This window comes from Crocodylus siamensis, chromosome 14, assembly GCF_052110815.1.
Source record: "Crocodylus siamensis isolate JL-2025a chromosome 14, ASM5211081v1, whole genome shotgun sequence".
NCBI classification, from domain to species: Eukaryota; Metazoa; Chordata; order Crocodylia; family Crocodylidae; genus Crocodylus; species Crocodylus siamensis.
This window is the reverse complement of record NC_143408.1, coordinates 21,474,357-21,758,457: the sequence shown is the minus strand read 5'-3', so window position 1 is coordinate 21,758,457 and position 284,101 is coordinate 21,474,357. Positions and strand designations below refer to the sequence as shown.

The 284,101-nt window shown below is 47.9% G+C and overlaps 7 protein-coding genes across 13 annotated transcripts; 3 read left to right on the top strand and 4 right to left on the bottom strand.

The window, feature by feature from the left end:
* The first annotated feature begins 62,166 nt into the window (after window positions 1–62,166).
* On the top strand, window positions 62,167–134,944 carry B3GAT1 (beta-1,3-glucuronyltransferase 1). Of its 4 annotated transcripts, none has more exons than XM_090026821.1 (7): window positions 62,167–62,260; window positions 115,535–115,663; window positions 115,784–115,930; window positions 118,647–119,152; window positions 123,435–123,731; window positions 129,969–130,083; window positions 131,636–134,944. In XM_090026821.1, the coding sequence occupies exons 1-6, from the start codon at window positions 62,233–62,235 to the stop codon at window positions 130,053–130,055; spliced, it is 1,194 nt and encodes a 397-aa protein (XP_089882947.1). In that variant the 5' UTR covers window positions 62,167–62,232; the 3' UTR covers window positions 130,056–130,083; window positions 131,636–134,944. The 4 variants fall into 4 exon arrangements, with proteins under 4 accessions (XP_089882947.1, XP_089882948.1, XP_089882949.1 ...); XM_090026822.1 differs by lacking the exon at window positions 62,167–62,260 and adding an exon at window positions 89,501–89,811 and having other exon boundaries at window positions 115,535–115,646; XM_090026823.1 differs by lacking the exon at window positions 62,167–62,260 and adding an exon at window positions 89,501–89,811.
* A 147-nt stretch (window positions 134,945–135,091) lies between these two features.
* On the bottom strand, window positions 135,092–167,317 carry GLB1L2 (galactosidase beta 1 like 2). Of its 2 annotated transcripts, XM_090026818.1 has the most exons (20): window positions 167,127–167,317; window positions 163,990–164,049; window positions 161,992–162,189; window positions 161,430–161,498; window positions 160,961–161,056; window positions 159,276–159,384; window positions 159,027–159,119; window positions 155,903–155,984; window positions 153,467–153,531; window positions 149,173–149,257; window positions 147,126–147,263; window positions 146,513–146,593; window positions 146,039–146,145; window positions 145,130–145,276; window positions 144,653–144,724; window positions 143,154–143,232; window positions 141,698–141,785; window positions 137,940–138,054; window positions 136,339–136,455; window positions 135,092–135,781 (listed from the first exon to the last, which is right to left on the bottom strand). In XM_090026818.1, the coding sequence occupies exons 1-20, from the start codon at window positions 167,207–167,209 to the stop codon at window positions 135,695–135,697; spliced, it is 1,971 nt and encodes a 656-aa protein (XP_089882944.1). In that variant the 5' UTR covers window positions 167,210–167,317; the 3' UTR covers window positions 135,092–135,694. The 2 variants fall into 2 exon arrangements, with proteins under 2 accessions (XP_089882944.1, XP_089882946.1); XM_090026820.1 differs by lacking the exon at window positions 163,990–164,049 and having other exon boundaries at window positions 167,127–167,316.
* Window positions 167,318–168,366: 1,049 nt separating this feature from the next.
* ACAD8 (acyl-CoA dehydrogenase family member 8) lies at window positions 168,367–178,171 on the bottom strand. 2 transcript variants are annotated; one of them, XM_090027792.1, is made up of 11 exons: window positions 178,052–178,171; window positions 176,258–176,358; window positions 175,641–175,810; window positions 174,536–174,645; window positions 173,805–173,881; window positions 172,966–173,103; window positions 172,313–172,448; window positions 172,128–172,225; window positions 171,414–171,566; window positions 170,413–170,515; window positions 168,367–169,341 (listed from the first exon to the last, which is right to left on the bottom strand). In XM_090027792.1, the coding sequence occupies exons 1-11, from the start codon at window positions 178,152–178,154 to the stop codon at window positions 169,289–169,291; spliced, it is 1,242 nt and encodes a 413-aa protein (XP_089883918.1). In that variant the 5' UTR covers window positions 178,155–178,171; the 3' UTR covers window positions 168,367–169,288. The 2 variants fall into 2 exon arrangements, with proteins under 2 accessions (XP_089883918.1, XP_089883919.1); XM_090027793.1 differs by lacking the exon at window positions 170,413–170,515.
* Window positions 178,172–178,339: 168 nt separating this feature from the next.
* On the top strand, window positions 178,340–184,143 carry THYN1 (thymocyte nuclear protein 1). The gene is made up of 8 exons (XM_090027857.1): window positions 178,340–178,440; window positions 178,806–178,890; window positions 180,525–180,730; window positions 181,398–181,466; window positions 182,196–182,288; window positions 182,866–182,961; window positions 183,625–183,775; window positions 183,902–184,143. The coding sequence occupies exons 2-8, from the start codon at window positions 178,848–178,850 to the stop codon at window positions 183,943–183,945; spliced, it is 702 nt and encodes a 233-aa protein (XP_089883983.1). The 5' UTR covers window positions 178,340–178,440; window positions 178,806–178,847; the 3' UTR covers window positions 183,946–184,143.
* A 602-nt stretch (window positions 184,144–184,745) lies between these two features.
* VPS26B (VPS26 retromer complex component B) lies at window positions 184,746–198,245 on the bottom strand. The gene is made up of 6 exons (XM_090027855.1): window positions 198,023–198,245; window positions 192,829–192,985; window positions 190,564–190,728; window positions 189,630–189,805; window positions 188,822–188,964; window positions 184,746–188,205 (listed from the first exon to the last, which is right to left on the bottom strand). The coding sequence occupies exons 1-6, from the start codon at window positions 198,243–198,245 to the stop codon at window positions 188,059–188,061; spliced, it is 1,011 nt and encodes a 336-aa protein (XP_089883981.1). The 3' UTR covers window positions 184,746–188,058.
* Window positions 198,244–241,787, top strand: NCAPD3 (non-SMC condensin II complex subunit D3). Of its 2 annotated transcripts, none has more exons than XM_090027854.1 (35): window positions 198,244–198,652; window positions 200,785–200,939; window positions 201,514–201,676; window positions 202,882–203,063; window positions 204,059–204,229; window positions 204,318–204,379; window positions 204,650–204,737; window positions 207,171–207,304; window positions 207,690–207,762; window positions 208,530–208,655; window positions 208,852–209,101; window positions 210,413–210,475; window positions 210,652–210,735; window positions 213,150–213,223; window positions 214,839–214,973; window positions 215,857–216,077; window positions 217,691–217,882; window positions 218,209–218,306; window positions 218,433–218,548; window positions 219,367–219,474; window positions 222,693–222,807; window positions 222,907–223,014; window positions 224,342–224,580; window positions 225,284–225,363; window positions 229,708–229,845; window positions 230,156–230,289; window positions 230,432–230,631; window positions 231,298–231,408; window positions 231,808–231,990; window positions 233,624–233,793; window positions 235,288–235,424; window positions 235,570–235,647; window positions 240,685–240,759; window positions 240,845–240,902; window positions 240,992–241,787. In XM_090027854.1, exons 1-35 carry the CDS (start codon window positions 198,244–198,246, stop codon window positions 241,101–241,103), a joined length of 4,842 nt encoding a protein of 1,613 aa, XP_089883980.1. In that variant the 3' UTR covers window positions 241,104–241,787. The 2 variants fall into 2 exon arrangements, with proteins under 2 accessions (XP_089883980.1, XP_089883979.1); XM_090027853.1 differs by having other exon boundaries at window positions 210,410–210,475.
* Window positions 241,788–242,850: 1,063 nt separating this feature from the next.
* JAM3 (junctional adhesion molecule 3) lies at window positions 242,851–280,355 on the bottom strand. The gene is made up of 9 exons (XM_090027856.1): window positions 280,274–280,355; window positions 254,100–254,165; window positions 253,123–253,236; window positions 252,115–252,267; window positions 251,527–251,729; window positions 250,688–250,787; window positions 248,014–248,143; window positions 246,739–246,793; window positions 242,851–245,495 (listed from the first exon to the last, which is right to left on the bottom strand). The coding sequence occupies exons 1-9, from the start codon at window positions 280,311–280,313 to the stop codon at window positions 245,460–245,462; spliced, it is 897 nt and encodes a 298-aa protein (XP_089883982.1). The 5' UTR covers window positions 280,314–280,355; the 3' UTR covers window positions 242,851–245,459.
* Window positions 280,356–284,101: the final 3,746 nt, after the last annotated feature.

The window sequence follows — 284,101 nt, the reverse complement described above, 5'->3', positions numbered from 1 at the left end:
CCTGACTTGTTTTTCATCAATCCAGTTGCAAGCCCTCTTGATTTCAAATGGACTGGTGGCCACACAAAAGATCAGTAAAAAGATCTGCATGTGCCACCGGGGCAATAAAAGAGCAAGTAACATTAACATGCGCACACAACGGAATAGAAAATAGTGTTGTGGTCAGTCACTGAATCATAGAAAATTAGGGTTGGATGGGACCTCAGGAGGTCATCTAGTCCAACCCTCTGCTCAAAGCAGGACCATTGCCACCTAGAATATCCCGGCTAATGCTTTGTCTAGCAGTAGCTAACCTCCAAGGATGGAGCTTCCACCACCTCTCTGGGTAGCCTGTTCCAGTGTTTTACTAACCTTCTAGCAAGAAAATTCTTCCTAATGTCTGTAACCTCCAGGTCCTTTTTTGCAGAGCTGCTGCTTAGCCAATCTGTCCCCAGCCTGACCTGGTGTATGGGATTGTTCAATCCTAAGGGCAGGACTTTTCATTTCTCCTTATTGAATATCATGAGATTCCTTTTGGTTTGGTCCTCCAAATTGTTGAAGTCTCTCTCAATCTTAGCCATACCCTCTAGCATGTCTGCTACTCTCTCCATCTTACTGTCATCTGCAAACTTACTGAGGGTGCACTCCATCCCATCTTCCAGGATGTCGATGAAGATATTGAACAAAACCAGCCCCAAGACCTGCCCCTGGGGCCCTCCAGTTGATAGCAGTTGCCAACTAGATATTGAGCCATTGATTACTACCCTCTGGGTGCATCTACATGAGATGCTTACTGCACATTAGCCTTCTAACACTGTGCAGTAGCATGGTAGTTAAAAACCATGCTAATAGCCTACTGCACAGTGTTACTAGTCTGCTGCTCAGTAAGTGTCACAAAATAACTGTGCACCTGCACTACTGTGCAGTAACTCTAATTACTTCACATTTAGTTAGTACTTTATTAAACAAGTACTGAACTAAATGTGCTGTATTTAAGGTGCATTAATGAACATGTAGATGTGCTCTCTGAGCCCAATAATCAAGCCAGTTTTCTATCCACCTTATAGTCCATTTATCCAACCTGGACTTTCTTAGCTTTGTGTGAGAATGTTGTGGGAGACAGTATCAAAAACCTTGCTGAAGTCAAGATATACCACATCCACTGCTCTTTCCACATCCACAGAGCTAGTTATCTCATCATAGAAGGCAATCCGGTTGGTCAGGCATGATTTGCTCTTGGTAAATCCATGCTAACTGTTTCTAATCAACTTTTTCAATCCTGTGATGCTCTTCAGTATATCAGCTGACTCTGCTCACCTGTTTTCAGGATGATCAGCAGGGAGACAACAGAAATTGAAGGGGTTAAGCATTCAGATTTTCTGCAAGCCATCAATTGTTCAGAACCAAAAGCCTTGCCTCTGGTCACCTTTTCAGACATATTTTAATGCCTTCAATGTCATGCTTGTGTTCCTCCAACACACATGAAAAATAGCAAAAGTTCTTGGTATATGTCTTAGCAGGCATGCACATATATGCACATGCATGTATGCGGACATGTATTGTGTGTGTGTTTGTGGGTAGGAAAGATACAGACATCTTTCTGCAAACAGTTCTCGTGAAACATAACGCACAAGGAACAGCCAAGATTTGGATTTCATTCCATGATGTTCCCATGTTTGATGGGAGCATCATACCCAACAGGAATGAATGAGAAACAGTGATTTACAAATAAAATGCTCTGTGTCCTGACATCATTGCCTTCCTGAAAAGTGTTTATGTTATCTTTGAAGAAAGCACTATTCCTACCCTACTATAACTGGCATTCCCAGGCGAGGGAGACATGGTGAATAATGGAGTGTCATGTTTGTCTAATGGATTTATCACTACTTACCAACGCAGCTTCATCAACAAAAGTAGGGGAAAATCAATTAGGAGACTGCTAAACGAGCAGTGCAACTCAGCATTTATTGATGGTCTTTGTCCACTGGCTGGTTTTGATCCTGAGGCAGGACTGAGACTCAAAATGTGCTCAGATCCTTGCTTCCAGACAGGTCCACAATGCTGTGGTGGGGGGAGACAGACTCAGACATTTCTGGCACTGGGTTTCCAGGTTAAAGGCCAAAAGGGACTATCTAGTCAGTCCTCCTGGGTTTCACAGCCATTCAGTATTACCCGCATGCTAGTAAAAAGAGCTCGATAACTGGACTTAAGCTGACTCATTTCAGCCCTCAGGAAACTAAACTGTTCTGTGCCTAAGGCACAGTAAAGAGAGACCAAGGTGCAGCCAATGTCTGAAGCACCAAGAGCCTGATCCAAATTGAAATGAATTGATAGATCCGCAGACTTCAGTGAGTGCTAGATCAGGGCCAAATGGAGAGGACTTTCTTCTGGAAATGAGAACATGTCCCTAGAGCACTGAGCTGTTCTGGCAGCCGGAGAACACAAGAAGGGGCCGTGGGGGTCTGTTTGTGAGCAGCAGCAGTTCTTTCTGAAGTCAGTGGGAACAGCCTGCGCTCTCAGAATTAGGCTCTTTCACAGGAAAACATAACATTAAACTATGAAATCATCTCCCTGAAGAGTCAGTAAAGACTAACCTAAGCAAAAGAAGAAAGCAGCATGTGGCAGCAAAGAATCCTGCACCAGAAAATGGACAAGAAGTGACCTAATAAATTTTTCAATTCCTAATAGAATTTTAGCTTGGGCAAAAAAATGGCCCAGTTCCCACTGAAGCCACAATGGGAACTGTCTCCATTTACACCAGAGCCCATTTTAGCCCTGTGTTTGTTCTATCAATTGTCCATCAGCCCTTACAAGCACCCTTTAAATAGTTTGCTCAATCCTTTGTTTAATTCTTGATATTTTTGGCAATTTCATATAATAACAGCTCTTCTGTATCGCCCTTCTTCTGCAGGTCTCAAGGCTCTTCACAGGGGTTAGTGAATCCAACTTCCCATCTCCCTCTTCAGTTTCACACACAGAGACATGGGAACATGAAATAATTACCTCCAGATTTTCCCAGTGCATCGGGGTAAAGCCAGAAATCTACTGGTGAGGGATATGGGTGAAAGACAATGGATAGTCAGGGCAGAACCTAGACTCCTGGCCTCAGTTTCTGCCTCAAACTTCTTTAGAAAGCTCAGACACTGCCCAGTGTAGGACTGGGCCCCGTGCACACAGAAAAGCAGCACTGGAACTGGATAGTTGCACTTCCTAGGTGGTCTATGAAGTTGCTTTCCAGAGCCTTCCTCTAATGTCACTCCTGAATATTCTTGTTCTGTGTTGTAAATCTTCCTGTTGACCTTAAACAGGGTCGTTTTTTAGAAAGCATCTTTCCTGCCAGCTCCACAGCTCTGGATACTTCCAGCCTCCTAGAATCTCTGATTCAGGTGGAGGATGGAGGATGCCTCCGATGGCTGTTTGGCATCCCTGGCAAATGTACTGGCTAAAGGCTTTTTCAGCAGAAGCCATTGCATGGTAAGATTTGTATCAGTTCACTAGGCACATGATGGGATCAACATACACACGTCTTAGTTGACCAGAGATTCTAGACTTGTTAGAGACTTTTAGAAGCCCTGTGCTCATTTAGTCCATCCTTTCTCTGTTTTGTTCTTCCACTCAGCTCTGCAGGGGGATACAACTCTCCATATTGTTTTAGGCTGTCCTCATGCCTCTCCACAGATGGGCCTTGATTCACTGTGGGGAAGATTTCTTGTGATGAGACCGGGAATTCAAGCTGAGGTTTACTGACCAGATCACTACCTGATGTCAATCCATTCAAGTCCCTGACCCTCATTTCAAGTCCCTCTTGTATGCCCCCACATCACTTAACCAATGGATCTTAATGCCAAGAGAGCTACTAAGGAATGGCCCATGCCTCCTAAATCCATGGGGATGTATCATCAGAAACTATTGCCTATCTGCTGCTCAGGCTATCAGCACTCTCATGTGCCAGACACCTATATACCAAAAAAATGCCTTTTCTGTCACTGTGTAGAAGGGAGTGGAGTGAACAAGGGCAATGAATCATGCAGCAGAATAGATTAAACACCCCTCTCCATACCCTTTTCCCCTGAGGTGAGGGATGCAGAGTAACTGGACCTCAGAGAACTGAGGAGGAACCCATGCCCCCAGTTCATCCCATGGCTCTGGTTCATAAACTAAGCATCATCTAAGCCCATGTTTAATTATCATTGTAACTCACAGGAGTGAGAATCATCCTGATGACTGACATTCATGGCCTCGGGATGCCTTCAGTGGCCAAGTCATGCACAGATCTGTAATGTCCCATCTCTGGATGTCCTAACTATTCCAGGGAACTAAACTGAGAGTGGAATTGCCTTGTTTTACCCAACTGACCACAAGAGTAGAATAGGTTAGACTAGGATAAGTGTGATCTACTAATGTAGGCCCAGTTTAATCCAAGAGGAAATAAGGTAATAATATACTGTCTATGCTGAATTCACACAGGTCTCTGTCTGCCCCGAGCCAGTTTGATATACTAACTGCAGTAATCTTCATTAATCCCCAGAGGTATGAGCAGACTTATTTTCAACTTGCATATTGTTTGCAGTTTGTCTTCCTCACCACGCAGAAGAGGAAGAACCCCTTAGAGAATGAATTGCTAAGTTAGCAAGTGAATGATGAATTGGTGTAAATATTGAGCTTCCTCCACACATCTCAAGTAAACTAGCTATCAGGGAGCTGAATGTGGTGACACTGAGAACACCTGAGAACACCAGGAAAATCATGGAACATCATGGCCTATTAGAGAGGAAGTATATAGTGAGTCTGGAAGCCTCCTGTCCCCTTTGTAGGATCTGTAGAAGACTGGAAAGCTGGTTCTTTCATCCTGTGTAGTAATAGCACAGCAGGCTGCTGTACCACCCATCTGCAAAGAGGCAAATCGAGCAGTTATACTGGCTAGGAAGAGTTCTGTATCAGAGCTTTGGATCTGATCACCCCTGATCTTTGAGAGCATGCTGTAGCATCTCATCCTGGGTCTGGATTTGTTGGACAGCTCCTGATCTGGGTTTTTTTTAACACTCCTGAACTTTGTATTGTAACTTACACAGTAACTGGACTCACCTCTGAACATGACAACATTGGCCCTTCTCTGTTATGTCTGTGATAATGCCTGATTGGCAGCAGAAATTCCAGTTGGGCTCAAGGCAGGGAAAGAGGTCCCTAACATGCACAAGATCAAGCTTCAAAATATAGACTTGCATTTAGTTTCAGATTTACTCACTGATTAGGGGGGTCTGATTAAGCTTCTGCTTTAAAATAGGACTTTTCCTGAGGCAATAGTCTTCTATCTGTTTGCTCTGAGAGGGGTCTTCTACTTGTAATTTGCCTTTCTAATGACATTGCAAGCTGTTTTGTTTCAAGACCTCTGTGATGCACATTGTCAAAACAACCTCAGATGCTAGAACTGCTTGGCGATCCCATCTGCACTGGACATTTTATTTATTTATTCTGGTACTTGATACTGAATTCATAGGGTGAAGCTAGATGCTCACAGTGGTCCTTCCTAGCTTTAAGAGCTATGACTCTAATAGGAATCTGTTGCTGCTTCGGAAAAGGCACTATGTCTGATGCACACACAACCCTCTCACCCCCTGCCCTTTCCCATGCAGCTAGGAACGCTGTTACACCCAGAGGGAAAGCAGCTTATCCAAGTTTCTCTCCCAGTCAGTGGCAGAGCAAAGATGCAGCGCAGAATGCCAATTTCCCATTTAATTTTTACTTCCTGGGCTCAGCAGAGCTGATGCTGCCTCTGGCTGCAGTGATTCAAGACTGTAGCTTTGTGTCCTTACCCTCGTGGGAGTTACTTGGCGCCTCTCTGCCCAGTCGGGTATTATCATACCATAGTGCAAGCAAACAGAGAGATGCAGGCACTGCTTAGAATTCACTTTGACCACTTATTGCAGCCTGGCAATTCTCCATTACATCCCTGTTCATTACGGATGCAGATAACACACTATCATGGGCTGAATAGCCTTATCCTGGGGAGATAACGCTAATCTGTGTGCTTAGATCAGCAGCACTGCTTTTGCCTAATCAGACTCTGGAAGACACAGTAATTGCAGAAACAAAGAAATGAAGCAAAAAGGAGGGAGGCGGGAAAGACCCATGCTGTGAAGGTCTTTCTCCTCCCCATCCCAGGCCAGTGCACCTGTAGCAGTTTCTAGCTGCTGATTTACTTACAACTGCAACATTGACCCCCTGCATTGTAAGAAGAGGGCATTTTGCAAGGGGCTTTCAGATAACACAAACACATAAATGAAGCACATTATCTAGTCAAGGGATAACCTGAGCTGTTTAGAAATAGGAAGAGTCTCTTGCACCCAAAGCCTGGCTTGCATAGTGGACTCCCAGTCTAATGCATGTTTCTGTTCCATTGGATTTCTATTTTTTCCTACGTGGGGTGAGCAGAGTGGATCCTTGGTGTCTGATCAGTCACAGTTACATGAACTGAATCACGCTTCCATCCCATCCAAGTGCTAGACGACCTTCTTGTAACTGGCACCTTCGTGCCAGTTCATGACTAGGAGTTTCCAGACCTTGCAATCCTGCTCCCATTTCCACAAGCTGGTTGCCAAAGGGTTTGAGGAATGTTTTAGAAAAGCTGTTTTCATGGAAGATGCCTGTACATGAGAAGCTGCTACATGTCAGCTTCCATACAGCTCTTGACAGAACGGGACCTTGATCCAATGACAAGGCAACCAAGACAACTAGGAGCTCATTCTGCTGCAGCCAACATCTGCCTTTGCAGCCATTGAGAGTCTAACATCTTCCACCTGCTTCACCACTGAAGACCTGTAGGCCCATGGCTGAGGGATAGACTGGCTTATTATAATGGCAACCTGTACTCTCCATGTCATAGCACCAGCAAAGGATTTAATATCATCAAAGGATATAATAAGTGAAAGGAAGGCTATCCTTTCACTTGCTGAAGAGCTCCTCCTGGAATCTCAGTGTGGGTTTAGGTCATCAAAAGACACAACTGACATGATCTTCACAGATCACCAGCTTCAGGAGAAATGCTGGGAACAATATAAGTCTCTCTACATGGCCTTGTTTGAACTCATGAAAGCTTTTGACTCTGTCAACCGAGAAGTGTTGTGGAGGATCCTTCTGCCCGCTGAAATTTGTCATCGTTCTCCGCCTGCTCCATGATGGTGTGCAAGTGGTGGTTCTCGGTAATGGATCTATGACTGATCCCTTTGGGGTTAAAATGGGAGTTAAGTAAGTCTGCATTATGACTCCGACAGTCTTCTCAATATTCTTTTCCACATTGCTACATCTGACCACCAACAAGCTTCCAGCCAGAGTGGAGCCAAACTACCAAATAGCTGGTAAACTGTTTAATCTCAGCCAACCCCAAGCTAAAACCAAGACCACCCCGATCTCAATTATTGAGCGCTCAGTTACTGAGCTCCAGTGCACTGATGATGCTGTAGTGTGTGTGCTCACTCAGAAGCAGAGCTTCAGGTAATCTTTGAAGTCTTTACCAAGGCATACAAGAAAATGGGACTGATGCTTAGCATTCAGGAAACTGCCCTCCACCAATAAGCTCCTAATGACCAGTCTCCACTCCGGTAATCCAGATCCATGGTGAGACTCTGAAGAATGTAGAGTATTTCCTGTACCTCAAAAGTCATCTCTCACAGAAGGCTGACATGGATGAAGAATTCCAATATCAGCTTAAATGGGCAAGTGCAGCCTTTGGATACCTGAAGAAATAGGTATTCAAAGATCACAACATCAGATCTGAAACCAAGCTTATGGTTTATCAAGCAGTCATGATCCCTGCTTTGTTGTATGGAACCGAGACATGGACAATGTACAGAAGACATCTAAAATCGTTAAAGTATGATCAACGTGGCCTGTGGAAGATCCTCTGAATCCAGTGGGAAAACAGACGCACCTATGTTAGCATCCTCCTGCAAGCAAGCACTGTGAGTATTGAGGTGATGATCATCTGACATACACTTCTTTGGGCCGGCCATATCATCCGGATGCCTGACTCCGGACTCCTGAAGCAAGTTTTAATCTCCCACCTCAGCCAAGGTGTACACTTGAGAGGAGGGTAGAGAAAGTTCTTCAGGGTCCTCCTCAAGGCCAACTTAAAAAAATGCAACATAGATGTCAACTCATGGGAGACTATCTCCCAGGACCTTGCCAAATAGAGGAAAAGTATGGTGCAGGGATCTTAGTACTTTGGAACCTCACGACAACAACAGGAGATGGAAAAAAGGGAGTGGCAGAAACAGTGTACTGCAGACCAAATCAAGAATCCAGCACCACCAACCCCACACAGAAACACATCTGAATTGCGGTAAAGTCCATCAATCCCAGATAGGCTTCATCAGCTGTCTTCGGATGCACAGAGAAGACAATCATGGAAGACAATCATCCTCGACTGAGATGGATTGCTGAAGAAGAAGAAAAAAACACTCTTTTCCCTGCTCTTGTTTCTTCTTTTACTTTTGTCCTCCTAGGTAAAACACAAATCTATACCTACAGCACCTGGCACAGCAGGGAGTCTGTCTCATCTGTAGCCTCGTGTACTACCTTCATAAAGTTGCGAAGTATAAGAAGGTCATCATGGTTCAAGTTGGAGTCAAGCTCCCAAACCCATTAAGTCTAAGTGAGTTTAGACTTGGGTAGAAGCAGTTTGTGCATCCTCTGCCTTTTGTTAGGGGGCAGATCAAAAGCTCCAGATGTGTCCAAACTTGTGTGTACCTGGCAGAGATGAAAGCCCAACCCTGTTGCAGACCTATATTTCACAAAGGGACCCCTATTCCTGTAGTGCAGTGATTCTCAACCAGGGTGCTATGGCACCTTGGAGTGCCTTAAGAACTATTCAAAGGGTCCCATGTGGTGCCATGCTGTGGCATTTTCTGAAGGATGCCCTGAGTCTGAAAGTGTTGAGAAGAACCACTGGTATAGAGGAATGAACCACAATTATTGGTATTTGAACTTTGGTTAGGAGAGGAAGGGTCCCCATTAGGAGCCTGATCCAGACCCAGACTTCCCTCCTGGGTAAGGTGACCATATCGGACAATGTGAAACCCAGAACAGTGCCCCACTTTTCTCTGCTGCCACAGGCAGAGAAGGAAGCAGGGCAACACTGGTGTAACTATTCAGGCAGCTAAGGAGTCAATAGCTCATTAATGAGACATTGTTTTCTTCACAGGTACTAACACTCTCCTTCTTTATGTTCATTCCATTAATCAAACTAACCTATTAGGGTAATTTTGCTGTCTGCTAGGGCTTCCTATTTCATAGCTCGTACAGCTCGGCCTCCCTGCCTTTCCCCACGCCCATGACACTTGTTTTAATTTTCTCCAGCCAGCCTGGACCAGCCTCTGAAATCTGGGACTGTCCTGGCCAATCTGGGACATATGGATACTCTAATCCTGGGTCTTCCAGCTTTGTAGTTGACTAACCCACACCTGCAGAGGTGTGACCTTTCCTGAACTGTAGGCTCCACAAAAACCAGATCAACCCCCAAGGTGACTTACCCTCTGCCTTGGGCTAAGACTTACACCAGAACTTTTCACACATAGCCCATCCACTGCTCTTTATCTCATGTCTTTGCTACCTTTTTCACATCCATAGTGAGGCAGTGGAGTGATCATCCCTCCCCCCATCTTATAAAAACTATTGATTTTAGACAACCAGTGAATTAAGATGAGCATTCTCTGCCCCTGTCCCCCAAAGCTGCCAAGCTCGCCTCTCCTTTGGGCATGGTATTTTATCAGTCCCCGTGTTTATGCCACATGAATGATGGATTATCACATATCAAACCTTGCAGTATTCATTTAACGCCTTTGAATAAAACATTACTCACAGATTAACTGAGCAGTTTTAAGTGAACAACCATTTTCATCTGTTTTAAATTTTCATGGGTACTTTTCTGGAGAACAAGTACATTGTTAATAATTGAAGGGAATGAGACCTTGCTAATCTCTTTGTATTTTAATAAGGTCCTACTGCACCCCGGTCATTTATTTTTAAAATCTTGGCATTTATAAAAATTCATTAAATTTTCTTTCCTCCCTTTGAAATGAGTAATCTGGAGGTTGCATAAAAAGAAATAATTGTTTATGAACCAAAGAGCTGGGTTCAAAGGAACACTAGAACAGTTCAGACACTTCAATGGGTAGAGAAAGCCCACAGACAAATAGGGATAGATTAGGGAAGCAGGTTAGACCAAGAACTGGAGGAAACGGGATGGGAAAAAAAGATGCAGTTAGCTAGCTATATAACTCTGTGTGTGTGTGTGTGTGTGTGTGTGTGTGTGTGTGTGTGTGTTTGCAAATATATATGCACACCTGTATATCTTCTACATATCCTTTATTTCATCCCTTGTTCTGTTTCTTTCCCATCTACCTTGCTATCCCAATGGCCTTATCAATTGCTCCCCTTCTTCATCTCTTTGTCTTCTGGTTCTCTTGCTCCATCCTCTTTTGTATTCCTCTGTACTACGCACCTCTTCTACCCTGCTGAGACTGTCTCAGATCCTGACTTTACACAGTTCCAGTTCTGTTTCACAAATAATTATTTCTTTTCACACAACCTCAGGATTAGTCATTTCAAAAGCAAAAAAAGAGTTTGTTTGTCAGCATCAGTGATTAGCAATTAAGTAACAAATTCTTTGCCTCCTTATTTCTGATCCGGGACCGGGGACATGCCCTGCACCGGGATCCTGGACGAACTCATGAGAGGCACAGCTGGGCCCAGCGTCAGTGTGGATCTAGTCAGGGAACTTCTGGTGGGACTGGACGTGTTCAAATCAGCAGGTCCAGATGATCTCCACCGAAACGTGCTGAGGGAATTGGCAGAGGCCAGTGTGGGACCCCTGGCACAGCTTCATGAGCACTCGTGCTGCTCTAGTGTGGTGCCAGAGGATTGGAAAAGAGCCAATATGGTCCCCATTTTCAAAAAAGGGAAGAAGGGGAACCCAGGAAACTATAGGCCCATTAGTCTTACCTCGGTCCTGGGGAAGCTCTTTGATAAAATTATCCAGGAGTACATCTGCGAGGGACCAGCAGGGGAGATTATGCTCAAGGACAACCAACATGGGTTCATTAGGGGCAGGTCCTATCAGACCAATCTGGTGGCCTTCTATGACCAGGTCACAGAAGCCTTGGATGCAGGTGTTGCGGTGGATGTAGTCTTTCTGGACTTTAGGAAGGCCTTCAACACTGTTTCTTACCCCGTTCTCATTAAGAAACTGGGGGGCTGTGGTGTCGACACTCACACAGTCAAATGGGTCGCTAACTGGCTGGAGGGCCGCACCCAGAGAGTGGTGGTGGATGGGTCATTTTCAACCTGGAAGGATGTGGGCAGTGGGGTCCCCCAGGGATCGGTTTTCAGGCCCACACTGTTCAACATCTTCATCAGTGACTTGGACGAGGGGGTGGAAAGCTCCTTGTTCAAGTTTGCGGATGGCACTAAAATGTGGGGAGATGTGGGCATGCTAGAAGGGAGGGACAGGCTGCAATCGGACCTAGGCAGATTACAGAGGTGGGCGGATGAGAACAGGATGGGATTCAACACTGACAAGTGCAAGGTGCTGCACCTGGTGGGGGTGGGGAACCAGCACCATCCCTACAGGCTGGGGAACTCCCTTCTCATCAGGGCAGAGGCAGAAAAGGATCTTGGAGTCATCACTGATGCCAGGATGAACATGGGCCGGCAGTGTGGGGACGTGGTCAGGAAGGCCAACCGCCCCTTGTCGTGCATCCACAGGTGCATCTCGACCAGGTCCAGGGAGGTGATCTTCCCCCTCTGTGCAGCACTGGTCAGGCTTCACCTGGAGGACTGCGCCCGGTTCTGGGTGCCACACTTCAGAGGGATGTGGACAGCATGGAGAGGGTCCAGAGAAGGGCCACTCACATGGTGAGGGGACAGCAGGGCAGGCCCTATGAGGAGGGGCTACAGGACCTGAACTGGTTCAGCCTGCACAAGAGAAGACTGATGGGGTGATCTGGTGGCCATCTATAAACTTACCAAGGGGGACCAGCAGGGAACAGGAGAGATCCTGTTCCTCCGAGCACTACCGGGAATAACTAGGAATAATGGACACAAGTCGACTGAGAGTAGGTTCAGGCTAGACATCAAGAGGCGCTACTACACGGTCAGGGTGGTTAGGTTCTGGAACCAACTTCAGAGGGAAGTAGTGCTTGCTCCTACCCTGGGGGTCTTCAAAAGGAGGCTAGACAATCACCTAGCTGGGGTTGTTTGACCCCAGCATCCTTTCCTGCTCAGGGCAGGGGGTCAGACTTGATGATCTGCTCAGGTCCCTTCCGACGCTACCAACTATGAAACTATGACATGGTTGGGAATAGAACCTTATTAAAATACAGATACAAACTCACACTTGACAGTGAGCACATCCTGATACAAAGATATACAAAATATTTACATGTATGTATATAGAAACACACATACGTATGCTGTCCTATACAGGTGTCACCCATAACAAGCCAATGATTTTACTTAAGGGTATCTGAGATACCAGATATCTTTATTATATTTGGAAAAGGGAATGATTGGACTGTCAGTGGTAAAATGTTGCCAGTTTTAGGGTATGATGTGAGTGTTTCTGTTCAGTGTGTATAGAGTATGCATGGTCACTACGGTGATTTTACTTTTGTTGTTATTTAGCACCACAAATGTTCCTGCTATTGTGCAAAAAAGAGGCCTGGGATAAAACCTAGCCCCACTGAAGTCAGGAGAGGTTTTGCCATTGACTTCAGCGGGGCCAGGATCTCAGCCCTGGTGCTTGCCTTAATAAAGGAACAACAGCAAGAATGGGATAAAAGCCAGACCAGGAACTGTGGTCTAGAAGAGGAGGAGGAAATCCACAGTGAGATTTGCAAGAGGAAGTCTTTAAAAGGATAGGAGCATGTGAGACATCCTAAACCCAGGCAAGAATGAGAGGGGGACTGGGAAAGTGTAGGGAACCTGAAAGCAGATGGAGTGGGGAGGGGTTGGAGAGGCTTACAGTTTGGGGCAGATGGCTAGAGAAGGGATTGGAGCAGATGACTAAAGCAGCCAGGGAGAAAGGCGGCTTTGACATCCACGACAGAAAGGAGGAAATAAGTGCACATGGGTACCTCTTAATTCCAGCTCATAGTGGGGAGGGCACCAGCTCCCAGGCATCACGTTGCACCAAACTGCTGCCACCCTGGATTCTTGCTGTATCCAGTGATTCCCCAACTCACTTGAGTTATTCACTGTCAGTCCCACACATGTCAGTGGCCATCTGGGTGGGATGAACTGTGCTGTGCGGTGAGTAGCCAAACTCTCCTCTCATAAACTGGGATCTCTGCCCTTTCCAGAACCTCTTGGCAAACAGGGTATATTAAATGTTTAGAGATAATTTGAACCATGAGTCTCCTCTTGATAAACTTTTGCCAAGTAATAAAACTACTGCAAATATGCTGGGGTGGGGGAGATAAACTGATGTAGCTGGAGACGGGAGGCCAGGGGATTGGACTGGACAGTACAGCTGTGGGTTGGGGTGGAAAGCCTCTCAAGTGAGTGATTTTATGCAACAAGTTGTGAAAACCTGCTGCGTGGGGGAGCTTAAAGCTTATCCTCATTAAATCTTACTGTGAAGGGAAAATTGGCTTTTCATATGTATAATCAAGTTGCTGCTTAGCTATTTACTGATAGGCTTGTGTGGGGTGCAAAAGACAGAACTGGGACATGAGGCAGCTTTCTAAATAGTGCTGCTGCTATAAAATGAAGCACAGTTGAGCTTGGTCAGGTTTCTTGTGGGGGGAACCTCTACAGCAAACCTGCTGTATTGTGTGGAACAGTATTGATGACCCAGGGCCTCCATGGGCTTGGGGTGGGCTAAGCAACTCGGGGACTTAGATCTCTGGTGAAGGACTACGCCCTGTATGGGGATGTACATATGGTAGCCAAGCTTGGTAGTGGAGGGGGTGATAAATGTAAAATTGGATGGCGAATGTGCAACCGACTGCACATTGCAGTCATTAAGGATCCCACAGAGGAATAGAGCTATTCCTATGATGCCCTCCCCACTATGAGCTGGGATTAAGAGGTACCCATGTGCACTTATTTCCTCCTTTCTGTAGTGGCTATCAAAGCCACCTTTCTCCCTGGCTGCTGTGGTCAGTTGCTCCAATCCCTTCTCTAGCCATCTGCCCCAAACTGTAAGCCTCTCCAACCCTTCCCCACTCCATATGCTTTCAGGTTCCCTATACTTTCCCAATCTATTTTTTAATATCCCACAGAGGAATAGAGCTACTAAATTCCAGTTGGGCAGCAGGGCTAATATTTCACTTTATCTGAATTCCCCCCTACACTTGAACTACTTACAACTTCCTTCCTGTCCTAAACCATGTGCGGTGCTGCTCTCAAGTCCCAGACCTGGCTGCATTTCAGCAGTTGGTGAAATGGTTCTTGATGATCTGTGTTAATACCAAGTATGAATGGAGCTGGTTTCTCCAGCTTGGCACTAGGCTGGTTACAGCAGTGTTCCTAAGAGAAAAGACAGGTGCCTGGGATAATCTAGTTATCCCTGGCCTCCAAATGGCCTTTAGGTGGGTCAGATTTACAGCCTGGGCCAGGTCTGCTAGCACGGTTTATGGCAGGAAGCACTGTGAAGCAACCTGCTTTTTACCGCAGTGCTGTACTGTAGGTGAACAGGGTTGAATTCCCTGCCAGTGCAAACTCCCCCAAGTGGTCAGTGAAGTAGAAAAATAAAGCAGTTTGACCCTTGGCAGTGGGATTTTCAAAAGCATCCAATCCTGCTCCCATGATGTCAATGTGGAAACCCCTGATGATCAGCACAGAGTCAGGCCAGCACCAGGCCCTTGCTACTTTTGTGCCTTTGCTGTTCTTGTTATGTCTTCCATTGGCTGCCCTGGCTCTTGCACCTACAGGCAGCAGAGAAAGCAGCCCTGCCATAAAGCAGTAAGTAGCTAGCTTACTCTTCCTTGGAAAATAAGACAGAGGCAAACTTGGCTCTCTCCATTATGCATTTGCTTAGAGCAGTTGCCTTTCTACCAGCTCAGCAGTCCCTCCCATGTACCTACTTGTCTGAAAAAGATGTGGACTGCCACTTCCCAGGAGTCTCGGTTCAGATGACTGTGACTGATGGCTTTGCTGAGACCTTGGGAACTTCTGGCCAGTGGCACATCTCAGAGGAAATAAGGATTTAGCCTTTTTAGAAAACAAATGACTTGTCTGGAAGTTCACTCTCTCCCTGGAATATAATGCAATCAGTGCTCACACGACCGCTACTCCTACTCCCTGTGACCAAAGCCTGAAGTGTAATTCAAGCCAGGGCAAGGTTGCAGGCCCTTTGTAGCTGCTTGACACAAGGTCGTGTGGGTTTGAGCTGCAGAGTCTTCCTTGTCGGTCCCGTTGGGAGCTCTGGCTTCAAGGTTCTGCTTCTGAGACTGACTTATTCCAGACTGATCTCATTTCACTGCTGCTCAGCAAAGACACCTATTACACCCACAATCACAGTTACACACCAATGCCCACCCCTAGACACATATGTGAGATTGCACGGACAGGCTTTCCTAATCACATAGACACTTCACTCACACACTTCCATGCATCTTGCTTTACAGTCACAAATGAGGTCATACATATCAGATCTCAAAATCAGACTTCATGATGAACACCCATGCCCATTCTCTCTTTCTTGCACACTGAGTGTCAGATATAATCATGAACACACAATCCCGCAGTCCCTTACTGAGACGCACATAAATCATTAGTCACACACGCACCTTACTCACAAACATGTAGGTCCAGGTTTAGCCCTGAGCTAAGCACATACAGCTCTACTGGAGTCAATGGATTTTCATTCACACCATTGCACAATATACATAGTTACACAACCTCCCTCCCATCACGCACATTCTCTCAGTATGGAGAGCACATAAGCAGCTTTATTTTATTTTTATTTTATTTAAGCTGGACAAAATTAATGAACTGAACTTCACTCTGGGATCGATAAAGCTGCTCTGGGATGCTTAGAAATCATGTTACATTCAGGGTCTGTTATTTTTTAATATCCCTGTTTCCCCAGGTGGATTTTCAAATATGATCTATGGGTGAATGCCGAGCCAGCTGTAACCCTGACAACAGTGACCCAGATGGTAATCAACAAAATGGACTAATTGAATAATGTTGAGTTTGAAGCCAGTGCTTTGCAACACCCGGCAAGACCCTGCGGCAACTAACATTATTTAAAGACATTGTGTGCACTGCATCCCCTACTCTGATCCTATACATGGGTAGGCTCGTAGTGGCATGGAAGGGGCCATGCAGATCCTGCAGCGAGTCATCCCCTGATGCCCCATGCAGTAGCGAGCATGTAAGTGGATTGTTGCACTTCAGAAAATTATCTAGTAAAACAGCTTTGTGGGTCATGAGTGAAGAGAGATGTTTTGAGGCTGGGTTGGCCAAGTAGTGGAACAGGCGTTTTTTGCCTGCAGATCTGTGACTGTGTGCACTAGTAAATAATGCCACAATATATTGTCCTGTGATAAGAACAAGGGATTGTGAGGCTGGACTCTGGATTCTGTTCTTATTTTGCAACTTATGGCACATGTTGGGCAGGGGGCTGTGAGAATGAACCATCTCATGGCTGTAGTGTAGAGCACTTTGATGCCTTTGGATCTATTATATCTGAACAGCCACATCTAGAGCTTGGCAGTATCTCTTGTGCTCGACACACGGGGCCATATTTCTCCCCAGGTGTCACTTAGTGGAATTACAATAAGGATGGCTTGAGGGTTTTTCCAGTGTACCTCATCCCTGCTCTGGCACGTCCATCTTCACTGATTGTACGTCTGGCTCTGGTCCCTCTTTATGGCTGGTTGAGCTTCACAGGTCAGTCCCCAGTGTTGCCCTCTTCCCACCTTGGGGTTTAATTTGTGCTGTTAAGGCACAACTCTGAGCTGAGAGTGATACACTGCCAATTTGCTCTTGCTTCCTTTGTGATGAGCTCCAATGCATCATTGCTCTTTGATTCTCATTCTGCTGGGAACATATTAGCACACAGAAAAGCAGGTCACTGCGGACCTCTTGGCATAATTCATAGCAATTCAGGCAGTGCTGTTGCACCCAGCCTAGCCCAGCCCAGCCCAGCCCAGCTGCAGGGTTTCGTTGGAGGAGGCCGGGAAGGGGGCTATTGGTCATAGGAAAGTGGAGCTGCTGGCAAAAAGGAAGGGGGAGTAAACAAGAGGGAACAGCTGGGGCAGAGAGGGCCCTGGACAGAGGGCATCAAAATGGTTGCTGGGACAATGATTAAGAGGATGGAGTGGTTGAGCTAACTCCAGGAATGAGATGGGGATGCAGGGACTATACCTCCTTGAACAGTGCCAGGGACTATATTTCCCTGAGCTTTGAACAGAGCTGGCTGCAGACCTGGGGAGTGAGTGGCAGTGGAAGGGGAGGCACTAGGGAGGAAAAGGGGCACCTCTGAATTATGTCATTAACCTTTGGGACCTTCTCTGGCAGCACCAGCAGGGACAGCAGTCATGAGCAATGGTGTTGTCACTGTACCAAAGAAGCTCCAGCTAGCTTATTTATGGGGTGGCTAAATAATTCAGCCAGCCGCTGAAATGCCATATTAAGTCTGCTTCTGTCACAAGGGCTGAGATGTGTCAGGGCAGATCGGCCTGGGATAGCTACCTGACAAGCTCCTTCCCCTCACAGTTTTCCAGAGGGCAAGCTGGACCAGAGAAGGGAGATGGGAGAGAAGAGAATAAGTTTCACTCTAGTGCTGCTGAAAGGGACTGTGGATGTGGTTGTGGGGGAAGAGTTGAGGAGGCACTGGGGCAGTTACAGATGCTCCATGCTCCTCAGTGCTTGGTGGCTCTTCATACTGCTATAATTAACAGAGAATCAGCTGTGGTATGACTAGCCTGCACTGCCAGGGTCTGGCTTGAGAAGTATATCCCACACTCCCTGCCGCCCCCCCTTTCACGATTAGCTGGAAACCTCTCCCTCCCCTCCACCCCACTTCTCTGGAGTGAAGCTTTCCCCACTTGCTCCAAGCCAGAGAGGGAGACCAGGCTGGAGGGAGAGGGCTGGATGCTCTGTGACTTGCACCACATGGTGTGCCCTTACCTACACCAGTGCAGTGCTGAGGTAGAGCACTGCCTTGCCCATCTCGAGTACTGAACCATAAAGGAAATGACTGGGTGTGATTCAGGGCATAGGGGACCAGGCCTCTGATCCAGCCACGCTCAAAAGGAAGTCTCAACTGGGAAGGGTGCTGGAAGCAAAATGTGTCTTTCATTTCCCCACCCACTGAATAGATAATAGACAATCTCTTGCTTCAGAGTGCAAGGCATCATAGCTGTCTCCCATCTGTCTGCAAGAACAAGTGCTGAGAAGCACTCTCCAGGATGCATCGGTCAGCTAGGAAGACTAGAGATTAGTCAAGGAGCATTTGGCCACTCTCCAAGCAGGAAAATTAGGGCAGGGAATGAAGATCCTTTGGGAACAGTTCTTGTATGAGCAAACAGCCTGAAGGAGTGCAGGATAATTCATGAGTTTGAGACTAAGACTATTCTAGCCTGGAGCACCGATCGTTTCATCCAGCAGGCATGCACAGCTTCAGCCAGGTGTGCCCCTTCCTGTTTTGTCCTGTGGCCACTCAGGGTAGAGGCCAAATCACCCCCTGCTGCCAAGCCCTAACGAGCTTTCCCAAACACTTTGTCTTTTGGATCGGAGGGAACATTTGTCAGCTGCTCAAAAATGAGCGCACCAGCCCTCCTAGTGCACTAGTCCTGTTGCACCTGATCTCTTCCCTTGGTGCAGCAGTTCTACCCATGCAATGGTCCTTGCTACTCCTACTTGGGTGCGATTCCTATCAATGAGCCAGTATTTGTGGCTCCTGCCTCTGGGTGGGGAGAAGTTTTGCTCATCACTGCACTTGCAGTGGGTGGGAAAGGTTGGGAAGAAGTCAAGCAAATGGGGAAGGAGGGGTGGAAGTTGATGTGCTTTTCCAAGATACGCTGGGTGGCATCTGACATTTCAGAAAGCTGTAAAAAAACAGAAAATAAACAAGCTTCATTAATTCCAGCAAAGGGCACCATACTTAGCTGGCAGCCTCTCTCTCCTTTTCTCTAACACATTGCTTTTTTTTCTTTATTGTCTAAAGGCTTCATTATCATTAACAGTTTCACAAATTGCATCACAAAGCAGAGCTTTGAAATATTTAAGGAATGGTTAAATGCAAAGCACCCCATTGAGAGGACCAAGTCTCCCCTCCTCTCTCACACTTGGAAGATTACCTTTCTTTCTGGGTGCCTTTGTCTCTCCCTACTCCTGCCAGTCCTTTCCTTTCCCCTTCTGTCCTTCTCTTGGTGCCTTTGCATCTCTCTCTGACTAGCTGTTATTTTCCTTGCTCTCTTCCTTTTCCCTTTTGCTCTCTTTCTCCCTCTGGTTCACCCTTGGCTGCTGGCTCTACGAGACTATGTCTCCGTGCTCCCATTGCCCCCAGCATTTAGCACAGTTGTTCTTTTAGCTGTTGGGATGTAAGTAAGAGATTTAGGGTGGAAAATTTAAATGAGGTGATCCATAAACCAGCTGTTTCCCATTTGTGTCAGCTTCTTGCTGGAATGAGATAATTTGTACATCTTCTTGGTGAGTTAAAGAGACAAAGTGTCAATGCTGTGCAGAGGCCTTTGTAACACAGACAGCATCTCATATGCTTCCTTCTACATATGAGCAAAGGACTGTAGAGCCTTAGCCCAGGGTCAGAGCCAAGCCTTACCCGAGGGTATGCCCAATGGAAAGCTGTCAGGAACAGTTATACAAACCGTGTGCCTTTTAGACAGTGCCCATCTGGGAGCAAAGCAGCTTGTGAGAGCATCTGACACTGAAGGATTCATGCAGCCATGGGAGACATTATTTGTAGAGGCGCCAAAGAATTTCTGCGAGGTGTTTTGGAGCAGGCACGTGGTAATCTACCTCCTCTCATTATATCCTGCCATACCAGGGAGCACCTGGGTACTGTGGGCAGTTCAGCACAGGGCTCTTTCCTTCTTTTCTCAGGGCTGACCCACAGCCCAACATAGCACTAGTGCCATGAGAAATGGGCTGCAAGCACATAGTCTGGCACGAAGTTGATTTCAGAAGTTTAATGCTACCTATTCGAAGACTCTGTCTGTGTGGTCTTGCCCAGGGTCAGAAGTGGAGAGGCAACACACGGAGTTCAGAGAGATTCATTTCTGTTGTGGTATTAGATTCTGCAAAATTCAAATCAGAAGAAAGGAATACTATTTTGTACTATCTTTAATTAAACTGTGGAACTCACCCATACAGGAAAACATCAAAGCCAAGAGCTTAACAACATTAAAAAAAGGATGGGATAATTCCATATATTTAAAATTATATCAAGGCTATGCAGTTATAATGAAAGAGAGGAACAATTTTGGTAATCATATTTAATGTAATGGTCCAGGGTCTAAGAATAGCAGTGAGAGATGAGAATGAGATTTAATGTTGTACAGCAGATTATCCCAGAGATACCTATTCCCATTTCCGAATCAAGAGGCACCGGACAGTGTCAGAGGCAGGCAGGACTGTACTGGTTAGATGGAGATTGGGTCTGACCATTGCTGCTTGCCTACACTGTATAAATGCCAGAGTGGGCACACAGCACTGCCCTTCTGATTAGGTATTCACACCATGCCAGTGTGTGCGATTACACCAAGATGACAGGATAGGCAAATCCTGGCCCAGAACTCGAGTATTATCTTCTCCCTTGCTTGCCACTATTCTGTGTTTTCTGTTCAATTCAGTGTCACTCCACTGCAGGTCCTGAGACTGAAAGCTTGAGAAACTCCGCCCCTGTCCTGAGGCACAGTCGTAAGGACAAGGTTGGGCAGCCCTGCCCCAGGTGCTCTAGTGGTTACCTGTCACTGCCTCTGCAGGAGCCTGGAATGCATCCCTTTCCCCAGCCTCTGCTGGCCACTCTTCATGGTTAATAGCTTTGCTAACTTTATTGCTGCTGGGATCTTTCCCTCTTGCTGGAGAATCACCATGGAGACCCCTGATGTGTCTGTGTACCCTGCACACCTCTTGGCCCTGGCATTAATCCTTTTGCAATGTACCACAAAGTCAGCTTTAGCTTGGAGGAGTGATCAAATAAATATGAAAACTGCTCCCAGAGGAGGTAAATATTCGCTAGACAAGCAGAAAGAAAAGCAATAATATACCATGTAAGCTACTGCCTTTTATTAGCTCTGCTCCCTTTCCTCCCCTTGTAAAGTACTGTTGCATTGTTATATTAATCTTTACTCCGAAGCAAATTAAAGCGGGGACAGTTGTCAGAGCATTATTAAGAACATCTGTTTAATTAGGGCTGCCTTTGCATCAATTTGAGAGAGAAATGTAACACCCCTGTTCATCCACTTCTGCTCTCTTGCTCCCCCCACCCCCCGCCCCTCCCCGGCTAAGCTGTGTTGAATACCGAGGTGGAACGTGTTGTGAATGCAGGAGCACCTGAGGCCTTTTCCACCCTTTATTATATTACAGTTCTTCCATTCGCGCATGGTGTCAGCTCTTTCTGTTAATGCTGGGAGGGAGGGGAGAATCTATTGTGTGGGTTTAGGATGCTTTTTTAATTTTTTTTACACTCTTTTATTTCTTGAGCCCTCCAATCCCTACCCTACTTCCCTTGCAAAATAATCTGAATTTCTCTAAAGTGATAATGAATAACTATTAATTATCATTAGCAATTTGCCATTCCAGGTCAGGCTTTCATCTGGGAATCTTAAAGCAGTTTTACAAATGCTAATTAATTGTGCCTACCTTGCAGGCTAAGCTGCCAGACTCATTTTACAGATATAAAGTGACTTGCCTGAGTCAGCGGTGAATCCAGACCTAGAACCCAGGCATCTTGGCCCCAGACCAGCTACTCCATCCAGTGAACTATTGATTCTCAAACTTTTCCATGCTAGGACCTTCTAGCCGGACACCCCGACCCCCTCCCCTCCAATCCCCACTCTGAACATTTAGCCAGACAAAGGAAGAAAAAAAAAGCAGAGTGACTGCACATGACCATCCACTGGGGGTGAATAGGGAAAAAAAAAAGAGCAGGTTGAGAGACTAGGACATCATCTGTCTGTCTGTCCATCTGTATATCTGTACCTGCATAAAGCTTTCAAAACTGCAGTATCTGAGTGCCTAGACACCATTCCCTCTGCACTTATGTAGCCTCTTATTCAGGAAAGGCAGCAGTAAATTAATCATTATGTCCAGAATCTCAGCTTGGAGAGATATTGACTTTGAGTTTCAAGTCCAGGAGGCCAAGAGCTTGTTTGCTACTTGATAAGGCTAAACTTCATTTGGGGCTGCCCAAGATGTCACAAGTGGTTTAATGAACTAGCTTTGTGAACCATCGAGCCCAGAGCTCAGATCCACACCACCACATGGGAAATGCAGTTTGTGGATGCGATTAAACCTGCCCTTTAGGGCAGTTCAGTCATCTGCAGTCACACCACTCCATCTGAGCCCTGGGGCGAGAAACAAACCTCTTTCTCTCTTTTCAATCCCACCAGCCCCAGTAACCTGACCTGTCTTTAGACGGTCCAGGGGTCTTAAAATTGAAGCAAATTACAGTTGCACCAGTCCTCAGAAAAATGTGTGGATCAGAAAACTGTATGGAAACAGGTGCTCAGCCTGAAGATTAAAATCCAATCCAGGATTCAGGAACTTCAGTAATGTGTTTCATCTGGTATCAGAGGAGTTATCTTGTCCAGAGGTCCCTTCCAGATCTACATTTCCCTGATTCTATGGTATGATTTCCCTCTTTATAATACAAGACTTCTGTGTGTGAAGTTCTCGGTACTGATATCTTTGGTGCTGTTCAGGAGCTGGTCCTGCTGGATAGTTCCCCAGTAGCTAGATGAAGACAGGGCCTGTTCGATTCATCCATGCAGCATTGGCACCCATCTGTCTGTCCTCAGCCTCTCCCAGTTTTTCATGAAGACTGAATTCCAGTTCTCTGAGGTCAAGTCACCCCCCACCCCAAAATCCACACTCTTCTTACTCCACCATCTCCCTATTTCAGATTGTATGAAATAAAATGGAGCTGCTGACTTTGGGGTGGGAGGGCAGGGGTACCTTCTGCTTTGGCTTGCCACTTTTTGCTATTCCTGGGAAGTACAGTGCGATCTTAGATAGGTATCAACATTATCATCATTGTGGTTTTTCAGATAAGCCTTAGAGATACAGACACACAAATCCTGTTGAATCTCCTATTTCCTTTGGAAATCCTAGGCATGAAGACAGTGTAGCTCCCATTGGGGTTGGGGGTCTTGGAGCATATCGTTGTTCCCCCTAAATGTGCTTATCATTGTATAGCAAGGTAGGAAAAGGCAGTGTGCACCACAAAGAGCTTCCGGTAAACACACACACATACATATGCAAAGCACAGTGCAACACGTGGGTTAAACATACAGTGCCCAAGCAGAGTGATCAGGGGAAATAAGTCTTATGCCTTGATTTTTCAATAGGTACTTGAGGGTAAGAAACAGATTGGTATGAGGACTCTGGGGAGAGTGGGGCTGCTGGAGGCGTGGAGAGAAAATGTAACAGGGAGTCAAAGAGGGAGGGGATGGCTGCACAACAGAGAACGGGTGGGGGGCTAGAGAGAGAGAAAGGAGGCAGACTAGGACAGGACGAGCAAGATGATTAAGAGAGTGAGTGAGGTGGGGATGCTGGCAGTCACTGATTTTATATTCTTCATCTTCTGGGCAGCTGCCCTGAGATCTTGGGTCTGGGTGGTGGAAGGTTGGGGCAACTTGGCTTTATGGGAACTGTACTTGAGCATTTAATATGCTACATAAAGCTAAATACTCTGAAAAATCAGGTCTGGGGCCTCTCAATTTGGGGACCCAAATGGTTTAGTTCAGTCCCTTTGTGCTTCACTTTTCCATCTTTAAAATGGGGCTATTATTACCCCTTATCTTAGAGGAGGCATACTAGTATGTGTGGAGCACTCAAATACTATGGTGAAGAGCTGCATAGAAAATCCCAAGGTGGGAATTATTCATTCTATAGTCACAACAGGGTTTGGACACCCTGCAGTAAATAAGGCCTACAGCTACACATTGAACAACAAGAATAAAACAAAATGTCAAATCCTGTTCTTTTAATTGTGCCCTGTCTGTCCTGCACATGGAAAGAGGCATGGGCCCTGTGCAAGAAAACCCCAGTTTCTAAGAGCATGTAAATAGGCACTGCATCATAATGCCTATCAGAGGAAGGCTGAAATGTGGTCACAGAGGCCACCTGAATTCTGGCATCTGCTATTTGGGAGTGTTTGACTTTGCAACCTGAATGTTATTCTTTTAACGTAGAGTCATACATTTCTGCTGTGTAATGCCAACAAAATAATAATATCAACAAAATCTCCCAGGGAAGTGGATGCCTTTAAAAAACTAATATTGAGGGCTTTTCTTTCTTTTCCTTCTCATCCTCAGACACATTTCCAGCCTTATTCTCTGGTGATTCCTTTGTAATAGGAAAAAAGCCATTTCCAAAGTGCAGTCAAAACCCTGGGATTCACTGAAAGAGCACCCTGCCCTTGTGGCCAGCTGACTCGCAGCTTCTCAAAGAGCAAGAGATGCCAGACGCTGGCAGGAGCCAGTACACTCCTGCCCTTTGGAAATGGAGAAAGCATGAGCTTTCTGCTCCCAGGAGCCTGCTTCATTCCACCCCTTACACAATACAGCTCATGGGATTGCCCTTTGCAGCAAGGTATATTTCCTCTCAGATGTCGCTGGGCCTGTAGAAGGATTGTTTGGCACATGGTGTGGCTGAATCAATAATAGTTGCTGTCTGTTGGTCACCTGTAGAGAGAGACCGTATCTGAGGAATAAGCATTCCCACCAGCAGCAGACACTTGACTGTTTGCCTGGAATACGTCGGCCTGGAACAGGAGTACATTGCTAGCTATAACAAAGTCCAAACCATTGCTTTCACAGACCCACCAGTTTAGCCCCAAGCTTATCATACTCCTTCCTGACTAGGGTGACCATATGTCCAGGTTTGGCTGGGATGGTCCTGGATTTTAAAGGCTCTCCCAACATCCCAGCCAGTTGGTGAAAATTGAAACCAAAGAATCGGCCACCTAACATGACTCCTTCTTTCTCTACTGACTCTGCTGCAAGTGAATGTGCAGCAGCAGAACCAGCCTTAAAGAAAATGATGCCCTGGGCAAACTTGTACTTTGGTGCCCTTCAGCTCTTCTCACTAGTCAGTGGTACTGCTGCAGGGAGAGGCAGGCAGACATGTTCAGGGTGCGTGTGTCTTTGCATATGTCTCTCCCGGTGGGGAGACATGGTGTGCTAGGCAGGCGAGCAGGCGGGCAGGCAGGCACCACTGCTGCTGGGCAGGAGCAAGGTGGGCAGACTGGAGCAGGTGCCACCATGCCCATGTGTGCCATGCCCAGCCCGGCCCTTGCTGAGCAGCGGCTGGAGGTGCGGGGAAGGCTGGGCTGGGCACCACTCCAGTCCACCCTCACACAGCAGCAGGGGTGCCTACCCATCTGCCTGCTTGGCGGACCATGCTGCTGTGCCTTCACTTGAAGCACAATGTTCCCAGTTTCCTGAAAAATATGGTCACCATACTCATGAGTCAAATGCAGAATGAGATCCGGCCTCCTCAGGCTTGCTCTTAACCATTTACTTCTCATTTCTGAGCAAGGAATTATATCAGGACAAGGAGTGGGTGTTTTCTGGCTGCCAGTGAAAACTATGCCTTCTTGGATGAATTGCTTTTATCTTCTTCAAGGCAGTGATTTATTCATGTGTGTGGAGGGGGAGAGCCAAGGAGATCCCTTCAAAGCACCGTAAATAAATCATCATGCACAAATCGCAACCAAAAAACCCTACAAATGAGCCACTATTTGCACACGTGCACAGATGCACACATGCAACATGGGAAATGTTGCAGCTATATCTAATTCATTTTCCATGCACAGTGAATAAGCAGTTGTGGACTTCTGTCACAAGGTGGAGAAGCTGGGAGATTTCTGTATTATTCTTGTGAAAAATAGGCATGATTTGGTTTCTTAACCCTCATTTTTGTCTGTTTCCAACTAGAAGTGAAGCAGTTAATTTCTTTCCTGGGAGAAGGGAATAAGAGGTGGGTGTTGATCATGTACTCATGCCTGGGTGGTGTGAGCATACAGTAAAACTGTTAGAATAGGAGCAGACTTACTTGGAAGTATAATGCAAGAATGATGACTGGACTATGATTTCGAATGACTGCCAACCAAGGGAGGCAGAACATGTGACAGCAGCATGACTGCTACTGCAGACTGAGGTGTGACCACACTGCAAGATTTCTGCACTGCCCAGGACAGCAGAGTTGTGGACTGAGGACTAAATTGAGCACTGGAGGGAGGGTTGGCTGCAAGCATGGAGTCTACCTCCCAGGCCAGGACAAAAAGGGACCTGCTGAATGGGGAAAGCAGGGGTTAGTAGGATAGGCAGGAGGCATGCATGTTCCTTTTCCTTTCTAACCAAAGACCTGTCCAGTGAAGGCTGCCTCCATTTGGAAAGGCTGTCCTGTGCCACTGCTTCATTCCAAGATGGAAAGTTTTCCACATGGGTCTGAGCTCATCTGGACCTGTTGGCAATGCTTGAGGTAAGGGGGCTACAGGCCTTGCACTTGTGGGAAAAAAGTAAGCCCAGATCTAATGATGAGTGGGGAACATATACAGAAAAACTGTGAGAGGACTGTGGCATAACATACCCTGCATGACCATGGCAGGTGCTTGTAGCTGACTCTGTATTCATTAGCTTCCTAGCCAGATCAAGCATTCCCACTGCTCCCCCACTTCTCTGTTTTCAGTATCTTGATATTTTCATTTACTGGTGATACTGTGATGTGCCATTTACCTCAGTTAGGAGCTTGGAGGTCTTCCCATACCCTGGCTCCCCTGTTAGGAATTTAACAGATAAACCATTGCTTTGAAATGCAGGTCACAGGGGTTGGTTCATTGCTCCGGCAAATGATTTGCTCTAGCTCTAAGCAGAATGTAGATGTAGTGGAAAGTTAAATCCTACAGTGCAGTGGTTTGAGGATAAAGTCATTGCCATTGTATAGCGGTTGGGGAAGCTAATTGGGGAGCAGTGAACATAAATGGGAAGCCCAAGAAACCTGGGCCCTTATTCAGCAAGGCACTGAAACGCATGCCTGGTTTTGAACACATGAATAGCCGAGATTAAATCAAAGAAACAACCTGCCTGCTTAAAGTAGACATGTGATTAAGCACCTGTTGAATTGAGGCTTCTGCAAGAAGCAGGTGGGTGCTGTTGCTGAAGGGGAAGTTTAAATCTGAGCTGCTTAACCAGAAACAAAGATGAACTGAAGTGTATTTCCCTGTAAAGCTGAGCCTTTGTTACGCTATGGGCATGTCTACACATGTGCTTTAATGCGCAGTATCCTATTTTACTGAGCATTAAAGCATTGCGTAAAAAACATGCTATTATGGTAATGTGCAATACAATAGGCTACAATGTATTAAGCATCACCTAAAAAGAGTGTGTTTGTGCTACTGCCCATTAGGACAGCCTAATGCGCATTAATTTAGTACCTCACATTGGAGGTACTAAATTTAATGAGCATTAGAAAAAGCACATTAATACACGTGCATATGTGCCCTGTGAAATGTATCTGGCTGGGTAGAGGCTCATGTGCTCAGAAGACTAAATAGCTGAGCCTCACACAGGCTGCAATTAGTAGCTCAGGTGGCTGGATATGGCAGGGTGGCTACTGAAATGTCTAGCTTGCAAACAGGGGTAACACTGACCAGCTTGAATGAAGCTCTTCAGAAAGCCAAGTCACCTCTAGGTATTGGATTTGTGTAGTTCTGTCTTTCCAGGAAATTTGTTTTCATTATGAGGAAGTAAAATTTGTAGTAGCTTTGAACACAAAGAAATTCCTTCTCAAACAAACAAAGGCTTTGTGCATGTGAGTTCCATGCAGACTCTGGATTTGTCCACACCCAATCTACCTAGGCTGCAAGGAAAATCATTTTGAACTAAATGGAGGTCTCCCCCCACATTTAGGCAACCCTGTTCTTCAACCAGGCAAGGAGACAGGTTCCTGCCTGCCCAGAAGTGTTCAGAAGTTTTTCTGAAGGGGAAGTTGCGAAGATCAGATCCAGGTCTAGGTTCCAGAAGATCCAGGATGGGCCAAGTATGGTCTCTGCACCTCACAAGTCTAGCTGGGATCAGAATGCCACGAGGGAGCCACATCTCATACAGGAGACTGTTTGTTAGGAAGAGGTTCCCAGAACTGCTCCTTATCTGGAACTGATGCTTTTCCAGTGTGAACCTCATGAATACCACCCATCCCTAGCATATATATTACAGACACAGACAGAGTACATGAAGCGATCTCCCCAAATGAAGGGACTGGTTAGCGTTTCCTAGCTTTTGAGTCACCGCATGGGGGCAGCCAATAAATGCTTCTAGGCTGATTGAGAGCGTGAGGTATTTCTGGCAGGTAGCAGAGTGAGTCCTGGCAAGTATGTGTATTATTATAATAATGCATTAAGTCACTAGACCTGCCTCTTCCCATCGCACAATGAGCCGGAGAGATATACTGTGTGCTTACATAGCATTGCAACAACTGACAAGCCACAGAACAGGAAATATATGGCTTCTCATCCAATTTATTAACATAATTTGGATAATGACTTTCTGTGGATGGGCTCCAGCTCTCAACTTGTTCCCAGCTCAGTTGCTTCTCAAGCTCAGTTTTATACTTTTTGCAGAGGGGAAAGGAGGTTTCCAACCAGACAGAGAAGTGATGCTTGCACTGGACCAGGGTCACTTTCTTGTGTGCGCTACACATTTAAATGGCATGGTGCTGGTGGAAGGGGCTAGAGTAACAGACCCAGGAACTAAAATTCTCTACTTAACTAGAGCTAGCTTCAGGTACAGTTCATGGGTTACTCTGCTAGTATCAAAACTGAATCCTGCCAAACTCAGTCTATAGAGGATATCCAACAGTTATCAACAGAGAAAAGGTGGAACCTTTTTTGTCCTGCCCAAAAATTGAACTGAGGCCTGCTGGTTCTCTTTGCCAGGTGATAGTGTGAAGTCCCAGAATGGGTGCCTCTCTGAAGGAGGGTGGATTGCTGTATTTGAATTAAAAATCAAAAAGGACTGCAAATGAGGAACGCCTCCTTCCTTTCCCTCAGATTAGTAACAGATCAGTGAGAGCCCTGTTCAAGTTAATGAGTTTATGCCAGAGTAACAGAGGTGAATGGTCCCATGTGCACAAAGACCAGGACAGCATTGGTCTGATTTTCCATGGTTTTGCATACTACGTTGTCCTCTGCAAGCGAGTGCAAACCACAGTACAATGCTACCACCCTGATCTGGTGGCCTTTTGCCTGCTTGTAGCCCAAATGCAAACAACTACATAGGCCTGATTCTCTTTTAATTAAAAGCCCTTTTACACCACTTTAAGCCACCCTCGGGTACACCAGCAAGGCTGATGTGTTTTCCAAAGCGTGTCTGGCCAGGCACCTTCACTACTGGGCACATTTGCTCTAGCTGCCGAGGGTCCCACTCCAGGTCCATGATATGGGAACACAAGCTGCCCTTGCAGCGTGGCAGCGAAGCCACTCAGGCCTCAGGCACCCTGCTCCTGGACACTCCTTGCATTGCCAAAACTCAAATCCCCAGCTGGTGCCGGGAGCCCTGCCCAGGCTGCTAATGGGGCTTGTGCAAAGCCCTAAAGAAATGTAAAGAAAAGAAAAACTTCCCCCTTCTTCCTCAGGGGTTCTCCTGCAGACAGACTCACTAACTCTAGCTCTCCCCTTCTGGCTAAACTCTGCCCTTCCTTCCTTCCTCCTCTTATCCTCCTCAGCCTCTAGCCACCTGATCTGGCCAGCTGACCTGGTCACATGCAATGGTCTGGCAACCTGGCTCCCAGCTGATCAGGTGCACTGAGTGCTAGGAAGAAAAACATCTAGCTCTCCCTGAGCATTACTCCCACAGCCCCCCCAGCAGGGAATCCCGAGGTGAGGAGGGCTCTACCCTTGCCCTCCTTCCAGTAATGGGGGTGGGAAGCCATTACAACCACCCTGGGAGAGCCAAAATGTATAAATATGTGGGTAAATTGCATCCTTGCCACCTCAGAGCATTTTTATAGTGCTGGCATAACTTAAACTGACCTTTGTGTATCTGAGAATTCAAGGTCTACATCTTGGTCAAATTGTTTTAGCAAAAGAGATGGGGCTGTAAAATTGCCCATACTCTTAGGAAGCAACACAGACTAGGAAGCAAAGCGGGGATTTTTCTAACAATTTGTTCTAAAATAGAAGTACAGAGTATCAATCATATTTAAATCAGGATAGAAGAGGCAGTATAAACATCTAGTATCTTGAAATAGGCCATAGCATTTGAGATCTCGAACAGTTTTTAAAATTGTTTTTATTAAAGCTTTGCTGGTCACCCTTCAGCCTTTTTATTGTAGGTTTTAAATCCTAATGTGAAGAAAGAGGACTGGGGCAGGTGACTTAAAGCCACGTTTGCATGGGAAACTCTGGCTGGCTTTATGTAGAGAACACACTGTGGTAATTGGGCAGCCCTCAGCCCCATGGGGCTTTGAACCTGGTGTTGTGGATGCGCTGGGCTGCTGATCTCTGATTCCCGAGAGATCTGTGCTGTGCTTGCTTGTTCTACAGCACTAAACTAGCAGAGGCAGTAAAAGTCAAACTCAGGGGCAGATTCGCCCTGATAAAACAGTAACCAGCATAGCACTCTGGCGGATTTGGACAGGGAATATTTTAACTCTACCTGGATTCACCACTGTCCAAATCCTCCTGCAGGGCTCCCAACCAGCCACCCCAACGCCAGCTGTTCACATCTCAAGCCTGACTGGTGCTTAGCTGAGTGCTTGCTTCCAAGTTGACACCTAGGTCTATCAGGGCACTGCAGAGATCACTTGTGCCTCTAAATCAAAGCCTCAAAAGGGTGCATCCTGACAAGCACATGTGGTTTGCGATGCCTCAAATCCATTTGAGGTACTACAAACCACATGTGGTGCATGTGTACCCATTCACCATGCTGCTAATTTGCAGTGCAGCAGGCTTTTTTTTACACCAGGAGATCCTGTTGTCAAAAAAAAACCCCTACCGCTAAAAGAAGCAGTGTGATGTACATGGCAGCAGCACGCACTGCCAAAAAGTGGATCATGGCTGGCCAGAGCCATGCCCTGGCTGCCAGCCAGGCTCTGAGCAACTGCCTTAGTGCTGCTGCTGCCCCAGAAGGCCCCCCAGTTCAGGCTGCTGGGGCCACCACAGGTGTTGGCCCCAGCCTCCCCTGCCCACCCGGGTCACTTTGCCCTGCACTGGAGTGTGTGTGAAGGGGCATGCTCAGGGACAAGGGGCAGTGGCACAAATATGTTGGCCTAGTGGAGACATGGTGGGATGAAACACTTGACTGGGCATTAGACATAGAGGGCTATAGGTTGTTTAGAAGAGATGGGAAGGGGAAAAAAGCGGGGGGGCGGGGGTTGCATTCTATGTTAGGGACCAGCATACCAGTTCTACCTTCCAAATGGGACCAGAGGAAGGCTTAACTGAGACCCTGTCGGTCAAACTTCAAGGAGGGCGGGGGAAAAGGGATCTGGTGGTAGGGGTTTACTACAGGCCACCACATCAGGAGGAAGAGCTGGATCAGGAATTCTCCAGGCAGCTGGGGGAGGCCATGCGTGCAAGGGATGTTGTGGTCATGGGTGATATGAATTACGCTGACATCAACTGGGAGGAGGCAGTCGGCCAGGTCTAACCACTCACAAAGGTTCCTGACGTGCGAACAGGACCCACACCTCGTGCAGGAGGTACTCGTCCCCACTAGGGGAAACGCCATACCGGATCTGGTGTCAGCCTCTGGGGACGACCTGGTGGGGGAGGTGCTAGTACAAGGGAGGCTAGGGGACAGTGATCATGAAATGATCCAGTCTGCTATTCAGAGGAAGGTGAGGAGGGTAACTAGCACAGCACAAATGCTTCACTTTAGGGAAGCCAACTTGGACGTGCTCAGGGCAGTAGTCAGGGAGGCACTCGGAGCCCAGGGTGTCGCTAGTATGGGGGTCCAGGAAAGGTGGTCCTTCCTCAAGGAGGCTATCCTTGGGGCACAGCAGGACTCAATTCCTCTGTGCAGGAAGGCGGGAAAAGGGTCCAAGAAACCTTCATGGCTGAGCACGGATATGCAGGCTGGCCTGAAGGCAAAGAAAAAAGCGTACTGGTGGTGGAAGCAGGGGGCAGGGACAAAGGAGGAGTACACCTCCCTGAGCCGAGCTTGTAGGGAAGCTTGGTAAGGGAAGCTAAAGCAGCACTGGAGTTCAGATTAGCTTCTGGGATTAAGGATAACAAAAAGTCCAACAGCCTCATAGCTGAGGTTTTATTCACAGGTCTAGGCTCCTGACTACTTGAGATTAGTCAGGATCCCGTGGTATGTTTGGCTAAAACCCTGCTGTTAGCCCCCACTTCTTCTTGCCTAACTTCATGTTTCACTTCTGGTTTCGCAGGGATAGAGCCCTTTTCTCCACTCTGACCTAGACTGGAGTCCCCTAGGAAATAGCAGTCTCTTTCCTGTATTTCTACCCTTGACAATGATGTTATCGGCTGAGGCATGCTTTGCTTACCAAGTTCAGGGCTCTTGGTCATGGCTTTCCCAGGGGGTCTTACCCTTTTTGTCTGAACACTCTTCCACTTGTTTTCTGCTCTCTTTCTCTGTAGGCCCTCCATCTTTTTCCCCCTATCTCCTTCCAATCTTCTCCCATCCATCCCCTTCTCCCTATTCCTTCTTTCTTTTCTCCTGCTCCTCTCTCCTACATGTGGACCCCTGAAAGCCCAAGCTGATTACCAAGGTAGCAGTGCTTTAGCCATGTGGCATAGCACAGGGAATCCTCCTGCCCCTCAGAGCCAGCGCAAGGACAGAAGCCTTAGTAAGTAACGTCATTCAGGGCATTGTCTCTCCTTACAGTTTTAGCGCTAGGATGCAGGATGCTGCATTGCCCTGATCCCCAACACTAGACCCCAGGCTGGGAAGTCAAGCAGCTCCGAGTCTCTTCTTGTTGCAAAAGAAGTTTCCAAATGTCAGCAGCAAGTACTCAGCACCATCTGCCAGTGTGCAAAGCTTTGTAGGGATTGCTGTAGCTGGAGGAGGTTTCTTTCCATCGCCACCTGTATGCCACTTCAATTATGCATGCAACCCTTCCCATGGATCTTGGTTTCCAAATGCACAGGAAGAGATGAGGCAGCAGGAGCAGCAGCACCAGGAACATGGCCAACTTGCCTTTCCAAGCACCATAAATGTGCCTGCACCATATGGGACAGTTTGGGCTTGGTTCCTGTTGGGATGCCCACAAGGAAAACAGGACATGGGGCCTTTCCTCGCCTTCTCCCTGTGGGTAAGTGCAGGGCTCATTGCCTGCTACCATGTCTGGCTCTGCACACCAGCCAGCTGAGGGCTGTAGTGAGGACATTCCCCATGTGTCATGGCCTGGGGAGGTAGTGTCTGTGCCTGGGGACAAGCCTCCTGGAGTCCCCTAATGGCAAAAGTAACACCTTTATGCAGCTGGGCAGGTAAGGAAGGGAAGGAGAGTCTGTCAGTTAGAGATTTGCAGAGGGTCCTAGGTAGGACTCCAAGACAGGACCCCCCACAGCATTTCTCAAGCTGTTGTTCCAAAAGGGCTGTGTATCTTTGTTTTAGCCTATTTGGATTTAGTGACAGTTTTACTGTCTGGAAGACTGACGCTTCGTTCATCAGCATGGCCTAGGTCTGGGCCAGAGAGCAAAAGTTTCTCTGTTCTGCTAAGAGGCCCTAATACTATTCCCTCTACAGCTGTTTGGCCCACCTTTCCCTCCATTCCTTTAAATCAGGGTATGTGGTGCTGAGCATTGGAGCCCACATCCTGGGCAAATTATTAACACCAATAATGAAGAAAACATCTTTATGAGGACAAGGAGTTGGCTAAACTCATTAATTTTACTCATAATAGGGAATTAATGTGCAAAAAGGCAATGCTGGGCTGCCAGTAATTGCTTTTTTGGTTTAGGATGCTAAGTGAGAAAGTTAAAAGTCATTTCCAACCATTGCTTTTTTTTTTTCTCTTTTCTTTCACACTCTTATTTTTTCTTTCCCAAGAATTGATTTTTTTGCTTCAGCCTTTTCTTCATTATGAGTCATTATATTTCATCATTACAAGACTTTGGTCATATTTCACTGCTTTCTCGTTATGTTTTTAAATTCTCTCTCCTAATATTAACATACAAAGGCAGAGCTAGAGAAGAGAACTCAACAGGCATGGGCCTATATTGATGCCTTGGCTTGTGTTAGAGTTAATCAGCAGCCATAATTCTGGCCACTTCTGACCTTTGTGCAGACAGCGGCAGTCTGTTTTCTCCCTCCCTCCCCTTGATTGCAGAGCCTCCTTCCAGCATAACTCATCAAGGGGATGTCCCCTGACTCAAGGTTAATGCCTTGTGAAAATGTAAATACAATTTCACGCCATCTTCAGACTCAAAATAGGTTTTTAACTTTATCTGGCACAGTCTCTGGTTTTCTCTATCCCATTGTTTGGAAGAAGCAACCTGGGAAATGGAGTCTTACTGCTGCTGTGATAGGGAATCCTTGGTTGGTTATTGGAAATAGGGACTGAACCTGTGATCCCTCAAACTAAATCTGTAAGCCCCTGCTGCCCAAGTGGAAATGTGTGTCTTTATTGGCCAGTGACACAGGGGGTTCTGCAGCCTCTCAGTGTTTGAAATACCACTAGAGAGACCAGCGGAGTCTCCCTATGCCTGACAAAGGGTGACTGCACCCAAAAGCTTGCTAAGAACTTTTTTTCCAACTACTCAGTTGGTCTAATAAAAGATATCACATCTACCCAAAGAACCTTGCCACTAGAGAGAGACAGAGTTTCACCATGAGTGGGAGTGACTGGTACTATATGTGCAATAGGGCTGCATGCCCTGTAAGTGCTAGAACCTGTGCAAGGCAGTACAACCTTCAGGGATGATGTGAAGAAGTGGTGCAGATAAGAGAATAGTGAAGCACAAAGAGTTGAGTTTAAGTTCAGATGAGCCCCTAGAAATTCACTTATTTCTCCACATATCTGCTGGCTTTCTTCTTGGGTTTCTCATGGAGTCAATTGGCTCCTCTGTCAGGGATCTAAAACTTAGCCAAACCAGGCAACAGAAATTCAGTTTAGCCTTGGCCTGATCCTAAAAGCTCTCATGCTTTATGACTTGGCTCAGCTGCGTTTTAGATTTGTAACAAAACCCAAGGTTGAGTGAGGTTTGTGTAGTGAGGTTGCAAGCGTTTCCAGCACATGCATGCATACACTGCTCATCAAGAGCTGAGCAGGCAAACTGCCTGAGCACGTCAGGAACAGTCCCAAGCTTCATTCAGGGAAGAAAGAGAAGAAGGAGTTAGCAGTTTTGATTTAGCATTTGTTGCTGCAATAAATCCCGTCACATGTGGAGAAGCAGGCATGACCTGGGAGATCCAGAGTCATAGAAAAGATCTGGATACTTCAGCACCAAATTCTGAGTGCCTAAGTTTGGTGTCTATCTATCTGACCATCTCATTGCCTCTTCTTTTCTTTGAAGACTGCCCTGTGTACACCCATTTAATATTTTGTGCACAAAACCCTCCATTGGCAAAAAATGCCTCTTTAAAAAACAAACTTTTCACAAAAAACTCTTTATTATCAATATTTTCTTTTTCCGTGCAGAGTATGCCAGAAATTACTTAAATTTCTGACAATATTTCTTCTATAATGAAACATTCACTTTCTTACTGGAAATGAGGGGAACAGGAAATTCCAGTACAAGATTTTATAAAAAATGATCGTGGAAATATTAGTCAAACTGCAAGTGACTCCATTGGGGCGCGGCAAAATGAAGCGTTTCATGTGACATTGCTTTCATGTTAAATCAAACCTAGAATTGCATGCCCTGTAATTAAATCCATGGGATCATCTCTGCGTCGTGATAAAAGCTGAGTCACTTTTGGAGAAGAGGGATCTTGGCTTGGCCTGGCACATCACAGGCCTTTTCTGCATGAGGCTCTCTCATCCGGCCTCCTTGCTTGATGTTACTTCCTGAGCAGAGCTCTCCGTTGGCTTCAGTCAGCAGGCATGTTTTGCCCAGTGTCAGCCTGTCACCATGCTGACCGGCTAGGATCGGATGATGAGTGATGACTCAGACAAGTTGGCAGTGATGTATGTACAAGCAGGGCCTATATTAATGAAATAAGGAACTTCACAGTTCCCCTGACTGCATTGGAGGGCACTTCCAGTCTGATTTCCATCCCAAAAGCTCAGCCAAGACCTTGTCTCTTTTCCTTTGGGCTACAGTAACTCTAGGCCACCGTACAGGCCTCTGGTAGGTAACTAAACCCTATCATTTCAGCTCCTGGTAGCTGCCAGTGATTCACAACCTATTCCCCTTTCAGACAGGCCCAGCTGGACTCAGCATTATGAGTGTTTACTTTGTCACTTCAGCCCTCTCTGTATCCCTTTGAGTGGGGGAAGCTGCTCCCCGTTTTTCAAACCATCAGCTCTAGTCTTTTTAATCCTAGGGGGATGGGAAGGAGCAGCATCCCCCAAAAGACCCTCACCTCTCCCCACCAGAACTGAGGGGTCTCAGGAAAAAGGCAGGGGTAGCAGGGGGTGGGTGGGGTGGGAGTGGAAAACAAAAACTGGAGCCAGGAATAGGGTCAAATTTGACATAAGTATGCTACTGAGAACCCCAGATTGCAGCAATGTGGATCCATATTATCTCACTCAAGTAGAGAGTTGAGGCCAAAAGCAGATCAGCCTCAGCAACTTTGGTCCTCACACCACCACAGCCCAGTCAGAGATGCAAGGGCTTGTTGGTCCGATTACTCTGGTCAGAAATGCCATGCTCTGCCTTTTGTCAGGCAGGATTTGTCCCCACTGCATTTCATAGCTTCTGCAGAGAGGTCTTAGTCTCCTTGCTACCCACCACTGTGCTCTCGAGCACACCACCGTTGGCTGGCAAGTGCTCCGGGGAAATTTCATCTCTATTGCCTGTGAGGATCCAAGTCCCCTCCAGATCTCTGGCAGATGATAGCTGCCCATATCCCATGACTGGTGTCAGTGTCTGTGCTCTCAGCAGCCTGGCATTCAGCACACAGTGATTCCCCAGCCCCCTTTCCAGAGAGAATGGCTTGTGTTAATGCCTGGGCATGGGTTCTCGGCTCTTACCCAGGCTGCACAGTGCTTCACTGAGCTGGCAGCACCATCCTTGCCCCAAAGGTTTGCAACATGGTGCAGACAAGCTCACTGGCACTTCAGGCCTCTTTCGTCCTGTGGGGAAACCCTGGTTCCCCCATTCAGTCACAGCCTCAGGCCCTCAAACTCTGACTGTAAAGGATTAATCATAGTGGTCCCCAGGGGTTCAGACAACCTCTGTGGGGTGAGGAAGGGGCAGAGCTGTGGCCCCAGGCTCCTCTACTCAGGGTTGCAGAACTGTCTGGGAATGATAAGGAGCCCTGCTGGATCCTCCCAAAAGGGTGGCTTGTATTAAGAGCTGCACTGCAGCAAGCAGCTTCTCAGACACTTGGAGTGGAGCCCCTTGCACTGCCTCCAACCTGTGCCTGCACCTAACTGGTGCAACTCCCTTAATATGAAATGGCCTTCATATTAGCATGCTTTAGCAAAGGCACTAAGGACCAAACAGGCATCCTAACACATGGCAGCTGCTGTGCTGGCTGAGACCAATGAGCCTATCTCCCCCTGTATCCTATCACAGTAGTTGCCATGCACCATGATGCCAGAGGGCTTATTCCCTGAGCACATTTTATCCTCTGCAGTCAATTTGGATGGTCCCATTATTCACCCCAAGCCATATTTTTTGAATCCTCTGAGCATCAGTGACAGGCAGTGACAGTGAGTCTACAGGTTAACTGTGCATTAAAAGAAAATATTTCACTTAGACTCATTTTAAATAAGTTGCTTTTTCCACATCAGCCATGGTCACCTCACATTGTGATACGCGCACAAGAATACCGAGGCTTCGTGCAGCTGTTTATAGACCTGGAATGAGCTCCTTTCATGCATACAGGAGGCCTTTCCAGGTCAGGATGTCAGGGCTGATAAGAGTTTGGTCTTTGGGGCTGTCAATCCAGTGCCTGTTGCTGCTACTAAACTCACACCAAGAAAAAAAAATTACTAAATTCAGTGTTTCTTAAATTCCCCTGGCTCCCAGTAGTTTGTTATCCCTCATCATGTTTGATAACAGTCTCATCTTCACTTTAAATATCTTCAAGCTAACCGGTGATGATGGGCTCAGCCGTTTCCCTCCTCCCTCCCGCTGCTGGGCCCATCTTCCGTGCCCGGCATGGGAGAAGAAGAACAGCAAGCAGATGTCTGGAAGTCACTCCACTCCTTGCTTGTCTTTCCAGAAGATTTTTCACTATTAAGTGCCATGGGGAGTCATATAATGAACAGCTTCTGCTTAGCCAGGAAAAATGCCCTGTGAATACCGCCACCCAGCTGACAGATGAGCGCCAGCCTCCCAAGCAAGATGCTAGGGAGAGCCATGGACTCTTTGCTTGGGAGAGACAAGGCTGGAAAAGCCTAATTGAAGCCCATCCATTACACTCAGTCTCTGACAAGGTGATCACCTCAGAAAAACTGCTGTTGACTTGATAAATACCCTGGTTACAGCACACTGGTTTGCAGTGAAGTGGGATCTGAATGGGTGGCAAGGCCTCTGTGTGCAAATCATATGATGCCTGTTTTGCAGGGATTCCTATGCCCTTCTCACAGATGTAGCTGAGCATCTTCTGTCTGGCCCATGCTAACGGTTTGCCTCCTCTCTTGCCCTGTTTCTAAAGGAGAACTGTGCTCACGTGGCAAAGCAGGTTGCTTCGTGAGGGTTTTGCTGTCGGGGGCTGGGGTTGAAATATCCCTGTAACTCCATGTTTCTGTTAGAGGAGGCAGGTCAACAAATCACACCTTGCACCTGGACTGCAGAAGGTGGTGAGGCTTGGGGGACTTCATGCTACACTCCTGGAAAGCTCTGTCTCATACTTTAAACAATGGCACAAGGGGCAGGGTTCACAGTCCCAGGCTCTGAACACTATTTGGGACCAGCCTGCTAGGGCTTTATGAACTGGCATGTGAGTATTGGCAATGAAGCATTAGCCTTCCCATGGATTGCCCCAGTGCTTGAGTGCTCCACTGCTCAGAAGCCGGGAGTGTGAAGCCTTTTATTGTGCTCAGTCACAGGGAGTCAAAGTCCTGGCCTGAATGCCCTGATGTGTGGTATATTGCATTTAAATTCTGATGTTTATTTGTGCAGGGATGGAAAGCAGTGAAATTATAACCTGTATAAAAGGGTCATAAAGTCCAGCTCTAGCAATGGAATGTAATAGTCTCGCAATTGGTAAAATCACTATGCTTTGCACATGCTAGGGATTAGGTGATGAAACGGACATTTGGGTGGCCAGAGGTTCATTTTGGAATTAAAGCTACACAAGGAGATGTAGCCAGTTAGCCACAAAAAAGTAGTCCCCAAATGCAGCGGGTTAATCTAAGTAGCAGAGAGCAGAGTTCTCTGGGATAGCAAGGAAGGAGCTGAATTCTTGTCAGTCCAAGCATGTGTTTCTTAGGGAAAAGGTTCTGCTTCATGTGGAGTTTCTTTAATTCTGATTCTTTTCAGTAATGTATCTGTGACCTTTGAGTCCAAAAGGCCATTATAAGCCATAGAGAATGAAGAAGAGAACGAAGTGTTTGCAACCTGACTTTAAAAGCCCGCAATTTTCCTGTTTTTGTTTCTGTTTCCCCCCTTCCCTTCCCCCCAAATTGATATTATTCCATTTTTGGGTGATATATTTTAGACTAAAATGGATCTATCCTAAAATTAACACAAAGCCAGTTTCTAGCAATATTGGCTTCACAGCAAGAACATATGCTGTTTCACAAAAAAATAAGTGAAATACCTGATGCATGAAAATGACAAAATCAAAGTATGGGCATTTTCACAAAATTAATGAAAATTGCCACCAGTATAATCGACCTCCTGGAGTATGGATGGTATCTGACAAATGTGTGAGCAACTGAGAGTGCATGTATATCTGATCCATTGTTTGTACTCAGCTCCCATTCATGCAGCCCTACTTTTAGGTTTGGATCTTGTAACCTAACCATAGTTATGTTGTCTTGAGAAAACCTAGATGTTCATGACTCAATGCTGAATTAATGACATCCCAATTTGCTTGAGGTGACATTGTGCTTCTGGAAGTTTCCCGCTGCCCGTGCATCATAAAACCAAGTCTTTACAATTTGTGTTTAATAGAGTCAACAGGACTGTTTTTCAAGAATATGGGTGCTATTTGATGTCTTGGTTCATTCTGGTTGAATTGATTTCACCTGCTTTAAATGACTGTGCAGTTTCAGATAGAATGTGGTACATTTCTCTGCCTGCTCAGATCCTGTATAGTCTGGCTGTGTGCTGCTTAATATTTGCTGCCTTCCATCTGAGAGCTGGCTGCATTTCAGTGACAGATGACATTTTCCTGTTGTACACATAGTGTATAATCTGCTTTTATTAAAGTTTGCTGAATTCTTCAGAATATTTGGATGAAAAGGTATATATAATGTTACCCCTTTTGGACCCAAGCAATTAGGCAAAGTTCAGGTCCCTATGGTTTCTTTCTGGAACAAGAAGTTGATGAGGGAGGCTGGTCTCTTTGATGTAGTCCTGTTAACTTACAACGAATTTATAACCCGGGAGGAATGAAGAAACAGTTTTCTCACCACTCAACACTTATTCACCCAGCACTTGCCTCAAAAGATCTCAGGTTTTTCTCAGGGCTATACTACCAGTGTTGTGATTGGAGCTGTCTTAACATCCTTTTTACCAGTTTCTCTGGCCTTTCCTCCTCTTTTCCACAGACATACAAAGCTTCACAACTAAACCCCTTTTCCCACATGTGCTTTCCATGTGCCTTTGTCTGGGGTCATGGCACGTGCCAGTGTTTGGGGTAGAGTCTGCTCTTATTTTAACTGGATCTACCTATCTATCTATCTATCTAAGAGAAGAGATGTGAACGCATGGTTTAAGTGAGTATGCAGTATATATATGCAATAGGAGTGTGGATTCAAATATGCCACTGTGTATGTGTATATATACATTAATACCTCTTGCCATATGTGCCACACACTGTGTATGTACATTATTGCTATGTATTTAATGCATTTCTGCCCAGTAGCTATATAGTTAGTTCTCCATATGGATTTCTGCCTTAACCATCCTCCCTTTCCTTCCACTGGCTCGTTGCTTTAAGCCCTGCCTCTGTGTGCCATGAAGGATGGGTAAATAGGGAGCAAGAGAATGGAGAGAGGCAGCTGGGAGATTATTAATATTGAAAATATCAGCGAGGATCATCCCTTTCATCACAAAGCATGTTTACAAAGAGACCTTTCCACTGCACGAGGATACTCGCACACCCCGCCAGACTTGTTGGCATTCAGCGCATGCCTCAGCATCTGGTTCTATCTCTCGCTCTGTGTCTGTCCAGAGAGAGATTGTAAAATGAGCCGACAGGTAGATAAATAGAGAGAGAAAACTGGGCTATTGCTGGAGACAAATGCAGGTTTATGTAGATGCAACTTGACAGGAGGAGGTGGGGAGGAATAAGTCACGTTTTCAGCCTGCGTTCTTAGGAAGAGTTCTCACGCTGGCAGCTGACAGAAGAGATGTCTCAGTTATCTTCACTGCTAAGGTAAGAGCCCAGCCAGGGGAACTTCTACGTTCCCCTTATGCTAGGGCAGTGGGTACAGGTGGTCTTTGAAACAGCAGCCAGACACCTTGTGTATCTGAATAAGTCTCAAGACAGTGTGGTCCTGATGCTAGCTGGAGCCTCTGACCAGTATAACAACAAAGCTGAAAAACAGGAGCATCCCCATGTGCATGTTCACACTGAACCCCTTTTAGGGGGAGAACTTGAACTGCCATGACTCAGAGGTGGGAAGAGGCCTGCCAGCTTTCCCATTCCGTTTCTTCCCATTATGGTCCTAGTGTAGCATTGTTCTTCTCTGGGTGACCGTCCTGTCCAGCTGTCGGTCCTGCAAGCAGAGGAGCTTACCTGGCTTTCTTTGGAAGACTGCTGTAGTGAATCTGGTGGCTTTTTAGAGGGTAGCAGGAACAGGTTGCAATAGAAGGGAGATGCTCTCCGATTCCACTGTCTTGTCCCAAGGATGGGTTTTCTTGTTTCTCATTGTCTGTTATTGTGATAAACATTGTGGGACAGACACTAGCTCTTTACTGCTCTGTACACAGCATCCACTACAATAGCATCCTTGACCAGGTGCTATTCAAATACTAATAATTAATATGAATCATCTAGTCAATAAGCATGAATCTTTAAATATTCCTTTGCTCAGTCATCCACATTGTCAGGCAGTGATGAGAGGGGGTTGATTTCTGAACCTTTGCCCGGATGCAATGTAGCTGCTTACAGTGGGTAGGCTTAAATCCCCCCAGGTGAATATTCCCTCTGTAACCTCCATGCTTGCATGCCTCTGCATTCACTGTTAGGCCTAGAGGGCACAGAGGACCCAGCACACAGCAAAATAATGCATTTAGGTTTCACTTACGCACAATGGGGAGGGTTGAACGGTGGGTTGCATGCTTCATGGACCATGCGCAAGCCTGTGCAAGGGGCAGATTTCCACTTCTTGCAAAGTGTCTCGTATTCCCAAGGTAGTTCTCATGGCAGTGGCCACCACACCTAGCAGTGTCTGTGATTGTGGACTTCAAATTCAGCAGCCACAATATCTCCTTAAATTCTCCTAACAATAAGACGTAACCCTCTGCTAATGAACCCATGCTAAAATTATGATTATATTGCATTTGGAAATCCAAAATTAGCGGATTCCTGATCCCACAAGGGAAAATATGCCAAGGTGAAAAAACACCTTGGGCTTCATTCCAGTTATCTACAGCATGAAAGAGGGAGGTGGGCAGTGGTGGGGGTCAGAGTAAATGACTGCCTCACCTGTCTCTGGAAAGAGTCTGTCTTCAGATCTCCTTTATCACACAAAGGAGCAGGTTTCTTTCTTTAGCTCCAGCATCTCTCTCTGTCTCTCTCTCCACACACACATGCTGGGCTTTTTATAGATTTAGCTCCTGCCCCTCTCATGCACACATACACACCGACACAAGCCAGTCTTTACAGATTTAACTCATATATCTGTCTCCTACAGAGACAAGAAGGTTCCTGTAAGCGTTGATTCCTGAGCATATATGTAATCTCTCTCACGCATATGCAGGCACACATATATGAGAATGAGTTTCTCTAGCTTTACCTCCTGTATCTCTAGAAACAGGTGTAGCCTGTTTCTCTTTTAGCCTCAAAGGAGAAATATTTTTGTCCACTTTTATCTTATTAAAAGAAAATAAAAAGGGCTGCATTATTCTTTCCTGTCACACACCATAGTTTAGCCTCCTAAGTCCTGAAATGTTTCATTCTAACTCCAGTTTCTGAGCTCATTATAGGGGTACATTGATTAAATCGTCCTGTGATAGGTAGGAGGTCAGACTAGGTGATCTAATCATCCCTTCTGGCCTTAAACTCTATGAAACTGTGCTACAGAAATAGCTCACAATCCTGTAGCAGCGCTATCCCAGGAAGCTGGTTACAACTGTTTGTTAAAAATTTTTTCAAGGAAATTGTCTTCATGAAAAGAAATGACAAGTTTCACAGAAATGTTTTGCTTCCGTTGCAACTTCCAGATCTTTGGATGTAAGCTCAAAAACTGAAAAAACGCTCAGGAATAATATTTGTATGCCGTTTTTCTATTGTTGAAAAATAAGAATGAACATTTTAAAAATTACTGCGTTGGTTTTGAATAACTGATAACCTTTTTGGCTTTCAGAAGACTTTTTTGAGTTTTGATTTTTAAAAATTGTGGGGGTTTTTTTAGAAAAATCTAAAATGTCTGGTGGAAAGTTAACATACTTTTACTAGCTTTATTACAGAATTTTGATCCATTAATATATATTTACATATGTTAATAAGAACGTGGTCTTAAGTAGAACCTGGGGTAGTTTTAGCATAATGATCCTACATTTTTCAGGGCAGCTCTTGCTTTCAGTAGCTGCAGTAGCCTGTTACCCATTAATGGACTAGCCAGTGGAGGGGATGTTTCCACTAGGAGGAAAAATTGCATGCTCACAGTGGGTAGGTTTAAATCCCCCACAGGTGAATATTCCCTCTGTAGCCTCCTTTCCTGCCAGATATCTGGTTGCTGAGGAAGTAATAACATTTTTGTATCACTGTATAGATTCTTAGACCCTGCCGAAGCACACTATATATCTACTATATCAGTTTGGGTCTGGAGAATGCTACCAGTACCCCAAGGAAAGGCATCAGTAAGGTGTCAGTAGCTGGAGAGGGTATTTCTCTATATCAAATTCATTCATGCTATGAGGTTTTCAAATGGGCTCTCATTAAATTAAGCAACTTACTTTTTTTTATCTAATCATTACAGGCAGATCAAGATTATTTTGCAAAGATGAAGCATCTATTTGTAATGTGAAAAGAATTTACAGAGGCTACACCCAACTTTCTGCCAGGCCTGGTGTTTACATCCCTTCATAACATCCTTACATCCCTTCCAAACTTCCTGGTAAGTAAAGCAAGTATATAACATCTACCAGTGTTGTAAATGACAATCTGTGCCTCTGATCCCTTCCACCACCTGAAGTACAGAAGCTGGCACAAAGGAAAATCTCAGTATTTTGCAATGATATGGAAAAATTGCACCCCACAGCTGAGCTCTGGTGAGGACACAGCCATGCTGGCAAGAGGCATCTGCTTTTGGCAAAGCTGCTGCCATTCAAGGGAGCTAGTGTAATTCTGGTGGCAGAAAATCTCCTCCTGTGGGCAAGGTTGCATTCACACCCAGTGACCCAGCTGCCTGAGTGACAGCAACCCATGTAGTGTAGACATAGCCTTCTATAGCCCCTTCACCATAGTATGTGAGCACTTAAATAGTCTTTAATGAATTTGTCTACACAACACCTGGATGAGCAAGAGACAATGAAATTATCCCGGTAGTACAGACAAAAAGCTGCTGAGAGGCTAAGTGATTTTCTTAGGGTCACCTCAGCAGTTTGCATGAATATCTTTGCGATCTGCTGTATAGGAAATGGGGAAGAGCATTGGCTCTAGAGGGTGCCATCCTGCTCTCCCACTGCAGGGATCATTGTGGGGCCTGATAAAGAAACTCTGACTAAGAAGGAAGTTCATGACTGCTTCAAAAAAGGCCTTTTCTCAATTCAAAACTGTAGGTTATAATGGAAAATGGATTGACCACAGCACAAAAGTGTGTGAGTATCTGCAGGCAGGACTGAGAAAGTATGCAGCTGTGGGTCAGGTACTGGCTGAGGACCAGAGAAGCGTGGGATTAGTTTCTGACTCAGTCACTATGTGATCTTTGATAATTCTTCTGTCCCTCAGCTTCTCTATCTGAACAATGTGCTTCCTCACAGGGTAAATTCATTAATGCTTTGGAGGTATTAGAGTGATGGAAATTGTATCTGAACATAGGTGATAATAATGTCTGAAACCCACACCTGTATGACACTCAAACTCAGATATTCAAGTGCTAATCTGAGGAAGCTGGTGTGCCTTCCTCATCTTTCTTTCTCCATAATCTATACACTCTACAAGAAAATCATCAAGAAATGAATTTCTAGGATCTGATGTGCCAGGGCATTGGTATCTCTTCTTTTCTTGTGAGCCAGATTGACATTTTGCCTATTGCTCAAGCCACCCGGTGTCTGGAGGCTGAAAAGAGTGAAATAAAAAGGCACCAGACTTTAAAGTAAAAGAGATGCAACTCTCACTTTAAGGTTCCCAAAATAGCTGAGGCAGTTGGTGACAGCCTCTGTGTCCCTTGCCTTAAAAAAAGAGAGAAAGATTTGTTTAGGTAACTGTTTTTAAAATGGGTAAAAATAAAAATGCCTCTAAACTCAGAACCCTCTTTGTTGTTGACTTTATGGTGATGACAATTCCGATTAAGCTGAAATAACACTCTGCCGTGCAGCTGGGACAAAAAACAAATTGTCGGATGAATTTAGCCTTTTTCAAGGCTTAGCAAATTGTCCATGAACAGACCATGATTTCTTCCAATTTGTTCACTCTCCACAGTTGTCCAGTGGATGCTTTAGGGAATGAATGCTTTGAGGAAGGAAGATAAGGATGGTAGCCAGGGCTCAGGAAAGCTGGGTCTAATTTATTACTCTGTCACGGATCTCCTGTGTGACCTAAGGTGAATGATTGACGGATACATCCACTTAGGGGACTGGATGTCGTAGCATCTGGGTATGTTTTAACATAATAATTTCTATGCCGGGGCAGTGGCAAAGTGTGGTCAGTACCCTGGCCCCCTCCCCTCCTCGCCCACCAATACTGCATCTGGGGTAGGCTGTAGGGTTTTTATGGGGTGCGTTCTGGCTGTGTGAGAGGGGTTGAAGTGGATGATCTTGTAGACCCTTTGGGCCAATACCTGCCCATGAATACAAGGGACCAGACACACTGGCCCTAAGGGCTCCTTGCACTTGGCCCAGGGAGTGCTGAGTACAGGTTTAAATGAGGTACTTGGGCTTTCTGCTCAAAGCATGGGGAGGGTTAACAAGTGCCTGTACTGAAGACTTCTGCCCTCTTCCACACAGCTCCATCCTTGTTCATATGGACATGGCTGGAGGTTTTCCAAGAGAAACTTTGGGGGCTGGAAAATACCTTTTTTTCCTAAATGAAAATTTTCATAGGTTTTTTTTTTCCAGTTTTTTTCACCTTTTATTGGCTTTCAATGAAAAGATAAAAGAACCCTCCTTTTTTTTTCTTTGCCAAAAATAAAACTTCTGGGGTTACTTTTTTCTTTTTTGGCGGTGGGGAAGGTTGTTTTCAAAATCTAAAACATTTTTGGCTTTCAGTTTTTTCATCTGAAAAAAAAGTGTTTATTTCTTCTGAATGTTTTCATAGGAACCCCAGTCACCTGACCGTTTCCGACTAGGAGACTCCTTTCTCTGGCAGGGTTGTATTTCCTGCCACAAAGAAAGGTCAAGGGACTTGGCCAAGGTCTGAAAGCAACTCAGTACCTGGGAGTGGAAAACTGGCCCCAGTGTCCTCTGCCATTCACCTACTGGAACAACAGGACACATCTGATGCGATGGGTCAGCAAAGCCAAATCAGCTAAGGGCTAAGTCTGGCTCTGTGTCTTTGAAACCATCTTCCCATTGCTCTCTTCTGGGTGTGGCTACATGAGACTCTTTACTTCGTAGTAGACTAATCTAGCGCACAGTAAAGTGACAGCAGGTAACTGTGCTAATAAGCTACTGCACACACAGTAAATTAGTCTACTGTGCAGTTAGCTAGTACTTGTAAGTACGGGTACTAAACTAACTGCACAGTAGATACTGTGTAGTAGGGCTCGTGAAGGGGAGCTCTTCCTTCTCTGCTCAGCCAGGGGCTGGTTGTGAGCTGTCCCACCAGCGGCTGCCTGGGCTGGGAAACAGCTGCAGAGGAGGGGACTCTTTTCCAGTCCCTGCCCTGATTGCCAAATTGGGGAATGGGGGTGGGAAAGAGCTTCAGGGAAGAGGCCAGTGCCAGCCCAGGATGGCTCCCAGCCAGCCCCGGGCTTCACGGTGTGCTTTCTATGCAGCCTGGAGCTGGCTGGGACCTGTGTCAGGCTGGGACAATTCCTGGCCAGCCTGGGACTGTGTGGAGAAGTGCCACTGGGCACAGGGCTTGTCCCCACGTGCGTGGGGTAGGAGAGCTCTGCAACAGCAGCTGTCTCCCAGCCCCATGCACGTCAGGACCTCTCCCGATGTGCATGGAGCCAGAAGACAGCTGCCACTGCAGTTGGCAGAGTTCTCCTTGCCCTGTGCACATGGAGATCTGTCTCCATCTGCTCCCAAAAGGAAGCATGTGTAGATGTGCTCCCAGGTAGGGTTACTGCGCAGTATTTTTACTGTACAATAGGCCTATTTTGAATTAATAACACATGTAGTCACAGCCACTGAGTACCAGTGTGACAGCACAGATGTAGAAGATAACCTGGGGAAGAGGGAGAAGCTAGGGCCTCTGCTTTTGACATTTGGGGATGAGGATACTTCCAGTAAGATGTTGGCTCAACAAGTAGTAAATTAACAGCAAACCAAGAATGAAGAAGAGAGAAATGAAGTTGGGTGCTGTGGAGCGTGGCCTGCACCTGTTTTACTCTGTGCCAATGACCCTGGCACTTGACTACCTGCTGGGGACTTGGTCTGTTTACAGTCATGGGCATCAAGGCATCTACAGAGTAAGCTGCGTCTGTGGCAAGCATGCACTTAGGCAGTAGCAGAAGTGGTTTCCTAAGAACATCTTCTGCTATATCTAATGAATTACAACCCCGTTTTGAATTCTAAGCCCAGCTTCCTACCATATTACTTTCCTGGCTCTTCATCCAGGGAAACTGGCTTGGTTTTGGCTCCTCTAATGTTTTAGCCAAGCTGCTAGTAGTAGTAGTAGTAGTAATAGCATGGTTTGTGTCCACGTGTGGCAGGCCCTATTGCATGACCTATGATACACGAGAGTCCCCGCCTCAAGGAGCTTACAGTCTAAGTAGGCAGGGTGGAACAGATGGTTATGGTGCCATTTTGTGTCTTTGCAATCCATCCTTCCAAGCAATATGTTCCTCTTGTGAAATTCTGGCCCTGCTGCAGTCAGTGGGAGTTTTGCCACATACTTCAATTAAACCAGAATATCACCTCTAATGTACTGCCTCTGATCCTTTGCAGCTAATGACAATGGGTCTTCATCATCATTCAGGGGGGCAGATTTTTTCCCCTCTCTATTAATGAACAGGTGGCCTCAGATTCCTGACTCCTCTGTGTAATGAAGCTATTTGCAAATATGCTGCAGGATGGTTTACTAAACACAATTTAACAAGCTTTTGGAATAAAAAGCACTTAAGATGTCCAAGAGCTCATTCGGGTGATATGCTTCGTATGATCTGTTGTTCAGTAATGGATTATAATTCCAAACACGACACTGGTTATTCCACTGTGTGGAGCCTAATTAACTGTCAGAAATGCATTGTTGAGGGGATGATGGATTATGCAGAGGAAGACATTAATAAAACTCATTCCAGTCTGTCCATGTGAAGACGAGAGCCGATGACACTGGCTACATGAAGAGTCCATTTCCTTTTGGTCTCCAAAGTCGCAAGGGAAGAGAACCTCAATTGCCTGTCAGTCCTGCACAATTAAGAGTTTATTAAAATCCACCTCTTCCTGTACATGCAGGGGTGGGATGATTTTGTCTTCACACATACTTAGATTTGCATCAAGCACTGAGGCTGTGGAGTGTGAGAGTCAACTGGAGGCATAGGGGTGTTCAGAAGAGTTGTTGCTGAGCTTTGTTTTATTTTTGCTCTCTGATCTGACTCAGCCACCTGCTATTGTTCTCTGCATAAGAAGACCAAAAATGGAGAAGACACTGTTGCCCTTGGCCTTTTGCCTATCAAAATACCACAACAAGCTGCTGACTATTAAGGGTCCTCCAAGCCATCACCTTTATCCTGTGCCAGCGGCCTGCACCTCCATTAGGAGATCTACCTTTTGAACAGCAAATATTCAGTTTACCATCACACTACATAAATATAGCCGCCCTCTTAAAAGGAATATAATAAGGCACATGGTAAAATCTGCCTCTGCCATTCTGATTTGTCTGATGTGTGCCTATTTCTGGCTTCTGTCTGTGGCCTGAAGCCAGCTCCCCCTATTCTGGGAACACTGGATTAAAAGGGTGATCCTCTAAAGTTATTGGAGTGGGAAGCAGTCCAGCCAGCTGCTCCTGTGGACTAGACTCTACCTGCCTCCCTGAAGAAAACAGAGGAACAAGCTGGGAGAAGGACTTACCTCTTTTTCTCCCCCTTCTCAGACTCTGAAGACCCAGAGCTTAGTGGGAGAAGACTTATTGGAAAAGGGTCTTTTAATGGGACCTGGGAAGGAAAGGTGCAGGAGCCTCAGACATATGAGCAGCCCCCATTTGCAGTGTGCAAGTCCAATCCTGGTAGTATACCAGGTAGAGGAATCATCCATCCATGTGCAGATAGCTTGTGGTACAAACACAGGGCAGCTATGATGCAGGCTCCTGCTACCAACATGCACTTTGCTTCGCTGCAGGACCAGGGAGGTTGTTTCCTTTGTTTTGTTCCCGTTGAAAACCCCCTCCCTTGTGGCAAGTGCTTCTTTGCCCAGCCAGCCAGCAACCACTGGAAACAGGGTGGAGGACACCAGTTCAATACATCTCCTGCTGAATGAGGCTGTGCCATCTGCTGATGAACAAGGAGCCCTTGTCCCAAGGCAGGCACTTGCCTTCAGGTGCCAGATGAAAGGCAAGAGCAGTAAATGCAACCCCACGTAATTAGCTGGGAAGGGATGCCCACGTGAACCTGGTGGGCCGTGGTGGAGGCAGGAAGCTGGCAGGATTCTTCGCATCTCCTCTTGAACAGATGGCACAGGATTGGTCCATTTTTTTAACCTTTTAAATAATGAAGCTGCAACCTGGCTAAAATAGCCCCATCTGGTTCATATAATCCTAATCCTTCCTCGGATTTCATACAAGTGCTTTCACCATGGAATGATGCAAAAGTGTGATCATGCGCAGATACTGGAGGGCTGGAAATTAGTTCCATTAAACTACATAATCTACACCCCCATTAAATCTGGGATTAGAAACGTTCTTTCTTAATTGAAGAAGTCTGACTTGAGGCATTAAGTGGATATTCCATTGCTAGCACACTGAACTGTAGGAGGACACCTCCCATGACTTACCAACAGACTGAAATAGCTTTAAAAGAGTCTTCTTGAGTGTGACTTCAGCTGGACATCATATTTGCCTGACAAAATGCTACAGGTGCTCCTGAATACTATCACAGAAGGCAGATTACTAAAGGCAATATGATAAAGTATAAATGAGACCAGAGAGATTAAATAAAACAAAGGACAGTTTACACTGATCATTAAGAATTATAATCTTACAAATCTGTAGAATGATCCCAAGAAAGGTGCCCCGATGTGGTGGAAGACATTTAAAACCAAAACACAGGGTTAAAATTAGCGTGATAATAGATTTGTGTTACCAGGCAAACCAATTAGAGTTAAGACACATTTATGCAGACATGCACTTCAGTATACCTTATTGCCCCAAGTATCCGTAAAGGGAAAAGACTATGTGAAGCAAGTAGAACAGCATAAAGCCGAAGCTCTTAGCATCTGTTTCAGTAGCTGATCATGTTAGCAGCTGTTTGAGCTGAAAACCGCAATATCAAAAAAAGTACAGCAAACAAAAAAAGGCCTTATCTGAACAGGTCATTCTTCACCTCTTTATGACGGCGTTTATGAGACAATCCCTGAAATAAAGTTCACCTCACTTATATCTCATCATGAAAACGCAGCATGTGGCTGAAATGAAAGCAATTAATTGAAGTCTTTAACAGAGACTTGCATTAGTTTCTCTCATGCATCATTGAGTTAATTATTTAATGACATATAAATCCTAGCAGTTCAAAAGGTCTGGGACTGTGTTGGCACCATGTTGCAAAGTGGTCTTTTATCTCTCTTTGTTCACCGAAGAGTGACTTGAACTTTCTCCTGAAGAAGGAGCTTGCTCTTTGTAATGTTGTTGTGGCAGCCATCAAAAAAGGTGTGATATGACATGTTTATTCACAGACGGATCTCAGAAATGAAATGAAAAGAAACATATGTGACTGCCTATTTGTTTGTTGTTCCCCTGTTAAACCCTAAAGACATTTTCCTATCACCCTCTCTTATTGGATTAGCTGTTGAGTAATACATGTCTGTTTGATCTAGCGTGCTAGTTTCATGAGATAATATTTCTCATTAAGGAAATATAGCAAATTACTTTTTGTAAAGACAAAGCATTCAGTTGGTAATCATAACAATGCTTTGGATTTGTTTTGTACCTTTTATGTGAGGATCTCTAAGTTGTTTGCACAAATGTTTTTATGACTAGTACGAAGTCTCATTCTTTGTCATTCCTGATTGAGCTGTAACGTCACACAGACCATAACGTTCAGTGCCATGTGTTAGTCCTGTTTGGGCACAGCTCTGAACAGTATTGACTACCCTTCTCTCAGAATTTGATGGCAAGTGAATCTACCAGCCTGGCACCTTGGAGAACCTGGCACCCTGTTTCTCGAATCTGACCACAGCCAAATTGTCACTTGCTTTGCAACGGGTCTTCCAGAGCATTTATTTCACATTGTCCTGAATTATTTCACAGCCCAAAACTTATTACACAGTCCCAGAGAGGAGAGGCCCACTAACTGAGGACCATCTTCTTCAGTTCAGGAGTAAAAGACTTTTTGTGGAGTGGAACAACAAGGGTCCTAGGCTCCGTTCTGTGTGCACATGTGTGTGATTCACAGCAGCGATAAACTGTCATCTCCCAAAAACATAGAAAATGAGGGTAGAAGGGACCTCAGGAGGCCACATCTAATCCAACCCCCTGCTCAAAGCAGGACCAGCCCCAACTAGATCATCCCAGCCACAGCTTTGTCTAGCTGGGTTTTGAAAACCTCCAAGGATGAAGTTTCTACCACCTCTCTGGGTAACCTGCTCCAGTGTTTTACTACCCTCCCAGTGAGAAAGTTCTTCCTAATATCTAACCTAAACTTCTCTTGCTGCAACTTGAGACTGTTGCTCCTTGTTCTCCTTGGTAGTATTTGGATCCATTTTGTCATCTCTCCATTTTTCCCCAAGGCTGGTATACCAATAGTTCATCCGCACAGCACCCCCCAGCATCTTTCTAACTACAAAAGGTTCCTTGCCAACAGTTTGTTTCAAACATGGTTACCGTGGCAAGCTCTGCATTGCTAAATAGATAAGGAGGATATTGAGGCAAGGTGGGACCAGACTCCAATACTAAAAACAATTGTTCTTCCAATAGCAAAAGAAGATGATTGTGCCTGAATGCATCATCTCTCTCTGCCAAACAATTGGCTAAAGAATAACTCTTGATCAGTCTGAGGTGCCCTGAGTTGTCTCATCTGATACTGCTTGCTTCTTAATTTGCAACCTTCACAGAAATGAATGTGTGCCTTCTCATGTTTCACAGAAAAAAATGGCTCTTCCTAAAAGCCCTTGTCTGTAGGATAGAACCATTGTGCTTTACTGGGTGGCAGCTTTTATATAATACGTTGATTGTCTTGAGTTCATTACTATCAGTTAACTCAAAGTTTTTAAAAAAGTGTGGTGGTGGGGAGGAGGTCTAGCATAGATATAGCCACAGCAGCCAGGGATATTTGAATGCACTTGCATTGTGCTTGAAACATGGGCTGAGGACAGCTGCTTGGGAACAGTTCAGCTGCTACCGCTGTGCAGCAATATAACGACAGCTCTAGTTCTGTCGTCAGGCCTTTCTTTCACCCTTCTTATGAAAATTCACTGCATCTTGAACCTGCTTCTAAAAGTTCAAGTAGCACGTCAAACCCACCCAGCAGGGGCTCACTTAAAAAGAGTTGCATGTAGTCTAGAGACCTGTTCAGCTTCAGGAAGAACTTTCTGCTCAAGTTTCTACTATGACCTTAGTAACCGACTTCCCTCCAGTGGAGCTACAGGAAGATTATAAAACCTGACAGGCTTGTGTACAATGCAGATAAGTGATGGACAATGGAGGAAAGTAAGTTCAGATGAGCACCCAGACAGGATTTCTACTACAGGGCTTCCTGCTTCTGCTAGATCCAAAATTCTCTCAGAAATACTTTCTTTCTTCCTACTCCAGCTTCTAGTCTCAGGCACAACTAGAAAATGCAGCAATTTCTTTAAAAGTGAGAACTGCTAGGAATGAACTAAGCATAAGTCTGCCTGGGCAACCCCAAACAATTAGGATGTTTATGTGGTTTCTTAGAGCCTCTCAAATGCTGAAGTATTTCCAACCACAGTATTATCATGTGGGTCAGGACTAATGGAGTGGATAGCATTAAAAGTCACAGGTTTATTTTGCTACTTGAGGCTGCGATTGTCGCACAACAAGGGTCAGTTCTTTCTGTTGTCCCAGATTCTTGCCTGCCTGAAAGTCATCATAATCCATTAGCCCACTGAATTTCTTTGGATCTCACCTTCCTTTTATAATGGCATATGGCTCTCTCTCTGTCTTGTGGCTGGCAACTTGAATGAACCATCTCATTTGGAATAGTTTACAAAGCATATTGTGGGAAAGAAGACAAGTCGCATCTGTTACTCTGAGACTTTAAACTTTTGCTGAAAGATGTTCTCCCACCAGTATAACATAACCATGACCAAAGGGATTTAGATAAGACTGGGCCTTATTCTCCTCTGACTGTCATTGGCTTTTACACTGGGGCAAAGTCATTGCTCTGAGCGGAGCTACTCCCAAATTACACAGCTGTGACTGAGCAGGGGCTCAAAAGCTCTGGTTCTGTAGGACAGGGTCACCGCACTTCACTGACTTTAGGTCTGTGGCTATTATTAAAGAGCTGCTGCAGCCACAACGAAAGCTTTGAAAGCCATTCTGTTTATAGAGACAGTCAGCATCTCTGTTCCCTATGTTGGCCATGTCAGCAAAGGCCTCTGTGTGAAAACAGGACCATCCTTTCTCAGGAGTTTATCTGCTTCTGCTGTGGCTGCTTCCCTCCACTGAAATCAGGGCTTTCTGCAGCAGCTGGCATTGGTGCTGGTCATCTGTGGCTGTAGACATGAAGCATTTGCATTAGACCTCAAAGGTGGGGAGTAGAGACAATTGTTTCCCTTAGGAAAAAGCCAAATCTTCCCCCAGTGCAACACATGCACAGCAATGCACCACAGCTGGAGTTGCAAGCTTATCTCAGGCACGGCAGTATGAAAGTGCCACAGCGTGGCAGCAGGGTATGGCTGAGCAGCTGCTGCAATTCTTGTTAGCCAAGTGCTAATGATGACCACTACTGCAATGCTGCTGAAGTTGTCCCCAGGCTCTTTGCATCTCATCCCTGTCCCCAAAACCCATTGCAAAAAATGCTCTTATAGCACACTGTGGCCAAGGTAAGCCCCCGTGAGAGCCCACCAAATACGGGTTTCCCCATTCCTACATAGTGAAGCTACAGTGAAGATGACAATAGGCTTTGCTCCAAACAGATGACCTCCCAGGTTGTAAACTGTTACTGAAGACTGAATTCTGCTTTCACTGAAATTGGTAGTGTATCCCCCATTGACTTCAACAAGAGAAGCATCACGCCTCTGATCCCAGCCCAAAAGGCTGTGAAGCAGTGCGTGCTACAGCAGCAGGACTGAACCTAAAACAGAATGTTTTTTTCCATGGAGTGGCTTTTAGTAAAAATAATAGTCTATGATCACTACTCAGTAGATCAAAGGAAAAGCTTAGCTGATAAAAGCCAGCCAAAGACATACATGTCAAAGAAAATCTGAGCAAAAATTGGTAAGGAGAGCGAGGCTTGTCCCACAGATATTTCATACACATGGTGTAACAATTTCTAAACATATTTAGTGAACGATCCCAGAGCAGTTTTAAGAAACTGGACATTTTTATCCACTGAACCCTTTTTTTAGCAACGGGTAACAGGTTCTCTTTGATTGTCACTTTCCTAAGAGGAAGTGGATGCAGTGGAAAGAAAAAGGAGAATGAATTAACCAGATCCACTGTTGTAATGGGTCTTAGCCTCTGAAGTTCCTCAAATTCAAACAACATGCCTGCAAAATTAATGGGACCCCCTGCCAGCGTGAGAGAAGTGACTGATGTCTGGGGGCATGAGAACCACTCCTGACGAATTGCCGTCACACTTTCTAAATTAGGTGTCTCAAAACAGAGATTCAATTTAGATTCTGTCAGACAGTTATTGGGTGTTAATTAAAATCCAGTTAGTTATGAAACACATATTTATGGGGATTCAAAAACTGCTGGCTCCTGTTTGGAAAACTTTGGAAAACACCCCAGTTAGGAATAAATTCTACCCAATTGATTTTTTTCTCTCAGTCTCTTTGCTCTAGAATGCAGACTATTTATGTAAAAAGGTTTATTTTCTTGTTAAGATTTACTGTCCCTGCTTCCGAATCCACCTTTTAAAACTGTTGGAAACCCAATAAACACAAATAATTGCTGCAGCAGCTCCCATGCAATTCAGGTGAGGACTACTTAGGGCTGTGGAAGAGGTTGCTTCTTTGCTTCCCAAGAGAATCCTTTCTTCATTGTTGGTCTCTATGGGATTCGGCCCCATTTCATTGAGAAGAATGCTAGATTTTCACTTTTGGTGTCAGCAAGGGACGGGTTAAATTTGGCACAAACAGTGTAATTTTGTATAGAAACCCAAAGGCTGAGTACAGTCTCAAAACTCTGTGTGGGAAAGAGAGGTATATAAATGAATAAGTATGTGTGGAACTAGGGTCTTGCATTGTAAAAACATGGCCCTGGTAAAATTAAATTTATTTTATGTTGGTTCAAGAGGGAAAACCCACTGTCAATCTAGGTCCTTTTACCACCATGTTGCATGAGTGGTCCCACTGGGTCCATCTGAATTGCACAACCAATCAAATACAATGACGACTTGTGATACAAAAGGATTTGTCTCTTATTTAATGCACAATAACAAGTCTCTTAAACCCAAATTAATTGCAGAGTAGTACATACGAGTCAATTTTAATTATTACTGCTTTCATTTCTGTAATTATAGCAGATAAACAACGTTATTTTCTAAGCAATGTGGCTTACATTTATAAAGTGTGATTTCTTTCCATCTATTAATCCCTCAAAGTAGTAATAATAGCTTAATTTTTTATAATACCCAGAATTCTCAAATTCTCTACAATCAGTACAGGAACCCATCCCCAACTGTGGTGGATCATGGCAACTATTTGACGTCACATCACACAACAATTTAAGATAATACCCAAACAACAGTATAGCCAATAACTAACAGTGTGGCTATCCTTTGTGGCTAGACCGCAGAAGTTTATGAACACAAGTTGTTCATGTCTAGACATTTATGTTGATAGTTAGAAATTTTTTCTAGAGTGTAGAAAACTATCTTTTTTCTAGATAGTTAGAAATCCTGGGTTCAGACAGAGCACAACTACTCAGTGCGTGCAAATGTATAAGAGGAGAGTCCACTAAGGCTATGACTTTAATGCCCAAATTCCCTATTTGTGCTATGATCTCCTTCATTACAGGCCTGCAACATTTTTCAGCAGATCTTACTTCCTGCTAAATAGTTCTGCTAGTAGTAGCTGTATTGATGGGGCCCATCTGCTTGAGTAGAGAAAGAACCAAAGCTCATTGATTGAAAATGAATGGAGTGTTTACCTGTACAACATTTTAATGGATGGTGAAATTCATTCTTATGATAGACCCATAAATGTCACTTTCTGTCTGCCACAGCAAAATACTTGTGTAACAAATGGCATGCTGCATTGATACCTAACAAGAGGACATTCAGAGCAGCTCAACTTGCATTGCGCACACTAATAAAGGCTCAGCCTGAAATTTTTATTCCTATCATTAGCGGGGGCAGAAGGAGAAAGACATTTCATACCCATGTATGTAGATGATGGAATGGGTGGAGGCATGGCAGCAGGACAGATGGATGATACCAAGACAAGTACCCAGCCAGGCTTCCCAGCTGTAATGAAGTCTCTTGCTGAGCTGGGGCTTGTTCCAGATGCTTTTGTAAAAACAGCAGGATTTTGTTCCTGTTGCTCTCCCCAGTCTCCTGACTTTGTTCGCGTTGTGCAGTCACTTGGCTCACTCAACCACTGCTCAAAGCAGCATATCAACCTGATCACTGTCTCATATCACTCATCTGTGTGAATAGGGATTAGCTCTACTCAAGTCCCAAGAGAAGTTTAGAGACAATAATGCTGAAGTCAACTCATTTACATTGGTATGAGCGAAAGGAGACAATGGCCCAATTTCTCTTTGTGTCCCGAGATGCTTCAGGAGAGAGACAGACAGCAGGTGCATCTGTCCTTTAGCATCTTGCATTGCCTGGGCACTTTACTGGTGGTAATTGTGAGCCTTGCTCACCCTTCCTCTTCCTTATCAAGCTTGGCTGTGTGCCATTTATCTCTATTAGCCCTGCTCCTCTGGCTCAGTAAGAAGTGGAGTGCCTGGGCTGGAACTCAAGCACTGCACAAAATGCAGAAGCTGAAGGTTAGGCACTTCAGTCCCCACAAAGCACAGGGGCAGGGTTTATTATTTATGTGGTCTCATGTGTCTGTACCTAAGTTCATTCATTCCTGCCTGTCAGACCCAAAGAGACATAGTGATAGTGCCAGCACCCTGACCAGACCTGCTGCCATTGTACTTAATCTTCCAAAATATGGCCTCCCTGCCTAGCAAATCATATTAATTACTTATCCTTTACATGTGGGAAGGGCCTGTAGAATTTAATAGGGATGAAACCAGTAGGGTTCTGTAAGACTAAAAGAGGTTACTTTAAGCTGTGTAATAGAGGGCACAATCCTTCCTCTCCTTTAAAGTCTGCTGGGTACTTCTAACAGAGAATATCTCCTATATGTAATTCTAGAGACTGGCTTAAAATGTACATAGAAAGATTACCATCCTTACTGTATTTTCTATGAGCATCTCTCACTTTAGTATTTCTGATGTATCCATTGCTCAGTGATGGACAGGTGCTGGTATTTTGTCACCATAAAATGGATACCTTTGGCCAAGAAGCACTCTACATATTATATTAGGGGCTAATCCTGGAGAAATAGGCTCACTGGGAGGCTTTTTGAACTATCTCTGCATATGAAGTGAGTTTGGTTAAAGATGCCTGCATGATGCTGGTACTTACGCTTTGTGCGTCCCTGTCTACCCCAGCAATATAGATGCTACCATGTACATTCAGTGGATTAAGGCAGTGGAGGCCAACCTTTTTGGTAGGTGTGCCGCAAATCAAACCCCATCTTCCCCCAGTCCCTTTCCCTTACCTGATCAGTTGCTCTGCTTTCTGCTCCCTGACCAAACTGCTGCTCTGCTTTCTGTTTTCTGAACTGTGCTCTCTGCCTGACCCAATGCTCTGCTCCCTGCCCTGCCTAATGCTGTGTTACCTGTGCTCTTCCCAACCTGCTGAGCTGCCGGTGGCACTTGTGGTTCCCATACCACAGGCTGGCCACTGCTGAATCAAGGAAAGCCTCCATAGGTGCCCAAGCTAATCATGGGGAAATGCTCACTTGTCACTCAGTAGCTAGGATTAGGGCCCTGAAGGAGTTTAGTGAGACTACTTATTAACCTGACTCATTTAACTAATTAGAAGGTTGGGTGTTTTCACCCCATCAGTTTGCACCTTTATATCCTACTTCCCTTACCTTAGCTGTTCTGTGTGAGCTCAACTTTAGCAAAACATTGAAAGGGCAGGTCTGCTGCTATTAGAAATTGCTGTTGCTCAGTCTCCAGGATACAAGTAGCTCTGCCAATTGATTTAAATGGTAAGTGGAGCCTGGATGGAGAGCTTGTTGCTAATTAGATGTTTCAGTTTGTGAGAAATATTCCTTCATTTGGACCTTCCAACATCAGTGTCCCCATGTGCCAGCATGTAGAGCCACAAACCCTTCCATGTGACAAAGCTACTGGGGAGAGAGCCTGTTAAATGCAGAACTGTTCACCTCTGTTTGCTAGTTCCAGTGAATCAATGGCCTTTTTCCTTAGCCTCGACCGTCTTTCAGACAGACCCCCCAGAGATTCCCCAGGCCAGCACGGCTTAGTGTTTGGACTGGATCATATCTTGGGCTTTCCATCTGAAAGCCAAAAACATCTGTTGCTCTTGTGAGCCATGCGATTGGATCAGAACATATGGCAATTGACAGGCCCTCAATGGAGTTGCTATCTTAAGGGTTCATCTGCTGCTGTTATTTTCTCTTGCTGAGCTGTTGTGAGACTGTGTTTAAGGCAAATGCCCCTGCTCCACTCCAGTGGCTTCTTTAGTTTTCATATGGGGAGAGAGATAATTCCCTCGTGCTATTTCAAGGAATCTTGCTTTCTGTATTTAAAAGGTCTGCATTGTGAAGAGAAGGGGGAGAATAATCTTCTTACATTATCATTAAAGGCATCAACTAATCCTGCTGCAAAAGGGTGCAACTTACTGACTGGCAGAAAAAAATCTGCTGCAAGGAAATACATGTCACCAGCTAATGAACACTTCCTTTCCAGCTCCTAGCATACTTATTTATGGCTGATAAATTCAGCATCCCTGCCTGGTAAATTCAGCATCCCTGCCTGGCAAATACAATGCCCCTGTTTCTGTCACTTTTCCCCCCCTTTCATTGCTGCATGAAGTCAGTGAATGTGAAAGCAAGAGAATAATAGTGCTGGGACATAAATGTAACATGGTTCAGGTGAGAGGCAGAGCTGTCCAGTAGAGACTGAGAGCCTGGACACATGATGCATTTACACAAGCATAACTTCCTTGCCTCCAGCGTGGTATTACCTGGTGGGAAATTGGGGCTAAAACTACATCAGTATAAATTATGTGGGTGTAAGTGACGTATATTTGCAGCTTATCCTGGGGTAAGCCAAATACCTTCCACTCAGATAGCTGCAAAGCTATCTGCTCTGGATCCTGCTGTCTTTCCCACCTGACTTAGGACCAATGCAGGCTGCACCGGTGTGAACATGCTGTGCATCAGGGATGTGAACTCTGTTCTAGGCTCTGCTGCCTTAGGCAAGGCACTCTACTTCTTTCAGCCTCCCTTTCCCTCCCATCAGTAAAATGAGAATCATGACATGCTCAGCTGGAAAACACTTTGAAATCTTTTAGTAAGAAGTTCAGCATTCCAGCTACATGGTGGTGAGCATTAGATGTTCTCCTGGCCCAGACATGGTGGAGAAAGGGTTAAATCCCTGTGCCTAACACGAAAAGATTGCAGAGGAGCTCTGCAACAGATAGGCAAAGCACTGAGGCCAGATTCAATTGATCAGGAGGGAGGATGCTGGTTTTACATCAGGTGTAGGCTCTCATGCTTTGGGACCTATAGTGCAAAGGGAGGGCTGCTTTGGAGGTAGCCCAGGGCACCATATAGAGACACACACAGGAACAAAAAAAAAGGCTATCTCTAGTGTTGATAGAGCTTTGACTTTTTGCACTGAGCAGCAACAGGCAAGTTTCATCTTGTAGCAGCATGATGACCTTAGGGTAATCAATCAACGATCAGTGACATCTGCAACCAGACCACCTTATGCTAAGACCTACATCCCTTTCCTTCCCCATCAGTACACAGACCTCTATGTTTCTCTTCCAGTTCCAGGTTTGGCTCTGAATCCCTCCTGGGGTGCACATAAACGGTACCCCTCCTCTTGAGCCCTTCTCCTTAGATGTGACCTGGGCGTACAGCAGACATGGTGAGTTAGGGTTTCAAAGCAGTTTAGTTGATGCTTATCTTTGTTCTACATGCTCCTGTCTTTGAGAGCCAGAATATTGCGACAGAGTCTGTTGTGACTGTCTCTGCCTGGCTGGCAGCACCAGGGATCTCATGACTGACAGTGCTCTCAGTAGCTTCTCAGCTTACCTTTGTGGGTGGGAGAAGCAGAGCTTTTAGAGCTCCTAGAATGGGCTTTCAGATTTTGGTTTTACTCACCAGGTTGAGGTTCAGTTACCACTAGATGTGGCATACACAGAGCCCCACTATGCAGCAAAATGCTTCCTTACTGAGCACCTCCAGAATTGGAAACAGTGGGAACAGAGGGGTTGGAGCAGAGCCACAAAGTGGGCATGACTGAAACCTGGGCTGGAGAACCTGGTCTAGAGAAATGGTGAGGCTGCTCATTACTGGAATACAGGTTCAAGGCATCAAGACAGTTCAGGAAGAAAGGGGAGCCTAACCCTAGACTGAAACTGTGGGGAGTGGGTAGATGGTATAATTGTGGCAGCAGGAAACACGAGAACAAGCAGCAGCACAACCAGCGAGGACACAAGGGGCTGGAGCAGAGGTGGAATGTATGTAGGCAGCATCTGTATTGCCACCTTCTAAAAGGCAGGAGCAGTAGTATAGGAGTGGAGAGTCTGGGAAAAGGTCTTTTTTGCTGAGACCTGGGGTGGAATTCTCCTAAAAACAAACAAACAAAAAAAAAATATGGTCTGCCCCTCACCCAGAGCTCAGAGACATGATGAGCATCTTCCAGGACCAGCAGCATGGTTCAGAGCCAGCTGGCAGCAGAGGGTAAGTCTCTTATTTTAACATTTATTCAGCGCTAATGTTTTAGTGCATTTGAGAAATTACAGCTCTGTTTAGGATATGAGCAAAATGATATTTGGGTTTCCCAGGTCTTATATTTATTTTTTTAAATGACTTGCTTTCAGTTAATGAAATGCTGTGCTGCTTAGGAAAGAAAAAGCTAGGCCAGGAGCTTCCATTGGACACGTGGGTGTACAGTGACTTCTAAATGCATGGTTCAGTAGTAGTCATTAAATTATATGGATACAGAGATCCAGCCACAGGGGCCTGACTGCAGGACTGGGACCCTGCCTAACGTTCATTCGTGTGTGAGATGTTACTCCAGGGCTCCTATTTGGCACAAAGTTAACCAGGTCTCTAAGTGTGGTGGTGACAGACTTTGTCTTGGCTGACACCCAGGAATTGCCCTGGAGAACTTTACACCCCAAGCTACGGATTCACCCCTGTTAAGGCCCGCGTCCTCCTGGAGCCAGACACAAGCTGGAAATGCACAGTGTGCTCTGATGAATGGGTTGCATTATAGGATTGGGACCTTTTGTTTTGAGACCTACTCTCTGCTTTTACAGTCTTTTGTTGTTGTTGGCAGAGAAAGAGACTGCATTTCAATGAAAACTGAGTTTTATAAACATTTTTAAGATCCCTTTAAAAATAAATTATAGTCTGGTTCTAGAGACCATGAGTTGCTTATATGAAGAAAATATAGGAATGGTGTTTCATGAAGGGGAAACATTTTTAAAGCAAAAAGTAGTGCTGTTTTAAAACAAAATTGACTTTACAAAATAAATGAGCTGGCTTAATTTTTTTTAAAGGAGAAATCCTCTTTGGGAGGGAATAAAAAGCAGTATTGCCTTTTTGACAACTGCTGTGTTTCTGTTTTGTGCGTTTTAAACAAATCCTCCTTCTGGAAAGTGTAATAGGCTTTTATCATTTAGGTTTTAGTTGTTGAAAAAGATGAGGGGTCTCATTTGCATAAGAATCAGTATTGAGCCTTTGCTGCAGAAGAGGGCAAGGGGCAGGGTGTGGGGGAAGGCAAAACCATCTAGTGGCCTTTTTTAGGTGCACATTGACTCTATGGAAAGCTGTAGTTGGGTAGTATTTGCATTCATTGTGATTGCCACCTGCTGGGAAGTAGAAGGACGTTATAGCTCTCCCTAGCCAAATCTGCCCCTGCAAACTTGGAACCATGCTGGCTTTGCCTATCATGAAGCCGTAGACTATGATTAGACTTTGATCTTGCAGTGAACATTAGGGGCAGACCCCTGGTCATCCATGAGCTGCCAATGAGGTTGCCCCCTGTTAAGGATCAGGACCCATTAACATGTTAGAGATGGGTCCAAGCAGCTTTGTGGAGATGCCAGATGGTATCTGGATCCTGATGTTGCCAAAGCCTGGGTGGTGCCGTGCTTTATGCTTCCTCCTGGCTTGTGCTGTTTGTGCCTCTCTGCTTGGCCCAGTCTCTTCCCCCGTGCCAGCATGAACAGCTGCTCATCTGTACCAGCCCTCCTCCCCTGATCCTCCACCCGGGAAGCCTGCCAGGTTGGATTTTAGATAGAATGGCCCCTGTTCCGCCCCTCCTGTCCTCCCTACCTGGAGGCTGGAGAGAGTTGGCGGATCAGGAATCGCTGCTGGCATGAATGGCATTGTAACACGCACGCTGCATGTGGGTCTGCCAAAGGCATGGCAGAAGGCCAGCGTCTTCTGGGAGTCCCAAAATCCATGGATGTGAAGTGGACCAAATGATGGAGAGATGTAGTTCCCCTCCCTCCCAGTCCTGTGAAAAATCAGTGGTGTTGGGGGTTGGGAAATGGGCATCAGAGGCTTCATCACTACTTCCATGGCCCTTCCTGGAGCTGTGCAGTGCCCTGCCAGGGCAGAGTGCGAGGTCACGAGATGCTGTTGCAGTGCAGCTCCATCTGAGACGTGCTGCCCAGGTGGAAAAGCAAGGCCTTCAGGAGGTAGAGGGCTTCTGCTTGGATGATCCTGGCCTCCCCCCATGGGTTCTGGTGGTGGATCCCTTTCCTCTTTCCTGGTGAGGTTTTTACCTTCCTCTCCACTCATCAGGGCCTTTCCCACCAATCGGTCCCTTCTGATTTAAACTGCATTTGGCCGATGGCACGGAAAGATGAAGCAAAATAATGGGTCAGTGCTGCAGAGCTAGAAACTGAACCTAGGAGTCCAAACTCCACCCTTACCCATGCCATGGGCCTGCTGCTTTCCAAGCAGAGGCTGCCGCAGCCTGCGCAGGGCTCCGAGCATGCATGCCTCCTTGGTACGTCTCCTCAAGAGGGCTGGGAAGACAAACACGGCATAATTCAGTTAGGAGGGAGCGAAGGCAAACTCGCCATAATTGCTTTAAAAAAAAATGAAAACAACAAATAACAGCTGCTTTTTGCAGGAACAGCGATGGCCAATTTTCTCTCTCATAAAAGAGAGCGATGATGTGTGTCTCTCGGAGAGCAGACCACAGCTGCAGCCACCTCTCTGAGCACAGCTTTAACCAAGTCTCTGGAACAATGTGATAGATTGTATCTGCATAATCAAAAGAATGCAGAATCATAACGGAGCCTAACTACTAATGGGCAATAAAGCCAGGGCACTAATGCACACACCCCATAAAGCACCTAATCAATTACTTTCATATTTATACAAACGCATGGTGCCTATGGATAAATTTTTGGTGGAATGTGATCCATCTCTGTGCTCCTGTAAATGAGGAGCTGAAAGCATGGTCATGTGTGCATGGGAAGGCATGGGGATGAAAGTATTCATCCTTGCAGCTCTGCCAGTGTGCTCCTGACCCACACCCTGCTGTCCCAAACTGCTCTCCCCAGACTCTTCCCCCTTCCTCTCTCCCCATGTCCCACCTCAAACCCTCCTGACTGTAGCCTCAGTTCTGACCCTGTTTCACTGCTGGTGTAGGACAGGGACTAGCTCTCTGTTGGTCAGTATTGCCAATCCCTGTGGTTATTCGATGTTTTAGCTGAAATCCCCAGGGTTTGGAGTCGTGTTTATTTTCTGAAAATCTCAGTTTGCTTTTCTTTCCCCAAGGAAAGTTGCCAGCTCTCCTGATGGCAGAGTAAAGCTTGAGAACATGAAGCCAAAAACCAGAAAGCAAATAAAAAGATCCCTAAATGCATTAATCTCAGATATGGTGTACCCCAATCTTTTGACTGGGGTACAGGGCCATGATTATTGCATGTGTGAGACTGGCAGAGTGCTGATGTCTATCACAGTGGTGCCAAAGTGGTGATACTACAGTCCTATGTAGTACAGGTTTGGTCCCAGCCAGAGACCAGCTCTGACCTGCGTGCGACCTATAAGAGATTTAAATTTAGGCTACCAAAGGCAAAAGACAACCTTGCTAATTTGCTACCCAGACCCACCTTCCTGGTGACTTGGTATTTACTATACAGAGATGCTGCCAGAGAGGGGACCCTTTACTAGACCTGAGAGTGACCTCCAAAGGTGTCATTAGCTTAATTTTCTTATTCATACAAAGGAATGCCTTTGGCTGATTGAGCAGAGAACATTAATAATCATACAAAAATGCACTGCTGTCTTATCTTGATCTGACAAAGCGAATCGGTGTCTGTGCTTAGCCACCATGATCTTCCCATCCCAATGAGTTTTATGGCTCTTACCTCTTAGGAAGCAGCCAGCCTGCTGCAGCCAGTATGCAGTGGGGGACTGGGCCAATAGACTGCTCAGTGTCTGTGATGAACCTGACTGAAGCTGCAGGGGCAGCAGGCCACGCATCCCATCAGTGCTCTGCATGAGGGACTACAGCAGAAGAGTCCTTGTTAACTGAGCTGTCCTAAAAAGCCAGTCTTGACAGTTCACCTACAAGGAACAGGGTAGGGAACATTCACAGCCATGCACAAAGGATTGTAACCCCTAAATATACATATGCCCTTTGCTGACTTAAACGTCTGTACCATTTTCCTGGGATCACATGTCTGCTGCTCCTCTTCTTCCCAGGGCTGTCCATTCTCATGGCTTCAAAAGTTGCATATTTTGCACTATTTTTTCTTAATGTCCCTAGGTAATTCATTGAGGATTTGGCTTTGACTTCAAATTTTAAATAGCTCTTTGTTTGTGTGATTGCAGATCAAAACTTAAAAACCTGGTGTGTGTGTACCGGAAGGCAAAGAGCAGCTTCGAATCAATGTTGCTTTAATTTTAATCAGTTTAAAGCCATTCTCATGATTCTTTGGGGGCCTACCGTATCTTATTTTTTTCTTTGAATGCTTGATTTTTCTTAATACTGCTTTCCCTTCTTCTCCCCACCTCTTCCCCATTTTTTCCTCTGGGCTAAGGCAGTGTCTGTACTCATTCCTGGAGGATGCATGGGACATTTTGGAGGTGTGATAATCATTATTCCCTGAATAAGAAAGGAGAACCTGTATAGTTTCTTATGCCATTCCCATCGTGGTATCTGAGTACGTCAAGCATTGTGACTAACATTAGTCCCATGGTGTTCATTCTGTCATCCTCTCCTCCCCCAGGGCAGAAGCAGTGCAGTGTCTCGTTCTGGGTATGAGGGTATTGTAACTATATATGGTTGCTAGCAGCATTTATTAGGGAAAGCAAAGGAACAAACATTCACACTGCATTTGTTTTGGATGTGCTGAGCCCCTAGAAGTCCAGCCCCTCTAAAGTATCTCCGGTCCATTGCCCAAAATCACTAGTCGCTTTTAATCCAGCTGCTTCCCAACAGGACCCGTGCAGCACACTCCATCTCTAGGGGCAGCCTAGTCAACCTTGAGTCTTGGGAAAGCACAGTCCACCCTATCTCTCTGCTTTCTGGAGGGGAAAGTGCACCTCTGTTTCGATACCAGTGCTCAGTGGATCTTTGTACCAAGGACCTATTTGAAAAGAGGCCATCCTCTGAAATCCATGGCTTGCTTCTATCTTCAGGTGTTGGAGGGAGTGGGGAAATGTGTCTTCCAGGCTGGATAAAGAGGGTCTGGGTGTGAAAAGATCTGGAGACAACTGTGCGGCTTGAGGACTGAGATGTTCTGTCCCTATTCGTGCTGATGAAAATTGGGTATCTAAATTCACTGGCTGGCTTCTCGCATCTTAACTCAAGTGTCAATGCAAGAACAGCTGGGAAGAGGGAATAGAGGAGACTGTTGCAGGGGATTGGCCTCCAGGGGTTGTGTCCCAGAAGAAGGATGAGTTCCAGAAGTTTGATGAACCCAGTACCTGCTTAGAAGAAATAAGGCAGTGGCATGTCGTCTCAAAGCCTTGCCCTAATTTTCCCTGTATTCACGTCCTGCATGCCCGGGACAGACAAGTTGGATTTTTTTAAAGGAAAATTTGTCATGTCCCAAGTCAAATCAGCCAAATCAGTTCTGAATCCATGTGAATCATTCAAGAATCATATGTGGCCCTACTACCAGCAAGCATCCTCCAGCTCTGCCTGGGGCTTCAGATACTTCCAAATCCTTCGGCAGGCTCTCCAATGCACAGGGAAGGAATCCGAGCAGGTTAGCTTGATGCAGCACAAAGAACCGTGGGATGTGGTTATATGCAATATCAATGAGGACGGAGTAACTCTGATCAGGCTTTGCAGTGTGGCTGCTCACCCTGGGGTAAGGATAACCTGGGTGCACTGAGCTAACTTGGTCGGGAAGACTCCCCCAATGCAGAAGCTCCCCCTTGGTCTCAGTGGGACATGGAGGCAAAGAAAGGGGCCTCATGGGGAAGGTGAACCAGAAGAAACTCTGCACTCTTCCCTGCCAGCCGTGCAATGCGAAGACAATCATTGCTTCTCTCTGTCGAGAGTGCTAATTCCTCATTTAGAAGGCAATTCTGGTGCAAATTAGCACATCTTGCAGATAGAATTAGAGTCTGTGTGATGATTTGGAAAATACAATCAATTTACTCCAATTGTTAGTACATGTCAGATCTCTCCGGTAATGAAGGATGTACTCCCCCTGCACAGACACAAACAAGGAGCCATTAGCCATGGGAGACGAGAATGCCTCACAAGCCGGCATCCTGAGGTGTTAAGTGCTATGTTTAACAGCAACCAGGAGATGCTCGGTGTTGGGCTTTCAGTCTGAGGGTCCTAACATGCTGGATCTTGCTGTGCTTGGAGATTGAAGGCCTGAAGAGCCAGGGCCCTGGCTTGTGGTGAATCCAGCCATGTGAGGAGGCTTCCTGATTCGGGGAGAAGAAACCGTCCTAGGACTTAAGCCCAGTTCAAAGCTGGGGGCTTAAATCATGTCACATGAGCTCCCTGTCAATGCTACATCCATGCAGGGAGATGCATCCCCCCCTCCTCTGTGCATGCAGGTGAGTACCCTACCACCACCACCACCACCGCACTCCACACTCGCACTCTCTGTGTCTCTCCCTGGCCCTGCAGCAGGCAGGCTGACTGACTGGCACAGCCTAATGTGCCCACTCAGCATCTTTCCATATCTTGGGCTGCACTTCACAGCTCTGGCCGTGGAACTGGCTGCTCGGATTTTTTCCAGTAGCATTTGTGATGCACCGGGGTGTTCCTGAAAGGGGAAACAGGGACAGATCCTCTGCTGCTGCAACATGCTGCTGGTTTTAGTGGCTCTGCACTGAGCTGCACCTGTTGGGACTCAATCCTCTGCTCCCTAGTCCCAAAGAGCCATAAAGGTGCAGCCGTCTCCCTTGGCTGCCACCTTGTTCTGTATCCATCCGGTGCCTGTTAGAGGGGAAGTTGACAGTGACTGTTGTTCTCATCATTTATCTCTGATCGTTTCATGGTCTGATTTAACCAACTTTTTAGGAAGCATGCAATATGCATATTTCATGAAGTGCATTTTCATGTCTGTTTAGTTGTGAATGGAGAGATGCTAACTGCCCCTTGTTAAGTCAGTTAAGCGGACTAAAGGGGGACACTGCATGATACATTCCTGAGCTTTCAGCTTCAATCCCCTCCCTGTCATGCTCTCTTTCCCTTCAGGAGCTCATTCTTACATCTGACGTGGGAGATAAACCCTGAGCTGAAAGTGTCCAGAGGGCAGGTCAGGGTATGAAAGCTCCTTCCTCTCTCCAGGGAAAGTGATCTTTATGGTTGAAGCCCAGCTCTGAGTTCGGTTCCCAGCCCTATCACAGACTTGTTGTGTGACTTGATACAAGTCACTAAGCCTTTCCCCCCATCAGTTCCTCCACTCTTAAGGGGAGGAGGCTATCCAAATTGTTGGTGTTTGGTGGCGTTGGCAGCTCCTGAAGATTCACGAGAAATTTTAGGAAGCAGAAAAGTTCGTCTCATTTTGTTCTTAAGCTGTTTTGGATTTTTTGGGTGGAAATTTTCCCTCTGTTAATAAGATGGAAGTAAATTTCTAAAGGAAGCATTGTCTTAAATTAAAAGAGAGTCTCATTTTGAAAATGTCACAATGAACTGTTTTGCTTTTTCTCCCACATGCATTCAGCACTTTTCCCAACAGAAACAAATTGGTGAAAGCAATGTGAATATGTGGAATAACTCGCCCAGATTTAGCAATGATTGCCTCACTCCATTTGATGGAAAGGATTGGATGAGGGCCAAATATTGGAGTGAATTGCATGTTGAATGAAATCCAGATAGTTTGGCTGTCTCACAAAGACCCTGTGCTACAACAGCTGATTGAGTCTCCCTTAGCTCAAGTGGTAGGGGCTTGCTCCTGGGGCAGGTGGGCCAGCCATCTAACCCTGCTCCCATCAACAGAAGTTAGGAGCAGCCGATGTGTGCAGCGTAGCAAACTTCACTAGAGAGCACTGAAAAACTTCCAGCCAGGTCTGATGGGGAAAGGAGCTAAGAGCATCCCATGAACTGCAGCAACTATGCTGTTTAAAATCATCCACGGCTGCCATGGGTTATTCCACCAGTGAAATGAATGAGCTGGTGGGTTGGTCTCAGTTGCCTGCTTCAGAGACTTGGCTGGAAGTTCATAGCTCTAGAGCTGTCGTGCCCAGGAACAGGCTCTCTCAGTAGGAAAACCCATTGTATTAACAAGGGTTATTGCAAGCTGATAGAGAAGTCCTCCCTTTGCTCATGTACATGATTCTCTCCTCTGCCATCTGGCAATCTCGATGGGGATGGAGGTGGGCGAGTTCTGATGTTCATTTATTTTTGCACAGGAGGATTGACCTGAACAAAGGCCAGCAATTGGTCATTACCAGCTGGACTCATCAAACTGCTTAATCACTAGGATACTCAACCGGAAAGTGTAACCTGCTCTCACGGAGGCCCTTGCTGACTTCTGAAGCAGGAGGGCAGGATGCAGAGATCACCTCTGTATAAAATCCAGGTAGCAGCTTCCTACTGCTGTAAATTATTTAGTCATCCAGATGTTTAAGCATATGTATCCTATTGCCGGGCCAGCCTTAATGCTCTGGGGTATATATGAGATAGTAAAACCTACATTATCTGGGATTTAGGATGTTTGCTTTGCAGAATGAGGGATTAGAGAACAGAGAGCCTGAAGTGACCATCTGTCTGCAGGGAGGGATCCTGTGAATTCAATCTCCGTGGTCATTTTCTTTAATCTCCTTGATTTTATTTGGTATCTTCCGTCACAACTGTTCCCCTCCATACCCCAAACAGTTCTGTGTCTTAAATCCTGCCCAGAGGTCCTTGTCCTTTACTCACCTAGACATTGGTCATGGAAAAACATATATAGCATCTGCAGTTATCTGTCAACCTTGGAGCAGTCTAGCACCCATCAGCATGAAATCTGTATGCTACCAAAACTTCATCCCAAAAGACTGCAGTTTAGTCAACCCTTGCTGCTTATAGGTAATAAACAGACTGCTGAAATGCAGCTATCACAAGGGTGGAACAGCTATGATGGTGTACAGTATCACTAACGGCCTGGTTTAGAACCAGAAGTGAACAATAGTATTAGACACCAGAAACTGGTGGCAGGTCTTATCATGTCTGATGCTTTCCCTTAAATCCTCAGCTCCTGAAGTCTTCGGAATCTCTGCCGTTGTTTCGTGCTTTTGAACAACTTCCTAATTAATGTTCATCATTCTGAGAAAAGTCTGAAGACACGATTCCAACATAACCTAAAGGTGCACGGGGGCAGCCAGAGGGCAAATTCAAAGAGCTTGCTCTATGGCCATCCAGTGATGCCGAGTGGAGTGACTTGGTTAGGTCTTTAGGACAAACTGGGCTTCCTTTAACAAAATGTCAGAGAATCCCAACCCCTTTGCAAAGACCAGACAGGCCGTTGAGTCTCCAGATTGTGACCACGAGCCCCATGCACAGAGCAATGCATGTGCCTCGTCTCGCCATGAGAGGCTGGAGTCTAAAGACTCCACCTGCAGTGGAGGAAGGGGTTGTTGCTGCTGTTTTCTTTCTTCCCCCTTTTTCTCCAATGAGTCTGATACTCTTCAGTGGGAGTAACCCTGAGGACACAGCGACTGCTCAGGCACACTTAGCTACCGGGATCCTCAACAATACAAAAGGGCAGCTGAGCACTAATCATGATGGCAAAATACTTTTCAATAGCCCTGCTATTAGCATCTGCTCCAGAGGGACTTGTGCGTAGCTAAATAACTAATGCCCCTCTATGTCTTACTATGGAAAAAAATATAAATATTCGTAACTGTGCTGGAGACGTTGCTCTTCATTTTAAGCATCTCAGCACAGGCCCTTCCATTTAGCATCCTCTTGTTTACAGCAAGGTGAATCGTATTTACAGAGCTGTGGAATTTGTCAGAGGCGGCATTCTGCCAGTCATCTGTTTCTTCCCATTTCAGAAAGCAATTAGCAGGCGGCAGGCAGAGCATGTGAATAAGTGAACACACTGGAAGGGGCTACGCAACAAACTGCTGAGCAGCTGGACTGCAGCCCCTGACAGCTCGGTTACACTAGGCCAAAACCTGACTCTTACAAACAGAGATGCTATGTTGTGGGTTAGGTTGGGAAGGAAGGAAGACTCCAGATCATCTTGGCACAACAGGGATTCTGAGCAGAACCACAAAATCCAGTGGCTCTCTTTTTCCATAAGCCCCATAGAGTCTTGCATGCAGACTTTTAGTGAGCTGTGCCCAACATGGTCCTCTTACAAGTTGCTCAAATGCTAAGAGAAGGGAAATGTGATATTTGGAGAGTCTGTCTGGGTATCGGGCCAGCATCCTAGATTGTCAGAAGCGTTGTGGGTATGAAGTTCAGATCATTCATGCCCTACCCATCATAGATATGCATGTGCACTCTGTATGTGGACTTTGTGCAAGGTTGCAGATACCACCTTTACTTTGGGAGCTCATATGTTCTTGCTAGCTCTCTTGTCTCCCCAGGAGCAGAGCAGTGTGGGGACATGCACTTGGGTGACACCTGTGAGCTGTTTTGTTTAGTGTTGAACACCTCCATAATGCCAAGTAAAGAAAAGGCTCTGTTTGTATTTAACTTCTTTGCTTCTATAAAGCAGCCCGCGCAATTGTGCATGTACACATGTGCATACATGTAGCAAGGAGTTTGGGGGGGACTGTGGCTTTGCAGCTAGGGGACAGCTCAGAGAGTTGCGAGAGGGGAAGCCAATGCTTCAGACAGGAGCATTTAAAGATGTCTTTACAACAGAGAGTAAATGTTTGACTTTGGTTACATGGGATGTTCAGCAGCCCTTTGTGCCAAGTCTGGAGGCTGAAGTCAATCAAGAAAGTGTGAAGCAGAGGGATTTTAGTTTGCTTTAAGTGCGAATGTCTGAGCAAACTTAAACAGAGCTGCTACTGCTTTTTCCATTATTTATATATTAGTTGTGTCTTGCTCTAAGTATAGATTTGCCATCTTATAATTCATCTTCTTCTCTGTGGCAGCAAGGGAAGGTAGATGGCCAACTCCTTTTCTAAAGTGGGAGCTTGTGGAGGCTTTAAAGCTACAGGACTGAAATGTGTCAGTATGCCACTGCAGAGAAGTTGACTATTAGAGTGGGGGACTGGGAACCAGGAAACTTATGTTTTTATTACTAGCTTGATTTGCTCAAATTCACAAAGCCTAAACCCCTCACTGTAGCCATCTTGTCAGTGTTTCCAGTCCTGTCACATGCAAGGGGTCCTTGGAAAATTACTGAATATTTGAAAGCTAAGTGCATGGGTGGACTATGTAAGAAAGCATCAGTGAGGAATCATGCCTACTGAAAAAGGGTGTGCAGAAGAGAAGAAACAAGGCCAAGTTTCTCGGGATCCTTTCCAATGTGTCCTTCCTGCTGATGCATTATGGAGTTGCTGGTTGGATAAGCTTTCTGACGGGCAAGTCTGCTTTGCAGTGCTCTGAATAGAGCTGGCTTGATGTACAATAATGCTGTTTGGTATATGAGACCTGACAGTATCCCTGAGAGGAGATACCCCTGAAGGGGTAAGTTTAGCATGGCAGATCAAAGCAGAAGTATCCCTGGAGAAAGGGAGCTTGAGGGCAAGTGACATTTCCCTTGCCATAGTGTGGTACCTAAAGAAAAACTGTTGCTTATCCTACCTGAGGCTTTGGCATGGGGTGAGTGAAGAGTGCATTGCATGGAGGGGTCAGCATCACTGGGAGTACCTTCATAACAGCCTGTCTCAGGCCAGGTAGACCCTGCTTCAGGCTCTGGGTACTGCAGAGATGGATGCATACTCCAGGATACAGTGAGGTGGGCTCCTGCCAAGTCCCATCCCACACGCTGGTCCCTCATCTGAGTCGATGTGTTTTTGCACTAATGCTACAGCACATGTCTCTAGCAATTACTCTGCTACAGCCTATGGATTAAAAATGACTTTCCAGGAGCCATTTTCTGGTGTTAAAATATATTTGTTCCTCTCACTACAGTGAGAGCAGTGGTGATTTCTTCAAGCTAGGGAAAAAAAATCATTCCCATCCTATCAAGTTTGCATCTCGATGGCCGCTGATAGAAAATATTCATTTATATAAGGTCTAATCAGGGCCAGTTCTAATTTACCTGAACTGACATGGCATTAATAGGCCTCATAGAGCTCCTTCAGTTCTTGCAAGATAGTTTCCTTCAGTCCACACATCTGATTTTGGGAAATTCATTGCTTTATTGACCTGCATTTAAGGTGAGATCCAGAAGCCCTTTACTCTGGCCGAACTCTCATTAACTTTGAAGGGCGTTTAGCCAGTAGTGGAAGGGGGTAAAACACTCTTAGGATTTGGCCAGCACTAATTAGTTGGTTTTCCCACCTACTAGATGGGTACAGGCTCTCTCTGTAGAATGATCAGACTAATTTATATCCACTGAAAATCCTTCTCTGTTCATTACAAAGACAAGAAGCTAACTCAACTGCAGCAACAAAAATTGCCATACCTGCCCCTGTCACTAATTCCATCAAATCATGGCTCCTGCCATTTCAGAGGTATAAGAATCTCTCAGCAAATATCTGGATTCGGGGGGAATGTATGGCTGCGATTCCCTTTTTAACTTAAAGTTTCTGATAATATGTGGTGTCTTCACTATTGATGCTGCTGGCAATGTGGGAGTGAAATTAAGTCAGAGCACAGGATGCCCAAACACCACCGCGATATTTGCAGACATTGCCAAATCTCTCTGCCTTATTTACTTTCTGTCCATTTAATGGTGTATCGATAACAATGCAGGGGAAATGCGCCCAGACCAAGCTGTCAAATAAAGAGGCAAAGAATGATGCCTGGTTCATCGGGGCTGGAAGATTTCCTGCTTTGTTGTTCACTTGGGGCTTTACATAAGTAAAGATAGTCCCTGCCCTGAGGTGCTTACAGGCTGGAAGCCAGGCACGCTACAGGTAGGAGGCTGTGAGGAACATGGAGCAAGGAATAATTTGGGGGAGGTCATAGGTCGGTGAAGCTTCCTTCATGGAGAAAATGTGGAAGAAGTAAGTCATGGCGAGGAAACTAAACCTGCTTTGGTGTGATGTCAACCGTGAGATTCCTTTAGTGCCACTACAGCCTGATTCAGTGCCAGCCAAAGTGATGGGGAAACTTGAAGAACTTCAGCTGGAGCAGGATCGAGTGTGCATCGAGCCTGGACAAGAGGTTGTCATCAAAAATCCAGGTTTGGCAAAGTCTATGCAACCAGGTTGTGTGAACATAAGCTTATTTAGAGAGGGCAACAAGCTCAGACGTGTAGGCATGTGACTGGCAATTACCCCAAGTGACTCTGGGCAGGTTGTGTCTTCTCTGCCTTGGCTTCCCTGCTTGTAAGACAGGAAATAAACAGGTTCTGGGCGTTTTGTGAAGGTTAATTACCTGTTGGACATCAAGTGTGTTCAGTGCTATATATTATCAGTATGGCTCCCAGTGGACCTGTGTGCAGCAGTGAATACGGTCACCGCTATTGAAGCTAACCTCTTTGCTGGCAGTCTCTGCAGAAAGACTCAATGCTGCCTGGGCCCTGGAGGCTGAATACACTCCCGCTCAGGTCGGAGGCCTGCTGGGGCAGGAAGCTTCTCCATCATCTACCCAGCCTCCGCTGAGTCTCAAGCAGGGCTGTGGACTCCAGGGTCAGCTCTCACGTGCTGCGGTGACTCCTTAGAAAGTCTTTCTGCTGTTTGTGCTTGTTTCCCACTCTCTCTTGTTTTCAGTGTTCAGTTGTTCTGTCTCTAGTCTGGTTTATGCCCACTCACTCATACATAGGTTATGTCCATGCAGGTGTTTCCTGCTGTGCCTCACTTCTTCCTTCCCTTGTGCCAGGCAGAGGGCCTAAGCGAATAGGACTGTGTCTGCTGAGTCCTGAAGGAGAAGTACCCCATGAAACAGGTCTCAGTTTTCCCTGTCTTAAATTCTCCCTGGGCTGAGACTGCCCCTTTCCTTGTAGGAGCCTCAGAGGAGGCGGCCTTTCACTGCTGCTGAGATGCAGGGCCTGCAGCGGACAGCGATGTATGGCTAAGAGGTCTCTGCCACACGGGCTTGCCCTGGGCTACTTGCTGCAGCTGGTTGTCCATGGTAGTGGGTACACTAACTCTGAGCCACTGCAAGCAGGGAAGGGAGAGGGAGGCCAGAGACAGCTGTGTTGCTAGTATGGCCCTATTCCTGTGTGACTTTCTGGGGGTGTCATTATCCCCATTGCAGAAGTAGGAGAAAACCAGGACCCCTGGCAGTTAAGCCAAAATGAGGGGGTTATTTTTTCCAAAGGCGTAAGAGAGATGCAGGTGTGTGTTATCTGTGCCTCTGAAAAACGCTCCACAATGTTTAAGCCATGGGTCCTAAAAATAAATGCCTTGACCTGTCCCTGAGCCTCTGCATCAGAGGGTTGATTCCCTCTTGTTGAGCAGCTGCACCTCTGATGTGGAGGTGGTGAGGCCAAACCCCTTGGCTGGTGCTCTGTTCATCGGTGCCCTGTACACCCTGCATGTTACAGACATGCCTGGCTAACCTGCCGCTCTCCATGAGACCTGGGAGGAAAATGTCATTGGTTATGCAGGGGAAGTAGCGCAGTGTAGCAAACAGATCTGGGTTCAGCTCCCACCCCTGCCACCAGCTCCATTTGGAGAGATTGCTTGTTCTCTCTGCCCACGTCTCTGGTGCTGGGAAATTGGAACAACAATACCCAGCTGTGTCAACGGGCTTTGAGATGGAGGAAAAAAACAGTCATTTAAAAGCTGATTGTTGTTTATAATAGCATGTCCCTTGGAAATGTAGGTCCTAGTTTCTTGGCAAAGGGGACTGCTGGATGTGAACACTGTCTGCAAGCTGTATGCCCACAAACACCACAGAGGTAAATGCTGGGCATGCTAGAGAGAGGCCACCCTGCTCCAGCTCCCTGTTATCACCCAAAACTCAGGATTGAGTGTCAACCTAGGTGCACATGCTGTGTTCTCCTAGGCTCACCTGTTGCATACAGGTCAGGGATCATCAACACATGTGAGATCGGGTGGCATGCCTGGAAAGCATCTTCTGCTTCAGGTCCAGGGAGGTATCTTGACTTTGTCTTGCAATGCTGTAGGCAGCTCTTTGTCCCAAGGATCCGGACTTCAGGCATTAGGGGTTCTTCGGTATTACCACCATCCGAAGGCTAGACAGAAGAGAGCTATGTGCAAAGGTTTCAGAGTGCTGAGAGCTTATGGGGTTGAATCCAACTTGGGTTTGTGACATTTTTCCTGGGCTTAGATGGCAAGGGCACTTCATTTTGGCTGGATGAGAAGAATCCCTAGAGAAGGGAAAACAAGTAAAACCCCAGGTGAAGCAGAACAGGATGGAAGTAGCTTAGACAAGCTGCTCAGACTAATTACAGCTTGATTTGGTTTCCTGAGGTAGGGGGTGCTTTGGCTGATCCAGTTTGACTGAGTTTATAACTTCCCAGACAGCAATTGCTGATTGGCTTGTGGGGTGGGTCATGGCAGCTGCCACAACAGCCTCTGCTGACCCTGGTGCACTCCCATGGGGGTATGCTGCAGATCTACAATGTGTCTCACTAATTTGTGATGTCTTGAGATAGGAAGTGGAGAACTGCTCTGAATCCAGATGAGACACCACGGGGAAATTTACAGGAGGCAGGATAAGGTGATTTAGCAGGACTTTAGTACTAGTTTCCCATCTGTTGTTGGATTTGGATATCTCTCTCCTGAATTGCAATGCAGAGGCCTTTTCCTGACCCTTAACTCTCCCAATAGAAAGGGGTTCACAGGGCAGTATCCCCTGCTCCAGGTACCTGAGCTTGGCAAGATCTCTCCTTTGTTTCCATGACCAAGCAGCTGAGCTCACCAAGTCTTGGAGGTTAAAGGAACGAGTCAAGATGGGATTAGTCAACTGGCAGTGACTGACTTGTGCCTTGTGCGCCTGATGACATGAGAACTGGATGGGACTGGAAGAGAGAGGAGTACCTAAAAGTGCTTTTCTTTAGACCTCAACAGGGAGGTGGGCTCTGATATTTGTGTCTTGTAGCTGTGAATTAGTTAAGGAAGAAAGGAGTTCGGCTGTTCTAATAACAGATGCTACATGCTGGGTTTATCCTTGTGCACTGCAGCTTGAGCTTCTCATTCAATATTTAGCTCCAGTTACTCAAGTGAGCAACGTGTGGCCTTTTCTTTAATTAGAATAGTAGCTCTTTTCTTCCCGACCCAGTAAACTAATGAGAATGGGAGAGAAGAGGACCCAATGGCATAATAGAAAGCTGTTCCCCTAGTGTTTATTCAGCATCCCAAAGCCAGGGCTCATCCACATCAAGGATGTAGCCCCCTTGATGTCTGGGCCTCTGGATAAGAGGTGAGAGTTTGGGGTCCCCACCTGATGTGGGTTGTAAGCCTCCTAACAGAAGCACAGCATGGCTGTTTTTTTCAATTGAGTGCCTGTGGTTCTGCAATAATGCCTTGGTGAGAGGTGGACCATGGGAGTAAATAGGAGGGTTGTGCTAGCAATTACAGGAGGACGATAAAAGGGATTAAGTATGGAGAGATGGATACTGAGTATAAGGATGGGGAGATTAAATCCAAGAAGGGGAGAACTATTGTTGAGAAAGAAAGCAAGATCCTTTTTAAGGGGTTCAAACCCATAACTGTCTTTAAATCCTGCTGGAAAGGCTGACTTTTCACTCTGCTGGGCCAGCAATTCTCTTGTTCCCTGTAAAAGGTGCTTTTGTCACATGTAGGAGCACTTTACAGTGCAGCCGCAGTGTGTTCAGTGCTTTGACAGAGGTCGTACCCCTCTGTCTTCTTCAATAGAGCATGCAGACCCCAAGCAAGTGCCCAGATTCACCCTTTCTCTCCTGAGGGGTCAGTTTTACTGCACATGAAAGTGCAGTGAGGACCTTGGCCTAACGTTTATCTTGGGAGATTGGGATGTCCCCTCAGGTTTCCCTGGACAACCTCCTCTCTCCTTGTCTTACGCTATCCTTCCTTTGGAAAGGCAGCCCAGCTCTTGTGCATGTGGCAATGCAGGGACTGAGCGGCTTGTGCCTCTGTGAGTCTGCAGGGTCTTTGCAGGTGCTGGGGCCATAAAACGGTCTCCCTTTATGTTGCTGCAGATGGCATAGCCCAACCTGTAGGAAATGGCAAGTCCTTAACATGTCTTGCCTATGGAACTTGGCTATAGGGCCAAAAGGCAAGTTGAGTCTGCCTGACTTATTTATTCTTTGGCTTTCTCTGAGTTGCACTTCTGTTAGAAATGTGGGACGTGTCCATGCCAAAACAGGGGCAAAGGTGAAGAAATCTGCAAAGAGAGCATATGGGAACAAGCTTTTGATCTCAAGGGGGCAGAGATTGAGCCCAAGTGAAAACCCTAAATCCAACCCCTTACCCCTACCCCGCATGCCTACCCCACAACGTGCTGAAGCAGTGCTGGGATACAGTTCTGTGTGCATATGGTTCTAGGATGAGCCAGACCCAAACTCTGGATCTGAACTACCAGAATTACTAGGCCCTACCAGTCTGAGCTGGGTATCGGTCGAATCCAGGCTCCCTCAGGGTATTTCAGCTTATCCAACCAAACTGCAATGTGAGGGGGCAGGAGGGAGAGATTCACCCTCTTAGGCACCTCCGTAGAGGACTAGGTACTGGTTTCTTCTACAGACTGATTGCCCCAGCCCCGTTCCTGATGTCTGCTCCCTGTGAGATGGCGAACAAGCTCTCCATGGATTGAAGCATGGGAAAATAGTCTGTGCTGGAGTGAGGGCTTTTTTGTGCAGGCAAGCCTACCCTGTTCATTGCCAGGTAATAAAATGGGTAGCAAGGCCCTCACCCACCCAGGCCTCTGTATTGAAGTAGGAAAAAATGGCTGCTTTTCTCAGAGGCTGTCAGACCAGCGGCTGGAGTCCGTAGCAGCTCTGACACGAGCCTGCTTGGAGGATCTTGCAGTTACTGTGCAGCCGCGTGTGCCAAGCCCCTGCTGTGGAGTCTGTCTTCCAGGGGACAGCTCAGAGCTTGCACAGTCCTTAGTATGACCGAGCACGTCCTCTGTAGGTTCCACATCTAAGTCTGTTGTTACAATGCCTCGCCATTCCTGGCTCCCATCCCAAGGGCTGGAAACGGTCGTAACACCAGAGGCTTTATCTGCTATGCTGCAGGCTTGCTCCTTCAGCTTTGCAAATGGAGTTTGTCATCTGCATCCTTGGCTCTGGGGAGGCTGTTTTACACTGCCCCAGTGGTGTGGAGAGGTCTTGGCATAACCAAGAACTGGGCGCTGGGCACGCAAAAACCCTGCTGAGTTTGAATTGGAAGTGGGAATACGGCCGTCCAGATATCCCCAAATTGCTTGCTACATTATTCAGGATGGGGCTTCTGGAACTGAAAAGAAGCAGCTTTTCTAGCTCTCTAGTAAACCAGGCTGTGAGCATACCACCGCACTAACAACACTGTTATCAGAGGATCCCGAGGCTCCGTACAAACACAGTCAATTTAGTTTCACTGCTCTTCCCCACACCATTTCACAGACAGGTGAGGAAACAGGAGCAGAGAAGTGAAATGGTTTGCATAAGGCCACCCAGGCAGTAGTAGAGCTGGAGACAACCCAAGCATCCCATATTGGGAAGGGGATGCCTCTCCTTCCTTTGGGCTAATCGTGAAACCTGGCGTGAACCAGCAGAGTGCTTTGACCCTCCATCTCTGATGCCCAGGGGTAGAAGGAAGTTCTGTCTCTAAATGGTTTGGGTCAAGGTCAAATGATGCCTCCCAGCCCTGTTGAAGGACAGTAGCACTTTTCCCAGTGCTCATCCAGGAAGCATCAGCCTTTCCTGTGGGTTTTAAAAGCACTCAAGTACCAACCACAGCATTAACCCCTACCTGCTCTGCTTTGTTCTGTCTAATCCCTCCCTCCCTCCCCCTGCAAAGGAAAAATCCTCTCCTTTCTCTTTTTTTCCAAAATGCAGTGACTTTGCCTTTGTTGTCAAAGCAGAAAGTGAGGCCAGGCTGGGTAAGGAAGTATAATTAGAGTTTGCACAGACAAAGGCATTTGGTGAGGAGATGCAGTGTTGCTGAATCCACAAGGGGCTCAATTAACTGATAAGAGTAAACTAATTGTTATTCATATTAAATTAGGGCACAGGTGATTTGGAAAATCTATAGACCCTCCCATATGTTTCATGATTTTTGCATTGCAGATTAGGTTTTATAGGGCCCTGCTGGGAGTTGGTTTATAGAGCCGAATCATGGAGCTGTATCCTAAATGAACATTGCTGTCCCTGATTATCTACATGATAAAAACATAAATGTGCACATCAGAGGATTTATCTCTGTGTTTACATATTAATTTTATTTTTTCCAGACATGAGCGCTGGAGGCTTTTTATAGACCTGAGCAACTCTAGTTAGCAGCATCTGTGTGAATCCAGCCTAGGCAACACCGTTCCAGTATTGTCACATAAAATGCATGTGTATATTGGGAAGGGGATGCCAGGCCATGCACACACTGGGGACATGCATCACTTAAGTGAGATGAGACATGAACACAGGTGTGTGATGTGTTTGCAGTTTGCTCTGCTGAGCATCACTTGTATGTGCACAGCGCTCTATGCAGTGCTGGGTATGGCACAGTTGAGCTGCACCCAGTGCTGGCTCACGTCCTCTGAAATCCCTCTGAAGTGAACAGGATCAAATAGGTGAAGGTGGAGAGGAACTAGTGCCATGATGTATGCCGCATACTGTGCCCTCACAGCAGGCTGCTTGGGTTCCCATCGGATCCTGAAGCAGAACTCGGGTCACCCCTGTTGTTTGAGAGGATCCTAAAATGCATATTTATCAACAGAAAGCAAAAACTTCTGTCCCACAGCATGCGGGAGCTGAGGATTACCAATGTGCCCGCAGGGTGTTTGCTGTTCCAGCTCCTTGTGTTGCAGTCCCACAGTGGGGGTGGGATAATTGTCTCACCTTATTACCAGCTGCACCTGCAGGAAGAAACAGTGCTGGCCAGCTCATAGATTTTATACATTTCATAGACATCAGGGCTGGAAGGGACCTTGCAAGATCATCGGGTCCAAGCCCGCTGCCCCAAAGTCAGCTGGGTCAGACGGTGCCAGATTATGACATGCTGAGGCCCTAAACTATGTCTGTTTTAAGAGGCCCCATACAATAAAAATAATCCAACGTATGTATATTTTTGTCAGATTAGAATGAAAATCATCATATTTAGAGAGTCATTTTCCCATATCTCCTTTATTTACCAACTGATTGTTATAAAACTTGATATTGAGTCAGGTTTTTTTTTTCTTATTTAGAGGCCCCTCGTATTGTGAGGCTCTAAAATGGAGCTTAAGTAGTTTAAGCCTAAATCTGGCCCTGGGGTCAGATCACCCCAGCAAGATAAGCATCCAAGCATTTCTTAAAGGTATCTGGAGTAGGCACTTGCACCACTTCTGGGGGAGTCTATTCCAGACTCTGGGGACTCGGACAGTGGAGAAGCTTTTCCTTATGTCCAGTCTAAAACGGTCTTCCAGGAGTTTGTGACTGTTTGCGCTCCTCTGCCCCTCGCACTGGATGTGGGGCAGTGAAGGCAAGGCAGGAGGAGAGTGTGGTGGAGACAGTAGCCCTAGAAGGGGAGGCATGTCAGACACCTCATAGAGATGCTTAGGCGGAGTCGAATGCTGGTGGTTTGCTGGGATTTCCTCCGCTATGCAGTCGGGGGGCTGAGAACCGCAGAGGAGTCAGCTCTGGCCACATTCACCCTGGGGGTCTCCCAGAATAGGCCAAGAGTCCTGGAGCTCAGATAGCAGCACATGCTCTGTCCTGTACTCTCAACCCCTCCCTCTGGGTCTCAAGCTGTGGTAGCCAGAGCAAAGGCAAGAACGGCTGACCCACACACTGCCCCTGTGGTGGGTTGTTAGGCTGGAAGCAGGGAGCTTAATTACAGAGCAGAGAGCACCAAACGCTGCCTCTTTTTTTTTTCAGCGGGTGGGGTGGGGGGTGGAGCGTGCTTTCCACTGAATTAAAATCCCACTGAGAACAGTTTAAAGGTCTGTGATTTAGTACCAGCCAGGATGCACTAGTCTCTGAACAATCTCTGTCTTGGACTCCAGCCAGGGTAACGATCAGACAGAGGCTGTAGCTGGACAAGGAGTCCAGGGGTTATTGAATCACTCCTGCCAGAGACTTGCTAAACCATTTGCTTTTAGACGTTGCCCTGATTTAGGTCTACCTGCAATGGATTTTTAGCCCGTGCAGGGTTAGAGACTAATAGCAACTGGTTTCCTCCAATCCATTAAGAAGCACTGCTGTCAGATGAGAGCTCTCGGAGACTTATGGCTCTCGCTTCCTCGGCACTGCTTTCATACAGCCTGACTGGGGACACCGGTCTCTCTGGCTCAAGGTTGAGGCTCCTCCACTGGAGGAGAACCCAGCTGCAGATGGGCAGGCTGGGGCTTGGCTCCCTGGCCTCCTCATCAAAGGGACGAGTGCCACCTGCTGACCAACGCTGCTTCCTGGGGCTTTCTCCAAGGTCTCCCGTTCTCACCAGGCTTTGCTTCTGGGAGCTGACCATAGAGGCAGCAGACTTCCAGCAGTGTAGATGTGCAGCTGTTCCTCCTCGTGCTTGTGACCCTGAGGTGGGTGATGAGAGAACATGCGAGAGCTGTGGCTGTGGTCGCAGGAAGGTTTTCCCTCTGTGATGCCAAGGAGTCTAAGGATCCTCTACCCTGCCCTTTTCCCCCACCACTGGTATTAACTCTCTCCAGTAATGGAATAATGGCAGCCCAGGGCTAGGATCCACTCGAAGGACCTGCATATGGTCGAGTACTGCCACCTCTGCCTGTAGCCCTTCAAAAGCTGGCTGGCTATTTCCAGGTGAGGCCAAAGGACAACCTGGTTAATGAGGAAGTGTCTCTAGTAGCTCAAGGGTGAGGGCTGTTTTTTTCCCCAACTGAAAAGCCCTTATTTTTGCCCCCTCTTCTGCAAAATGAGCTGCAGAGGTAAGGGCTGTCACGTGTCAGTGGCAGAAAATTTGTTGCAGGGGGAACATCTCTGTGCTGATTCTTCCTGAAGCCTGGCTTGATCCCATCCATGATGCCCTGGGCTCTGCCAGCTCAGGGATTGGAAGGCCAGAAGGCTTTGCAGGCCTTGGCTTTCCTGATGCATCGCTACAGACTCGAGAGCCAAGCCAGACGTCTGGATACTATCGCTTCTGGCCACCAGGAAAGATCCCCATCTGGAAATGCGCTCTCCAAATTGCAACCACTCTACTCGGAAAATGCCACACTCTGCACCAGAGCTGAGGCTGACGTTCAGGGTCAAAGTGCACAGGAGCCACTCCGATAGCGGGTAGCGGGAAGGTGTCCCAGTCCCTAGCATGCACAGAGCCAGTGAGTTGCACAAGTACTGGACAATGAAGCATCTCTGCCTGCAGAGGGGACTATCCATTGCTAAGAGAGAGGGTGGGGTTTGATGCTTTACAGGAAGCAACACAAGCAGGACGAGATTTTTATTACAAAGAGAGTAAATGGAAGCAGTGATGAGAGCTTGATTTATGGCTCCTGGCAGCCTGTGCTTAGAAGCCCTCGTGTGGGAAGAAGTGGAGTTGTCCCAGGTCAGCGGGAAAGTGCTTTAGCAAAGCTGAGCAGGGGTCCGAAGCATGAGATTTCCCAGCACCCAGATCCCAGGATCCTCTTTGCTCTGTGACAAAACACCATCAAATCAAGAAGCCCAAGTGTCGTGGGGCAGCGACGGCTCTGACATGCTTAAGGCTGCTGGGTCCTGCTTGGGCAAGCTGCAAATGCACCTCTCTCTCTGTCTCCCTCTCCTCATCAGCATCTTTCCCAAGTCACAGCACTGAAAGGCTGGGTGCTTACAGGCAGGCCTAAGAAACCCCATAAAAGCCTGGGACCAGACAGTGGCACGCCCAGAGCCTGAACCGGAGAGACGGCTGAGAGCCAGGCTGTTGGGCATGTCGGCAGAACTGGGGCTAGTGCTGCCGGTGAGCTGCAAGTCGTACACGGTGGCAGGCCCTTGCTTTGTTCCTGCTCCGGCCAGCAGCTCTCCTTCAGCTCAGCATCCCACGTTGGATGTGTGCGCTTGCAGCCACCTCATATCCCATTGTTTTCTAAATATTTGCCCTCTGTTGTCTCTCCGCTCCACCTCTTCTAATGAGACCATTGTTTAGCGATGGAGAGAGGCATCCGCTACTGTTCCCATCTAGCTGCAGCCAGATTTCAAACAGAGATCCTCCTGACGATGCCAGATGGCGAGCTGTGCACGCTGGGGAGAGGGTGGAAAAGGAGCAGAGCCTCAGCTCTGCTCCTTCCCGGGGAAAAGCCAGTTGAGATTCAGTCTGCTTCAGCCCTGGCTTCAAGTGGGTATCGGGCCCAGGAGGCGCTGCAAAGGAACTGAGCTATCCAGCCGCTCTAGTAAGTGGGCTCCTTTGTCGGGCTGGGAGGCTGACTGCTCCAGCAAGTGGCTGTATTCAGGGTTTCTTGTGCTACGATCCCTTGGTAATAAACCTCACATAAACCTAGCCAGAAGCACAGCATTAATATTTAAGAAATGACATTTAAGATAGAGAATTTACATTGCATTCACCCAAAGAATATTTTTGGTGCATAGTTTCGTCCAGTGTTTGCACTGCAATAAGAAGAAGGGGGGGGCATGCTGCTCCGTTTATATGCTCTGCTGTCAACTGCTACGCTGCGTGTTGTAGATTCATGTCCGCTGTGAAATGCTCTTGCTCCTAGGCAAAAAAACCCTTCCTGCTGCTATGCCCACGTCTCTTGGGAGCTTTCCTGGAGTTGCTGCCCCCCACTCTGCCCTGCCCTGCCCTGCCCTCTCCTGGAAGTCGGCTCCAGTGAGTGTGCAGTGTACATAGCACGCATGCAAGCAAGTCAATACACAGCAAACTAAGGTCAGAGACGCAACCTTGCTGAACTCCAGATCAGGTGCTCTGCACCATTGCTCTGTATTTTGATCACAGGATAAGCTCCAACTGAATTTCAGAGGCTCCAATTTTTTTCTCTCCAGACACATGCACCATGGCATTGTCATGTTCAGTGTGTGTGTGTGTGTGTGTGCGCACGTGTCCCCTTCTCATGTGTCCCCTTCTCCTGCTCTTTGCAATAAGCATTGGGCCACAGCCCCTTTTCAGCCCAACAGCCATGACCTTTGTGGATCTTCTGAGACTGATCCAGAGCTGAGTTGGTATTTCTGCAGCTCCCCCAATTTCTATAAAGCCCAGATACAGCGATCCCCTCGCATCTCTCACCGAGTTTGTGTCAAAACCTACCTGCTGCATTTTGCAGCACACGTCTTTCTTTTATTTATTTTTTCCTTCTTATAGAAAAATTGTGACACCCCCTTCACAGTCTGCCTACGACAGATCCCAGGCAGAGTCCCCAATGCCCTCTCTGGGGCAGGGGCACTCAGATTGCTTTACAAAAAATGCCCCTGGCTCCCAGGACAGCGTCCGCCCTTTTGATATAATTGGACATTATTAATTTTTAATAGACATAGAGTTCAGTGAAATCCTTATTACTAGCTGAATTGGCACTAAATTGCCAGGCAAGTAGAATATTTGGAGCTGATCTCTCCCTAGGTACCTCAAGAAAATGATAAAGCCCAAGGACAAAGCAGGCAGCATCCGCTTCGCATTCAGGAATTAGACCCTTTGCAGGGAAAGCAGCAGGGCAGGGGCTGGGCTCTCTTTGGGGTATAGCACAGATTCATAGAAAATGGGGGCTGGAAGGGACCTTGGGAGGTCACATCTAGTCCAACCCTCTGGACCAGTCTCAACTGTATCAACCCAGCCAAGGCTTTGTCTAGCTGGTCCCTAAAAACCTCCAAGGATGGAGAATCTATAACTTCTCTGGATAACCTATTCCAGTGCTTTACTACCCTCCTCATGAGAGAGTTTTTCCTAATATCCAACCTAATCTTCCCCTGCTGCAGCTTGAGCCCACTGCTCCTTGTTCTGTCATCTGCCACCACTAAGGACAGTCCAGCTCCATCCTCCTTGGATCCACCCTTCAGGGAGTTGAAGGCTGATAGTCAGTCCCCCTCAGTCTCCTCTTCTCCAGACTAAAGAAGTCCAGTTCCCTCAGTCTCTCATCAGAAGTCACGTTCTGCAGCCCCTGAACCATTTTCATTGCCCTCTGCTGCCTTCTCTAATTTGTCCCCATCCTCTCTGTAGTCGGGGGGCCCAAAACTGGATACAGGACTCCAATACGCGGCCTCATCAGTGCCAAAGAGAGAGGAAGAATCACTTCCCTCAATCTGCTGGCAATGCTCCTTCTAATGCAGCCCAGTATGGTGTTAGCCTTTTTCACAGTAAGGGTGCACTTATAATATGATGCACTCGGTCTCACCAGCTCTTGCAAAGGGTGTTGGACTGATAGTCCCAGCAACTGATGTCCTCTTCTGTTCACCTGTGGAGCAGCCACAGGGTAAGCTGCCCCCCCAGAAACACCACCAACCTGTCACTGTACCTTCAACCCTGCTGAAGAGACTTCTCTGAAGGGGGGGCAGTCCTTCACGCCTTAGCCTATTCACACCAGGGCTCTCCTGAGACTGGCAGAAAGCAGGTCATTAGGATCATTAAGACATTGGTGCTTCCATGACTGCTGAGACCATCAGCTTGCTTTTCCTAGGCCCCCAAGAAGTGACTTCTGGCCACAACTGACCTGGGCCCACACAGCCATCTCTCTGAAGAGAAGGGCCGCTGGCAGGGTGGACAGCTCCGGGACACCATAGTGGTTAGGAATTCAGTGTTTGCAGCTGCTACATGAGACTGTCTGAACTGGAGAGCTGTGAGTGGGGGGAAAAGCAGAAGAAAGAAAAGAGCTAAATGTTTCAAGCCTGCTGGAGAGGAGGGGATCAAGATACACCTCCCTGAGCTTGGGCTATTCGTATCTCCTAGAGAAGGGCTTGAACTGCACACCCTGGATCAGACCCCCCCCCAAACTCTGGTAGTGGGGAGAGGCGCAGACGTGGATTTGAATGTTTAGGGGATGCAGTGCTGCTGCTGCTGCTGAGGAGGCAGAGCTCTGGTAGTGCAGAGCTCTTCAGGGGTGATGCAGGAAGCCCTTTGCTCTCTCACAGCTGGATCTCTTAACCACACCTGTGCAATGTGATCCAACCGGCTAATAAGGAAAGGGGTGTCTTGAATTTCCCTTGCCAGATGCTTGTGCATCAGGGGCACCCTTTCTTTCCTGGCATCAGGAGGTGGGTGAGGATGCTGCCATGCTCTTGCTGCTGTGTGGACCCTTTGACAGGACAAGGTGGGGGTTGTGGGCTTCCCACAGACATGGGCCCTCTTTCCTTCCTGCGCCACTGCTCAGAGGTGTCCTCTTCAAGACTGGCCTCCTCCATGGTGCCAGCACTGCATGGCACTGCACTCTCTTGGCCCTGCTGAGATGGCCTGTGGATCACAGGGTAAGATGACCTCCCTGCTGGGCCTGGCACTCCCCCATTTGGCCCCTCAGAGCTGCCCTGGGGCAAGCTCCCTTTGCTCAAAGCCTTGGCTCTGAACAGCAGCTCTTTCCCAGGGGCCCCACTGGGCAAAGCACAGTCCCTCCATCCCCTCTCCTGGTCTTGGGCTGCAGCAGCAGGACATAAATCCCTTGATTCCTGCCCTGTGCTCCCAGCTTGGAAAGTTACACTTCAGCTTCACCTTCTGGCTTCCTGCCCCAGAAGGTGGGAGGAAAGGGGGTGGCCAGGGGTTTTGGGGGTCTTTGCAAACTACTGGGAGAAGCAGAAGAGGGTGCATCCCAAAGGGGACCAGGGGAGGAGTCGTCATCTCATGGAGAGATGTGGCCCTACAGAGAGCTGGATGGGACAGCAGAAGTGCTGCCCACTGCCTGCCAAACCTGGGGCTGTCAGTATTGGTGGGCACAAGGGGTTGCAGGATGCTGCAGACAGAGGGAGCTGGACCTAGGCTGGATCTGAGCTCTGCTTTGTGTCTGCACATGGTCCGTGTCTGCACAGCTCGGGACCCAGTGCAGGAGGGGTCAGGGCCCCAGGCCCCTGCAGCAGCTAAGGGAGGCCCGTCTCTACCAGGGAGATGCCCCTGGTTCCTCATAGCCAGATCCCCCAGCCGCTCCCTGCTTGCACCTCTCGCACACCGAGCCGGCAGTGCATCTCCCCCCATCTGCGGCTGCAAACTCTGGGGGAGATGCTGAGAATGGGGAAAGCAGAAACCAATTCCTGGTGGGGACATCTCAGTGCCTTTCCCAGCTCTTCCTCCCGTGGCAGGGAGAAGTGCCCCCTGCCTAAGTGGAAGAAATTGGTACAGACCATAAGCAGTGCAGGCCCTCCTCTCTCCGAGGGGGAGGGAGCTGGCTTGGCTTCTTTAGACACAAACCCGTCAGCCAGGCTCTGCCTCCTTCCCCCCGCACCCCTCAGCCCCCTCCCTTCCCCGCTCGCTCTCTCTCTTCTCTCCCTCCTTCACTCTCTTTCTTTCTCTTAACGCCAGGCTGCAGGGAACCAGAGCTGGGGAAGCAAAGCTCCGCCAAAGGCAGCCAGGGAGGAGGGATCGTGGTGCTGGAGCTGCTTCGAAGAAGCAGGTTCTTGCTTTCTGCTTGGATACAAGGGGGAGAAACCCCAAAGCAATAAGGAGGAGGAGGAGAGGAGGTGGGGGAGCCCCGGGCTCAGGCAGAGCAGCGGCTCTGAATTGTGCCTCTGTTCCCGAGGATTCGGGCATGAATGGGAGCCGCTGCCCAGCTTGCCATGGAGAGAGAGGCCGATTCAGGCTGCCAGAATAAGGTAACTCTTCTCTCCTCTTTCTTGCGTGGCGGGGCTGCGCTGGACAGAGTTCCTTTATGCCCAGCATTCGATATCCAGGCTGTGCGCGGGGGGAGGAAAGCAAGGCAGAGTGAGATTTCCACCCCTCCTTCAACCTTGTTAGGATGCAGCCGGGGTCCAGGGCTGCCCAGACTCAACCCAGCTTGGGAGAGCACTTTGGCAGGTGCCTCAGAAGTGCCAGCGACCCTCACAGGGAGGCTGAGGATCCGGCTCACACACCTGCTCCTCCGCTTCCCTGGGAAGCGAGCTGTTGGCCTCAAGGGATAACATTTGGCTGTTGGTGCAGGCGCTGTGGCAGTACAATGGAGAGAGCCTCGTGATGCCCTTTACTGTAGTCAGTAAATGTGTGCGTGTAGGCAGCGAAGCCAGGGGCAGTGGGAAAGTCCCTCGGCCCCTGCCTTAGCCCTGCTTCTTTTCACGGGTGCTGAGCACCAACTTCTGGCACAGCTTCAAGGAAAAGTGCCCAAAGTGCTTTACCTTGGAGGAGCAGGTGGGGTGAGGGTGGTGGAAGGGGATGGTCTGTCATCTGTGGAGAGATCCGTCTTGGGGAAGATTGATGGGGTGTTTGAGGGGAGAGTCTGCTGGCAGAGAAATCGCTCTGCAAAGGTTGCTTCACCCCATCTGGGCCTCTCTCCGACTCCCTTCCTGGGCACCTGCTTCTTGGGAGGCATCATTCATCTTAGCCAGTGCAGCAAGTGCAACTTTACATAGAAATGGGGGGCAAGCAGGAGGGGGAGGGAGCAAGCTGGGCAGGCAGCTCAACCCAGCCATTGCTGGGGAAAGCTTTGAAAGGGTCTGAAGGCTTGCATGGATGTTGTCCCTAGTCTCAGTGAAGTCCCTGTCTTGACTTGCCATGCGTGGCTATTGAAGTGGCCGTGGGGACCCATCATGTGCTGCCCCAGCCCCCGGGTGCATTGGTAAAAGGGCTCCAGTACTTGGTTTCGTGCAGGGTGCATTTTAGTGAAGGGCCCCTCTGGCTTGTGTGATGCAGGCTTCCCTGTGTCCTGACGTGCCGCTGATGGATGTAATTTCCTCCACACGTATTCCAGGGGCTGCAAGTCCGATGTTAATTTTAGACTCAAAGGGGCCATGAGGGATCTTGTGCGTTGTTCCATGGCTCTCTGTGGAGATCATGAGTGTGCGCGTGCGTCCACAGTGAGTGTTGCCAGCTGGTGTGATCAGAGCAAGGTGTGGGCTGTGCTGTGGGACCCCAGGCTTTTAGCCCTTCCTTTCAGAAACAGCCATCCCTCCCACCAACAGATCTGTTTAAATCAACCAGCCAAGGCTTGCCTCCCTCCTGTGCGCCCAGGGCCCCATTTGTATCCATGGAACACCTGGCACAAACGAAGCGTGTGAATTTGGCCAAGTGCTGGCACGAGTGGTGATGATTACTAATGTAGGCTGGCAGGATTGGGCCCGAAGTGTGACAAGCTGGAGGAAACAGGAAAGGGGAAAGTCCTTTGAGAGAAAGTCCCATCACGTTATGTAGCAGCCAGTTTTCCAAGCACCAGCCAGTGGCTCTGGCATACCCAGTGCAGTGCCCAGGCTGAGACCACACAGTAAATAGATGCCAGTTCAGCTACATTGCCAGACATGAAAACTCCACGTAGCAGCGATTTCTGTGGAAGCTTTGTTTTTCAGTGAGGAGCTGTGAAGCATTTGGGAAAATGAAGCATTAAGTTACTTAGGAACAGGATAAGCCCGTTATCCCAGGAGGGCCCTCTCTGTGATCAGGGCTGAGGACCTGGGCAGCGGGCACTGAAGTGCCAGCAAGAGGGCTCCTGCAGCAGGCTGAGGGCAGCTGACCTATAATTGCGTCTTCATGTCTTTCGCATCCTGAACCCTCATTACTGGTCAAACTTTTGCATGTGAACTCATGCAGGGGCCATCGACACAGAGCACAGTCGAGTTATAAAGCCCACTAAAAGCCGGAGTGTCTAATGACAAGCTGTCAGCCTGGCCAGCGCAGGCATGTGAACTTGGAGTCATTAGTCAGACAGCCTCAGCCCGAACGAGAGGCCCAGGAGACGGGCATGGCTTGCATGAGTTGGGGTGGGCAGGGGCTGGGCAGAAGAAGCAGGCCTCATGCACACGTTTAACCCCAGAGCCTGTCTTTCTGGGTGGTGTTTCTAGGACAGTGCATGCTGCCAGCAAAGGAGCTTCAGGGGTCCTTGGGATCTGATGAGTGCTTTCCAAAGGCCACAGAAGGCAAGAGGAGGCTTGTCACCGACGTGAGCTCAAGCACTGGGCAGTGTCAGGGAGCTGTGAATTGAAGGCACCCTGGGTTTCCAGGCAGAGCCAAGGGAAGGTGCCACCAAAGTGAAGGAGGGAGTGCAGAGGCTTGTGCCCAGGCAGAACGAGGTGGGCCGGGCACAGCAGTACTTGAACCCTTCTGCGGGAGGGAAAGACCGTGCAGGCTGTTCAGAGCCTGGCACCCAAAAGGGCATTGTGATGCCCCTCTGCATATCTATTCTCACGGCAAGGTCTCGAGGCTGCGGGTCTTGGGGAGTCCTGTGGCCAGTTGCAGTGGCTGGCACCTCCCAGCACTCGGAATAACACCCCAGGTCTTGTGCACTGCAGGCCTGACCTGTGGCTTGCTGGAGTCAGCAGCCTTGTCTCTGTCCTGCCCTTATCACTGTAGTGTCTGGTAAGGCCAGGGGGCTCAGGGATCGAGCACTCTCACCTAGCAAGCGAATCACCATACTCTGCCTTGGCCCCTTTCCCCCACAGCCTCCCTTTGCCAGCTGTGCTGCATGCCTGTCTTTTGTTCGAGCTTTGCTTGCCAGTTCTTTGGGGGGCCTGGAGAGCCTGGCTGGCTGCCGATGCAAAGGGCCAGGTGAGTTTACAATGCACTGCAAGCAATGTTTGCTTGCGATAAACAGCAGCAATAACAGGGAGAGCTGCAGTTCCCCCAGTGACCGATGCAAACTCCCCAGCAGAAGAACGTGTGAGAGATACACGCTTAGAGAGTGGCAGGGCTTTCTCCGGCAGGCATCTGTGCAGAGAGCTCACTGCTAGCAGAGATGAGGATGCTTTCTACAGGGCAGCTGGGTTTTTCTCCTCAGGTGTCCCTTGACTTCTCCTTTGAATCTCCCTAAAGAAGCAACAGTAGAAGCCCAAGAAAATGGGGGGAGTGGTTTTCTAGGGCAAATATTGCATTCTGAAGGGCCCACGAGATATATTATTGTCGTCGTCATCATTATTATGATTATGGTTCGTTCACTAGATCCTTGCTCTCTAGCCTCTGCTCCCACTCTCCCCAGACTGCTTCCCACGGGCAGATTTGTATTAGAGAGGAGCAGGTGCTGTGGTAGCTTGCATTCAGACACTGCCCGTTTGTCGCGGGGTGACAAATCAAACCCTGAAGCTGGCTGGTTCCAGGTGGGTTTTTTTCCATAGGGACATGCCAGAGGGCTGTGGCCTTTTGGGGCACTTTCTCCATCTGTCTGCAAGACCTTCTCAGGGAAAGGCCTCAGCTGCTGTCACCGCTCATTTCATCCAGAGCTTTCAAGTGCAGGATGCCAGGTGTTTGCTTTACGACATGGCAGGCTGGAGGAGCAGGCACCATGTTGCATTTGAGGGGTATATAAAGATGAGGAATGAGCCCCTTGCCCAGGAAAGCAGTGATTGTTGAGGCAGCCTGGTTGGCTCGTAATGGCAGGGTTTCTTCCTGTCAAGCATCTGGTGCTGCCCGCTGCCAGAGCCATACCGCTGGAACAGATGGGGAACAGGCCTGGTCCAGCCCAGCAGCCCCCGCGCTAGGGCTTCCCCCAGACCTGTAGGGCAAGTGTATTTTCTGGGCACAACATCGTCTGAGCAGAAGGGGCACAAGCCCAGCAGGTCCCTCAAGGGGCAGCTTGTTGTCTCGCTCCACAGGCCTCGAATCCAAAGCTCTCTTGGAGTCATCTCCTCTCCCGTGCAGCTGAGACATGAGGTTAAACCCTCCCTCTGCCTATCACCAGGCCTCAAATTCTCCAGCTCCTTTACAAATTCCAGCTGCTCATGTTAGTCCACGAGCTGGTGCCTGGGCCAGACACTGGGATAAAGATTACAGGGTGTGGCTCACAATGATCTCTGCATCCTTTTCTAGACACTCGCACGTGCATGTGCACACACACACCCCTGCTAGAGCCTCACAAGACTTCACAGTCTTTAATGAATATATCTTCCTACGCCCTTAATAAGAACTCCAGGATGCTGAGCTGCTTCCCCACAGTCATGCCGGACATGTCTAAACCATAAGGTTACCCTGCCCAGCACTCTCAGACACACCGGGTGGCTCTGTGCATGCTACCCTCTCCAGCCAGCAGCAGCATGGCTGCATCCATGCGGTGCAGGGACTGGGCTGTCTCTCTCACTCGGCAGTGCTACATAGCCTGGCGACCCAAGGACACGGCTACGCTATTTCAAGCTGAGAGGAGGGCTAGTGTGTGCCAGACGAGCCCAGCCTGCACATATCTGGGCAGCTAAACCCCATTCTCCTGGGTCCCAGTTCAGTACCTTTAACCGTAATTCCTCTCCCTCCTAATTCCTATGCAATAATCTTAACCCTAGGAGCCCCCGTCCCTACTTCTGCAAGGAATCTTTCCTGGCCAGTGCAGCGTTATTCCCCATACGTCTAGCCTGGTGCTTTTAGATTAGGGGGTGGTCCTCCCTCCCCAACCAGTGACCCCACAGGCTCCTAGGGCTCTTGTGCAGAGAGCACTTGCTCAGCAGGCAGCCTAAGCCTGATCCACATCTTAAAAGCAAACACTGCCCTACACAGCCCATGATAGGTGGCCCATGGGATTCACCGGCTCAAACATAACCCACAGGGATTTTTAAAGGGGCTAGAAAATGTTATGAGCAGTGATGACATGAGGTGAGCTTCTCAGGGGAGTGTTTGAATACAACACAAGGTATTTCCTTGCATTGTACACCTGTCCAGACAGGCTGTTTGGGGAAGGGGCCTTTCAAAGCCAGGGCTATCAGCAGGATACCAGACGAGATGGCTCAAAGGTCTGATTCAGCATAGCGAACATCCTGTATCACTAATAGCTCTAGGGATTCGTGTGCTTTCCAGCAGGGCTCCGGCTGTCCTCATGCCCTATTCCAGGCTAAGCCATTTATCAGACTGGGCTTTGATAAAAGATTCTGCAATGGAAATGAATTGATGCTCCTTTCCCAATGCTTGGTTGCTTACTGTTACGCTAACCCAGAACTTTGTGATCTGCTCTGGCTGTGCACACCCTCCTCAGTGAGCTGCAACCCTTACTAGCAGGATATGATGCCTGCGTCTCAAGTCTGTGACTACTGCACATTGGGATCTAGTGGGGCAGGAAGGGTGGCAGTGCCTGCATTGGGAGGGGACTGACTTGGTCTCCTGGCAGAGGTCATAGGCAAGATCTCTCAGTAGCAGAGGAGGAGCATGTGTCAAGGTGACACTGCCTTGAGCACCGTCTTGCACCTCTTTGGTGTCCTAATCTGTCCTGCAGGGTGAGGATTGAATGCAATACAGTGGATCTTCTTGGAGCTTTGGCAACACCCAGAGGAGACCCGTGTACAGTGGAGCCAAGTGGCTGGTGTCACTTCCCCAGATCCTTGGTGGGATAGATGTTGTCCCTGCCCTGAGCATCTCTCTAGTGCATGTGTTGATAAGGGAGTCAAAAGAAAGTCTGAGCTCCTGGATGCTGTTCCCAGCTCATCCCTCACTTCCCAGTTTGATCTGGGTCAGCTCATCTTCCTTCTCCGTGCTTTGGCTTTACCCCTCTACAAAGTGAAGGTGTTACAAGAACTGATGTCTGGAAATGTCTTGAAGATTTTCAGCTGAAAGCTGTCATGGCAGGGGAGGGCAGGTATACATTCATTTGTATGCAGCTCTCTCTGTAGTGAAGAGGAAGTACATGACCTAGAGGACAAGTGGGGTGAGACATTGGCAGGCCCTCATGTATCTGCAGGACTGTCTTGTTGCCCTCTTGGGACCTTATGTTTTTGGACAGAGATTTGCTTTCAACCTCATCCTTTGGCAGATCCTTTGCTTTAATAATTCACCCAGTTTGTCTGTGAAGCTTAGTAATGCCAGCAGGGCCCCAAGCTCTGCTGTGTTTCTGCTGTTACGGACCCACAGGTGTGTTGTGTTTGTTCCTTCTCCGCCTGGAGAAAGACCACGATTGCTTCAGTTGGCACTGGCCGGAGCTGTTCACTCAAAGGTTTTGCAGTGGCACAGATGTGAGCATGGTGTGATCACAAGCACGTGCATGTAAGTACACTTGGCTCATGGACTTGCACGCTGTAAATATAACATATCAGCATCCATGCATCCTGTGATGTGCCTGGCTTGGACTTATGCAAGCATTTCAACAGGCATGCATGATGCAACATGTCCTACAGGTTGATCTCATGTGAACTAACATGGCAATATGTGGCTGCCCACATCGGGGCTTGTCTTTCTTTCCTGCTCTGCGCTTCTTCCTCCCTTCTGGGTGCCTTGTCCCATCTCTCAACTGATAAAGGGTTTTTTAAAACTGCTAATGGCTTTTCTCTGATGAGTAGAAAATTCCTCTGTCGTTGGGAGTTTGCATCTTTAAGCAATTTGCCAGCTGCTGCGCCACAGGCCTCTGTTTGCAGCCAGACTAATACAGAATGAGCAAGGCCTCTTCAAAGAGTGTCAACCACAAGGTTTAAGGTATTCATGTGCTGAGGGAAGATGAGTGTTTCACCTCTCTGGTTAGTGATGGAAGAATTTGCCCTGATTGAGTCCTAGTTATGAAGCAGGTGTTTGCAGGCCTGGGACCCTCTCCAGGTACCTCCCACATGGGTCACGCTGTGCTTTGCAGGCCCATAGTACAGGAGAGTGGCTCCCCATCATTCGGCTTGCCATCACTCCTCGCATGACCTGGTGCTGCTGAGGCATGGGACGTGGGCTCCTGCCCAGGGATGCTTTCTAAGAAAATGCCAAGGAAAGAATGCTTCAAATAAGGCAGGTCTCAGTGTGTTACCCTGGCAGGCACTGAAACCCTGCTCCCCAGGCAGCTCTTTGGATGACAGGTCTTTACCTGGGGTGGCAAGAGCATAAGTGAAGGTGCTGGAGGTGTTAGTTCCAGCTAGGTACCATGCACAGCTCTTCAAGGGCTGCCTTGTAAAGTGGGTTTGGTGGCCAGGCAGGCAGGCCCAGTGTTCGGTTACACATGGTTGGTTACGCTGTCGGTGGGACTCTTGGCAGAAGGTCTCTGAGCCGCTGTGTGTATTAGAACAGCTGTGGGTCATGGTCAACGGGATGGGATTGGGTGGTCACTGCTGGCTCACGGTCAGCTTTTCCACTGGTCGGCAGTGTTACTCACTTGTTGTAGAGCGGTACATCGAGGCACGCCATCCCTGCAATGAGGAACTTGGTGTAAGGTGGCAGGACAGAGAAAGGATCTGGCAACAGAAAGGGGAGGGCCTTGTCCTACACCAAAGCTGTAGCAGAGCTCAGAACTGGGTCCAAGTCCTGGTCCAGTGCCTTGAGAGCAAGGAGCAGGGGCTGCTGGCGTCCAGGCATTGTCTGCAGCCCAGCTGAGCTTGGCACCCAGGGGCCCAAAGCACAAGTGCTTTGTAAATGTTGAAAAGGCCCCACACACTGCAGCCTCCAAAAGTGGCATTCACTGCCCAGACTTTGATTGAGAACCTTCTCCATGCAGCCCTGAGCGGTGACAGGGCAGTGGGGTGCAGCTGCAGGGTGCCATTCTCATTCAGTCCCTTGGAAGATGCCTTCCCTGTTGCCCTCATGTCCTTCCCCCCATGAAGGGACACCTCCAGCTCTCTGCTAATGGGAGCCCAGCCTCTCCCCCACATGCTCTCACTCATGGGGTCTCATAGAGGTGAGACCCTTATAACACCTCGCACCTGAGCATCAGGTCAACTTCAACTTCCTTCGGGGTAGACAGCTACTGCGTATAGGGAAAGGAGGCACGCAGAGTGAAGGAAGTTAACCCAGCAGTAAGGAATTGAACCCAGGAATCCTGGCTTCTGCTCCCCTGCTCCAAACACTTTCTTTCTACTGTTCAGACGCACTGTATTTAGCAGGTCCTTGCTGGATGAATGGGACCACCAGCGTTGTGTTATGTGGATTGGAGCTCAGCAAATTTGCAGGTCATCATGACCCTACCTGCTATGCTAGTGACCCCCTGGCTCCAGGAGAGACCTCTTCCCCAACCAGCAATGACACAGACTGAGGTCTGAGGGCAGTGGGAGCTGACGATGCCATATGAGTAATCCAAAGTACACGGTCTCTCCTGCCATAGCCATCATAATGGCCTCTTGCTGTCATGAGGTCTGACTCTTCACTACTGGACACCAGTTTTACACCAGTGGAGAGGGACTCATGATGCCTCACCAGAGTTACAGGAACCTGATGTCAGCTGCTCTGCTGGACTTCGGTTCCCAAATGGCTCCGCCAGCAGCCTTGCCAGACTCGGCACCGAAAGGCTGATGAGTGCTGAGTTAGGGAAAGCAAGAGCTGGAGTTGGCTTGTTTCCCTTTGCCTTCCAACTGCTTGGAAAAAGACCAGAGAAGGAGGCTGCACTTGTAGGGGCTGGTCTGGGCTCCTGGGGAGGAGGCATGTAGGATTCAGGGATGGGGGGGGGGAACTGGCTGCCTGCTCCAAGATCTGTCAGGTGTTCAAAGCATTGGTCACACTCCTGGTATTACAGTAATGTAATACCAGCATCAGGCAGGGCCCAGTAGGAGGCAAAGGAAAAACTCCATTGCATTGCAGAGGAGAGGGAGCCCATGTAATTTAATTGTGATTGTCAATTTTCCTGCTCTGTATCTGGATTCACATGAGCAGACAAGGGTGAAAGTGCTGGTAAGCACAGCCATAAGCGTGCATGCATGTGGTCATGCGTGTGCAAGGGACGATGAGCCAGCTGCAGGAGTAGTGCTCGCTCGCAGCAGCACACGGCGGCCGGCTGCAGAGAAACACAAAGTGACAGCAGAGCAAGCGCCTGGGTTACTCGCCCTGGGCCTGGCTATAAATACCAGTCTAGCACAGCAACGTGCTGGTGAGGGGCTCTGGTTCCTCCTTTGCCCTCTCCTGCCCCTGCTGCTCTTCACTAACCACCTCTGGCCGGGGAAAGGAGCCTGCACAGATATATTTAGCCATGTGCCAGTGACCTGGGCAGAGCTGGGCTGGCAACACCGGTGGTGAGTCTGCATGGGGAGCTGCAGCGGAAACCAGCTGCCCTGGGCAGAGAAGAGGGTCAGGCAGTGAAGAACGTGCTGCAGAGAGGCTTCTGCTCTGGCCAGGGGTGGACAGGGCCTTTCCCTCCACCTCCTGTGGCACACGGGGCATAGGAAGCCAGACCAGCTGTGCCCAGCCACCAACTCCCCACTTCTCCTGTGCTGATGGAGCATGCGGATGAGTCTTAAGTTTAGCCTGGGCCTGTATTCATGCAATGCTAGCACACCAGGGTTTGGCTGCATTGCGGTGCTGCTGTCCAGGAGTGAAGCCACTTCCCTCCATGCGAGGGCTTCCACCAGGTCCCACTGCCCCTTTCTGGAGTCGAAGAGGGGCAAGAGCATCTGGTGTCCTGTGCACCTTTCTGGGCTGAATGGCCCTCCCACTCCGGTGCAGCTCTTCAGCCAGGGCTGTTGTGGCTGAAGGGGAAAGGGCTTGCCCCCCGGGGGCAGAGAAGGCAGCAGTGCTTCGTGTGCTTACACAGATTCACAGAAATTTAGGGTTGGCAGGAACCTTGTAAGATCATTGGGTCCGAAAGGGACCTCAGCTCCTCTGCACCTGACGTGTCCTGCTGGTTTTAGGGCCCCGGCAGAGCTGCCTCACGGGTGGGCTGAACTGGCATGTTTCCCCATTCGCCTCATTTCTGGTGGCAACAAGGTTGTGGCAACTGGAAACTAGGAGTAATAGTAACTCAGTGCAACTGGTTCTACTACATCAGAAGGCAGAAGAGCGGTTGCCCAGCCCAGGGCAGCCGCTACTCTTTCCTGCACCATCACTGTGTTGTCCAGGCCAAATTCAGACATAGTAAAAGCAGGTGCAACTCTGCTGACTGTTGCCTTGCACTGACCTGGGCTTCCCCTTAGTACGGGGCTGAGTCTGCAGGTGCCTGTGTGATGAGGCTGTTGATATCCACCTCTATTGCATTCTTCCTCGTTCTGCAAGGAGCATGTCACTTTGTGCCTGCTCTGTGATCACAGAGTGTGGGGATCAGTGACAAAAAGCCCGTGGGAAAAGTTGGGGTTTGTGGAGTGTACAGGAACCATAGCCAGTAGCGAGGTACATTAACCAGACGATGAGGGTGCAGCTGGCTGGGGCTGTAAATTCATGCCCTTTACCTGAATGGAGCCATAAAACCCACCAAGGCTGGAGAGGAGCGGGGGTGGCACTGAGGAAAGATATGCTGTAAAGCTCCCTGTCTCATCTGAGCAAGGAGTGGAGCATCCTGATAACAGGAACTTCGCTACAGCCTGGGTTCAAAGCCTGTATCTCACTTTTGCCCATCAAGAGACAGGAGGTTTTTCTTCCAAATGTAAGATGCCTTTGAAGGTTCTTGAGGGATAAACATTGTGGTGCCCTGCGCCTCAAGGAGGTGGGAGGGACTTTTTCTGTTAACGTGGCACTTTGTTCCTGGAGTTGGCCCAGCTTGGTGACAGGGGTTGGTGGGGCTGCTGTCTTTCGGAAGAGTACGACACCAAGGCAATGGCCACTTGTGTTCACAAAGGCATCCCTCGCATGCATGCAGGTGTTGGTCTGACCACCATGGTTGAATCCCAGGGTAGTTTCTCGCTTTCTAGCTTTATTCCATTGTGCAGCTGGTGCCAGCTGGATGCAGGACTCTTCTGCCCTCACTGTCCTAAGCTGCTGTTGCATCCAGCACCCAAGAAGGGCCTACTTCTTGACCGTGTTGTATGATATAATACTGAGCTCCAAGGCTTATACAGCTCTGCCTGGGTAATGGATAGATTAGAGCTAAGGAACTACCTTGCAGCCAACATTTGTCCATTTGTTTCCTAACCGTGGAATCTTCCCAGTCCGGCATTTCATTTGATTTATTCATGTGGGTTTGACACACATCTCCTTGACTGTCTTATTGCTATGGGCTGGAAAGTTACAGTTTCTGTGCTGTGAGTATATGGGAGTGCAGCATGTCTGGGTGGGATTTTAGGTCTGGAGCACTGGAATGGATGGGACGTGTCTGGGCATTGAGTGGGTCAGTGGGTAAAGGAGAGCTGTGCAGGATTCATCCTGTTGGGATGATGGACCGGGTGGTGGCTGCAGAGTGTGTGAGCATTTCAGGGTGGACTTGATAAGGAGTCCACTTCTGTTTCTTCCCACCAAGAATTCCCAAGCATCCCTGAGCTAACTCTTGGGTTTCCTTTACATTCCCAAACCCTTCAAGCTAAAGCAACAAGGCCAAGGTGGCAGGGTGGAAAGTGTCAGGCAGGGATAGCTCTGTATAAAATGACACCTGACATCTCAGGGCTGGCAGACTCGAGATGTATCACTGTTCTGGTCCCCAGTGGACTCGGTCCCCAGTGGACTGTTCTGGTCCCCAGTGGACTTCCCACAAGTCACGTTTGTGTGCACACATGCATGCATGTGCATGTGTGTGTGTCAGCTGCGGGGGATTTTTGCTGGGTGCAAGTAGCAGGGTTACTGTTACCTTTGGTGTGGGAGGATCCAAGTCATATGCTTGCTGTGGTCCTGTCTACAGCCTGCTGCACACTGGTGGCTGTGAAGACCTAAGTGGCAACAGATTTATTACAATAGGCTGAAGCCTTCAGCCCCCCTCCCTCCTCCAATTTGTCTTTTAATAATGCTGCCAACATTATTTTCCATCTCTGCCTCGTGTGCTCCATGCTTCGCCTGGCGGTCCTTGTTGTCTCACCCAGGTCCTTTGCATCAAGACACTCTAATAGGAAGAGACACCGTCTGCTGCAGTTAATAACTTAAAGCACTGGCTGAGTCGTTCCTGTTGCACAGTGAATTGCAAACGAGGCAGCAAGTGGGAGCAGGACCTTGGAGCAGGACCCTGTTCTGAGGCATGCACCCAAATGGTTTGGTCGAGGTTGTGGCTTAGGTTGAGGCTGTCTTGGACATCCCTGTGATACCCTTGTTTTCCCCAAAGCACTTTTGTCCTGAAGACTTCATGGTGATTCCCAACCTGAGTCATTGACTGGAGGAGATGGGGTGGAACCTGCATGCTCCTGAGGCAATGCAGTTGCCTCCTGCTCCACCCTGAGGTCACTGCACCTTCCACTGACAAAAGAAATCACTCCAGAGCAAGGAAAAATGTTCCTGGAGACACAAGTGACATGGGGAAGCTTGTGTGTCTAGGACACTAAAATGACCAGGTAGTGAGCACAGAGGGACTCGAGCTGGCCATATGCTATGCATTGTGGTCACCAGAGATACCTCACTGTAATCAAGGCTGGCACTTAGAGCCTCTGTTCTCCAAAGCTCCTACCACTTGACCACAAAGAGACTTACATTAATGGCCAGGGGTCCACAATACCCTGTCTCGCACCGCCAGTCGCAGCCGGGGGTGGGCAGTGTTTCTCTCCCTATCTGGCCACAGCTGCCTCTGCTGCTCTGGCTCATTATCAAGTGAGGCAAGCAGCTTAGTAAGTTTGTCTTGTTCTTAAAGATTAGTCATTTATAGGAATAGCATCTGCAGCGCTGACGGCTCAGATAACATGACAAGCACCGTCAATTCTGCTTCAGGACATCCGCCAAAGTAAAAATAAACCAAAATTGCCCCCCAACTAGGTGAACTTCACTCATGGAGGGGCGGGTGGGAGTGACACCACTTAACTCCTGAAATGCCAGAAGCACCAGCCTGGCCTAGTGGGCAGATCACTGGGTTGGGATTCTGGGCCCCCAGGTCCTGTAGCTGGTACATGCGAGCTGCCGAGTGTCTGCTGCAAAAGATCTGCGGGTTTTGCTGCAGGGGTGCTGGGCGCCTGTAAGCACTTGCCCTCCTGTGGAGGATGTTGTGCAGGTGCTTTTCATCTGGGCATCTCTGTCAGAGAGCAAGGTGGTAGCACTGGGATCACCCAAATGGCACTGGTCTCTTCTGCTTCTGGTGCTTCCTGTGTTAGACCTGGACCTCCTCCATCTCCCTCCCATGCCAACTGGGAGCTCCTCCAGCCTAGTCAGTGTACTCGAGGGCTTCCCAGCCTTTCTGTGCTATGACCATATGTTACAACAGCAAACAAGCTTGGGCCCCTCCCCGCTGCTTAGCTTTGCAGGGCAGGGGAAGGGTTGTGATGCCCTGAAACCTGCTTGTGGGCGCTGCTGTCCCCAGGTCATCATGGCCTCTAGGTCTGAACCAGCCACCTTAACTCCCAGCAGGTAGCATGTAAGGCCCCATGCAACTGCTGAGACTGCCATACATTGCCTCCCTCCAGCAACTCCCTATACGTTCCCAAGCCCAGTCCTGACCTATGCAGTCTGCCTGTCCTCTTTTTTTCCCCGTTCCAAGGGGAAGGTTTGTCCACAGTGGGTGGCACCAAGCTGTGAAGTGGGTAAGTGCCGGGTTTGCTTTGTTCTGTCCCAGGGTATGGATGCAACCATGAAGTAGAGGCCCCTGTGAGGAAGGGAGGAGAGCTTTGACCCCCCCCTCAGGCAAGGAAAACCCGGCTGCCCGCCTGTCCCTGCTGTGCTAGGATGGTGACAGCAATAATAATAATAGTGGTGTAATTTGCCTGGTTGATTTGAGATGTGCCATAATTACTGCATGATTACAATATTCTTACAGCAGCCGTTACAAAACCCTACAGTCGCGTACAGCTCCCCGAGGGCTCCTCGCACTCTTGCTCGCCTTGCACAACCTGCAGTGTCTGATTGGTTCAGTTAGCATCTCTCTGTCTGTCAGTCGCTCGCCCACTCTGTCTCCAAGCCTGGCCTGGCTCCTCAAGTGCCCCGAGGCCTGTGTGACCTTTCTGCATCACTCTGGCAGGCTGGCCACAGCATTGGGCTTGGCTTGCAGGTGGTGGAAACTTTGCAAGCAAAGAGGACGTTGCCAGGCAGGGGCACAGTGGATGTGTATGGCGGATGGGTTTGTATGGTGGAGCTTGGGAGCTGGCATGGGAGCCTGGAGTCCATTTTGCTCAGTGGCTGGGCTGGCATTCTGGGTGGTCCATCTGTGCCGTGGCTTTGCAGCTTAGACTCAAAGTAGCTCCATCTGAATGAACTGCTTTGCCCAGTGGGTGCTGCATGGGATCTCTGTCCTAGGACGTTCCCTTCAGCTTGTCCCTCCGATCTGGTCTCTGTTAGGAGCAGAAGCTGTGGGAAGTGATGTCCATGACTGAGTAGTTGTCCTTCCTCTGCATTGGCACAGAGGTGATGCTCCTGGCACGGCATTGGGAGATGCCGTGATGCTGGAGGGCCTGTGTGCAGACAGTGACTGGTAAGGATCCCGTGGCCCCAGCTGCCTGAACGGAAGGCAGAACTTCCCTTGGGGGTTCTGGCTGCTGACTTACCAGTCACCACAGATGTGCTAGTGCGTAGCCAAAGCCAGAGCGAATGTACAGAGTACATGCACCTGGGGCCATAGCGCACTGCACATTCATGCCCAGGGCTACCGTGTGGCCACTGCCCCAACATTTGCTCATCGTGGTGCCCTGTGCAGCATGCCGCCTGCACTCACTTCTCTGCACTTCCCCCCTGGGCTGCTGTGCGCAGTGTTGCTGTGTGCTGCAGAGCAGGTTCCAGCTGTCACCCTGGAAGCAGGTGCATTTCAGTGGCATCTGCAGCATATTCCACATGCCAAAACCAGCAGTTTCCAGAAGGACCATTAGGGGTACTTAATTTTTTTTTATTCTCCAACCTGAAACCCGTCACGAGGACCTGAATTTCTCTGCCAGAAGCGGCGAGCCACTGGCCTCTTGCAAATACGGCTTCTTTTAAGGTGTCTCAGTTTGGGCAACCAAAGTCATTAGGAGGAGATCATGGCCAAAGTGTGTAATGCAGCCCTGCAACCCTTCGGGCTGATGGCACTGGACAAATGCAGGGGGCTCTGACCTGCCCCAAATCTGTTGTCCCCCTTCAAGTCCCCTAGTCACAGAGCAGAGGAAGAAGCTTCTTCTTCTATTGCACTGCAAGGTTTCCTGCTTTTCCTCCTTTGAGCATTATGCTCGAATCAGGTTATGGATAACTTTAAAAACAGAGCAGGAATGTTTTATTTTGGGGAGAGTTCAATAATTAAAAATAAATGCTGACAGCTAGGAACCAGGAGCTCGCGTGCTGAGCTGGTGGGATGGCTTCTAGCTGACGCTGGCAGCGAGGAGAGGGGTGTACGTGCGCCTGTGTGTGATGTTCTAATGGCTCTGATTGATCGCTGAGCAGGGAAATGTGCCCTGCAGAGCTCTGGCTGCCTCTCCCATCTACCAAGTCAAATGGCAAGGCTGTGTAGGAGGTGAGGAATTTCGTCTCCAGGTCTGTAACTGAGAATGTAATGCGGAGCCAGCTGGGAGATAAAATTAGGCAGTGTGGTGCTCTTGGTGAATCTCCTCTCATCAGCTGATTCCTTTGTCACCCCTCTGCCTTTTGGGTGGGAGGTGACCCCCTGGGAGCTTTCCCCAGTGAGGAGGGAGGGGGCTGTAGCTCCCCTTGAAAAGTGATTTGGGATTAGGTTTATAAATGTAATTAGAATTTGTTAAACTAATTTGCGTAAAATCTGGAAAATAGCATGAGAGTTATGTTGCTGTTGCTTCATTTCAGAAGGTGGAAGCCCTTCGGGTTATACACCCCAGCTATGAAATTCTATCAGAGTCAGTCTTGTTCCTATCCCAGAGCTGGTTAAATGCTGAGAACAAAATATCCTCTTACGTCTGAACCATAATCTCACAGCTCATTATACAGTTTCTTCCTTGGAACTTATTCTTGTTTGGTGGCTAATCCCCCCCCCCCCCCCCCCGCCCCCCCCCACCTTGCAGAGATTGCTTATAAAACAAAGTCGTTAAGAGAACTTTTGCAGCAGATGTTTGACAACTCACATATACTAGAAATTACGGGTGACAATATTCAAGTCTCCTAGGACATGTAAACATAGAGCAGACTCTAACGAGTGGTTCTAGGAGACATTATTTAGGACTGTTTGTACTTGAAAAACCTTCTTTCTGAGGCCTTTCCCAAGCGAACTGCCTGGGTGCTTGGGCATGGAGACACTCTAAAATTAGAGAAGATAAAAAGTCAGGAAATTGTGGAAATTGTCAGGAAATTGTGGGACATCTGTCATCCTGCACCTGAAAGGTGAGGCTTCTCAACCTTACCCTGGATTGCTACAGGTTGTCAGCTTTGCTTTACTCTGTTGTACAGCAGCTACTTCCAAAGTCTTTGGACAGATCAGCTATACGGCCTACGTTTGGAGCTAAACAAGTTCAAATCTGGGCTGTCTTTGGCTAGCATCAGTTTTTGAAACATCCTGTTTAAATTGGTAATTTTCGAAATGTTCGGTATATGCATGGGCCACAGACATCGTACACCCCCCACCCCTCCGCCCGGCAAAGCAAGCAAATCCAGAAACGTGACACCATTTTTGTGGAAGCTGACATGGTGAAAGAGTGAGAAAATCTGAAAATGACATTGTCTCCCATTTCAGAAAGTTTGATGTGAAATCCTAAAAAAAGAGATGATTGTTCGGCTTCTTTTTTTCAAGATTGACTCAACATTCATCCCTAAGCAAAATTAAAAATAAGTTGAACAACTTATGATCAGTGCCATCACTCTTTTCTCAGACAAGACAATTGGCAGTCATCTTTCTATTTGGGAAATGCACTGTAACTCCAACAGCTTGTTGTTTTCATTTTTGTATAGAAAAGTTACTTAAAAGCCCAGTTAAGTATATTCACCCATCAAGGAGTACTGGACAGCTGAAAGGAGTTGGGATGCAAACGTTGTGATTCAGCCCACTCCCTTCTTGGATTGTGAGAAGAATAAAAGACAACTGGAGTCTTTTTCCCTGATTGGAATAGCCAGTGCATCGTTTGGCAAAGGATTTTCCCCGTACTTCTTCATAAAAGAAGTTGTCTGCCTGATGCTAAGGAAACCTATCCTGGATATATTGGCCACTAGTTGGCTAGGACCAGTGTCAAACTTCCCATACCTGAGCAAGCCCAGGGAGAAGCTAATCCTTGCCAGCTCCAAGATCAGATAACTGAAGCTAATTCTCTAGACCTGGCACAACCTGGATTCCAGCCAACACATGAACTTAAACCACCCAAGTGCCTCTGGTAGGTGGCTATCTCCTGGGCAAAGGACCGGCATCCAGTCTGCCTTCTGGACCTCTCTACAGCATTTGGCACTGCTGACTATGAGGTACAGCTATCTCACCTCAGATAGGTGGCAGAGATCCAGGATACTGGGCCAAAATGGTCTGAGACTGTCCCGAATTATGCACCTAATTAGTGATGGGGAAACTGCAGTTCTGCCCCTGGCCCCTTCATTTGGTGAATCTAACAAAGCAATTTTTTCTCCATCCGTTCTCCATATTTACATGCAAGCACTAAGTGAACCGATTAGGCAACATGGATTTAAGAGCTGCCATTTCACAAATGATACCCAGTTTAATCCTGTGTTTCCCCTCATATGCCTACGCCACTGCCACCAAGATGGCCCTGTACTTGAGAAGCACTGGGATAACGAACTGTTGGCTGACGCTGAACTGGAGCAAGACAGAGGTGATAGCAGTGAGTCATAGGTAGCAGTTTGAAGAGTTCCCAGACACACCTGCAATCTCCTTCTGGTTGAAGGTGCACACCCACCCATGCTTTGTCCAGAGTTTGAGACATTTCAGAATTGTGACTGACCCTAAGCTCTCCCATAATGGGATCTGCAAATGGGTGTTTTCTGTCATCTCCAGCTGGCTGGGGGATTCCTCCCCACTTTGGCAGACAATGGCCTGTTCTTGGTTATTTACACCTTCATTTCCTCGCAGGTGGACGACAGTACTAGGGACCTGCACCGCTTAGGAAGTGCCAAGTACTACAGAGCATTGTAATAATGCACCTCAGCAATACAGGGGACCACAAGTGCATCAAACTTAGCCTTTGATTTCTAGGCTGGCTTCCACAAAACATCCAATAAAGGTCAGAGTCTCAGCCCTTATCTTGAAGGTGTTCTTTCACCTGGGTTGAGAGTATCTGAAAGACCATGTAAATCTCTGGGATGGTTCTGGCTCAAGGAAACTCTCAGTGATGAAGGTGAAGTTCACAGTCTCAAATTGGCCACAAAGAAAAAGTTCTGTGGAATGAATTCCCTTATAACTATCACACCCTCAAGTCAGGATGCAAGATTTCTCTGACCCTGCTTCCTTTTTAAGAAGAGAGTGCAACATCAGTATTTATCCTCTTCCCTTTATACCTTCCGCCTCCAACAATGAAACAAAGAAGAAGAACCAGGACACTCCACTGCACATGCTTGTCCCCCTGAGGGGAGGGTGAGAAAAAAATGCATGACAGATGGGGAGTCACATTGCTCAGTGCATGACTGGAAGGCACTTGTACACAGCACGAAAACTTCCACAGAATGGCAATATGCATCCAGACCATACCTTCATTCAGCTCCTTAAATGAGGAAGTTTCTAAGTGCAGCTGGTCAGCACTTTGTGAGTGCAAAAATTGTCTGGTAAAAGTATTTGTCATTTTTAGCCTTCTGCATCTTGATAAAACTTGCTCTAAATTTTTTTTTTGCATTTTCATTTTCCCCTCGCACTTTCCTCTTTGCCACTCTCCCATTTTCAGAGTCTGGGAGAAGGCAGGAATAAACCAGGAAAACAAAAACTGAAAAAATATTGACCACTTTTATTTAAAAAAAAAAAAAAAGAATCAAACAAAAACTGGCCCTTTTTACAAACCTGGGAAATGAGATTTCAGATTTTTTTTTGCACAGATTTGTGTCAAGTTTGGATGCAGATGTGTACAAGCAAGGGAAGGGTGTGCATGCAAGCCCAGTTTGGAAGGGATGGTTTTCCTTATGGAGCCATGGAGCTCTGCTTTTCTCCCTGGGGAAATGAAAGGGCTGAATCATCTGAAGAGTCTCCTCACCTCTCTGGTCCCTGCTTTTCCCAGCTGTATAAAGGTTTTCTGCTTGTATTTCTCTCATAGCAGCACAACAAACATACTCAGGTAGGCTCTTCAGAGTTGGAGCTTGGCAGAGCTGCCCCAACGTCTGTATATAAATGGGTCAGTCTTCTGAAAGCAGTAGCCTGGGGCCAAAGCCTGTGTTGAGCCCCAGCCTTCCTTTCCCCTCTCTTGGAAAGGGCTGGGTGCCAGCCAAGGCTGCTGGGCTCCTTGACAGGAGAGACGCTGCTGCCATCTTAGGAGCCGCAATGGCACTGCAGCCGAGCAGCAGCTGACAAGCGGGGGATATCTCCCTGCAGGGATGGCCCCAGGTGAGCACCACTCCTAGTCTGACTCCTTGCAACTTCCTGGCACAGGCCGATGTGGGCTGGGCGGCAGTGAGCAGGAGGGTCAGCAGGCACGCAGGCAGCCTCCCCAAGGTGCAGCCTGGGAATGCCCCTCTGCACGCACTAGGCTCTGCCTTCAGCCCCACGAAAGCCCTGCTAGCAGGCATGCAGAAGCAGCATGCTTCTAGGCACTTGGCCACTCTCAAGACATGCTTTGATCCCATTGCTCAGCAGATGAGAGTCCCCAGTACGTGCCCCCTGCACATACAGTGTCCCCTGGTTTCAGGCTACAGCCCTCCTAAGCTGCATGCTCTAGTGGTGGTCTCCCAGTGCACCTCTGACCACCTCACCCCTGACCAGCAGCCTCTTCTGTCTGAGTCCACAGCCTCCCTGAACTTGCTGCTTGCAAAACATCCAACCTCTCATGAGCAAATTGGTGCCCGGCAGAGGGGTATGTTTTATGATGTCACCAATGTAAGCGTAAGTCAGCAGAGATCCCCACAGAGGTTGGGTCTGGGGCAACCCAGGCTGCGCACCCTGGCTTCCCAAGGGAAAAGGCAAGGAATTGCAGTGGCTTTCCTCTAGCATCAGTATGGGCAACATGGAAGAAAACATCCCCCCATTAGGTGGCATGAAACTTAGCCACACAGCCTGAAAGTAGATGAGCATAAAAGCAACAAGGCATGAAGGCATAGTGGTGGGCATAGGTGCAGGACAAAGCCTGGGGTCCATTTTCATGCCCCCTGGCATGGGTCTTCCTCCCACCCCCCACCCCCTTCCGCCTACTCTGCTACGCAGCCTTCTGCGAGCCCAGTGGTGTGGAGTCCCCTGTGCCCAGCCCCATACTCAGGAGACTCTGAGGCAAACGTTGCTGAGCCTCTGACTAACACCTCCAAAGAGCAAGTGATTTCATGCTCTTCTTACCATACCCCAGTGCTGGCTCCTTTAAAAGAAAGTGTGCCTATTCTGTTCTGCTTAATAACTGCACAGTAATTAGCTTCACAATTTTGCTACTATACTTATAATAGCCTCCATTAAAGTTATGGGGTTTTTAGGCAGTAATGGCTTACAGAGTAATTAATGAGCAAGAGGCTTTTATTGCTACCTTTATTTTTAGACTATGTTTTACAAGCCATCTCTGCCAAACAGCAAAATCCCAAGCAAGCGTCTTACAGTGACTTCCCCCACTCTGCCCTGCTCCTCACACCTCACCCCGATGTGCAAACCTGGACACAAACTGCCAGAAGCCATCTGGTCAGACACAAATCATCGGCATTACTTTTTTTCTTGTCCGCTGGGCCAAGCAGGACTATTTCCAGCTCAGTTTCTGACTTGTCCGGTGCTCTCAGACAAGACTCTTTGAATCACTGCGTGCCTCAGTTCCCCCAGGGATAAAACAAGCCTGGTAATCACCAAAGCCACTTGTTAGATACGACAGGAGATGGGCTGATGCCTGTATGAATGGAGTTTGGTAGCAGGGGTTGTAGCTTGTGTGTGGCCCCAAGCGTACGGTCACACAACTGTCCTGTGAATAGAAGCGGTTTGCTGGTGAGTGCCAGTTACCCAGATCTCTCTCAACCAGCGGCAGCAGAAGAAGGCATACAAATCCCTCCAGTGCCCAGTTAGGGGCTAACCAGCCCACAAGGGAACTTGCCTTCGGCATTGGTGCCTTAAAATATTGTGGCTCCGGCAAGTTGTGTTATCCAGATGCCAATCTCAGTGCCGCCAAGCCCTTGGCTTCAATGCTGTCTTATGGCAGTGAATGATTTAAATAATACCCATGGAAATGCAATTAAGAGTTTTTGGTGTAATGTCCTCTAAACATTACCCGTTCGGCACGGGACAGCCCAGCACAACCACATGGCAGCTGCGCAGAAGACGGAAGGTGAAACTCATGATAAACCAGATTGCAAATCAAATCAGTGTCCTTTCAAAAGTGAAGTGGCACAGCTGATGCCAATTACCCTTGATTTAGAAAAAAACATTCTTTCAGACTCTAATAATCCAACAAGTCGCTACTTAACACAAGGATAAATTATTTTCAATGTGATTTTTTTATAGCAGGACAGCGTCTTTTCGGCATGATAACATATTGATTAGGTGCACCACTGCCCTCTAGTGCATGGAGCCAGAACTACTTTTCTGTGTGTCATAGACCTTGCACTTCCCCGACACTGAACATTCAATTTGGGGCAAGAAAGGCTTTTCACACTAAATGCAACTTTATTATGCTTGACATATTTTGACAAAACAAACTTCTTTTGTGTTTTGGAAATGTGCGTCTCACTTCCATTTCCGAAAAAACTGAGAGCTATTGTTGCTTAATGTATGTTTTCCAGGCTGGGGAAGGAACCTGTCTTTCGCTCTCTCTTTTTTTTTCTTTTTTTACTCCACTTCTCCCTTTTCTGGTGGAAGACAAGCCTCACTGAAGCCCCAGCATTAAAAATGAAAACTAAACACATTTTCTTTTTGAACTTTCTCATTGAAAAATGAAAAAGCATTCTGTGGAAAAGAAATACCAGGAAGAAACATGGGAATTAATGCTGTGATTTTGACTGAAAAAGTAGTGGAGGGCAGGCATCCTTCAGCTTGAGAATTCAGAAACTCATGCCCTCTAATGCTCATCCCGATGATCTCTGTAAAGGTCCATGTGGCCCTGATCTGCAGCATCACCGTGGCTGTGGATTTATTGCTCTGTGTACATCATAGTTTCTACACATGCCTGTTGGTGATGTGGGGGGGGGCATCTTTGTTTTAATGGGAACTGGAGCCATCACCCCTCTCCATTCTCATGGCTTTAAGGAACATTGTCCGGAGCTGGTACTCATGCTGTTTATGGGAACCCAAAATGAATTAACAGAGCATCCTTCGCTTGGGCTTCTCCTGGTCCTCCGCAAAATCAGATTGCTTAAAAATACTAATGTTGAGCAAACGTCTGTGCTGTAGAGTGCGGGGTGTGTTCCCACATGTTGATGGAAAGTTGGAAACCTGACTGTGCAGAAATCACAGGCCAACAGCCCAAGGGTATCTGACCATGACTGCCTTCTGTAAGGAGCAAAGCATGTCCAGCAGCTCCCAGTGACTGGGTTCTTTGAACATTAATGAAGGAATACCTGCCAGAAAATGAATTTCTCTATTCCCATAACAACTTGCTTGACAGAGGGAAGGGAATGTAGCCGGTTGCCTTGCAGGAGCAGTCAAACCCCAGCTCTAGCTAGGCTTGGGATATTCATGCTCTTCTATGAGTTTGGACATCCCATTGCAGGCTGACCATTTCTTCACCATCCTTTGGCCCTGCTGGCCTGCAGTTCTACTCTTCTTAAGACAGGAATCCCACATCAGGATTAGGGCCTTGCTGTGCGTGGCCACTGGCAGATACCCAAGAAGAGGCTGCTGGCCCCTGCAGGATATAGAGTAAGTGGGGTTGGATGACAGCGAACAAACAAAGCAGAGCTGAGCAGGGCATGCTAGTAGATAACAATGACATGAAGAGTGTAGCAGGGAAATGGGCCTTCTTTACTTGCATAACTCACGCCAGGACTGACTAGTTGGTGTTGTGGTAGCAGGAGGGATTCAAGAGGCTACAGTGGTGGTTTCACAGGCCTGGGAGCTTTTCCTGTGGAAGGAAACTAGGCAAGGCAGGGCTGAAGCACTGAGGAAGGTAGGACAAGTCAGTGTTTAGGGCAAGCATTGTTGGCTTCTCAGACGGACCTTTGTTTCCAGGGGAGAACGTGCCATAAGCTCTTGTTCCCATCCATGTTAGAAGTATACCCCTGTGTAGATGAGGGAGTGTGGCATACAGGGGAGGAGAAACTGTTGGGCACAGCCAAAGGGCACCAAACATGGGACTGACTTCGGAGGCAGAGAGCTGATGATGATGGCTCCAGTTCTCATTAAAACAAAGATGCCCCCCCACAACACCAACAGGCATGTGTAGAAACTATGATGCACACAGAGCAACAAATCCACCAGAACTGGGCACATGTGAAAGGAGCCAAGGGTGCCAAGAAGCCTGAGGAGGTTTGGAGAAGTCATGTTTCCATGGCAGAGGGCACTGTCCCCATTAACTCTCTGCTAGGACGGCAGCTCATACTCAACAGCTATCTGTGCAGGGAAAGGGGTGGGCTGTATTGATGGCTCACAGCTGGAGAATAGGAGTCAGATGGTTGGCTGGGGAGCTGTTAAGTGCTCAACAGAATATTAAAGGGAATCAATGCTGAGTGAAGTGGTGCAGGAATGAGCGAAGCGTGCTCTTTCTCCCATGGGGAGACCAGTGCAGGCCGCTGCCCACTGAGAGCCCTGAGGTTCCCAGGATGTCAGCAAGTTGGCTGTGGAGCACCAAGCGCAGGGAGAGGCATCGCTAAGGCCAGGGTACTGCACACTGAGTGTCTGCCCTGGGTGCGTGCATCGTGCTCCCTGTGCCATCCCTCATGAGCACTAGCAGACTGAAGTGAACTGGCTTCTAGCTACTCCTTAGCAAGTCTGTTTTCCCACCTGCTTTCCCTAGAAGCCAGCAGTCACTGTAAGGTTCATGCACTAAGCATGGGCTCCCTCCCTTCAGAGCTGCATGGGGCTAGAGCTGAGATTTCCTTCTGGAGGGGTCCTGTGGATGTGTTCTGCAGAGGAGATGCTGTGGCTTTGTGCAGATGCTGCCCAGTGGCTGGTGAGGAGAGAGGCTGTGATATGAGAGCCCTGTGTCCTGTGTCTCCCCATGTCCACACATTGATGGGGAACCACAAGCCAATGGGGACAATGCCAGCAGTGATTTAACCTGCTTGCTGCTCGGGGGACTCGGTCAGCATCACACAGCCAGACTCTGGTTGTTTGAGAAGCGGGATTTTGCTCTGGAGCAGTGTCCAGACTGCTGGGAGGCAGTGGGCAACCCTGGCTCTTGCACAGGAAACTGGGAAAGGCTTCAGAAGTAAAGGACAAAGCAGACTGCGGGCTTACCCTGCAGGTGGCTGATGCCTTCCAGAGCTCTGACATCAGATACCTCTCTGCCTCCAGCCAGGGTGTGCTCACGGTGCTCCGTGTTGCCTGCAGTGCAGTGCCATGAGCAGACGGCTGACACCTTCCCTCATGGGAGCAAGCGCGCTGAGCAGTGCTCCAGGTTTGCAAACCGCCCACCTTGCAGGTGCCTGATGAGGGATGCCCACTGCTGGCCAGGGTAACGCTCAGATAAGATACCGCCTGCTTCCATCTCACCTGCTTTTGCACTGAATCAGACTAAGGCAGTGTGGCAGCTCCATGAACTGCACTCCTGACACCTCAGAGAGGGGCTAACCATGCAGGAGGAGCAAGCTCTGTAGGAGAGCAGGAGACCAGAGTCCTGAGCCGGAAGTGGGAGCAGTCCCAGTCAGGGCGGGATGGGAGGGTCTGGGTAACTTGTGCCATGGTAGTGAGAGTGACACATGCAGACCAAGCAATCAGTGGCATTGCATCTGTTTTCCCAATAGTGACTAGGCCTTCCAGTGAGGGGTTGGCCTTGGAGTCCTGGCTGAGCCCTCAGCCTGCAAGAGAAACAGGCTACTGGTCAGAGAACAGGACTGGGAGCCAGCTCTTAAGCTGTCAACCAGTCTCCTTCACTGGTTCCTACATCAGACAAATGACATGATCCTTCTAGTTGCTGCTTCCCTCCCATTGAATGGGCCCACGCATCCAAGGAGGGTTGTGAGGCTTCATTAACGACTGCAAAGGCTGTGAGACAGAAAGGGCTAGTGGGTGTCATGAGCTAGTGACTCACTGCCCGGGCACTCCTGGGATTCTCCTTCCTTCTCTGCAAGGCTGGGCGCAGTAGGGGGGAGACTGGCCTTTCTACCCCCGGCCAGGGCCTGCTGTGCAGGAGATTGCTGTCCAGGGCTTCTGTGGGTAGCAACGCAGCATTAAGATGCAGAGCGGTGAAAGCTGGATATGGCTGTTGGCAGCTCACAGAGGCTGGTGGGCTGCCTGGGGCATACTTACTGCAGGGAGTGTGGGGATAGCACAGACGGTGGTGGGGCACCCCATGAGCTGGACATGCACATAAACATGCACCAGAGCTTATGCCTGGGAGTGGAGAGGCTCAGATGCAGATGTGCTACATCACTGTCTGGCTGATAGAACCAGGGACTTTCTGGGGTGCTCTGGGTCATGGGAGAGCCCCAGACACCCAGGGTTGCTCTCTTCCAGAGGATGGATGCAGCTGGCTGCCCCGATGGCGCCTCCTCCTGAGGAAGGCACGTTAGCATGAAGGCAGCTCTCCGTGGAGCAGTTCTTCCCGGTGCTTCTCCCTGCCTAGGCTCCTTTGCTTTACCTTGCAGGCTTCCTTCCAAATGGGCCCCTGAAGCTCCAGCCTGCGGCTCCTGTGAGCATCCCCCGGAGCAACCTCCAGCCCGTGGAGCTGTGGCACCGCCAAACCTGCTTCTGCAATGGGTGGGTTGTAAGCGCTGGTAAGACCTGCGAGCCGTGTTGCCCTTGCTGCTCTCTCTCTCTGTCCTTGTTCCTTCCTGCCCATTTATTTCTGTTCTCCATGTGCTCTGCTGTTCTGTCTCTGGGGTTCTCGCTGTCAGGTAATGAGGAGCTGTGGGTCCAGTCAGTCTTGGAGATGCCGAAGAGACGAGACATCCTGGCTATCGTGCTGATAGTTCTGCCCTGGACACTGCTAATCACCGTCTGGCACCAGAGCACCATTGCTCCACTGCTTGCAGTGCACAAGGGTGAGAGAAACCACCTGGCCTATGCCAGCTCGGTGCACCCCTGCCCATGTCTCATTCCATCTCTCCCATGACAACCATGCTCATCTCAACTTACGGTCCCTGTTCTTGCAGCAGTCTCTGTTTCTGGGAGGGTCTTGCTAAGGCTTCACGTCTCATGTCTTGGGAGCTACGTAGCTCCCCAGTCTAGTGGACAGAATCCATAGCATAGAGCATTGAAGGGAAATGCAACCAGTGACTTTGTGATCCTCACTCGTCCTGAAGAAAAGCAAAAAAACAACCCTTTTCCTGGTCCTGGCAGGGCTGTGTGTAGAAGTTAAATGATAGACGCACTGACACATACAACAGAAGCACCCCTCATGGGCAGACCAGATAGCCCCCTCCGAGACAGACTGGGCAAAGAGAATTCTTCCAGCAAGCCCTGAAGGTTGGTGAACTCCATCCCTGTTGGACTTGAAGGAGCAGAGCAGAAAGCGTGTACCAGATAAGTTAGTGTCAGGAGAAAAGCAGCCTCTGCATTACCCAGCACCCAAGGCATAAGCAGAGCTGTGGCCTGCAGCAACCAAGATGAGATCCAAGTAAGTGGTTCTGGGACACTCTGTGGATGGAGGTGGACTTTGGCTTGGTTTTCAGAGTGGCAGCCATACCAAGGAACACAAGTGCTGCCATGTGCTGGAAGAGGCCAGTTGGCCCATGCCCTTTGCCAACCTGTTCCATGGGGAAGGGACCTCCTGGTGTCCATTGTGGAGAGGAGCTGAAGGGGAAGACTTAGCTCAGGTTCCCTTGCTTCAAAATCTTTCTTCTTTGCCGTGTGATGTCCAGTGTTGTCCCTGTGCCCTCTCTTCCATCTCTTCGGTGTGGCTTTGCATTACTCCTCACCTGGAGTCTGATGCTTTAAAAGGAAAATGGTTCCCATGACAAAAGGTGGAAAGGTCCAGGCGGGTGAAAGCTTGCTCACAAACATGGAAGAGTCCAGTACAGTTAAGTTGGGGTGGGTGGGGAAAATGCTTGGCTCCAAACCCAGACTTGAAAGGCTAATGTGATGAGCCATGGTGATGCTGTTAAAGGGAAACAGCATCCATCTGCCCCATCACTCCAGCCTCAGCCTAATGCTTTGAAAAGTAGGGGCCATTTTTGTGAATGACCAGCGACCTACAGCTTGGAAGAAGAGCTCCTGGAAGTCCTGGCTCAGAGCTGGCACCAGGTTCTGACCCTGGCTGGCAGGTTTCGCCATCGGAAAATGAGGTTGAAAACAATGACCTGCTTGCAAGAGTGCAGGGCTAAGTCCTTTAGCACTTGACAGGCATTTCTGAACTGCTTGGCTGGAAGGTGAAGAAGACAGAGTATTGACCAGTGTGGTATAGAAGTCCTTGGGGGGTTTAAAGCTATATGATCTGACCCACCAGCAGTTGCTGACAGTCCTGTGTGTCCTGGCCAAGCTCCATTTGAATGCACCAGGTGCAGAGTGCAGTCAGTCCAGTTCATTTCCCAGGTTATCTGTGGGGTGAATTGTTTCCAGGGTTACACCTTTGCAAACACCCGACAAAGGGCTGATCCTGATCTGTGCTGAGGAAGATCAGCACTGTGGAGCACTGGGCCTTACACTAGTTGTGCTGCTCACCTCAACATCCAGATTAATGGCTGATGAAGAATCACATAAAGTATGAACATGGGGAATGCTCTCCTGGGTCAGACCTCCAGTCCTTGGCTCCTGCAGTCTCCCTCTGTTGCATCCAGTATCAGCCACTACTGGAAAATGTAACTATCAGATAATCATAAGATGCTTACAGGGTAACAGTTGTCTAACATCCTGGAGGAAAGTTTGTCTCTCAGCAATTTTTATCAGGCTGTAGTTGTAGCTTGTTACTGACTACAGTAGCAGGAGTTGAGGGGCCTGGCAGCTACAGCCGCATGGAGGTTCACCTTGTGTTGGCCAGTGTAGCATGACACCTGGTCCATGGTTCTGTGTCTCAGTCATTTGTGCTCGCTGCATGGTTTGCAATGGACATCGTGCTGTCACTTGTACCTGCACAGTCCCACAGACGTCCTGCCCAGATCTAGCCAACACTGTTCTCAACTGGATGGACACTCACATAGTGAGCATGGGGTCACCCGGCTCATAGATTATATCTCTTCTCAGTGCCTGGATTTAAAGAGTGACCCAAAAGCATACGATCCACGAGCATGCTGGCCAGATCCCTCAGGGGGTAACTCTAACCTGCCTATCCAGGGTTCCCTGCAGCTTCGCTAGCTCCAGTGCCCCCAGTCCTGCCCTGAGCTATTGCTGTGCACTTGTGACCAGCTGCTGAGCCCCTTGCGGTGGGAGAAGCAGTTCTGTAGGGCACCAAGTACAAAGTGTAGTTGGATCCTTTGGGGTGGCAGGTCCTGTATCAATGTCAGCATTTATTACTCTAGGCTAAGCTGTCATGGTCAGCCGTGCGTTCCCTGGGTCCACGTGGCTCCTTGTTCTGAGCAGTTAGCTGGTGTCTCGGGCTGGAGCTGTCAGTGCTTTGCTGATGTAGCTATTTTAGCAGCTGGAATCTCTTTCTCATGAGACTCATCCCTGCTTCCTGCAACAAAAGTCTCTTTCTCAGCTTGTTTCCTTTGCTGTCAGATCAAGAGGGTGACCTTCCCTGGTGCCCAGCTGCCTGTTGGCTGAGCTGAGGGGGTGCTGGAGAGGGTGCTGTTGCAGGGTAACCGGGCGCTTTCTTTCTTTCAGATGATGGCGACTCCCGGCGTGATCTTGCCCCAGGCTCGGACGCTAAGGAATACTGCCTGTCCGACCGGGACATTGTGGAGGTGGTGAGGACAGAGTATGTTTACACCCGCCCTCCCCCCTGGTCAGACACCCTCCCCACCATCCACGTCATCACCCCCACCTACAGCCGGCCGGTGCAGAAAGCAGAGCTGACGCGCCTGGCCAACACCCTCCTGCACGTGCCCAACTTGCACTGGATCCTAGTGGAGGACTCTCAGCGCCGGACCCCCCTCATCACCCGGCTGCTACGGGACACAGGGCTGAACTACACCCACCTCAACGTGGAGACACCCCGCAACTACAAGCTGCGGGGTGACATGAGGGATCCCCGCATCCCTCGTGGGACCATGCAGAGGAACCTGGCCCTGCGGTGGTTGCGAGAGACCTTTAACAAAAACAACAGCCAGCCAGGGATTGTGTACTTTGCTGACGATGACAACACCTACAGCCTGGAGCTCTTTGAGGAGGTAAGGCACAGGCGGGCCCTGCCTGGCTTCTGGGAGCTTGCAGGCCTTTGTGCAGGTCCCCACAGCCATGCCCAGTGGTGTCTGTAACACCATTTATGGTTCTGGTGCCAAGCTACAAGGCAGGAGACAACTGCAATGCCACTCCAGCTGGCAGGTAACACCGTGAGGCTCCCTCATGATCCCTGGGCCTGTCTTCTATACTCAGCTTAAGTGGAAAGAAAATGCAGCTAGTTCTCACTGCAGTGCAGGGGGGGTGAGTGGTACGGTGCAACTGAGCCCCTACATGGTACAAAGTACCTGGGCTTGGGCTCCATTAGGGTTTTACAGCTAGACCGCATCCTGTTATAAGAAGGCATCTAGCAAGGAAGCCAGGCCCAGTGCTGCAGGGAGGGATAGTGGATGGCTCCGCTTGCCTCATGAGCAGAGGGTTTCCTCCTTGAGTTTCAGTCAGATGCAGCACAGAATATAAAAGCTGTGGAGAAGTCATGGGGTGATCTCGTGGCTGCGCTCTCAGGAAGCCCCTGCCTGGGCTTGCTGTGCCTGTGCTTTAGAAAGCCATGGAAACACAAGCGTCTTTCTTAATTCCTGTTGCTTTGGAAATGCATCCACTCTGCCACTGTGACGGGTCTCCCTGGGTTACGGCATGGGTGTGCAGAACGGGGCAGGGTAGCTGGATGTCGCTGGGTTGGGGTGGGGGACTAGCATGGAGATTACTGCTGACAAGCTACAAGCACCCGCCCCTGCAAGCCAGGGAGACTCGTCCCCTGAGTAAGGCTGACAGGAGGAGACCGTGGGGAAAGCACAGGATGGGGAGACAAGAGACCTGCTTAGGCAGAAGATTTCAGAGGTAGCTGATGACCACTTGTCTTGAATCTTCCCCCGCATCAGCAGTCCTTCCTACCTGGCTGTGCAGGACTGCTTCATGTTGCTGGGTTGGCCAGGCAGGAGGACGTATTGCTTGCTTTGCTGCAGGTTCCTGGGGTCAGGGGTGGGGGAGGAATCCCCTTACCTGTCCCACATCACACTCCCTCTTGGCTTTTTGTTAGTCCATGTAGCATCTTACCTTAGGTGTTGCTGGATATCTCCCCTCCCTTGAAGCTTGGTTGCTTCTGCCTCTGCCTCTAGTATTCTGTTTGTCTCTGTCAGGATCCTGGCGCGACACAGACAGTGCCCTTCCAGCCTTCACTCTGAGCATGGCATGGGCACTGTGCTTCAGGACATCTTGCTCAGAGGCAGGCTGTGCAAGTGGCTCCTCAGGCACATGGCTGAGCAGCCTGCATTTGTCGGTGCTCCTTTGCTGGCTCTGAGGACGAGAGCTCTCTGCCGTCGCCCTCACAATGGGCCGTGAGGCACTTGCCTCCAAGGCCACCTTTCTTGGAGCATCTGGAGGAAAATGGGCTCCCAGGGTGTTTTGGCCCAGCTGGGAGATGCAACTGAAACCTCAGCCCAGGTGTGCTGTCTCCAGAGTGAAGGCACGGTGAATGCATACGAGTCCTTTCAGCGCTTTGTGTCCCGGCAGTCCTGTCTCTTGTGTGTGCGCAGGCTGGGTCCTGTCTCAGCTCTGTTGCTGACTCCGAGTGTAGCCATGGGTGAGGCTCTTTATTCCCATGTATCTCAGTTTCCCCACCTGCGAAATGGGGATGATGCCTGTGGGGCCTCATGAGACTGTCACCTGCTGGCATTGGCCAAGGATTCTGAAATCCTCTGGTCCAATCTTGGTGCTGCACAAGGGTGAAATACTAGCTGCTAAGTAGCAGTGGTCAGTGTAAAGCCTCCCAGAGGTGGCTCCACCATGAGCTTTCCAGCCTCTGTCCTTCTCTGTGTGTAAGCAGTGGCCATCAGCCTCCCTGCTGACCCTGCCTTCAAACCCTGGTTCCCCAGGGCTGCAGGAGCCCCTCAGGCATTGCAGCTGCTTCTGAGGCTAATGAAGTCCAGCCTTGTACCCGGTTTCTGTCTTAGGTAAAGAGATCTGTCTCAGGCTTCGCATGAATGCTATCCCCATTGCACAGTACATGGCAGAGATGAGCCATTCCCTGCTGCTTTCCACTGGCCTGTAATGAGTCCCTTTCTGCTTGGTGCTGTTCCTCCTATCGGAGGGGATGCAGTTAAGCCTGGGATTGCAGGGAAGTGTGTGGCAGAGAACAGTCCCTGTGCAGCAAACACCTTGGCACATTTCCCACTCGAATGCTGATCTTCACTTTTTCTGACATTTCTCACCTGTCACCCTTTCCACGTGGAAGGGAAAAGGTCAGAGCAGGCTCCGTGACCCTTTCGTGTCTCTCACTTCGGGTGTTCAGACCACCTCGGCCATGACCGCAGTATGATGGCCTGGGCAGGGAAATGGCAATACTGCACAGTTCAGAGAGGAGAATGGGCAATTGAGAGCTGAAGCAAGGAAGGAGCGCTGAACCAGGTCTGTGTGGAGGGTTTTTATCTCTCCCATCAAATTTTAACAGAGACGGTCTCCCTGTCCGACTGAGAGGACTCATCCCTGAAGGAAGGACACTGTTCATTAGCTCAGGAGCAGGCCTTCCCTCTCTCCATTGTGTCTGGGGTTCAGCATCTCCATCCTCCCCAGCGCTGCTGCTTTGAAGCTGCCCCAGGAAGCCCAGTCCTGATGCACCGCGAGTGGGTAGGAATAATGTGGTGGGGAACGGGGCACGTCAAGGCAAGAGGAAGCAAGCACCTTCCTTTATCCTTATCAGTGAAGCATGTGTCCAGGCTCGTTGTTAAAAGCCCAGGCAATGGGGACTCTGCTGTGTTCCTCGGACACTGGAAACACTAGAAGTAACTTTAAGAAATGTCTCTTCATAGTTGATATGAAAACCAGAACTTCATTTGGGATGCTGTGTCTAGGGTTTAGAGGAACCTGCTTGGAGCCCAGATTCCTGGGCTCTGTTCTTACCTGTGCCATAGACAGGGTGGTGGAAGGCAGAACACGTCTGTCTGAGGACCTGCATACCAGCAGAGCTCTCCTGATAAGTTGCAAGGGGTCGCTCTTGCCATTTTGCACCTTGAGAAACTGAGGCACGGAGCAGTGCCATGACTTGCCCTCATTGACTCAAGGCATCTGTGACTGAACCAGGAGTTAAATCCAGTGCTAACCCAGAGGGCTGTTCTTCCTCCCTCCACATCTGCTTCAGTTCTGCCTCTTTGCCACATTGCATGCTTAGAACGGGCTTCAGTAACCTGACCCGAGTGGTGTCAGCGCTTTGCTCCCCCTTCTGTCTCTTTGACAAGCCCTTCCCCACCCTTGCCATCCAGAAGCCACCAAACAGCTGTGCACATGGGTGCAGTGTTCCCCACATTGTTTATCAGGGAGGATTTATTGCCCAGTTCCTGCAAGCCCTTGCAGCAGAAGACAGGACACAGTGATGCCCTGCCTCTCCATGCCCCTATCGGCCAGCAAAGCCCTGTGGCACACCAGTCCCTGCAGCCAGCAGCAGACAGGGGGTATAGGACAGGATGGGACAGCAGGTATCGCATCTAGCCATCTATAGGCACAAGACAAATCCAAAGCAAAGGTTTCCATTTCAGTACAGCAGCCTGACTTGTGCCCTCTTGACAGCTAAGGTGCCCAGTGGATCCCTGGAGGGCACACTGCATTACGGCTCCTCTGTTACCCCACACGGCTTTTTCCTCCCCTCCCCTTGAACTCAGCTGCATGAAGGCAGTAGGGAGGCAATGGCATGCGCTTCAGGCAGCGTGTACCGTTGTCCCCTGTGGCTGGGGGGCTGACGTTAGCCTGTGTGTAATGCAAAAGGACAGGTGCCTTCACATCTCCAGGTCTCCCTCGCTGTAATTAGTGGTGATGACAGTCCCTCTGGGAGAGCCTTGATCTGGGTTGTAAACAGGTGCAGTGCAGCGCGCGCGTGCTCCTGCCAGCGGAGCCAGCAGGGCACAGGGGACGGAGCTGCCACGTGGAGTCCTGTTTGCTGGGAGCTCAGAGGGTAGCTGTCTGCCCCCTCCAGAGAGCCACGCTGTGGTCCCTTGCTCCAAACAGATCCAGTGCTGTCCCATTTTTCCATGGATGGTGACTCACAAAATGGGGACAACTGCCAGTGTCATTTGAGGATGATTATCTTGTGGGATTTTTTAGCTTTCTGAAATGTTTTCCGTCTTCCCAGCTGTGCTTTTGACTCATCATGTGCGGCCTGCCTCTCTGATCTGTGCCTCAGTTTCCCTGTTGCTGGTGGTGGGGGAGTCCCACCTTTGTGTCTGGAGCTGTGCAGAGCAAGTCCTCCTTGGTACTCACCATCCCCTTTTCTCTCCTTGCCTCCAGATGCGCACGACCAGGAAGGTGTCAGTGTGGCCGGTGGCCTTTGTGGGTGGCTTGCGCTATGAGTCGCCCAAGGTGAATGCAGCAGGGAAGGTGTATGGCTGGAAGACCGTGTTTGACCCCCATCGCCCCTTCGCCATCGACATGGCAGGCTTTGCTGTGAACCTCAGGCTGATCCTTCAGCGATCTCAGGCTTACTTCAAACTGCGAGGGGTGAAGGGGGGCTACCAAGAGAGCAGCCTTCTCCGGGAGCTAGTGACCTTGAATGACCTTGAGCCGAAAGCTGCCAATTGCACTAAGGTACGGTCCCTTCCTTCTGATGCAGGGAGAGTATGGGCCCACTCTCCAGCACCCATTTTGTGAGATATATATTTGATATTTGTGATATATTGTGAGAGCCAACATCCTAGAGAATCCACGGGTTGGAGGGGTGCAGGAAAGGTCTTCTCTTGCCTTTCTTAGCCAATTATCCAGCTATGGGCAAGCATGAGTTTCCTGTTGTCCTGTGGGAGGTGCTGCTGCAGACATTTGGTCAACTCAGCAGGGACAATGGAAAGGTCAAAAGGGGATTGAGTGCTGCTAATGATTCTTCCCCGCCATGGCCAGAAAGTCTTTGCAATGGGAGCTTTTTCAGGGCTTCAGTCTCCTTTCAGTGGAGAGCTGCAAACCAATCTGCTGCGGAAGGGGAAGGGCCAATAGAGGCTGGGATTGGCATTTGGAAAGGAGAACTTTGCAATGTAAGGAAGTAGCCCCAGACCTGAGAGCCCAGAGCTTTGACTGCATGGGGGATTATGAAATATTTGAATAAAATCACTGGCCTTTGAATTCCCTCTGAGTGGACTGTGTGCCTCCAGAAATGCAAGGACATCTGAGCCTAGCTGGCTCTTGTGCAAGGGGCCCTGCGTAAGCACAGCAGCAGAGGTTGGGAGGAGGCACTTCAATACCTCCTGTGGACAGTTTCTCACTTGCCTATGATTAGGGGTGTCCAGTCCTGGGAGGAATGAGGCAACCGATCTCCAGAGGAGGTTGAATCTAAGGTCTTGGGCACTGTTTGGGATCTAGCCCCAGAGGCCCAGCCAGCAGGAATTGAAAGTGATTGCTTGAGGTTTGAAACTCTTCCTCCTATGCTGGGGAAGGTGTTGCTGGTGATAGCACCATCACATCTGAAGCAGAGGAGGGAAGGGGATGGATTATGCCGTCACAAAAGACTGAAAACTGGTGCTTCTGCCAGGTTTTCTTCTTCAAGCCCGTTGCGAAATGTTGTGCTATTCTTCGGGTTTTTGGCTGTCACCGTGTTGGTCTAAGGACATAGGCAGGCAAGGTTCTTTGAGTAGATGTGATCTTTTATTAGACCAACTCAGCAATTGGAAAAATGTTCTTTTTTCCAGCTACTCAGTTGGTCTCATAAAAAAAAAAAATCATATCTACCCAAAGAACCGTGCTGTTCCTTTGGCTTTAATGTTGCTCACGTATGAAGTCCAGTGAGAGAGACAGGATCCAGGCCAGGACTGGGCATGGGGGAACATAGGACAGGGAGGCAGCCTAGGGCCTAGGCCTTTGTGTCTCAATGGCTGGGAGTGAAGCAGAGACTTGATCAGAAGCATAGCACCTGCCTGCATCCCTCCCCCTCCCTGCTGCCGGCTGCCGCTCTCACCGAACAGGATCATCTAGAGGACAGCTATTAAATATTTCCACTGTGCTGCGGGATGCGAGTGATGAGATGGCAGGGGGCTGTGAATGGGGGAGCCGGCCTGTTGTGTACAACACACTCCAGCGTGAACCTCCCCTGGGTAAATGCACAGAGGGAAGTGGGAGGAGGAATCCAGCACTCCTCTGGCGAGCTACAGTGAGCTTGCAGCCGGTCCAGCAGCAGCCCTCCAGCCTCTTGCTGTAGCTGCAGCCCCGCTCGTAGGAGGTGGCTGTCAGAATAAGGCCTTGTACTGGGAGGTTTGGGTGGGTGGACGTGGAGGATGCTCCTGCAAAGCACATGGTCAGGGCTTTGTGTCCAGGCACTTGGAGACTTTTTAGTTGCTGGCATCCACCTGGATGTGCAAGCTTTGCTCTTAGGCAGGTGCTGTTGGCCCAGAGCTGAAGAGCCAGCAGCAGTGTCCAGCCAGGGTGAGAAGTAGGCTTAGCTCTCCTGTGAGATCGCAGCAGTGGAGATCTCACAGGAGACCCTACTGTGAACGGGACACCGCCTCCGAGTACAGCCGTATGCCACGGGCTTTGATTGCCTCCACAGCCTCTGCCCAGCAGTGGCTCCTTCTCTCCTGTGCCCAGCATGGACCAGAGTCCAGATCCAGATCCAGCAACAGCAAGGCTAGCACCAGCTTGTTGTCTGGCAGGCCTCCGCAGCAGTGCTGGGGGTGGTTGTGCTGGGCTGGCACCTAGTCTTTTGACCTCATTACTGGCATTTGTTCTCCCAAGGGGGGCTGTGCTGACTGTGAGGGTTCAGTCTTTGCTCTGCAACTGCCAGCCTGTCTGTAAAAGAGGCATTCATGCATTAAGGATTGTGATGTGCTCGTTGACGAGGGTTAACGGGGCCCAGGTCAGGACTTCAGTTGCGTACAGATGCCCTTAGCCAGAGATGTCCTTGGCACAGATGCCCCAGAGATTTACTTTATCAGTACTACAAGTGGGCACACTTGCAGCAAGCGTAGCTCCAGAGGGAGGGCAGGGGAAAGGAGCCCCCACATCCTGCCAGGAGCTGCACAAGCTGAAGGGGTTGTAGGGAAGGAGACAGTCATGTCCTGAGTGAAGATGGAAAATATGTTGGGGGGAGGAGGGGGGAGGTGGGATCCTGTGTACATGCAGCACACGGATAACCATTCAGCAGGCTCATGTAGTCGAGCTAACTCAGTTGTGGCTGCAGTTATAGTCTGTCTTTGTCTCCCTGCCCTGTCTGGGCCATGTTTGGGTCTGGAATGGAGGGTAGGATAATATCTAAGGGATCCAGGCAGGAACTGCTGCTGCTGCTGCTGCTGCTGCTGCTGCTGCTGCTGCTGCTGCTGCTGCTGCTGGGAGGACCAGAGAGAGACCAAGCGTGAGTGGAGGGCACTGCCATAGGCAAGGCTCAGTTGCCATCACCAGCTCACTCAGTGGAGTTGGAGAAGAAAAGTAAGCCCTCTGTCCTGGCCTCTGGCAGCTGCTGCAGTTGCTACTGGACTTGAACTAGCTCCAAGTTGGGGAAAAAAGTCCCAGATAAGTCCCTCCAAAAACAGGGCAGAAACTGGGAGCCTGCAGCCTCACGAGGGATATTTCTAGCTGTTAAAGAGACTAGAATTAGTGGTTTCCTGTCATCACAGGTCTGAAACAGCTCTAGTTTACTGCTGCCAACTGCAGCTGGCGGGGGGGCAGGTCATCCTTGTTTTCAGGAGGACTGAGTGCCCTGCATCAAGTGGCTCCTTTGCCTGTCTGCACTCAGGCTTCCTACTGGTGCAGTGTGACATGGTGCCTAGGCACAGAGCTGAGCTGGTTGGGTGATGCCTGCTGAAGGCAAAGCCCTGAAATGGTTTGAAAGCCTCTCTCCCCGCCCCACCTCCTTTTTTCTGGGCCACACCAGCTTTGTCTGCAGCATCAATCCCGGGGACATTTGAGCTAATCCAAGTGCTGCTGGCTGAAGCAAAGCATATGCCTTGAGGTCACTGTAACCATGTGCACAACCTGCACCATGAGCAGCACAGGCCAGGCTCGGCCTAGTCCCTTTCATTGCTTTGCACAGAGCCATGGGGAATCCCCCATGCAATGTCCCTTCCCCTGTGAAATATCCTTTGGGTTCAGCTGCGAGTCTGGACATTGCCTGTGATGAGTTCCCATTTTGTACCATTTGCAATGGCTCCAGTGCTTGAAACTGGGCACACCACTGCTGACTCAGGACTGTGGAAAGGTTTCCTCTGCTCTTGGAGACAAGCTTGGATGCAGGCTCCTGCTTACACAAGCAGTCTGTCCCAGCTGCCAGACTTGCCCTGGACCACATGCAGACATCTAATGCAGTGGGGCCAAGGATCTAGATGTCAGCAGAGCATTTGCTTCAAAAGACCTAATGCTTTCAAATGCATGATATATCTCAGTACTTGTTAGGGGGTAGGAGGGTCCCTGGAGCCTGCCTTCCTCTGCCTTGCACTTGATGTCATCACACTTACGCAGAGTGGGTGGGAAAACAGCACCACATCATTCTGCCTGTGCTGCAGCACTCAGGGCAGTCTCCACTTGCACTGCAGTCATGCAGGGGCAAGGGGCAGAGCAGGCCCCTGGGGTTATTACTTCCCCCTGTGCCCTCCTGCAGCTTGGCTCCGGCTGTGTCATTCCTGCCTACAAAACAGCAGAGAAAAAACCCTGCTCTGGAGAAGGAACATGCAGGAGCAGAGCAGGAAGGAGATGGATAGCCCCCTTGCCTCTTCATTCTCCGCTGCTTGTGATTCTTAATCTCAATGCTCTGGTCTGGCTTTGGATGCTTTGGGCTGGGCAAGGAGACACAGCTGTAAGGAAGCAGGTGTCACAGTAGCAGAGATTTTAAAGGTGGATCCTGATTGAGACCTGTAGCAATGCCTTGCTCAAAGGGCCCCTTGCATTGGATGCTGATAGGGACAAATTGTTAGTAGTTCCAAAGTTGTCTAAGTAATTGTTACCCAGGGTCAAGTCTCAAAGCCTACAGAGCCTCCGCATTATTTCAAGCTGTATTTATGTAAGATCCTAGCCTCCTTTGACACAAAAAGGGAATGCACTGCTCTGAAAATGAGCTGGCTGGCCAAGGCAGTCAAGCTGCACCTCGCTGTTGCTCTGGCCTAGATGACAGCCTGACTAGCATGCTGCGTAGCATGGAATAAAGAGCTCGGGAGATCAGTTGTACCACGTTCCTTCCAGCTGGTGGAGGTCAGCAGCTACATTAATGTTACAGGGAGGGATTTGCTTCCTGCCGCAAGTGCAGCGACTTCTCAAATAGAAGCTGAATTTGGCCTACGGGCTTAACCAGAGGGTGGTGAGGGACAGAGGGCTGCTATTTAACCACAGACAAGAAGACAGGGCCAAGTTCAGCCTCCAGAGAAGAATACGCTCTCATTACCAGCAAGGAAAAACAAGCCAGCAGCAGAGCATATGCAATGGATCATGGATGCTTGGGTTAAAGGCACAGGGCATTGGCATAGCAGCTAGAGGGAAGCCCTTTGCAGGTAAGCAGCCGTACAGTGCACAGGTGATGGAGGGCCGGAAACTGGAGCTCTGAAGGGGTGTAACTGCTGCCACCAGTGCGGGGCTGGGAAAACAGCAATAAGGAACATGTATTCAAGTCTGGGGCACAGGGGATGAAGCCAGCTTCCAGCACTGCCCACTGGGCCTGTCACTGGGGCAGGTAGGACACCTCAGACACTTTTTCATTGCTTTTTCAAGACCCACCCTCATTTTATACTGTTGCAGCTAAAGCACCAAGTGCTTCTCTGTGGTCCCTCCTAGGGAAGGACCCAGTGGTGCCCAGGAAATCCTTTCATTTGCAAAACCATAAAAGCCTCAGTGCACTCAGCACTGAGAGGACAAGTGTATGCACTGCATTTTTGGCCTGCTGAAAGATCCGGGAATGGCGAGCTGTGCTGTTCCTAGAGAGCCTGTTTTCAAAGGACAGAAAGGCAGCAGCAGCAATTGGTGGCATCTCTAAGGGATGTTGGCATGCTGTGATGTTGGACTAATGGGTTGCTGTGCGGTGCATGGGGCTCACTAGCATGCAGTTTAACCCATCTCAACTCACAGAACTTGATTTTTCAGCTTTGCAACTACGCACACATCTCAGAGCAGGAGGTCCAGGACTGAGACACTGCCAGATGTGGGGAAGGAAGGCAACAGGTGCTAAGAAGTCCTAAAAAAATAATTGCCCAACTCGCCTCCTAGGGGGACACCTTGAAAGAAAAAGAGCAATGAATAGTGGGCTACAACTATTGGGCTGAGAAAAGCGCCCACTGAGACCAGAGCAGCCATGTTTGCCTTTTCCAGGATTGACTCTCTCTGAACATCAAACCTAGGGTCCTTTTAGCCTGTGTAGATGATGGTGGTCGAAGCAGCTGTCATCCAGGGGCTTTATTTCCTAAGTCACCATAGGGAGGGTAATAGAGAACCAAAAAAGTGCTTTCCCATTGTCAGCCCTTTCTGGTATACTGGAGGATGCTGCGGTGGCTTGATCCTCAGTTTGCCACCAGCGAAACACATTGCATCTCCCCACGCACTCACACAAGTTTGAATGCCTGGTGGGGATGGAACGGCCCCCAAATCAGTGCCGAGGTTGATGAACCTCTAGAAGTTGGTAAGTCCATAGAAGGAGCAGGTTAAATGTGCTGAGACGGTGCACTGTAAAACGGGTAATTTCTGTGCACAGAGCATTTCAGCTGTCGCTGAGCCTGGCCAAATGAAGTTTTATACAAACCTGCCTAAGGCTGTGAATGCACCATTAGGCTCCAGGGCATGTGGTTAAATCACACTATTGGTTTAATGGGCAATAGTATTTGTTAGCGCAATGAGCAAATGCAGCTAATGACTTCTGCTGGTTTGGTTCAGATCCTTGTCTGGCACACAAGGACGGAAAAGCCTGTGCTGGTGAACGAGGGGAAGAAAGGCTTCACAGACCCCAACGTGGAAATCTGACCTTGCACAGATGAGCGGAGACCAACAGGTACAGCTCCCCATGTCAAAGCTCCCTAGGGAGACACTAGAGCATTGAGCAAAAAGAAAAAAAACCCTGCAGAAATTTCCCACTGAAAGAGAATTTTCTTTTTCTGAAAGGGGAAGGGAAAAGCAACATTCGGGAGATGAGAAAGTCATAGATGAGGGAGACATTAAAGAGAAGGAAGGTGCTTATGATATGGGGGATAAGGAGGGAAGTCCCTCATGGGAAGGCAAGGATCTATGGTCAGGAGAAAAAGCCTGAAGCGGGACAGAAAGGAGAACAGAGCAGGGTAAAATCAGCAGTTTCAAGGAAAACTTCAAAGAGCAAACAGGCCTCATCTGCACAAGGAACTTGTACTGTTTGTACTAGGCTGGTGTAGTTAAAGCAGTAATTTGTCCCTAGAGCAAACACTACTGTGTTTGCAAAGAGACACTCAGGAAGGTCAAAACCATTCAACATGGTTGAATGCTATTTACTGAGTCAGACCGCAGGTCCATCTTGCCCAGTGCCCTGTGTCATGTAGTGGCTGAGTGGATACTGAAAGGAAGAGTGTATGAGCAGGGTTTTATCCAGTTGCCTCACTTGCAGCCTCCAGCATTTAGGATCCAGGGCAGAGGTTTTCAACCTTTTTTTATTTGCTGACCCCTTTGGAAATTTTGAAGCGGTGCAGATCCCTTTGAATTGTATATTCAGACTTTTGATTGATTATCATCACCTTTTGTGGTCCCCTTAGACGTAGTTTGTGGACCACAGGTTAAAAACCACTGGTCTAGAAAGTTAATTCAGAGGGTTTAATTCCAAACACCCATGCTCAATAGCTACTGATGCACCTTTCCTCCAAGAAATTATCCCATCTCCTTTTTTGAATCTGGCTAAACTGTCAGGTTCCACAACATCTACAGCAACGAGTCCCACAGCTATGAGAATGAAATCTCTGTACTATTTAAAAATGCATTAAAACTCCTGGTGTAGGGTCTTCCACCCAAGAGGTCAGTGGACTTCAATTTGACAACTCTGGTTCAACAGCCTGAGTGCCCCTCATGCAACAGCTAGCCGTGTGCAAGGGCAGAACAGCACTGCTGTTGTATGGCAATGGTGAAATAGCATCCAAACAGCATTATACCAATATCATTATCTTGGTTAATAATGACAGAGGAAGCACAGACTGAGCCCTCAAGAAACCAGAGGAAAGCAGGTAAATTCTGAGGGCTTAGAGGCAGGAGGGGGGTTGAGTAAATGAAAAGGGTTGAGAGGGAAAGACAAAAGCAAGGGGTGGTGTTGCTTTCCTGTAGCACAGGTGCTTGCATGCTGGACTGGGCCAGCAGTGGGGCCCACTGGCTGGGCAGGGAAAGCCTGAACCACTCTTGCCTGGGCTATGGTTAGCTGCTTTGAAGGGCATGTAGTGCTCTGGGGGGGCTGCACAGCTGCCTCTCGCCAAGGCCTAGCTGTCTAGCAGCAGTTGTCCAGAACTGTCTTCTCAGGCAGGCTTGGGCTGGCTCCAAGGCTGGCAGCTCCCTTCCGGGAGGTGACGCTGCCCCGGTTTGTCCCTCCTCTGCAGATTCCTTCTTGCCCAGACTGCAGGCTCCTCTCAACAGCAGACAGCCAGACGCGGAGCAGACAGGACCACTCCGGCTTCAAAGCGTTTTAAAGTACTGAAAACAAGTTCACCACCACCACACATGCACAGACCACTCAGACTCCCTGACCTTGCTCCTGGACTCCAAACAGAACCAGACGCTCTGGAGACAGAGGAAGAAAAAGCACAGAAGCCGTTGTGTTGATGCCAACTTCAGTACAAGGCCCGCAGCCTCACGAGGTGCTTGGTTTGGAAGGAGTGCGTGCAGGGCATGATGCACTGGAGAGGAGGCCCAGCAGCTCCAGGCCCTGGGGCTGGTGTCATAGGATGCTCCGGCATGGATGAGAAATGCCGAAAGGAGTGGCCTAGCCCCACTGACTTTCTCCTGACGCAGACATACGTTGTGGCTAGGTGCATGGCAGCCTGGAGCAGCTCTCCGGTTGTGGCAGGGACAGTTGCCCTCTGAGCTGGCACCCTATCCCTTAATTTTGAACTTACTTTATTCAGTATTTATTACGCTGCACAAGATGGTAGGGTTTGGGGAAGGTGAAAAGCAAAGCAGGTAAGAACCAGCCAACAAGCATCTCTGCTCTCTTCCCTGCCGCTCCCCATCCCCACCAGCTCCAGGGCTCAGAGGGCAGTCTGACAGCTCTGACATACCTCTGTGTACTTGTACGGATTTATGTTTACAGAACATACTCCTGTATTCCTGCCCCCTCGTGCGGTACTCACTGGAGGTGGGTCCCCGTTGGACCTTTGCAGCCAAATCCCTTAAAGCTCCATGCAAGTTCAGAGCTTGGCTCTGAATCTTCTAGCTCGGGCCTCTCTCTAGTGCTAACCCGACTGGCAGAGCTTTAGGAATTGGGCTCTCTGAAGTGTGCACCTACCTCAAGACAGGTTACTTTAACAATCCCCCAGCTGGTCCGCCCCAGTACTCGAGGGGACCACTCCAGTATTTCACCAAATGCTGCTGCAGTCTCCATACTGGAAATGAGGTCAAGTTGTAGGAGGTAAATAACAAATCTCTTAGTAATGAGCTAACTTCCATCTCTTGATCCCTCAACTTCTGTAGTGTATTTAAATACTCCGCCCAATACAGGGCCTCTGACTGAGGAAAACCAGTGGTGCAATAAAGTAACACTGAAAGACTGCTGGGGCAACCCAAGAATAAATTGCAGTTGCTCCTAACCCAGTGTCCTAATCAGGTAGGCCACAAGCTGCAGCTCTAACCCTGTGCCGCTTGCTTCAGCACTGGCTCCAGGGGTGGAGAGGGGAAAATAGAAGAGAAAAAATCCCAAGCCACTTGGAGCCCCTGCAGCTACCAAAGTGAGAGTCCTTCTGACAGAGGAAGTGGGCGGTCAGCTGCTCTGTCAAAGACGAGAGAGGGCAGCAGCCTGGGCCCCTGCACCTTAGGATCCTGGGAAAGTTGGGCTGGATGGGACCTTATGAGGTCAGCTGCTCAAGGTAGGATCCTCACTTAGGTCAGGAAGGCTTACCAGCAGCATGTGTGTTGCAAGTGGCATGGACAGCTCACGTGTGTGGCAGGAGAGGAGAGGACAGGCACATAGGGCAGGGAGCAGAAAGCAGAGCGGGCAGGGGAAGGGGCACTTGGAGAGGGTGCAGGGCTAATTTGTGGCATGCCTGACCAAAACCCATTGGCTTAGGTGATGCTGAGTGAGAAGCAAAAGGAACAGTTTACCAAATTTCCCGATCTCCAGCTACTTTTCCAACCTCTTCCCAGGCCTAATGTTTACCTCTGGCCAGGTGTTGAGCATTACTGTCCCAATTCTTTTGAAAAAAGTCTGAAGCACAATTTTACCTGAGTTAAGGGATAAATATAATCCTGTAAAGAGACTCAGTTATTTTTTTAACCCATAACATCTTATATAATACTACACAGACTCTTTCTTTCAGAGTATTAGCTTTGCATCCCTCTTTGGACTAATGATATTGTGTATGTCCTAATATTTAAAACAAAAAAATAATTTTTTTTGAAGTTTTATTCCCTCCCCCAACATTAGAAAATAGTTCTGTTCTTTAGCACCCAATCATGGAAGACTTGCTACAGGTTCTATGAAAATGCCCCTTCGGCCAGAATCCAAACTGGTTAGCAAGGATTTATTTGATGGCACTAGTTTCCCTTTGCATTTTGGGAAAAGCCCTTCATACACTCTGTTAAACAGCAGCTTTCTGTTCAACCAGTTATTATCCAAGCCTCCCAGTGGCATTGCACAGTCTGCATATCTTAGAGGTGAAATAGAAGGCATTTTCCAAGGGGGTACAAAGTTTTCATTCTATTCAAGTGGTTTTCAAACAATGTCCTCTTCTCACTGCATGTCTGTTTACTTACAATAATGATAAACCCTGTTGGATTGCAGCCTTCCATCCTCTGAAAAGAATAATTCCCCAAGAAACATGCAGGACCTCATCCTAAACAAAACCCTGTGAAAATGCTCCACTCTCCTCAGAAAGTTGGCCACAGGAGCCCAGCCCTTTCTAGCTGGTCTGGTAGTTACCGTGGGCTTGGAGCTGCTGAGGGCAGAGGTACAAATGCTGTGGCAAGACAGGCTCTGATGGGGATGCGGTGCATTACAACTGCACTGTCTGTCCTCAATTTTAATTAAATTGTATTTAAAATTTGTTAAATAAAATTAAGTATGGTTTTTAACAGCCAGAATTCCCTGGAAACGCACTGCATGGCTGTTTGGGGTGCAGTGAAACTTTACTTCCGCAGCTAAATGCAACTCAGTTCCTCCCATAAGGACTAACCTGACTCCTCTTGGCTACTCAAGGTCAGATGGTGGCTTGTTTTCAGGAGAGAAGATGCCAAAATCTTGGATACACCAGATTCCCACTGGTAGCAGGGAGCTACAGAGCAAGGCTGAGGTCATTTAAACCGAAACAGAAAGGGAAAAAGCAGCCAAGCAAGTTTCCAGAGGTTTGGCCCATTTTTGTCTGTTGACCTTGGACCCTGGTGAGTGAAAAGGCAGAGGAGAGAGGGGGTAGATAAGCCAGGCCACGATGCGGTTCTTCTGCAGGATCCCTTGGTCATGGCTAAGCAAGATCCAAAACCCCTACTGTACACTTCCAAGAGCTTTTACTTCAGATTAAGTGGCAGCTGTGGGAGTGCTCCCCTGCCTGCATTGTGCAGTGACCCCTTTCCCTACTCTCCAACTCCTCTCCCTGCTCATGCAATGTTCCCATTAGGGTCCAGGGAGAACCGTGAATAGCTGGACTCTGTGCCCTAAAGGACGGACCATGCCTATAGCCTCCCCTGGGCTGGATTTATGCAAGATTGAGGTGTGGAGGGGGAGCTGTTTCTCAGCAAGGGGACTGATCCTTGTGAACCTGCCTTTGGTAGCTTTGCGTTGTGCTGTGTCAGGCTCGTTCAATCCGGCAGTCCCGCTGAGTACAGATGGACAGAGACGTGCGCACAGGTAACTTGTTACAAATTTTTTTTCCCCCCCAAAAGAGAGAGACAACCTCAATATTAAAAATTAATGGAAAAAGCTAAAAGTTAACTCAGTTACATTCAACCTGCTTCCAACAACTGAACCAGTAAAACCCTCTCTACACACAACGGTGGGGTCAGTTCTGCTCGAGAGCTCACCCAGCTAGTGTTTTCCATACCTGGTTATTCTTTAGTATTTATCACCAATTTTTCTTCCCTTCTAATCACAAAAAAGGAGGTGCCCCAGTGTAACACACAGAGGCTCAGAACAGCTGGGCTCATCCTACATGCAGGTGGGACCCACCCACCCACTCTCCTCGACGGGATTGTCCATAACACCACAGACAGGGATCCCAGCTGGGGGCCGTCTGGCATGTTGAACTCTTCACAGTGTAGCTACAGGAGCTTCCGCCTCTCTGACGGATTTGACTCCCTGGGTGTGCAATCTGCCTCCCAACCTCGTTGCCAAAGAGCAAATCCTTTCTGTGGGTCTAGGGAAAATGAACAAGCCCGACTGTCTGAGCTGTCACATCCTGGATATAAAAAACTGGGAACATCCACAAAAACAGAACAGAAGGGAGCCCTCCTGCTCAGTCCACGTACTGGGTCCTTCCGAGGAAAGGCGTGTCTACAGACCGCACGATGCGGCCCGCCGTGTGCTCTTCAAACACAACAATCTGGGAAAGAGAAATGGTGGGGAACAGTCCCTTTACAACAAAGATCACTCTTCCTTTTGTGAAGGAACCACTTCTTTTAAAGGATAAAAGGCACACCCAGGGGCATTTGAATGGCAGGAAAGGAAAGGTGGGATGTGGGAAAAATAGATGCTCAGAGCAGAGGGAGTGGTCCATCTATTAGTCCACTCAGAACCAAGTCTGTAGTTACTCTACTCATCTGAAGTCCCTTCGGACAGCAGCTTTAGGTCACTGAAGTGGGGAAGTGGAGAGTAGACATGGGACACAAAGGCCCAGTCAGCTGGGTTTTGCTTGTCAAGTTACTGTGGTTTGAATTTTAAGGGGGATGCTGGTTCAAATCCAACATTCATTATAGCCGCTTTCTCATAACAAAAGCGAGGAAAAGCACTATCCCATTCACACCTCACCCCTGGGAGCTGCAGCCCCAGATCACTGCTGGGTGCATGCAGGTTGAGGTAGGTGTTCAACCACCGTGTGTTCCTAGCTATTCTTTAGACAGACATGACCTGGAGAAGGGCCTTCAACAGAACTCCCCTCACCTCATTGTTCCCTGGCCATAGCCATGTTGCAGGAAGGTACAGTGTTTCCTGAGGTCCAATTTTCCAGTAGCGTCCCAGGTTCCGCCCGTTGACAAACACGACCCCTTTTTCCCAGCCCTGTAGGGAGAATGCAGTCAAGTTACTGCTGTAATTGCCCTGGTGAGCCAAAGTGCCCTTCTGATGTACTCATGGTCTTTAATGCCCGACCCCACGGCTCCAAAGCCCTGCTGCTCAAAGCAAAATGAGTCCCACTTTAAGCACCCTGTTCTGCCCCACCCAGCCCCACTCCTACAGAGACACCATCTGGGCCCAGGAGGCTTTCGCAAACCCACTCTGAGTTCCACATGCTGAGCACAGAGACAGACGCTGCACCATCTCTGTCCCAGCAGGTTCACCTTCAGCATACTTTCCTTCGAGTCTGTGCTTTTCTTCTATTCTGCACAGGTTTTTATGCTGCCCTCATCACTATAGAATTTCAGCATTTCCTAGCAGAGCATTAAGTGTTAACACTGCCGTCACGAGTGACCTGGTCCCTCATCCTCTCTCCAGGGGCTTTGTGCTTCCCAGAAAACAAGGTAAGGCAGAGCAAGCTGGGTTCTTTTGTGGTCAGCAGAGGGACAAAAAAACCCAGCAGAGTGTGGATGCAGTGACAAAACAGGCTTTACTCTGTGCAATGCCAGGAGATAAAGGAGACTAGAAATGTAGTGAGCTGGTAGAGGCTGCTACCTAATTGCAGGGGAAGTTTGGGCAACTCCAGAGGCAAGGTAATAGCCCCACCTCAGTCTCCTGCTGAGGAGGACATATCTGTGAGGTCTACGGAAGCTCAGGAGGACAGAGCTTTGAAGTAAAGATTTCAGAAGTGCCCATGCAACTTTTTTAGTCTTATTTTCAAAAGTAACTTCTCAGTTGAAGTGGATCGGGGCCATTGTGGAAACTTGACCTTCTGTTGTTAGAATGGGCCGGATCCCACCAAAAGTAGTTTTTCCTATGGAAAATGATCCCTGGGAGTCTCTGTGGAGTCTTCCCCACCCACCTCAGTCCAAGCAAGTTGATCACCACAGAATCACTGTACTTACTAAGATCACAGCAACGTGGGAAAAGAAAAGTAAATGGTGCTGGCTAGTAACTATTAAAGTGACCCTCAGGGACCACTCCATGGGAGTAAAAGAGGGCAAGTAAAAGATTTCAATACGCTTTAGTGCAGCCATAGCTTGGTATAACCACCTTCGGCAGAGGAAGGTGGCATACATTGCATTGATCATATGGGCGAAGAGAGGCATGAAGCAGCTATTAGCTCACATCACAGTGAGACGGGCAGGAATAAATGGCAGCCAACCCCAGTCTTTGTCTCGCAGACACTACCCCCTGCCAGTGGATAAGAAGCAGCACCTAGTTATATTAACACCAGTCCTGCTCATCATTAGCTCTTCCTGGAGGCTACTGTGATCACAATGAAACTCGTGTGTCAGGGCCTGTGATAGTGAAGGCTGCTTTTTGAATGAACAGTCCTACCCTGGCCTGCTCTGTCAAAGACCAGCTGAAGCCTTCTGATCATGCCACGAGCTCCTTTACCAGCCATACAAGAACACACAGCAACTCACCTCAAGCTTCAAGAAAGTGTCCTGAGGCAGCTGCTGCACAGTCAGTCTCCCTCGGAAGAACGTGGGCCCCACGCTATAATCTGGGATTGCGCTCCAGCCAGCAGCACTTCGCAGGCTGCGAGAAAGAGAACAGAGCTAAGCAGGCTGCTAGGCAGAGGTCACAGCAGTTGCACCAGCCCAGCCGTAATACACATGGAGCTCACCCCCACCAAATCCATTGCACCAGTAGCCACGCTGTTCACACTGAGCCTCAGGCCCCTCACGCTACTCACTTGTGCACAGACATCACAGGACTGACTTTGCTGTCTCCACCACTGCAGTCCAGCATGGTTCGAACATGCACAGAATGAAACCCCCAGAGCCAGGCACAGTTTCAGTTTACCCACAGGAGCGTTCCCCTCTGCGGCTTACATAGCCTCCAGGGGCCCTTCCTTCTTCCCTTCACACCTTACAGGGTCCCGAAGAACCTTCCCGCATGGGCTGGGCCAACCTGCCAGTGTTTAAATTTCTCTCCAGAGCGAAGACTCCAACAGGCAGAGCACATGTGCACATACCGAACTCGGCGTGCTATGGACTTTGCTCTATTCTAGCCAAGACGAGCTGCAGGATTCAATGCAAGCTAATACGTCCTTCCAGGCACACATCGCCAGCTGAGGTTTTAAAACAAAGGTTTTACAGCTGTACAGTTTTTGATTCTCATGACTCAGTAAAATCAAAAGGCAAATGTCCTCTGGAGCAGAAAGGGCACTGCTGCCTTGAGAGAGGGCTCTCTCCTGGCAAAATGTCACCTTTCTACTCACAGCTGTTTCACTGCTGCAAAAGGAAATTTCCTTCTGCAAAAGGAAATAAAAAGCAGGCACCAGAATTAGAGCTTTTCTGCTGGTGTCCAGACCTGCAAAGTCATTTCCAGCTGTCCCTCAAGCTTCAGCCTAGGCTGCATATCTTGGGGACACAGATGGAGGCAAAGCAAGGAAATCTTTACGCTAAAAAGACAGCGAGGGGGAGACGACACTTATGAGCTGCTAAAACCAGGGACTTAGTATGTGGAAAGACACACAACCTTAACTGAAGGGGGTGCTGCCATTCCTGCTGGATTAAGGATGCAATATTACATATCTCCCTAGTAGCCAGCAACTCCAGTTTTAAACGCCAAATCAGAGATCTAACTCAAATGCAGACACTTCTGAGAAGAAACAGCGAAGTGTCACAAACCTCTGCAGTAAGATAAAGTTCCTCTTCCAGTTCCTGAACCAAAACTTACCTGCCTTGACAGTATGCTGGACCCGCCCTGTTCCTGACAGCCATCTCCCAAAGACTGAAAATCAGCTTCCCAGAACTTCAGAGGTAATGAACTCCACCACAACACTCTCAATGGAGGCTGCCATGGAAATCTCAGTTGCTATTTTAGCACATATACATTTACAGTGGCATGGGCTAGAAATACCCCAAAGTCGTACTGGGGGGTGGAATGCTATAGCTGCCAAATGAAGTAACTTGGCTGAGATGCTGGTGAATCCTCTTGTTGCAGAGCAGTATCACAGGATTTTATAAAGCCTCATAAACTAAGGCTCTGTCTACTTAATGACTTCAACAAAATGACTTATGTAGGCTCAGTCTTCCCATAAACTAAGCTACAGAATTGGTTCTAGGGTTAGCAAGTACCGTCTACTGACTCAAACACACCATTCCGTTTTAGGTGCAGGCCCCTGTCCAAGTACAGCCAGGTCAGACCCTTCTTAGCTCATGGGATTATCTGTCTGAGCTAGGAGAGAGAGAGTCTGTTTTACAGCATGCTGTGGAAGGGCAACTTTATACCAGGGAGTATTATCAGGTCACTCTGAACGTGCTTCAAAGTTAGCAAGCAGCAACAGGGGCATAACTATGGGATTCTTGCAAGATTTCTTGCCTTCTCTCTAGCAATAAAGGAGAGGCTGGGGGCTGGGGAAAAAAAACAAAACAAAACAAAACACACATACCCCGAGGAGCTTGAGAGTTCCATAAAAACCTCAAAACCTTACCAGAACCTGCGCTCTCCAACCAGGATGGACCGCGTCCCTGGTTTCATAGGGAGTATTGATCTAGTGCGGTATGAATGCCGCTGTATTATTCAACTAAGCCTGGGACAATCCTATTTTCAATACAGCATCCTCCATCCTCCTACACAGAGATTTCAACCTTATTACGTTTCACTGCTAATGGTCAGTTGCCAGTAACTGATCGCGCTGCTAGCTAATCTGCTTTTATTCCTGCCTGGCAGCTCACTTGCTTTCATGCCTTTCACTGTGAATATCCTTCTGTAATGACCCCAGAGTCACAAAGCTGACACAGCTCACCCTGTCAAAGAGGATCCTTTGCAAAAGCCTCTCTTGAAATATTCTCTTGCTGCCCATTAGCACGGTCCTTTGAAACCCAAGGTCTTTCAAGTTTGCAACTTGGTCCTCAGAGTTCACTCTGAATCACAATTCACGCTAGGAGCTTTGCACTTCTCCAACATAAATCAAAGCCATTGTGTAAGTTGGATCAGACATTTCAAGAATAGAGTATTAAAAAAAAAAAAAAAAAAAAAAAAAGCTGCAAATGGTGTGTGAAGCATGCGCATGTGTGTGTATGTACATCCACCACCGCTATCTACTGAGTAGTGTAACAGAATTGGGTCATGAGCCATGCCGGGTTTAGTCAATGGGAATTCTCTTTGCTGGCTCACATGGTAGGGCCTTACAGCTTTCAAGCTCTGCATCTTCCATCCCTGGTCAGTCCCCAGTGGCCACACCAGGCAGGAGAGTGACAGCTGCAAGGTCCAAGATGGCCCGACCTGTTACTTTACTTTGTGATTAGTTTCCTACGGAAAAGGGGCCTTCCAAGATTCCAGCAGGAGGCCACGAGGAGCCCTAATGCCTTAACGGCCGATTAAGTGTCTGTTCCTCAATGGTAGGAGCTTGGCCAGTTACTCCTGCAAGATAATTCTGCTTTCAGATTTAAGAAATATGGAAAGTATAAACATAAGCAGGAGGAGGAGCTCTTCAAGCTGGTTAAATATAGTGATGAGCTTTGGAAACTACTCTGCTCGTGGCAAATAGAAAGGTTAGGGTTGAAATCAGTGACCGCCCCCCATATCTGATTGGGATAAAGCTCAGGATGGTTTAGAACCAGGGTCCTGGATAGGTTCACACATGGCCCATTTGATCCAGTTGCTGTTACGAGTCAGTGGGCGCGTTTACATGTCACTGTATGGCAATGTAGCAAAATGGTACCTCGCCGTACAGTGCACTATGGCGATGTAGTGATCACGCAGGTCTACATGCGATTGCCTGCTATGTTGCCGTACTGGTGCACTCTCTAATTACAGTGCGCTACTACAGCGATGTAGCAGGCAAATCTAAGCATGCACCACCCACATGGTGCAGTAAGCACCCATCCTGCGCTGCGCTTTAGTACTTCTGAAAGGAAGTACTAAAGCATAGCACCGTAGCAACATCGCCATATGGCGACATGTAGACGGGCCCAGTGAGAGTCTTTTCATCCATTTCAATGGAAGCAAGATTAGGCCCTAAATAATGGCACAGATAAAAAAAGCGTTACAACCTTCTGCACAGTTTTGGATGGAGATAACAGAAGGGAATTTGTCAGTGCAAAGATTTACTAGGTGCTGCCTTTCTGACACATCTATCCACTAACTAGATTTTGCACCTCTGCCAAGTCATTGGCTACAGATGAGAAAGAGAATTAAAAGAAAAAAAAAAAAAACACCTCGCACAGACCTTTCTATGAAGCTGGGCTTCATCTCCAGACTGTAAATCTTGAAGTTCCTCAAGGGGGTTTTATCCAGGAAGACGTCACCAATTAAGCCTGCAAGAGCAATGGGAGTAATGAAGAGTCAAAAAGCAGCTAAAGCTGATGGATCTTCCAATATCGACGCAAGGAAACAGCAGGCTATGGAAAGCAGCCACGCTGCAATGGAATTAAGAGTCCATCTGGTCCCATTGCTCATCCAGACCGAGCGTGGATTGCTGTCACACTCTGGCCTCTCCATTCCAGCCTTTGCTCTAATTCACTAAGCTGTTAAACACCCTCCCAGCAGAACACATTGCTGCACATGGACCAGATTGATTTTTTTTAAAGTAGCAAATCCATCACTTGTGGTGGTACACAGAGGAAAATGCAACACTAGGAAGCAAATGACTTATACTAGGCTAGTGTTTTTCATCCGAGGATCTCAAAGCACTTCATAAAGTTAAATTTTGCCCCGCTAGCCTCCTGTTAGGTGGATGGAATTTTCCCCACATTGCAAACGGAGGAGGCTCACATGCAGAGAAAAGGCGCAGGAGATGGTGCTTCACACAGGCAGCTGGTGCAGACCTAAGAACGAACTGTCCGTGAAGCCTCCCCACCCCAGACCGTTACACCTGCATGATTACAGTTGAGATAGTCAAGAAGTGCAGAGGATTACACACCTCTCTCCCACTAAAACCAATGAAATGGGTATCCTACTCCACTAAGCTACTCAACACACTTAAAACTTCAGCTTTGACACTCTCCCACTCCCCAGCTCCACCCAACAGAGCCTTCACGTGTAAGCATTTTGCTTCATTTCAAGGAGCCGGATGTAACTCAATCCCTTGACTCTTGGCAAACCGAGATTATCATAATTGCCAGGTGACAAGTTTCAGAACATACAACAGGCACCCGAAAAGGTTCCTTGCTCACCACATGGCATCATGCAATTGGCTGCATGCGTCATGGAGCGAGAAAGGAGCCCTTGGTATGGGGGGGGATTTGTGATGGTCTGGACAAGACTCCCCCGTGTGAAGCAGAATCTTTTCCTAATGCTCAATGCGCAGGCATCACTTTCTAGCTACCATGAGCCTGGGCTGGATTTGAACCTATGACCAGACAGTGAAGACTCTGTGTCCTTTTACCAGTTCTCTGACCCACACTGGCTGTGTTTTATTGCCTGACAGTGAAGCTGTAGACTGCATCAGCCAGGTTCACTGTACCCCATGCATCTGAGTGAGCTCGTATCACCACACAAGATTTCAGCATCTGATCTGAGGCATTGGTTTCTGGTGGGAGGAGGAAGGGAGGGGAGCAATTTAAACAACCAAACAAAAAAAGATATTGAAATTGGATGGTTTGAAGTCCTTGCTGACACCTGAGTTCAATGCCTTTGGGGCAGATAACCCCATGTGCAAGCTTGGGAGGAAGGAGATAACCTACCTTTCCGCTGCTCATTCAGCAAAGGTCCATAATTGACACGTCCGCAATTCTCTACCAAGATCCTGAGCTGCCTGAACCCCTGGAAGGAAGGGAGGAATTCAGCAGGGTGTCACAGCCAGTGCCATGGCATTGCCATGTGCAAAGAGGGAAGTCTAGATCAGCAGTTCTGGCAGTACAAGGCCTAACTGCTTAGAGGAGCTGCTGGAATTTGATGATGCCACATTACCAGAAACCAGCACTGCAAGGGACTGCCTACTGGGAAAGCGTGGCCTGCTCATGAAACCTTAATATTTTGCTGCTATATTTTAATCCTTGCAAAAGTGAAATAGTGCAAAAAGCCAGGCCTGTCTGCAGGCTTCTCTCCAGCCAGCTCCACTGCAGGTCACAAGGGACCCGCAGTGTCACCACCACACACCCTCACCCTTGAAGCCATGACAGTTCTGGCAATGCAGTGATTTCATAGATTTCATAGACATTAGGGCTGGAAGGGACCTCGGGAGATCATCGAGTCCAGCCCCCCTGCCCAAAGGGCAGGAAGTCAGCTGGGTTCATAGGATCCCAGCAAGATAAGCATCCAATTTATTCTTGAAGGTGTTCAATGTAGGTGCTTGAACCACCTCCGCTGGCAGACTGTTCCAGACCTTGCGGGCTTGGACAGTAAAGAAATTCTTCCTTATGTCCAGCCTGAAACGGTCTTGCAGGAGTTTGTGACCGTTCGACCTCGTCATCCCTTGGGGCGCTCTGGTGAACAGACGTTCCCCCAGATCCTGGTGGTCACCCCTGATAAACTTATAGGTGGCCATCAGATCACTCCTGAGCCTGCGCTTTTCCAGGCTAAAGAGTCCCATGGGTCTCAGTCTGTCATCGTAAGATCTGTTTTCCTGACCTCTGATCATGCGCGTGGCTCTCCTCTGGACTCTCTCAAGCTTCTCCACATCCTTTTTGAATTGTGGAGCCCAAAACTGGACGCAGTACTCCAGCTGCGGCCTCACCAAGGACAGCCTATTCAGGCTGCTGACCTGCCCACACCACCAAACTGCTTGGCCCACATGTGCATGCAGGGCTGGAGTGCATTGTGACCTAAAAGCAATAAAGAGACTAAGGCACAGCTTATGTCCTAAAAGTCTGCAGCCTCTGTGCTCTGTCGGCCCAGGCGAGGGCTTCATGGATGTTTGCAGCTTGTGGGTGTGGCTGGAAGGGGTTAAGCTCAGTGCTCTGCTCAGAACTGGACCTGCAGGGGAATGTGCCAAACTGGATGGTTTCAAAACCAACTCCATCTCTGAAGAACAACTGGCACCAGAAAGCCTTTCTGTTCCGACCGGGAAGTCACTTGGTTTCATACATGGCTGCTCTTTGCATCAGAGATGCTGCATCACTAGTTTGAGTGGAGCTGGCAGCAGACCTGCTCTATGGATCTAGGTCACTTTAGAGACTGCTAGGTAGGAACTGTGATTCTGTTATCCTCCCGCATCCTTTCTGAGTGCTCTTAGACCAGTTACCTGTCCTTCAGGGATGGTCAGCTCCACTGTGTTGTAATCAAGATACCCAATAAACAAAGTGTTAACAAACACCTGCAGGAGAGAGAAAAACAAGGAGAATGCAGTTGCGTTAGAGAGGGAATTAAACATAACTGAGGAAGGACTGCCGTCTGGTTGCAGTGTCCAAGTCACAGTTCCAGCTCTGCACCTCAACTCAGTCTGATGCTGGGAAAGATCAATGCAGTTCTAAAAAGCAGAGTCATTCCCTGCTGTTCCCTTCTGCAGCAGAGGGGATCACATGGGACATGTCTGAGATGGACTCTACCAATTTTTAACATCAGACTGCAACCCTGAGCTGGAGTTTTACAGAGGAGAGGGGCTGGATCTTGGCACAAATAGTGCAAAGGAATTGCTGGCCACCCTGGTGTGAGGTCCCACCCATTCGCACCCAGCTACCCAAGCCAAACCATTTGTCCTTCTGGGCTAAGCGCTTTTCACCTGGGCTCGGTCTCGGATGTGGTCCCCCGAGTTCAGCTGCCCTCCGCCAGAGATGACAGTCTCGTAGAGCACGTACCCATAGGACTGCCCATTACCATCATTCACTTGCAGGTTCTCCATGTTCACCGGGAACTCTGATCTAACAGGCTGCAAAGAAGGAGCAAGCGGTGACAAGGCGGGGGGATCCATTCCAACAGAACAGGCCACATATGGCAGTCTCATCCAGACAAGTGGCTCCAACGTCCCTCAAACCAACATTAACTCTGTAAAATGACTCAGCTAAATTACTGGGACATGGACTGGAGTCCTTTCTGCCCAGTCTGACCCACACAGACCTAAGGGTACAGCAGCATCCTGACAGACTCGAATAAAACACTGAGGTGGAAAGAGCCTCCACTAAGTTCCAGATACTGTTCCTACTGGATGAATGTCTAAGTCTTCACCTGGGATACACCTTCAGCGATGGCTGCTCCACAACTTCCCTTGGCCTAACGCTCTAAGGAATTGTCCAGGCTGCAGTCTAAACCTGTTCTTGTTCTATTCTTGCAGAATACAGCGCAACCTCATTACAGCAACTCCAGCAGCCGGAACCAATTTTTTCCAGCATGAGGAGGAACAAATCAACTGCCCTGACTGTAGTGAGCACCCTCTTTTAATGAGCTTCAACAAACCCATCAAGTGTGATGTAGCACTTTATATTTTAGCATCCTCAAATTACATTCTAGACCAAAGCACCTCCTCCCCCGACTCTTAGGCAGCGTGCTGGTGCACTGCAGGAGTGGATGAAGCCAGCCAAGAGATGCCTGCTTTTCAGTGCTTCTAGGAAATGCCTTAGGATCCTTCTGAAGGAGATTATTGCACATGCAGCATGTTTCATGCATGTTCTTGGGCTCCAAGTGTAGCACCTACCTCTGGGATAGATGGCAGTGCCTCCCACAGAGAGATACACTGAAACAGCATGACTGTGCCATAGGATGCCTTGTTTGCAACCAGTGGAGGGAGGGGCAGAGGCTGCCCTAGAAAGCAAAAAGACCAAGGTGAGTGTTACCATAATTCTGCCAGAAAGTTACTGCCAATAACAAAATTCGATTTGTGGCCTCCTTGATTCCATCTCTGGAAATAGCTTTGATCAGTCTCCCCAGGGGATCAAACAGAATGGATCTGCCTCAAAGAGAGTCAGTGCAAAGTTGGGGGCTGGCAAATTTGTTTACCTATCAGAAGCCACCCCCCTGGCTCCAGAAAAAACACCATACAAGCAGGGTCTGTGCAACACATGTAGCATCCCTCCAGATGAGCGCTACGTTTGCTGATGCAACACATTTCTCAACACAGAGAAGCTGTTACATACAGGGGCAGAGGTGCAACTCTGTGGTTTACAATTACCTATGACGGTGCTGAAGAGTTGACGGAGCTTGAAGTACTTAGATGTGTAGTCTCCAGCCTCTGCGAGCACTGCATCATAGTCTGCAAAGCAAAAGCACACCCGTCATAGAGCAGCAGCAGCTTTGGGGAACCACTTGTGTGCACGGACCACGCCACATGCAGCATAAGGTATGGACCTTTGTGAGGCTCAGGCCCTGTCTATGTTATGGACACTGGCTTCCATATAGCCAAACTACCAGGAAGCTCCTCAATGCAGAAAGTGCCCAAACATCCCCCTTGACTGAAGAGATGGCAGCTTGAAAGTAATGGGATTCTGATGAGAGAAGTAAAATAAGACCAAGGATAATGGCTTTGACAGAGGACATTCCCATCCAATGCAAATAGTAAAAGGATTTCTAAATACTGGAACTGGATGGGAAATCTGGAGTGGGGAAGGAGCCTGAAAGCAGGCTCTTTTCTCTTTCAAGTTCAGATGAGGGAGCTGTGGCCAAGGTCTGCTGCAGAGACTGCAAAGTCCTCAGAGAAACGGATAGGCATAGTGCCTTTCGGTCCACTTCTCTGTGCTGCAGCCTCTCCAAGTGGTGTGCCCGTGGGACAGGAAATGGGAACTCACCGTAGCTGGTGATGTCAGGCTTGTACTCCTCAAAATGCACTGCACCATTCATGAAGCCAAAGTTGGTGCCCCCATGGAACATGTACAGGTTGATAGATGCTCCCGTTTTGAGGATGTTTCCTATAGTAATCACCATTTCTGCGAAGAAAGGACAGTTGCAACAAGGGTCACAGCCTAGGCAGAGAGTGTAATGCAACACACCAAAATGCCAACAGTTCCAGCACTTCAAAGAGCTTTTCACCCCTCCATCCCCCTCAAGACAGGCTTCATGAGCTAAATCTGAGTCCTCCATTGAGATGCTCTGCAGGAATAATTCACTTACACGCACATGTGCCCCATCTTAGGACAGATCCTGCATTCCCAACTCAGGCAACACTTTCATTGACTTCTGTGGAAGTTCTGCTTCAGCAAGGACTGCAGGATTGGGCCCCTCAATCCAATGTGCTGATGACAGCTACAAAGACTACTGAATGGGAATGAGACAAGTGCCAAGACACTGTTACTTCAAGGAATCTGAGCATGATGTAGGAAATTCAAAAAAGTCTTTTGTAGATTCCTTCCAATACTTTTGTATCTTGCTAATGAGTATAAGAACTATGATGGAGCGTGATCTTTTCAGGAACATTAAGTCTACTTGAGTTTTATGTCCACTGCACCACCCACAAAAGGCAAGATCACCCATTCTGAAGGAGGACATTTTGCTTACTATACGCATGTTACAATGGCCACTAACAAACACATTCATGTCACTTTTTACAATCACTTTAGAGCCATGGAGAGGGGCCCTTAGAAAGGCCAGATTTGCCCAAGACAAGGTGGGAGTAGCTTAAGGCACTAGCTTGGGAGTCAGGAACTATGGATTTTATTCTAGGCTCTGCCAAACTCCTTGCAACACCCAGATCAGTCACCAAGTCCACATCTGTAAAATGGACATCACACTTGTCTACCTTACCCAGCTAGTGGAGGAATGCATTAACAATGAGGTGCTTGGCTCCTTTGGTAATGGGAGCGACTTAAGCACCCATATGCTCAGAATGAGGCCGTGTGACCCCCATTCATTCTGAAACAAGCTGTTGTGTTAAGTCTCCAGTAACACTATCAGCATGGCAGAATTCTCTGCAGATGCCTGTTTTTGCTAGTCCAGTGTCTGAATAGCCCTTCGCTCTCAAAATGCTCCTAGGTCAGCTCCCGTGGCCTTCTATTTCAGCAAGCACCATCAGGCCTGACCAGCACTAACTGCATGACTCCCCATCTCAGTGTTAATGAACTCATATTATAGATGGGGGAAAAAAATTAAGGGGCTTCTACTGCTTTGCCTCATGAGAAAAGTGAATGTAGAACCCAGGAGTCCAGTCTAAGCCTCTGTCTGTGACTGTTCTTCTCATCTTCCTATCTTTAACTCCAATGACATGGAAACCCCTTTACAACAGATGTATTTAAAATACTGTGATGTTAACATATTGAGTGCTGGGGTCAGACGATCAACATATCGTCTGACCCCAGTGCTCTTTCCTGCCCAGGCCAGGGGGTTGGATTCAATGACATCCTTAGGTCCCTTCCGAGCCTAACACCTATGAATCTATGAATGTGGTGCCAATTCACAACAGTTTCCAATAGCCAAAATATTATATCCACACTCTCCAAAGCTTTGGCTCTTTGGGCCTCTACAGCTTAGGCCATTTAGGGCACGTGTAAAGTTTTTCTTCCAAGTCCATACAGAGTCTAGTAATAGGGCCCTGACCCAACCAAGGCCCTTCAGCAACTTCAGAAGTTGACTTTGACTCTCTGCACTAGCCTCTGGGTACGCTGCCTCCTAGAGAAGTAGAAACAGGACAGCTATTTGTAAAATGACCTGCTCAAAAATCTTCGACAAGGATAAAAACGCCACGTCACAGCAGTGTGGCACATCCATTAAAAAGACTGGAAAAACTGCACACAGCCACGCTCGCTGCTGGACAGGAAACTTGGAAAGAGTAACTGGGCCATCCTGCTGACGGCTGTTTATATAGCAGTAAACCCTAAACAAGTAATAATATATGGTGCTCACCATCTGCATCAAAGATATTATGAGGGCCTCCCCAGCTATCAAACCAGCCAGTCCAAAACTCCATCACCATCTTTGGCTTATTTTTCTGTTATAAAAACAAAAGACAGAATTAAATGGAGACAGGACAATGCTGCACTTATCCCTGCATCCCAGAGACATTGCCCAAGTGCTGTTTGGGGGCAAGGCTTACAGGAGGGTTACTGGCCAAGCCCACGGAGCCAATTAGCCACAGAGCCCTAGAGAAGCAGGGCACAGGGTGCCTGCATGCAGCAGTGTCTGGGGAAGATAGGCAAAGCCTTGTGTAATCATGCAGCCCGAGGGGAACACACCAAGCCACGAGAACAACCAGGTGACAAGAAACAGGTCCACATCCCATGGCTTTGAAGAGCTGAAGCAAACCTATTGTCCCGGTTTAGTTTCTGCTAGAAATCCACATTTATAAACGTCTACTTATCAGCCACACCACTGCCATTTAAGAGTTTGCAGGTGTGCTGCAGCCCATGCTTGCCAAGGTGGGAACAGCAGACTTTAACGGCTTAATGCCTTTTTAATGCTGCATATGGTGTTGGCAGGAAAGCATTAGCTTTTGCAGGAATTAGGTCTTCATTAAAAAGGCTCTGCACACAGAGCAACTGCTTCCATTTGTCAGTGCCTGCCAGCTCCTCTACCTCCCGTGGAATTCCACTCGGCCCTGTCACCCCAGACGGAGCAGCGCGGGAGCCGACTTGCTGGCACTTCCCGTTCACGGGTTTTGTTCCTAGTCAAGGCAATTTCACTCGGTGTTTGATCAGGGCTTTATCTGATGCCATATGAAATGGAGAAGGGAAGCGACTAAAGAAAACCATATTCCATTAGGAGAATACTGCAGCAGTTAGAACGTTAGAGACGCCTGCAGTCAATTCAGACCAGCTTTGGATAATCTACAGCATCAATCCGTCTCCAGTAAGCCAGCCGATGAGAGAGTTTAATCACTCTATGGAACCTTAGCCCGCAATAGGGACAACCGACTTGTAGCTCAGACTCCATCAGAATATGCAACATCAACCCCTGTCCCCTGTAATTAATTAGTGTCATGGAGGAAGGGCTGAGCTGCACCACGCAGTCAGCTCTGGCTGTCAGGCTGGTGGAAAGATGCTATTTCTCACTTCTTTGCAGAGCTCCCAGGAGCTGTGGGACACCAGCTCAGTCTGGTACAAGCAGTCACAGCAGAGCCTCTGAAGCCCGTTTGTCAGCAAAATGTGGATCTGACAGTTAAGAGCTCAAAAGACCCTATGGGACTTGGTTTGCAAACCTCCTCAGACTCGTGTTTGACGTGGGCAAAAGCAGTGATTCAGAGAGGGAGGAAGAGGAGGGAAGAGCAAGAGCAGGGAACCAAAAGAGCCCGTTCTTGTTCAGAAATCTGAACCCGCTTGCGTTCTGCAGCCATGGCATCTCCTACCCCACGTGTTTTCCAAGGGATGAGTCTGGGGTGCTTGGGTGATGCAGTTAGATACTTTGCAGGCTGGCTTGTGCGGGTGATGGAGCAGGGTGCCCTGGGACAGCAGGACACAGGAGACACTGTCATGAAACCACCGTGGAGGTGCATTTGCACTCACGCTATCTCGAGGTGAAGCTTTACCCTGATCCATTTTCCAGCAGGACTCTCAAGCCGGCTTTTGAACCAATCAGTCCAGCCTCAGAAAGGCAAGGCTGCCCCAGTCCCGAATCATTTCTAACAAGGAGGGAATGAACCTCATGACACAATCCCATAAATGCGTGTTGTCTATCTCCCCTCTCTAGAAATCACAAACAGATCACAGGTGAGCACACAGTGGGTACAATCCTCAGAGAGGCTAAACTCAGATTTGGCTTGGGTTAATCCTAATGCAGCCCACAAGCATGATGCACCTGTATGCTGGTGCAGTACCTGCCCAGGGGGCCTGGGGTTGGAGCAGAGATGCAAGTGCTGAAGGTCAGGGCTCAGGTGCCTTTGCAGAGCGAGGTGGTGCTTGGACTTGGAGCAGAAGGAAAGGGAGAGCTACAGATGAGAAGTGGGGGGCAGCTGGGATTGGAGGGGAAGAGGTGGCAAGTTGGCAAACCCCAGGTAGGAGAGACGACAGCAGGCAGCTGCACTTCTTGCAGGACCCACCTAGCTCAAAGGCCCAGCTGCATCCAGGCTACAAGCCCAGCCCCTTTCAAATGCCTTTTGAAGGCATCCACTATGGGGAGCCCAAGTTTCAAATGTAACCGGCTAAATCAGGGGTGTGATCCTCAAACCAGCACTCGGGATCTTGAGAGACGTGGGCCAAAGGGCCTAGTGGAGCCCTCGAGCATGGCACCATGCACCCAAACTGCCCACAAAGGCTGCTCCGAACTGCAGGGCTAAGTGTTGTCCTCGAGGTGCTGAAGGCCTCCCTTGCGGTGCAGCGGCCACGTGCAGAAGCTGCAACGGCACCCTGTCTGCAGGGCAGGACCCACGCTGCATGCTCAGCAGCCGCGCAGTCCGGGCCTGGCCATACCACTTGCGCATGACCTTTGCTTCAACCTTGATCTCAGCAGTGCAGTGACTTTGCCTGAACCAGGAGCCTTGACAAACAGATGGCACCTTAGCTGTGCTGCCCAACCTCACCTGCTTTTGAGAAACACTCTACAAAGAGAGGAATCAGTATGCAGGGGATTTAACTGTCAATTCCCCTTAATCCGACCGATATTTAGAGCGAGTCCAAAGCACCTTCCCACCACCACCCCATTTCATGGGCATTCATGTGGGCATAAGATTTTTCTGGCTTTCCAAGATAACCAGCTACAATTATTAACTTTTACAGGATGGCAAAAAAGGTATTAAAAGCCAAGAACACAACAATGTCCAGGCTCCCGAGGGTCAGACAGATCTGCAGATCCTCTTTAAAGGACATCCACAAGCACCAGGCTACTTCTGCCTACAGCTCTTGTCCCGTAAGAGTGGAGGCCAACTGCAGGCCAACACCAACGCTGAAAAGCATGGGACTGACAGAGCCTTAAAAGCAGCGAAGTCCAACTCTTTGCTGCCCCTTGGAAATTATTCTGGCCTCTTCCCAGGGAGCCAGACCTCCATACATAACCAGGAGACACCCCATGTGGAGAGTTGCCCCAGGACCCAGAAATGAGATGGAAAAAACCCCCGTTTCCTTCAACCTTCACTGAAATCAGCAGGCTACAGCTGAGAAAGGCACACTTGCCAGGAAAGCTGCTGCGGAGTCCTGCTGTCTCCTGCCAAAACCTGTTCTTTTTAATTGTTTAATCAATTGCTCGATATTAGAAAAATAATTACTAGACGTTCAAATCTGTTAAGCACTAAAAAGGAGAGACAAACGCAGACTTCAGACTACAAATTCAACTCGGGCAAGGAGAAGGATTTAATTGCCCAGGACGGGTGACCCGGTGACAAAGGAAATCTACCAAACGCTTCAGCATCCTTCTCTTCTAGTAGTCAGTCCTGCTGGCCACTTCCTTGAGAGGTAACAATGTCCCCTGTTCAGTCACCTCAAAATCAAATACAGAGATCTGGAGCTGCATTTTAAAACAGCTCATACATAATGCTATACAGCACAAGCCAAATTTTCCATTTTCCTACAAACCTAAAAGGTTAGCTGCATTCCCTCAGAGAGCAAGGGCTACAGCTCTGCTCTTGACGAGTCTGGGCTTTCTGTCATGAGGGACATCACATTTCTGTTGGACTGAAACTAAGCTCTTAGACTTTAGAGGTTCTCATCTGTACATATCCTTGATTTTATGATGATCCTTTGAGCAAAAAATAAGCCCAAAGCGTGGACTCATCCCCAGCTCAGGCACTGTCCAGCATTTTACCCAGAGCAGGGAACCCTAAACCAGAACCCACAGATCCAAAGACCCCAGTTCAGGGCATTCAACATCCAGATCCTGATTTGCAGCTTTTTAACCCATCTGTACATTCTACAAAATGAAGGCCTTGGTTGTAAAAATTGAACGCTTCAGCTCTAGTGGGACATTTGCTACTGCTTGATTTCCTGAAGGGAGACCCAGACTGCAAACACTAGCCAAGCTCCTTACCCACAGTGAGAAGTAGGGATTGGGGTGCAGCACTATTAAGCACTCCTTCAACCTTTGCTAAAAATCTATGGGAGGCTTTTCACTGATTCCAATGAGATTTGGCTCAGAGGGAGCGCGAGCGAGCCTGGGACACGAGTCACAAAAGCAGAAGTAACAGTGCTTGGATACCACAGCTATAATAACGAAAACAGGGTGAGGCACTGGCGGTAATAACAAGAACAGGTAAGACAAGTGTTAGGCATCTTACCTGTAGTGTGTCCAAGTAGGTCAGGAGGTCCCGCTCAAGTTTCTGGAAGTTAACAGTGGCCAGAGCTGTTGAGAAAAGAGACAGCCATGCATTAGCTAAGGCAGATGATGAATCCTTTCACCCAGTACAACCCTCCCTCCCCATATATCACAACGAGGCATCAGGCTAGCAGAAATGCAGCAGGAGCTTTGCTATCTACAGAAACACCACGAGAACTTTCTGCATCACCTGGGTGCCCCTTAGAAAGCTCCCAGCCAAGTCCTGCCTCCAGCTTAAAATGTCCAGAGATACAAGAAATGCAAGGGCAGCAGCCCACCTCATATTACAAGACTTCATTAGCATTTGTTAAACACCTTGAGATCTTCAGGTGAAAGGTCCCACAGAAAGGAAGGCATTATTAAAGTTGAATCTGGGTGTTGTACTGAACTCCTAGGCTTCAGCTTCAGGATTCTCTGTCCCTGGCAGTGGCTAACAGCTTGTCATGCCTGTGGGGGCGGGTGAGCAAGAGCAGGCTGAGTCTCCCAATTAAAATCTGCCTCACCAGAGAGTCAGACCAGCCTCATCTGTGACACTAATGGAAAAAACTCAGCAGCTGATCTATGCACTGTGGACACTTGGGCAAAAGTGCTGTCTGGTTCAGGACTTGGGTAAGGACCTGTCTCTGGATCATTACACACTGCTGTCCTATAACTCGCTATTAACACCACAGCCCTTTGGGTGTTGCAGGAGTGCTTCTTCCCTTCTCCCATCTTTCTGTCATTGTGCAGATGCTGCAGTGGCAGAGCTTTGAAATTTTAGGAGCAGCCGCATGTGAATTTTTAAACCAGAATCTTAATATCCTTCAAAAATGTGCGAAACTGTTGGCATCAGCTCCAGCCCTGGTTCTGTCAAGCACAATGCTTCAAACAGAATATTTACAGGAGCAGGAGCTGCCATTTCACCACCCTCCCCTGATTTTAGCTAACTTCTCTAACTAGTGTGCAAACCCTGAGAACACAGCGCAGGCGAGCAAGGCAGAAGAGCCAAACGACGTGGGAACACGATGCAAGTGACAACACGGTGGGTGAGGTGCCCAATCCTAGGCTCAGTACAAGTCAAGAAATGACAATAAAAATTAAGCCCAAAGCCTTGACTCATCCCCAGCTCAGGCACTGTCCAGCAATCTCCCCACATACACACACACACTGGCCCCACCGGCACGCCTCACTGCTGGCGGGGAAGGATCTGAAGTCTGGAGGTTGTGGCTAGCTCGGTCATTAGGTGAGCTGTCAGGACTGCCAACAACAGTTGCCAATGAGTCCGAACTGTGACAGTTGTTTCTATGGGAGGAGGACACAAGTCCACAAGGGACTGGCCAGGAGGTGCCACCTAAGTTTGCCCGGCCTCGGGATTAAGAAACCTATGCAGTCCTTGCACCTCCTCCCTTAGCTGAGTCAGGTGGATGATGAAGCTTTGCAAATGGCTCTTCTGGCTGCAGTGCCATCCCTGGACAGCTGCTGGGAGAGGCTGCTGTGTCCACGGGCACGGAGGACATGCATGCACCCAAACATCTCCCTCACACCCCGAGTTGCTTCCACTGCATACAAGACCCCACTCCAGCTGCAAAGCGAGGGGCTAGGACAGACCCTGAATTGCTGTTCCTCATGGTGACATTGTCCTCTGCAGGAAACCAATCTGGCTATCACTGGCATTAGAGGAAATCCACACGTATCTCAGAAGAGGTCACCAGTGACCAAAGGAACCTGCAAGACCGTTGCCTGATTTTTCTCTCTGGCCTCATGACGGGAATCTCTCCTTTCCTCTCCCCCTACCTATTCCGACAGTGGCTTCTGTCACCTTCTCTTTTGCGTTTTCGCAGCCACCTTACTGCCGCTGCATCACTTTGAGCTCTAGTTATTCCACACATCTGATTACTTGACATGTTGACTCTAATGAGCAGATTGTTATGACATCTAAGAGGCAAACTGGTATCAAAGAGCTCTCATCATGCAGCCGGCTGGAAAAGGCAACTCCAAATAAGAGAGCTCCAAGGCATAAACATTTCTGCAAGAAGGAGCTGGGGCAAAGGGGGAATTTCCACCCCCACCCCTTCCAAATGAGCTCTCCACCAAAGGGAGAGTGACCCCGTGTAGGCGAGGCTGCAAACTGCTGCAGCACAAAGAGGAAACCTGGAACAGGCCATGCTGACCTGCACTGGGGAAGGGCCTGGTCCTCTGTATCATTACATAAAAATCTAAGAAGAGAGGTCTTATTTTGTATGATCTCCAGGCAGTTTTCTCTGGATCAGAACTCAAAGCCAGATGGGGTAGAAAACCAGCTCTGTACAACATGTCCACGATCCCAGAGAGTATTTCTCACTCAGATGGGCAATCTCACCAAAGTCACACTAGAAACATCTCCATCTTTCTCACCATAAAGCACAGAAATGCCACCTACCTCCTTCCACAATGCCAGAGGAAAGCCCATCCTTGTTGTCAGATGTCATTAACAGTTCCACGATTCCTCGGTTTATCATGGCCTAAATCAAAAGGAAAGTTACTGTGATGGGACCCAATTTTAATGTTTCACCCAGACACTGGGGAGTTCAAGTTTATTAGTGATCTTCTGTGGGGGAAGATAGGAGGAAGGATTGGGGACTGATTTCTCCCTCTACTGCTTCTAGATTATTTCACCTAACTGCTAAATGGTATCCCGCTGAAGTCATTGGCAAAATCCCCGTTTCAGTGGCAGCTGGTACTTCCCCTTTGCAGTGCTGTTACATGTTACTACTGGACACAAACGGTGAGTGTAGACACCAATTCTTAAATGTCTTCTATGAACACTACCTTTATTTTCATTCCCTTTATTTGACTAGACTGACTCTCTGCACTGTCCTCCTGAATTCCAGGGTGACATTTCCTTTGTGGGATTTCAAATACCTTGGGTAATCCTGCTGCTTCTGTCTCCAGAAGAAGAGGAGGAACGGTTCACCTTCTTTATGCAAAACCCAGAGGACAAAAGGTAAGTCAGCAGGATGGCCAGCTAATGGACTCTGCTCTCATTCATCTCCCAGAAAGGTCAGAGACCACTTTGCCAAGGGATTTCTTGAACAATCCACTCTGTGTGGAGACTTTTTCCCAGACTACTGCTGTGCCCATTGCCAAATCATGCACGGTTTGTCCCAGTGCCCAGTCTTGCAGTGACCCCATTAACTTTAATGGGCTTTGGATCCAGCTCTTAACATCTCTCTACATCAGTTTGATGATTGGTAAAATGGTGAAACACGTACAGCGGTCCACACAGGAATTACCTGAGAGGATTAATTAGCACCTGTGAAGCACCTTTACAAACATTTACATATGGGACATGTATCACAATGAAAGACAATGGTAGAGCAGTGATACACTTGAAAACATGAAGACACACAACTGAAGGGTATGCTGGTCTGGCTACAGCTGCTTTGTGTTCCTGCCCATACGTTACTATGCTGCATTCACTATTACTTTCATCCCTTAATACCACATTTTGCACCAAGGCAAAATCCAGTTAACATGCGACTAAATTTCAGAGCTGAACATTACTGAAGTATTCTCAGAGCGCTGTGTTAATGAAAGGAGGCTACTTTGGGGGGTTTTTTAAACTTGGATGCAAGAAAAATAAGCATGTTGTTATATACTGAAATGCATTCAGTAAATCCAGAGCTCAACAGTAAAACCAGAAATAGAAACAAACAGTTTAAGGCAGGCACAGGTGTGTGTACTCAGATAATCACACTGGCAGGGCTATTGAAATGTGTGCTCATGTGCCTTGGAGAGGACAGTTGCTAGCAGTACAGGCTTTATGGTCAAGAGAAGGAGAGGGAAAAGCAAAAGTACCTAGGAGAATGGGATGAGGATGGGGCCATCAGTAATTTGCTTGATTTACCTTTATTCCCAGAAAAGTGCAACATGTTAAAAACTGTTGCAGTCACACAGATGGACAAAAGGAAGTGCAGTAACCAGCCCATCACCCTCTAAGTGCAGAGGCTATGCCAGAAACAGATGCTAGGAGTCCTATCCCTGGGTCCATCTGCACAAACACTAAACCATACTCCATTGCAAATCCAGGAGCAGAACTCAGAGATCCTGGTTTCCCAGTTTCTCTGTTCTGTGCACCAGACCAAGCAGACTCAGCATATCGCACACAACACTAAAGCACCAGGAAACAGCCCTGGAGCTTGCCTGGACTGTGTAACATATTTTGATACACAAGTAAAATATGACCAATTCTTTCATCACTGTGGTAAGGCAAACAGGTGCCAGGGCTCATAAACTGTCTGGGATGATCCAGAATACGCTGTAACAATGCTACCTCGAAACTGGGGAGGTGCAGTTCTCACACAGACCTTTTTACTTGAGTGCTGTATGATATGGGATGAGGGTGTGAGGAAGCAGACAGATTTTTAAGGCATCTCTGACCTCTATTCTGGCCACTTGTTAGACTAAACATTTCAGGTTCAACCCTCCAAACAGGTGAAGCCCCGAGTTAGCCTGGGAGACAAAAACACTCTAAGAGGATCAGGAATCTCACCATGTGACTTCTTTGGTTGAAATCCTCAAGCTACTGGTGAGAAGCAAATAAGCTAAGCCTCAGCTAACCCAGTTCTCTCTTCAGCTAGGGCTGAGATACCTCCCAGTTTAAAGGAGTTGCTACTGCACTGACAGAACAGCAGGAGACGCAGCGAGTTCACGGTACAAGTCTGGACTTGGAAACAGTATTGTCCGGGAAAAAAGGGCTTTGGGACCACAGACCATGCCATTTGCTTGGAACCACAGGGGTGCAAGATGTCAGTCTTCATCTTAGCCTTAGACAGGTGCAACAAAAGCACGTGACAGCGGCCTTGTCCCCCACACAGACAATGCTGGGCCATAACTCTTCCTGCAGGCAGCAGAAAGATGTTATGCCCTCAAGAAAAACAAACCTCTGAGCTTTAAGGCAGCTCCAGTTAACTGCCTGGGTACTACGTCAGCACCAGGTGAGCAAGTCAGCACAAATCATATCTGATCCAGTGGGAGAACAGGGCCTCTTTGGGCACTTGCCAGCTCTTACTGCTCAGCTCACAAGTGAGGGCTGGGTTGCTTGTTCTCTCTGACAAGGATGAGGAAGGCATTAGGGAAATGAGCCTGCCTGCCCAGTGCCAAGCTCCAGATTACAGAGTCTGTCTGGTTCACATTACCCTCCCTCCTAGGGAGGCATTCAATCTGCCACATCTGAGTACCACCAATTAGCTGTTTCTGTTCTAGATAAACAGCTGGGGGACAGCCATGCCCCAGGCCAGCTGGATATACCGGGGATACTCTCTCCTTCCATTCCCCACCTTGCCTTTGGAAGTTCTCAGAATACAGTTTCGTATCAATACAGAAAGTAGAGCTTTCTCTCCCCTCCTTCCCCAGCTGCAGCATCTAGCTGGATAGGATACTGATCCTGCTTTGGTCTCAGCAGAGGTTTGTGGAACAGTGAGGAGGAGGAGCAGAGAAGCAGGAAGGCAGAGAGCAGATTGGGGGGGTACCAGCACAGGGAAAAGCAAAAGCACCAAAGTTACCATTTTAATGTAGGTTAGGTAGTGATGGTCTTTGGCGTAGGAGCCATATTCATTCTCCACCTGCAGCGCAATGATGGGCCCCCCCTTCTTATACTGTAGGGAGAGAAGGGAGAAGCTGGTCACTAGGCTTTGCAGTATCTCACACAAGTGAGACCAGGTCTGCTGGTGCTGCGAGGCTGCCCTGGTCAGCTCCAATGCAGCCGCAGGCTGATCTTGTCTGCAAAGAGAGGGTGGAGGTATCCTACTTGCCTGATGAGGGACCACCCTGGCCATTAGGTGGTCAAAATAGGCATCCACAGCCTCTGTGAAGCCCTTGTAGGTTGTCCTCAGTTGCATGTTGGGGTCTTGCAGAAGCCAACTAGGAGAGAATAGGAGGCAACTCAAAGTAACCAGCACTACACTCAAGAGAATCAGAAGTGAAGAGCACCTGTTACAGACCTATGTCTAACCCAGCCTGCACACAGCAGCTATTCATGTCTATCTCCAAGCTCCAGCAGGAGGAAATGGAGCAGTCAGATGCAGAGACATCAGCATCTCACTTCACATTAGCTGTAGTGCCACAAAGGCCCAGACTGCAGGTGCAGACAAGAGAATGACTCACCGTGAAGTCTGTTCTACTCTCTCTCTTGGCCTTGCTATCAAATGAAAAACATGCTCAATTTATAAGCCAAGAGAGTCAGGACTCCTGTATTCTACAGGCAGCCATGGGCCAGTCATAACCTTTCTGTGTCTCATTCTCCTGATCTGTGATGTGGGATGCGCCTGCTCACTTTACCAGGTGAAAGAGGCTGCATGACTGCATATATTTGACTGCAATGACTTCAGAGCACTCAATGACAGTCACTCCAGCTACCGTTAGTCCTAGTCAGCATCACAAGCAGCACCAGTGACAGTGCAGGGATGGGACATGAGAGACCGTAAAAGACCCTCGCCATCTCACAGCATCAGACTTGCACCAGTGCCTCCTGCTGCCCTTAGGCTGGAACGGAGCATTCTCCTGCACATCATGGCAGAACATTAATGGAAAAAGGATCATGTGCCTGCAGGCCATTGTCCCGGGGCCTCAATCAAACTCCTCTTCTACTAAGAGTGTTCTAGTTGTATTAAATAGGCCAAACACTCCAAACTCCTTTTGTCTGAGGAGAGCGAGCATGAGTTTCAGCAAAAGCAAGACTTAGAGAGACTGGGCCAATATTTGGCCTGAGCCAGCCTTCCACACCCCTCTTCATGGCTAAAGCTCTGGGGAGCGAGGTGAGGAAGGATAAACAAGTGGGACCGTAGCCTGGTAGCTGCTCCACTGGGACCCAGTAACCAGGAAGTGCCTGCAGCACTTACGTGCAGAACATAACTCTCCAGGACTCCTCTCTCAGGGCTGTGCACGCTTTAGGAGGGGCTAGAATAATGTGCTGGGGAAAGCCAGCCAGAGGGAAGTTTGACTTCAGTGTATCTGGAGTACGTGGGTGTGCCTGTGTCACACGTATCCCTATAGAACTATTAAAATAGGCCTGGGGTGAAGTGAATCCTTACAGCAAGTTGTAAATATTATTATTGGACTGTAAAAACTGGGGACATCAAGGCCCAGGGATGAAGCAAAGGTCAGGCAATAAATCAGTGACAGAACACGGGCCTCGTAACACCACTTCCCCGCTCTCCCCCTTAGACACTTTCAAAAGTGACTGTGCACAGCAAGTCTCCCATCAGGTCTGTTTGTACCACCACAGAAGGACTGACAACAGTGGTGGTACAGGCTAAAGCTTTGGCAAGCATCATTTCTAAGCCTGCAGGAGACCAGGTTATACAGCTGGGGCACCTTTCCTGTTTGCTGCTTTTTTCAGTCCAGAACACTCTCATGGTCTCTCTCCAAAGGTCTGAATTTTTGAGCAACCAGTTCAAAAACGGAGTCCAAGTCCATCTGCCACAACATGCATGCTTACCTGGGCAGGCCACCAAGGTCCCATTCAGAGCAGATATATGGTCCTGGACGCAGAATCACCCACAGACCAATATCAGCTGCCATGGTTAGGAAAGCCCTAGAGGTCCAGACAGGATTAATTATTATTTTATGAATGAAGCAGCACGTACCTGTGCATGGTGCATCTGGCAAAGGGGAATAGGGGACCAGCTTAGGAGCATTACTCAGCTAACCATCAATACTCCTACGCTGGACAGTCTCCATTCTCAGGGAGCAAAGGCAGGGAACATAAGGGCCAGTGCTTTAACAAAGGCCATACAAAAAACCACACGAGTTAATCTCAGGGACAAGAGAGAGGCAGATTCATACCCCAAAGTTATTTGCTCCTCAGTCCCTTTGCTGCCTCTCTCACATTTCACCCAACCCCTGCACACAAAACCAGGTCAGTGAGAGATCTCAAAGGAAAAGAAACATCTTTTTCACCCACGTACTCCAGATCCAGGTTTCCACTGAAGTCAAACTTCCCTCTGGCTGGCTCATGGAGGTTCCAGGGTACATACCTGAAATGCAAAGGATCAGAGTGGCGAGTCAGGGTAGCCAGGGAAAAAAACTGCCTGTCTTAGCTTCCCTCTTCCAGCCACAAAGACACAGGCACAGCTACAGTTATGGGCAAAGAGTCTGCGCTGGCACTGCATAAACACTCAGCTGCCCCACTCCGCTTTATACTTCATGCCCTCCCTTTTCACATCCTATGGCTAGATGCATTTCCAGCTAAATGCCTCTCTGCCAGCCTGCAACATATGAGTTATCCATCTTGGCTTGAGTTCAGAAAGATCAGTACAGAGAGAGGTCAATTAAAGGCTGGCGAGTGAGTGGAAAACGAAGGAAATCAATGCTCCTGCTGACTGAAGGGGCAGGTGAGGACAGGGGCAGGAACTCAGTCCTATGTCTGGGCTCACTGGAATCAGTGGCAAAATCCCCACCCGCTTCCCTGGGAACAGGAGCAGCTTCTTAGCTACGCGACAGGACCCAGCAGGTGAGGCTGGCACTTACGTGGTGAGGGTGTTCAAGCCGCATGCCTTCAGCTTGGCGAGGCGGTCTTGCCAGTATTCCTTGGGGACTCGGAAATAGTGCACAGAGCCCCCAAATATGCGGAAGGGCATGCCCTCCAGGAGGAACTCTGAGGTCTCCGCTTGGAGGCCCAGGTTCCGGCCCCACAGCCGTGGGGGGATCAGCTTGCTCCAGTTAAACCTGGAATGGGAGAGAACATCTCAGCACGTGGACCTCAGGGCTCTGCCAGGGGTAATCTGCAAACACTGCTCATTTCAGCCTAGCTGGTGCGACGGATTCAGCCTTTCATCCTGCCAAGACCAGTAATGCACCATGTCATTCACAGCATAAAGTTTCAGATGATTAAACCTACCTGAACCTTATGAACATTCACAAGCACAGGAATAGGGATTTTCCCTGATGCCCCGGGCAAACAGCCCCCTCTCACATGGTGAAGTACCATGTTCCTTTCTCGCATGGTGAAGTACCTTGTTCCACGAGGGTTGATTTTGAGATTTCTACCTAGCAGTGACTGCATTTCAGCAGCACTGTGTGTAGGGGGGCTAGCCACACAACAAGCCACCACCTAAATGCAGTTAAATAGTAGATTTGGAGATGCGTGGAGCCATCTGAGCATGAGCTCTTCCCCTACACCTCCAGAGCTCTCGCTCCTGCTCCTAACACCAAGCTAGTGCTTGGATATCTCCCACTTACAGTCCTCCAAGCTCTCTTCATGCCAAAAGTCCTCCCTTTCATTGCTTCCTACTAGTTATAAATCTGCCACTAGCCAATATTTCTTCCCTGGCATTTCCTTAGTGCAGAAATACTACTGAAGTTAACATTTAACCATTACAGATGGCTTCCACTTGGCAAAATGACACAAAATCTAGTTGGTACAGCATGAAAACAGGACACCTTTCTTCTTCAAATGATGATTTTGCAAGGATAGATTCATGGAGAACTGGACTCTGAGAGCTGTTTTTCCCCACCCCAGACATGGTCAGCTTAATGACTATCCACATCTACGCACAGGTGGATATCTACACACCAAAAAGCTGCAACTGTTTATCTGAGTATCTAAAAGCTGCAACTGTTTATCTGAGATGGTAGATGAGCTGATGCCACTTTCTTCTGCCTTGGACAGGTCAAAAATCAGGAGAATTTTCCCTCATCTTTCTGCACTTGCATCTAGGAGGAGCTTTAATCTCAATACATGGCCCAAGGGAGGGACTTGAACAATAAAGTTGTTCCTTGTTCTAATCCCCCTGTATATCAGCAGGAGCCACCAAATGTGAAGACAGAGAATCACATTCACAAGCACTTGGAATGATCTGCTCAGACAGTCGCACGGAGATCTGATTTCCCTTTGGGCAGTCTCCTACGTGGCTCTCCAGTGGATGAGATCTCAGTCCAGTAGCCCTAAAGTGAGTCCGTACATGTCTCTTACCCACTGATCCAGAAGAAACTTCTTCACCCTCAGTCACTGAAGAGGGAAAATGAAACTGCTAACTACAAAATTCATGTGGGTAGTTGGCCAAGGTCCCTACAAAGCCTTTGAACTCCTTCCCCTTCCAGCAGCAGCCCTGCTGCCTTCTTCCACCCACCCATGTCCTCTAACTTTGAGCGTGTCCCCCCCCAATGGACAATAGTGGCTTGTTCCCATGAAACAACATCACAGGCAGATACAAGAAATAAATTCCATTCTGAAGCCAGCAAAAACGGCCCACACACCCAAAAGAAATGCTACATTCAAAGGGGGTAGCAGCTACGTCTCCGACAGCTTCCTGCACTACAGTTCTACAGCTCTCAGTCGAGTCTTCAACTACAAGATGCTGGCAGAAGGTAAAGGGGATGTTGTACAACATGTGGCTTTGAAGGGACGGCACGGAGGCAGGCTGGAGCGACTAGGTCTCTGGGAACACAAGGTGAGGCCACTACAAGGGAGCTAAATCTAAGACTTCCAACGTGTTGCAAGGGCTGGCCGACAAGTTCAGAGAGTACCTGTGTTGCACAGTATTCTCACAGGCCTCTGAAACAACAGGCAGCAGGCAGGGGTAATACCTGGGAAAGAAAGACTAGATTAGACGCCACTGTCTTCAGTCAATGAACTTTCAAGTAGAATCACTGTCAGCTCATTAAAAAAAAAATAACCCAGTAATAAAGTTGGTCAAGAGAGCAGGGAGCAATCACAGTTCAAAACCACTCAGTTATCCAGAGACCTACACTTTTATCAAGCAAGAACATCGTTACTTAGAAGTAAGAGGAGCACAAAGGTTACGATACTGCCAGCTTAAAAGACAGCCCACGTGCAGGGAAACAGGATGAGAGACAGATCTGCACATGCAGTGAACAGGGTCAGAGTCCAAGAGAGAAATAAGCCACTACTATGTCACCTGCTTGCTAAAGAGTTACAGTAGGAAAATGGCAATTACTAAGAGGATCAAAACTCCTATTCAGCCTTCTGCGTGTCTACCCCACCAGCTGACCGTGCCAGACTGAAATAATTGCCATGCATTGGTGTTCTGGGTTCAGCCACAAGACTAGTGACCTGATTGCCCCAGACAGGGTTTCGCGAGCCCTGACTGTCCTTGGACTTGCACCTGCCTTTTCAAGAGCAGAAGACAGGGTAGATTTGCACCTTATAGACTAACTAAATCTGAGATGTATAGCATAAGCTTTCATCAACAGCGGGCTTGTTCTGATGAAGTAAGCCCTCTACTTACAAAAGTTCACTTTATACAACTCCGATTTAGTCTATACAGTGCAAATCTCCACCTTCTGCCTGATTTCAGGCTAACATGGCAAACTACCTCTTTTCAAGGGTGCCCACTGATATGTGGCGGCACAACTTGAAATCCTTTTGCCCATCTGCACATTCCCATGGCACTGGGCATGCTGCACCACCTAAGCTCCTGCTGAGCACTGCAAATGACACGGAGCTGCCCTCCAACAGTACATTCCCACACCAAAAGCAGGGTAGAAACACCCTGTGCCCTAAATCACCCGTCACAAGAGAAAGTGCAAAGCCTTGCTGGGACAGACAAATTGGAGACAGCGCCTGAGGAAATCTGCTCCTCTCCACGATCGGGCAGGCGTTCTACTTGCTTCTATGCATCCAAGTCAGCAATGCCTCATCCTCTTATTTCTGGAGCTGCCACTCCATGGCTCTTAACCAGCCAGGGCTTTGCTTTGGTTCTTGATGAGAGCAGCCTGGCTTCAAGGTATTCCTGGCTTTCTTATATTGCGACGAAAGCTCTGGCTTCTCCCAGAAAGCTTCCCCTTCCTGCTCCACTTTCCTTTCAGCACTTCCTCTCCACGCTGCCAAAACACACCCTCAGCCAGGCTCCAGCTGTTCCCTCCCATCCCCTTTAGCCAAGAAGTCACTTGTGACTATTGGAGCAGCAGATTCAGTAAAGCTAAGGTGCGAGCGATCAGAGCGTTAGCTCCTCTGCAGTGCACTCGCACTCCAAGGTCAGGGTGAGGCATCTTAGCTTGTCCATAATGAAAGCAAGCTATCTCATGTTACTGCAGCACAGTGGGCATGTGGCAGTCCCGATGGAGGAACTCCCAACCCCCTTTTACTATGTGGTAATGTGTTCATAGAGCCACGCCCTGGAAAACTGGTATGAGAAATGTGGGCCTTTCCTGTACTCGGAGATAAGGTGGACAATATGCTGGGGAAGCTGGGAAGATGGCAGTGGGAGTAGTTAAATATTAACTCATCAAAACGCAGCTATCCAACCCACCCACCGGAAGTCTGGCTTAATGGCTCTCTTCGCCCCACGTGAGGGCGTAGGGACTCATGGTTCAATGTCCTGTGAAACTGCATTCCCTGCTGCCTGGCAAAGTCAGGGAAGTCAAGATCTGATATTTTTACCCAGGGTAGGGGAGCAGTGGGAAGAAGGAAAAAAAGGAGGAGGAAAAACAAGTATTGAGGCTACCATCTTAGGATGGCTGCACAGAAGGAGAAACTGAGGGATGTGCCCTGCAGTTCAGCTTTATTGCCCACTTGACTAGATGCATATGGTTGAGTTTTGCAGCAGGGCCCTCTCCCTTCTCCCAGGAGAGGGAAAGGGAACGACTGTAGCTTCAACCCACTGTTCGCCATTACTTGTTGCGGCAAAGATCCCGCCCCACTGAGGCGGGTGCCATCTCCTTCTCTAGGATCTCCCCGATCGTTACTAGCCGCTGCATCGTGCAGCTAGCTACTGTCAAGTGACTTGAGCCCAGGGAGTCACAGCACACCCTGGACGTGATGGACTCAGACACACGCTGCTCCAGAAGGCAGGGATCTCCGTGCTTTCCTCAGGTATTAGTCTATAATCTTGTTCAGAATACATCATGGCAAAAATCCAAGACCGGCTATGGAGCGAGCCTGCTCACGAGGCAAAGGGAAGTCGCAGGTGCTCGTCAGCTTTGAAAACCAGATATATTCCTAAACCCGTATCAGGACTTGCAGCATAAAACGCTCCCATCTGAAATATCTACTTGTGGATTAACGACACTCAGGGACTCCAAGCTCCGCTCCCTACACCGAGGAGGACCTCCGGCGCCTCCTGCGCTCGGTGGAAGCAGAGGGACTTCCGCCACTTTCCCTCGCCGGGGCCGCAGCGCAGGTCTCACGGCCACACGCGACGCCCGCGCGCGCGGAAGATCCCTTTCCTGCCAGAGACGCCCCGACACGCCGAGGCGAGAACGAAGGCCGCCCAAGAAATCAGGGGTGACCGTTACGCCCCCCTTGGCGCCAACGGAGCTGGACGGAGAGCAGGCGGACGCCACGGGAACGGCGAGGGCCTGGCCCGAGACACCGCGAGCCCCGGGCAGGCTCCGAGAGGGCCGGGGGATTTGCGGGAGGCGGGTGGACGCATGAGCCCAGCGACCTGTCCGTCCCGCCGGCCTCCTCCGCTGCGACGTCCGGGGGCAGACGCGGGCGCCACGCGCGGCGCGTGACATCGCGGCGGAGCCTCTCGCGCGCGCGGCCCACGGGGGCCGTCGACAGGCAGCGGGCAGGTGTCTCCACACCTGGCGCTCCCACGTGGGGGGCGCTGGGGAGCGGGCGGCGCAGCCCCTGCCCGCGCAAGGCCGGCCCCGCGGGGGCTCGCGGAGCTGGGCCGCGACCCGCCGCCGCCCCCGCTCACCTGCGCAGCAGCAGCCCGGCCAGCAGCAGCAGCAGCAGCCCCGCGCCCAGCCGGCGCCGCCGCCGCCCGCCGCAGCCCCACATGGCCCCGGCCGCCTCCAGCCCGGCCCGGCCCGGCCCGCCGCCCGTCGCCAGGGCCTCTGGCCTGCCCGCCCCCTGGCGCCCGCATTGGCGGCCCGTTGCCAACACGCCCCGCAACCGGCTCCTCCCGTTGTGGGGGCGGGCCCTGCCGCGGGCTCTTATTGGCTGCCGGCTTGGGCCGGCCGGGCGCTGCTGCTGATTGGCCGAGCGCACGCCCGTCACTCCGCCCCCCCCGGGGCGCGCGAGCGGCGGGGGCACGTGTGTCCGCGCGCCGGCATTGACCCGCTGTACCCCCCACGCCTCCCCCCGAGGGAAAGGAAACGTGCGGGGGGAGCGGTGACATGCCGGTGCCTGCCTCCTGCCCCCCATCCCCAAGACACAGCCCCCCAGGGCCCGTCACGCCCACACTGCAGCCCCCCTCCTACCTGACCTGCAACCCCCCGCCCCCAACCCACAGCACCCTGCACCGCCTCACTTCCAACCTGCAACCCCGCCCAGTCCCCCCCACCCCTGCGGTGTCTCCCCACTGCCCTGCCCCTTCCTCAGCCAGAGGGGCAGCCCCTGCACTGGGGCAGCTGCCTCCAGTGCTGGCAGGCACCCACCATCCCCCCACTCCAGACAGTCCCCAAGCCCTGGCCATCCAACCCCCCAAAACCTACCTGCATCCAGCTGCTCCCACCCCCCTGCCTGGCCACACGCTGACCAGTTCTGTGCACCCTGCCTCCAATCACCACCCCCTGCCAGCAGCTCCTCCCTCGGGCCAGCCAGGAGGTGCAGGGAAAACTTGAGTTGACCCAAACCCCAGACACCTGATCATATTTAAAACAAAACAAAAACCCCCTGGAACAAGACTGAAGGATCGAAAAAGACGACACAGCTGGGAAAACCCGAATGTATGGGAACCTGTGCTGTGCGCAGGACTTGGGCCCCAGGCTCAGCCCAGGGTGCTGCTTGCAGACTGGAGACTGCAAAAGGCACAGGCAGCAGCGCTTGCTGGGGGGCTGTGGAGAGATGCAGCCTTCCCCCCGCAGGGGCCTTCACCAGCATACCTGCTGGACTCAGGTCCAGGTCTCGCTGTTTTAAACTGTCGTCAAGCAGCAAGGGCTTTGCTGGCGGGACAGGAAAAGCGCAGTGAATGCATGGAGCCTGCAAGACCCGTTCCAATGGGACGTCCACACTTTATTGATTCCGAGGCCAGGAAGAAGAAAAAAGTGCAAGGAAAAGTGCAAACAATCAAAGTCTTAACTTGGTCCCCCACGCTCCACTGCACTGCAGCTGCACAGCTGTCCTGGTAACCCGCGCCCCTGCCCTGCAGCTCACCCCCCGCCCCCCGCCACCATGCACCTGAGCTGGGAGCGTATCGAATAGGAGCTGGCAGCACCAAGCAACGCTGTTTTGGAGAAGCGTAAGGAGCTGTGATTCTAAACAAGCACCAGGCAGTGATTCCAGTAAGCACCAAGCGTCCCCCGCTGGCTGCCCTGGATCCAAGCTGCCAGCTGTCCTTCATAAAACCTCAAGTAAGGCAGGCTTCCCAGCTGACCTCCCCTTTGTGCTGCAGAATGGAAAGACACTGGGTTCAACAGGGCAACTCTTTGCCCCCCTGTAATTCCAGTGGGATGTTTTGTTGATTCAGAAGCATTTAGCGAACGCCAAGAAGGGTTGTGCAATGAGCTGCACCTCCCCATTGGCCTTAGGGTGCACAAAACGACAAGCCGGATGATTTAATCCTGACTTAGCATGGAAATGGCCTGCATGCCCCAGCTACTCTTTCCATCAGCAGCAGCAGAGCAACAGCAAAGGCCCATGACCAGGACACGGGAACAAAGACTTGCATTCATGTCTGTGATCTGCATCTTCAGGCTCCTCTATACCAGCCTAGTAACAGCAGCTCCGCCAGGCACCGACTGCAGCTGGGACACCACGTGGGTTGTATCCAGCTGTGCTTGGGATCAGAAAATAAGCAAGAGAGCTTCTTCTGGTACATCCTCACAGATGCACTCCCAAAAGAGTTTATGGGTGGGGAAGAGACCAACAGTGCTACAGCCGATGGAGTGCACCGAGGCCAGAGACCAGCTCCTGGCTTCACTCTTGTAACAGACTCCTGGCCACAATCATCCTCATCACCTCATTGGTACCTGTAGGAGGATGAAGGCACAGAGAAAAATACATCATTTTAAATGAGGCCCCCAAACTGATCCCCATCAAAAGTCCACAGGATTTTTGCATCTAACCCAGAACTCCCTCCATCCATGGAATGAGTCCTTGCTGGAAGCAGCCACAACAGAAGTATCAACTAGTAGAGCAATGGTCCTGCATCTCTATCAGGCTCATGCAGAACCTGCTGAAAACCAGCCTAACCTCTGAAAAAGACACTTTTCATGGATGGTGAAGCTCTAGGTATTTAGTGGGCACAAGGACATATGTAGTATACATGTGCCTGGGAACAGATTGCTTATTAAAAGGCCTGGCACAGAGAGGTGCTAAGTTCTCCCAGCTCTCACTGGCATTACAAAGCTCTGAGGGTGCTGACCGCCAACCACAACTACTCTGAGACTCTTTGCTTTACCAACTACGCGTGCAGCAGCAACACATCATGGAAAAGGGAGCTGCAAAGTCCCCTTTAGTCAAGGGCAGCCAGGACAACATCCCTGCTGGACTCCCCAGTGCCAGGTGATGGGAGTTCAAAGAGAAACAAACTATTAAGAGGCTGATTTAAGATGAAACGTTAAAGAGCTGATATCAATAGCCAGGCTCTGCGATGCCCCAGAGAAATATTCTTACAGGTACCTTCAGATGTCTGAAGTATGGGTAGCACCACAGACTAAGGAGGCAGCACTATAACAGGCATCAGTAGGCGTGATAGACAATTAAACCAAGACACCATTAGCATGAATATCAGGAGAGCTCCTTCTCTGGTGGGAGACTGTTGTGAAATAATCTCCCCACGGAGGGGATGAATCCTCTTCAACTGAGTCCTTTTAGAGGGAGACTTAGAGAAGATACTGGAAAATATACTGCAGGGAGCAATTCTGTACATGGGACAGCTAAATGTGTGGGTCTCTTCCAACTCTAATGTTTTTTTATCATGTTAGAAAGATCTGTAGACTAGCAGATTCAGACCTCCTTTATGGATCTTCCTGCTAGCTGGAAGATCTAACAACTAGGACCAGGCAGCGGTCAGTTTTGTGTGTGGCATCCCAACTCACCTTCCAAGATCTGGTGCACTCTGATATCTCTCAGAAACTGCTGCACAGCATAGTCTTTCAGGTAGCCATAGCCCCCATGCATCTGTAAGGCTTGGTTACAGATCTGCAGCGGAGAGAAAGTTGCTGTGCCAAATGCAAAATGATGGTGCGACTCACTCAGGGTAGCAGAGCTGGTATGAGAACCCAGGAAACTGGATTCAAATCCTGTCAGCCTTGGCAGAGCTGGACATGGCATCCAGGAGCCACAAATCCTGGCCTCTCCTGCTCTAACCACTAAATGCATAAAACTTGTGCCATTTTCCCCAGTGTGCTATTTTAAGCTAACAGTGCTGTTTTAAAGTGGATGCTGCAGTATCAGAGTGCTGAGGATGCACTTGGCCAACGTAGTTACTTTTTCATTTCTACTGAGTATAGATGCAAATTTAAAGTGCCAGATCACCATCTAGTGGCCAGTCAGGATAAAAGATCTCTTCAGGGGCTTGGTATCCATCTAGAAGACCAGTTTGTTCCAGCATATATAATCCTAGGTATAAGATACGCTGGAAGGACAGCAAGAATCCAATAGTCTGACAGCAAGATATTGTAAGAAGTCCCAGATGTGACTAAGCCAAGAAAATCCACGAATAAGAATTGTTTCCTTTTAGTGAACTGGCAGCGTGTTGTGCATGCCCCATTCCTGGTGACACTTGTTAAACCAGAACTAACAGCATGTGGCAAAGCCCCTGCTGTATACATGTTTTACCTCCTGACACATAATTGTATCTTGGCTTCTGGCCCCCTGGAAAGTGCAGAAGGCACTGGGACAAGGGCAGGGCCAAGGGATCCTAGATGGGGCCACGAATCCAGCCTGCAAGGGGTCCAGGAGTCTGACCTGAGACCTTGTGCTCTGAGCTGGAACCCTGCAGCCTTGAGCAACTTTCTGACATCCCAAGCAGCATCAATCCTACAAGAGCCTCTGAACTTCCAGCCATGACACTTAAGAGCAAAACTAGAGAATTTACCGCAAAGCACTCATCGGTGGCAAAGAGTTTGGCCATGGAGCAGAGGGCAACGGCGTCCTCCCGCCCCTCCTGTAGTGCTTGTGCTGCATTTCGTACCATGAGGCGTGCTGCCACCAGACGCGTTGCCATCTCGGCCAGTCTGAACTGGAGGTACTGCCAGGAGAGATGCAGACAGGTGCAGGCCAGGTTAAGCCCTCAATTCTGTGGGGTCCTAGTTTGAAACCCCAGGTAGTGACCAGTCCTGTCCCCAGTCTCCTTCAGGCCAAGCCTTAGCTTCTGATGCCTCCCCATCTCTGACTTTGACAGGGCCGCTGTCTTTGTTTTTATTTCCCCGGTGCTTTCTGGAAAGGCCTCCCCTGGACACGAAGCTCAAATCTCACTCTGAGACGGTGTCAATGCCTCAGTCCCCTCTAACTCCATTCGTCTCTTACTATCCATCTGTCTCTGATTATAAAAGTTCTTCAATAAGGTTTTTCTGCCTGCCATGTGTTTTGAGAACCATTCCTCCACCCCCCTTGCCATCTAAACCTCTATCAACAAGAGGCACTACAGGAGAGGGTACAAGAGCATTAGCACTAAAGAAAGCTCTCAGGTATTTCAGTTCCCAACACCTCCTTGCAGGAGGCACCATAAGCCAGATGTGGACATTCTGGTCGCTTGTACGCATGATAGCAGGAGGGGGACAAAACTGGAAAGAGGGCTCTGTGAAGTCACCTGATTGCTGGCCAGCGGTTCCCCAAACTGCTTGCGGACTGTGAGATGCTCTTGGGCCAAGACGACAGAGGCATGAGCAGCTCCTAGAGAACAAGAAGCTGGCAGGGGCACAATGTGAATATTATGTTACAGCCACTGGAACAGCTTAATGGCAGATATGGCTTGCTCTCAAACACCGATCTTACCAATGTTTATCCTTCCGCCATTCAGTCCCTTCATGGCAATGCCGAAGCCCTGTCCCTCAGCTCCCAGCCGATTGGCCACAGGAACAGCACAGTCCTCGAAGATCACCGCCCGAGTTGGCTGGGAGTTCCAGCCCACCTGGGAGAGACAGGGACAACTCACACACGGTCTGAAGGGAACATGGACCACCTGAGGGGCATCAGAGCACTAAGAGGCATAAAACCTAGTCCCACGGCCAGCTAGTTGGAAAGCCTGATACGCATCCATCCAAGCCTTTCTGAACTATAGGTCTACACATGCACTGCTCCCATCAGCTGGATTTTGACAGCAGTGTGTATTACAATTTAGGTGGCTCAGTCTCTGTGCATCAGATTTGCACCTCCAGAGAAACACAGTCAAGTCACACTCAGGTTGGGAGTTCAGTGCTTTGCAAAGCACCAGACTGTTTCCACTCCTATCAGCCTAGCTGATCACTCTCATCAGGTCTGAGCTTGAGAAGTGCTGCTGAAGGGGTCAAATAGCCCAACTTGTGAACAGGAGCTTTCAGCAGGGGACTGGAGCTATGATTTGATCCAGGAGAGGATCTGGGGTGGCCTATTCCAGTTTGGTCTGCCTCTGTCCTCCCCTACTCCACACAATGTCACAAGTCTCTCACCTTCCTCTCCTTCTTGCCAAAGCTGAGCCCTGGAGTTCCCTTTTCCAGCACCAGGCAGGAGATGCCCTTGGGGCCTGGCCCTCCTGTACGACACATGACCACATAAACATCTGTGTCACCGCCCCCACTGATGAAGGCCTGGTGAAGGACATGTGAAATAAGAGACTGCATTAACATGCAGGAACCAGTGCCCCAAACCACAGCTTGCATCGCTCTTGGATGGAGGACGGAATCATAACTGGTATCAAGTATGTGGGGCACATCAATCCTCTTGCAAGATAATCCCAGAACAAAGAGGAGAAGCTGAGACAAGGGTGAGGGAATCAAGTGGAGGAATGGCAAGAAGACAAAGGAAAGGACATGAGGCAGGAGAAGCGGCCTGAGTGATGCGGGATGAACCTAGGAGCTGGACAGCCGATTGGAGCTGAACGTGATAGTTGTGTCCGCTTCCTGGGAGCTAGGGTGTGGAAATTCCAGGGAGAGGGACTGGTCTGGGAGCATCAGGGCACAAGGACTAACAGGAGGAAGTTCAGCAAAGGAAATCTCAGGCTGAACAACAGTGAGAGCTTCTCAACAGCAAGAACTGGGCTGCGGAATGGCTCGCTCAAGAAAAGGGGTAGAAACCTCATTGGAAAGGAACCGTAAGGGCTATCTTAATCCCCAGATCATACAACACACAGAACAATCCTGTCCTGGGGAATCACTATAGATGTGACCTAAAGGGATCTGTGTCAAGGGACGGGACAAGACGAAGGTGGGGAGGGGGACAGAGGCAGCCAAGCAAAGTCTCTCTTAGCGAAGCATGGAGTCCAGGGAGCTTCCAAGAAAAAATCTGCTACCTTGGAACCATTAAGGACATAGGCGTCACCTTTCCTCCTGGCCGACGTTAGCAAGGAAGCTGCATCACTTCCGCTTCCTGTTTGTGGGAAGAGAAAGGAATTAATGAGATGACAGAACAGCACTTCACTCAACAAGCTCTGAACCATGAGACATATTCTAGGGCCAAAGCCGTGCCTGGAATACAAGACTAATTCCTACTGACCTCAGTAGAAGCTGAGCCCTTTTACCCCATAGCTGAACATATCCCAGTCAAACCATCACAAGCTGATGAACTAGTCTCTCTTCCAGTCTACATGGGATCCTGATTGCCCACAACCTGTCAAGACCTGCATGAAATGACACATCCAAATGCCCTGGATGGAGATTGGTCAGTTACCCTGGAATTAGCTGTCTCTCCCCCCAGCCGCAGAAGGAGTTGCAGGGTGAACAACAGGGGCCATTCCAGCTCATTTACATACCCTACAAATCCCTCTGTGTCCTCCTACTGATGTGCTGTTTTGACCTCTGGTGCCTCAGCAAACCTTTCCACCACACAGAGATGCACCACATTGTGGCATCAGCCCTTGCTACACTTATACCTCAAAGCATAAGCTCTTGATTACTCAGGCCAGTGGGATACTGAACACTTCACTTCCAATTCCCTGGCATTTCTGTAACTAGAAGCAGTACATTGCACCTCACTGGGCAACAAGACATGAACATGAGGGGATTCTTCATATGTGAAGCTCACCTGGCTCAGTCAGGCAGTAAGAAGCAAGTTTCTGCATGCTACAGAGTGACGGGCAGAACTTGTGTCTCTGCTCCTCGCTCCCAAACGTATCAATCATCCAAGCGCACATGCTGTACCAGGAGAAAGGAAATGGGATTAAGATGCATGCAAGCGCAGGCCCAGAATGAAGGTTGATTACATCCATCTCAGCCATGGGTGCTGCAATCTAAAGCTAGCACTAGGTTCTTCCTGCTCTCAACCTACAGCTGACAGCAGCAAGGTTTGAAAGCTGACTTGTCTGGGCTCTGCTTTTCAGGCTCTGCTGGAGTTCAGCTAACCAAATCTAAGAGCCAGCCTTGCCATACACTGAAATGGAGCAAAGCTGCCACATGCCACATGGCTTGGCTCAAACTCCCGGGAATCACAAACGCCAAGCACAGGACTAGGAGTCAGGAGATCTGGAATCTATTCTCAACTGCCACCAACTCAACGTGCGACTTTCAGCAACTCATCACTCCTCCGTTTGCCAGAGCACCCACGAACAGAAGTAGGGGAATTCTTGATTGTTTGTATTGCAGTACCACCTAGAAGCCAGTCAGGGACCAGGACTCTGCACCAAAAGAACTTCCAATCTCACTCATCTTTTCAAAGATCTCACTTCCACAGAAAAAACACTGCCAAGAGGGAGGCAGAGCCCATATTATGCCATCTAGTGCAGGGCAGGGGGGGCAGCCTTATAGGAACAGAGTCTTTGGGGCACCATCACCACACAACCAAAGCAAGAAATGGCTGTAGAGGTGGGATCACCGGGATGCATACAGTTAAAAGGAATTGTCCTTGGCCGTATGGCAAGTCAGTGGCAGTGACAGGAACAGAACCAAGAAGTTTGCAGCTTTTAACCCTCTTCCCACACCAGCAAGCTAACATGGCTTCCACGTGAATGGGCATTATTCTGCCTGGCATCCTGGGGCTTCAGTCCAATTGCTAATCAATAGCTACGGCTCCTTGTCCATGCAGGGTCCTTATGCTACATGAGTAGCACTCCTGAATGTTATAGATTTGAGCGCCAGGCACCCACACTGTCCCCAGAAGCCAAGCCACCCCTCCCATGCAGATGTGCACTCACTTGTGGATGCTTATGTAGGCCGTGGTACTGGTACATCCTGTCGACAAAGCCTCAAAGATGATGGAAGTGTCGAGTCGTGACAGTCCAGAGCCACCCACATCTGGTTTCACATAGATCCCACCAAACCCAAGCTGGGCTGCCTTCCGCAGCGTCTCCACTGGGAATATTTCCTATAGGGATGCAGAAGAGAGGCGTGACAACAGAGGACTTCCTATTGGGGACAGGAAAGAGAGAAACAGGAGATCAGCTTTGGGGAAAAACCAACCTGATTCTAATCTTTCACTGTTTAAAGGCATACTTGGCTGGATGGGCAAGTAGATAGCTACTCTCTTCTCTTGCGGAGGGATCAAAAGCACCATTTTAGACCAACCAGTATCTCCTGCCAGCAACCCCACCCAGCTGCCCTCAGCAGCACTTTCTCAGGCAAACAAGCCGTTGTAAGCTGCAACTGCCGTGCTAAGCAAGAAGGGAAGAGGGCTAAGGCAGCAACAAGATACTAAAAAAGGAATGATGAGCCCTTTAAATTTAAAGCAGACAAAATGAGCTCTGAAGGAAGCAGGGGCCACTGGGCAAAAAAAGCATCTGCTTTGCGGCTGGCAGCTAGGCTGCGCTCTCACCTTCTCATCCCATTCGGCCATGTGAGGGGCCATCTCTTTGGCAGCAAAATCAAAGGCCACTTTTTGGAACTCCTTCTGCTCCTCAGTCAGACCTGCGGATGCTGGAAGAGCAGATGAGACAACATTTCAGGGAAAGCTGCAAAAGTTTCACTTGCTTCATACCCACAGCAAATCCGAAACGTTATTGCATCTCTCTCTCCTAAGCCAGATCTCTTTGGCCCCAGTATCCAAATGAACCTGGAGCCTTGCAAGCCTCCGCTAGGCATTTTCTCTGCCAATACATCAGTGCAGAACAAATACCCCAGCATGCTGATACAGACACAGAGCTCGTACAGGTACTCCTCACTTAACGTCGTCCGGGTTAACGTTTTGTTATTACATCCCTGATCTATTAGAGAACATACTCAAAGTCGTGCAATGTTCGGTTAGAACGTCGTTTGGCTGCCGCCCGCCAGTACATAACTGTTGCAATGTAATTGAATTCGCTTAACACCGTTTTGCTTGAAGTCGCATTTTTCAAGAAAGTAACTATAACATTAAGTGAGGAGTAGCTGTAGTAGGATCATTAGAAGACTGTGGTCGCTGATCGGGAGCTACAATGTAGAACTAAAAAGGAGATTCAAACCTTTTTTAGCATTTCACCATGCAGAGAAGCACCAGCGCTCCCTCTGAGCTGCACAGCATGCACGGCCGCGCAGGTGCTCCTGGCAGCACGGCATGAGCGCGACCGCGCAGAGCGCACTTTGCACAGGTTAGAGGGAACACTCAGCAGCACCCTGCCTACTGTTTCGTTTTCGGTTGTTTCCTGCCCCTTTCAGAAACAAAACCTCCTGATTTCCCCACTTCTGCTGGAGAGCAGCTCTGCAATACAGGTGTGTTACTACAAGCTTGCCGAGCCCTATACAAGGGCTGTAGGCTTGCAGTAGCTCTAAAGTGTTTCCAGTACGTGAATCTCTTAAAACACAAGCAGCAGCAAAAGCAACTCCCAGATAACCTGCAAAAGCAGAAGCCTGAGCTCTTGCATCCTGGCCCCAAGACAACACTGACATTCTGCTTCTCCAAATGCCTCGTTCACGTGCAGCGAGACAGGAGACTGCATCACTCCTGCGCCGAAGGGTGGCGCAGCATTGAACACCACCCGCCCGCCGTGTTTCATCCCAAGAGCGGGTTCATTTCAGCGCAGGGTAAAACACTCCTGACTTCAGTTTGCCGAGCGCCGTGGGAAGGAAGGTTCTTGGCTGTAGCTGTGTTCATCGCAGGACACAGGCAAGCAAAAGGTTTTTTTTGGGTACGTGCTATATCTTTTATTAGACCAACCCAACCATTGGGGGAAAAAAAGTTCGTTCAGGCGCAAACACCCTTCCCCAGGCACAGCGAAAGGGTTCGGACTCTTATAATCCACCTGCTGCTCAGGGAGGAGAGGCCTTTCTTACAAGGTGAACGGAGTGGAGCCTAAACCGGGGCTGGACGTCCCCAGCACCGGGTCTCGTGCGACAACCGGCGTCCGAGGAATAAAGAACAAAGTCACGTTTTGTAACAAAGCGCCGGTGCGGAGGCAACAGACCCCCAGACCCAGGGCAGTGCAGATGGTGCCCGCGAAAGCCACCGCGATTCTTTCCCCACGACGGTAAGGAGAGGAGCGAGCTGCTGCTTGCCAGAGCTCCCACGTCCCTCCACCGCACAACGCACGTTAAACTCAGCCCAGACACACGTGCAAGGGCAACGCGCGATAAAGCTCAACCCGCTCCCAAGGGCGGCCCAGCCCCAGCCCCAGCCCCGCTCTCGGAGCCTTACGGTCGATGCAGGAGGCAGCCCCGCGGCGGCCCAGCGCCTGCCACCTGCCCCAGGCTCGGGCCCCGCGCAGCGCGGCTGCCGCGCAGCGCCCGCTCCACGCCATGACGCGCGCGGCATGCCGGGAAGGAGGGAGGAAAGACTACAGCTCCCAGGGGCCCGCGCGTGCCGCGCCCCTTCACGCCATGGTGAGCGAGGCACGCCGGGAAAGTGAGGCAGGGAAGCGGGGAAAGACCACAGCTCCCAGCGGGCCGCGCCGAAGCACCGCTCCCCATTGGCTGCGAGGGAAAGGGGGGCAGGTCTTAAAGGGACTGGTGGCAGTTTTTTTTTTCCCGCCGACTGTAATTGGCGGGAACGAGGCCCTGCTCCGGGAGCGGCAGGGGAAAGGCGCGGTGAGCGGGGCCGGGGCCGGGGCCGGGGCCGGGGCCGGGGCCGGGGTTGGATCTCCTCTCGGGGCCGTTCCGCTGCAGGAGGGGAGCCCTCCTGGGCCCGGAAAAGCTCGGGACATCCTTGAGCCCAGAGCCGAGAAGCAGTGCCCGAGGGCGGGGGAGGGGCAGGGTGGGGCCGGGCGTGGGCTTGAACTCGGGTGTAGGATGCACAAGAGCCGCAAGTTGCAGGATCCCTGTTTAATATATATAAATTAAAATGGGTTGAGGTTTTTTTTTTTTTTGGCGGGGGGGAGGGAAGTGACACTGGCACCGTCCCTAGGGAAGGGGGGCTGTCAGGCTGCCCCGCTAACGCCTCACCCTCTCCGTAGGCGCTTCTCATCCGTGAAAGCGACTCGTCCCAGGGCCCAGACATGCCCTGGCCAAGCAGGAAGCGAAGCCAAGCAGCGACTGAAGGTCTGTGCGCCAGTCGGCAATGGGTCCAGGGTGCACGTGGGATGCGTAAAAAGAAATGCCAAAATCCAGGCCCCAAAATGATCCTAATTGAGAGAGTGCAAATATCTGTCTAGCCTGAAAGCTTGCAGAAAATGATAACTCTTTTTGTGTGCAATTTCTCATGTTTCTTTTCCCAGTTGGTCTAATAAGGGATTGTTTTGGAACCACGAGTAAATGGTTCCAAAATTTTCACTTCTTGGGTCTCATTTCTAGCGACAGTCATGGATTGCAATTGCACCAGCAGCTGTCCAGGCTGCCGTATACAGTTGTATATTTGCCTTGCAGTTTGTGGTTAGGGAACGTGGTTTTGGATGAGAGGACTGGACACCAGAATGGTATACAGGCAGTCCTTGAACTTGCGACACAATTGAGTTGAAACATTGTAACTGAGAACTGATTTTGCCATAGGAAGCAATGTGATAAATGAGGGTTCCTGAACCAGCTGGGGCTTGATTGGTTCCAGAATCAAGGCCCAATACCATATTTTCCCAAAAAATAACCAAAAAGTTTGTACTGAATCAATTATAGACAGGTAATATAGCTACATTAATGTACTTATACTGTAAATAGCAATCACACTGATTTGGAAGGACTTCTTTGAGGTGACTTGGCTGGACTTCTTGAAGGGCTCTTGATGGCTGCAGGTTTTTCTGGAGTCTTGAACTTGTTCGCTGGCGAGGCATCGCATCAGATCTAGCATTGTAAAGTTGAAACAGGGTGTCAATTTTATAAACGTTGTAAGTGCGAAACCTTGTAAATCAAGGACGGCCTGTATTCGCGTCTGCTCTTAGACTGTGCACAGGTCTCTTCACTTAGCTCTAATCCATGTGCCCTTTTGCATCCCGGGCTGTGCCACTCAGAGTTTAGATTGTAGATCGGGGTGGGCAAAATGCGGCCCAGGGTCCGGATACAGCCTGCCAGGCCACCCTGCCTGTGGGGCCCCTAAAAAATTTAGAAAACTTAATATTAATCTGCCCTGGGCTGCCTGTCATGCAGCCCTCAAGGGCTTGCCAAAACTCAGTAAGCGGCCCTCAGCCCAAAATTAATTGCGCGGCCCTGTTGTAGATGCATACGGCAGGATTTATCAGCAAGGGTCTTGCACAATGGGACATATCTCTGTGGTGTCTAGGCATTGCTGCAAAACAAATCATTAAAATTTGAGGCAGAGGCTGGTTCTGTTCACTTGCCAGCTGACTTGCTCAATTTGGTGCCCGGCAGTTAGTTTCCCAGCTCTTAAATGTAGATTCTGCTGCATTTTGCTGTGATTTTGAGGAAGCTAATCCTTATCTTGGCTTTCCCACAATATGAGAACATTTTGGGCAATTATTAGATTACTCCTGTCGGGGGGGGGGGGCGGGAGCAAGCTTTGTTTCTTGCTTTTGTACACATACCAGAAACATTGGACCTTACAAGCCTATGTGCTTTTTGTCAGCCAAAGTTAGAGTCTTGAACTCCCCCCCACATTCTCCTACTCTGTTCAGGTAACATCAAGTATCAGACTTACATGGACGTAAATCAAGTGATTACAGACATTGCCAAATTAGAAAGAAAATATGTGTTCTACATGTATTTCTCTGATTTCTTTCTTTTAAAAGATAAAAAGAAGCCTGAGACTAAGCAAGCTAAACATGAAAGTCATGAGGAGTCTGCAATGGAGAGTTCAAAACCAGCAGAGAAAAGCTCAGGAAAGGTTGTCAAGAAGGAGGCCAGCTCTGGTGGACAGGGAAGCAAGCAAACATACAGCCACTGGCTTCTGAAATCAGAGCCGGAGAGCAGGTTCGAGAAAGGAGCAGATGTGAAAGTAAGTACTTACAGTCACCAGGCTTGCTTGGGCAGGAGGTAGAGGGTGCTGGGAGAGGAGTGAAAGCTGCTAAACAGAGGGCCAGCACCTGAACTGTATGGACTGTGGGATCAAAGGTTTCAGGCTTCATTTGCAACAACAAAATTGCTTCATTTCTTCCCCACTTCTCAACATTTAGCCGCTCAGAAATACCATTCTTTCTGGGAACAATGCCACAAAGTTCAGTGTGCATTTAACTTTGTGTGTGTACCTCATAAGAGTAAAGGCATAAGCTTGAACCAGTTAGAATCCCTGTTACTGCAGGTTAAAAGCTTAATGTCAGATTACATCTGAAGATTGAACAAAAGGCCTTTTTTCCTATCACAGTAACTGCAGAGAGGCTGGGATTGCTGAAATGCAGGGCAAGAGCCTCTTTCCCACCCCTAGAATCCATGAAAGATTAACTGCGGGGCTAGCAGAAACGGTACAATAGCCCCACTCCTGCTTCAGTCCCCAAGACTGCCAAAGCATTCCTTCTGTAAGCCATGAGTGGAACAAAATGCTTTGGGAAGCAAACACCATGATGAGATGCGCTAGGAAAGTGGGGAATATATAGACAATAGGAAAGGCTCTTGCTCATTAAAACCAAACAGTTGAAGCTAATGTGCATCTTAATTTTGTTGGACAGTTTAGCATCGAAGACTTAAAGGCTGAACCCAACCAGACAGCATGCTGGGACGGGATCAGGAATTACCAGGTAAAGAGTGATGATTAAGTGCCAGATGTGGCCCAGCTTGTAAATACCATGTCACCTAATATATTACTTTAGAAACAAGAACACAAGAAATTTATTTCTGAAGGATGATTTGTTCCCCCAACCACCTGTTGTGCCAGAAGCGTTCCCTGCTGTGTACACTGTCAGTTGTCGGCGGCTGCTGCTGCACTCTGGGAAGAATGTATGCAGCTAATGGCCTTAAAAACTTCTACTGTCAAGCACATCCAGGCTCTGACAGACTGCCCAACTTCTTCCTCTTCTGCCCCCTCCCTGCCCTTAGTCTGGTCTCAGAAACAAGTTTACAGTACGACTAAAACGGCAACCCTGCCCTGCCCTTCCTTTTAGATTTTGCATGCCAAGTCCCAGCCCACATGATTTCAGTGCCTCGTCTCTGCCCGGTTTGCTTGGCTGCCTGTACCATGACAAGCATCTTCAGAGCTCTGTCCAACAGATTTCCCCTCCCCACCAAGTTAACATGATGTTGCTCTTTTAGTAGATATTTTGTTGTTGCTTCATACTCCAAGTTCAGGTTTAAAAAACATGTTGGCTCTTTTAGGAAAGTTTGGATGAGCAACTGAAGCATGAGTGGCCCCTGCCATAACTCCCAGTAGTTCTATTCTTCCTGTTTCATTCAGTAGTTAATGGGGACAGTTCCTGGTAACCTGTGTAGGATGCTATAAGATACTGTGATCTCTTGTTTAACTCTGGCAGGCACGGAATTTCATGAGGGATATGAAACTTGGGCAAGAAGCATTTTTCTATCACAGCAACTGCAAAGACCCTGGGATTGTTGGAATTACCAAGGTAAGAACCTCTTTCCAATCCCATCCATGAAGGAAAAAAAAATCGCTGCTGAACTAATGGAAATGCCAGCCTGTTAGACCTAATCCTGTCACAGTGTTAAAATAGCCTAACTGGAGATGTGACAAGCCTAGGCATCATCAGTTCATAGCCAAGCCTTACGTCTTCTCACAGCAGAGAGAGAGAAATTCTGCTGGTGCTATTGTGCAGCATTTGTAGCCAGGTCAGAATCCATCTAACTCCATAGTGAGCACACTAATCAGGAGAGGAAGCAGGGTACTAGAATCCCTGAGCCCTGGTCCTTCATTTCTTCAGATGCGCTTTTGCAACGCACACTTCTCGGTGAAATCCATAAAGCAGAGTTCTAGGCTCAGTTCAGTGTGCTTCCTTAAGCAGAATCTTTAAACCTCTTGCTTAGTTTACCCATGTGGAAATAGATCTATGTTCCAGGTTACTGGGACTTTAGAAGCAGATAAGGGAGAGGTAAAGAAGGGCTTTTTATTGGTCCTTCCTCCCTATTGTGGCAGAAAGGGCATCAGCTTATAGCCTTGTCATACTTATTGTTGGCCATTCATTCTAGATTGTGAAAGAGTTTTACCCTGACCACACTCAATTTGACGAGAAGGATCCTCACTACGATTCGTCCAGCAGCAAAGAGAAACCCAAATGGTCCATGGTAATTATGCGCTGTACTTGGTGACACACTGCTGGTTTTGAATGCCAGGGAAAGCACAGTGGTCTCTGCTGTGTCAGAGCTCTGGTGCAGACTTGCATCACCTTTCTCCTATGAGAACTCAGTCCAGTTGTTTCCTGTTCTGCTGTGCTTTGCACCCCATCCTAAAGGAGGCCAGGATTGGTCTCTTGAAGTTCACAGCCTTATCTGGAAACTGGCTGGTAAACCCTGGTGCCTGAAAACAAAATAGATACAGCCTCCATGCTGCAGAGTACAGTAGGAGGAAGCAGATTAAATGGTCTACAGTAGGGGTAGGCACCCCCTGACATAGGTCCCAGAGTGCAGCATGCATGCGTGCCTTGGGGCAGGTGGCAGAGAAGGGCCCTGCTGTAACAAGGATTAGGCCACTTATACCTCCCCCACTGCCTATCCCAAGCACACAAGCATCTGTCAGGTTGAGGTTGTGGGTAATTTTGGCACTGCCCTAAAACACTGCTGACCCCTAAAATCTACATTAGAAAGAACATCCAGTCTAAAAGCGTAGGAAACTGTAGGGGAGGGTTATCTCAAACTCCACATGAGGAGAAGATTAAGTCTAAGCTTAAGGGGTGTTCTCCATTTTCTTTCTTCACTCCCTCACTGCCCATATCTCTACCCCTGCCCCAGGTGGATGTCCAGTTTGTACGGATGACTAAACGCTTCATTGCCCTGTCTGAGCTCAAGGCTCACCACCAGGAACACAAAGAGTCGGGCGGTCCGCTAAAGAACATGCTGCTCTTCTCCAGGCATAGGCTCTCCATCCAGCCCCTGACAAAAGGTAAGAACATTTTCTTAACATTGGGATTATTGATGTGACTCCTTCCTGATTTGAGAGAGCCCTTGTTCAGTCACTGGCAAGTTGTTTTGACTTTCCTTCCCCCCCCCCCCTTACTGCTTCACCCAGAGGAATTTGAATTCATCCTGACTCTTGAGGAGAAGCCACGCTAGGCAGACTGACTGCAGCATGGGGTCCCATCGATGCCAAGGTGAATGTGTTCCCTTAACTAGAACGCTCCCTCCCAAACTTATCTTCAGCCCCAGGCATGAGGAAAGACTGCCTGGCAAACCAAAGCCTGATTATATATGCATAATTGCTTATTTTGGTGCACAGTGCTCTTTTTAAATAAAACTTTTTCTAAAGTTGAATGCATCTACTTGTCAGGGGTGGGGACAGACTAGCAGCTTTACATCTACAGCCAGAGCAGAAGGGCTTGACTTGACTGGTGGTCTTTACTGTTCATGATGCCAAGATGACACTGTACATCTGACACATGGAAAGGTCTTCACCAAGACTGGAGGGAGCAAAGTTCTGCAAAGGCCGGTGTCTGGTCTCAAGTCTGTGTGGCTGTGACTTGCACAATATATGTCCAAAACTGAAACTCTTCAAGAGGTGAGCTGCTGCAAAGCAGACTTCAAATCCTTAATGGTCTGTAGAGCTTTAAAACAGAGGCAAAGTGGAACCCTCATGCTGATCTAGTGACCAGAGTTAATTACTTTAGTAAAGGACTTGCTCTTCATCCTACAAAAGTAGGGCCAAAGAAAAAAGAACAAGTATCTGGGCTATCGTAGCTGCACCAACCACCATGGCTTAAAGCTGGCTAGCTACTTTTCCTATCAGTACCGCTGCTGACACCTGTAGAGGCACTCAAAACCACTTTGTCTATCCCGCAAAAAGGTGCCAGGTAAGTGACCCGTGCATAGAAAAGTAGAAGAGTTCAGTGCTGCAATACAAATCCAGTCAGACGAACTTGTGCACAGCATTTGAAAGCCCAGGATGGCCTTTTAATCAGAGAGACATAAACCAAATTTCAAAATACAGTCATTGAAAAGACAACGAATTAAGAACCATGTAAACACGGCAGAGGCTTAATTACAAGTTGCACTGCTTGGTTCAGTGCCTACACACCCTGCACTCCTTGCCCCCTTTCCCCCCCCCCAGTGCAAATCTCCATCTGGAAAAGGAACAACCAAAGCACCACCTACCACCTCCCCAGCGTGGGGTTTGCCTAAACACTGTAGTGCCCCTTCTCTCACTTAACTCCCTCTTCTGTAGTGTCTTGTACTGGCCTTGTATGTTAACATTGCTACTCCTGAGAGGCTTCCAGCTTTGTCCTCAGGAGATAAGATCCTACGTACCCAGCAAAGTGGGCAAACTGGAAAGCAGGTCAAGTGATCAAATCAGAAAAAAGGTAAAACAAAGGGGGGAGGGGGGGAAGACTTGGAATTCTGGTCTTACAACCCGGGAGACAGGTGGGGGCAAAGGAAAGACAGCAGAAAAAACACGCTTGGTCATGCATCTTCCCTGACTAAACCCCTTCTCCAACCGTGATGAGCAAACACCTCTGAAACTCTCCCTGCTAAACCACCCCTCCCACCCAAAAATATAGAATCACCACGTGCAACTTGAGACCAAATTCTCACCATTTGCTACCGAGTTTCAACAGTAAGTAAACTCACCTAATCCACAGACAACTTCATCCACTGAGCTCGCTCAGCACAATGCATACAACGACCAAGAGAAGCAAGCAAAAAGAGGATGGTTTTGGGGCTGGGTAAGAGTGAGGTAAAGAGGGAGGGTCAGGGTTTTAAATAGCTTAAATTTAAAATAATTGCTGTGCTTGCCTCAATCTGCTACCCCAAGTGGCTCCCAAAGGGAGTATCACCTGATCCCAACTCATTATGCATTACCACAGCATGCCTTTATCCCTCCCCAGGGGCCAGAGCTCATTAAATTAGTGTCAGGAGGAATGACAAGTTCCTTGGGTACACAAGTCCCAAAGCATGCTGCTGTCTCCTTTCCTGATGTAATAAGACAGTTGCCCATACAAGTCTCCAGTTCAGGCTGAGAAAAGAGACCATAGTTCCAGCTCAGAGCACAGACTTCTCATGGAAAGAGGCAGAGTAAGCCACACACCTTCACTACTACAGAGCAGAACATGGCATGACACTATAGTTCACAGCAGAAAAGAGGCAATTAGTGTCCTCTGCAACAGAGCAGGACTCTCCAGCTAGGTTAAGAACCGTAGTCCTACGCATGATGGATGAGTGAAAAATAACTCACTTTGGCAAGCAGAACACACATGTATCACTGAACTACAGCAGCTTTCTTACTACATAAAGATCTCCCCCTCCCACCCAGATCCCACACTCCCCACAACAGGCACAGTGGCACTGTCTGACAAATTGAGGTTGAAGATGCTTTAACTTCCCAGCAGCAAGAAAACAGTTCTGTATCCAACCGGCAGACAGTGACAGAACAAATTCTGGATTCAAAACCAAGCCAGGCAGAGTCCCAGTGAGCTACAAAACTACAGGGGAAGTCATCAGTGCAGATCCCATTTGAGGGAACTAATGTCCCAGAATTTAGTTCAGGTTTTCATGTCCTTCTGCTGGAAGACGGCTATAATACCTGCTTCCTGGAAGGGCATCTCAAAAGGATGGCTATTTTCCAAATGCAGTCAATCAAGTTTAAAAAGCCACTTCAGATTTACAGGAGGACTTAATCTCTGCCACAAACTCTCTCACAATGCAGCAGCCCTCCCAAAGTTAAATGGAATTTGAGAGCAAGAGGCATCCTCTGACATGATCCTCAGCTAGCAGGCCCAAAAGACAGTCCCACTCATTCTCATCAGGCCTCCATCACTCATCTGCGTAGAAGCAGACACTGACCACTGATTTGTTGTGACCTAATAGATGTAAAGGCCTCTACTTGAACAATGACATCCACACTTGCTAGGAACAGCAACCCCCAGGCCCACAGTTCAAGGGAGCAGACAGCAAGCCTTTCAAGTGCAGGTGTTTAAACTTTGCAACCAGCATCCTCACCCTCCTCCACCCACTGTGAAAGCTGTTCTCTCAACATGGAAGAGGTTTTGACCTCAGCACCCCGCCTAAGGCAAATCCTAAGGCTGAGCTCGGATAAATAAGACAAAGGGAGAACTAGACACAAAATGCTCTCACACAAGCAGCTTCTCAAGCAATGGCACCAATTCCTCAACCTCTTGCTCTGCAGCACTTTCCCTTGTACAAATTGAGTTGACTGCACTGCTTCCCATTTCAGCACACACAGCAGTACATGGAATCTGTTGTACTGTGATCTATCGCAAAGAGCACTTCCCAGGACTTAGATGTCCGAGGTTGGCTGTAATATGAGGACTCAGTTGCATCCAACAGCCTGAGCTTCCAAGACAGACAATACCGACTCTGCTTTTTCAGCAATGAGCAGTTTCCCCCAGATTCACTATTCAGCTGCTCTGCTAGCTCGCATTCCCTCAGCCACTGCACTACCCAGCATCCACCACCCGTCAGCTGCCTGGGCCTTTCGTGTTTGACCTTCCACACCCCCTCAACAAGATGCTGCATCCCAGAGCTCGGAAGAGAGGGACGCACCACCTGCTGTGCTCCCCAAGGCGACAGTTCTGCTCTAGTCACCAGGCTGATTCAACAACCGTTATATACCCATTTGCAGCAGGGAGTCCAAGAAAAGCGCGAAGGGGAAGAAAAAACAGGGACCAAAGAATTTATAACAGGCTACGCCTCCAGCTGAAACTGCTTCCTTCCCCACTTGCTCATTCGCACTCTTGTTGTACAGCTAAAATGCTGCCACACTCCCTCCTCCTCACCGCACCAAGACTCCTAGATGGCAGCAAAATTCCACTCCACAACCAAAACCACATGCACAACACGGAGAAGAAATCCCATTTCCCTTCCATGCTCCCCCTTCCCTGCTGCCAGGCTGAAGGGGGTGGGAAGTGGGGGATGGGAGGTTTTGTGGCAAAGAGGAAGCCAGCCAGCTCCAAGACTCCTGCACATGTAAAAACAGGTGACCCCAGAGGAATGTAGTCAACTGGGGAGCACTAGGGTATGTTCAACTCTGTGCCATCATTGCTGTAGCTCATGTTGCCCCCTCCCCCACCCTACCCCCGTGGTCCTTTGAAGAAAGGAGTTAAGTCAAAAACGGATATTTATTGTCGTAAGTCTCTGAAATATCTTCTTTTCCCCTCACTGCTGCCACTGGCTCCAGAATCTCAGGTTCCGCAGCAGCCTCGTTCCATAGGTCTCTCACTGCCGGCTGTTGTTCTCTGCAGGTTGGCTGGGGGTCCTGGCCTCAGCATGGGAGGACGTCCCTTCAAACCGCTGAGAGGCGATGGCTGCCTGGTGGGACATGCTCTTTCTCACGATGTCTCCTTTTCGCCATAGCACCACCTCCTATGGAGGAGAGATAGCAAAACCCGTTAGGATTGTAGTAGCAATGGTGGCTCTACCCAGGAGCTCCTCAGCCTTGGATCCAAAGTGACAGAGCAGTAACTTGCATCTACCTCCAGTAAAGGACATGTCATGTGCTGGCATATTCCACTCTTGCCCCTTCAAGCTGTGAAAAACTATTACAGTTCCTAGGAAGGATCCCTCCCAATGCAGTGGATGGCCAGGTGGCAAAACTCCATGCAGAACAGGCCAGGCATATGAGGAGCAACCACTAGATGCTAGCTGTGTCCTAATATACAAGGCAGCGCCACCACAGTTAAGGAGAAGGACAGCAGCACCTGGCACAGAGCAAAGAATCAGTAAGAACCAAGGGAGCTGCCTGTAGTAGGTCGTGCCCCCCATTAAGACCATTCCTTTAACTGGACACAAACACCTATCTGAGCTAGTGTTTTCTAATGCATTCTCCATGCCCACCCTAGGCGGGACAGCTCTAGTGAGCACCACATGGGGCGCTGCCCAAAACTGACCTGTTGTGAGTTTTAAAGGACCTTTCTAGATGCTATGTTAAAAATTAGATGCAATCCTGCACCATGATGCAGCATCACTTCTGCCTTCTTACCTGCTGTTTGAAGTAGCGCCTTTCCTCTTCATCTATCAGCACCAGGTTGAGGTAATAACGCACCGAGAACTTCTTATTGATGTCCCTCATAGTTGGTGTCAGCTCGTAGCCCGCCAAGAAGAGTCTGATTGGAATGGACTCCCCTGCAGAGGACACCAGCACAATGAGATCAAACCACAACTCGCCAACTCTTGCAAGCCTTTCCCTCCCATTCTTCCAAAGTGTATTGCTGCTGATACAAGCCAAATGGCTTCATTCCCAGTGTAGTGGTTTATGTGCTTAGACCTTAGTAACATTATACCCCCTCCTTAACTGTAAGCCCAGGGACCCATCACCTACAACATTACAGCAGCAGGAAAGAGAGAATGGGATGATGCTTGCTGTAGCGAGAGATGTGGCAACTCTGGAATAGAGTTACAAATACACTACAAATTAATACCATCACCAAGGGCTTGGCACAGGGGCTTGTGGCAACAGGACACCACCTCTCAGCTTCACTTAGACTAAATTTGTGTCAGTAATGGCTCCAAGTCTATTCCTCTGCCAATCTGCAAAGAGACCGTCAGTCCCAGCCTCTCTGTGCCTTGATATCTCACATGTTGCAGAAGATTCATGTTTCTGGTATTTGACAAAGGTGCCTAAGATTCACGAATGTAACAGAAGGCATATTACTATATAAGAAAATGGGAATTCAGCTGAAGACGCTATGGGATTCCTATGCAGTCCCACATTCCCAGTACTTGAGCAGCTCTGCTCCCCCAAAATTATAGAACAGAAACAAAAAAGAAACCCTCCCAACCCTCCAGACCTCTCACAGGGGCTCCATCCATGATCTCATATTTAGCTATTGTGTCATTCTCATGGTAAACGTTTGGTCCAGTCCCTGTTGTCTCTCTCTTGATGATATCGATCTCCATGTGTTTGATCTTGATCCGCACCAGCAGGAAGTAGATTTTTCCTACGATCACATCTTTCAAATGGTACCTGGAAGGGACAAGAAAGAGCACCATGGTCCATCCCACACCTGATATAGCGCAGGGCACAGACTGAAGAGCCAAGATGTGGTCAGATACTTCCATATATCTACACCATCACATCTCCACTCTAAACTTCACGGGAATCCCAAGCACCCAAACGGGCCTGCTTTAACTAACCAGGCTTTCATCCTCCAGTTCTCTTGGGAAACTGGCAAGTATGCATGGGATCATCAGAAAAAAAAACAAGATGAGAGGTTTTGGATTTCAACAATGAAATCCAAGTCTGCTATATCAGCTATTTAGGTCATTTGCTACTAGCATGATTGATACCTTGCAGGAGAACCCTCAAGAACTGCCTGGGAGGGATGCAAAAAAAACGTAGCTTACGAGGGTTAATTCTAACTTTTCTACCAGATTAACAATGACAGTCCCATATTTAATGGTATCATCTAGCAAACAGCAGAAGCTGTGTCTTGGGGGTACCTGAGAATACTGCCTTGCTCAGAACAACAGGAAGATTATGCCAGAGTAAAATAAACTGATGCATCAAATCTGCATCCCACATTCAGTATGTTGGGACAGATGGACCCATCTGCACTTCAAGGCCATGGTAGGTGGGCTGAGATTTGCAGCACATGGGAGGCTAGGAGGAATGATAGGTTCCCCTGACATAACATCTGCACATCTCATTGAATTAGCCAGCAGATTGCACAGTGCCCCGCTTTCCAGGGAGCTCTAATCAGCAGGCAACCTTTGGACACTTACTTGGATTTGTTGTACTCAAACTCGATGTGCAGGCAATCCTCAATCCCCACCTCCATCTTGATAGAGGAATTGAGTTCTGGGTAAGTGCTGAGCGTGTGCACAACAATATCCATCTCCTTCACCACATCATTTAGCCTGCGGCTGACAGTAGCTCGGAGGAAATACCTGTAAGGAAACCCCTCACCTGTTAGAGCATGCACAGATGGCAGCAGATGCAGAAGCTCTGGAAGGAAGCATTAGGATAAGAAAAAGGAGATGGGGTGACATTTAAAAGCCAATCCCCCATGGTTTAGGGAGAGGTAAAAATCCTTCCTTACCCAGCTGACCTATTTTACAATGCTGTACACAGGCCAATTACAGTTAGACCTCATCACTGTAAGGCCGAGCAGCTGCCAAGTTACCTCCCCGAAGCAGGAGATTTAATCACATTCCTTTCCACCTACATCGCTGTGGTACGGATCATGACGTTATCCAGCCTTTGCATCTGACTCAACAACTATTTTGCATTTACAAGGTATCTTTAAAATCTGTGTCTGAACTAGAATTTGTAATGTGTGAACCGCAAAGCAACAGCAAGGCATGTGTGTACATCTAGGGCGTGCTTAAAATAAGTAGGCCTGATTACAGGACAGTTGAAATGTATTTAGCCAACCCTGTCAAGAGACTGAAGTAGCAACATAATATTCATTTTATTGCCAAATAAATTTTTGAGAGCCACTAGAAATTTGGGGTTCTCTTGCCATTTAAACTATAACAGACCTGAATAAGACGACGCCTCATTCAGCTCTGGGCACACAACAGAGGGACCATGACAAGCCATGTTTTGCCACTGAGCCCAATGCACAGCCTCAAGAATTGCACAACTGCTCAGAAAGCTGTCCCAGGAGGGAGATGAGTTCCATTATCTTTGCCCTATGTGCTCATAATTTAGCATTCATCCCTGGCCAAATATCAGGCGTGAGCAAAATGAGCCTTCTGCCAGGACCAGCCCTGGCTAAAGTGTGCCTGGAAAAAATCAAGTCACTGAAAGGAGAGGAGGTACAACTAAATTATGGAAAGCAAGGAAGAAGAAGGATGAACAGGGCTTCCCCTGTCATGTATTTGGCCTTTGCAGGAGACAACAGATATTCTTATGCAGTATTTAACTTTTCAATATGCCCCTGCCCGCACAGGCTTTAACAACCCAAGACACAAGACTATACAGTGGTTCCCAAACAGAGAGTGACCCTCTTTCTTGGATCTGTAGAGCATAGTTTAACAACCTTTGCAGCAGGCCACTGGTCACTATGGTTCCCTTGCTCTACCTGTGACAGGTGAGGGTGTTGGGTCTTTGGTTGTGTGTTGGGCTTGCCTGTTGTTTTGCTAAGAGATTACACAATGGATCTGCACAGGATGGTATGGGTAGGGATGATCCTGCTGCATGCAGGAGGCTGGACTAGATGACCTACAGAGGTCCCTTCTAGCCCTACTTTTCTATGATTTTACAATTGTATGATGGGCTAAAGATACTCACGTAAATGGCAGCAATTCAGTTTAAAAGAGCCAGGTCAGGGAAGCACTGCATAACCCAGTGCTCATTATTTACTAAGTATCGATTAAAGGAAAATTGCCCTCAGAAACAGCCCTCTCACTACTTTTCCAGTCATCATGCAGCATTAATTGGAATGAGCTGCCTCTTGCAGCTGGATATAGCATTTTACCAATACCTCCTTTAACTGCCTTCCTGCTGGGAAGCAGGCCGAGATATTGGGAAGCCTACTTCCTGCAGAAACTTATGAGAAGTCTGGCTAGCAGAGTTATGGTGAACTTCTGCAGGTAACAGAAAATTGTTAGTTTAAGAGCAGCTGCACTGCTTAAATTAGGCCCTTACACCCTCCAACACATCTGTATCTCCAAAAATGGATAATGCAGATGACCCCTTTGAAGTTCTCTGATTTCCCACAGCATGTAATGTGAGACTGATATCCCATGCTCAGAGTCTTCCTAATCACACTATCAGAACAGCCAACTCTTTACAGGAATTTCAGCTGCCCCTTGCCTATTTAAGCCAGACTGTAGTTCTGTTTGTGCTCAACCATTTGACCCTCAGTCTGAGTCCCCAGACACTCGTACTGCTAAAGTTAACTACTAGCCCCTGTACTTTTGATTAGGGTAAGTACAGTGCCAAGGCTCAAGCTGCAAGTCATGATAGTCTGACACTGCTTGAAAACTATGTACAGCAAAAACAAATGGGACAGAAAAATACAACAGTGGTAGGAGACTCACCGTAACTTCACATTCTGCCCAGTGTAAGACTCATAAGGCTTTTCCACATGTGTGAATTCAAAGTCAAATGTCTGTGACTGAGTGAACTCGCCAGGACGGGCCAGGTCTTTCACCAGAGACACAAATTCATGGTGGTTCCCTCGGTCATAGTAGAGCTCTAGGAAGAAAAGATGATGGGTTAAGCAGTGCTGCTCAATGCCACATGAGAGGGTCAGCTGCAAGGATGGAACCACAGGGAAAACTCACGGTTGAAAGGAAACTCTCTGCTGCCAAGTGTCTCCCCAAGCTAGCCTTCACCACTGTTGTAGGAGAAGGTCTCTCAGGAAATCTTGCCCTTTCCATACAAAGGGTCACACTTCATCTTTCCATCTGGGCCAGACACCATAAGACAAACAAAAGTCTGAGGTAGTGCCACAATAATAGGCTGCCAGGGGAGGTCACTTTGACAGCCAGGAAAAACAAGGCCGTAACCTTGTTGTACATGCCCTTTGGTTCCACAGGTTTCTGCATCTTCTCTTCCTCCTAGTGCTGATGACACCAAGATGTGGGGAGAGGTAGGCATGCTCAAAGGGAGAGAGAGGCTGCAATTTGATTTAGACAGACTACAGAAGTGGGCGGATGATAACAGGATGGGCTTCAATGTAGATAACTGCAGGGTGCTGCACTTGGGAAGAAGGAATCCACAGCATACATACAAGCTGGGGAGCTCCCCCTTTGCGAGCACAGAGGCAGAAAGGGATCTTGGAGTCATTACTGACTCCAAGATGAACATGAGCTGGCAATGCCAGACCGCAGCCAGCAAAGCCAACTGCACCTTGTCGTGCATCCAAAGATGCATCTCAAGCCGGTCCAGAGAGGTGATACTTCCCCTCTATGCAACACTGGTCAGGCCAGAATTGGAGTACTGCGTCCAGTTCTGAACACCGCACTTTAAGAAGTATGTGGCCTGCCTTCAGAGGGTTCAGAGGAGGACTACCCACTTGGTTCGAGGGCAACAGGGCAGGCCCTACGAGGAGAGGCTGAGGGACCTGAACCTGTTCAGCCTCAGCAAGCGTAGGCTGAGGGGGGATTTGGTGACTGCCTACAAACTCATTACGGGAGCTCAGCAGCAAATAGGAAGGGCCCTATTCCCCCCAGCAGCACCTGGGATGATGAGGAAGAATGGCCAGAAGCTGATGGAGAATAGGTTCAGATTAGAGATTAGGAGGCACCATTTTCCTGTTAGGGCGGCTAGGATCTAGAACCAACTTCCTATGGAAGTGGTCCTTGGCTCCTACCTTGGGTAAATTCAAAAAGAGGTTGGACAAACACCTGTCTGGGGTCACGTGATCCCAACATGTACTCCTACCAGTGGCGGGGGTCAGACTAGATGATCTGTTCTGGTCCCTTCTGACCCCAAACTACTATGAAACTAGTGCTAGCACCTCAGTGAAGAGGGTCCAGGCTCCAGGGGTCTTTTCTGCTTCTACCACTGGTTTGCAGCATTACCTGCACACCTCCCCATGTTCATGCCTGTTCTCTCATTTGACAAACAAAGGCACCTATCCATCTCACTAATTTTGGTCAGTTAGTGTGTTAAAATTTTGAGGATCCTCTGAAAGGATCATTATTCTGCAACTGCAAGATGGAGAATCTGGTAGCTCATGAGCTGATGTAAACTATGCAGCCTGCAAGTATGAGAACAGAACAGGCTGGCATCAAAAACAGAAGGCTTGTGAACATATCATTCTCATGAAAGCAGGCAGAGAGGATGAAGGTGGGAGTAAAGATGCCCCTGATCTCTCTACAGCTTTCCTATCCTTGGACACTAAAACAAACCAGAACATCTTGCTCAGCTTTACAGTGAAGAGATCGAACTGTAATCAGCATACCCAGACAGCCAGCAAAAAAAGGACCCAACACAGCACCTACTGCCATCCCCTCTAATCCCTTCCTGCAGGGTCTCACATTCAAGGCTGAGGCACTGCAATTCTAACCAAAATGAAACAACAAGGCTTTTCCAGGAAGAGAAATACGAGTGAAAAAGAAGGGCTACAAAGCTTCCATCTGTCACTGCTCATTCCTAACAACAAAGGTTAAAACACCTGTGAGAGCAAAGGTGGCTCTGTTAGCTTCTGAAAAAAGGAAAAAAACCAAAACACTGACTCCGCACTTGGCCAGCATTCAGCATAAGACCCTGCAGAGTAAAGCGCAGCTAACAGTTTTTGCCAGTCACTGGTTCTGTCATGGATGTATTTCTGGCTAGGATGATATTAGGGGAGCACACTCTCAAACTACCTTTAAGAGACATAGGCAAATACTCTCCTGTTCCCTCCCCTTCCCTAGGACAGCTCTGACCAAGTAGAGCCCTATTTTAACATGGAAACAACCTAAAAATATCTATAGTCCCACTATATTATATTCCATCTAGAGCCTAGTTGACAGGCAGTTATGGTGCAACCCAGAACCTATACTCAGCTCCATGCTGTACACAAGAGTAAATGCGACCCTTCACTTGTTTTTGTACATGAAGTACGACCCTTGGTGCTGTAATCACAGCTCTTTGGCAAAGCTCGGACCACCTTATTAAGCTAAAAGCATGACTAAGTCAGGATTTTCGATTAGCCTCCTACCAAGGTCAGCGCTGAGGCTGACCCTTGCTAACAGAGAAGACCTATAGGGTGGTTTTGGAGTTCAACCGAACCAAGATTTGGGAAACCTGGGCTCAGTTCCTTGCTCTGCTACACTGCATGCCCTCGGACAAGTCACCGATTCTCTCTCTGCCTCATTTTCCTTTCTGTAAATTACAGGATAACACTCCCTCTTTCCCAACCTTTTGTCCAACTTATACATCTTTGCCTGGGAACACCTCTTACTTGTCTGTGCTGCACCCAGTACAATGAAGCTCTCATTCTGGCTAGGGCCACTGGGTATAAGTGAAGGGCAAATAAACAGAAGTCAAGTCGCCTCTCTCCACTAATGCACTTCCATGGCGAAAGGAGGCTGCTTGGTGAGGTGCTGGGAACACGTGTGACATACAAAGAGAAACGGATCATCTTACTATGCAAGGAAAGGCACCAATTGAATTCAAATGGGGAAAAAAAACAGGCTGCCAGTATACTAAGCTCTCAGTAACAGCTGAAAAAGGTCTGAAATTGACACTTGACAGACCTTTAAACAAGGAACTGAGGTTCTTTCATATTTAAGATGACATTAGCACTTCAAACAACAGAATAAACTGCAATCTGAGCTGTTCACCAAAGCCAGAATATTGCATTCCAATTTCTTTTTAAGACTTCCAACAGTTTTGTGATGATCACAGGACAGTTACTGCACAGAGACCAACATCCAAAACTACATCTGCACCCACATGCAACAGGAAGAAAACCAGACCTGGATATCAACCAGAGAACCAGATACAGGGCTCCCAGATTCCCACCTCTGCCATAGATCCTCTCTGAGCCTAAGTAAGTCACATTGCTTCTCTTTGCCTCAGTGTCCCTCTTGGGAAAACAGGTTAATACTCACCTACCTCACAGGGTTGAGGGATCTTAAAATAGATTCAAATGATACAGCATGAGGCATTTTAAAATGGAAGTTGCTAAAAAAATGCAGTTAATTACTTCAGCCTCTAAGCTAGAGTTTGGGGGTTTCTTACGACCAAAAGCAACTCAAGCTTCCAGTGTGGTCATGAAAGTTCTCTTTATACCACTAACAGGCATCATTTATGTAGACCTTCCTGAATTCAATACACTACAAGAAAACCAGTACTCAAAAATGCTCTGTAACTATTAAGTTCATTTCACAAATGAAGAAACAGATCAGTGAAGTGAGCAGCCCAAGGCTACATAGTTTATAAGTTCCAGAGCAGAAGTCCAGCCACGCTCATTTTAATTACAGCCCTCCAGCTGGAGATTAGAACCAGTTTCTTCTAATGCACCTGCTTATATACAGCTTTCTGCAGGTTCCCTGTACACCTCACAAACAGCATCATGGCATTAAGGGGAGATAGAGGACTGGCAAGCATGGGGTGGGCATGTGGTTCACTCCGATTACGAAGCGGTGCTTTCAGTCTCGGGCTGAACATGCTGGTTGCAATAAAACAAAGTGGGGGCAGCTCATGTTCGTTTCCAATGTTAGTTCAGAACTGGATGGATCACATATCCACGGCCTGGCACATGCTTTTTATTCCTTCAGGACTGACACTATTCATGCAGCACCTTAAAAGGCTTATCAGTGCTTTAAACTCCAGCGAGTCCACCAAAGGATTATTTCTCTACAGCAGTCAAATGGTGGGTGTGGCACCAACCATACCACCAGGCATGGAAAACACTTCATAATACATCCACACCATGTCAAGTCACCAAATTCAAACTGAAACCACAACAATAATTCAGATTATTGAATGACTGTGAAGATGAATGCACTCCACAATCCAAAAGAAACAAGGCAGCTGGAACTGCAGGCTTAAGAAAGAGGATCCCAAGAGCCATCTAACTTCCAGCGTGCAGCTAACAATTGGAAATGCACGTGCCACAAGACACCCTGCTGCCCTCCACATAACCGCTGCGCCCCAACACAGCCAGGCCCATCCCTGCCACGAGCACAGGAAATGCAAACAGGCATCTAGGAATAAAAGGACAGGAGAACGAAGAAGGGCGCAGCTGGTAGCACCATGTGACTACCAGGAGGGTACAGATGAAAGGTGCAAATCAACAGGCAGAGAGGGCCAGATCCCTCAAGTCACCACACAAGTGAGAACAAGACTGGAAGATACCTGAAGGCATCTCCTGGCTGCCATCAAACCCTCCCGATCTGGCAGGGGATTCAGAGGGACGGCAGTGAGCAAGCCGACACCAGGGATCCTACCCCACTTTTCCTTGCAGACATTTCTGCCTGGGAAGCAGCAGTTCTCATCGCACCGCTCAGCACAGGAGGGGGCAGGCCCTCTGGCCTTAAGCACAAGGACCGCTGGGGGGAGTGGGGGGCAGCCCAAGGAGAAGCTGTGAGTACCCAACCCGACCCCTGCCACAGACAGGGCAAGGGCAAAAGCGCGGCTTACCTGCTCCCCCGTGCACTTTGCCTCTCAGGCAGGACAAGAGCAAGGTCTCACCCCCACCCCCTATGCAGGGAAAGGGTGAGAGCAGGGCCTCACCCCACACCCCCCCAGGCCCCCACCCCTCACCACGCCCCCATCTCCCCCCCCGCCGCTGACCGATCTGCCCGATGAACTCCACTTTGATGCCCTGGTGCTCCAGGCGCTTGTTGGGGTGCTTGAGCGTGAGCGCGACGCGGCCGGACACGGTTTCGCCGTCATAGAAGAGGAAGTACTTCTCCTTCTTGCCTTCCTCCGTCTTGTGCTCCACCCGCCGCCGGCTCTCGGCGTCGCTCAGCACCAGCTCCAGCTCGGCGCTCTGCCCGAACCCGAAGAAGCTCATGGTGGCGGCGGCGGCGGCGGCGGCGGCGGCGGCAGGCAGCAGCAGCAGCAGCAGGGGCAGGGGCAGGCCGGGCGGGTGGCGGGGCGGTGCTGCCGAGCCCCGGCTCCGCGCTCCCTGGCTCCGCACCCCGCGGCCCCGCCCCTCCACCGCCTGCCTCCGGCCCGGCCCGCACTGCGCAGGTGCCGCCCGGCGCCGCTCCCCGCGGCCACTTCCGGGACCCTGGCGCAAGGGCGTCACGTCCGCCCTGCACGGCGCAGGTGCCGCAGGCAGCTTCTTCCGGCGGGTAGCGATTGGCTGGCGCTCTCGGGCCGCGCCGATTGGCTGGTTCGAAGGTGGCGGCGGCGGGATGGCGGCTGAGGCGCTGCTGAGGGGCCTGGCGGCTTGGGGGCTGCGAGGCGTCGGTACGGGTGAGTGCCGGGCTTGGCACGTGGGGCTGGATGGGTTTGACCCCCTGTGTAGATACCGCAGAGTTAATGTCTGCTTCCACATGCAGACATTGCGGGGTCAATGTCTGTTTTCACGTGCAGATACTGCGAAGTTAATGTCTGTTTCCACCTGCGCCTGAGTCGCAGAGAGATGGATGCCCCTGTTAATCTGTTACGAGAAGACTGAAGGGAGGGTCCTTCCCTCTTCTCGGGGGGGTGATGGCTGTATTTGGGGCCAGGAGGGAATTTGATCTATGAGGGGTTTGACCTTCCTCTGTAGCCGGGGTCTTGGATCTCTTAAACATGCATTAACAACCTTTTGCAGCAGCACCACACCAGCTGGTAAGTCTGCCCACTAGTGCAGTCCTACTGGTAAGTCTGTTGTGGAGGAAGGGGCATGGTGGGGTGTAGATCAAGGTCCCCTGCAGTGAGGGAGGAAGTGTGGCAGGGTGGGGCACAGCACGGGGCGGAGCCGCGAATGGCTTGGCAGGGGACGGCCCCTGCCACTGAGGGCACCTAGGGCAAGGGTGGGCTGGGGCCAGGGCTGCATCGGGCTCTTCCTGGCAGGGGATTGGGGTGGGTTGCACTTGGGACAGGAGGCATCGGCGCTGGGACGGAGGTTTGGGGTGGATGCAGTTCCAGGTGGCACCAAACTTTGGGGTGTTTGCAGTTCCCCCTGACTCCCTTCCCAGTGCTGCCACTTCCCACCCAGAGCGCAACCCAGCTCAGCCTGGTCCCAGCCTGCAGCGGCAGCCTACCCTCACTCCATGCACAGATCCAGGGGTGCACATCCCTCATGCCCTCCCAAGGTGCATGCAGCCTTCCCATGCTTGGGGCTTTGTCCCATGCCCTCCCCGGCTGTGCAGCGCCTGCCTCAGCCCCAGTCCCTCTCTCACCACCACAGGGGCCTTAATCTACTCTCTGACCCCCTCGCCCCTTCCTTCACCCCCCTTCACCTACAACAGCCTTATCAACCCAACACTGGCCGGGCCGCGTATCGGCCATCAGATCAGTATCAGCTGATATGGCTCCTTAAAAATTAGCTGTCAGTATCAGCCCAAAAATTCTCATAGGCCCCAAGCCCCTGCTCACAGGCTGGAACTCTGCCAGCCTGCAAGGGAAAAGCCTTGGTTTCCCACATGTCTGTCTTTTAAAGAAGAAGATTCCAATTTGTTGATCCATTTTTAAAGTTTGTTCAGGACCCTTTCATATAGTCTTGAGAGATGCTGGACTAGAGGATGAATAAAGGCCCCTTCCAGCCCTACTGCTCTATGAGTCTATGAACTGAAACATTCTTTTCTCCCTTTTGTAATTGCTTGATCCCTTTACAAAGAAAATAGGGCATGGACTATCACGACACAAAACAATACGTACATGGGTATGTATGTACGGCTACTTCTGAACCTCTGGTAGTTTGTTCTGATTTCTCATGGAGCATATTGCATTATTTTACAGTTGCTAATATATGCATTGGGATATAAGCTAGTGGCTTATATTGTTTTCAGCTGTAAAACTCTGAATGTTTTAAGACCCTGTTTGATACAAAAAGAAGCAAACCATTTTGATTATTTGAGACTTCTCAACTGGCACACTGTCATAGAAGAGGCTACGATAAGATATTTTGAAACAAGAGTCTTTAACTCTGAAGCTTTTTTTTCCCCTATTATAGTAGTATAGAACTGAAGAACTGTACTGGATCTTGTAAAGCATATAGAATTTATCTCTTTCCACAAGGACATGGTATAGGTGGAGACTTCATTCTCAGTGGCATGAAGCAGCTCATATTTGGACACTGATTCAGCTCCATTTTTGTGTGAATTTTTGTTAACTATTTTTGTGCTTGAAGCTTTAAGTAAGTACATGTAATACATCAGATAAGAACCTTTTGTTTTTTAAAGGGTTCTCTCTCTGGCCTAACACCAGTTCACAAAGTAAATAATTGTTCCTACCTCAACTTGTTCTATGTTTATAAACTAGTGCCGACATGTTGTTAATAAGTAAAGTTTTTTGTTTTTGTTTGTTTACCTTCCATTCCAAAACAGCTTATAAACTTTATTGTATAAATATATTTTATTTGATTGTTGATCTAGAGTTTGTGTTTTGTTTTTCCCAAGCCTGGGTGGACACTGTCTGGGATTTAGATTTCACAGAAGCAGAGCCTCTGGATTCCAGAGTGGAAGAGGGAATCACAGAGGATGGGCTTGATGCTTTCACTCGGCTGTATGAGACTCTCTCTCCTTTTGCTGCGGAGGATCATGGGACCACTGAGGTAAGGCACAAATTATCCAGGTCCTTACCTATTAACACAGAGGTCCCTCCTGTGTACTTCTGTTGTTCAACTTTTTCCTGCTTTTCTGTAGTAACTTTAATTGAAGTTTTTGACCTCAGAATGAGCAGCTTATGCTTTGTACAAGCTTCAAAGTGCCAGTCTGTTTGGCATATTAAGATGTTTCTAAGAGAGCGTATTCATATAAAAAACCTTAACATAGGAGGAAAGGACAGAATGATAACTGTTGGGAATCCTAATGCTAGTTGCTGAACAAATATACTGTCACAGTTCATACATATTTTTCCAATTAAGTTATGTTTAAACATCAACATAATTATTTTAATATATTATTTTCCATCTGTTACTTCTGAGTCACAAAAGAAAATCTAAACAAGGTTGATTATTCTAAATGTCTTGCTTTAACTTGAAAAGGACTCTAGTCTGTAAATGACACATTTTTCTTGCGACCAGTTATCATAGCCCTGTGTATCATTTTTGTAACTTTGATGATGAGTAGTGACAGGTATAGATTAGTGTGCAGGTTACTCACTGTTAGTTTTCTGCTTTGTCTCAGAGTGTCTGGACCCTTTTTGCTGAGAACAACCTATCCCACAATGCTCTTGTGGCCATCTTGTATCATTTTGTCCAAATGGGCCTGCATAAAAGGGCTAATGTACAGCAGCGGGTTTATGCTCTCCATGCTGCTGGGTTATACTTCTTATTGCTTGAAATTCCAGGTAAGTAGATGGATTTGCCTTTCTGTCTTTTGCAGAGTTGCCTGCTTGGACCATACTTTTATTTATCTCCTGTTCATAAGAATGAAAGTTGGGATAGTCATTTTTTAGCTGTGGCCCTCAAGGTCAAGACTGTTTGAGGATGTGTTGTGCTGGGAAAGTCATTATGATCTGATAGAAGGGACATAGTATTGTAGTCGTGGTGGTCCAGGGAATGTGTAAGAAACAATGTTTGGTAATATTTTTTTATTGGATCTGTTGTATAGTTGGGAGAGAGGTAAGACATGATGTCTTTCCTCAGGTCTGGAAAGAAGCAGGCCCAGCCTCCACCCCACCCTTACTTGATTGACATGAAGCACATATTGACAAGAGAGCTTGTACTGCTGATTTTTTGTGCTGTATCTCTTCTGTAGGTAGAGAGGATATAGCTCTCCACAGCTGCCAGCCTGCCTTATGCATGAAAGCAAAATTCTCTAATTAGAGTAAAAGGTAGTTAGTTTTCTATAATGTATTTTTCTTGCAATCAGTATTGCAGCACTTTTTCTTTAACCTGGGTGTTTGTCAATGAGCTTATGTATTTCACGGTGAGCTCTTGTTTTACCATTTTGCTTCTTTTTTTTTTTTAATGCAGCACATCCCAAATTGATTGATCATCCTATTTTGAATAACACTGATAATCTCATTGCTGACCTCAGTTGCTGCTGCAGTGTAGTTTTGTTGTTTTTACAGAAATGCTTTCATCCACCTTCTAAATCAGTGATTTTCAACCAGGGTGCTGCAGCACCTTGGGATGCCTTGAAATCCTTCCAAGGGTTGTGTGCTGTGCCACATAATGTTAGTGCTGTTAGGTATGCAAGCATGCTTCATAAGATATACCCAGAGATTTTAAATAGAATTCCATAGTTGTAGTCTTCCTGAGTTTTTTTGCAACAGAGAAAAACTTTTATTCTTCTGTAGTTGAAAAGTCAAAAGTAGGAGCTGGCATTTTTTGAGAGGGGACTCAAGTCTATCCAGAGGTGTCTTGAGTCTGAAAAGGCTGAGAACCACTGTTCTAAATGTATTCAGAGTACTAGGATGGCACTTGTGTTCCAGATATCTGATTGACTATCTGTTCCATTTGTACAGTGAGATTATCTTATCTTTTTCTGTGTTAATAGTTATGTTCTGTACATGACTAAAATCCTGTTGTCTTTATGGTTTCTGGACAGGCAGTGTAGCTAATCAGGTGTTCCACCAAGTGATGTTTGACAAATGCCTTGAAACGCTGCAAAAAACCTGGCCTCAGGAATCTGATTTGACCAGAAAGAGGAAAAAGAACCATGGAAAAAGTCCTCAGGCTAATACAAAAAATAAAAAAAGAGGAAGGCCAAACAGGAGGGAGAGCTCTGAGGTAAGAAGATGGTCTTAGCTCTTCAGACACATAATTCCAGGGGCCAAATGCTCTTAAACTAATATCAGTAGCAAAATTATCATTCATCTCAAGTCAAAATGAGACTTAATGACAACTTGTAGAGCTGGTCTCAGTTACTTAATAGACCTGTATATTAGTAGGGGATGGGACCCTAATGTATACTGCAAAGATTTACCAGCAAAACTTTGAGTGTCTGCACTCAAAAGTTCTTGTGTAGTCGCAGAATCTTCCTTTCTTTGGAGCAGATAAAGGTTTCTTACAAGATCTACAGGTAGCCAAAGACACTTGTAGGCACCCACACACTTAACAGCTGCCCAGCTGGTGCCTTTCCACCACGCACATGATATTCTGATGGTACAGCTGCTGTAATGGAGCCATGCAGCCACCACAAGTGCATGCGTGAGTATGCACTTGTTCTGTCAGCATGGGAGTGGGACCAAGGCCTAAGGGTATTGGAATGTTTGCATTAATCTAATAATGCAAGCTGGAGGGCTGCGTACTTTCAAGCAGCTGTGGAGTGCATTTAACTTCTGTGAGAGCAGCTCTGACAAAGTTCTAGGTTTTATTAAATCTTTGTTATATTTGTTGAGTTACGTACTACACACTGAAGGAACTTTGAGTATGTGAGGAATGAAGATATTCGGCAGAATTAGGAATTTGAGGTGATTCTGCAAGAATCCATTTTGTATAGACCGAGATCAGAATTAACACACATGCCCCTAATTTTACAAGCATTTTCCTATGTGAACTTTTTGGATGTGGCTAAGTAGCATGGATTTTGTGTGTGTCTGTTCCCCTCCCTGTCCCCCTCTCCTCCCTAACATTAAAGTTTGGTATTTTGGATGAATTCCAGTTCTCCTTTAGTATTATGAAATAGGTTCTAGTGTCAGAGTATCTGAGAAGTACTAAGGCAATGTTTGCTTTCTATTAAAGACCACACTGAGAAATTATGTCTTTGCTTTCTGCTAATCTAGATGGATGAGATTTTTGAGGAGGAGGAGGAGAATCAGGAAGAGGTTTATTTTTCAGCACAAGATCTACTTCAAATTCGTCAGGCAGTCTTTCTTCTCATGAAAAACTTCTTAAGGCTTCTACTCAAATTTTCCCTGAAAGAGAAACCTCAGTGTGTGCAGAATTGCCTGCAGGTAACTAAGACTTCTAGTCACTTGGCTTACAAACACACCTGCAACACTCCCTTTTACAGACTCTCACTTTCCTAACTCTGTCTTGCAGATCTTCGTTGAACTGACAAGTTTTGAGCCTGTAGTGCACGCGATTGAGTTTTCAGGAACAATGTGAGCTGTTACTTCTTAATATAGTGATTTGACAAGCTAAAGCACTAAATGTGTGTATTTGTATTGTTCTGTTTATATTAAAATGGAAACAGTGATTTCTTTCTTCTTGAGAGATAATTGGAACATATTCTTCCTAGATGACATGTAAACAGCATTCACTGAATTCTAAGCAAGGGCTTCCAGTTAGTAATGAGTATGTTTAATCATTTAATTAAAGTAAATGCATATCTAGGAAACACTGAAGACATCTCAACATGTTCTTTTGCTTAGGAACATTAATCAAGCAAAGTATGTCCCAGAACTGGCTTATCATGGGCTACGGTTGCTGTGCTCCCCACTACATGGTGTAGAAGATAAGGTAAAAGTCTTGACAAAAACTATTCAGGTCTGGATTTATACTTAGAAAAAAATGCAATTATTTTTTCCCCCTTTTTATGTCATTTTTGTTACGTGCCTTTTTTCCCAGAAAGAGATGGGCTAGATAAACTCCTGTTCCTTATTCCTATTTCCTATGACTTCATTGATACATCAAGCGTACCTGAACTCAGTAGTTGGAAAACATTTTGACAGTTGTTTCAAGATAAGCATATCTCTGTAAAACTGCATCTCCATATCTTAGAATAGAGCATTTTAACATTGACTGGCTTTGAATTTTGCTTCCTGCTAGATGGAGCTCTGATATCATTTGTCAGTGTATATTATGGGACTGTAAGCTGATAGTGAGCTGGGAGATGTGACAAATACCACATACACCAGGAGTGGGCAAAATATGGCCCACCAGCTGGATCTGACATACCAAGGGATTCTGTCTGGCCTGCAGCGGGTCGCTCAGCCTCTCCATGCTGTAGCATGTGTAGCCAGTTCCTCTGCCATGTGTGCACCAAGGGCAGTGCTGCCTGGGTAACCTGGCCCATCTGCCCCACATCTACCACTGGAGGTGCCAGACAGAGTGGTCGGGTGGGATTTCCATGGAGACTGGCCCAGGACCCCTGCTGGCAAGACACATTCAACTGGGTGGATGGGGTGGTGCTGCAGGCAGGTGGGGAGTGGCATACAAGAGCAAGACAGGTGGGCAGGGCTGAAGCCAGTGCTGGGATTGTGGGGCCAGTGATAGCATGGGGCTGGAGCCTGTGGCAAAGCCACGATCCACTTCCTGCACATCCCTGCCTATGAAACCAGCGCCCAACACAGGGACATGGGGAATGGATTGTGGCTCAGCCCTGGGCCCTGACTTCGTACTGTCACCACCCTACCTATCCTGCTGTCTGCCTACCCATAGCCCCATCCCATCCGTCCAGCCAATCATGCCCTGCCCACGGGCCTCCATAGAGATCCTACCTGCCTACCCATTCCATCCAGAGTCCCCAGATAGGATCAGTTGGAGTTGTTGTCATCCCCCCCCCCGGCGGCTTGCAGCAGCTCACCAGAACTTCTTAATGGCCCTCTAGCCCAAATAATTGCCCACCCCTGACAAACACACATTACAGTAAGCAGGGCTAATGAGAATTCATTGACTACTATCCTTCCATGTAGGAACATCCAATTCTACTGAAAGTCTGCAGCTGCACATTTTTATTTTTGTTAAATGAAGCACGCTGCATAAATTCTCAGTTATCTGCATATTGCTTCTATTTCTGTTGGCCTCCTCTCACTGCATAGATTGTTCTATAATGTAGACTACCATAGCTAGCCAGCTAGCTGCACAGGGAAATGCAGAGCACAGCACAGACTAGCAAAATAAATATTTGGGTGGTTATTCAGGTGGTTTTTGCAGCCTGTGCTGAGCTCCCTGGTGCCATGGCTAGATTATTAGCAGTACCTGAGCTACTGAGGTTTAAACCTAACTTGAGTCTGGGTTTACCATGCTGAGGTGGGGACACCCTTAGAAAGTATGCATGATTTTCTGAATTATACAATGTCTAGGAGCCTCTAGTGCTTGTCTGGTCAGAACTTGAGTCCTCTTTACTAGGACTCTGCTCAGATGATATGAGGATAAAGCATAGGCTGGGGAAGACCACTAAAGTAAGGCAAGTGTGGAATGGAGACAAATTGGAGAGAGTCCAGTGGAGGGCAGTGCAAATGGCGAGGGGACTGGGGCATATGATTTCTGAGGAGAGGCTGAGGGACCTGGGCTTATTTAATCTGCAGAAGAGAAGACTGAGAGGTGATTCAATAGCAGCCTTCAACTACCTGAAGGGTGGTTCCAAAGAGGAAGGAGCTGGGCTGTTCTCACTGGTTGCAGATGGCAGAACAAACAGCAAGGGTCTCAAGTTCCAGCAAGGGAAGTTTTAAATTAGATATCAGGAACACTTTCACTAGGAGGATAGTAGAGTACTGGAACAGGTTACCCAGAGAGATTGTGGAATCTCCATTCTTGCAGGGTTCTGCTGTAAGCAGGGGTTGAACTAGATGACCTGCTGAGGTCCCTTCCAACCCTAATTTTCTATGACTGTATATTCTGTGTGTTTCTGTTAAGAAGGATTTAATTTCCAGTACAACAACTATGCTTTTTTTATTTCTGTTGTCCCTGTGAAGGGAGTAACTTTTAGGTCTTATCAGGCTTGTATGAGTTCTGTTATGTTTAGTGTACCCCCAGCATAAGAAAATGTTTTCTGTGTATGTGGCTTTCCTCTTAAATGATTCAGTTTGGATTGGTATTTGTTTAGAAGATATTGGTAGCATAAACTTATCTGATTTTTTTTTGTTTATCACTTCATTAACCAGAATGGAAGACTCTTCTGTATCTATTGTTGTTGTGGTTTGTCTTTCTCATTGTGTATGTTTCTTCAAGATTCTTCGCCGGATCTTCCATCGGATCCTAAATGTCATCCTCATGATAGAAGGGGAAAAAGGATCCAGGACCACAGTCCTTCCTGCCACATCTCAAGTTGTCAGTATCAGGAATCAAACAATAAAATTTATCAGGTAGAGTGCAGAGTTCTGTAGTTTTGGGTCAGTTCTGGTGTCTGTAATGGGAGCTTATTTTGGGAAAGAGGACACCAAACGTTGGGAGAGTCGTAGTGAGGGTGGGTAGCACATATCCTGTTCTAGATTTTGCAGATCTTTCTGAGGGTATCTTTAATTTACTTCAAAATGGGGTGAAACAGGCACTTGCTAGGAGTTCATCCTTCCTTAATTCTCTCTTCATCTTCCACTTAGTTTTTACCATCCTTCATGCTATCTTACAGAAGAACATATCCCAATTTTCCTTCTAAAAAATAACATTTTCAGGAAATATGTCTTTGGGCTTCAGTTTTGCCTCCTTTTATGAAATGACCTATTCCAAGTTGCTTGTTTCTGTCTTGCGCAGTGCTGTTGTAGATGAACTGAAGGAGGTTGCCTTTCCTGTGCTCCGTATCTTACTGCAGCATATCTGTGCCAAGGTAGGCTAAGTTTTGATACAACTTGGGTCTAAAGACAGCAACCCTATTCTTGGATAAAGTGTGATGCCTATAAATGGATATGGAGCATCCATTTTCTCACATTTTTAAACAGTGAAATATGGAGTGAACAATGGAGTGTTTGTTCAGTATTTAAGTGTGCTATTCACTTTATTGTAAGATTTTCAGTCTTTTAATTTGTTTTAATATTAGAACTATATGAGTTCTCAACTAGTTTTCCTAGTATGAATGATATTTTAAGGGAGAGTTATTCATGGACACTTGATACTTCCAATTGACAGCCTACTAATAAATGAATAATCCTATGACAAAGCAATTGCTTATGTGACCAAGTAAAGTTAGGTAACTACTCTAGTGCATATGCATTACCATTATTGCAAGTTTGGTAGCCAGAAGCAAGATTACAAGAACCTATGACCAGCCAGCTGTCTAGAGACTCTCATTTAGAAACACTTGATATGAATGGAGGCAGTCTTCACAGCCTCCTTAGAAAACTCTGATTCTTTCATTTTACAAAGAGAGAATCTTGGCTTTGTACAATAGTTGCACCTTCCCTGAGGCCACATATTGAGCCAATATCAAAAGCAAGCTTAAAAGTTAGATGTCCCATATTCCAGTCTTGTGTTTGTCTGAGACCTTGTTACCTCCTTGAAAAGGTGATAGTTGTATTGAAGATGGAGACATTTTAGCTACCGTAACAGACTATTAGAATATTGGTATCAGCAAATATTTTTGTCCTTGTGTTGCAGGTCCCAGATAAGTCTGAGTATCGTACATACGCTGCCCAGGCTCTGGTGCAGTTGCTAAATAAACTCCCTTGTGCAGCATATGCTGACTTTATGTCTTGGCTCTATAGATATTCACACAACATCAAAGTAAGTGGAGCTCCTTCTATGTACATCAGATCTTGGGACACAAAATACTTTGGACTTGAGAAGTGCTGTTTAAAAACTAAATAGCATTCTCCTTTTTGTTGATATCCGGTAGTCACTGAAGTCTAGTTTAACAATAGATGTTTCTTTGCTTTTAACATTTCTGTAATTGAGAATGTTGTGTTCTTTACTTCAACAGATCTCCTACAGAGTGTTTGCGCTTGATATAGCTTTGGCACTGTTAGATTTGCCTGAGAGGGAACCAGACAGCTCCTTGTCTCCAGAACATGAGAAGTTTCTAAAGCACAAGTTTCTGGTGCAGATCATGGTGTTTGGCCGCTGTTCAGACAAGGCACCTACAGTCCGTAGCAAAGCACTATGCAGCTTTGCTCACTGTCTGGAAATGAAAGCTACTGCTACCTTGGAGAGTATACAGGAGTTATTACAAGGTAGTAAGCATAGCAGCTGAATTCAATATTGTTAAATATCTCATGCATTTTCTGGGGAATTGTTAGTGGAAGACCAATTAACTGTGAAGTTCTTAGAGATCTGTTCCCAGAGCCCTTATGCACTCTGTCAAAAAGACAAGAGCTAGATCCTGTGTTCCTCATCGGAACATCTATTTGAAAGGTTTTTACTGCCCTATATCTGTCTTCTAAAATATTTTCTTGTGTAAAATAATTCTAACTACTGAAATGCTTCCCCCCGCTTTTTATTTTTATTTTTTAAGTTTATTTTTTGTCACGGTATTTGATTAAACCTTGAGCTACCTTTTGCCCCTGCAGAGTTGAATCTCTCACAGCTCACATGCTAAACTTCCTCTGGCGCGGTAAAAAGTAGGGGCATGTGAAACGGGCCATATTCAATTTGAATTTGGCCTGAATTGGGGACAGTGATTCGATTTGTTGATTCGAATCGCTGTGCCTGATTCTATTCGGCTAAATCTGAAGATTCAATGCTGATTCAGAGAATCAGCGATTGAGCCATAGACACAGCTTTAAATGTTTTTTCTACGTATCCTGAGGTACTAGGCGTGGCTTGTGAACGCTGTGATGCCAGGGCGCATGGAGCATCCCACAGTAGCGCAAGGGGCTCCCCATCACGCTCAGCAGCAGATCCGGAAAGGGACCAGAGGCACTTCCAGTCCACTTCCAGGACTGCTGGGGAGCACACTGGGGGGGGACCCTGCACCCCCTCAGTTCAGCGATTGGCTGCAGGGGGGCCCTGGCTGCCCCCCCAAACTGAGGAAGCACCAGCCGCTGAGCCTGGGGGCGCAGTGGGGGGGGGCCCAGTGCGCTGTCCGGTGGACGTGGTAGTGAATCAGAAGTGCCTCTGGCGTACTTCTAGGTCTGCTGCCGAATGTGCTGGGGAGCCCTTCACACTTCTGTGGGATGTTCTATGCACCCCAGCACTGCAGCGATCGGAGCCCCTGCTACCTAGAGGTATATAGAAAAAACATTTAAAGCTGTGTTTATGTCCGAATCACCGAATCTCTCCAAATTGATTCGGAGGGTTCTGATTTGATTTGGAGCGATTAAAGGGTCCTCTGATTCGATTGGGAGATTCGGCCACCAAATCGGGCCAAATCTGCTGAATCGAATCAGGGACTGAAGCTTCGCATAGCCCTAGTAAAACAAAAAAAACAGGTGGCCTGTTCCAGGCATGAGCAACAATATTCTACTCTTAGATTCTATGCTTGACTTTTTTGGAAGAAAGTGGCATCCTGAATTAAAATATTGTTATGTTTCTTCTTTTAGCAGCTTCTAGATATACAGGTTTGGAGACACACACACAAGCTGAGAGTTATGTAACCACTACAGAAGGTAAAGCATAAGTTTCTTGTTCTCAAAGTTACGGATTTTTTTCCCATATCCCTTTTGTTTTGTTTTTTTAAATTATGAAATCTGTGTGAGTTCTTCTTCACTTAATGATGCATCACATCACCAAGACAGCATGTCCCTCTGGCATTCTCAAACACTTGACTTACTTTTTATTACAGCTACTTCCAGCCATCCGCTGAAGACTCTTCCAACATTCAAAACCGTTGAACTGACAGGCAGTAATGATACTACTGTCTTTGATGGTATGTCAAGGACCAGTCTCTTTCCAGCTGACTTTGGAAACCTTTAATAGAAATTTGATCATCTTATGTAAATATAGTGTCCAGTTTTCTGTACATCTCTGAGTAAGTTTCTATGGAGCTGTTGATTCCACCTATAGAGGATGAAAAGGGGAGAAAGTATCTGGTGCAAAGAAATTTAATTTTTCATTTCAGTCTGGAAGGACTGGTTTGGAAAAGGTACGTAATTTTGAAATAGCGACATTCATTTCCACTACGGTGGCAGTAACACTCGTCAAAAAGCAGGTAATTCATTTCTTCCAGAAAGGATGGTAACTAATGTGGAACATAATACGTGTAGCTCCATAAATTTAAGAATAATTAAATCTCTTGCTTCAGTGCACAGAGAATTAATACGTTTTCACTGCATAAAATCATTGAACCTGTTGACTTATTTGGGAGAGAAATGCACTTTTCTGCAGCTTCAGGTACTAGCTATGGCTGGAGGCAGGATATTAAGCTAATTGGATTGATACATAGTGGCAATCTACTAGTCTTAATTTTGCCTATATCACACAAATCGCACAATTTAGCTACTTAGACCATTTCACTCCCCTTGGATTCTTTCACTGGATCCTTTTCTTTTTTCTGTCATGTTCAAGCTTTGTAACCTAACCTTTCAGGCTCTGCTAGCTTCTCTGCTCTCATTTCTTTCTGTTCATTCCCTCTGAACTGTTAATAATTCAGTTTTACCACTGGTCTTGTATCCCTCACTTCTGTCTTGATTCATCCCATGCTGCTCCCTAAATGAGATCTACCTCTGTCAGTGAACCAGGTTCCCACCTTCCCTATTCAAATACTTAGTTAAAGCACTTTTGGTTATATATGTATTTTAATCAACTCTAAGATAGAAATTTCCTTTGGTCTGCTTGATGAATAACGTGTTCCTCTATTTGGACGATGGGGTCTTTGTAGCAAGAAGCATTTTGTCTTTTGTCCTTTAAAATTCCCTTCATTCTCCAAGAGTACATTTGGCACTTAACACGTTTTTAAAAAAATAACTAGATACAAAGGCCTCCACATGCTCTAGAGGCAAGCTGAAATATCACGGACGTGTGAGTCAGAGTTGAGGTGTATTACCAGAGCTGTCTGGCATGGATTATGTTTGGCTCAAGCCTGTGCTAATTTCTCACTTTCATAAGGACCAAACAGCTCATATTTTAGAGTGAAAATAAATCTTAGCCAGTTCTAGTTAAAATGTTACAAAACTCACGAGTGCAAAAGGCAAGAATGAGAATATTGGCTCCAAAGCAAATGCATGTTAGAGAGTATGCTGAGCCTGATTATATACCGTATCAGCTGTGTTATATTCATTACCTTGTTAGTCCCCAGCTTGCTAAAGGTCACCACAGCATTATTTCTGTCCACTGTACTGGCACTTACCAAGAGCACAATTACTTTAGCCAATTTGGTCACCCCATAATAAATGAGTTTGTTGTGGACTAACTTCTCCCAGTGAAACTTTTTGCCACTGAGGCATTTTTTCACAATAAAAAGATCTGACATTTTCAGGCTTCCTAGTAGCTGGGGTCAATTGGAGAATGTAGCTGCCCATTCAGAAAAGCCACGTGAGGCCCAATTCAAAATCTGTCACAGTCAGTGACTGCAAATGGGTTTAGATTGGCCCCTTACCAGACCCTAAGCAGTGCTGCTATAATCTGCAAAGATTCAACTTGGGCATGTGTTAAAGAAACACTATTTTGTTGGGGGAAAGTATACTTAGGGGAAAAAAGATGGTGTAGGTAGGAAATTCCTGTTTAGGGAGCCCAGAAAGATCAAGGTAAAAGGAGTGCTGAAGCTAATTTGCCAGCAGTGAGTTTTAGTGTTCAAATGTTGGTAACTTGTGTGTTGAGCGCTATAGCTGACGGTACGACAAACCGGTTATATGTGGCAATTAGCAAATGTACTTGTAGAATGTACATCATGTCTCTAAAAATATGGTAAAATGTGTTTCGGTGTAGGCAAGGAAGAAGTAGGCTTTTGGCCTAATTTAATCATGCAGTACTCCTGTATGTGTCCTCCTGCTGCCCTCAAGGGTCTTCTGGATTCTGCTTTTTCTTTGCTACTTAGTGAAGTCAACGGCAAAGAAGCCACTTGATGGCCTGTTACAATTTCCCCCGCCATCTCTAAATAAAACATTATTTCCCAACATTGTAAGGGATTGATAGGTTTAATTCACTGATGTTTTGTGCACCACTCTGAAATCCTACCTGTCCAATTTCATGTTGTTTCTCTGGTAGTAGCTGATACTGAACTGATCTGTGTTGTTCCAGGTCATAATATGTTAGTTGTCCTGTCAGCACTGCATGGCAGTATTGTAATCTCTGTCCCTGTTGGTTACCATGACTTTTTTTTTTTCTGGTTAATCCCATGAATAGGGAAAGAAATCATAACTATGTTAAGACTGAGAGCAGGAGATGAGAAGGCAAATGTCAGGAAGTCGGCACTCCAGGTATGTTTCCTGCACACTGCTGTAATAGTGATATCTGAGAATACTGTTAAAATACAGTTGACAGTGTTTATCTGAACCCCAAAGGACCATTCCCTGTTCTCATATATTCAAAATGTCCAGATATCCGAGACATCTATAATTAGGGAGCTCTTCAAATTGCAATTTTGCTTTTTTTGCGGAAACTATGATTTGAGGCAGTTTCCACAAAAAGCAGTGTTCCTTGCAAAAATCATTGGGGAGGGGGAAACCTTGCTGAAAATAAAATGCTGCCTTCCTAGTGGGCCAACATGGCAGTCTCCTCAATTTCGGTAGGTCCCTACCTACTGAAAGACCAACATGTCACCAAAAAAGAAAGACCCACCATAAAAACAAATCCTACACAGCAGTCCAGAATAATTTCAATAATGGTACTAAAAAAACTAAACACATAGGTATTCAATTATTTGCATTTCTAGTGACCAGGTATAATTCAAGTATTCACGTTGGTTCAGCAATTGTCAATCCTTCTGGATCATGGTGTATGCATGAGAGGTCACCCAGATATTTGATTCACGTGCCTTGGCGGAAGTATGGAGGAGTGGAGGCTGCCCAGACCTCCCATCCCCCTTTTTGGGGCATTGAGACAGAATCCAAGGGCCAGACTGAATCCAGACTGTTGGTGTCTCCATAGCTGTAGTTGTATAAACATTTGAGAACTGAACACAGATCTCCTGTGTGGTAGAAAAGGGTTTTACCACTGAACCATAGAGGACTCAAGGTATGCTTGAGTGAGAGCTTTACCGTAGACATGTAGGTTACGGTCCTGTAGTCAACTGCATGAACTGTGTCTGGCCACACAGAGCTCAGTGAAGGATCATGGCCTTTCACAAAGCCAACAGTTAGAGAGAATCATGGCCTCATTTGGCTAATCTTGTACTTTGCAGACTGGTCTTAAAAAATCTTTGACTCATCCATGAAACAAGGTGGTGAAGAACAGTGCTAATACTCTTGCTGAAGTTCACTTACTCCATCATTTAGAAAGAGGGCTTCATATGTGAGTGGGCATTTAATTTGATCTGTCAACTGAGGCCTATTGTTTGGTTGATTAGGGTAGTTTAGTTTAGAACACATGAGCTTGTTTACGAAGAAACTATACTTTATCCAGCTTCAGCTGAAGAATGAGGCATAAGTTGTCTTTTTTTAAAAATATTACAGTAATTAGACAGGGTTTAAAGTGAAGTCTCTCTTTGCTTTAAAAAGAAGATGATGGATAATAACTCCTGCCCCACAGTTTGCAGTTCTTTCTAGATTGTGTTTTAATACCTGTATTGTTATGGGGCTTTTGAATGTGTTTTTTCTCTGACTCCTGTGTGAAAAACCCACACAAAAGAGTTGAGTATACAGAGGGAAAGGGGAAGTGGACTTTATGCAAAGTGCTGTTACAATGACTGAACATGAAAGGGCAGAGTTCCCCCTGCAACTTTATTTATTTATTTATTTATTTATTTATTTTACATTCCTTGGTGACATCTCTGAAATTTCGGATTAAAATTGTAAAACTTGGGTGTGCCTTGAATATTTAATCTACAACTAGATATACACTCGTTGAATTCCTAATGTTGGATTTAATGTCTAGGTTTTTATGAGCATCTTGAAGCACCAAGTGATTCCGTGTACCCCAGAGGACTTGTCCACTATTCAAGATCGCTGCCGTGATCCTGCCATCTCGGTTCGGAAGCAAGCACTGCAGTCTATTACAGAGCTCCTTATGGTGAGGAAAATTAATGAAAAACGTTTATGCAGACCTGAGACGGGCAGAGCATTACTTTATTGAAAGGAAAGGGGAAAAGACAATTGTTTAATGACTTGTCACTTTTTTCCCATTACATTTCTTTAAACTATCATTAACTTTCTACTACCTTTTTGACATGCAAGACACAGCTCATTCTTGTATAACACAGGCCGTTACTGTCTATATTTCAGTCTCTTTCTGGATCATGATTTATTTTTTATGGAGCAAAATTTAAACATTTCTATTGTTTGTCTTAGGCTAAATAGGTCTGAATCTCTTTGCCTGGGCATTTAGATATGTGGATCATGCTACCAAAGAAATACCCTTTTTCTGCTTTTGATATTTATTTGCAAAAGTTTTGTACATTAGGATCAGAACACAAATTTTATATTAGGCACAACTCTCTGGTGCTGGCTTTAAAATGCCTTCTATAATGCTTTAATGGGACATTTTTGTGTTGATTTTTAGGCTTGAATAAGTATTACAACACCTTAGATCAGTAGGAACGTAAGATACCTTGATAACAAGTGCAGTATTTGGCATCTCGTAGCAACAGAGAGAACTAAGTCCATTTCTTCTGGATGCTTTTAAACCTTTTTTCAGATGCAACATATTGTATGCTTATGTTTCTTTTCTAATTCACTTGAGTCTGTCAGTGTGTCTGACTTTTTTATTAATCTCTGCCAAGCATCTGAAATGCCTTACTAATTTCAAGGCAAGGTTCTTTGGGTAAATCTGATATCTTTTAATAGACCAACTAAATAGTTGGAAAACATTTTCTTAGCAAGCTTTCAGGTTTAAAAACCCCTTGTTAGGCTACAAATTCCAAAGTGCTTCTAATACAAAATCTTCTTTTCTTTAGTCTCAGCCCAGCAATATTCTGATTCAGAAAGCCTGGTTAACAGGTGTGGTACCTGTTGTGATGGACACTGAAAGCTCTGTACAAGAAAAGGCCTTGGTTTGTCTTGATCAGCTCTTGTTGCAGAACATTAAACACTATAGGAGATTCAGCCATGAAGACGGAAACCAAACTCTAGCTTGGGATCTTCTTACCCTCTTTACTTCAGAGAGCCAGGAATTCAGGTAGGTCAGGCGCGCAGCCTTTTTTTCTTCAATGAAAGGAATTGCGCTTTCATGTGGCTTGCAAGTCAACTCCCAGCTGTGTTCACCTTTGCAGTAGATACTTGTATTTGGTGGTACCCCCATATTTACAGAAGAATGCTTGGATTGGGTCATACTGATCCAGGGTCAGGAGACTGATATCCCTCACAGTGTTGAGGGTCACATATGAGGTACTTAGTGCTGCCACTAAGTGTGACTACAAACCTTTGTATGTCTTGCTATAATAGATATGACATCTATCGTACATAGGCACAGTGAGGCTTAATTTATTATTCATGCTTATTCAGCATTTGGAAATCCATATGTAAAAATGTAAGTGTATCTTATTATTAAATATATTGTCTGTGTTGTTGTTACTGCTATATTGTGAGCTCCTTCTTTCATAAGAGAGGTACAGCCGGCCTTCAGATCAATAGCCATGTATTTCTGGGTTGGCAGTCGGTGAGCACAATACAGCTCTGCTGCCTATCAGACACTAACTTTTTTGTACTTATTCTTGATGTCTTTCCCTGAATTCCAGTATTCAGACAGGATAATGGCACATGTGGCATCTCTTTTAGTTTGTTGCTAGGAGCTTGTTTAGGTTAAATGAGTGTGGTGATGAGACAAGTAACCATGCATATATTTATAGAGAAGAGAGTGCATCACTCTTTGCTTCATTTTGGTATACAATATGTTACTTGTCTTATGACTAATAGCAACTTTGCCTTTTACAGAATGCTGTGGGAAGTACCAAAAGATATGTGATGACACGCAACATGACAGGGATACAACGTTGATTAATGGAACCTTATGTTTTTTAGTCAACAGGGTTAAATAGTTCTGAAATAGAAACCTGAGATGATGGTTGTGCTACTTAACAACTTAAAACTGGCATGCTATTCTAATTTGGACTACTTTCTAATATGTTTTGCACTTTATAGCATCTCCTGCTGATGATCTCAAAGCATCTCATAAGCAGTAAGGGCATTAGAAAATCTCAGGGTTAGGCGAAGAGATTCTCTTCTCCTTCATTGACAGATAAGGAAACTTGGACAGAGAAGCACATTATATTGTCAATAGCATACAGAAAATTGCCAGAAATGAGATAAACTAAGACCCCCCCCCACATCTGTGCCTTGATAACAGTTATCTTCCTCTCCTTTTGTGAACGTTTGCTAAAAAAACTTCTAAAAAGTATTTTTCTGTATGATACTGAAGTTAAGCTTCCCAGTTCATATGTAGAGCAGACATGGCCCTATGTTGCAGTGAAATGAAGTGGGTAGTATTAAAAGTAAGATCTAACAGAATTGTTGTGTGCTTCTGAATGTTATCAATTGGAATTTGGAGGACATATGGTAAATGTCTGGGAGATTCATGGATAGTGGAAATCCCAATTTATAGTGAACAATGAGAATGAAACAGTTTTGCCCAGGTTACCCTCTCTAAAGCCAGCTCCATTGTGTTGCCTGTTTTTGTAAAGTCCAAACAGTCTGGAGTTAGTAGCCTTTAATAACTGATCACAATACCAGTTAGTTTGCCTGTACCTTGCTTACATTGTTTTTTTTTTTCCTATCCTTTTTGTCTCCTTGCAGCCGGTACTTAAACAAAGCTTTTCAGATCTGGTCCAAGCAGGATAAGTTCTCCTCCACCTTCATAAATAATGTCATGTCCCATGTGGAAACAGAGCATGCTGTACCAGCCTGGATGCTGCTTGCCAAGGTAGCAGGTTCCTCTCCCAAGTTGGATTACTCCAAGATAATTGAATCTTGGGACAGTGTCAACAGGTGTGTGTGCGTCCATCTTAATTATTAATCATCAGTAGAATGGCATGCAGAAGGCAGCCGAGAGAACAGTGTTTTTTTGCTGTTCAAACTGAAGTGCTTAAGTTATGTTCCTACTGCTTCCATACAGGAGGCCAATAACACCCACTAATTTTGACTAGAGCCCAGTCATTTAGAGCTGAAGTTGCTTTAAGCTTCTACTGTGTTTTCATCCAGTCTGACAATCTCATTTTCAACATGCATTATCCAGGAAATACTTGTTTTCTTACTCTAGCCCAGTGTTGGTTCTTGAGGAAATGTTTGTGTTTATCCCTTTGACTGTTTTTCAGGGAGCAGAATGTCAGTGCTAACACCATAGGACATATCCTGTCTGTAATAGGGCATGTTGCAAAGCACCTTCCGAGAAGCACGCAAGAGAGGCTCACTGGTAAGTCCTCCTGGGAACTTGGGCTTAGGAAGCACAGGGTTTGACTTTGTCTTCCAGTGCAGCTATCTTTGCAAATAGTTGGTGAACTGAGAATTGCCTGTGTCAAGTGTTTGACTTGCGTTCCAGATGATATCAAGGTCTGGCTGAAGGAATTTCGGTGTCCCCTGGAGGTGATCAGCCCAGCTGTGGAGGCTCTGCAGAAGCTTTGCCATGCGTATTCAAATTCCCCTGAGGAGACACAGGTGGGACTTGGGACACACTTTTAAAACAGCCTTTTTCCTGTTTTTCACAACGGCTGTCTTCCCGAAGACGGCTCGTCTCAGGAAATTGCAGGTTCCTCTAGCGCACTAAACAAAGAGGCTCTGACTCCAGAAAATTGCACCTTTTCTGTTTAACTGTCTAACAATATAGTATCAGTGCTAGATGTATCTTGTGATCAACGATGGGTTTGAAAGAATTCCGCTTTCTTTGGGAGGGTGCAGTATTTTAAACTGAAATCCCCTAATTTGGCCTTTTTAAAGAAATGCTATAAATGCTAGCAGGAGATCTCATTGTGATTTTTTTTTTGCTATTTCGTTACCTTAGGCATTTGTTCAGAGTGAGTTAGGCTGAGGTTACAGACACATTCTAGGTAGATTCTATAGATTTATTTCTTCCTTATTCATCTTCATTGGACTCCAGGAAATGAAAGTAGATGACGGCGGTTCTCAAATTATGCTAATAAAACATCTGGGGGGAAAAAAAGGCCGGGGGTGCTGGTAGTGCTAGTTTCTGTGAAGATCTTTCTTTTGCATGGTCTGCACAATGAGAGACCTTGGAGAAGCAGTAACTTACCAGTGGAAAGTTCTGCATGTTACTTCCTTTTGCCATCCAGTCCCCTTTTCTTTTTAGGTTGCTCAGTGCGAGGAGGCTAAGGTGGAAAGAGGGGACACTTCCCAGAAAACTTATTTGGGAACCTAGAGGAAGGTTTTGAAATTCAAGGCTAATATGTGGAGTATGTCTTACCCATGGTTCTCTTCTTTAGTGATTACTGAATCGATTTGTTTTCATCTTGAAATAGGAGCTACTGAACAAGGTGTGTGGAGATGTGATATCTGCCTGTGAATGCTATCTCTCCCGTATATTACTGAAAGAGGATAGAACAGAGCAGCTACAAGAGGATCTCTTGGTAAGCCTTTTACCCTTTCTGTACTGACTTACTGATCAAAGAATGCATTCATTCCTCTCTTTAAAATGCTTCAGTGACTGTACAGCAATGCAGTGATATTTGCAGTACTCTGTTTTGTATGTTTGTACAAAGGTTTTTTATTTCTTTTGGCCTTTGGCTTGCTCTTTTACTATTTTGTCATCAACAGAATAACACCGTTAGAACTGAATATACCCTTTTAAATGTTCACTGGACTAGATCATGATATGAAATATGTGATTCTTCTGTGAATCCTGGAGACCAGCAAGCCCTAATCAGTCATGCAGTGTATATATACAAGTTTGACCCATAATATACAATAACAAACAGTATTTGAAAGACTGCAGCAAGTGGAAAGCTTTCCCTGATGATTGGGGCAGCCCAAACCATCATTTGCTAGAGAATCTACCCTTTCATTTAAAAATAAAATGCAAGTTCCTGGCTCTCTTGGTCAGGAAACAACTCTCTAAATTTTACAAAAGAAGTGATTCCTTCTGAGTGCCTCAGTATCCATTTTTCCTGTTTTATAGAATTTTGTCAGTAAATTCAAGGCTATTTGAAAATCAACTTAAATTATTTTGAATTCATGTGTTATCATCAGCAATAACAAGAGTTGTATAAATCAAACATTGTCCTTTATTAAAACCTTAGCAACTCTGTTGCCTTCAAATTATATCCTTCGTTAGATCTGTGCAGCTTCCTTGGTCTCGCTTGAACTGCCCTGATTTAGTTCATCTCCTAATTTGGGGTTACACAGGTAACTCTTTCAATCAAAACATGGTTAACGTTATCCTGTTGAGATGCACACTAGAATAGAATCTTCTTTGGTCCCCCAGGGGTGTTGTGAAACAGTTAGCAGAGCACTTTTTTCAGCTGAGGTCAGTACACGAGACTTGAATACATAGGGAGCACCTCACAGTAAAGATATTTCATTTAACATAGTTACTTCTCAGAGCGGTCCATTTTTACTGTATCCATGGAAAGCTACCCCTGGATCCCTTGCTACTCTTTCTAGTTAGATTTATTATCATACTTCTTGGTCCTTTGGTTTAGATCAAGTGTAGGCCAAAATCACCTTGAATGATGTTTTGTAGTTAAGAGTGGAGACTTGTCCAATGCTCCTGCTGCTTTGAGACTCTACTGTAGTCTCCCAATGGGAGGATCTTGGCTACACACTTTATTTTTATGGAGATGGGGGATTTCTCTCTAGCTGGCTCCTTTGGCCTTTTGGCTATGGGCAAGCAAGACTCTGAACTCCAAGGCCTCCAGGCTCAGGGCCTGCGCGTAGGGTTCCTGCCATGGATTTGGGAGTATCTGAAGCTCCAGGAATATTAGGGGTGTAGAATACTTGCCGGTAGTAGCACCACAGAGACTTGAACAGTTGAGCTCTGCTTAGTGGGTGGAATTTGGAACTGATTTAGCTAATTTGTCTTGAGACAAGAAATTAAAAAAAAAAAAAAGCCTCCAAACATGGATCTCAAGCTAAACAATTTATGAAAATGGGGGATTGCTTCTGGGTTTTCCCTCTAGCTTGCTCCTTCATTCTTTTGGCTAGGGGCAAGTGAGAATAGGAAGATCTAAATGCCAAGGCCTCCAGGCAGTTTCAAAAAAGATAAATGCCTTAAATTCTGGATAAACTAAGTCTGTGGGTACTTTATGCAAATTACTACAGCTATGGTTATTTCAATTCCAGTCTCTTCAAACTTGTTCTTCATTTTCATGTGCGCAGGGAGAGCAGGGTCTGATAGTAATGACTGGAGAAAGGAGGTGGAGGGGGAAGAAGTTTGGGAGCAAAGAGGCTACCTGACCTACCAGATACTTTTCCCTAATTTCTATACCTGGAAAATCAAATTAAATGTATAGTTTTTTTCATATATAGAATGTAATTATTGGGGAGTCATCTTATAATTGGGGTCATCTTGTATTTGAGTAAATATGGTACCTCAAAGCTAAGGAATAGTTTTGATATTTATAGCATGGGAAGTTGTCCATTGCTTGAAGCAATATAAAATGCATCAAATATAATAGCCTGTGTGTGTGCGTGTGCCGCGCATGTGCTGTAACAATTTTATCTATTTCTGACTTCTCAGAACAATGTGCTACCACTGAACTTCCCCCTATGCTACAAACTTTTGAAGGAATTTGGCTCCCTGGTATTAGATAGCAATAAACTAGACCAAACTGAGCCTCATGCAGGCATAATATAGAGTATTTCTCTATTCAGTGAGCCAAGGTGTATAAGTCATGATGTAGCTCATATGGAAATGACTGGACCTAGATCTGTATAAATTTCATTTGTCCCTTTTCAGCTTTTGCTGGAAGTCATGACAAACTTTCATTGAACTTAATGGAAGCAATGTTGAGCCTATGCTAAGGTATTACTCTTGGTACCTTAAAAAGAAAAATCACAAGAATCATTTAATAAAGGCGAGCTCATGTGTTTGATTCTACTTAAGGAGAACATGAGCCAAGGTGAAGGTCCCATTGTGGTTAAATACCTTTTCTCCCTTTTTTGTACCGTATATCTCTTTTAGGTAATAGTTCGGTGACTAATACCTATTCACACAGTTCATAGCAAAGACTGTCATGTATAGAAACATGGTGATGATGATTAAATCTTCTAATGAAAATATTTTGGAAGAATGAGAGAGCCTTGTTATGCCTATACTTTCAGACATTAGGTCAGCTGAAGATAGTTTCCCATTACTTTTTTAATAAAATAGCTTGGGTTTCCTTCGATCTTAGATTATGATTAATAATAATTTTGTTTGGTTAAGGTATTGTGTAAAAACTGTCTTGCAAGGGCCTGAAAATTGGCTGTTAGTAGCCTGGATAACAAGGAGATGTAACACTACCCCTCTACTTTTTTTTATCCTTGTCTGTCTTTTACAGCCTGTTGACTTGGCTCATAAGCTCTTTGCAACAGAGGTCAATGTTGCTCTGTGTATAAAATGACTAGCACACCTTTCAGGGCCATATATGATTAATAATAAAGGTGACCAACTTGAAGGGTGCTATGTTATGTTAAATAAAAATGGTTATGCATCAGAGCTTTGCCATCTGTCTTCAAATTGCTGTCCCTTTTTAAAGGACAGGAGACAATTTTAAGCTGATTTGGAACAGGAACATAGAGAATCCTGCTGTTTTAATTGGCAGCTCTGCTGTTGCCTTTTGACTGCAGTGTTACTTTTTCTCTGTAGGTGAGTCACCTCTTCACCTTGGGTGAGGCTGCCCAGCTGTGTCCAGCCAAAGTGGAGAAACGTATCTTTCTTTTGATTCAATCCATTCTGGCTTCTCCTGTCCATGCAGAGCAATGTGAGACCCTCTCGTTGCTCTTAAATTTACATTTACAAGCTAAAACTCTCTCTGGCCTTAAGGCTGCTTTAACTCTTTCATTTGTCTTTTATTTATCAGTGTCTAGTCCTTTAGATGGTGAAGAGCTCCCAGTTTCTCAGCCACTGTTCCAGTTCAGAGGATCTCCTATGCCCTCAGTCGTCAGAGCTCATGCCTTCATTACTCTGGGTAAGAATTCTGCAGCAGTGGGGATATGTACTGGGTACAGCTGCTTCCTGAGTATAATTGATCCCTGCCCTTTTTCTTTCTCCTCTTGCTTTTGCAACACCTTTGGAACATAGATTTAGCAACAGATGTGAACAGTACTCATAGTTTATACTGCTACAGCTCTGTGCTGTCTAATAATGACAAGATGAGACAGAAAACAAGAAAAATTGGGATGTAGTATCAAAGTGTTAAAACAATGAATGCATTGATCTTTATATATCGTTACTTTGTCTGGCCAGGAGTAGTACAGTTAGCTGGACCAAAAGCATCCTGTAGGCATGTACCACTCTTGTACTCTTCTGCCTTTTGATATCCCTCACACAGCACACAACAAGGTGCACTAAAAAGGGATGGAGGAAATTTGATATTTCTCTGCTAGTACAAGCTATTTTTCAGTCTGAGCTCAGTTAACATTTCCATTTATATGAATGAAGAGCCAGAACCTTTGTGTAAAGGCCAGGTAAAATATGCATTACTTATATGTCAAAGTACATTAGGTGAGCTAGGTCCTTTCCTATCTCTGCTTTATACTTTCTGGGTGCATCTACGTGTGCTATTAATGCACAGCAATACACTCTGGTGCATATCACACTGGAGTTTATTGTTTCTGGGCCCTGAGTTTACACATGCCCCCCAGGACTGCAACACATTGAGCCGGGTTGGAGCAGCTTTAGCTGGCAGGGGACCCAGAGGGCCCCTGTGCTGTGGAGGGGCTGGCTGGGGCAGCTCCGGCACTGAAGCACCCTCGTGCCCCAGCCAGTCCTGTCAGCATCTATACGTGCATTGCGGTGGAGTAAAAAACTGCTGCAGGATAATACTTGTATTTACAAGTACTAACCTGTTGCAGAGTTACTTAGTTTACTCTGTCCTAATAGCGCTGCATGTGTAGATGCTAAGACATTTACTACAGAGCTAGTTAGGCAATTTCTCGGTAAATGTCTCATGTAGATGCACCCCCTGTGTGGTTACCTGAAAGGTGGTTATAATGGGAGCAGTGATAGACTTTTTGCTGTGGCCATAAGGGATGGGACAAGAAGGAACAGTCTCAAATTGCAGCAAGGAAATCTAGAGTGGATATTAGGAAGAACTTTCTTACTGTTCGGGTGGTTAGGCACTGGAGTAGATTAGCTAGAGAAGTTTTGGGATCTCCGTCCTTGGAAGAGCAGATTAGGCAAATGGTGATGATCATGCCTGAAGCAAGACGGGTGGACTAGATGACCTCCTAAGGTCCTTTCTAACCCTGCTAAGGTGTTTAGAAATGGAAACATTCTTGGTCCTGGTTTGACAGGTAAGCTGTGCCTACAGCACGAGGATCTGGCAAAGAAGTGTATTGCAGCCCTAGCTCGTGAGCTGGAGGTGTCTGATGATGTGGCCATTCGCAATAATGTCATCATAGTCATGTGTGACCTGTGTGTCCGCTACACCACCATGGTGGACAGGTACATTCCCAACATCTCCATGTGCCTGAAAGACCCAAACCCATTCATCCGGAGGCAGACACTGATCCTCCTTACCAATCTTCTGCAGGTAAGTAGAGGGCTAAGGCACACACTCAATACTCCACTCCAAGAGCCTCTATCACAGAATCTGCTGAATGGAAATGCTGCCTGTAGGTTGAACCCAGAGTATTGTTACAATCTACCTAGATCCAAGGGAAATTCAGTCCTTAAGAATAAACTGTGTTACTACTGTTTTGAACAAAGGCTTCCAGCATGGGATTTCAGTGGTCTAGCCAAGTGACTATGGTCCTGTTTATCCTATAATGTTCTGTTTTCATGAATCTGCCAATTTGCTCTGGGTAGGAGGAGTCTAGCTTTCCTCTCCTGTCTGTATAGATTGACCTAGGGACATAAACGTATGAGAGGCAGAAGTTATTTCCCCACCTACCAAAGTATATTAGCAAGGAAGCAAGGCTGTCAATTTGAATATACCTGTAAAAGAATACCGGATGAGCACATCAGCACTGGAGTCCAGATTTTCCCTTGGTTCTCTTGTTCAGCTAATGTTTCATAAACCAAACTGCTTGCAACTGTGGCATTCAAGCCGAGTCCCTAATTCTGAGACTGTAGAATCCTGGGCTTTATTTTGTAAGTCTCCCAATGTGCTCATTTGCCAGGTGCATCTTCTGTCAGGATCCAGAGAGTTCACTCTGGTTTCACTGTGAAGGACAGTTCAAGTTGGGAATGCTCCTGGTCAAGCCAGCTTTTCACCATTTACCTCTCCCTTATAGGAGGAGTTTGTGAAGTGGAAGGAATCACTGTTCTTCCGGTTTGTCAGTGTTCTGGTGGATCCAAGCCCAGATATTGCCAGGTAAAGCAACAGTTTTGTAAAACACCTGAAGGTTCAAGTGATCAACTCTGAACTGTAAAGCCAATGGAACTTCAGGTCTCGCATTTAATCCCAAGTCTAAGAATATGGCTGCGCAAATAAGTTACTATGAGGGAAGTGAAGGTGTGGATTGCAGCCCATTCTACAGTAACTGCCTGCTTGATCCCATTTTCACTAGGAAGCAAGATACTTTGCACTCGCAGTGAGATCAAAGCTTGTGTGTATGCAGCTACTGCACCCTGTATTTCCCTTCCCTTGATTATGCCCTAAAGTCTTCAAATGGTGATAGAGGAGTAAATAATTTCACTCAGAAACTGCATTTATGTGTGCATATGAGAGCAGTAGTGCCCCTCTGCTTTTTTGTCTTGTCATGACTTGTATACAGCCCTGGGAATGGGAACTCTAAAGTGTGTGTTCTAAAATCTGCCCTCCCTTCTTCTCAGCGGGCAGTTTTTAGATAGCTAATCAATCAACATTTTTCTCCCCCCTTTTTTTTTCTTGTGCTTCTAAACATCATTCTACTTTTCAGACCTCCCTCAGTACTGAAATATTAGGGAAAGAATATGCAATATTTTTTTGCTGTATTCTTTGCTGAACTCTGATTTTATTGGGTTTTGTAGTTCTGCACAATGTGGTGCTCCAAGTATATTTTGATAAATGACCAGATGTTACAACCATAAGATGTATTTGGCCTGGGTGCAGCAAGTCAGTAGTTCCAGTCCAATTTCTAATGGATGTATGAATACTGGGCATAGCCACACTTGGCACTGATAGGTGCCCTTGTTTTTAGTCTCAGTAGGAAGGGCAAGAACTGGATGGGACATATAGAAAGAGTTCTCTTGGTGGTTCCTTCATGGATGGACAGATTTATATTGAGGATGTTTTGATCAGAGGAGATGTTCTCCCCTACTTCAGAAAAGATCTCATTTTCCAAGACTATCACCCCAGCACTGGTGCACTAAGATGTTATTGTGGTCTCCTTCCAGTAGATGGTGGCCTTGCAACATCATTCACAACACTTTGGAGAGGGAACAAACACAGTTTCCATGAGGAGCCTGTTTCTGAGTATCTATGTTCAGCAGGTGCACAAGGACAAAAACTCTTTATTCCCGGCTGGGATTGACCTACAGCTCTTGGCCTTGCAATGATTAACTTTTGAAAAAACATAAAATTGGATTCTTGTTTAGCTTTCTTCCCTTTTTCTGTTGTGGGAAGGAGAACACGCACGTCTTAATTTTCAGCTGCTTCATTGCGCTGTCTTGCCAAAAAGAAATGAATTTGTTAGATGCTTATTCTCCAGAGCATGACTGGGGGCTTTTGATATGGGGCAGAGGAGAAGGAGATGGCCCAAAATAAAGTTCCATCATAAATGCTTTAAAAGGTAACTACTGTTCCTCTACTTCTACTCGTACAATGAACAATATTGAGTCAATGCCAGAATGACTGTCAGCATTTTAAATAGTGAAGCTAAACGCCACAAACCCACATTCAGATGGGGAAAATGGTCTGACCTGCATGTTCTCATGGGCTGTGTAAGCTGCAGTTTTTAGCATATCCTGCTGCAGACTGGCCTTTACTTCACTTTCACAGAATCATCTGGCCTTCACTTCACTTTCATAGCTCTAGCTTCAAACCAGATTGTAACAATTTTTAATGTAATTTCATTAACTCTGACTACCCACTCATGTGGCTCTTTACACTGCCCCTAGAACTTGACGTAAGGAGAGTCTTTAACCGTGAGTAGCAAGGAAAGAAATTTAGGTTTTGCCTTCATTAAATTACGAGTCCTGGAAATATCTGCTTGCAGAGTGGAGATACTGACTGGAATTCCCAAGTGAAAAAGCAAGAATAAAGATTAAGCCCCTGGTCTTCTCTTGTTTTGCAGAAATATCTCCTGGATATTTGAGAGTACGTTTGTGAGCTCTGTCATACATGAAGCTGTGGATGTTTCACTCTGAAAGATGGCTTCCATTTAAAATATTAGTTAGAATTAAACTGCTGTTAACAAAAAGGCTTCCTCCTAAATACTTACCTTTCACCCCAGCCTTATTGGTGCTGACATTTCTCCAAGAAAAATCCTGAAAGTCTTGTGTGGTAAAGCAAAGGGAAGCTCCTTTCTTTTCTCTCCCCCCAAAAATACACCATGAAAAAACAAAAAGTTGGCACAGACTCCTCATCTAAAATCTTTTACAGATCTCCTGTAAACTGTAGATATGTATGACGTCTAGTATTTTTGGCTGGTCCAGTTAGATGCATCCTAACCTCATGAAATGGATTTAAAAACTGTGCTCCAGCTAAATACTTTTATTTTTTATTTCTGTCCTCTTTCCTTCCTATCCCCTCACCTCCCTTTTCCAATTCTATTTTTTGTTTCTGCCAAAATGGCTTCCTGATCTCTCTGAGAGACCAGTGCAGCTCAAGAGACTCATTCCCTAGTATTTTTTTTTCTTTTTGATTAAAAAATATGGAGCTTCATTTCAGAAGCTGCTCTTACTAGAGCAGCCTATAGTTCTGACTCTTGAATTGGAGCTAGGATGCATCTTAAAACCTTTGCATGTCACAATCGACATGAAGCAACCAGAATCCTGGCGATACTCAAGTGTATATAAGGATTAATGACTTTGAACTATCTGCATTGAAGGTGTTTCTGATCTCCCAATGGGTAAAGGGCAGAATTTAAGCTACTGTAAATTGCCATTAGGCGGTGATGGACAGAGTAAGCAATGCGTAAGATCTTCCTGCCTCAAAACCATTTCCAAACTATAGGCTTTTTCCAAGTCATTCCCTCTCATGAATACTTTAACCCTATGTAAACACAGTCCACCTGTTGGGCCCAAGGCCAGGATGCAGCTGCTACCCAGGGGTCAGATTACCAATAACAATAGAGTCCAGGAAATTCCTTGGATATTTTTCCAGTGCACAGATGCTTCCTGAGGGACCACCAACATTTGTATTTCTCTATAGGAAATTAAATCAGTTGAGTGTTGCCCATAATCTTTTTTTCATGCGTTACTTATTGAGGTGTTGCTCAAAATGTTGCCCACCGGGTCCCTAAACAGAAAACTAAAACATAGGCCTGCCAGTTCAACTGAATTAATAGTTGGAAGTTGTTTTCCAGATTATGGGATGCCTTGGGGTGAACTTGAGTTTCTCCTAGACTCGTTTCTTGGCCTTTTGGCTAAGATCAAGTATTGTGCTCCTCAACTTAGCTTGCTATGGAGAATCAGTAGGGTTTCAAAGAGCCAGATGAGATGCAGTGCAAACGAACACTGTGCAGGATATTTTATAGAACTGTCTATGCACCCCTCATGCTATCCTAGATGCTTCCAGGGCAGTGTCTTTGCTTTTGTAGTCATGCATGCCATGCTGCTCTACAAGTATGCCTCTGTCTAAGCAGAACAGACTCCAGCTGTTCTAGGTCAGTGTTCTCTCCCTTCTGGCAGTTGCTACTTGTGTGGTACCTTTGCAATTAGACTTTAGGCATGGGTTCTCCTGTAGCCCTCATCTCTAGTATCTGAACACCTTGCTACTACTGTGTTTATCCTTACAATCCACTTCACTAGGACAGACTATTGGCTCCATTTACTTGCTGTTCAAAAACTGACACACGGGAAAATAAAATAATGTGCACAAGGTCACACAGCAAGTAGATGGCAAAGCCTTGTGGAGCACTTAGGTGGTCTGAGTGCTGGTTGTCTGTCTTAACTACAAAGCCATTTTTCACGTGTGTATTGCCAAACCCAAATCTCAGTGGAGCATTTGTCCCATCAGTGAGCTCTCAATATCTTTGCAATTGTTTTGTTTAGGTTATATTTTTGATCCACAACAATGTGGATTCCAGGATCAGCAGGATGAGGAAGCCAAGCTCTGTAAAAAACCTTTGTATTATTCACTCAACTGCCTATTACCAGGACAAGAGCTGTAGTTATGTAGCAATTGGAACGGTTTCAGAAGCACCCAAGTTCCATTCTTGTCTTGAGCACTTCAGCTGCTAAGTCTCATTGACTTGGCAGTTTCAAAATTATTTCCCTTTAACTGCTAAATTATAAAGAGAAATAAAAATATACCATGGATGCTGAAAAGATTTTCAGTCTGATCCTGGATGGAAAAGAAACATTTGAAGTAGCCATTTTGGTATCTTGCTCTAGGTCCTGGTATGGTAGGGCAAGAGTTAAATCCTTTATTGAAGAAGAAGAGTTTCCACAGAATCTTTCTGCCATGCAGTTTTTGCCCAGCCTTGTACACCTCTGAATTAATGGGGCACTATGCTGTGTTTCAGGAGGTGGCTAAGTTTTCTGACTTTTCATTTCTCAATCCCATCTCCAGCTTTGGGGAGTTCTGCCTGGTGCACCTGTTGCTCAAGAGGAATCCAGTCATGTTTTCTCAACACTTCATCGAGTGCATTTTCCACTTCAACAGCTACGAGAAGCATGAGAAATACAACAGGTTTCCCCAGAGTGACCGGTCAGTGAATAGAGGCATGTTACTGGGGAGCATGGCCATGCACTTCTCAGGGGTGGAACAAAGCTTGCCTGCTTACTTTTTGTGCATGTGATGAAAAATAAGATGGCTAAGAGATCCTGTAGACGTAAGAATACAGGACCTCTTCATGACAGTTTCTGTGAGCAATTTGCATGAATAATGCATCTCTTCCAGCAAATTTGTACATCTTGAAGGTGGCATTCAAATGTTTTGTGGAGATTTAAAATCCAATTATCTTTGTAAGCCCATACACATATATTGGCCCCTGATAAAATTTCTCCATCTACCCCAGGGAGAAGAATCTCTTTTCTCTGAGGGGGAAACATAACAAAGGAAAAAGAATGCACATTTACAAGTTCCTGCTAGAACATTTTACAGATGAGCAAAGATTCAGCATCACTTCTAAAATCAACCTGAATATCCTAGGTAAGGGCCTTATTTTTGAGTACAGAATATGTACCATGATGTTAAGCTCAAGTTGCATCTGGGTTCAGCACTGGGATCATTATGTTTTTTACAACTTGGAATTGAGGTTCCTGGTTAAAATCTTCCCTCCAATATTTTACAGCTTGCTTTGTGGATGAGGTCCTCCCACTGGACATGGAAGCCAACGAGCTGCTCTCGGATACATTTGAAATCCTTAGTTGCAAAGAAATCAAACTCTCAGCTATGAGATCTATACCAGATGAAGATAATCAGCCTGAGGAGGATGAAATGGCCATGGCCAATGCTGTTATGCAGGCAGCACAAAAAAAACTCATTTCGCAAGTGAGAGCTGCTCAATGCACAGTGGGGAAAGGGTCACAGCACTGAGAAAAGTGTTAGCTAGACCTAGGGATGAGAACAGTTGTGAAGTTAATGCATTACTGTCCACACCATAGGATCCCTTTGATCTGGGGGCACTGGGACCTTGTGTGCAAGTTGCATGTGTTGCAAAAGGGGAGTATTCTAACAGGAGTGATGGTTTTTGGAAATTATCTGTATTTGAACATCACTTTGAGTGATTGGAATGTGCTAGCAGTTAAGTGACCAAAACACTCAAAAAGATTCTGCCCTAGTTCAAGAGATAAACAGAGCCTGAATGTAAGTAAGTAGCCACAATTTGACTAAAATTAGTGAACTTGTGCTAATTTGGTTCAAGCTTTATATATTTACTGTTTGCGTTTTACAATGGCTTTGATGCAGTTCCTGATAACTTACCAGTAGAATAAAATAACCCCAGATATAATAGATCACATGCTAGTGTAAGGTGGAACAACTGCTACATTGATACATGTATATGTGTATGTCCATCCACATACAGGATCTATGCATGCTAAGCAGTTATTCATTTGCTATGCATTAATGCTGTCTTTTGCTTAGGAGGTTTTTTTACAATACAAATGAAACGAGCCATCCCTTATCAAGTTATGCAATGTCTTGTTTAAACCACAGGTTCAAAAGAAGAACTTTATAGAAAACCTCATCCCAGTAATCACTTCCCTGAAGTCCCTTTTGGAAAACAAAAGGATGCCAGCTGTGAGGGATCTCATGAACTATCTCCGGGTAAGGAAAGATCTGTGTTGCTTCTCTCAGGTTTGATGGCTTGGGTGCCTGGCCAGAGAGAGAACCCAAGGCTCCCTGAGGAGAAGGTTGTGAAGCCCTGTGATATGGCAGTGTCAGGATATTCCAGTGAGGATGAGGGGTAAAGAAAACGATTCTGTGATACGCCAAGTAAAAGTCTCCCATGTGGAGTGGGCAGAATGATGGTAACACTGAATAGCCTAGAAAGTCATTGCCTCTTTGTTTAAGTGAGCAAGTCTTTTAGAAATAACTTTACTGTATTAGCTGACATTTACTTTTGTGCCTGAAGAGTTATGACATGAATTTAGGCATGAAATGCTAGTTGGAGGAGATGTTGGAATAATCTAAAAATCTCTAATTGTTTCATGCTGTGCCTTCCAGGAGACGATGCAGGATTATCGGAATGAAATCAAAGAATTCTTTGCAGTGGACAAGCAGCTGGCAGCTGAGCTGGAGTATGATATGAAGAAGTATGAGGAGCAGCTGGCCAGAGAGAATGAGATGGGAGAAGATCAAAATAGGTCATTGCAGGGAAAGGACTGTACTGTCATGAACTCAGTGCAGGTACTGGTCTCCACCAATCCCCAGAGAGCTCCCGTGGTCTATAAAGCATGCTGTAGGTTTGGCGGAGGGTGCCTGACAGATACTCATGTACCTCTGAGTCATTGTTTCTGGAGCCATTCATAAGTGCTCTAACCCCTCCCCCCCCCCCCAATCAAACAGCAGCGACAACCAAAAACAAAAAACCTCCTGTCTTGGAACAGTGGTTTTCAGCCCATGGATCCCGGGGGTTCACAGACTGTCTAAATGGTCTGCAAAAGATGACTCTGATCAATCAGAAGTGTGAATACAGGTTTTCCCTCGGTTCATGTGGGTTCTGTATGTGTGAATTCACTCTTTATGCAATGACCCTTTTCATACCAAAAATTCGTTATATGCAAGGTAAATTCAGTCTTACGTGATCAGTATGGTGGAAGCGCACAGTTAGCTGCTTTGTGCAGTGCATTGTGGGAGTGAAGCACACCAAAACAGTCTCCTGTGTGGATCGGTGCTCTTTGCTCATTGTCTGCGACATATTTCTGTAGTTGCCATCCCCGTGATGGTAACGTTCACCACCACCCTGTGCTTGTGTGTACTGTCTGTTGTTCGTGAGTACCAAAATTGTCTTGTAAAAGTTTTAGAAATGGGTCTGGGGGTCAGTACAGTCGAGGTCTTGGAACATATCCCTGTTCGTTACGTTGTAAATTGGGTTCTCTTTATGTGAATTCTAGTTATGCGCCATTTCCCGGAACGTGTGTACAGCATAAAGTGAGGGAAACCTGTGTCCACCCTTAATGCAAAAGGATCCACATCTCTGTTCAAAATTTCCAAAGGAGTCCACTCCTCCATTCGAAATTTTTTAGAGATCCACAGATGAAAAAAGTTTGAAAACCATCATCTTAGAAGTACATCAATTCAAATGGAATTTTAGGAATTTTAATTGCTAATTTTAATATTTACTGTTTGCATTGTTCTTTGCTTCCACAGTGAAAATATTACAATCAGGTTCCATTTAACTTCCTTGCCAATTTCAATCCCTGGCTTCCTTGTGCTAGAACCATCATGCAGTGTTGTTTGCAAGTCATTTTCCAAAGCAGAACAGCATTTTTAGAAATCAGGGGGCGGAGAGGGTGGGACGGGGGGAATCGTGAAAATATCATGTCTCTTTGCAGTCTGAGAAGTTAATCAGAATGCTTTTGTATAAAAAAGTAAAATTGCATGTCACAGAGCAGAGAGCATCTGTCTGGAGTTGCTGGCTGTACCCAGTCTTTTTAACTTAAAGTTCTTCTCTCAGTGGGCATTAGTTGGCAGATGCATTGCAGAAGAAACTTAGTAGTACAGCCCTCTGAAGTGTGTGCCCTTCCAAAACGTGAGTATTTCTAGCCAAGTAACTCAACAATGACCCACAGGAGCTTCATTATTAGAGAATTCAAAGTAAGCTTCGCAGGTGCCTGACTTTGAACCTTTGCTTTCTCAAAATAAAGTCCCTTTTAAAAAATTAGACACCCAGAATAGCAGTTTGCATGTGAAAATTTTGGCTTGTCAGTACTTTTCCTCTGTCATCACTAAGGAGGCAAGTCCGACACAACTTACAATCCTTCAGTATACTCGCTCAAAACAATGACGTTATGGCATATTTATTTCCTCTCTTTCTTAGCGTTCTTCACGGTCAGAGACAGCAGTGCCTCCTAACAGGCAGAATAACCAAGTCCAGAGTCCTGTTGCCGGGAGACAGCCATCATCATCTGGGTCTCCTGCTTCCCCTGCATCTTCTGGGTTTACTACACCTGGAGCTGGTGTTTTCAAACAGCCGCTACCTAGACCCAGGTATGCACATGAGCATTAACTTGTGTAAGGATTTACAGTAAAAGCTCTTTTATCCAGCATCCCCTGGGAATGGGGGATGCCGGATAACAAAATATGTCAGTTAATTGAGTGGCCCTGGCTGCCGTTGCTCCCACCGCATCTGGGGCATCCCTCCACCCCCCCTGCCACATTGCTGCCCCTCCCACCACATCACTACCCCTTCTGTGGGCCCTGCAGGACAGGGAGGCAGGCCCCACACAGCCCGACACAGCTGGTTGTGTCCCCAGGCAGTGGGGGCTCGGTAGCACAGGCTGCTTTTCCCCAGGCTGTGGGAGCTGAGAAACTGGAAGTGCTACAGTGGCAGCAGTGGCAGGGAGTGGCAGCAAGCAGGCAGACTGGAGCACAGCAACAGCTGGGTGGGAGCCTGGGGCCTGCCCCAGTGGGGTCCCAGTGTGGGGTGGCAGAAGCACAGATCCCAGGTTGGCAGAGGCTCTAGAGCCGGGCCGGCTCTCCCCTCTCCCTGCCAGCGCAGCAAGAGCCAGCCCAACCTCTGCAATTCCCAGCTGGCTCTGTGCAGTGCTGGCCAGGCTAAGCTGGATCCAGCATCACGTGAGGCACAGAAGGAGCCAGATGGGAACCATGTGGGGCTAGAGTGGCGCATGGCGGGGGAAGCAGTGGACAGGGGAGTGGTGGGTGGGCAGGGAAGCAGCGATGGGTGGGTGCCCTAGGGCCAGGGCCAGTGGGGACCCAGGGCAGTGCAGCAGGAGCATGGAGCCCGGGCTGGCAGGAGCTCCATGGTCACCCCACATATGCACACACATACCCACATACTCCCCTGTCCCACATACACACCCACCCCCCACAAACTCCACACCCCCCCCCCCACATCCTCCCTCACACGCCACATATACACATACCTACACCCACAGCCCCCTATAAACCTATACCCACCCGCTCATACCCCCCAAACTCCTCCACAATATACAAGAGGAAGACTTCATTTTAAACTACTATGTGAATCACCTCTGTGTACACTATGCAAACACATGTAAATCAGGACAAAAATATTTTTTGAAATCAAATAAATATATTGTAGTAGGTTTGATTTTTTATTTATTTATTTATTTATTTTTAGAATATAACTTGGGTTTTTTCTCGCCCCAAGATGGCAAGCCCCTTGCTGAAAGGAGTACTTCCAGGGAGATGGGGAGGTGGCAAAGGTCAGGTTTGGGGGAGGACTTTGGGTCCCAAGATGGTGACCGGGGCAGGGCACTTGTCATGGGGCGGGGCTACCCACACAGCTCTCGACAGCTCGCTAAAACTCATTAAGCGGTCCGCCAGCTAAAATTGGCCGCCTTGATTTAGATTCTGCCATAGCATTCCCCTTTGTTTCATGTGTGTGTAGATGATTGTAACTTAGCTGGGGGTGACCAAGATTCCAGTTACGTTCATCCCCTCCGGAGTAACTTGTAGAATAAAACTATTCTGGTGTTCTTGTGGCCTCTTGTCACTTAGGCGGATGTCCCTGAGCACCCTTGCCATCCTGAACTCTGCCAAGAAGGCCGCTGAGGCCACCATGAAGCAACGCAGCAAGAGCGTAGGAGGGAGGTGTTCTCTTGCTTCTCCAACAAGCGCAGCTGGCAGCAAGCACGGTAAGCAGCTAGCAGTGGACTTGTGGGTGGTTCAGAATAGCTTTAATGGAAGCAACCTGACTGTTAGACCCATGAGCTGGAAGTGTGAGTGTAGAGCTGCTTTGCCAAGCCCTATTCTGACCGTTACTCTCATCATTTTTTCTAGGGTCTTTCCGCAGCCTAAACCGACAGTCTGCTGGAGCGAATGTTCCCCTGGGCGGCCGAGCAATCAGTACCCCAGAGCGTAAGTAACCCAACTAACCCAAGCAACTGTTCTCCTTCGATACGGCAGAGTAGGCTCCCCAGCCTCCCATTACTGAGGAATCGCTTATCATTGCTTATACACAGCAGTGTACTAAGGGCCTTCACCAGATTCAAGGTCTCTCTATGCTGGGTTCTGTACATAGTAGGGGACAGTCCTGGCCCAGGAGAGTAGACAGTCTAAAACCAGGGCATCAGACATACAGCCTGGCCCGCAGAACTGTTGCATTCAGCCTACTGGTAGTAGCAACGTTCAGGCAGCAGCATAGAACTGTGGCTGGTTGGCAGTGCCAGGGGCATACGGCTGTATGGAGCCACGTGTGTTGGCAAGGAGTTGCATTCAGGCAGTGGCATGGAACCAGTGGGCTGCCACCCATAGCCTGTGTCCATGGTGCTACGTGCCCCCAGCTCCAGCTCTGCACCACTGCTGCAATGTGGCATTGTGCTGCTGCATGCCCCGCCCCCCCCGGCCCATGCTGCTGCCCAGCCCTGGACCCACACTGCTGCTTGAATGCCGCCCCATGGATCCAGCCCAGGAAGAGCCCCTACAATCCAGATCTGACCCAGGGCGAGTTTGACAGCCCTGGTCTAAAAGGTGTAGTTTGGGAACTCAAAAGATATATTATGGAGTCAGCATGTGAAGGCCTCTGAAGAGGTAATGGTGGACAGCACTCTTAACCTCTGGGCTTCTGAAGAGGGAAGCTGCCCCTATTTTCTTGGATACATAGTGGCTTGGAGCACTGAGCTGATTGACCTACCCCTCCCAGGATAACTATCCTAGTGTCCTTTTACTCAGGGACTCAAACTCTGGAAGGTAGGGCTAGGATTCGGACAGTTTTGATAAACTGGAAAATTGGCCTGAAATTAATCGTATGAGATTCACTGAGGACAGATGCAAAGTCCTGAACTTAAAATGGAACAATTATATGCACAAATACAGACTGGGGAACAACTGGCTAGATTGCAGTGCTTCAGAAAAGGACCTGGGAATTATTGTGCCATAAGCTGAATATGAGCCAACAGCATGCTCTTGTTCCAAATAGCAATCAACAGCATACTAGGCTGTATTAACAGAAGCATTGCTTAGAGGTCAAAAAAGTAATCCTTCCTTACCCTGAGTAGTGTGTCCAGTTTGGGGCACCACATTTTGAACTAGAAAAAGTCCAAGAGAAGGGGGGAAAACAATTGGTTAGAGGTTTAGGAAACATGACTAATGAGGACAGGTTGAAAGAACTGAGATTTTTAGTCTTCTGTTATCCAGACTTTAAAAATTTGATAATGCTTGCCAAACAAGAGAGCAGATGGGGATAGACTATTCTCGTCATGAGGGACATGAAAAGTCTCAAATTGGATGGTCTCAAATTGTAGCAGGGGAAATTTGGGTTTAATAGTAGGAAGAACTTTTTCACTCAGAGTGGTTAAGCACTGAAATAGATTACTGAGAGAGGCTGTTGGTAACTTCATCCTTGGAAGTTTTTAAGAGCAGGTCTAGAAGCCAACCTTTTTTGCCATACTGGCCCCAGACTCTCCCTGAGTGCCACTCAGATCCCCTTCCTCTGCCTGATCTGATGGCAGTCTGCTCCCTACTCTGTGTTCCTTGCCCTATCTGCTGCTGTGTTGCCTGTTCCCTTCCTGATCTGCCATGTGTCACACAGACGGCTGTGCCACGACTGGCCTTTGTGCCGCAAGTTAGCTCTTGCTGGTTTAGACCAGGACAGTCCTGCTTTGAGCAGGACATTGGACTGAACTGACTTCCTGAGCTTCCTTTCAAGCCCTGCTTTCTATGGTTCTACCCTGCCCAGATCTATCAGCATTGTTCACATCGTGTAGACCATGGGAGCCATGAACAGTAAGTACCACTTCACTAGAGAAGGCAGCTGCTGGGTCCTCACGGTTTATATCCTGACAGTTCTGGGCTAAGAATTTTCTTATCTGAAGAAGGGTCCAGCTCAGGGCCTAACCAAGACCCTCTCCTGTCGCTGAAGGAGTTTATGAGCTATGATAACTGAGAGATCTTTGATTGGCTTGGATCCAATAAAGTGGCATTAATAAGCTATGAAATGTCCTCAGAGGATGTGTGCTCTTTTCTAAATAAAAACTGATGCGAGTTGAGGAAACTATAATCGTTTTCTTCTGAACTGTGGCAACAAGCTATGTAGATTACAGTGGTAATGCATAGGGAGAACTCTATAATGCAGAAGTCATTAGTAAGTGTCTCTGCTCATTATGGCTGTGGCAGCCAAATTACCGCCTCACAAAATCTTGACCTTCAGAAATTCCCATGTCTCTGAACCATTTTGGACAGCTTTGAGTGTTATACAATATCCCTGTTGTGATATTGTACAGATGCATTGCATATGGTATTCATTGTTTCTTCTTCAACAAATATAGCATTGTTTATGCTGCTTCTTGATTGTGGCAATGACAGGTTGGCTGCCATTAGAAGATCGTTGCAGTTAAATTTTCAGTGGTGGTGTGCACAGCTGTATGTACACAGCTTGCCTGTAACCTGTGTGCAAATACTTGCTGTGCACACAAAGAGAACATTTGTCTTGGGTTATAGCCAATTTAAGCAGCAATATGCTGTATACATATGCAAACATCTCGCTTCCATGTGCAGACAGAAGCAAAGCACAGACAATTGTATGCATCTAATTAAAAAACTGGTCTTTGTATTCTGCATTCTCCACTCTTAGACTAGTTTTGTCTGTACAGATATTTCTACTCCATGACCTGAGCACCTGGTAGTTATCTTTTATGCGAAAAATACTGGGATGCTTTGTAAAGAAAAAAATCTTTACTTCATCTGCCGCATCTCTGACTTGGGGGCTTGCACTGCGGCTCTACTTATGAGCCATATGCTGAAGAAACAAGGAGAATGTTAATCCTCAGTGGTACGAGGCCTAAATTCCTGCTTTGTTTCCACACAGCATGTGTTCCTCTGCAGTGACACAAGCTGTCCATGGCATTATAGCTGCTTCGCTTAGTCTGTGTTGAGCTATCTCTACAATGGCATAGGGTCTCACAGGTTGTCAGAGGACCAGGGAAAAGCTTCTTTTTTCTTCTTCTGCTTCATCATTTATAAAACTCCTGCAGATGCCATTCTTCATAAATCGTTTCTTGCTGTAGATGTTAAAAGTGACTCTCTCTTATTCCAGTACCTTATAAGAGACTTTTCTTGCTGACAGATCAGTTTTTGCCGCCCCCGAGTGTCTGCCTCATCCCTTTGAGACTAGGTATAGGTCTGGAAGAGAATAGATTGCTTCACTGTGTTTTTCAAATACAAATGCAAATGTGAATACAGCACAATACGCAGACAGAACAAGAGGGAATGTGAGAAGGCTGTTTGGTGGTAATTTGGGCCATTTCCCTCTTCCCCCTCATATTCCTATTCTTCATATTATGCAACTATAGAAGGGAGTTAAAGGAGGCTTAGTCATTCTGTATGTGAAAACCAAAATAACTTAAGACTTTCACTACACAAAGCCAGGAAATTCAGAGGTGAGTCTCAAGGTAGTCAAAAGCAAATCCAAGGAGAAAAGATAAAGCTGGGCATTAAGAGCATGCTTTTAGAGCTAAGGAAATGCACCAGGAGACGGCTAGGTCTCAAGATGAAGGTCTTTGTTTAACCGAGGTTTCCATCGCTTGTCCTACAAGCATCTGCTGCCCTAATTCCACCAGAAGTGTGGGGGGGTGGGGGCAAATGTATAAAAACCTCACTATTACTTCTTCTGTGCTACCTTTATATCTCCAATGAGAGAAACTGATGGAGTTTTCATGGAAGTACCATTACAGCTAGCCCTAATGACAGAAGAAGGTGAAGGGAGTACATTTAGGTCCAGGAGGTCCCCCTGCTCCATTCACTGTGATAGGAGGAAGATGCGTCTCCTCGTGGGATTTGCCTATGTACAGTTTGGAAATTTTGCTGGATTGTGAACACTAACTGTGTGAACTGAAATAGACATTTTCTAGCAAGGACTCTGTCATAGCTACATCCTATCATGAATGGCTAAAGTAAAATGCCTCTACCCTTGTTGAAAACCAATGAATGTGTAAAAAAAGATTGGTTTCTTCTCAGGTTTCTGCGTGGGGCAATTGAAATTTCTAAGCCAAAAGAGGGTACTAACAGCTCCTCTTAAAGATATGTGCTCTCTGAGCTAGCGGGGACTTTCTGATAGTCAGACCTGAGCACACCAAGAAACACTTGCTTGCAGGGGCAGAAGAAGAGCAGTGTCTTGGGATCCTGAAAGGACTGGTCAGAACACAGGACAGTGAGGGAGGGACTTGTATGTACCCTGCAGGTTTTGTATTTTGCATGGATCTGCAAACCTTCAAGAATAATTTGTGCATGTTTTTAAGAAGTCAATTTGAATCTTCCATCTTTTGAGGCAAATGACATTTAGAGTAATTGTTAGCGTGGGGGTTGGGGAGCAGTTTTGCTTAGCCATTGGGAAGACTTGAGGTTTGGGGGTTTGACCTTTGCCTTAAAGTCAACGACAGCTGGATGTTGGACCTTATTCATTGTTCAAGGTGAAGACTTGACAAAAATTAGGTCAGCTTGTAAACAAGCCTGTGAGGGAAGAGGCAGTGTCTGGATACTGCTCAAGGTCTGAGGGCCAAGAAGCATGCAAGGTCCAGGGTCTGGATCCAAACAAAGTTGCCAACGCAGAGGAGACTCCACCCAGTTTGTGAGATGGTATGGGCAAGCACTACTAAACTTCTGGAAATGAGAAATCTTCAGTAGTCCCTTCACTCTAAAACTGAGGGTGTTTCTTCTCAGCTCTAATACTGAAAAGCAGCATCAATTTGAACTAGTGCATGCATGTTAGCTTGAAGCTTGCAGAGTGCAACACAGCTCCACTTAAAACACAAGGGCAAACGGATGCAGGATGCAGAACAAAAAGATGCATATGTTCTCATTTTGAACTGAGTATAGTTGTACAGTCTCCTTCATTGAAAAGAAGCAGTTGTTTTGCCGTCTGTCTCAAAAGCTTGACTGCCGTATTTCTGTTTCCTTCAGAGACGATTGACGACCTGACCTTTGGGGCCGGGGTCAGTTCCATCAGCTTGACACAGACACCTGGTTCTGACTCAGGCAAGTTTATCCTCCCACTCCTAAGATTAAAAAAAAATAATAATCTGACCTGTATGTTCACCATGTGAATGTCTGTCATTTGCAGAAAAAAGATCCCAGGATCAACGAAGAGATGTTCTATGCCTGACATCGCCAGATAAGCCGTAAGTTCAACCCAGGCCTTAGTCAGTATTGGCCGGAAGTAATCCTGGTAATGCTTTTAAAAATAAACCCGTACTCTTTTTCTCTGTAGGAAGCCCCTGCCACGTCAGTGGAAGGTAGAATCTCCAGCCAGGAGAAAAAGCAGCCCAAGTCCAGCTTTAAGGAGGTCCCTGCGGAGAGACCCCCTGAAGCCAGCCAACTGACACTTCCCACTTACTCTTGTATAGAGCTTCATCATGTTGACCAAAAGCCTGTTCCTCTCCTTCAGGCTTGCTCTAATTATGTGTGTAAAGTCTCCTTGTTCCTAGTCTATTTATGTTCTTACATACAACAGGTAAAGTTGGCTTAGCTTGTGGATAAATATAAGCTAGGGGTTTTGAAGCTGTTAATGACATTTTTTTGCCATAAGGTGACCTGAAGTGCCATGAAGCTACAGTATCTGGATAAGATGCAATACCCACTGCACAAGGTTTATGACTTGTCCAAATGGGTATCTAAGTGCTATTGGCCGTAAATTCTAATCCAGTGTATGTAAGTGCAGCCATTAGAAATATTGATTTGGATAAACTATTGTGTTTATCCCAGCTTGGGTTCCCCTATTTTATTATAAGGTGGTGATTGGCTCACATCAGTCCCTTGATGCCACATTGTCCCTGTTCATAAAATACTAGCGTTACCTTAATATTTACAAAGGTGAAATAGCTTGATGCTGCCATGCCTGCAAATCTGATAATTGCAAGTTGCTACGGTTTTTACCTGTAGTTAAAGCTCCAGTGTTTTGTGCAGCTTTCCTGTTCTTTTCTAAATGGTAAATTTCCATACTTGGAACATATTATTTCCAGCTGTTAACCTTTTATGAAAAATAAATGTTTAGGGAACAGATTCAACCCACAGCCTCTCCGCTTTTCTTGCTCTGACAGCATTGAATTATTTTCTTCTGTAAATTTCTACCTTTAAAGGATTTCCCTCCCTTTTGTGCCCACTACTTTCATCTTTTCCATGGCCACGTATAAGTTCTGCTGTTCTGACAACCATCGCAGCAGTTGGTGTGCACATCTGTGTAAACATGTGAATTCCTACGCAGGCATTACTTGCTATTACAGATGCTTACAGTGTCCCTTTCTTGATCGATACCCACTTTCAAGCCAGATGCAACTGAAGTATTCCATCCAGCTAGAATAATTGTCCTGCAGTTTAAATATGCGATCTTTACTGGGAGAAGATTTGAGTAATTCATCCATGTATTGTGGATGGTAAGTCACACATTCAGATATTAGTGCTCCCTTAAACTGTTCATTGCAAAGAACTGTTACCACTGGACTTCTCACCCAACTTTCTGTTGCCATGAGCTCTTAAGTGAAATCTTCCAGTGCTTGCCCCCAAAACAACTGTACTACATTTGTATTACATAGCTTGCTCAGCAGACTGCAAAAAGCAGCCTACCTTGAATAAAGCAGAACAAACCTGATCCAAATATAGAAGCACGCAATGGGCCTGATGATCTTCCGAGGTCCTTCCAGCCCTAATGTCTATGAAATCTATGAACTCAGGGCAGGCTTTGTTACATGTGTAGAAATACATTGCTTCACATGTTTTTGTTGCGATATTCCCATAAATATTTACTTCTGTACTGAAAGGCCAAAAGGAAATTAAGTAAAAACGGACAGGACAAAAACGAAGCTTTCATTTTACTTGTGTCATTGGTTAGTTGTCACTCCTGCAGTTCTGAGAACACAGAGATAACTTGATGCGGGGTTAACTGTTGTCTCTATAAACTGAAGAAAGTACTTGGATGTGCCTTGAAATACCAGCTTGGCTTTTTGTAACCCACCCTTGGAAGGAGAATTATTTGGGAGAAGAGTAGAACTCTTTAACCCATCTCACTGAACTCAAAGCAAATACAGGCTAAGAGTAATATTAAACTTAAAGAAAAACAAAAACACTCAAGAATGCTTTAATAGCTTCATATTTATGTAAAACATTCTTGGCAAAGTTAAATGTAATACATTAGTACAAACCTGCATATTAAACTATTTACAATGAGTTCCATAAATCAGATCTCATTACGTGTGGGGTGGTTTTCCCCTTATCTCGTTAGAGATGCCACTGTCACATTTTGATCTGAAAAACAAAGCTTGTGGCTTTTTGTAGTGAAGTGCTGCCTTCAGCGGAAGGTTAAGTTGCAGTCTGTGCTCCTCATTGTGCCAAAAGCCACCCTGACTCTGAGGTTTTTCTTCTCTTCCTTATCTTAGATGTCCTAGGAGCAGCGTATTAAAAAAGAGTAGTAGCTAAAACTGGTAAAGGAGAAGTGTCTTTAAGTACCCTGTCACCATGTTGACTAGAGGACAACATGCAGCCAGTAGACAGTAATACCTGGTTTTGAAGAGCATCACTTAAAGGTAACCATAATTGCAAGGCAGCAGTGGTCGACTTGCCACCATCCAAAGAGCATGTGGGCATTGCTGTCCCAACTTCAACTCCACCTCAATAACAGAAGGGGAAAGCAGTGAGACAAGCATTTAAATAAATGCAGCAATGGCATGTCCAGTGAGGCCCCTTAAAAACAAAAAAAATCACTCAATATCTGGTGAGAAATCCAAGGCAGATTAATACAAAACACTAAAAAATAACACTGACAGTCCAAATTGCCAAGTATTCAAAATACTGTATGCATCAAAAGTTAAGACAACTCAATTTGTAGTTGAAATACAAGAACACTAAATTATGCTACATTAAAAACCCATTCTTTAACCACAGCACAGTTGCAGTGTTGCATCTACCTATTTTGCTTTTATCCAATGCAATAAGTGTTTTTCTGAAAAACCAGGGGTTCTAACTGATCCCTTTCAAAGTCAAAAAAGAGTAGTAGTTTTACCAGCTAAGGACAAGTTGCAATTAATATTTCAAAACTACTTCTGTGACAAGCATTTTGCTTTCACAAGTCCAGATTTTTTTACTGAAGCTATGCAATTCAAATTCACAGGAATTGAAATGGATTAAAGTTAACTGAAGAACTTGCATAGGGAGTGGTACATAAGTCACTCTGTTACCAGCTCATAACTGAATTAAAAAAAAAAAAATCACAGGATATTTCTTAGAAATAAATGTTTTCTTGCAAGAAAAATAATTTGAAATAAAAGCTGACTAGTTCCTACCTTAAAGTTACAAAACCCATCCCTGAGTGACTCTCCATTTTGTATCCTGTAAGATCTCTTGGCACAGAAATTGCTGTAGCTAGGTTAGGAGAAAAGGGATGCATCTCCATCTGCAGCCTTTTAAGTTGCTTTACTATACTCTTTGCAGTAATACTGATATGCTCTGACAGTGCTCTGCTGTCGCAGCATTTGAGCTCCTGTCTGTAGCCTAAAAATGACTTTTTTTAAAAATAGCAACATTATTTAATACTGTTGGCATAGCATATTTACATTTTAAATAGAAATGTTACCTTCTTTGAAGTAATCAAAATATATCTTTGCAAAAATTTAGAATGCAGAATTTTACAAAAAAAAAAAGGGAACTGTTTAAAAAAAAAAAAAAGCTTGAAGACATCTCAGTACCTTTTGAAAATATTAGTCCCAAAGAATGCATCTGGCTTCAATTTTCACTTGAGGGATACTGAAACATTAAGATTTTCCACCTCTACTGCAAGCGTCCTAACATAGTAAAATACAGCAGGCAAGCCTGCTTTGTGCTGATTAGAATGAAAAGCTGCCTTCATGTGGTAGAAGTTTTGTAAAGCCGTGTACAAAAGCAATCCTTTTGGACTGATGCCATACACCACGAGTAAAAAGTTAAATACGGCAGCAGGGCCAAGACATTTTAACTCATGTTAGTTGCCTACGTGGTATCTGCACCCCCTCCCCACTATGGACTCAACTCAGCTGCTCATTCTGGACCTGCAGAATCAAAGCCTAATCTGGGATCTTAAAGTCCCCAAAAGTCAAATGGATGAGGCTATTGCCATGCCCTGAACAGTGGCCAGCTAGCATAAATGCTCACACACAGGGATTTGTAGAATTGATGAGATAGATATTTTGTCAAATCATCCTAGCAGAGCTTCAGACATAAAATTATGCTAAGAAGGGTTCGGAGCCCTCATTTGTGCACAGCACAGAAGCCTAGTACACTTCCAAATACATTAGGGTGAGCAGATTTCTACTGCATTGATAAATCTTATTCTTTAGTCTCTTGTGCTGTGTCAGTGCCTTTTGCCTATCACATTAAGACGCACGTTAACCTAATGCTGCTTCCCCTTTTGGTTTGTACACTGTCTCAATCCCTGCCCCACAGGAAGAAGAAAGTTCTACAAGCTTCTGCAGTTCAGAAAGAAAAGACTTAGGTGATCCAGATCAGCATCTCCGGGGGGAGCCAGTTGTGGGGAGAGGGAGAATGGCTGGGCAGTGAGGATGTTCTTAAGCTTTGGCCAAAAAAAAAAAAAAAATCAAGTCCATGTGTGTACAAACTCTTCCAGGCATACTTTGTTCATCTTTTGTTCTTGAGTTCCTGGAGGAGGCATTCTCACACTTGTTCTTGCTGACTCGCAGTATCCTATTGGCATCTCATATGACAAATGAAGATTTATGTCTGAAATCACCCTGGAATGAAACAGTAATGAGTGAAGGATTGTTCTTCTCCAGACGGCCTGTCATACCCACTGTCCCCATTGACATGTCCCATTGCAAAACAGGTACAATTTGCATATAATAATCTTTGATGCCTTGTCTAAATGCTGCTCTCACCTGAGAGCTAGTACAGGTACACCAGTGACACTTGTCAGAAATCACGTAGGGCTCATTCTACTGGCCCTGATGTATTTTAAACCTCTGGGAGTCTGAACGCAGGCACTGTTCTACTTTGGGGTGTCTAGGAATGCTCCTAGGGGGTAGATTCCCCTGTGGAATACCCCTTAAGACTCGGAACGTATGGTCCAATGGACTGATGGTCCCTTGGGTTCCCATGCGACTTGAACATACTCTCCTCTAGGACTCCAGCTATATTGGCTCTCTGTTTAACCCTTCATCAGCATGTGATGGCAAAATTACATAATGTACACAGACATTCTGCATGCTGTTTTTTCGAAAGCAGTCTTTAAGTGTGTTTCAACCTCAGATGATGGACTAGGACTCAATACACGCCTCTAACATCTCTACCAAAAGGAGCTTAAAGCTGAGTGATCAGTTGAAATCCCAAGACGCAGTCATATTACTCTCTATAAAGTCACAACAGCTTGTCCACTCACTCGAGGGAAACAGATTCCAAGGCACCAACCATATACACCAGATATATGTGGGTCAGTCACTGAAGATGCCTAGAACACTTGTACATGTGCTCCAGGGGTGGGGGGAGAGCAGTGCTTTAATTAAAGCAGCTTCAGGTGCCACTGTAATCAAAGTGCAGCCGCGTCTTGTGTATCAGCATCCCTGCAAATAAAAATGGCAGTGGGGGCGCTTGAACTAAAGCTTGTTCAACAAGTTTTAGCTCAAGTACCCCCACTGCCATTTTTAACCATAGGCATGCAACACAGGAGCACAGCAATCGCCACGCTCCAGCAGACTTGATTAACTGAGTCTGCTCCGCCGCACTGGAATTCCAGCATGCTGGAGCAGCCTTGGCACTTATGATTAGGTGCCCTTAGATCCTATTATTCCCAAATAAATGTCTCAGCCTATTCTTTTAGATCATCAGCCTCAATTTACTAGTTGGCTATATCCCAGCTGAAAATAACGTTTCTTCTCTGAAGAGGGACCATGCGTCCTAAACAGTACGACTCCTGAACTGGCCAGACTCTTACAGGTTTTAAGAGATTATGAGTAAACCTTTTCAGTTCCCTGTTCTTACCTCCTCATCTGTCCGGATGTAGTTAACACCCTCTGGTTTGGCAGGAGTCTTGTAGCTGAAATAAGGGAAACAAATCTTATTCCTATGTTGATAGAATTTAATGATAAAAATTGGAGGGTTGGGGGGTTTTTTTTCCTTCTTTTTTTTCAATGAAAGGACCTTTCTGTGTGTGACGCTGAAGCCAGGCCTACAATTTTCCATCACTCAAATTTTCTAGCCTCTTGTAATGCTTTCCTGTGCCTCTACAGCATCATTTCCTATTGTAATTGCAATGAGGTTAATTTAAAACTCTGGATTGGTTGATGCTAGGCTTACTGCTAATCCTCTAGCATTGTACACAGCTGCAGGAAAGTTCTTCTGGTTTGGTGCAACTAAACTGGTGCCCAGGAAATCACGTTTAAAGCCCTGTTTCCCCAGCATGTGACAACTTTCAATCATGTATTGTACTTAAATGGAGGGTCTGGGCTCTCTTGCATATGGGAGCATGGCTCTTGCTCCCTTTAAAATAGGACCAGCCAGTGTCTGACTCTAATCCTGGCTTCTCTCTCACTAAGCTTCCAGAATCCCTCAAACCAGCTCAATATTTGAATGAGCTGTGAAATTCTGTTTCTGATTTGGGGAATTATATATATGCTGATCCCTAGGGCTGCTGCAGTTGTAAATGCTCAGACAAGGGAGGAATGAGTCACTGTCCATGAGATAAACTCCAAAATGGTCATTTTAATCCCAAATGTAAGTGCCAGGCTGAATTCAGTGAGATGCACTTTCCAGTGAAGGGGGGCTGTTTTCCCTCTCTCACTTTCTGAACCCTTCCTGATGCTTGTATGGATTATCAAATTCACTCTGGTCAGTAAATCCCTGGTTTCTAAATGCAAGTAGCATGTGACCAAAGGAAGCATCTGCCAAGGTGCTGTGTAAATGCAATGAGGATGGTAGAGGATTAGCAGGACTAAGCCCCCACCTCTAGGTAAAGTACCTGAACATATGAGAAAGAGGCTTTTCTCTCTCTGTGTTCTTGTCACAGAACTTCCCCTAGAAGCGAACATAAAGAAACATTCCCCAAGGTCGGTGCTTGCATGCGGCCACCTGTTTCTACAACGCTACACTTCAAGTGCACTTGCAATTCTGGGTGCTGGAAGAATTGGCCATAGCCGGGGAAATGAAAAGCCAAGCGGTGAAGTGTTTGTAATGAGCAGGTTTCCTGCCCTGCTAGGACAGCTGTGTGCTAGGAAGTGGACAGGAGGATGTGGAAGACAGTTGCAAACTCAGCCTTACTTTTTCCCGTTCTGTTTGTTGTTTACAAAGTAGCCCCTTCTGTAGGCACAGCAGATACCAAGAGTTATCAGCACCAAAACCACTAGGACAACCAGGACTCCGCCAACAATCCCAGCAATATTAAGGTCATCTGTAAAGGAGAAAAGCCATCTGTCATTCTTCCCCCACAGACAGCAGGGATGTCCGACCCTTGCACTAAAACCGCATGCCTTGCCTAAGATCCCATCCATTTCTGGCCTCCCTCCAGACAGGCCCTCTGACTTCTTCTGACACCCAAACACAGTCTATGCTCCTGTCCCTCAGTAGAGTTAATCTCCACTTGCACCCAAGCTTAAGCCCTGCTTTTCACCCCTCTTTGTAAGCCCAGGAATAAGATTCAAAACTGTAGGGTTATGGGGACCTTGAGGGAAAGCACTTTTTCTCTCTTGCTGCAGAAAGTAGGATGTGGATCAATGGCTTGAAGTTGTAGCAAAGTAGGTTTAGGTTGGACATCAGGAAAAACTTCTTCACTGTTAGAATAGTAAAGCTGTAGAATTAGGCTGCCTAGGGAAGTTGTGGACTTACCACCCCTAGAGGTGTTCAAGAAGAAGTTTGACAGCCACTGGCCAGGGAGGATCCAAGTGTAGCAATGCCTGTATTCTACTATGGGTATTTCCCATGCTTCTGGGCTTTACTGGTTGCCCCCTCTCCCCCTTTCTGCTACATGTGTCAGGTTGTTTTTTAATCCTCGCCCAGAGGCATTGGGTGTTGGCTGCAGCCAAAGCTGGGGCCTTCAACTGGGGTGTGCTAGTGGTCCTGCTGGGAGCAAAGCCAGAGGTTCCTGGCTGGTTTTGTCCTTCCACTCAGGGCCACACTGATCACCATATATGGGGTCAGAACGAGACACGGGGGGTCATGATCGACCACAAGATGAATATGAGACACAAATGCAATGCTGCAGCTGGCAAAGCAAATAAAACCCTGGCTTGCATCTACTGATGCATCTCAAAGATTTATGCTTTATTCAGCCTCGGTGAGGCTGCAGCTGGAGTACTGCATCCAGTCCTTGGTCCCCTGCTTTAAAAAGGACGTGGAGAAGCTCAAGAGAGTCCAAAGGAGAGCCATATGCCTGATCAGCGGTCAAGAGAGTAGGTCATACGAGGAGAGGCAAGGGGCTCTTCAGCTTGACTAAGCGTAGGCTCAGGGGGACTTGGTGGCAGCCTATAAGTATATCAGGGGTGTCCATCAGGACCTGGGAGAACATCTGTGCCAGGGCTGTGCCAGGAAAAACAAGGCCCAACGGTCACAAACTGCTGCAAGACCATTTTAGACCAGACATAAGGAAGAATTTCTTTGCCGTCCAAGTATGCAGAGTCTGGAATAAACTCCACGCCACCCCCACCCCCAGAAGTGGTGCAAGCACCTACCCTTGACACATTCAAGATGTGCTTGGCCAACTATCTTGCTGGGACCCCTTGACTGCAGCTGATGTCCTGCCTTTGGGCAGGGGACTGGACCAGATGATTTCATGAGGTACCTTCCAGTTCTAATGTCTAATGTCTATGGTCGGTTTGGTACAGACTGCAGGGGTTTTGCCTTTGTAGCGGGGCATGACCTCAAGCTGGGAACCCTTGAGCATATAGTAAAAAAGCTTTTATACAAGCAGGACATTGGCATCCATGGTTCCCCTGTTTTACTTGTGGCAGGTTAGGGTGTTATGTCTTGTGTTGTGGCAGGGTTGACAGTAGTTTTACTAAGAGGTTATATTTTGAATAGTATAGGATGGTTTGGATAGGAATGATCCTGCCTCAGGTAGAGGGTTGGACTAGATAACCTCTGGAGGTCCCTTCCAGCCACACTTCTCTATGATAGGGTCATCTAGATCCAGCCCCCTGCACGGATACAGGATGGGCTGTTCCTAAATCATCCCTGACATGCCTATCCCGCCTCTTCTTCAACAGCCATTTTAAGTATCTCTCAGTGCCTTGCACTGGTCACTGTCCTGCCACATAACCAGCACTGCTCCCCCTCTCTCCCATCCTTGGCCCCCTTTGTACTTGCTCATCACCAAGCCGGAGGTACAACTTGACTGTAGCTGTGATGTAGGAAACATGGGTCTGCAACTTCGAAGGCATTCAAAATACCCCTTGCTGTCCCTGCCTGGTTAAGGGGCTCTTCATTTCTTGTACTCTGCTGTGGTATGGTGTTGCTGGGCACTGCTGAAGAACTGCCCACGTTCCTCCCTGGAGGTGGATGAAGTAGTGTGTATATCTATTTTTACATGATCTTGTTAGTAAAGGGCTCTACAAGCACTATCCAAGAAAGGCCCTATTGCAGCTACAGTCTATTATGCCTCAGATAAATAATGCATAGCAGATGTGAAGTTCATCAACTCAATCTAACTAATCAGGGGCTGACAGTTTGCCCTTGCTTCCTTTTTGTGATGCCTTTCTCCAAGCCCTTCCTCACTATACTCTCATGTGTCCCCATATTCTTACCCTTAGTTGTTTTTAAGGTGCCAGGAAAGAAGCTTTGGCTCTTTATCTGCCTGGAAAGCACCAAGTGCATCTGTGGGGCTTATAGGAAATACCATGGATTGGGGAAGGCCATATACACTCGACAATATGCAAGATCCACTAAGCCATCCCTGCAGTGCTCATGATAGATAGCCTGCCAGGCAGGCACAACCACTTACAGACTTCCATCTCTTGCTCCTCGCACTTGGCTACGCCAGCGTCATTTGTTGCTATGCAGTAGTAACGGCCCGTATCACCCTTGTGCACAGCGTGGAAGACCTGTTTTGGAGTTAACGTGTCAGAGACAGGAGACGGTTCCACAGGCTTTTTACAAATAGCAAATGAGAAAAGAGGTCTAGACCCCATGGACTTGTAAACAGGTAAAAGGTCATTGTAGGTGGCAATGTCCTTGCTTGCCATTTGATCATGTAGACCCCATAGGGAAAATGCACCATGTCTCCAAGCCTGCATCTGCACAGCCTCTAGAGAACCCCAGGAATTAGCTAGAGCATTGCTACTTTGCAGGACTCTCGCTGCACATGCCTTCTCTTGATAACAGAAGTTGCAAACTGGATGTGGGCATTCTTCCCCAGGAAGACAGCCATCAACAAGCAGAGTCTTTTTAGGGACAGAAATGTTACTTCTTGTATAGAGCACTTAGCTGCCACAGCAACAGATGCATTAGATATGGAGAAAGGAAAAACAAATAAAAGAGGACTCCTGGACCACTTCTCCTCCCTCCCAATGAGGGTTTATGATGTCTGCAAGGCCATGGCAGAGTACAGGATGGAGGGGAATCCTTCCCTCTGGTCCCCCTGAATTATCCTTTCCCACGTGGCCTCTTGGACTCTACCAGACAAGCAAGGGCCTGCAGTGTCTCAACTGGTTCCAGTTATTGCCGCCTCGTCAACTCATTTGTGGGCACATGCAAAGAGAACGTCCCATTTCCTACGCTGAGCATCCCTGCCACCGCCCCTCCAGCTACATCCTTCCCAGTCATTTCCCCCGGGGGTATTACCAGAGTGCCGGTTTCTGGATTCAAGATGAAGGAGGAATTGTGGAATTTGGCATTAGATTTGGAGTCTGTCGGTAAAGGTTCGCTGTTGCGGTACCAGCTGTAAATGGGGGCTGGGTAGCCTTCATTCTCCTGGCAGTGAAGGGAAGCGGATTTGCCCACAGGTACGGCTTTAGGCACTCTGCACCTGGGAGTCACAGGTTTCACTGCAGGGGGTGGAGTGGTGTGGGGAGAAAAGCACAAGAAACATGAATGGATCTGGCAGCTCCCATCTATCCAAGTAGCTTCTTGGATCACACACCAATGGTTCAGCTGGAGCAACCCAGCATGACAGAAACTGCTACCCCTCCAGAAATGAGACCCACCATGGAAACAACCTTCTCGTGTGCTTCCAACAGATGTGCGATGCTGAAGCAGACAAAGCTTTCAGCAATTTTGCACCAGGTTTAAGCTCCAGACCACAGAGGAGGAATCGATCTTCGCAGCGACAATCACCACTTCCTCCCACACAGAGCAGCCCTCCAGAGAGGCTGACAAGGCCCATGATTTACCCGACAGTGCCTGCTAAGGTGTCGCGAGCTGAGCCAATACCTAGCACTGTGAGCTCGATGTTTAGTTCATCGATGTTCTTTTTGTCGTTGGGCGCCGCCACTTCACAGCGGTATGTGGCTGTATCCATGCGGGTGACGTTTTTGATCACCAGCGACGTCCGGCCATAAATTTCTGCACGTGTCATGAAGTCTCCTAGAGATGGGACGGGGAAGAGAACAGTCATGGCCAGCGGTACACTGTAAAGGCTACAAGTGCACTGCCTGGTGTGTCCAGTCCATTATGCAAAAGACAGACTCTGAAAGGGAAAACATAACTCGTACTGTAGATCTCAAACTCCTGACAAACTAGTGGGGTAAAATGTCCCATCTTTGTCAGCCAAGGGTTCATCAACACTATAAAGCTAAATTGAGTTAAGTTTGATCTTAATGCACGGCGGCTGTTCTGGAACAGCACCCTGTGGGGACATGCCCTGTTTGTTACTTAGCATCTATATTCACTGCCAAACCGGACATCTCGTTTCCAGTCACCATCGCCAGTTCCCAAGGCTGGCAGTGCTCCCTGTTAACAGTAAGTCCCACCTGCTGCTGTGGGAACAGCACTGCATTGCTTACCCCGAACAGCAGCCCTCCTCTGGCATGATGGGGGATCACCAGGGTTTCATATAGGAGGACACGGAAGAGCAACATCTGGCCCTAAGAGCCACACTTGGCATTACCCTCTGATGCTCAAGGACCATATGTGAGACTGCAGGACCAGGGGAAAGGACACTGCAGCATTTGTCTCGTATTCATTCAACAAATGGTTTCACACACAGGAGGTCATTCCCTTCCCGGTCCCCCAGCTCTCTGTGGCTCTATATCTTGACTGCTAGCTTAAGGTGTGTCAGCAGGATCCAGTCCTCGCTGTACACTGACCACTGGCTGACCAGCACAGGTCCTAGCAGCAATCAGTACAAGTGCTCGAGTACTTGTTTTTCAGGGAATCATCTACTCCCTGCCCCCATGGCTTCTATGGTAATACAGCAGAAAAAGCAACAGATCTTCATACCCTGCATTTTATTGTCAAAGAACACATAGGAGGTGTCGCCGTGCTGGATCTTCTTCCACTCGATCCTGGGGTCAGGCGTCGTGGTGGATGTAATGATGCAGGACAGTTCGATACCTAGCACCAAAAATCAAACAACTCCAGATTAATCGGGAGCAGCTGTGTTTTCACTCTGCTCAGAGCAGCCTCACATGCTGTTTTTACTGGGCGGTGTCTCCTCCAAAGCAAAAAAGGCCCTGTCTTTCTTCTGCCTTGCAAACAGGAGCGCCACTGGGTTCCAGGAGCCTTGGGGAAGATGGGCCTCAGCCAGCGAAAATAATAGCCATGCAGATAGCAACTGCTGAGAGAAAGGAACACACTGTACACAGTGGTGTCCGATTTATAGCAAACAAACCCTCACAGCGCAGGCACGCGGTACTAGCTTAATCTCCCATTGGTGCACAAAGTGAGGCTAAGGTTACCGCTATCTCCCTGGACGGTGTCTTAAGTTGCAGAGGTCACACTGGCATTGGCAGGAGAACTTTTCATTATCCTGTACCACCTTCAACTTGAAGGCCACATGGTACCTTGGGTAATTCAGCAACTCTGAGATTTCCATTTTACAGAAGAGGAAACGGAGGCACAGAGAACTGGCCGCCTGCCACAGTGAGTGTGTGTTAGCAGGGCCAGGAAAAGCCCATGCAACTCCCAGATTTCAGTGCTATGCATTCTTCATAACATCGCTTTCCTTTCTCGCTTTACGTCCAAGTGTCAAATCTTTCCGAGAGGCTTCAACAGAGCATTTAGGCAAAGCACTTTGCTGAATGGGGGCAAAACTAAGCACTTGGCTGAATGTCAGAGCCAGGCTCTACTGCACCCTCCATAAACCAGGTGCTATGAGAAATGCATGGACTCTTACTTCTTTCATGGATGCAAACCCACCACCATGGAGAGGCCAAATGCTCAAATTACAGATGCAACAGGTTCCCCGCAGCACTTACTTTGGAATTCCTGCACCACTGGTTTGAGGTCTTTGGATGTCAGCTCCACGGCCAGGATCCTACAGCCTGTGAAAACAAAGAGGGGAGTAAGAAACAGCACGGCTCATAAGTCACACAGTTAGAGTTTGAATGCCTGGGGAGAAATCCTCTGAGCTGGCTTCAACACAGACCCGCTTCACTAACGCAAAAGCTGTCTCTGGCCCGTAATGGTGGACCTGAAGCTTTGGGTTTATTTAGATGCTATCTCTTTGTTCAAGAAAAAAGGTTAAAAGCTGGCACAACAATGAAAGCAAAACTCCGCCTAGAGCCGCACATTCCTGCTTAACAGGGGAGAACTGCAGCATTTGGCTTGCGAAACAAATACACCGGTGGTCAAGTTAATTCCACGTGAGACAGAGGGAAGGAGCTGATCTCAGGAACTGAAGTCCCTGTGTCTAAGCGGGGTTGGCCAACTCGCTTCAGCCAGTCTACAGGTAATAACCATTCATTTATTTAGCTTGGGAATTGCTTGGATTAAGAGGCCCCAAAGGAATTTAAAAGGTGAGATTAAACCAGAGCTCAAACGGGAGGGATTTGGGAGGCTGAAATTAAGGAGACCGCAGCATTCCTGGCCCTGCTGAAGTCAATGACAAATCTTCCCATGCCATCGAGTGGGCCAGCACTTCCTTCCACACAGGGCATTCACACGTGCACTGGCCCCTTCTGCTCCCAGCAAGGTCTCCGGATGCTTTGCCGTAGACCTCGGCAGGAGTAGCCAGGCCAGCACCACGCGCTCCGGGAGGTTCTCGAAGCACAACGTTCCCGGTTCCCAAGTTGGACAGCCGCATGCATGCAGCACCGCTTGGCTGCACCACTCGGCACACGTACAGCTCCTCTGGGATAGAGAGAGGCAAGCAGCCGGCATCAGCAACCCACATCCCTAACATGGAGGAGGTCTGACAGCGGAGCATTCAGGGCCCTGCCAGTGCCCATCGCCTCCCACTGAATTATACACAGACAACGCCCCCCACCAAAACAAAGCCTGCTCCAAAGCCTTGCCTCATGGCCAGAGGTACTTGGCCACAACAGGACACCAGGAGCCATATTCAAGACCTGATCAAAAGTCCACTGAAGTCGAGAGGAAGGCTACCATTGATTTCAAAAGGTTTCAGTCAGATGCCAAGATAAGGAGGTGAAAACTATAGCCTCAGCAACACGAGGACTGATACAGCTAGGATCCTGTTTGATCTGGGATGTAAGAGGCAACTAGAGAAGGGAATCCAAATGAGATGTATTTGGAGGAAGAAAGGAGTCCTGTCATCATAACAGACTACTGCAAAATTCCCGCATGCTTGTTATGTGGGGCAGAAAAGTTTTCCAACAAATGACCAGTGACAAAAATAAAGTTAAAATCCCTATGGCTTAGTGGGTCAAGAAGATCCAGTGAAGAAACTCTGACCTTAGCTGCAAGAGTCTGAGGAGAAACATTTGAGAAATGCTTGAGGTCTATGAGTCCTACCGAAAGTCACTGGGCTTCCGCTGCTAAATCCTTTAGACCTTTTTGGACATCTCCTCACTAAATACTACTCATCAGTTGTTTATGTCATTCCAGACAAAGTCCCTGTCCCCGCGACGCTCCGAGAGATGGCAGGCTTGCAAATTTTAAAGACTTGTGGTCACCTCCAGAAATAATTACTGCACAGATGGAGGTCATGAGGCACTACTGACCAGAGCATGCTTCTGCCAGACCTTCCAAAGGATAAGGTGACTCTGCTTTCCATGTCTGCAAGCAGAGAGGTTTGTAGAGAAGTCTGGGGAAGTCCAAAAGTGAACGAAGCTGGTGACGGTTGCAGCGAGGTCCGCAAACCAGGGTGAGAGTGGAAAAAGGCAGTATGAAAGGCACTTAGCTTTACAACATCTGGATTTGACCTTTGGAAGTTGCAAAGAAGGCCAGGAAGTTTGCACAGTACTTCTGCAGTCATAGAGTCATAGAAAAGTAGGGTAGGGAGGGGGTCATCTAGTTCAACGCCCTACTCAAAGCAGGACCCTCCAAGGATGCAGATTCCCATACAAGCCTCTACCATCAGGGTTACTTCCCTCACTCAAAGGCTAAGGAATGGCAGGTGGTAAAACTCACTTTGGTTCCTTCATTCCTTGGTTTATCAAATGAGGAACAAAACAATCCAAACAAACCTGGCACCTACGTCTGGCTCGTGTGACGCGTTGTGTTCATAACAAGCAAGCCTCTTCCAGAGCAGCAGATGCTGCAGTGACAAGTGCCACTGAAATCCATGCAACATATTACTAGTATTGCCACCTTCCAGTACCAGCCGGTGCTGGTAAATTATTCCGAGGCAGTTGTGATCCCAAAGGGGGTATTCCCTCCAGAACAGCACAACTCCATCAAACTTGGGCCCCATCTCATGTCAGGGACATACAGCCCTGCAGCAGGAACCTTCCTGATCATTAAACATGAGAGATTTACGTCCACCCCTCAGGAGCACAAGAGGATGGCAGCAGGTTTCAGACATGAGCTGGGTCCTTGGAGACTTCAGGAGAAGTTCCCAGATCATTATGTTTATTGACGTGGGCATGGAATAGCTGCGGCCTCTGAAATCACCGAGCCAGATTTATAGCTTCTGGTGCAGCAGCAGAACATTGCAAGTAGCGTACGCCAAAGCAGGGCACGAAAAGGCTCTAGCCATGCAGGAAGCCACAAGCTGATCAGAGAGACTGCAAAGCGGCAGTGAAACCCCTTCCCGTGGCTTGTCAAGATCACTTCCATGAGCCCCACAGTAGCAGTCTCACCAGAACAGCAGAAGCCATCAAGAAGTCATTTCCCAGCTGTTATCAATCCATTGCTTAGGCAGAGGGGAAGACTGTCTGATGTCAGGTACCACTATTGTCAGCAAGGGCTTCTTTTAATGGCTGCTGCTGCAGTTGCTTTGTTTTTGCCCATTATATCATCATCAGTGATTACAACCCCCATCTCTCAAGGAGCCTTACACTAATTAGATATCTTTAGGATAAAATGCAACCAGCGCAGGGGAACAGTAAAGGACTCAGCATCATTTAAATCCTGCCTTGATAAACAGGATCTCTGTGATGTATTGGGCTCATGCAGCATCCCTGCACAGATACACAGCCACCCTCCAACTCTCTTCAGTCTTCATGCTTACACCTAGCAAAAGCACCCCAACATCTGCAGCAATGGCTTGAAGGACCTGGAGGGCTCAGGGATGCACAAGGTTGAAGCCCAAATGCCACCCCCTCTCCTGAACCGCATGCAGAACTATGCACCAATGTCTGGAGCATGTTAATGCTGCATTTACTTTGGCGGAGGAGATCCAGCCCACACCAGTTCTCATGTTACGCACTGACAGCAACCTTTTCGAGCACTGCTGTATTTAAGAAGGCAACTACAAGACCGATTCTCTTCTTCAGTTGCTCAGAAACTCTCAGCAGAGCTCTAAAAGCGGTAGAAATCCTCCTGGAGTATCTTAGACTAAATGTGTCTATAACTAAGCAGCATGGCTGGTAGGGATTTCTGTTGAGTTTGTACCTTGAAGTACGCCATGCTGTGAGAGGGCTAAAGGGCTCCATTGTTCAGGGTAACCAACTTCATGATTTCTTGATTCTTTCACTTTATAGTATGCACAAATGCATAACATCCTTCCACCTCCGCATGTTATATGTACATCCATGCATATATATATATACACATATATACACACATCCATGCTGCATATAATTTTAAACACATGCACACACAAATGCAAATTTGCTTAGTCTTACACAGAGGTATCTATCATCAATCTGGTTGCTTTGCAGTTCTGAATGCACCTAAATCATGTGGGAACTCTGCGATAAGCCACACCACTGATTATGTATCATTGCTGTCTTTACTATTTCTTTATGCAGGAGTCTTCTTGCACAAGAGCAAACGATGCGCTGGAAACATGTCAGCAAACGGTGCTCAGTGTCAACATGCTTGCGACTGCCAATTTGGAGCTGCATCCTGCAGCACCCCTTCCACGCTGCAGGACGGAGGGAAAGGATGGCACAGCGAGGGCAAGCAGCAAGAAGATATGTTGCCCTACTCTGAAGCACATTCATCCAAACCCAGGACTGGTCCTGTCATGCCAAAATTGTGCTGTGTATGTGCAAAAAATGGGAACCATTCCAGGTCTGACAACTTCTGAAATCTGCTGTGGCAGGGATGGGCACAGCAGAGCTGAGGACTGACTCTGTGTGGACCCAGCAGGAGAAGAGGCGTGTGGAGAGCTGGGATTTGTTCCCTGCTGGGTTTGAACTGACTGTTTCCAGCCTGACTTCCGAAGGAATTTGACTTTCTGTGCCTCTAAAAATCAAGCTTGTCACACCTGTGCTTCAGTGTCTGTCCTGAGAGCAGAGATGACGACAACGAATCACCTCTGTAAGATGCTTTGGGACCAGCAGATAAGAAGTGCTGATACCAGGGGAAAGTAATGAAAGCACAGGGGCATCCTGAGGTGCATCCGGAGCTTCCTGATATTTTTGCCCTTCCCGAGTTGTGTGGCCATGTCTGCTCTGGACAAACCTGCCCACCCACTTGCAACCCAGAGGAGCCGTTCCCCGGGTGCCCTTTGAGGTGGGTCTCATGGCCTCTTTCTCCAGGTATCTGAGAGCACCAGCTACCTGTGGTAGGGCCCTTGGAAAATCCCAGCCCCAATCCAGTAGTGCAAACAGTAGGAACTTGCAAGGCTGACTGAGTTTGCCTGTACATTCGCTCCTGCATCCACATGCCAGGCTAAAGCCCCTTTGCTCCAGAAGGCAGGCATCCTGGGCTGTCTAAGCGCCTAGAAGAGGTTGTAGCTGTAATAGTCTATAGTAAAAAGGAATCAGAACTCGTGGCAGAGGTAATATCTTTTATTAGACCAACTAGATATTTGCAAAAAAAAAAAAAAAAAAAAAATCTTTATTTGCAAGCTTTTGGGCATAGGAGAGTGTGAAAAGCATGTAAAAGTTCTAGGTGGAAATGAAAATTCATGTGTCACAGAAGAGCTGAAGGTAAATCTGTCTGGAATAGTTCATTTTGTGCAGACTAGGCTCAGAGAAAAGTTGGAACAGTCTTCTTACCTAGAAGAGCCACAGGCCTATTAATCCCGAGGTCCCTGACGCCTGCTCCTGGTGGACAGAGAGTCAAGGCAGACTCTGGGGCAGGCTCCCTGCTGCGCACAATAAAGACATGTAGTCAGAGCTTTGCAGACAGCAACCCATCTGCGGTCACATCCAAATTAAGCAACAGTCTGGGCCCAGGGCCTGGTCTGCAGAAACTGATAACCGTTCTAAAAAGGCCATGCTGCCCCTGTAGCCAACCACTTGAGGAAAACATCCCAGGCGGCCATAAATCCTCAGTGCTATGAGAGCTGCCCATGCTAGCAGGGTTTTATTTTTACCAGCAACATAAAACAGCAGGACAGACTGGAGATGCAATTTGTACTGCCTCTTTAGAAGGAAGCCAAGGCCCTGACAGACTGACAAACAAAGATGTGTCTGTGCAGGCTAGGAGCGCGAGGTGCGCTCAGCAAGGAGAAGAGCAAATGGGACATGACAGGGAGGTCTGCGTCAAGGTCTCCCCATCTGCCACGGAGCTGTTCTCCCCTCCGCCCGTCACTGCCTGCCTGCTGCGGCTCAAACCCGGGTTGCACTCTGTTCCCCTCGACAGCGCTGCCTGTCTGTTAGGTAACCATCCGCAGTCACCTTCTGTACCCAGTTAGGAGACAGCATTGGTAAAAGTTGGTTTAACATTCGCAGTGCTGTAGGACCCACAGCAGTCATCCAGAGCGGGGTCCTGATGTGCTGTACTTTACACGTGTGCTGCAAATGGCTGCACCTGCCCCAAGGAGTTTGCAACCTGAAATCGTCACAGGACAGTGCTCAACTGCTAAGAACAAGGGACGCTGGCTGGCCAAAAGGAGCTCTACTCCTCAGCACTGCCACTGGACAAGACACTTCACTTCTCTGGGTTTCTACTCCCCCAGCTGCAAAATGGCAATGAGGATGCTTACCCCTCCCCTGCCTCCACTTTGGAAAAAAGCTGTGAAATCTCTGGATGACTGGAGCCAAGTAGATAGAGCACAACTAGTAACAACTCCTAAAAAAAAAAAAAAAAAAAATCAAACCAGGAGACAGCATCCTATGACAGGGTGGCACACACCTCTGAACCAATCCAGATTTCATCAAGTTAGCCAGAGGCTCCCATATTTTTAAGAAGCCAAGTTCTCTAGAAGACTGACATAAGCCAGTGACGAGGTGATTGGCCTGCGCGACCGATCTGGTAAAACACATCGCAGCTGCAGACAGCAAAACTCTACCCCGTGAAGAAAAGAGCCGGGAACTTCGATACGGTGACAAATCAAGAGCAAGCCAGGATCCCCGGAGTGGCATTAAACTGCACGCAACAGCCACGTTGAATTTCACGGTGACCATCGTGTGGAACATCCCATTGCTCCAGGTGAAGTCTACAGTTGGGAGATGGAGTGGGGAACAATTTAATACCTTCTTCCCTGTTCAGAAATCCAGATGCTTGTCCGCTTGTCTCTTTCAGTGCTAATAATGCCGGGTACTTGCCTCTGCCTGACATTTTGTGGCATCATAACGTATTCTCTCCCGCTGCGCGAACCACGTCGGTACTTGAACCTATCCGAACGGAGGTCCCCTCGCCCACCCCATGCCACCAATACACGGCAGTGCAAACGCTATGTCAACAGTAAGTTTGCTGAAGCAGGTTCGCCTTGTCTGCATGTTCAGCAACAAGCACATTGTCTGGGCTAAATTAATCAGGCCCCGATTATAAAATCCATTCAGTGTGTGGCTGCCCTGGCCCAGGAGGAGCTTGCTACAGGCTTGGGGCCAACATCTACGGTGTAAATGCATTGTCAAGCACTTGCCCTCACCTTGCAGACACGGGAGGCCGTGCAGGTTGATGGGTAGGTCATGGGCCGGCGCTACACAACCCTGCACCCAAGAGACCCCCGTGGCTTGAATCGGTGCCTTTGTGTAGTTCCTGCAGATGAGGCCCATTAACAAACAGCCCATGCACACTGCTTGCTTCTGACAGGAGGATTTACTGTTCTACCTCCTCCTCAGCCAGCAAAGCCGTTTGTATACAGGAAGCCTACATGCCTGCACACAATGGAGAAACAACTCACTGGAGAGATGCGAGGGAGCCTGGCAGAGTCCTTGCAGACAACGGCCTCTGCACAGCACAGCAGCCATCTGCAGAAGGCACCTTCCCTCGCCGGGTCAGAGGCAAACCCAGGTAGGTGTTTGCACGGGACAGCTGGTGAGGATCAGAGGATAATTCCTCCTGCCACTCCCAGGGACGTCACCTCAGACACCTGCTTACCCAGGGGTGTCTACTGTGACGTCTAGGGTCAACCAAGAGGGTCACCTTCACCAAGCCTGAGCCATATGGGTGGTCCATCTCTGCCTATCCTACCCGGCTCAATTCAGAGGGAGGGGAGTGTGAGAAGGCCGATTCCTTGAAGGGCACGAGCCCATGACTTGCCTTCCCTGTGTTTGGCTGATTCCAGGCAGGAGGGCACAGGGTGGCCAGATGCCAGAGGCTGACAGACGTCCTGCACTGAGCCCTGCCATGCTCAGGTGAGTGCTGAGCATGATCCAAAGATCACGTGTGGGGCCTTGGGTACCTGTCAGAGTAGGAGCACCTGCAGCTGGAGTTTTACTGTAGGGGGAGGAACGGGGGTAGGGCAGGAGGCATGCTGGAGAGTAGCTGCTGGGGATGTCCCTGGCAGGTATGGAGAGGGAGGGCTGGGTGTGCTTCGGGGCATCCCTGCCAGGACGTGCTGGAGACACAGTACAGATATACCCGGGCTGACTCACCTGGGGTTTTGGGACCCAACAGGGAACTGAACTTGGTTTTCCTAACTCCCAGGCTTAGACCCTGACTCCTGGCTCTGCCTCCCTCCTTCCACACAGGACAAACGGAGTAGAGGAGCCAGACCCTTCTTCACTGGATCTCGCATGCATGGAGAACAGGAAGTGAAGCAATGGGGTAAGTCTGTTCACATACATCAACAGTAGCTGCTATGGGCCGAGTCTTGCCTGATTTGCAAGTCTGGGGGTGGGATTACCTTCTCACTGAACATGTGCACAGCCTATAGTGCCATGCGGGTTTCATCTCCAACTTCAGCTTCACATACCTTCATGATACAATCCATAAAGCAATCACATCCGCTGAGGAAGTGGGGAATGAGTCCTGGAGATAGGGGATGATGTGCAGCTGGGGAATGAAGGATGTTAAACCTGCAGAGAAGGAGAGCAAGCCCCCTGGCACCCTCTTCCCACCCTCCCTGCACACACTGCCTCCCCAAATTCCTTTTCCCTTCTTGTCAGAGGAGCAGCACCCACAATATGGTGACTTCCCCATGACCAGCCAGGAGAAGGGAACACAGCTTCTGCCTAATACCAGAAACCTCCAGTTGGGAGATAGTTTTCCTGGCAGGATGCTAAACCTCCCATGTGACAGCGCTTCCTTGGAAGTGACAAACAGGGGCTTGTGGTGATCCTGCGTGACTCAGAAGGGAGGATCAGGGGCGAGGCAGCTTCTGCACCAGACCTTTGCAATTGCCAGGGAGGAAGTAATGAACAGATGCTGACCGTTTCACTGGGAATTTACAAAACCATCACCTTTGAGTGACAATTCTTCCTATTCCTTTAAGTAGCAAACCAATATTGAGCTATTACAATCCTAGAACTGCCCAGATTTTCTCTATACTGGTTATCAAAATGTGTGGGATCAAGGGCTGCTGACGGAAGTGGGGAAAAACCCCCCGGTGCTTTATTGGAAGAGGCAGCATGTTAGTTTGGCCCGGCTCTGCAACGCCTGTACAAATTGGGTGCTTCAGCAGGGCTTTTTGGCGCTTTTATCTAAAGCTTTTTCAATCACCTATTAGAAAGCCCCACTGAAACGCCCAGTATATACAGATGTTGGATGAACTGGGTCCAACTAATGCAGGGGTGGGCAAAATGTGGCCCACAGGCCAGATGTAGCCCAGTAGGCTATTCTACCCGGCCCGCTCGGCCCCTAAAAAATGTAGAAAATTAATATTTATCTGCTGCTGGCTGCTTATCATGCAGCCCTCGATGGCTTGCCAAAACTCAGTAAGTGGTCCTCCACCCAAAATAACTGCCTGCCCCTGAACTAATGCGATGCCTGTTATGGGCATGTGCTGTGCTTGGTGCAGGGGCACACCAAGCTTAAAGCACCATTTTATTTATTTTGTCATGTCTGTAAGCAGCTAAGGTGTCTAAATCCCCTAGACCAAACAAATCAGCAACTGTGTTCTCCTACAGCTGCCTTCACATGATAGTCAAAGCACTTTGCAGCCCTTTAATAAGCTTTGAGCCCATGTGATGCAGGCAGTAAGCACAATCCTCATTTTCCAGATGAGACACAGCAGTATAGGATGCCACCAAAGGGAACAAAGCCAAAGTTATCCCTGAGATATCCTGCAGTCTGCAGCACAGCTTCCCTAGAGTCCTGAAAACAGAGCCCATAGGGCGGGTAAACAGTAAAAGAAATGGAAAGATTTAAAGAGAGGATTGGCAGCCAATGCATGACAATGAGGAATTAATACTCATGTTTGCTCCCACTTGCATTCCACTGTCCACAGTCCAACCCCACGAGTAGCCATACAAATGCATTCAGCATTGTTCCTAACATGCATATATAAAGCTTTTCCTCCCAGCAGTGGGACACCAATACCATGGGGTGGAGAGCGGGAGGGAGCCAGCTGATGGTAGTGATAAGAGTCAGGCAGGAAGCTGTGACGTTCTTGCAGACAGTGGCCTTTCCCCAGTCCTTCCACGCCTGCCCAGCTGAGCCCTGTGCAGTGGCTGTGCTGCTTTCTCACTTTGGACACTCCAGACAGCTCCACATGTGGCAGAGGAAGCTGCTAATTAGACAGGGGAAGTCTCCTGACCAGAGCTGGGCTCAGGTGAACCTTAGCTGAGGCAGGAAAGAAAAGAGGAAAGTGACCCTTACTGTAGTTGTCTTTGGTGGGGGGGCGTTGCTTTGAAATGGCACAGCATCTAACACGGGGCAAGTTTCGGGTTACTTTCAGATCCCAGTCAAGGCCCCATTCCCAACCAACAGTAGCTTCCTTCTTCCTATGTGGAAGGGGAGGTTTCTTTGTGCACAACGGGTGTCTCCAGATGTGTGAAATCCCAAACCGGTCTTGTAAGGTGCTCAACTCCTCTCGCAGGTGGGATGCCCTATGCTTCCACACCACACCCCTGGGCCAAGGAAGACGTCAACTAATGCACTGTCACCCCAGGCTCAGCCACACTCTTCAGTATCTGAAGCAGTAAGACTGAGACTTGCAGAAGTCTGGCCTCCGCTTTCTGCAATTCTCATCTCTTGAATTCTTACTTCTCCACCCCGCAGCCTGGCCAAGAAAAACACAGAGCCACTTTGAAGTTCTGCTCATCAGCAAGTAACAGGATTGTCTTCCTATGGAAAAATGGAAGCTGGGAAAAGACCTATAATCAGCACTGGCAACAGCGAGAAAGGGCGGAGGAGGAAAGGAAACTGCAGGAGAGCGAGAGAATTGTTTGTGACAGGGCTGGAAACAGCTTCCCTTTTAGGAACTTCTTTCCAGATTTCCCTGCATCATCACTGTCTCTTTTCTGTATAATTTTAGCCTCAGGTCTAAAATACAGTTGTCTAGCTAATGCGTCGCACAAAGCACATTTAAGAATGAACTTTCTAAGTGACAGATTTTAGGCAATGGGGGAGTGTGAACATCTGCCTACAAGCTCACTACTAAAAGCCTGTGAAACGTTGCTGTTGCTATTCTGTACAGTACAGTTTTGGCCAGCTCCTCACTGCCTGGAAGCTGTGAATCTCCTATAAGGTAGGCAGCAGATCCAGGTGAAGGCAAACGGATGTACAGGAGGGAGTTGGTCAAACCGCAGGCTTGGAGATAGGTGCGGCTTGGGGAACTTCTCCAAAAGACAGCCCCAACTCACAGCAAAACTCAGCGCCGGCTCTCAGGGCTCCAGTCAGCCCTGGGGCAAGCCACGAACTTGGGGGTTGCACAACAGGGTCAACTCTGGCCTCTTGTCCTGGAAATGAATCAGGAGCTGGAGGGAGTCTGTGAGCCACACTGCTTGCAGACATGGGGGTTGAAATTGGGAAGAGAAGTAAGGCCAACAAATCAGCTAGATGCCATTGGCTTACACATCCCTGGGGGAGAGAAGTGTCAGGAAGTCAGTGCGGTTCTGCCCGACAGAAAAGAAGAAAGTCATCCCAGCCCTTCCAGCGGGATTTCTGCCCGCTGCAAGCAGTCCCAGTGCGTGTGCTGGAGGCAGGTCCTGTATGAAAAGGTTAACAGATTCCTTTGCTACAGAGTGGAACAGGCCGCTCAGCTGGGAGCCGGCTTCTTGCTCCCGCCTCTTCCCATAAGCATCCCTGGCTGCTATTTTTAGCTAGACTGTTTGCATCCTGATCAGAGGCTCTATTCCCAGGAAGTCTCCTGCTGCTGCAGCGAGAGGGCTGCTATGTGTGTGGAAGAACTGGATCAGACTTGCATAGATCAGCCCTGTTTGGTTTCACTGCCCTGCCAGGTTCTTGGGTGGAAATAGAAGACCTCGTCAGGGGTCCAGGGGCTCATCCACAGCGACTGCCAGTACTGAATTAGAAGCATTTTAAATGCTGCCAGCAATCCCACAGAAGCCACAGGAGCAAGCCGAACACCCAAGCACATAGCTCAGAAGCTGGAGTGGACAGGACTTGACAACCAGCATTCAAGGGTGGACGTGACAGCGGAGGCAACGGTAAGCCAGCTGAACAACAGGATCAGCTTTGGACAGTGATCTGCTAGGCTTGGTAAAGTCTGGATCAGGTCAAGTGCTAGGAAAATGCACCAAGAAGAACAGTCCCCTCCAGCAGCTGGGAGAAAGAGTCAAGGTGACCTCACGGGGCTGTGCCATGCTACCTTATCTGCCATCTCAACCCTTAGCCAAGTCCAGTAGCGGTGGCTCAGAGCCCCCTTCCTTCAACTTCACAGCCCAGAGCTGATCAGGATGCGTCATCAGCAACTCCTCTGTGGCTGCCCAGGGTGATACAGGTAGAAGCCCTGCTTATAACGTCTACTGTACAGTGCCTAGTTTAACACCTACCTTTAACACCTATGTCAGCCATGTAGCTGCACCAGAGATGGGCCTGTACATCTAGCGGTTGGTTCCATCAGGCCGTGCACGTGGACAGCCCCTGAGTTATCCACCTGAGCACCGAACGTGGAGGAAGGCCTGGAAGGTGGGTGTGCCTCGTGCATCCCACGCACTGAGCAGCAGGAGCCGGCTCGCAGTGCCTGGCAGCTGCTCGGCATGACAGTGGAGCTGCCGTCAGGAGCAGCAATTCAACAATGGCCCCTTCTTGCTCTGTTCCCTGCGGGGCTTGGAGTTGCATCAGCTGCAAGCAGACAGGGAACATATTCCTACTATCAACAGCCCCGTGGGAACCAGCCTGACCAGAGGACAACAAGTGGCATTTACCTCTGCCTCACGCATCAGTGTCATGCTCCTGTCCCATCCTTCTGGCAGACCCTGGGTTGATGGCCAGGGCAGAATGGGTGCTAAGGGAACAGGATCCCAGGCCTGCCTTGCAGGACCGTTGGCCAGACACAAAGAGCACCCAGGCAGGACTTCTGAGCATCCCACTAGAGGAATTAAATTGAACTCCTGCAGCACTCTCCATGCACACCGTATGCCTGCCTGTAGCTGTGTCTCCATCACTGACCCCCTGCGCAGCACTTGTCAGTACATATGAGTGCTACGGGGGGCACAGGCTCCCCTTAGGGTCATGTTCTGGCTTTCAGGGCTTGCCAGGGACCAGCAGCAGTCCCCGCACACCGTGCAAAATGTCTGACAACTGTGCTCACCTTCCAGTGAACGGGCACTCAGTTTTGTGGAAAATCCCAGCCATGGTCCTTTAATGACAAGCACATTTTCCATAACATCTGCCCCCTGCAGTAAAGACTGACAGAGCCGCTCTCTCCTGGCTCCTTTCCTAGCTGGGAAATGGACAATGGACGGGGTGGGGACAGCACGTCCTGCAAAATCCGTCCGAGCCATAAGCCAGGGCTGGTTTCACAGCAGCACCCATCCTCTGCTAGGAGCCCACAAGCCTGTGCATGGCTCACTCTTCAACCCAGCAGACAAACAGCTGCTAGAAGGAGGTACCAGCTAGACCCAGGGCTGCTTTCCTAAGCAGGGGCAGCACGAACCTGAGAAGAGACTCTCCCCACCTCATTCCTCTGGTGATTCTGCCCATCTGCTGCACCACCCTGAAATCCTGCAGCGCTGGGAAGCCTCAGAGTGAGAGCCTCCTCCCTTGAAGCCCCAAGTGAGCACACAGCCTCACTGCACCCGGTGCCACCAGCTCTCCTTCTTGTCTAGACATCCTTCCTCCTTGTCCCCATCTCCCACTCGCTCTGGCAACACTGACGAATAACTGCAAGTGGCCAAACATTTTCAGAAAGAACGGGACTGAGGGATGCTTCAGGCAGCCTGAGAGCTGTCTGCTCTAAAAAGGCCTTGGGAACTGAACTCTTAGGACAGGCCAGACGCCACTCGTGTTACTGCACCCAAGACAGAGCCCCACACCCCATGAAGAGGTTAAAGGGCTGAAGTCCGTACGAGGCTGCCATCATAAGGAAGCCGAGCTCCCTGGAAGTCAGTGGAATTGCAAACACTTAACCCCAGCAGCGAGCCTAGCCCGCCACATCCACACAACAGAAGGATCCTCTTGTAACCGCAGCAGAAAAGCCGCAAGCCCAGAGCAGCACAACCTGTACTGGAGAGCAGGGCAAGTGCGACTTAGGTAGCCCGAGCAGACTGCTGCACCCTCCTTCCCCGATCCCACAGGGCTCCTGGACCTTGCTGGGCAGGGAGATGGACAGTGGCACCTTCACGGAGCAGACACATCCAGACTGGCTCACAAGCCACCAGTAGCTGCCTGCGACTCTTCGCAAAGGATGTTATCGTAGGGATTCTTACTCCACGCACTGGATACGTCTTTGCTGCAGCCGTGAATAGAGTAACATGCACTCTCTCTCTCTCTCTCTCCGTCCACTATGGTGCATATTCACAGACATACTCTAGTTTTCCTGTTGACCTGGAGTGTCTGCTACTGGGAGTGGGCACATTGATGCAGCTCTGGTTACTGTCAAATGCTCCTGAGCCAGCAGGTCTGCAGTCGATTCCTTACCCCAGCTGGCACCTGCTGAATCCCGAGGCAGCTGAACCCCAAGGCAGAGCCCGCTGCAGACACGCAAGGAAACCCTGCCAAAAGCAAAGCTGTTCCCAGGCATGCGCATGGCCCAGCTACACCTGCAGGACAGCTGCTGAAGCCCAGAAATTCACTGCCCTGATGCAGGCAGGCCTTGCTGAGACCTTGACCCGCACCCCAAGATCCCACTGGCTGCTTCTAAAAATAGCTCTTGTGCCTTATGCCGCGTGTCTGAGACGGCAGAGGGAGCAAAATGCAGCTGAGCACCTCTTAGATTGCTTAGAATCCCATTTCCACATCAAAGCACCACTTTAAACACCACTGCCAGTGAGTCACGTAATAATTTGTGGCCTGTCTGTCTGCCCCGGTCAGCAGCAGCCAGACCCATCCAAGCACATCCTTGAGCTCTTCTTTAATCCAAGCTCTCCCGAGAACAGGCAGAGGTTTAGGAAGAGAAATCTCATTACAGGAAGATCAAGTGAAACCACCTGGCAGCAAAGCGCAGGTACATGTGTGGAGCTCACCTCTCTCCTAGCATTCAAGAGTACTATAATACAAGCAAGGCATCTGCCTTTCAACAGCCAAATGATAATGTCCAGCATCCAACAAGAGAGTCCTTGGAGCACAGCAGAAGAGGACAACCCTTTCCTGTTCCCATCAGGAAGTGTCTCAGCTCCCCTGCTCTGGGCACATGGCCTCTGGAGAAGAAGTGTTGTCCGGCTGCACGGTCTCCTCACTACCACGGAGCACGTCTTATATGCCCAGCCAACACAAAGGAGCCATTTGAAACCTACCAGTGCAGATTCAGGAAGAGGAAAGCCAGTTATACAGAGCACCCAAGGGATGCTCCAGCAGCAGCTCTGTGCTGAAGGACAGCAAAGCAGGACAGCAGGATGACTGTGATTTTACTACTCAGGGCTAGAAGCCACAATCACATCTCTGGAGCCTGCTGTGTCAGGTGCTGTACATGCACATGTGGAAGAGACCCAGAGTTTAGTCCCACGTTTATTGTGTCAGTAGAGCTGCCAGATCCATACAAGTCAGTTCACAGTGCCCCAGACGACTGCCCTATCTACCAGCACCATCCACACCACCTAGACAGAGCCTGTGCATTGAGCTAGGTTCCTTTTCAGCATCACATACTTGCATCTGGATTTCTGCCATCAGGATGCAGCCCACAAACTCATCAGCAATGTGCAAGGGGCACTACAACTTCACTTCCAGCACTAGTGCTTTGGATCAGCCCCTAGGTCAGGAGTCAGAGCACTTGTACCTGGATGAGCCTTTTCTAAGCTACACATAGAAACCCTCAACAATTACAGCCGCCACCTACTGGGCCTGCCACATCCTCTGCAACACCAAGAGCTACAGGAAGTTGCCAGAGATCACGCAGGTCAGTGGCAAGGCTGGGACAAGGTCTCCGAAGTTCCTGCCTCCCAGTCTCTATGCTCCGGATGAGGCCGAGACAAAGGATGCAGAAATGTGGGAGGGAGCAGAAGCCCTTTTTAGACCTGGTGCCCCTCACTTTGTATCTGTGGCTCACGCACACTCGCATGTGACACAGCCGCACAGGGCACACAGGCGCTCCGCCCAGGAGCCAGCCTCTGCCCTGTGCAGGCCCTGCAGCAGCATTGTCTAGCTCCTCATTTTGATGAAGCCGGTCCGAGATACCTTGGGCACAAGAGGCAGCTGGTAAAACTCAGCTCTGCTTTACTTGCTCCAAGACAAAAGCTCCCTTTTGTTAGCGAACCGCTGCTAATAGCTTTGTCTCATTCGTTAGCAATTTAGGGAATGAACCTGCGATTGTCTGAAGTCTGGCGCTGCAAAAAGGGCCTGGATAATAAGGTCTGAAAGAGAAGATTCCTCCCGACAGACCCACAATGCTCTAGTAATCCTAGTTAATGCCCTGCCAATGGAAAGTGCTGTGCAACAGTCAGGCAAAGAGGCACCAGCGTCTGGCTGGGAGGAGGCTGTGGCGCTGTTCTCCCCTTCGGCTGCAACAGGATGGCTGCGATGCGAGAATCCGGGAGCTCAGATACAGCAGCCATGAAGTTTGCTGGGCAGATAAGCAGGGCTCACAGGAGGAAGTTTTTATCCCAGTGGGTAAGACTAGGCATGGAGCATAGGGCCGACTGCACTCAGAGAAATAATCACTTGCTCCAGGCATGTGTATCAGTAGGATTAGGCCCCCCGAAAACAAGGCGGCAGGCAGGCTTGCTCTAGATACGGCTGTGCCTAATGTGCTCTGCAGGGCAGCATCTGGATGTAGCTCTTCCACCATAAGGTGGGACTGTCATTTCGGGATCCCTGTCGCTCATGCCGGCAGCTGGAAGGCAATCTAGCAAACAGGCCTCGTTCTCTGCAGGCGCCCCCAGATGAACTTGTGCACCGCGACAACAGCCTCACTGCGGCCAACCCAGGAGGGCCTGAACTGGGGACTCTGGAGCTAAAAGCACGAGCTGCTCAGCCAAAACTCCCAGCTTGGGCTGCAGCAGTTTCATACCTTCTCCAGCTCGGATGCAGAGAACATCTGATGCTCATGCCTCGGTCACCCCAGGCTGCCAAGCACAGCCCTGTGGGGAGTCCAGCTCAAATCCAAAACAGAGCACTCTGGAAGGGAGTGTGTGGGCTACCCAACACGCTGCGGGTTTGCAGTTCATGCCACCCACGCACCCACCCGCCTGGCCTGTTGTGGGCACAAAGCACACAGTCAGCAGCACAAACACAGAATGATAGGGCTTGGGTTGGAAGGGACCTCAGGAGGACACATGTAGTCCAACCCCTGCTCGAAGCAGAACCATCCTCAGCTAGATCATCCCAGCCAAGGCTTTGTCTAGCAGGGCCTTAAAAACCTCCAAGAATGGAGAATCCGCCACCTCTTGGGGTAAGTTCCAGTGTTCCCAGTGAGAAAGTTTTCCCTAATATCTAACCTAAACTTCCCCTGCTGCAACTTGAGACTGTTGCTCCTTCTTCTGTCCCCACTGAGAACAGTCCAGCTCCATCCTCTCTGAAAACCCCTTCAGGGAGTTAAAGGCTGCTACTAAATCCCCTCTCAGCCTTCTCTTCTTCCAGCTAAATAAGCCCAGTTCCCTCAGCCTCTCCTGAGTCATGTTCCCCAGCTCCCTAACCATTTTTGTTGCCCTCCATTGGACACTCTCCAATTTGTCCACACCCTTTCTGTAGTGGGGGGCCCAAAACTGGACACAGGACTCCAGATGTGGCCTCACCAGTTCTGAAGAAAGGGGAAAAATCACTTCCCTCGATCTGCTGGCAACACACCTACCAATGCAGCCTAGGACACCATTAACTTTCTTGGCAGCAAGCACACACTATTGGCTCATATCTAGCTTCTTGTCCACTGTCACCCCCAGGTCCTTTGTTGCAGAGCTGCTGCCCAGCCAGTCAGTTCCCAGCCTGTACTGGTGCATAGGACTTTTTTACCCTAAGCACAAGACTTTGCACATTGCCCACACCAGGCCTGTTCACTTGATTGCTGTCTCGGGAGCCCAAGTGGAGACACTGCGATGGGGCACGGTTCTCAGGAAGAGCTGAGCTCCTGCCCTATGGAAACCAGGTCTCCTACAGTCGTCTGTAGCTGGGTGTCCAAAGCCACTCCTCACTGCCTTCAGTCATGGCTCCAGCACCTCTCAGCAGATCCCAGGCCATTTCACTGTATTCCTAGTTTCACAGGTCATTTTCTAAGTCCCAGTGCGAGCCACCTGCCCAGGACTTCCTAACCTAGGGAGACCACAGATGCCAGCGCCAGCACCGAAGGTCTCAGAGCCATGGAGGAGGAAGCCTGGGCCTGGCGTGTTCAGATGCTGCTGCTGGGGCCCTGGAACTGGCAGGCAGCCAGCCTGACACAGAGACACAAAGCAGGCCAATGTGTTCAGTACAAAAGGGCCACGCTTATTTACCGGTCTGATTTCACCCCACGGCTGCACGTTGAAGACGGTTTACAGACTACGAGGGGATTCAATTGGGAGATACCTCTGCATCTGCACTGCTGCCATCCCCTGGTCTTTTATCTCCCTTCAGCTGGCTCCAAGCCAGGAGATGAACAGATCTTAATGTCATTTATCTTCCTACTTAAGAGCAAGTTTAACAGCTAGCTGTTAAGGGAGAGGAGGCTGGAGCGCTTTGAAGCAGCTGTAAATTCTGCTAACGAGTACTTTGGCCTTTCCCTGAAAATGATATTGCTTCTACACAAGGGATAGGCCAGGCAACTGAAGATCCCAGGGCTGAGAGGGGAGGAGAAGCGAAGGGCCGAACAGAAGGGGTATTGTGGTGGCAGGATGGAGGGGGAAGATACTGTGGCATGACAGGAGCATGAGGCTAAGTGACAGCTGTGAGGAGGGTGGCATGTGTCTCTCCAAAGCGACTGAGGAGAAGCCAGGAACTGAAGAGCTCTTGGGTGACATTCAACCCGCCAGAGTGATTATGGCCTCGGCACTGAGTCACCAGGAGTCCTGACAAGGCGCGCTCCCAGCAATTTCACAGCCTGGCGGCCAGGGATTCCTGCCATGGGGATGGAGCCACTCAGGCATCTTGGAACATGTTGCAGGGAGCGTAGCGTGGCGTGGCGTGTACTCCCCAGGCCTCTCCATAGGGCCACTCGTGAGGATCAGCGCTGCTCCTGCTTCAGAGGCAGCTGGCCGGCCAGAAGGGCTGTATCAGACTGCAAGCTCCATGTTGGTAAGAGGCTGTAAAGGAGAATACGTCTGTGGCTGCACCTGCCATCAAGAACCAAGCTATTGGTAATGCTCGTGATGGATGCAGGTGGTACAGCTGGCAGTAGTAGCCCTTTTGCTTTGCCTGCAAGTGCTATGCCATCATCCACTTCGGCCTGCCTGGGAGGTAGGCGATGTCTGTCGCCTAGCATAGAGCTCACAGCATTAGCCACGTCACCTCTGAACTTGGCCTTAATGTTTGCTGCACCTGGCAGAGTTGCTTTCATCAAGGTAAATCTCAAGTAGCTGAGCCAGTGCAGATCCTGCCTTGCTCTGTACACACTTACGGAGTGACACCAGTCCAGCTAAACTGGCCACTGACTCGGGTTGTGTCCAGAGCACAAAGGGGGCCTTTTAAGGGCAACAGAAACCTGCAATGTATTGCTGTGAGCCCCCCAAAGCTTCTGCAGTAGAACTGGCGTGAGTCAGTGTCAAACAGCCAGCAGCACGGCCCAGTGCCCCCAGGAGAGGGCTGCAGAGTGACACCATCGGATGGTGCGCAGTTCTTCGTGCCCAGCAGAACTGCTGAGCACCTCGGTACCCCCAAAATACCAACGCCAATCCCAGCCGAGCTGTTGACACCGCGGAACGAAGAACAGTCTGAGAAGGCAGGCCACTCACTGGAGAGCTTTAGAAGATGTTCCCAGCTAAAAGAAACAAGACTTCAAAGCGTTTATCCTCCTGACCAGGGGAGAAAGCTTATTAAATCATGCAACACACTTGGGTGACAACAGCAGTTCTCTGGCCAGGCTGATCGGAAGATGCTTTATGAGGACAGAGAAAAAGTTAATGCCTGGTTCCGCGGCCTGGCTCTGATGCTGGCACACTCCACGCTCCCTCAGCACGCAGATACAATGCCCCCATTCTCGCCGGCTCTTCAAAGACCATCCGAGGGCACTGTCCGGGGACAGTCACCCGCACAAACCAGCAGTGTGCATGCACTCTGATTACCAGGGAGTAAACCAAAGAGGTCAGGAGGCACCACCTGAAAGGCAATTTAGGCAGAAGCTGCCAATTCACAACCATCTAATGGACAGTCCTTGGGCCACGTGTACTGGAATGGTGGCTCTGATCCACTACGGGACAGGGCACAGTGGAGAAGCCCAGGGTTGACTGGGGCAGGAGCAGTAATCTCAGCAGTTGTAGTAAGTCCCAGTTCAGCAATGTACTTACAGGTCTGTTTTTGGACACACACAGCCCCAGCGACCTCAGTGGGACCGAATGGTTTAAGCACAGCTTGTGCCATAGCACACTGCAGACCCGGATTACACAAGGCCCCTGTACTGCTACAGGGGAGGGACATCCCACCTCAATCCCCGTTAGAAGGGAGGAAAGGGAAAGGTAAGGGTCAGAGAAGGGCAGAGATTTAAAACAGATTCATTGCTGCAATGCCTCATGAACCGGCAGCGTTACTGAGCAGTGGGAAACAGAAGCAGGATCCCTAGCATTGCTTCTCTCTTGCTGGGGCCAAGTTGCTTCTGTTTGGCCAGGCTTGCTTACTGCACCCTTGCCATGGCAAGGAGCCACTCATAAGCATCTAGACAAACATGACCAGAAGCTGCAGGGTGACGCAGTGGTACGGGGCCCCCAGCTCTGTGCCAGCCTGTGAAGGATACAGGTTGGTAAGACTATGGCTGCAGAACTGCAGATCTTCAAGCTTTCAATGCTGGAGGGAAGAGAGCAACCTCAACTCAAGAACTGGAGCTGCTCATTTAAGAACCTCAATATACACATAGGAGACTAGCCTTCGTCTGCAAGTTTGAAGTGCTTGATCTCAACCTCTACCTCCACCCCCTGCAATAGTGCAAATAACCCTGACCCCCGGGGCACTGCAGTTCGTTTACTTTTATAGTGCTGCAATTTCCTCACCGGAGACTGACGATCAAGGCAAAACGCTGCTCTGACTTCTACAACAAGGAAGCAAACACAAGGATTGTACGTAGCTCAACTAGCATCTCGGGGCTGAGGCAAACAGAGACATTTGCCATGCTTAGACAAAAAATAAACACGCGAACAGTGGTAAGAAGCAGTGTTTATCTTGGAGCCAGAGCACAGCTCGCTGCAAGGAAGAGAGAGATTAAGGCAGTGATAAAAAGTTTGTAAAAAGAGCTGCTGATAGGATCCTTGTAAGGGATGAAATAAGTCTCAGAGGAGCAGTGTGAACTACTGGGCTTCGCAACTGAGTAAATGACAGTAATTATCCAAGAGAGCACAAGCAGCCAGAGCCCTGCAGAAGAAATCTGTTATCAGGGTGCCTGCCTCTTAATGGATGCTTAGGGGCCAGGCAGCTCCTGAAGCCCTTCTATGGGGCTGTGAATCAGCAGCTGCTCATGTCGCTGCATCTGTATGTCCTCACGGGTCCCTCCAAGCATCTTTAGCAGCTCAGCAACCCAATGGGGCAAATATTTAGCCACTCGTGTAGCTTAAATCCCCCTGCAAGACCCAGCAGGGCTCACACTGCTAGATCCCAGAGGCCAGCACTGGCACCTCAGCAGGCTTGTATAGCAAGTAACAGGATGCCCAGGCATTGAGGGCTCTCCAGTCAAACCTGCCCAGCTTGTTTTATTGTTATTAATCAAAAATAATTTTTGTTTTATGATTCAAACCAGTCCACCTGCAGACACACAAGCCAAGGCTGTCACAAATGACTAGTGAATGGGCAAGTCCCTTTGGGGGTCCAACTAGGGACACTGTGAAGGGGCACGGTTTTCAGAAAGTGCTGAGCCTCCACCTCGGAAAGCCAGGCTGCATCGCAGTACCTTCGTGTGCACATCCAAGGCTGGCGCCCAGCCACCCAGCACCGTGTAAGCTCTTGGCTGTTCACACAGCAAACCTGAATTGCTCCAAGATTCAGGGGAGACTGGAACTTCGAAAGGGGCCAGGGGAGCTATGAGCTCACTTCCCATTACATTCAGTGGGAGCTGAGTGCCTAACTCCCCCCAGCTCCTCGGAAAACCTAACTGCAAGTGACTTGCATCCGTGTTTGAGTACGTCATTCCAGATTGCCTTGAAACAGGGCTGAAACATCCTTTCTGAGCCATTCCCCTTTCACACACACCCCAGGGTCATGACAAATCCCTGAAGAACTCTGAATTCAGTTTTAAAGATGGAAGACTTTCAACCAGCCAGCTGTGCCTAAATTAGCTTAAGAGGTCTTTGCCCTCATGGAGTCTAATGTTAGAGATACAGCATTTAGGCACGCTGATGGGATAAGAGTAGAGACGAGGAATTCCAGTTTTAACTCTGAAATCTCTCGGATTTACGGCTTAAACAACGGGGGAACCTCAAACATGATCTGAACGCTATTTAATTTCCTCCCCTGCATCTTTTCCTGCTTTCAAACCTTCATTTTCTCTCAAGCTTGTGACCAGCTTTGAAAAGTGCTCCACAGAATCCGGCACAAAGGGCTCTACAGAAAACAATCCACTCTCTTATTTACACCTGCCACGCAACTTCGGCATGGCAGGGTAATTCAGATTAATCGCTGGAGCTTACGCCGAGGGCCTGTGGGCTGTCAAGCTGCAGGATGTATTTATTTCTTTTAATTAATTAATGCCAGCCAAGTGTAGACCAGGCTGTTGGAGAGAGCCTGCCTTCATCCCGCTGGAATGCCAGGCCGATACATGTCAGCTGTGAGGAACGGTTGGCGATCATCTTCCTCTCGCCCTCGTACAAACTTGAACCTGCATCTGTTGCTGGCAGACTCCAGGAGCTTTTGTTCTAGCCAGTTGTCTCGTTTGGAAAGTCCTCCGCGCCTCGCCTTTCAGCCCCACGGCCACTTTCGTGGAAGGTCCAACAGCAAAGATGAAGCAGGTGTGACAAGGTGCTTCGAAACCCGCAGAAAAGCAACCTCTCCAGAGCCCGCACCCGGTGCCTTCGCACTGCTTCTGAAGATTTCAAAAGCCTGGCTCGGGACACTTTAATACAGACCGGGCACTGGCTCAATTATGCAGCTGTCTTCATGTTTTCACACTACTGAGCAAGACAGCTGTACTTTATCAGAGGAGCTGCACAGAGCTTCCTTATAGCATGAAACGCCACGGGGAAATCAAAGGTAGAGACTGCAGAGTAAGAGGTGATAACACAACTTCAGCCTCACAATTGGCTTGCAGGAAACATCTTTTAATATGCATCTCCCATACAGCTTATCCCGGGAGGAAGCCTGCTTGACCTCTGCTTATCTAGAACAAGAAACAGAAGTTTGGTGGGATCTGCCTGTCCCAAAGGCCGGCTCAGGGAGTTCCTAGCTCCTTATAAATGCACAAACAATAATCCTTCATGCTGAAGTCACTGGAAAAGAATGCAGCGTCGACCGGCTGAACCCTGAGACAGCCCTTCTCTCTGCAGCAGGCGCATGCACGTGGGATGGTTTTACAAGGCTGAAGGATGGCAGGGAAACAAAGACCTGGCAGTCTGTTCCTAAAACTCCACCGTGTCTTATCAATGTCCCTTATCTCTCTAAAACCAAACAAGCACCGTCCGGTTAGGGACACTGGAAGATATGATCCAACAGGTATTTCCTGCCCCCAAGCAGGACTACAACTAGAGAGCAGTTAAAATGCTGTGGGTGAAACCCTATTCTGCCCCAAGCATACTAGTGATGTACAGTTTTATCCATTAACTGGTAGATCATGTGCTGACTCTACAAAGGAGTGTATCACTACACTGAACTACTGTGGGATACGGTATTTAATGGGCATTTTTGGGCAGGGAGCAAAACTGTGAGATCCCCAACTGAGTGCCCACAGAGGAGGCAGACAGCTTTTATCAGTAGGAAAATAGACAGCGTGGTTTATCTTCCTGTTGATACCAAAAACAGCTTGGAAATGCAATTATGCTAACTCATTTTATACCCTTAATGCATCCTTAAGGCCTCTAGACACCGGTAAAGCTTCGATGTGAAAAGTAGTTATTTTATCTTGTCAACAGGAAGGTTCACCATGAATACTTGTGCTTCACAGGAAGGGCGTTCTGGTGCATGGGGCCTGGAATGAGCAAGGAGAGGTCTGTACAAACTCTCCTGCTGCTTCAGCCCTGGCTTCCAACGAATTCACGAACCTTCCTCTGACCGTCAGGGTTTGCTGCAATCAGCTGTGAAGCATTAGCTCTACATATACAACAGGGAGGCCAGTTCTGCTTCACCGCACAGGGAAAAAGAAAAAAAAACAGACCCACACTAATCGCAAAGAATGCCAAGGCAAAGAAGACCATTTGCAAGAGCAAAACTTAACAACAACAACAAAAACATCCCCTCTGTTCATCCAAATAAGCATCAGGGAAAGCAAGAGCTGGCAGGGCTCGCCAACATTTGACTTTTGGAGTTAACAAAGGAAACAGGGCAAATTGGCTGGTGATACAGGGGCCCTGGCTACCGAGTACAATCCATAAAGCAGCCCCTGTCCTTGGCAGAGCTCGACGCAAAAGAGCATTCTGCTCCTTGGAGGTGCTTAGGTGACCACTGGCAACGCAGCTCCTACGCACGGTTCGGCACCCAAGCACACCATGCATGGGCTTGCCGGAAATAAAGCCACGTTCCTTCCAAGAGACACAAAACTCATCCTTTGCAGGAGAAACAAACAGGCCGGCAAAGAGAACCCAAGTTCATAACCAGGTCAGCCATGCTCGGCAACTTGCTGTCCTCACACAAAAATACATTTTCCCCTTCCTTCCACCCACTTGCGCTTAGGCGACAAAACCACGGTCAGAAGCACGCGGAGAAAGAGGGAATTTGCCCGTGTGGCATTTTCTGTCAACAGCTGTAGAGTGGATGTGCACAAAACTCGCAGCCGCTTCTGTTACACTTCAGTAGCGACCCCAAGTGCTCCTCACCCATACGCAAGCACCAAGTCCTCCCAAGGAATTTTTCTGAACACAGCATCAAGCATCCACTTGTAGCCCACATAAGAGCGCAACTTTTCCTCCTTTGTATTGTGTTGAAAATAAAGCAACACTGCAGTTGACTGCCATCAGAAAATACTTACCAGCCACTCACCCCCACCCCTCCTTCATAACCAAGCGAAAGCTAAAAACATTCCTATCAAGTTCTGGCACCGGCAGCTGACTCCCAGCAGTTGTTTCTTCTGGGACAGGTGGATTTTATATTTAAAAAAAGTCAGGAGACTTATTGCCTAGATTAAGAACTGCTTCGGTGGAGTCAAATGCATCAGAATTAGGCCCGTCCAAATCAGTCGAGTCAGCGACTGAGAACACAACAAAGCATGACAGCAGATGGGCCCACGCACCCCTCGAATTTCTGGGGCTTATTCAAAGTCCAGAGACCAACAGGCTGAAACAATGAGGTCCTCGAAATTTAAGGGCCCGTCCAGCAATGGAGCAATATCACCGGAGCTGTGTTGCGATAACGTAAATCGGGGTTTGACTCTGACACTTTGTGCCGGTGCCTTTGTCTCACAGAGTTGCCCTGGCGCACTCGCCTCTCGCAGACAGCTCTCAGGCTCCGTGCCCTGAACTGCGCGGTTTATTACAGGCCCTGGGCCTGGTCTGCTGTATTTTGGCTGAAGCCACAATCGAGACCAGGGCCTCGTGGTGCTGGGGGGAGGCAGTGCCCCAAGGACCCTACAGTGTAACGTGAATAACGCCGTAAGCATTCACGGTTCTGCAGCTAGGAAGGAGCCTCAGCTGTTGCCAAGTTTTATCGGTAGACTTTTCCAGCCACATCCCCTCTTCTCTGGTGCTTTTAACCCTCAGCTGGTATCAGATACGGCCTTAGTGCCTAGAACCAGCTGACACTCATCTCTGCGACATAAAAGCTTCAGTCCTGCCAAGGTTTAAGCAGAAATGTCACGGCCTGCTCTGCGAAGACCTCGGTTCGGCTGGACGCACACGCACCGAAACAGCACCGAGCCTGCCAGCGCCCTCGGACCAAGCGGGCCCCCGGACCGGGCGCGTTTCTTTCAGCGAAGACTTCAGTCCCCGAAACAGGCGGTCCGCGCGGGCACGAAACCGCCGGCGAGCACGCGCCACTCTCAGGGAAATGCCCGCCGACGTCTGCAAACCCCAGCGTCTACTTGCTTCGCCCGCCCCTGCGCCCAGACGCGGAGGCGGCGATGGGCGCGGCGCCCCCTCCCCACGCCGCAGGGCCGCTCTCGGCTTCCCAGCCGGTGTCGCCCAGCCCCGCGGGCCGGCCCCCGCCCGCCCGCACTCACCCAGCAGCGGCAGCAGCAGCAGCGGCGGCGGCAGCGCCATGACGGGCTGTGCGGAGCCTGCGCACTGCCGGCCGGGATGCTGCGGGCGGCGCCCGGGAGACGGGGATGCGGGCGGCGCGTTGCCGCGGCGACCGTCTCCCAGCAACGCCGGGGCGGGGCGGGGACTCGGGGACCCCGCACGAGACGGAGGGGTCAGCAGCGTCCGGCGCCGGGGACAACACAAGCCCGTGCGGGTGGGGGGGGACAGTGGCCCAGACGCCGCATAGGAGCCTTGTTGCATCCTGGGCTGGGGTGTTTGATGCCCTGGGGTGCACGGGCACATGCCCGCTACATCACTTGGGGCTGCCGCTCCGTGGCGCGGCAAAAGCAACACAAGAGCGCCAACTGCTCTGGACTCCTTTAAGAGACATTTGGACGCTTATCTCGCTGGGATCCTTTGACCCCAGCTGACTTCCTGCCCCTGGGGCGGGGGGCTGGACGCGATGATCTGCGGGGGTCCCTTCCAGCCCTGATGTCTAGGAAATCTATGACGCTGATTTTGGGGGGCAACATATTTTAAAAGGGTTGTGCGTGTGGACTAGAGGTTCAAAAGTAGCGTATCCTCGGGAGACACTGAGCAGAGCATCCCAGGGAGCGCCCACCAACTCTCAAAGGCAGCCAGGGAGCCCAGTGGTGCTCTGCTCAGAGACGGGAATGGAGGAGACCCAGGACCCTCCTGGCCAGAGCTACCTTCCTAGTAAGATAGATGGCCGGCTTGGCCAGGGCCAGGAGGAGGCTGACCAGGAGGTCCCAGGGCTGCATTGGTAGGAGTGTTGCCAGCAGGTCAAGAGAAGTGATTGTTTCCCTCTATTCAGCACTGGGGAGGCCATGTCTGGAGTCCTGTGTCCAGTTTTGGGCCCCCCCACTACAGAAAGGTTGTGGACAAATTGGAGAGAGTCCAATGGAGGGCAACAAAAATGGTTCGGGGGCTGGGGCACATGACTTATGGGGAGCGGCTGAGGGAACTGGGCTGATTTAGTCTGCAGAAGAGAAGACTGAGAGGGGTTTAATAGCAGCCTTCAACTCCCTGCAGGGGGGTTTGAAAGAGGATGGATCTCAATGGTGGCAGATGACAGAACAAGGAGCAATGGGCTGAAGTTGCAGCAAGGGAAGTTGAGGTTGGATATGAGGAAAAACTTTCTCACTAGGAGGATGGTGAAGCACTGGAACAGGTTACCCCGAGAGGTGGTGGCATCTTCATCCTTGGAGGTTTCAAAACCTGGCTAAACAAAGCCTTGGCTGGCATGACATATAGTTGTGGTTGGGACTAGATGTGACCTCCCAAGGTCCCTTGAAACCCTAATTTTCTCTGATTTCTATGACTCAAGGCTTATTGTCACCTACTTGGTCCCTTCAAAACTCTATTCCTCAGGTGTTACTGACCCTCTCTTCTTCTGCATGGTCTTGTTGCTCCATCAGCCAAGCCAGCTTTTGTTCCGCTGTTCTGCTATCTGCTCACTGCTCCTGGTCATGAAGCTCCTATTTTGTAGCTCTGACAATTGTTTTTCAGTCACTCCAGTGAAGGTTTTCACTTCAATCTGAAATAGAATAGTCCAGCCCTAGGTCCCCAGCGTATTAGTAAAGCATTAAATTGATTTTTAACAGGAAAAAAAATGTGTGTTTTGTTGTATGTGATTATGCTCACCCGCTGCACCCCACTTTTCAAAATCCTAGATCTACCCACGTGAGCAGCACTGTCTGGGGACAGCATCTTGCATCCAGCACCCAGCCCTGCCCAGGCATCGAAACCCCATCAGTCACTGGCCTCAGGATCAAACCTGACTATGCAGATGAGAGCCTTTGGATGAGTAGGTAAGATCAGCAGGGCCTTAGTGGTTAAAAGCAGAGCAAGCTGGAAACAATATCTTGTTGGTAAATGTTTGCAAAGGGAGGAAAAGTTTCCATACTGCTAGAAAAAGTAACTTTCAAATGTTTCATGCTTTTATCAAGAGGACACAATGCCGACAAACAAAACAAACCTGGCTCTCAGCAGACAAAAACAGGAAATGAGTTTAAACCTGGACTCTTTCACTGCTATTTTATTCCCAGTGTTTGGTTTATTAATCAAACCCCAAAACATTCATGAAGACTGATATTTTTGCCATATCTATTCCTTTTCATTCCAAAGCCATTTTCCTCTGCAAAGAAAAATGTCAGTGGAAACTTTTTGACCTAATCCAAACGAGCACCCAGCACTCCACTTGGCAGCCAACAGGCGTCCTGCTACAGGCACAGAGCACCAAAGTAACGTGTTCCTGGTCAAAGTGCCATTAGGCAGGCCTTGTGAGCCAGCCACCTTGTTTCTGACATGACATGAGACTTCATTTATTGCTTCAAAAACAGTGTGTGTGTTTGTGGTTCGGCCCTGAAAATTTACTCCAGATAGAGCCTCATGACCTCCTGTCTTCTCATGAGCTCATCTCAATTCATGAACAGAAAGATATGTTCTTTCCATCATGGTGCCAACCTGTTAGCTCGCCCTGGGACCGGAGGGTCCAGCTGGGTTGGTTTTAGCTTGTGCATTAACCACCATCAATATTTTGTGCCTGAAACTTAATGATCCTACTGAAGAGGCAGCAGCTGGAACAAAGTCCGACCTCCTCTGCCTGGAGCGGATCAGCTCCGCAGGGCTGATATGAATGACAAGCAGGAAGCAGCACCTGTGGTTGGTAATAGGAGAAAGTCTGACTCAGGATACTCAGAGCAGCCTGATCTAAAGTCTTTTGAAGGACTGGAGAGATTTCCAAGAGGACAGATGACGTTTGTGACCAGCCACAATGGGGACACAACTGCAGGATGACTCTGTACAGCCTCTGTCCTGTCCCCAGTGGGTTTTGGATGTGGCCTGTGTTCAGTAAGAGCTATTTATTTCAACACAGTCACTTCTCAGCATCCCCTTCAGGGTGGCCTCTGACCTCTAGGCCAACGAGACAAGGGCAGATCTTGCAGCTCTCACTAATTTCAGCTGCTTTCTTTCTTCTGCATTCACTTTAGAGCCAGGCCCTGCTTTTAATCTGCCCTCCTCACTAAGGAGTCATTTGAAATGTGAAACCAGACAAGCAAATCTAGTCACAATAAATATTATACAAGAGCCATTGCTCCCGCCAAGCTGCGCTGGCACAGCACTGCAGTATACAACATTGATTTTCACACACAAGCGGAGCTCGCATTTCATTATTTAATGCCGAAACAAGTGACTAGAATAAAACATGGGAGAGGAGCTTGTCTGTGTGGGGTTGAGATCCATTCAGTTGTGATGAGGGGCAGCACAAACCTGTCTTTCCCGATGATTTCATTGCTCTCTGAAGAGCTCCCCAGCCACGGCTGGAATAAAAAGACGGAGATCTGTAGGCGCCATTGGAAAAGAGGGGGTGTGTGTACGTGTCCCAGGGAGGAGCAGCCCAAGGGTTGCAGCTAATGCCTGTGATGAGGAGTGACGGAGGAGAAAAAAATGAATGAACAATTTGCCTGAGTGCCAACAGACGCATTGTCAGCAACACTAGAAAAGAGCTGAGGAATAAACTGATGTGGCCTGAACCTTAACTCAAGCTGGCATTCACCTAACTACGAACTGAGGGAAAGAGACAAAGGACAACGCAGAACAGGAACGTGGAGGGACCATCTTATACACGTGCTCCAAAGGGAAAGGGAATAGAAGTGGAGGTCGAGGGATTCAGGGGGAGGGACAGGACTCCTGGGTCGTACTTCTGGATCTGTCAGTGACTTGCTAGATGATTTGGGGAAATCCCGTATGCTGAATCACGCACACGTGTGCTTGAATTTCACCTC

What these genes read in the sequence shown, in the direction of transcription:
- B3GAT1 (XM_090026821.1), top strand. Translation starts at nt 62,233, where the DNA reads ATGGTTCAGAGCCAGCTGGCAGCAGAGG. An exon ending in TGGGTGGGTTGTAAGCGCTG is followed by an intron (nt 115,664 to 115,783) that starts GTAAGACCTGCG and finishes TCTCGCTGTCAG; the next exon opens with GTAATGAGGAGCTGTGGGTC. An exon ending in GCCTGGAGCTCTTTGAGGAG is followed by an intron (nt 119,153 to 123,434) that starts GTAAGGCACAGG and finishes CCTTGCCTCCAG; the next exon opens with ATGCGCACGACCAGGAAGGT.
- GLB1L2 (XM_090026818.1), bottom strand. Translation starts at nt 167,209, where the DNA reads ATGTGGGGCTGCGGCGGGCGGCGGCGGCGCCGGCTGGGCGCGGGGCTG. An exon ending in ACCTAACCTACATTAAAATG is followed by an intron (nt 155,985 to 159,026) that starts GTAACTTTGGTG and finishes CTTTTGATTTAG; the next exon opens with GCCATGATAAACCGAGGAAT. An exon ending in GCTGAATGAGCAGCGGAAAG is followed by an intron (nt 141,786 to 143,153) that starts GTAGGTTATCTC and finishes TTGCTCTTGCAG; the next exon opens with GCTTAATTGGTGACGTCTTC.
- ACAD8 (XM_090027792.1), bottom strand. Translation starts at nt 178,154, where the DNA reads ATGGCGTGGAGCGGGCGCTGCGCGGCAGCCGCGCTGCGCGGGGCCCGA. An exon ending in TGGCCGAATGGGATGAGAAG is followed by an intron (nt 175,811 to 176,257) that starts GTGAGAGCGCAG and finishes GCATCCCTATAG; the next exon opens with GAAATATTCCCAGTGGAGAC. An exon ending in TGGCGGAAGGATAAACATTG is followed by an intron (nt 172,226 to 172,312) that starts GTAAGATCGGTG and finishes TGCCCCTGCCAG; the next exon opens with CTTCTTGTTCTCTAGGAGCT.
- THYN1 (XM_090027857.1), top strand. Translation starts at nt 178,848, where the DNA reads ATGCCCTGGCCAAGCAGGAAGCGAAGCCAAGCAGCGACTGAAG. An exon ending in AAGCCAAGCAGCGACTGAAG is followed by an intron (nt 178,891 to 180,524) that starts GTCTGTGCGCCA and finishes TTCTTTTAAAAG; the next exon opens with ATAAAAAGAAGCCTGAGACT. An exon ending in GGATTGTTGGAATTACCAAG is followed by an intron (nt 182,289 to 182,865) that starts GTAAGAACCTCT and finishes CATTCATTCTAG; the next exon opens with ATTGTGAAAGAGTTTTACCC.
- NCAPD3 (XM_090027853.1), top strand. Translation starts at nt 198,244, where the DNA reads ATGGTGGCGGCGGCGGCGGCGGCGGCGGCGGCGGCAGGCAGCAGCAGC. An exon ending in TCAGGAAGTCGGCACTCCAG is followed by an intron (nt 213,224 to 214,838) that starts GTATGTTTCCTG and finishes TTTAATGTCTAG; the next exon opens with GTTTTTATGAGCATCTTGAA. An exon ending in GACACCTGGTTCTGACTCAG is followed by an intron (nt 240,760 to 240,844) that starts GCAAGTTTATCC and finishes TGTCATTTGCAG; the next exon opens with AAAAAAGATCCCAGGATCAA.
- VPS26B (XM_090027855.1), bottom strand. Translation starts at nt 198,245, where the DNA reads ATGAGCTTCTTCGGGTTCGGGCAGAGCGCCGAGCTGGAGCTGGTGCTG. An exon ending in GGAGTTCATCGGGCAGATCG is followed by an intron (nt 192,986 to 198,022) that starts GTCAGCGGCGGG and finishes TTTTCTTCCTAG; the next exon opens with AGCTCTACTATGACCGAGGG. An exon ending in TTTGAGTACAACAAATCCAA is followed by an intron (nt 189,806 to 190,563) that starts GTAAGTGTCCAA and finishes TGTCCCTTCCAG; the next exon opens with GTACCATTTGAAAGATGTGA.
- JAM3 (XM_090027856.1), bottom strand. Translation starts at nt 280,313, where the DNA reads ATGGCGCTGCCGCCGCCGCTGCTGCTGCTGCCGCTGCTGG. An exon ending in AACAAACAGAACGGGAAAAA is followed by an intron (nt 246,794 to 248,013) that starts GTAAGGCTGAGT and finishes CCCTTATTTCAG; the next exon opens with CTACAAGACTCCTGCCAAAC. An exon ending in ACATCCGGACAGATGAGGAG is followed by an intron (nt 245,496 to 246,738) that starts GTAAGAACAGGG and finishes GTTTCATTCCAG; the next exon opens with GGTGATTTCAGACATAAATC.